The sequence below is a fragment of the Zootoca vivipara genome, chromosome 3 (assembly GCF_963506605.1).
Source record: "Zootoca vivipara chromosome 3, rZooViv1.1, whole genome shotgun sequence".
Lineage (NCBI taxonomy): Eukaryota > Metazoa > Chordata > Lepidosauria > Squamata > Lacertidae > Zootoca > Zootoca vivipara.
Window position 1 is genome coordinate 32892776 of NC_083278.1, and position 288358 is coordinate 33181133.

A 288358-nucleotide genomic window follows, 5' to 3' on the forward strand; every position below is an offset into this window, starting at 1 on the left:
TTTTTCTTTCAACTGATATGTCAAAATCAGGATATTTCCTTGGTTTCCAAAGCAAATTGCTGTGTGGCATGCATGAGATGATGCACTTCTAGAAACACAAAAGCCAGAAGTAGACACACATTTTTTTGGATCTAAATCAACATGAAGACACAGCACCCCAATTTCAACATATGCTAATATAGATGACAAAAGTTGTGAGTTATACCAGGACTTAATAGCACCACAACACATTTGTCGTGTCTTTTGTTTCAGGCTAGTGCAATTATTTCGCTGGCATTCTCGAATTTTCAGGATTTTGCTATCCAAGCAGACAGATGGACACCCAGTATTTGTATTGAAACAGCAGGGCCCCAATCCAGCACAGAGGTTTTAGAATAATAAAATCATCTTGCCTGATCTGTGGGTACAGCCCCTATCATATGCCACGATTCAACAATGAGCTCCCCATTTTTACCCACCAAGATGCACTCATGGGAATTATCAATACGGGTGATATTTCAATGTCTGAATTGGACACAAGCTGCATCAAATGTTCCTAATGGTATTTTAGATCTATGTTGGGAATTGGTCTCCGTGGAATGCTTCATCAAGATTAGCACCCAATATGTAGGGAAGTTGCCTGCAGTTTTCATAAGGTGACTGGAATATAAGAAGTCTCTTTAAATCTCTCTCCAAAACTATGCTTACTTAATCATCAGGATTATAAACAATTGGAGATCGTTAATACAGTCACTGGCCTATTCATACATGGTGCTTTCATATTGCGTTTCAAGCAGTTAAGTAGATGTGATTTATTTATTTAGAAATTACCAACACAGATGTTCTTGCCCATCAAGTATGCTCATTCTCTTCAACAATGATTTAATGGTCGCTTGTACAAAACTACTTTGAGTCAATTAAAAAGCACATAAATAGTCTCAGTGGAAGGTAAATTGCATCCTCTGCCTTCAGTAGCTTGTGTGCTCCGGGAAGATAAGATGTCAGTCTTAAAATCTCGGTGGTAGCCTTCTTTGCAAAATGCATGCAATGCATAAGGAATCTGTGTGAAGCAGCACTGCTTTCAACAGCCATTTTCCTGGGCGAATTTAAGGCTCAGGAAACTGGCCCGTGAGCCAAATGCAGCCCTCTAGGCCTCCCTAGGCCTGCTCTATGCTTTCTTTGAATGCATTTGCCTGGCTGGAATGTGTCCTTGAACTGAGATAACACCTCTTGCACAGCCAGACCTGATCGAAACGCAATGGAGAAATAGAACTGAGTGTCATCACAGCCAAGCAGAACACTGAATGCAAAAAAGAAGTGGGATCCTGGCAGCTACCAACTGCTACAAAATCAGCTGGACCTCCATACAGAGCCTATGGCTGTGCAACTTATATAGTAGGCCTGAAACTTGTGAGGGGGTTATATTTCAGGGGTCTGCATGCAAAAGCAAAATCATGCAAAGTCAGAAAGACCCTCAGAACCACAACCCTCCCTGCTCAACCATCCCTACCTGTTTGACACCAGTATGCTGAATAGGCAAGAGTATGGGAGCCTTGCAGGGCTTTCCTCATATAACCTTTCTACAGGCTAATAAGCCCTCATATAACCTTTCTACAGGCTAATAAGCAAGATGGTGGACTTAAAAACTCTTTCTATGTCAAACTCAGCACAGAAAGAGCTTTTAAACCCTTCTTGCCTCCAAGGTCTGGAAAAGTTGTGCAAGGATGTACGAGGGCTCTGGAGGCGCATAAGTTCAGGCTCACATTTTTCTCTTTGTTCTAGTTGTGGTGCATAGACCCCATGGATGCCCCTGTGTGTGAAAACACAGAAATGTTATCATTTATTTATTATTGAATTTGTATCCTGCCTTTCCTCCCCAAGGTGCCACTATGATGTCACAGAAACAGAAGCATTATATTCTCATTTTGACAAAATTATCACTACTACCTAACCTTGAGGGACTACCAACCCAGAGGTTTTAGCTTGCTTTGACATCAATCTTTCTCATTCCTATTTAGGTAGCACAGCTCTTTAAAAGACTGCTAGGGGGCATATTCAGTGAGCTTCAGATAGTGTCAGTTGTCTTGATTAGGCTTAGCCAGTCCTGCAGGAAAAGGTTTAACAGACTTGCCAAACTCTGAGAAATACTGAATGGCTTTAGGTAAATTTGCTATTTATTATATAAAGCCTGCACTCCTGAGTACCTGATTCAAATCCCTTTGAAGTAACTGAGATCTTCTCCATTGATTTAAGAAGCTCCCCAAACAGGTCCGGAGACCAGAGTTCAACAAAGGGAATCCTGCCTTCAGCTACTTCTGGGAAAAAGTGCCCAAGGCATCACTCATTATAACCATGTGAGAACCTGACTAAACTTTGAACAGTGAGAAGTTTTGCTCAGTATAGAGGACTTTAAGTAATTTGATTAATCTCAATTCCTTCAAATTGTTCTTAACATATTCATTTGATCAAAGCATGTATCTATGTATGTGTGTGTGTGTGTGTGTGTGTGCGTGTGCGTGTGTCGATCAGATTATATCACCTTCTGTTGTTTGGAAGGTTAAGAATTAATGGTATGATGTCAAGTTTGACCCAAGGGTTTATAAACTGTGGTTTTCGTATTTTCTGCCTTCAGAAAGCCATTTCCACATGTATTTGTCTGCTGAGGAATCACTTTTTAATCACAGGTGACACTGAGGCATGTTCTAGGGCACACAATCATTTCAGGCCTATTGTCTTCTGTTAGCTGAGTGTGCTGGGTGGAGCTGTCCACTGTCAGAAACATATTGGGTGTGTTAGGCATGGTAGGGTCTGGCAAGGAACCTAGCCACCATGACTAATGTTCTCATTTTGGAAACTCTGGGAAGTTTTCAAGAAATAGATGAGCTGTAGATATTAACCATGTGGCCCTACTTTATCCAATCCTCTGTTTAGATGGGTCGTCAAGAGGGTGTGAAGGTATCCTCTATTTGAGGGCTGCCCAGTCAAAGTCTTTCTGGTGATCAAAATCCTCCTTTTTGGCAATGCACTATTAACAATCCTGCTGGGTTACCCCAGAATAATGCCTGAAAACATCTGCATCAGGGTGGCCATAGTTTTCCTCTTCTGCATATTAGAAATTATTATTTACCTTCCTACATTTATACCCTTTATTTTACCATGGGACCAAAGTGCTTCATGGAAGTCAAGCACCAAACAGTCCCATAACTGGCAAGCTTCAGCCAGCAACATACCACAAATATATGGTATGCAGAAGCAAAACTTCTGCTTCTTTAATAGAACCTTTAACGAACAGGCACACCCTGTGGGTTTTTTGAGTTGGTGAAAGCCAACATGCCTAATGCAGATTAGCAGCCCTAGAATTAGAAAAAACTGTAAAGGACCAAATAATAAATCTATTTAAAGCAGGATCTGCTAAAGATCCATGAGCAAATTAGAAATCACGATATTCTAAATGCTTTTATTATTCATTTTTAAAATGTGTGCTGATAATGTTAATTACGCCAACAGGATGATTAATGGCACGTCTGCTGCAATTATTTAGCAAATTAGGTAGCAAACTTTCAAGCCCTTAATAGTAAGAGAAGGAGCTATTTAATCAATATAGCATCAGGGCCAACTTTATGCATGCACAGTGTGAAAAACACACCCGTTAATGCAATGTAATGCATCTCTTTAAAGAAAGGGGTTTTAACATAAATAAATAAACAAAAAACAACCGAAAAGGGCTAGAAAAACTCATCAGTTCTGCTGCTTATGTCATCCCTTTTTATTGTCTTTTAGAATTATCTCATTGCATTTAAGCATTTATTCAATGATAGGAGATGATCTGTATCATATGTGCCTTGTAGGTTTGGTTTTGCATTAAATTAACAAACCACAACACCAGAATATGGTTGCTCTTCGTTCTCCCGACTTCTGCTCAATATACATGAAAGGGTGATGGGAGTTTTGTGTATGGAGGGATGGTGTGTTAATACCTGGAAAGAGATGGTGTGAGATGAGGAAGTTTAAACCATAAGAGGAAGCAGAAATTAGAATGGATTTTCATTTGCATGTTTCTGCTTGACACACAGAGGAAAGTCGAATGATGCTACCAAAGTGTAATTTCTGGTTTGGAACATAAACCCTGCCAACTTGAGATGTCATCTAAATATGAAGGTGCACTCAATTTTTTTCTGAATTCTTCTTCAGTTCAGATTATAATCAGTGCTGAAGAAGATCACAAAACTAAGTTACTGTATTTTACGGTTACTGCTGCAGTAAGGCTTCCTTCCTCGCTTACTGAAAGACAATAGAGACAGAGAGAGATATTACATGCTTTAATTAAAAGCAATAAGAAATCATTGTTATATTAAATGGCATACCTGTGTGAAATAGATACATCAGCTGTGGATTTTTCCTCTTTGAATTTGGGCTACTGGGGAAAGTTCCCTGTTGCTTTCCTTCATATTTGTCTTATGAAGTATTTTTCAGGCAGAGAGGATGTGCAATATATAGACACATGCAATCCCTATCTTCTAATCATAACAAGCACCAAAATTTTGGAGAGCAAACAGAATGTTTCCTTTAAAAGAGAGGGTAAGAGCTTTAAAACAAAAACACCCCCCCTGATTATTTAAATAAAGTACTCCAAAAAGTATTTCATTTAAAATTATCCATATATTTTTGTTGTCCTTGAAATATGGGCATATTTGATCAGACATTGCTTTCATTTACATACAAAATCGATGAAAATCCATCATTTGGACATATGTTAAGTGAAAACAGTTTCTGCAGTAATAAGCTTGTATCTTCTGAATTAGTTCAAGGTCTACGCAGCAACAACTCTTTCATTAGCATAAAGAATGCTAAATAGCACAAAATAAATTTCGTTTCAAAACATCTCAGCAGGTAATAAACCTAAATCTAATTAGTGTCCTTTCTAATTTTTGTAATGTGTCGCCCTTAATAGAACTTGTATCACAAGATCATTGATTTGCTACTTATCAAAAAGTTTATAATATTATGTAAAGCTGATTTCCACAGTTGAATGATCAAAATGCCGAATAATGATCAGTAATGGTAAAGCGTGTCCTCCCTAAAAGAGGGCACGTGTTGCGGTGAGACCTGGAGACTGACCTCCTGTGTTGTTGATGGGCGAGATTGGACAGCCACAATACCCGATTGGTAGGTCCCTCATTGCTGGGTGCAATCTGGCCAATGGGGCACAGTACAAACGGATCAAGGGACCTATACATACCCATGCACATGACCCAGGGCTTCTTATTTCAGCCTGTGCATTCGGAACACCCGCCCACCTCTCCCTACTTTTAGGGCATTTTGCGCTTGACCTTGATATGTCGTCGTCTGTCGTTGGGACAGGGGCACAACAGGAATTTTCCCCACTTGGCTGATTGGCTGTTGCCATTTGGGTTTCGCCTGCCGCAGAGCAAATCGTCACAACTTGCAAGGTTGCGGATATGCACTGGTTTAGGTGATAGGGATGGGAGACCGGTCTCGCCATCCCTATGTGAAGGGTATTCCATTAAAGGAAGCCAGGGACTCAAATGGTTTGGTGAACCCCCAAGAGGGGGTTGTGCCCATGCCTGAGTCGACGGGGACATCTGGGTGGTAAACATCTGGGTGGTCTGTTCCCAGCTTTTCGCCTTTCCAGGTGTTCACCCTTGGTTGACCTATGCTGGTGCCCTGGGTCAGCGCTGCCTGCAAGGGTTCAGGGAGCTAGAGCCTATGCAAGCACTCACCTTCTGTAATCAATAAAGTTGTGGCCTAAATTCTGCCAAAAACCAAACTAAAATTTGAGTCAAATGTGTCTTTATTTAGGTGGGAGGTCTCTGGGTCTGAACACGTAAACACCAGAGTGTTCAGTTCTAGTTCTTTATTAAGCAAGGTGTAGACTTACTGCAAATCAGCCTGCCATGTCCCCCAGCCTTTACAGACGCGGGACAAACACAGCAGTTGGAAATGGATTGTCCTCACCCGATACACCGATACATTCTTTATATGCAAAGCAGCATACATTACTTTGGCCGGGACTTCCCATCACTCCACCTGACCAGATGAGGGCATAGGTGGCAGATACCCAAATTTTACAGATAGTTCCCCTTTCTGGGCTCATAACCCAGCTCATAGCCTAGCACCCCCAAATCTCCACTCCACTCCACTCCAAACCACAAAGCAAGTCAATTAGCCTATATCAAGAGAATATAAACATATATGAGCTGATTGTTACAAAAACTACCAATTAATTGTAGGGTTATCTTTACTACCAAGATGGCATTTGCAGAGCTTCCGGAACAGCCTTTGGTTCAGTGGAATGTGTCCTATCCACCAGAGGGCAGTCCTCTCTTTGAAGGCCTTATCAAACTGAGGACTACGTCTGTTGTTGTTTAGTCGTTTAGTTGTGTCCGACTCTTCGTGACCCCATGGACCATAGCACGCCAGGCACTCCTGTCTTCCACTGCCTCCCGCAGTTTGGTCAAACTCATGTTCGTAGCTTCGAGAACACTGTCCAACCACCTTGTCCTCTGTCGTCCCCTTCTCCTAGTGCCCTCCATCTTTCCCAACATCAGGGTCTTTTCCAAGGATTCTTCTCTTCTCATGAGGTGGCCAAAGTATTGGAGCCTCAGCTTCACGATCTGTCCTTCCAGGGAGCACTCAGGGCTGATTTCCTTCAGAATGGATAGGTTTGATCTTCTTGCAGTCCATGGGACTCTCAAGAGTCTCCTCCAGCACCATAATTCAAAAGCATCAATTCTTCGGCGATCAGCCTTCTTTATGGTCCAGCTCTCACTTCCATACATCACTACTGGGAAAACCATAGCTTTAACTATACGGACCTTTGTCGGCAAGGTGATGTCTCTGCTTTTTAAGATGCTGCCTAGGTTTGTCATTGCTTTTCTCCCAAGAAGCAGGTGTCTTTTAATTTCGTGACTGCTGTCACCATCCGCAGTGATCAAGGAGCCCAAGAAGGTGAAATCTCTCACTGCCTCCATTTCTTCCCCTTCTATTTGCCAGGAGGTGATGGGACCAGTGGCCATGATCTTGGTTTTTTTGATGTTGAGCTTCAGACCATATTTTGCGCTCTCCTCTTTCACCCTCATTAAAAGGTTCTTTAATTCCTCCTCGCTTTCTGCCATCAAGGTTGTGTCATCTGCATATCTACGTCTAAGTTTGGTTTATAGCCATAAAACAAGAGCACGAGATCCTTGAAGTTGCCCACCAGAATTTAGCAAAATCGGGTCAGCAGACTGCACAGCCAAAGGGTCACCTGGAGTCTTCTCCAGCATGGTGAGATAGCCTGCATTTCTATTTAAATTATAGGGTGGCAAGCTACAATGTCCTACTCAGAACACCCCCCCCCCAAAAAAATCCTGTACACACATGCTGAAATGCAAATATCTGTTGGTGAAAAACTAAAGCAAACACAGCCTTTGGTACAGTGGCTGATTCAGAGTGCAGGATCTTCACAAAAATCGGAATAAAAGTAAAAATTAATTGCTTCCCCTAGCAGCACACCTATAATCTGGAGATCTCAAGTACTCTCCAGAATTAATTCATTAAGTTTCACAATGCCCCTGTGAAGGAGATAAGTGCATTATTATACAAGTTTCATAGATGAGTAAATGAAAGTCTGCAATTAGGAGGATTCATGGTAGCACAATAACAATATCAGCCCAGCGTGACATAAGAGTAAAACACCAAGATGCAGTGATTGGGTCTATTAATAAGAGAAACAAACAAAACAACATTCTGCTAAGAAAAAAATAACTACGTTTTCCTAATGCAGATGATTTTAATCAGTCAGAGAGAGCAATAATGGCAAATCTAATACGTGCAGTGCAAAAGTTTGGATGGTTCTCAGCGTGCCAGTGAGTTCTCCTTGTGAAAACATAGGCTATCACCTGGAAGAAAGTGCCAGATGTCAATTTATTTGCCCTTTCCCAGCAAATGAATGAAATCCTTACCATTTCCTTAAAACCAACTAAAAGGTTCTTGGCTGTCTGTAGGAGTGAAGCCCATGGAGAAGTGAGGGCCAGCCACACTTTCCCTTAAGTTTGTGCCTCTTTGCCCCATTTTCAATTTTTTCCAGGGTTGGGTTACCCACTTGTGATTTTTGCCTCAGATTTTACTTCAGGCCACTGAAACCCTGTGTGGCATACACTCTTCCTATAATCAATAGTTCGCTTTTTGTGTTGTCTCCACCTTCATCTCCGCCCACGCATGGCAGAAAGTCAGAGAATCAGATACCCAGAGAATCACAGGTAATCAGAAAATTGTATAAATCAGAAACTGAGAGAATCATCCAACGTATACAAAAGGAGCCGGGACTCTTCCAATACATATTATGTATTACTTGTTATTAAAGACAGAAAATAAAGCTGTGATTGGAATCATCACAACCACTGAAAACAAACAAGTGAGAACACACACAAGTTTTGTATGTGTATTGTTTGATCACATGTCTTATATGAACGCCAAACAGGGGAAAGTAAAATAAATAAATTTAAGAACGCTGTGAAAACCAGAAGTGCACTGCTTGAAGCTGGAGACACAACTGGATAAATCCTGCAGGGATAGGCGGGGAAAGAAAGAAAGGAGATGGGGGCAGACCGACACCCCCCCCCAACACTGTTCCCAGGAAAGCATGTGAAATCCTGTTCAGGAGTCATTTTAGGACCAGTTCAGAAGAGTTACAAAACTTTCTTCAGGTATTCCATGCATGGATGATTCAGGAGTAAACAGTGGCTTTTCCTGGGGAAAGCGGCAGGAGAAAAAAATAGCACCCCTCAGACATGTGATGATAAAGACTAGAAATCATTCGACAAAGAAAGTGTGGATGGGCTCTGAGTCTGGGAGCTTCATTTCAGCAGTGAAAGACTGCTCTCAAATGAGAACTGCAGTGATTGGGAAAGCAAAAACATTGTTTACTATTCAAAATCCGGGGAACTGTGGGCTAGAGAAATGGAAAAAGCCACATTTAGTGATTGCCCACACTGTATTTTGAGTTTAGCCCGAGTTAACATTAGCAGAACTCAGCCTTCTATGCAATTATTGCCGTTAATCACAACGAAGTATATTCATTTTAATTGCTGTGTAACCAATCTATAAATTCACTCTCACAGGGTATTCTGCTCCTGTCAAGGTGGGACCACTGATAGTACGAGGACAAAAATCTCTGGAGGAGCTCCTACTTGAAAAGGGACAATTGATATAATGAGGAAAGACCCGTTCCCCCGCTCCTCCTCCTCTCCCTGCAACATTGTAAAATCAATTTGCTGACAGCTCATTAAAAGCTTTCTAATCATTTCAAATAAGTTCCGTAATACAAAATGGTTGTCATTTTACATCTGTAACTTTCACAACTTTTATACGCTGAAATGACAGCTCTCAGATGGTATGCCCTGAAGAGAAATAGTTTAAGTACTATTCTTTAAAACTGCTCTCTTCCCTTTCCACAATATTGTTTCCTAAGACGGATCTAAAAGCTCTTCTTATGTACTTTCAGTTGTACATTTGGAAAGGACTATTTCTAAAAGTGCTCCCATCTTGTGTGCCTCCATCTTAGCAATGTGGCGTACAACAAGATGTATACAATAAAACATAAAACACCATTACAGAACACTGCACCCTGTAGGATCAATGCCTCCACTCAACAGCCGCTGGCAGAGGCAGTGATCCTGCAGGTCGCAGGGTGCTCGCTCACAAGTTAAATGTGGCTGTCTGTGCTAAACTTAATTGCCCACTTACCTATAGCTCCGTTGGTTAGAGGATGGTGCTGATAACGCCAAGGTTGCAGGTTTGATCCCTGTATGGGGCAGCTGCATATTCCTGAATTGCAGGGGGTTGTACTAGATGGTGTTCAGGGTCCTTGCCAACTCTACAATTCTATGATTCCATGTTGAATTTTATAGCATCGTGGTCACTGTTCCCAATTGGATCATCAACATTTACATCTCACCTCAGGTCCTGGGTGTCACTTTAGAATAAGTCCAACCCTCTGGTTGGTTCCATGGCCAACTAGTCTAGGGCCCAACTTTAGGCCAGTGGTTTTCAACCACTGTGTTATGGCACCCTGGGGTGCCTTGAATGATGGCCAGGGGTGCCGTGGGCAACACTGGCCTCGGTCCCTCTTCCTTCCCTCCCTCCTCTGATGCCCTCTTGCATCTTTGCCTCCCAAAGACTTGCACAGCTGTTTGTTGCAGCAACCCTGGCTACAAGCTCCCCAGGAGAATGGTGCCTGGTTCCCAGGAGCTGGGGCCGCCTCGGAGCAAGCAAGCAGGCAGGCAGGCAGGCAGGCAGGCAGGCAGGCAAGGGAGCGCAGCCAGCCAGCCAGTCCTTGCTGTTGGGAATGGACAGACAAGTCCCAGCCCCATGTGGGATAGTGTGAAGAGGCATCTCTCTTTGGAGAGGGGGGGGCAGCTCAGAGATCAGGGGCAGCAGCAGCAGCTGCCCAGAGGACTCCCAATGAAGAAGAAGAAGAAGAAGAGAAGAGTTTGGATTTGATATCCCGCTTTATCACTACCCAAAGGAGTCTCAAAGCGGCTAACAATCTCCTTTCCCCTCCTCCCCCACAACAGACATCCTGTGAGGTGGGTGGGGCTGAGAGACTTCAGAGAAGTGTGACTAGCCCAAGGTCACCCAGCAGCTGCATGTGGAGGAGCAGAGACGCGAACCCGGTTCCCCAGATTACAAGTCTACCGCTCTTAACCACTACACCACACTGGCTCTCAGTGGAGAGGGAGGAAGCTGAGGGAACACTCCACAATGGAGGGTGTTGAAATAGGGCTGAGGGGCTGCCATCTCTGTAGGCAGGGGGTGCTGCAGAAAGAATGTAGCTGTGGACTCAAAGACGTTTGAGAAGATCTGATTTAGGCTATCTAGAAATTTTGCCTTTTTGTTCTGACTCAAAATCACATTTCCCCAGTCTGCGAGAGGGTAATTGAAGTAAACTTTTCCTACTGCATTTCCTCTTTTGGATGCCTCTTTGATTTCATTCTCCATTTCAAGAGAACCTGGCACGAAGGAGCATTCATTCATGTGAATCCTCACCTGCATGCAAAACTGGTACTTTCACAGACACAGGTTCCCACCTCAGGGAAAACTAGACCTTGAGCATCATACACATTTGTGAAAATTGATGTCTGAAACTTCACAACTGGAATAGGATGCCTTGTTAGATAATAGTTTGTCCTATACCAGGCCTCACAGCTTGTGATTCACCAAGCCCAAGGGAGATCAGAATGTGGACAGGCTTGCACTAAGGTTGCCAAGGTCTGTATGCCTACTCCAAATCATTAGTAGATTGAACTGGAATTAGAATGCTGAAGGTTTTGAAGAACCCTTGGTCTGAGCCATCACAGCTGTTCCTGAGTTTGGCCTGTTTCTTAGTCCTCAATGTAGATCAAATTTGTTTCTAAATATAATACACTTTACTAAGCACATCCTCCAGTGATGTCCACCTGCTTGTACAACAGAAATCCATTTGTGCAACAGGACGCCTGGCGTTTCTTCTCCTCCCTCCAGGCTCTCACAATGTCCCAAAAACTGCTCCAAAGAAACATGCTACATTGGTTCTTGCCTTAAGACATTTTGCTTTATTTATCTTTAAACAGCAAATACTTTCAATAAGATAAATAAAATGTTTTCTTCCTCAAAATGCTGCACATTAAAGACAAGGTTCCAGAGCTGAATTTCCTGTCTTTTTCACCATGCAGTGTTATAGAAATCAGCCCTTAATATTTTTGCAACATATAAGGAGAATCGTTATACTGCTTCACATGCCACCGTTGAAAACAAAATACTTTCATGGCTGATTTACGGTACTCTGACAATTCCTTTTTTTCATTGCCATACCTAGAGCACACTATGCTAATTTAGCTACTCATATGTGCAAAGGCCTGCCCTGTAAAGTTGATCTATATTCTCCCTAAAAAAAAGAACAAATGGTGTGTCTGTTGCCTACTGATAAATTTAAGCATCCCCTAGTTTTCTTGCCATAATCCAGTGCATGTTTGCTATTTGGTCTCTGGTTCCTCTGCCCCTTCGAAATCCAGCTTGCACTTCTGGAAGTTCTCGGTCCACATACTGCCTAAGCCTGCCTTGTAGAATTTTAAGCATAACCTTGCTAGCGTGTGAAATGAGTGCAATTGTGTGGTAGTTGGAGCATTCTTTGGCACTGCCCTTCTTTGGAATTGGAATGTAGACTGATCTTCTCCAATCCTCTGGCCATTGCTGAGTTTTCCAAACTTGCTGGCATATTGGGTGTAGCACCTTAACAGCATCATCTTTTAAAATTTTAAATAGTTCAGCTGGAATATCATCACTTCCACTGGCCTTTGTTATTAGCAGTGCTTTCTAAGGCCCATTTGACTTCACTCTCCAAGATGTCTGCCTCAAGGTCAGCAACCACACTACCTGGGGTGTACGAGACTTCCATATCTTTCTGGTATAATTCCTCTGTGTATTCTTGCCACCTCTTCTTGATGTCTTCTGCTTCTGTTAGGTCCTTACCACTTTTGTCCTTTATTATGGTAATCTTTGTACGAAATGTTCCTTTCATATCTCCAATTTTCTTGAACAGATCTCTGGTTTCCCCCATTCTATTGTTTTTCCTCTATTTCTTTGCATTGCTCGTTTAAGAAGGCCCTCTTGTCTCTCCTTGCTATTTTTTGGAAATCTGTATTCAGTTTCCTGTATCTTTCCCTATCTCCCTTGCATTTTGCTTGCCTCCTCTCCCCTGCTATTTGTAAGGCCTCATTGGACAGCCATTTTGCTTTCTTGCATTTCCTTTTCCTTGGGATGGTTTTCGTTGCTGCCTCCTGTATAATGTTACGAGCCTCCATCCATAGTTCTTCAGGCACTCTGTCCACCAAATCTAAATCCTTAAACCTGTTCCTCACTTCCACTGTGTATTCATAAGGGATTTGATTTAGATTGTATCTTACTGGCCCAGTGGTTTTTCCTACTTTCTTCAGTTTAAGCTGGAATTTTGCTATAAGAAGCTGATGATCTGAGTTACAGTCAGCTCCAGGTCTTGTTTTTGCTGATTGTATAGAGCTTCTCCATCTTTGGCTGCAGAGAATATAATCAATCTTATTTCGATGCTGCCCATTTGGTGATATCCATGTGTAGAGTCATCTCTTGTGTTGTTGGAAAAGAGTGTTTGTGATGACCAGCTTGTTCTCTTGACAGAACTCTATTAGCCGTTGCCCTGCAAACATGCGCTGGATTATGGAGAAAGCTAGAGAGTTCCAGAAAAACGTCTACTTCTGCTTCATTGACTATGCAAAAGACTTTGACTGTGTCGACCACAGCAAACTATGGCAAGTTCTTAAAGAAATGGGAGTGCCTGATCACCTCATCTGTCTCCTGAGAAATCTCTATGTGGGACAAGAAGCTACAATTAGAACTGGATATGGAACAACTGATTGGTTCAAAATTGGGAAAGGAGTACAACAAGGTTGTATATTGTCTCCCTGTTTATTTAACTTATATGCAGAATTCATCATGCAAAAGGCTGGACTAGATGAATCCCAAACCGGAATTAAGATTACCGGAAGAAATATCAACAACCTCAGGTATGCAGATGACACAACCTTGATGGCAGAAAGTGAGGAGGAATTAAAGAACCTTTAAATGAGGGTGAAAGAGGAGAGCGCAAAATATGGTCTGAAGCTCAACATCAAAAAAACCAAGATCATGGCCACTGGTCCCATCACCTCCTGGCAAATAGAAGGGGAAGAAATGGAGGCAGTGAGAGAGTTTACTTTCTTGGGCTCCTTGATCACTGCAGATGGTGACAGCAGTCACGAAATTAAAAGACGCCTGCTTCTTGGGAGAAAAGCAATGACAAACCTAGACAGCATCTTAAAAAGCAGAGACATCACCTTGCCGACAAAGGTCCATATAGTTAAAGCTATGGTTTTCCCAGTAGTGATGTATGGAAGTGAGAGCTGGACCATAAAGAAGGCTGATCGCCAAAGAATTGATGCTTTGGAATTATGGCTCTTGAGAGTCCCATGGACTGCAAGAAGATCAAACCTATCCATTCTGAAGGAAATCAGCCCTGAGAGCTCACTGGAAGGATAGATCGTGAAGCTGAGGCTCCAATACTTTGGCCACCTCATGAGAAGAGAAGACTCCCTCGAAAAGACCCTGACGTTGGGAAAGATGGAGGGCACTAGGAGAAGGGGACGACAGAGGACGAGATGGTTGGACAGTGTTCTCGAAGCTACGAACATGAGTTTGACCAAACTGCGGGAGAAAGTGCAAGACAGGAGTGCCTGGCGTGCTATGGTCCATGTGGTCACGAAGAGTCGGACATGACTAAATGACTAAACAACAACAACAACAGTTTTCTTGCCAGGGTTCTCTATTCAGCTGCCTGGGCTCCAATGCCCTGACAGGGCTCCAGTGCCTGCTCTGAGCCACCTTCGTGGGTGTTTTTTACCTGACATGGCACTTAGATCAGCACCAAGTGGCCACCGTTTTATTTTCCCACAAAGACTCTGACCTAGGGTCAGCTCTGGGGCATTGTGGGAAGTTAAAAGGTTGGCTAGACACAGCCACTCAACATTGCCTGAGGCCTCCCCGCCCCTGGCAAAAACTCACTTTCCAGAGTTGTACATCTACAGCAACAGTTTCCAGCATGAGATCCCTGCGAGATTGCACAGGGTCAGGGCCGGCTCTAGGGGTAGGCTGGGTGGCGCGGGGCCGGCAGGGGGGGCATCGCGCAGCAAAGCCACGTGGAAGCCGTGCTGCGCACTGCACCCACCCAGGGCGGGGGCGCCGGAGCAATCTCCACACCACGGCACCAGGGCGCCCGGCATGCTTGATACGGCCCTGCACAGGGTCCTTGCAATAACTCACTAGAAGGCAAAATAAAAATAAAAATTGCACCTTCCAGTAGCACCTTAGAGACCAACTAAGTTTGTCATTGACAAACTAGAAGGCAGAAGCTGCGGGAAGCCACATTGGTATCCCTTGGATTCTGCCGCCCAAGGTGTCCGCCTTAGTCCACCTCATGGGTGGGCCAGCCCTTTTCTGACATGAGTACTCCCAAGGGATTGCAGACCTCAACAAAAACAAAATTTCACAAACCCCAGCTATACACACTAATACGAGAAATTCAAACTAAATTGCCAATAAATTTTCATGAGGACTAACAAAAATGGAAACTGATGTGAAAATGTGGAGATGCAAACTTAAGAGTGGAAAAATTGGAAACTGGGGAAAACCAAAAGTGACAGACTTCCTCATTCTTAGTTGCTTCACTTCTCCCCTGCTTATTCCTGTGTATAAAAATTAGTTCATTTATTATCTGTGTCCCAACGAAAATTTGATCATTAGCAAGTGTGTAAGTGCATGTAACTCCTGCCAACCTAGCAGTTCGAAAGCACGTCAAAGTGCAAATAGATAAATAGGTACCGCTCCGGCGGGAAGGTAAACGGTGTTTCTGTGTGCTGCTCTGGTTCGCCAGAAGTGGCTTAGTCATGCTGACCACATGACCGGGAAGCTGTATGCCGGCTCCCTCGGCCAATAATGCAAGATGAGCAACACAACCCCAGAGTCGGTCACAACTGGACCTAATGGTCAGGGGTCCCTTTACATTTAAGTGCATGATTGTTCAACATGCAAAGCATAATGTTGACATTTCCAGCTATGTCGGCACCAAGCGGGCACTTTTGCCACAATATTTTGATGTTTCATCAAACATTGAGTTGGTGGAAGGAAAGATGTCTAAGTGTTACAAAAACATGCTGGTAATCCTAATAAGGATTTAAACTGCAACTTTACATTCTCCTACCTGGGAGTAAATCCCACTGAACTCTGTAGGGCTGAGTAGATATGTATGTATAGGATACCGTTGTTCAGGAATTGATGACAGTGACTGCACTGTTATTATGGTTTGATCAAAGTTATTATAATGCATTGCTTGTATACTTATATGTTGAAATTCAGTCTTTGCTAACAAGTCTACACTCAATGCATGGTGCTAAATTCATAAAAACATAATTCCTAGAAGAGTTGCTACTTTATATTAAGAACCTAGCTTATTTGAATCGTTCTCTGGACACTTGTGGATGAGTTACACTTCTCTGAGCACAAGGTATCAATAAAGCCACATGAAATTCACAATACATACTTACAAGAAAAGGAGAGAGAATGAAGGAGAGATGGATTGAACACTAATCCCATTGCACTTATACTGCATTTGCCCACAGGAGCGGATATTTTAGTGCTTTCTGATGCACTGATAAACGGCATGTGCTCTCAAGTCCAGCAGTTGAGCAAAATACGTCTGTGTTGGTTCTTCATGCATACACAGCCATATAGATGCAATCTCTTTAAACACTGCACAGAAATTACTGTCTTCTATAGAAAGGTGTTTTAACTCTGTACATAAACAGACCTTGAAATTATAAATCACGCAGTGTGAATACCTGCAGGCTTAAAGGTTGGAATAAAAAATTACCAAGCACAGAGGCCAGCTTTGAGCAACATCAGCCAGCAAATCATCCACCCAGGCTACAGTGGAAGGGACATTATTTCAAGCTACACTGAGTATTACAAGCTGCAAAACAAACCATCCTGAAAAAGATAATTAGATGCATAATTTCCTATACTGACTGCATGCAAAGTCCAATCAACCTAAACGTGTCATTCTACTGACACATTTTTGCTATCCTTAATGTCAACTTGCTACAGCTTGCTTCCACCCTCTGTGCTGATATTTAGGGTGAGGAAGAGTGCCAGAGTGCCTTCAGGTACACTTTGCACAAACCAGGATATTAGAACGATGTCTCTAAAGTTAATCCGCACAGCATCTGTACAGAAAATATCATGGTTTGTTGGCAAAATCAACGTGCAGCTTTTAACACCGTAAAAAAGGTTCTATGCTTTGCATCAGAAAAATGTGGTTATTTATAAATTTAGATCTCTTCATATATATTTATAAGTACCGCAATATATGAAGAGATCTAGAAATCTAACAAAATTCATTTAGTATAACAAACCATATTTTATGATATGTTTGCAAATTCAGTACTGGGGGACATTTCAATACATTTTAAGAATGACCCAGAATGTTACTTTTCATTCTCTCAATTCTAGTCATTAGTATTTTTTATCAATGCTTGAATACTTTTTTGGTCTCTGTGACATCTTCATCTCCCCATCTTTATCCTGGTTATAATTCTAGTCCAGGCATCCCCAAACTGCGGCCCTCCAGATGTTTTGGCCTACAACTCCCATTATCCCTAGCTAAGAGGACCAGTGGTCAGGGATGATGGGAATTGTAGTCCAAAAAAACTGGAGGCCCGAAGTTTGGGGATGCCTGGACTAGATCCTTAGATCCAGGGATAAATTGTGCTGCATACAATTTCACTTGAGCTCTGGCCTTGTTGGAAAAAGTTGGAACCTTTTGTTTCATCTTTGCTTTTTCAATATATAATAAATATATGGTCAGGTGTGATTGAGCAAAAGCTAAGCACTCCTAAAACCATTTAATTTCAGAGGGATATAGTTAATATGTGGACCATCTCACTGCAATTAATAGAACTCAAAAGTACTTCAATCTTTTTTTTATGCATTCAGGCAGTTTATTCCTTTTTCATGACCTTTCCTATTAACTCCTGCATTGTATTTTTGAGCTTTCATGCAATGTAAAAGCCATTTTTTGAAATATAGGGAAATATAGTGCAAGAGGAGGAGGATTGTTGCTGTTACTGTTATTATTACTATTATTTATTAAATTTCACAGGATAAATCACAACATAAAAACACAAAATAAACAATCAAAATAAAAATAAAACAACCCAATAACCCTCCCCCCAACACATTTTAAAAGGGCATCGGATGTCGACCAGCCAAAGGCCTGGTTAAAAAGGAACATTTTTGGCTGGTGCCTAAAGGTGTACAATGAAGGTGAACCTCTCTGGGGAGAGCATTCCAGAAATGGGGAACCACTGCAGAAAAGGCCCATTCTCATGTTGCCACCCTCCAAACCTCTTGTGGAGGAGGCACACAAAGAAAGTTTATCACTGATTTGATTTCTGTTTTATTTGCAACATTTTTTTTTCCTGGAAGCATTTCTGGAAGTGGTTCAAATATAATGTGGAGATTAACAGTTAGGTAAATGGGGAAACAGAATAAACTGCTGGGTGAATGCAGCCTGAATCTGTTGCCCACTTAGGCTCAATGGATGAGAAACTAACCCTATTGGCTTGCAACTCATGAAACCTAACTTCTTTGCATGGTTTTGCTTGTGGGGACAGCAGGGTCATTGTACCTTAGCAGCTGTGTGGCAGGCAGAAGTCCAACCATTCACCCATTCTCTTGAACATTCCTCACATACCAGTTGACTTATTGCATCTATTACTGTGAGGAGACCCAGAGGTTACAGGGTTAATAGCTCTGGAATGACATCCTGTCACTTGGGGGTTGTTCACATACCGGGTTTATGCTTTGTTATGTGAATGTCTTTTACTTTCATTTTTGCTGCGAAGGCGCACTGTTGCTGACCTCTGCTAATACGGGGGAGAGGCGCACCTGGAAGCGTGCTGGACTCCATCGCAAGTTCCCCCGGTACCGTGGATGACACAACACCACAGGGTATGGTGTGTTTACTGAACATAAAACCACAAGTACATCTGCTGCTTTTGCTTCGCTTCAGCAGACCTCAATGGTTTCTGTGCAGCCACACAAATTGGCCCTTTCAGGCAACAGGTTTTTCATAAACCTGGATCTCTGGGGACTCAAACTTTTGCTCACAAAGTGCTCCCTGCAGGGTATACATATTCTTCTTCTATTATTCAGGACAGTTCTCCTTATGGAGAAGTTTCACTGGGTGATCATGTTCTCTACTTTCAGCGACCAAATTTTGAAAGGGCGACATGCATATATATTCTCCTTACACTTGAGATGACCAGAGGTCAAACCAAAGGATGAAACCACGGAGCACCCTTTTGAGTCCTTGTCATGACATTGGGATTCATCGCAAAAACAGAACAAGAAGGTGTATCAGGGAAAGGTACTGGGAACCTAGACAGGTACCTGGCAGGAATTTGGGAATAATTCTATTTTTTTTTAAAAAAGCTTGTCACCCACAGACTTAGAATCATAGAATTGTAGCATTTGAAGGGACACTGAGGGTCATCTAGTCCAACCCTCTGCAATGCAGGAATCTCAACTAAAGCATCCGTGGCAGATGGCCACTCAACCTTGGCTTAAAAATCTGCAAGGAAGGCCCACCACCTTCTAAGGGAATTTCTGATAACTCCTACCATCAGAAAGTTCTTTCTGCTGTTTAGTCAGGATTTCATTTCTTGTAATGTAAAGCCATTTATAAAGCCATTGAACAACAGGCAGAACCCCACTTGCCACTTTTTCTAGAATGATGAGGAACCATTAGTGGGAACTCTTTTGGTTTGGTCAGTCAACCAGCTACAAATCCACCCAACAGTTACCTCCACCAGCCCACATTTTGCCAGCTTCTTCACAAAAATATAATGGGGCACTTTTGTCAAAAGCCTTACTGAAATTAAACTACACTACATCCACAGCATCTCCCTGATCCACCAAGCTTGTAGCTCTATCAAAAGGGGAAAAATGAGATTTGTCTAGTATGACTTGTTTTTGAGAAACCCATGCTGGGTCTTAGTCACCTTCTAAGCACTCACAGATCCATTGTTTAATTATCTGTCTAAGGACCTGGTATCAACATCAAACTGACCAAGCAGTAGACTTGCACAACCTGCTCTAATCCTTCTCTTTTCTTGCTCCAACTGAGTCTTTATGAAATATACAATACCACATAATAATTGAAAGATTATTTTTAATCATGGCTCCTACCCCCACCCAGAATTGAACGCAATTCAGCAATTCCTTTCACATCACTCTGCAAACCTAACCCTCTTCTCAGGCTGGCAACACCTGTTGTTTTTAACCACTCTTCATCTTTGTTCTTCACGTACTGCTTTTGTGTATGTCACATTGCAGCCAGGAAGCCTTTATTACACTGGAGGCAGACTCCTCCTCCTTAATCTAAGGCATTTGTGTCATTCCTGTGCTGCATATTGTGTTAAAAGAACAGCCATTTATCTGTTTCTTTGTCTTCAGTTTCTATTACCTACACTGTGTCTTAATTAAAACCCATCAAGCAGCCATGACTTCTTATCACGGCACATACAGATGCAGAATATTTTTGTCCTCCCATTATTTATGGATATCCTTGCTGTTATGTTTGACTAAAAATATTAACTCTCCCGACAATCCAGCAAGATACTTCTCTCTCTCTCTCTCTCTCTCTCTCTCTCTCTCTCTCTCTCTCTCTCTCTCTCTCTCCTCTCTTTGTAATTTGAAATTAAAGAAGATTGCCAAGATGCTGATGAAAACTGTCCAGAGGTTTGTCCTAGTTCCTGCTTAGTTATCAAGCAGAATACAAATTTCTGCTTATTTCACTGTGCAGTTGCTTGATTTTTAAATAGCACACAATTCCCATTAATTACATAGTTCTCCTGATTATCAGAGTCCACTTTCTGTGTTGCGTTGGCTCGTACCAGTGTAAGACAAAATTACTAGAAGCCAATTTATTCCTTTGACCTTTTGATTGCTGAAACACCAATAAATTGTAAGTAAATTGTGGGTAAAGAGGGGGGGCAACTGCAGAAACTCGCCAGGATTCAGAATCCTAAGAATTTTCTTTAGATCAAAAGAGAAGCTTGAGATATATGAGTTTTTCTCTCTCCCTCTTTTAACCCTAGAATTTGGAGTGAACACAAATCAATTTATAGTAGGTTGAAGACCAAGGAAGAAAAAGCACTTCACGCACTGCATAAATTCAAAGATTAAAAAACAATTGCCGGTTCACGTCCAGAGTTAAGACTTATATGGGCTCAAGCTCCACAAAATTGGGAAACTGACAGATAAGGCTCATGCCTTAACAGACTTCCCTCATGATTGGCAGAGGTATTGTGCAAAAGCATAACTTGTGATTGCTTACAACTTACCCTCCATGCACCCATACTTTTCATTGGTCATTCAGAACTAAGCCTACATGGGGAGGGTGGAGTGCCTGCAAAGAGCTTCCATCCACACCCAAGTCATAGCTGCTACAAGCTGCCCCAGGCAGGAAGCTAGTAGCAGCAGCCATGTAGAGACAATTGGAGGCTCCCTTGCAACCAGTTTCCTCCACTCAGGACAAGCACTAGCTCACCCTCCTCCCTGAGCTCTGTGGCAGCAGCACTGGTGGGAGAATCTTCAAGAGGGGCCACACACTACTGCTTCTTTCAAGGCAGTGGGAATTACTCCATAGACATTAACTACTCCCTGGGCCCATCCAGTCAATCCCCTCCTCCTAGATTTTTCCAGCCATGGTGGGCAGGGACCAAGAGGGCATGTAGTCAGTCTCAAGTATCCTTTCCACAGCTTCAGGAGGCTACAACCACACAAACTGCCACGCACTGCAACTTGATGGTGCCCCAGGGACCTTCAGTAGGCCTGTACCAATTGTTTTGCACAAATCCAAGGAATTTTGGCATCAAAGTACTTCACAGATATCTCACAGCAGGCTACAGTGTGGTTGGTTTTTAATGATACAACATTGGTGTGGACCGGCTGATTTACCACTCTGTATAGCTCTGGAAGAGGGGCCCAGGTGGCGCTGTGGTTAAACCACTGAGCCTAGGGCTTGCTGATCAGAAGATTGGTGGTTCGAATCCCTGTGACGGGGTGAGCTCCCATTGCTTGGTCCCAGCTCCTGCCAACCTAGCAGTTTGAAAGCACGTCAAAGTGCAAGTAGATAAATAGGAACCGCTACAGCGGGAAGGTAAACGGCGTTTCCATGTGCTGCTCTGGTTTGCCAGAAGCGGCTTTGTCATGCTGGCCACATGACCTGGAAGCTATACGCTGGCTCCCTCGGCCAATAATGTGAGATGAGCGTGCAACCCCAGAGTCGGTCACGACTGGACCTAATGGTCAGGGGTCCCTTTACCTTTACCTATAGCTCTGGAAGGTGATTTATTGAGTGAGGACACAATAGAGGTGGAGAGGTGTGATCTCTTTGCTGCCGCGACTTCCATACGATCAACACTGTTGTATACTCATACCTCTGTTTGGAGAGATTTGGAATGGTCCTCACACTACCTGCACTCCAGCCACTATCTGGCCTACTTCATTGTCCGGAGCTCCTCAGAAAACCAAGCAGCCTCCCAGGCACTCTGACTAGGGAGGGTGCTTATGCGTGAATGTGTTGATGGTCCTCAGCACCTCGTCACTTCTCAGTGAAACTAGGGCCTTGACAGGAGCACCAGCCACGCTACCTTGTAGATTCCCCAGAGCATTCAGAAATCCCTCAAGTACCAGCAGCGTAAGAAGCTATGTAGGGTTTGCATAAGAAGTTATGCGGGGAGCTGGGTTAATAGTGAAAGATATGCAGCTCTGAACTGGGACCTTATGCAGAATCTAAAGAGATATTTTTCCCGTTTCACTTTTGCAGAGTGTATAATGTCTCAAAGGGTCTATTAAACTACCTTCTGTTTGTATGTCTGTGTTCTTAAGCAGCACAATGGCCTTTCCTCTAGATTATGAGGTCCCATATTATTAAACCAATTTGCATTTAGCAGTTTGGATTAGGGGATTTTGTAATCAGCCCAATTATTCTTCCGAGTGTGACTAAATTCCGTAAGGTGGCAATTGTTTCTTTTTTTGTGGGTTCATTAACAAAGATTGGTCTATGAGAAAAATGAAATGAAAAAAGCAACATAATAAGATTAGAAGGGCTGATCCTTCCCAAAAGAAAAGAAAAGCTGACCACTGTGCATTAGCATACACTAATTTGTTTAAACAAATGCAGATTTGAAACAGCTCATTTGCAATCCAGGAGTTTTAGCTTTGGAAACACAGAAGGGGGAATACAAGAAAAAGGTGAAAAGTCACACTAAAGGCCAGTAGATAGGAGGACTGACAATGGTCAACTGCTTTTCTGTTGGCAGGCATTTGTAGCTCTAACAGCTTTGATTTTCCAAAACAGGTTTCATAAGTGAGTCTGTTTAAAATAGTTTGCTGCTTGACAGAGTCAGACTGCATTACATTGCATTTGTCACATAGCATTGGTTGGCTGTGAAAATGACCATCACAGATAAGCAATCACAGATAGAGGTTTTGTGTTTTCTTTTTTTATGTATGCAAGTAAGCAGTTCTCAGGCTGAAAAATGTTCCTCACCATTGGGGTACAGTATATATGCAGCCCCTTGTAGCTTTTCACTAGTCCCAGTACAAAGGAGGAAATAGGAGTTATAGGCTTAACAATGTACCTTTCGGCACCTGTCCAGGGGTACCACAAATCTCTACTTCTTATGCCACAGGTTGGACACTCATGAACTTCAACAATCAAAATGTTGCTCCCTTTAATAACATCCATAAATCTGCAACCTCAGATGAGCATCTTCAACCTTCCCCATGATCTGGTACTGATTGGACAGTAGGAGAACAGATTCTAGGGCAGCTTGCACCCCACTATGTATCTTTAAAATAAATAAATAAATAATGCATTTTAATTGGCTGCTCAAAAAGAGAGAGGCTATACTGTATTTGACAGGCTTTACACCCCTTCCCCTGTTTCTTTCATATTTCTAATATCTAATATATTGTATCATATTCTAATCTCCTGCATATTTGACATAGTCTCCCAGGAGAGGGGGAATCAATGAATACTTCAAATAAAACAATGGATTTCAAATAGACTATCTTTATTCATAGGGAGAGGAGAACCACCCTTTGATTTTTCAACCGCTGGGCTGAACACACTCTTTAGAATTTTCTTAAAAAGGTATGAATGCTTTAAGTTAAAGGCTGATTTTCAATGGCTGGTTTCTAAAAATATCTCCACTACCTTTTTATCTTTAGTAAACAAAGTGATTTCTCTCAGAGGGAAGGAAAACTGAACAGCTGGAATGAGACTTTCATTATCCCTATTATGAGATGAAATCTCACATGGTGGGGGGAGGCAGTTCCCACCAGCATCCTGTAAATACAGAACAGTAGAGTGATGAAAACAGAGGAAAGATATATATGTGGGACCACCTAGTGATACACAAGCAGGCAATTTTTCAGATGGTCATAATATTCTGAAAACATTAGTGAATCCATAGCATGCATTTCCTCCCTTTCTTTCATAGAAAGACTCACTAATTATGTCAATGCTCAAAGCTGCAGCACTACACATCCTCATCTGAGAGTAAGCCCCAATGACACACAACTGGGTCTCCTTCCAAATAAACATGAATTGTATCAGGAAGGGATTGACAGATCAGACTGTTTCTATTCGGTGTCAGTTCAAACTTAGATTCATGTCATCCTGCGTTTTGTAGATTAAGACACACACACAAAAAGAAAATTTCCATCTAACCTGTGCACATTTTATATGCGTGCTTCTCCTAAAATATTAAGTTTTGTAAGCTTTTCCATGCATTTCCTCTCAAATGCAAATATCCCCCATAAAATAAGCATTTTTTTTTTAAAAAAAAACAAACTGAAACTGCAGTGGACAATGTAGAGAAGAATTGAATCTAAAATTAAATGGATGAAGCAGAAATCATTTGAGTCAGCAAATAAATGCGGAAAGTTACTGGCATGGCAATTGAAGAAGAGGCAGAAATTGAATACTATTGTAAGTTTAGTACAAGATGGAAAACATCTGGAACACCCGATAGAGATACAAAAATCTTTTCAGAAGTATTTTAAACAATTGTACAAACAAGAAAACCAAAATAAAGAGGAAGTGGAGCAGTTTTTGGACAAATTTGGGCTGCATAAAATCCCAGAAGAGAACAAATCCCTACTTTCCCAACCGATATCAACGCAAGAAGTGGAATATGCTATACAACAAATGCAGTCGGGCAAGACACCAGGACCGGATGGTTTGACAGATGCATATTATAAGACAATGAAAGACTGGTTAGTACAACCTTTGAAAGATTTATGCAATGAAATTTTGAATGGAGGAGAGGCCCCTGAATCTTGGAAAGAGGCTTATATCACTCTGATACCAAAACCGGATACGGATAGAACACAAGTTAAGAATTATCGCCCAATATCATTACTTAACGTGGATTATAAAATATTTGCAAACATTTTAGCCTCCAGACTGAAAAAGGTTTTGAAAGATTTTATCCACCACGATCAAGCTGGCTTCCTTCCGGGGAGACATATGAAGGATAATATTAGGAATGTAGTGGATATTTTGGAGATGTTGGAGCAGAAAATAAACAAAAAAGCCATTTTAATGTTTATAGATGCAGAGAAGGCCTTTGATAATATTTCTTGGCTGTTTTTAAAAAGGAACTTAGAAAAAATGGGGATGGGCAAAAACTTTCTGAATGGAGTAAATGCAATCTATTCCGAGCAAAAAGCTAAGATAATTGTAAATAATATGGTGTCAGAAGAAATTAGAATTGAAAAAGGTACAAGACAAGGGTGTCCTTTCTCTCCTTTGCTTTTTATATCGGTCCTGGAAGTCCTACTCGACAGGATTAGAAAAGATGACGAAATAAAAGGTGTAACGGTAGGGAAGAGACAATATAAACTTAAGGCCTTTGCTGATGATTTGGTGTTAACTCTACAAGATCCAGAGTCCAGTATACAGAGGGCTCTGGAAGTTATTCAAGAGTTTGGAAGGGTAGCAGGTTTCAAACTGAACAAATCAAAAACTAAAGTATTAGATAAAAATTTGAATAAGGAAGAGAGAGAGAAATTGCAAGAAACAACTGGTTTATCTTTTGTTAAGAAAGTAAAATACCTTGGTGTGCATATGACTTCAAAAAATTTAAATCTGTTTAAGGACAACTATGTGAAATTATGGAATGAAGTCAAGAAGGATTTAGAAATGTGGACCAACCTGAAATTGTCTTTGTTGGGCCGTATAGCAACGATTAAGATGAATGTATTGCCAAAGATGTTGTTTTTATTTCAATCATTGCCAATAATTGAGAAGTTGAGTTGTTTTAAGGAGTGGCAAAAGGTGCTATCGAAATTTATATGGCAAGGGAAGAAGCCAAGAATTAAATATAAGATATTGACTGATGATAAACAAAGAGGAGGCTTCTCTCTACCTGATCTTAAAATTTATTATGAAGCAGCTGCCTTTTGCTGGTTGAAAGAGTGGTTTACATTGGAAAATGCTAATATTTTGGATTTAGAAGGTTATGACAATGTTTATGGTTGGCATGCATATGTGTGGTATGATAAGGTTAAGGCCCATGGAAGCTTTAAGAGGCATATTGTTAGAAATTCATTGTTCAAGGTTTGGTTCAGATATAAAGATTTACTAGAAAGAAAAACACCTACTTGGCTCTCGCCTCTGGAGGCCAAGGTTCGTAAAAGGTTAAATATGGAGACCGGTTGGTTGAAATATAGAGACTTATTGATCCAAGATGGAGACCAATTTAAATTAAAAACATATGAGGAGTTAAAAGGTAAATTGGATGATTGGCTCCAATATCATCAGATAAATGAAGTGTTTAAAATGGATAGAGTAATTGGTTTCCAAATTGAGAGGTCAAAGGTGGAAACAGAATTGTTAGAACCTAAGACGAAAATACTTTCGAGAATGTATAAATTGCTGCTAGAATGGCATACAAAAGATGAACAAACTAAAAATGCTATGATTTTGTGGGCAAAGGATGTGGGACATAATATTATGATAGAGGATTGGGAGAAGTTGTGGAAGGAAAATATTAAATTTACTGCGTGTAGTTCACTAAAGGAGAATATAATGAAAATGATGTATAGATGGTATCTTACACCAGAAAAGCTAGCAAAGATTTACCACAACAATGAAAATAAATGTTGGAAATGTAAGAAAGAAATAGGTACATTTTACCACATGTGGTGGACATGTCCACTGGTGAATGACTTCTGGAACAAGATTTATAATGAGCTTAAGAAAGTGCTAAAAGGCACATTTGTGAAGAAACCAGAGGCATTCCTAGTGGGCATCGTAGGGAAGGAGATTCCTAAGAGAAAGATATCTCTTTTCATGTATGCCACCGCAGCAGCGAGACTTTTGATTGCTAAATACTGGAAGCAGCAAGTGTTACCAACGATTGATGAATGGCAGATGAAGATGATGGAATTCATGGAACTGGCAGAGATGACCGGACGAATCCGCAACCAGGGAGAACAAGCAATTGAAGAAGAGTGGAAAGATTTTAAATTGTATTTAAAAAATTATGCTAAAGTAATATTTTAAGAATAGAAATTAAGTGATAAATAAATCTGTGGATTAGGTGAAGAGGTTATTTTAGAATAGAAAATAAGTAATTTAGTATTAAAAGTGAATATTTAGAGGTAGAATTTGCTAAAATTAGAAGTGTGTTTGAGAAACACAGGGACGGGAACCCGAGGAGGTCCCAATATGCACTGTGATAAAGATAAGTTATATAGTTTTTTTTTACTTTTTTTAATTTGTGATTTTTTTTCTGTTTTTCTTGATCTTTGTATTTTTGCTTTTTTTGTATTCATATTCTCCCCCTCCCTTTCTAATTTTCTGTAAACCTTTTTTTTATTGTGAAAATTAATAAATATCTATTAAAAAAAAAAAGAGAAGTCTGTGGTCTGACTCAAAGCTGTGTTCTAATCCAGTGATAAGTCTGGGTCCAGCAAATTAGATCAGATGACTTTAAAATGAAGACTAAACACATATCTTTTCCATCCCTACTGTTGGCTTGCATGGTTTTGAAAGGTCCTCTTAATACCTACACAGAAAACCCCTAGTGATAAAGGTGTTCTCGCTGTGGCAAGGCTGTATTAACGCATAGGTGAGAGATATAGTAAATAATGTTTACCTACTGTATTTGCCAAGTGAGCAGAAATAATATATTGGCCTAGTTTGCATGTAGCCAAGCTATGATTTTGTGTGAACAAGCAATTGTACCCTAGTGCCCATTTACAAAATTGTGGCTGCTTCACTCCTGCCCAGGTCTTGCTGTTACTGCTTAACATTTTATACAAGCTCAGGCTGAACAGTAAATCAAGAGCAAACCTTAGTTGTAGATCATGGTTTGTTTGGAGCAAGACGAACCATGAGCCTGGATTTGCACATAACTTTAAGCCATATCATAGCTTAGCTCCTGGTACTGTGTTGGCAGCAGGTCCAGGGAAGTAGATAAGTGGTTGCTTGCTTGTTGATGCTAAACTGCAGTTTGGCTTACCAGCATGTGTAAACTGGGCCATTATAAAAGTGCTCATATGAACTGGTCTATACAATCTAGCAAACTAGAATTAGTTCCCCCCATTTCAGGGACACATCTACATTAGTGAAGAAACAACGATTTGAATACACTATAAACATGCAATACCAGATGGCGCCAGAGAGTAGGAAATATTTAAACACAATTTTCCATTGGGCTTTTCTTCTTTTGTTTTAACAATCAAATTTATTAATTATTTATAGCGGTTTCCCCCCCTGTGCGTAGACCCACCCCAAGTTGATTAATGGTTCTGGCCTCAGAAGCTCCTGTTATAGATAGGTAAAAGGTAAAGGGACCCCTGACCATTAGGTCCAGTCGTGACCGACTCTGGGGTTGCGCGCTCATCTCGCATTATTGGCCGAGGGAGCCAGCGTATAGCTTCCAGGTCATGTGGCCAGCATGACAAAGCCGTTTCTGGTGAACCAGAGCAGCACATGGAAACGCCGTTTACCTTCCCGCTGTAGTTGTTCCTATTTATCTACTTGCATTTTGACGTGCTTTCGAACTGCTAGGTTGGCAGGAGCTGGGATGGCAGGAGCTGGGACCAAGCAACGGTAGCTCACCCAGTCACAGGGATTCGAACCGCCGACCTTCTGATCAGCAAGCCCTAGGCTCAGTGGTTTAACCACAGCGCCACCTGGGATGGGGATAAATCATAATGCAAATCTACCCAAATCACACATTTCTGAACCAAAACCAACTGTACTTCAGAATTCATACTTCAAAATTTATAATGCAATTCTCCAATGAAGTAATGAAATAATGTGTACAAAAATGCACATATTAGGAGAAAGTGTGCATAAAATGCCTACCTCAGTGAAAATAGCATCTAAAATGCATTATATTAGGGGGAAAGTGCTTGCAAAAATGTGTACATTAGGCAAAATATCATGCAGAAATGTATATAAGGATAAATTTGCACTAAAATGCTAATATATTTCCATTTTTTAAAAAAATAGCAAACAGGTGCAGAACAGAACTTAAGATTGAAAAAAATGAAAATAAATTGAGAGAAACCAAAATCGATCAATTCATCCCTAGTTATAAACAATTTCCTATACACTATTGAGGAGAAATGGCATTCTGCCTCCTAGCTCAATCAAGACCAGTAACATATGGGAGTCTTTGAATAATTTGTGCCATCTATGGAAATTGCCTGAGCCTCCTTAGGTAGGGTTCCCCCTCATACTTTTACGATCCATTGCAAAAAGTTGTCACCGCAGAATCTCCATTATTAAAGACCTTCTTCCAGCTTTGGATATGGAAAAACAAACCCATATGTCTGCCATAGCTATTCACCTCACTTGGCAGGCCTGTGTGTCCAGTCCTCAACTGACAGACTTAATTTGGCAGAAGACAATTTATCCAGGTAAAGTTTTCTTTCTGAAAACATTAAAGCAAGCTGTATTGCCAGTCTCTGTCCACTTCTACAGGAGACACTTCTCATAGGGGATTCAGAAAGTACTTAGACTACAGGGCTGGTGATGAATAATAGATGGGACTGCTGTTAGAGAAGAAACAGATTTAAAGCAATAATTCTAAGGCATAGTCAATTCCTGTTGGAAAATTCCAAGCTAATAATGCTACAGGGGGGAAAAGCCAGCTATTAAAAAATGTGAAACATTCAGGCCATAACCAATGAATTATGTACTAATTATCAGAACATTTTGGTGAAATTTGCATTCTTCCAGTTTCCATTGTGACTTGACCCCCCTCCACCCACTAAAAAATAATCCTACTTATGTTATTAATTCCAGAAACATTTTATTAACTCATGTCATATCACGTTATATGCATGACAGAGAGTTATTCAATGTGACTTAATACATTTGAAAAGATGTAGCGTGTCAGATGTCAGAAGAGATAGCAATATTCTCCACTGAAACCAAATAGCAATTAGTAATATCTATAATGGAAATTACATATCCACTCAAGACTTGATTCAGCCAACCTTATCCCCCCCTCCCAACCCCAAATTCCAAAATAATTATTTTAACATCTACATAACTATCTCATGCCACTGGGGCAATACTCATCTTTGCGGCAGAATGCAGACTTTTTCTTTTCTTTTTTGCATGCTACTGACTTGTTATATATTCAGACTAAAGAAATATCGTTAGGAAGTGCAGAGAGAACAAGGAGGTTAACAGAGAAAAGCAAAACACTGCAATAAAATCATAACAAGGATTATCTTCCACTCTTATCACAGTGACGCAGTCTTCTCGATTTATAAAAATGTAGAAGTAGCCCCAGAATAATGTGGATGATATACTCCTGATTTATAGGGTTCTGATTTATATGTTCCTTCAGTTTATCCATTCAATTAATGTTTATAGCACCTTTTCATAAACAAAATTCTTCTCAAAGCAGTCAACAGACTACCGTGTGTGGATTAGGTGTCACTCTAGCCAGCCCTCCTCACTCAGCTGACCCCCCCTCCCCCCAAAAAAGAGCATACTGGCAAGTTCCTAGCCAGCAGGAGCCAACACCACTCTACCCCAGTCTTAAAGCAATCACAGGACAGCATAACGGTCAGATATCCTGCCCGCCCCACTATGGTTGGTGTGAGCATCAGGATTTGGGAGTTAGGGTTGAATTTAAAATACATCCCATTAATTTAGAACACCATCTTTATGGCAACATACTTTTCTTATTCGACGTGATTAAAACTTGCAAACTAGTCACTTGCAAAAGTTGAGACTCCCAAGTATGCACCACTTGTTGTTTTGCAGAATACTTCCTCTAATTTCAAATTACTTGCTTTGCTTATTAAAGCACAATAATAGATCAACTGACAGTTCACTTGCATGAAAGATCTATATGGGCAGCTAATGCCCATTTCACAAGCGCAGTTGAACACTGATGGTACGGCATATTTAGATAGCACACAATATCACTTTAGCCAGCGCATTTGATTCAGAGATTTGAGATGAGAGATTAAAACCAAAGGAGGCGAGGAGATCTGTAAAAAGCAGAATGACTGTGATGGAGGCAGGAGATGGCAGAGAAAGAATTTCTCAGGGCAAGTAGAGATGGAAGCAAGAAAACAGCAGGAGGATATTGTGATAAGAGGCCACATTTGCTTCTGTAGGTCTAGCTGAGGGGATAGAGTTCAAGGGCTGATGAAACGAGAAGCAAGTCCATGGGAACAATAGACACAGGAGAGAGAAATATCAATAGCTCTTTTCAAAAAGAGGTAAAGAAAACCAAGTGCGCTGAAAAGTCACAAGGTGCTGTGCTGCTCTCTAGCTAGCAGAATACGCCTTTTGACTTGCATTCATTCCATTTGAATAATGACTATTCCTGTTGCATTTCCTGCGGTAGGTGTCCCCCCCCCCCCCGATCTATTTTCTAAACACCTTCAACACAACACAAGGGGCATACACAGCTTCGAATACTCCTGTTTAGGTGGAAATATTCTCAAGGTTGATGAAAGTGCTGTATGGTTGCAGGGAGGAGGGGAAGTGACCAGATAGTTGGAAGAAGGAAGGGAAATGGTTTAACACCTCTCTCTCTCTCTCTCCTCCATTGCAACAGTGCAATCCTATGAACACTTATATGGGAGTAAATTTCACTGAAGACAACAGGGATTATAATGTAAATTGACTCATTGCCCTACAACTTGTGCAAAAGGGATTTCCTCCCCCTCATCCCTCAAATTTGATTGTGGGAGGGGGTGCACTGGGGAACCGCCAGAGCATCATGCAGGGGGAGGGAAAGGGGGATTGTACCATCTGGCAAGCAGGAGCGTTTGCGCAAACGGAACAAGTGGTGGAGCGTGATGCTGAATTCCGCCCATAATATAAACACACACAATATGCCTCTGCATAATTAATCCACTCCTCTCCTTCTAAGGGCGAAATTACTTCTTACAAGCAGATGTGTGTAACAAACTTCCAGCACTGCATAGCAACTCTACAAGGGGTTGACTTGGGAGTGGGAGAAACGGGGTAGCAGGCATTCAATGCTTTTCCTGCCCCCTGGTTCTCAGCATCCAATTGCTCCCTCCCCTCCAGCTACTTCCTCCCTCCTTCCGGGGTTCCAACTGCAGGTTCAAAAAGGAAAAGCAACACAGAAGAGTGAATTGGAACACAACTCTCCCTCTCCCTCCAATCTTTTATGAAGACTCACCTACGTTGCAATGCCATTATACTCTGAAATTCCTTCCACATAATTGACTATTCAGGAAAGCACTGTAGGGAGATGTAACTTGACACAGGACTGGAATCATAAATGGAAAGAACTCTGTTGCACTCAGTTCCCACGTGAAGGCTTCTTGTGAGAAGGAGATGCTAGACTAGATGGGCCTTTGGCCTACCCAGCATGACTTTTCTGATGTACATTTTTTGTTATTGACCCCATGCCAAGTATCACATCTAAGTCCACCCTAAATAAGTGCCTTTAGAAAAATAAGGATTTGTTGCTGGTAGTTTTAAGGCCCTCGGCATCTTTGGCTATGGCTATTTCTGCTGAATGATAGAAATGGTCCCCATCACACCACTGAGCACACTGCATAAACAACACTTCATAAGAGACAATAGTATAAATATTCTTAAAGGCCACCATTGCATCTCTCCTGAGAACCAGCATCCCTTATATAATGCTGAGCATGTAAGCTCTAAAAGACCTTCCTTTTATTAAGTTTAAAAAACTGCCCCCTCATGCAAGATTGCTTGTGGCTCCAAATACCAATAAAATCTATTTAAATGACATGTCTCATTACCGCATGCAAAATCCCAGCCCTTAAAATTTTACCTTCTAGCCAACAGAATGTTTAGTGTTCTGGGACTTTGTATTTTAACATACAGCCATGTTTTACTGACATTTTCATAGTCCCTGAAGTTCTGCAGGTCATTATTTTTGCTTCCAATTTCTGCATAAGGAGAGAAATTTATCATATAAGCACAGAATATTATGCTTTCAAGCCTGCTGAATTTTCCTGGTGCTGGTTTTGGGGTAGATTCATTTCTTGGATGATGGGTAGGGGAAAGGGAGGAGGGTTTCCTGTAAAGTCTCGATTGTGGAAACTGCATTGGCTATAACCTAAACCAAACACTCCTTTTTAAAAATAATAATAATCTGATTAAATTTGAGAAATATGATTATGAAGCCCATTTGAAATACAGACTTCAATTTAATCAAGGGTGAATGCAAACATGACACAGCCAGGAGGCTCCCAACATATTACTCATCTCCTCAGTGAGCTTGCTTTCACAAGGGAACAAAGAAACATCCGATCAAACTGAAATTTGGCTCAAGCCATCAGTCACACCTCCCCTTGCTGTTGCTTCTTCCCAGCGCCGTCTTAAGCACGCCTGTCGCCATGGTGCGCCGGATCTCTCCGGCGCCCTTCCGCCCCGTTTCCCAACGCGGTGGGCAGGTGGGCGCGGCGCTGCTGCGCAGACAAAGCGCGATCTCTCCGGCATCCTCCCGCCCCGTTTCCCAGCGCGGTGGGCAGGTGAGCGCCGCGCGCAGCTGCGCAGCGGACCGGCGGACCGGCTGGCCGGCCAGCGGGTGGGCGCAGCTCGTGGCGCCCTCCTGGCGGGCTGGCGCCATGGTGCCCTGCGCCACCGGGGGTCTATGATGAGCCAGCCCTGCTTCTTCCCCTCCTCCACCTTCACTACTCCTGGAGATAGAGTTAATGTCCCTACCGTTGGCTCCCTGTAACAAAAATGGTACAGCTTTGTCTTGTGTCAGGCACCCATTTGTGAAGCATGTTGGTTAAGTTTGTGCAGTTGGAGGAAGAAGAGGCAGCAGTTGTGCTAATCAGTGGATGGGGATGGAGAACAACTGATCCATTAAAGCCTTGTTTAGTTCATGGTTGGTCGTTGGCTTCATTGAGAAGCAAAGAGGAAGCAGCTAGGAGTACTGTTTGCCCTGATTTCAGGTCTGCCTTTGGTGTTAATGTGCAGGGAAGGGTTATACGTAGCAGCATGTTAGGCATGCACAAGGTCTTAAGTTCAGTTCCTGGCATCTGTGGTGGAATCATGACCGAAAGCCTTGGGAGCGGATCTCAATTACTCTAGAATAAGACTCAGTGGTTTAACTGTCGTGAGCTATGCATGTATTAGTGGGAGTGAGTGCTGTATATTGTGAATCAGCCTGCCCCTTGGTAAGGATGAAGAGGGAAGGGATGATGCTCATATTTTGGTGGTTACAGGTAGGAGATGGTGTGGTAAGCAGTCCGGGGTAAGGTTAAAGAAGGGTAGGGTGTGGATGGCTGCAGACAGTGGGTGGGATTCAGTTCAGTGGAAGCCCTGCACAAAACCTTCTGCTTGTGCAATGGGGCTTCCCACCCCTGCACCCCAAAATTGGCTTGAGTTGGGCAAAACCCACAAACAACATGCAGGGGTGGGGGAGAGAAGGATCGTTCCACCTGGCTAACTGAAATGCTTTCATAGTTGGAACATTAATCATAGCATGATCCTTAATTTCACCCCATAGTTCTCTCCAAACTTCACCAACATTTTTACTTGTGTGGGTTCAAAGTGCCCTGCCTCATTACTTCTGAAATCCATGCTGCACATGCAGGTATAAAGTTAGTTTTCTTCCTCATATTTTTTGTGCAGTTCTTGAATTGTGAAAACAGAAATCTATATATTTGTTGGAAAATTGTGTGAGGAACATAAACACAGGGAAATACACAAGTGCTGAAAACCAAACCAAAGAAAGCATGTGTGTGTTTAATGCTTGAATTGATTAGGTTCTAAAAATCAGATTTTTCAAGAAGAGCTGTTCTATCATCGAAAAACTTAATCCCATTAGACCACATTTTGTTGAATGTTCACGCACATTTAGATAAATTGCAAACTGTGTTATTAGGGTAAAATATTAATAGCATTTGAATTCACTGAAGTATAATATACAGATTATTAACTAGGTTTTGTAATCTGTACTCTCACATATAATTGAAAACATTATTATTTTGAACACCAGAGGGCTCCCTTATTCTTCCAGTTAATGAGGGCCTTCTTCATCTCTTGCAACTGTGGGGCTATAATCAACATGAGCTTTCTCCCTCAAGAGTAAGAAATGCTTAAGTAGACATATATTGAAACTTGCAAGGAAAAGCTCCTGTTATTTGGTAGTAGATCTAAACAATCTAATATGTGTTAGACATATTTCCCAATTTTTTTCTACAACCAGACCAATATGAAGTACTACTCCCCCCCCCCCTGGGCAAGCCTTGTATCATTTTGAAGACCATTTTAAAAATCAAGCCAGCATAAGAATCACTCCCCAAGTTCAGTTCACAACAAAGGACAATGTGATTCCAGCATTTCAAAATTATTCCACATCCACAGAAACTGAAGCAAGGGACTTGTTCCTCTCCTTTTTCTCCTACATATCACAAAATAAAACAAAAAAATCTTATTGATTTTCCATGGGAACGCTGAATATTGTCAGTCTCATCTGTGCATGCCATGATTGGTTGTACAGTAAAACCCTATGTGTCTACTTAGAATGAAAACCCCTGCATTCAAAGGTACTTACTCTGAGATGAGTATAGGATTTCAAGTGGGAGCTTTCTGTTTTCCATCAGGAAGTTCCATTGGGATAGCTAACCAAATATGCAACTGACTCACACATTATTTGCAATCAAATATTCCCCAGAATACATATTTATATTTAAAATTCACCCCTCCCTCCCCACACCCCACGAATAATATCCACAGTTGCCCAAATCCCCCCTTTTTTTGGTCTGTTAATTTCAAATGCATATAAAGCTGGTTTTAAACAGTTCAAGTCAGCTGGAACTCCCAGATGGCTTTATGTTCATGCCAAACTAAGACAAAATGACAGAGAGGGGAAAATGCAATGTGATGCTACGAGAAACCACTAAGTAACCCAAATGAATCCGTGTTTGGAGACGAAAGGCATTCAAGCCCTGTCATTCTCCCACAATAGCAAAGGGGCAAAAGGGGTCTTGACAAATTGTTGATCTATCATCACCCTGTCAGAAACCTTAAAAAGTATTTGCCTGAACCTTGAGAAAGCAATTCATTCTGGTGCTTGGTTTTTAGGCAGGCAAGCAGGAAAACAATTTGTTTATCACCAATATATTACCCAGTAGAATGAGCAGAGAAGGGGCGAAGGAATGGGAGTCCTGAAGATTCAAAGCAAATAAACTCTGTTGGAGTTCTAATCTGTGAAAAATACAGATACTCTTTTTTTGAGAAGAGGAGCCAAGTGAATCCATTTTTTTTAAAAAAAATAGAACACTATAATATAGACTGGAAAACTTTTTATTTTATTTTCCAGACATATGAAATGCACAGTGAATACTAGGACTGTGAAGCCGTCTCCAAAATAAATTTGCTAAGTAACCTCTGTCACAACCAGGAATAGTCCTGCTATTCTAGTTCCAGATCCTTCTGAAGAATAGACAGGTAATCTTGTTCAAATGTCCAAAACTGTATAGCTGCCTTTGTGTTAGCTTCTGTTACTGAACTTTTAAAGCAAGTCTATAAAAAAAAAAACCCAATTGTAGCTATTTTCTCAGGGATTATAGCTCCATTTTCTCTCTGTCCTTCCCATGAGATTTTATTTCTTGATGTACAAAAAAACAGCAGCAGCCTTGAAGAAGCAAAGAACACACACACACACACACACACACACACACACACACACACACACACACACATCACAGGGGCTCTTACTCTACATTCTCCCAATATCTATATTCACATATCTGCAATGAGAATGAATGAAAAGAAATGGAGATACAGTATGTATTCATTCCACCTGCAGGATGCAGAAGAATTTAAAAGGTCAGTGGGAAAGAACAGCCACAAATACCACGTCAAGTTGGCTTTAAAAGATAAACCCGCATTATATGTAACTGCTGAAGGCTAATCATATCAAGCTATATATCTGATATGAGGTCAGACAGCAGGGGGTAGGTGGGTGGAACGAATGGGCAGGACGGCATTAGCAACGGCAAGCAAGCTCCCTTACAAATAATATTTTCCTGATCCATCACTTGTGTGTGCTGTGGCGGGGGTGGGAGGGAAATACAAGATACTTTCTTCTACCAATGGGAGCAGCATAGAAAGGGCAACCATGCCAGTTACATCTTCAGCTAATGGCTTACAGTGATAGACAAAGCAAGAAAGCGAACAGAAAGGAAGGAAGGGCTGGCCATGTAAAGGGAAAGAAAGTTATAAGCACCCCAGAACTCAGCAGCAGAGCTCGAGATCAGACTGCAGATAAGTAGCAAAATGCACTGGAGAGTGACAAACCTGTGGCATCTATGAGCCAAGGTTTCCTGCGAGTAATCTTCCATGGAGTAGTGCATTCAGTCTGAAGTGTCAAGAACAGCACAAACGCTCTGACAGGCACCCTCAGAAACAAAGGGATTGGAAAGGAAATGTCAGGAGAAAGGGGAAGGATACCCCCAATATTCATAATCTTGTATAAGAATGGCTGGGATGTATGAAGTCTGTATGCCTGCCATCTCCTCCTGATCCGCTCTGAGAGATAGAGAGGGGGGGGCACCATAGGAAAGCTGAAAGAGAGAGGAAGCAAATAAGATTTTATATAGGGAATAAACACCCCCTCCTCTCTAGAAACTGTAGCAGGGAAAGGCACTTCCCTTTGTGAACACACAAATTCAGCCTGTAAACTTCTCCTGCCTTACATCTATCTGCAGAACACAGCAGACCTTGGGGGTTCGAATCCCTGCAACGGGGTGAGCTCCCGTTGCTCAGTCCCAGCTCCTGCCAACCTAGCAGTTTGAAAGCACGTCAAAGTGCAAGTAGATAAATAGGTACCGCTCCAAGCGGGAAGGTAAACGGCGTTTCCGTGCGCTGCTCTGGTTCACCAGAAGCGGCTTTGTCATGCTGGTCACATGACCTGGAAGCTGTATGCCAGCTCCCTCGGCCAATAATGCGAGATGAGCGCTGCAACCCCAGAGTCAGTCACAACTGGACCTAATGGTCAGGGGTCCCTTTACCTTTACCTTTTATGTTGTAAATACATTCTGTTCATTTTAATTTGGTCACGTGTTGCCCTGTTTTTGGTTTCACTTTAGTGTTTGCAACACAGGGGTTTGGTTTGTTTCTTACAGAATCCCATTTCCACCTGCTTTTTCCTGCTCTTACTCTAAGGAAGATGAGAAAATTAATATTAATAGGGCTCCTTATCTTCTATGAAGTGTATCACACATTCAATGAAAGATAGATGGCCGAGAGAAACGATTTGAGATGTAATAGCATGTGCAGAAAATCAGAGGGGTGTGAAAAGTAAATGAAGCTTTCAAACAGAAGACTTCAAGTGTGTGTGTGTGTGTGTGTGTGTGTGTGTGTGAAATTGCAACACATCCCAAAAGAAATGCAGATTGAAACACAACGCAAGGCAGATTAATGTTCCCGCCATCGTCTGATATAAACACCCGGAGGGCCATGGGTACCCCATCTCCGCCATGTATCTAACCCTCCTTTTAATGCTGTCTTAATAATAAGCCAGACAAGCAGAAGGATGCATTACAGTATCTAATGGGTCAAACACTCTCCCCATTCCAGATACCTAAAGAAAGGACCCTGTCTAGACATTGTCCTCTCCCTGTAGTGATGCCCTCCCAGCTGCTTGTCAGTGCATACTATACATCTCTTGCCACTGAGTTCAATCAGTTACTACCAAGTAAATATATATATATATATGTTTGCAGGCTAAGTCTCATAGAAAACCCAGCTGTGGGCCACAAACATGAGGACTAGGGTTTTGGGGTTTCCCCCCAAGGAACACCTGAAATTCACAAGATAACAGGAGGCTTTGGAACACCAATTCTGCACTTAAAAGGAGAAGTAAAAAACAACAACACATTTCTCTCTTCTTTACACAAGCCATCAAACCTCTCAACCACACAAAAATGCACCTTGAAGCCATTTTAATTTATCTCATGCATGCTTGACAAGGCAGAGATACCACTAATTATGCAGAGACTCAAATTGTGCTTTGTAATTTGATATTTAAACTATTTCATGTCAATGCAATTTGTACTAAACTGAATCACTCAAGATGCAGTTCCCTAAACATAAACATGAAAAGACATTTTGCTTGGTGTCTAAATGATAATGTTTTCTCCAATGTTTCTTCTCTATGTGTGCATTCATCCAGGGGGTTTATTTTGGGAAGACTGAAAAAGTTGACTGAACCAAACAATAATGTGACTGCTGTTGCTTTGCTGATCATACTTCATCACATCTTGAATGTGAAATTGGGGTGGGTGGGGAGCAAGAGATGTTTTAAAAATTTCAATGAAAGACAACTTACTCAGCGTGCTGCCTTAAGACTGTATACACTGTTACTGATACTATGGCAAGGTATTAGGATCGATTTATAGTATTGGTGTTATACAAGTGCTACAAGAGGAATATCGAGGCATCTTCACTTTAGGCAAAATAGTGGCATAGCGTGGGTTGCCAGTGTCCAGGGCTGCACGGAAAGGTTGGTGGGAGAGAGAAAAATGGATGAAGTAAGCATGCACATTCAACTGCCTAATATCATCTGCACCCCTCTGGAGATTGCAGCCATAGAGAATGGAAAAGAAGAGCCATTCTGTTGTCTGGAGAGGTCACTTCTTGATTTGTATGGAGAAACCGTTTTCAATGGAGCCCAGTGACAGAAGTGCATAGCTGTATTCAGGCACCACCCAGTGTTGAAATTTTGTGCCCTCTAACAATTTTGTGCCTGGGGCAACCGCCCCCTGCCCCCCCCCCCACTATGCCGCTGCAGCAAGGCACTTTTGCTCCAGAGAGTCTCAATTCGAATTGTACAAAGCAAAGTAAGAAGGAAAGATATGTTATCAATATGACCAATTTAAGGGTGCGATCCTTTGGTTCCTTGGAAGGCATCCCAGGGATCCAAGAATAGATCAGATCAACCCCAAGGATGTTGCAGAAGGAGACTGGATGTCTGAGGTTGATGTGGAATTTGGTAATATGAAAATGGTCTGTCCTGGCTTATTTGCACACAAAAAAACCATCATTCCTGCTGACCAGAGCATATCCCACAGCAGCATAAGAAGATATAATGAAAATGTAGCAATCTTTACCAGATGGACAGTTGCATATGAAGCCACTCATAGCATCTTCACAAGTTCCTCCATTCTTGCAGGGCTTGTCTGTACATCTTTCCACACCCATGGAGCATGTTTCTCCTGAATATATAGGTACAGAAAGGAATATTCATCATATTGAACGGAGGTGTTGGTTTGTTTTTAACTTAAAGAACAATGTTTGCAATACAAAACCACTACTTGGGTGGTTAAAAAAGCAAGCCTTGAGGCATCACACTGAAATTATGAACAATATGAAGAACATAATATTGGTTATTTTGAAGGGATCAATATGTTGTTTACATAGTGCATTAAAAACTCAGATTCTTTTTCAAAATTGCTATGTGGCTTTGCATTCTTGCTCATAAGAATTGATAGCAACTACATGCTGTTCTTTTCCATTGAAAAGTAGCAAAAATGACTGAAACCACTGTTTTAAAAAGCATTCAATTATTCGTGAGATCAACTGGCAAAAAGTAATGAAGTTTCAAAATAAAAAACATCAGCCAGAGAACAAGTAGATTTCAACTTTTTCAGTAAAACACTGGACACAGCACTTCTATGTTTGGAACCAAACAGTGTGTTTTTTATTTTACTTTAAAGGGGTGCATATAATTCCCTTCTTACAAGAGAAAAAGTACCATGGAAAATTACATCCTACTCATGCTTGGCATTATCACATAATCACAACATTAGGGCAAGCAGGTAGCAGATAGCAAAAAATATAAATTCAATCTAAAGTGTAGCTGTCCACATGCATAGCTCAGAATAGATTTTCCTTTGACTTCAGCCAAGATTGGATCAAGAGCTACATTCTATTTATATTTATAATATGTGCCTGTTCGTTTTTTCCTTTTTAAAGGACTTTTCACATTATATCTGCACATTATCTGCTGATACTAACTTGGATCCTAACTTTCCTTCTGTGAACAGAAAAGACCAAAGAATAAGTTCATGGAACTTATGCATCCCCTTACCCAATGGATCAGTGAAACATGAGAACCAGGTTTGGGAAACCTTTGAAGTGGTGTGGAATATGTTTCTACATGGGCTTCAAATGAAATGTGGAGTTGGAAAAACAACCCCCTGGATGTGGTCAGAGGAGCGATTTAGCATTCAAACCATTTTCTTTAGTTGCATATGTGCAGGGAACGTTTTCCTTCAGGGTAACTGAAATTTACCAACAAATTCTAGTTTGGGAAAAGAGAATCACGCTGGTCTGGACTAGTGTCAAAGAGCCCACTTGATTTCTTAAGGACCGGTTAGGTTCTATAATTTGAAGACAGCAATGTAAATTCAATTTACCATGTCTCCCCAAAAGAAAGAAAAGACAAATGTAGGTTATATTCCTCAAGTACAGTGGAGCAAGGTCTTGACTAAGGACAAATTTAGCTTAAGAGCACTCACTACGTTATTACCATTGGAATGAAGAAGTTGTATCTGGGTCACACTAAAGATCCAGCCTGCTGCATTTCCCTATCCCCACCACAAAACAACAGCAGACCCTCTACGTGCCCCTATTTTCCAGGGACAGTCCCAGATTGACAGAAGCCATCCCGGTTTCTGATTTGATCCCAGAATGTCCCGCTTTCCCCCAGGACATCCCTGTTTTCATTGGAGAAATGTTGGAGGGTATAAAGTGATGCGACCTCCGAGCCAAGGAGATAAGTAAATATACAGTTTTTAGTACACATCTGTATAGGGAAAAATTAATGTTTAATTTTTATTATGTTTTTATATATGTTGGAAACCCAGAGTGGGCAATCCAGTCAGATGGGTAGGGGAAGAAGAAGAAGAAGAAGAAGAAGAAGAAGAAGAAGAAGAAGAAGAAGAAGAAGAAGAAGAAGAAGAAGAAGAAGAACCTATTTTCATTGGAGAAATGATAGAGGATATGTATTAATAATAGTTTGACTTGACCCCCCAAAAATGCGCTCCTCCATCGTCTCCAGATGGATGCCAACTAATAATAATACAGTGGTACCTCGAGTTACAAACGTCTCAGGTTACAAACTCTGCTAACCTGGAAGAGTTACCTCGAGTTAAGAACTTTGCCCCAGGATGATAACGTAAATCGTGTGCCGGCTGTGCAGCGGCAGCAAGAGGCCCCATTAGCGAAAGCATGCCTCTAGTTAAGAACAGTTTCAGGTTAAGAATGGACTTCCGGAACGAATTAAGTTTGTAACTAGAGGTACCATTGTACAGAGCTAGCTAGATTTTCAGATTACGGCCTTTCACCCTCAGAACTCCCTTTTTTATTCATCATTTTATTCATTTAAGGAATTTATACCTGAGTTTTCACGATATGTCAAAAGTGGCTTGATGGACAGGGAATAAAGCATAAAATATTTAAAACATCAAAAGATAGAAAACACTAGAACAACATTAATGGTGTAAGGACCTCTGAAACAAAACTATTTTAGTCTTATGTCTAGAACTTAGAAGGCCAGGCAGGTACCATCACTGCTAACAGGCCCGATGAGTGTTCAATATGTTCAAATAGCACAGGTTAATCAATCTAACAACGGTGGACAACACTCCATTTCTTCTACCTTTTCTGAGCCACCAGAAAAGCAGGAATGAGCTTGCCTTGTCTAAAAGAAAGGGCAGATTTGCTTTCCAAAAACTCCATACAGACTAGTAATGTTGAACTAAGAAAGGAGCAGGGAGAGAGAGAGAGAGAGAGAGAGAGAGAGAGAGAGAGAGAAATTCTATCATTTGATTCAAGGTATTTTGGGGTTGGTTTTTTCCTCCCGTGGTCATAAAAAGACAGATATAATTGAACTTCAGAAGGCTGGGATATTGGAAAATATCCCAGAATCACAAGCCACACAGGGGGCTGTACCAAAACCAAATTACTTTTGCCACTGAAGCACTAATTAAAATCTTTCAATAAGAGCGTTACTCCTCTGAAACACAATACTTTGTACATTATCTGACATGATAATAACAAAAGCAGCACTGGTAACTCAATGCAATTTATTTGTATCTTTCAATTTGTTTCATGGGAACTTTGTGCTTCAGTGCAGTGCTTGCTGGGTAGTAAAGATACCCCCAAAACACACACATGCACTTATATAGCAGCTCTATAAAATCCCATCACGTTGCAGCCAAGTGTAGCAAATCATGTATTGTTTTAAGTTTCAACTGTGTAATGAAAATGTATTATGTTGGTACTGTTTGCTTGCCATATATTTGAGGTATTATTTTCCCTCTTTGGTTTTGCTCAGCCACTTAACAACTCCTTCTAAATTTTAGGCCAAACTGCCTAAGCTCTGCTAGTTGTGAAACATGACATTTTGCTTAAGCCCTGTGGATTAATGTTGGGTTGTTGTTTCTCTCCTTTACTGGACAAGCTCTGCTAAGTCTTCAGTCCAGGTGAGATCCTGTACTCAGGTAGATAACTGCTTTCAGGAACTACCCTACATCAGTGGCAACCACATAGTGGAAAATTAGTTAAAATCTGCATACAGTATTTTGCTCACCTAAGAAAACCATTTCTAGAACTACTGTTTTTAAGCAGTATGAATCAATACCAAGAGGATGGCTGTCTTCCTCACTTGCAACAAAAATGATGAAGAATCTTGTGAGGCCCTGAATTTCAGAAGAAGTTAAATACTTATAAATTCCATTTATTTCATGAGGATAGCAGATATACTTAAATGTGCTCCACTTAAGGTGGGTGTGTCCTAACACAAGTTTGGATAGGCATGAATTTACCTAATAAAATGGAATGCAGCTAGACTCTATTCATTCCCTGAAGAAAACAAAGCAAGACCATGTTCACAGTGGCAGAAATGTGTGGTCTGGTAATAGGTTTTAGGATATTTATTTTGGATAATAGAAAGAAAGGAGGGAATGGTAACTTGTCTGAGATATGGTACCAATTTATTAGCCTGATTCACCTCTTCTTATGCTGGCATTTAAAACAGTGTCTGCAGGTTCAGTTCTGTTGTCATTGTGGATATTTCCCAATGCCCGAAAATCCAGTCCTCATCTTAATTCTTAAAGTAGACCCAAAATTAAAAATTGTGGTGGTAGGAAAAAAATATACAAGACGTTAGAGTGAACATTACATTTTCATAGGTACTGAAAAGCTCACACGGAGGCAAATTAAGAAAAATGCCTAATTAAAAATAATGACAATCTGAGCTTAAGTGAAGAAGAAATGGACTATGAAATGTGCCAAATAAAAGGTGAACACTGAAACTTGCCTTTGAAGCGTGCGGCACACTGACATGAGAAGTGGCCAATTAAATCCAAGCAGGTGGCCCCATTTTTGCAGGGTGAACTTGAGCATTCATTAGCCTTCACTTCACAGAATGGCCCTTCATAGCCAAGCATGCAGTGGCAGGTGTAATTATTCAAATTGGCCAGACAAAAGCCATAGTCTGAGCAGCGGTTCTGAATGCAGGGGTCTAAGCCGAGTTCACAAAATGTCCCAGAATAACCTGGAGGGCACACACATCTGGAAAGACACAGAAAAAGAGTCACCAATCCACCTAATTCCACATAGGAACCATAAATGTTTGATCCAGACTGTTCCCCAAGGCAATGCTACCAGTCACAATTTTCGGCTAGCATGGAATCCAGAAAGTAGAGCATGTTTGCTCAGACATGTGCCGAGTGTGTCTTCCGGGTCTCCGCAACATAGAGGCTAACATTCCAGATCCATCTCTAATAAGCATCTGCTCTCCAGCTAGACAAGACTAAATTTAAAACACACAGAGACAGTGAGAACATAGGACCAGCACCATTCTAGAAGTTAGGAGGGGAAACGGCTTTGGATGGGGGTTGACTTTTTATGTCAGCATCTTCCCTCTGTGGAATTGTCGGCTCTTGTAGCTGCAAGCGCTTGACTTCTTCGTAGTGGTATTTTTGAATTACATAAACTTGCTTATCAATGGAGGAGAAGAATCCCTGGAGGAAACGTGACATAGAAAAGCAGGATTCTCAGGAGCCTGCTGTGTCTCTGGAGCTACGCAATCGGTCCCATGTGCTCACCTCGGATACTGATTCTCAGCCAGAGGTTGCAGACCTCAGAACACACCAAGGTGGCAGTGGAAGGTGCAGTGTACAGAGCAATTACTGTCGCTCCCCAGAGAAGGAACTGCTGCCAAGTGGGCAGTTTCCCTTTCACCAGAACAAAATATTGAAGAGAAGGCAATTTTCATTGGGATCATGGGTTGCGTGTGTGTGGTGGGAAAAGATTAAATGTTCCCACCCCAACTCCAGATGCCACCACCGTAATAATTGGGGGAGGAGAGCCAAGGAACAAATACAAAGGCGATCCTATTTGAAAGTGGAAGGTTTGAAGTGAGAAAAAGACAAAATAGAAGAAAATGCCCAGAGTAAGAATAGAGAAGTATCTTCAACACAAGCACCACAAACCTACGAGCAGCCTGAGATCCCCATTCCCTTCCAACCCGGTCTAGGGCTTAGAAAATGGCTAGAGAAATCTATTCAGCCACCACAGACGGTCAGTTAGGTCATGTATCCACAGCAGTGACCAGAGGAGGAATGACTGCTGGGAGGAATGCAGAAAGAATGCAGAAAGAAGAAACACCATGGTGACCTGCATCAACTCAACTCAACTGGACACCTTCATCTGACCTAGCTGCAACAAAACATGTCTCTCCTGTATTGGTCTCCACACTCACATCAAACCAATGGTTTGACTTCACCCCTTCCATTGTCTCCCAAGACAGACGGATGCCAACCAATCTACTCAGTCCAAAGAGCAGCATTATTGGTCATGGCCAACAGCTGTGTCACTGAATGCAGAAAAATCCAGTGTTTTCTAAGTTTTTTTGGGGGGGGGATCTGAAAAGGGCTAACATGTTTTGTTTATAGCTTCATGCAGATAACCCATAAAAAGTGAGCGAACAAATGGTGGTTATGCTACAATACATGGCCCTTTTGAAAGTAGCCAAACAGCACATTTTGGAGTTATACTAAACCATGGACCTCTTGCAGCAAGAGAAGCAGACAAAAAAATAGGCATTTTTTTCTTGTTGAAAATCCCACCCCTCAGTCCCTCCTCATGTCAAGCTCATTCCTGAAGGAGAGCACAAACAAACAAGTTTTTTTCCTGATACCCTTAATGTATTCTACTGTTTTTGATCGCCTAAGTATTTGATTTTTTTAATTAATTGCCAGCAGTTCTTAATTATGCCCTTACAATTCCTATGAGAGTTTATTTAAAGACCACAATGTTTTTTGACATTTGGTTTGCGCTCCCCGGTTGCAAAAGTAAAGAAAAAAACATCAATCCTGTTATAAGTATCATATTTCTAAATTCGGGAGTGCTTGCAGAAATCTGGAGGAAAGTCAAGCTGGTATCAGAAATGGATGTCTTTGCTCTCCCCAGAGTTATCATAATAATTGGAAACCTTTCAGCTTACTACAGAAGGTCTACTGCCCTCCTTTCATTTAGCTCAGTTAGTCCCTCCATTTTACAATATTGGTTTGAAAGAAAGAGCCTTGTTCATCCCCCTTGATTGTTGAACATTTGCTTAGCCAATCTGTTAAATGTAGATGACTGCTTTGTCAAATATGCACTAGCTACTAATTATTTCCTGTATGTAAAACATGATTAGGAGAAAGCATTATAAACAGTAGGTTCTCTGTACCACATGTGACTGAAAATCGCTGATATATGTGTTCCCTCTTGTAATTAACATTTACTGTGTATAATCTCCAATCTAATAGTACTGAAATAGTCTTTGTTCAATAAGTACTTGATCCACACATACAGTAATGCAAACAGTGGAATTTTTAATCCCACTGATGGAAAAGGATGTTTATTTTCTTTTAAGTGACATGCATCTGCAGCTAATGAATTCATGCTACAATACTATCCTGAGAATGAAATCTATTCTCTGTGTATTTCACCTGTCAACGACGGAGCGAAATTCTCCAGAGCCAAACCTACCTCAACTGAATATATTCCGTTTTATGGACTAATCAAATATTTATTTTTCTAACTATACGAAAGGCAACAGAGCACATCCTTTGCCTGTTATAGTTACATCAATCCTCAGAAAGCACCTAAAGCCATTTTTTGCTTCTTACAATTCAACTTACAGCTTTACCCATCCCACAGAATCCGCTTGCTCTTTCCCACAACAAGTCCCCAAATCAGCAAAACAAAATAGAATTTCATTTTGTACACTAACATTTACCAACCATTTCCCCAGATGAATCCTATGCATTTTGACTCTGATGTAAGACCAATTTGGTTTAATGTGGCTTACTCCTAGATAAGTGGGTAAAGGATTGCTGCCTTGATTCCATGTGTGAAAGTATAATATTTTGGAGCAGCCACCGAGGCCGCCTATCTTTGTCTACTTGATGACTTGATTAGTGGATGGTATCTTTAAGAAGGTAAGCTGAGTGAGTACCGAGACCACCATCCAGCAAAAGGAGGGAGAAGAAGCTATTATATAATCACCCAAACTCATTTAAAGCTTTATAGGAACACTAGTGGACCTTGGGACCTCAAATTTCAGCAGTGTCCTGTGTGACGCCAAAGTTCAGTGTCCACTGCCTTTCAAAATCATAGCTGCAGCACCCACAAGGCTTGGTGCCCGATGAAACCAAACCAGGCATGCTCCCCCAAATCCACCTCTGATAGGAAGCTGCTCCATCAGCGGTTTTCATTCAAGGTTCTGTGAGCATCTCCCACACCGTTCTGTTAATTCTTAAGCACATTCCTTATTGCCAGTTCAACTACTTAGTGCCATTTTTTTTCCTCGTTTCCTTTAAAAATAACTTTGTATGTTGTAGTGGTAGTGAAGACTGAGACAGATAGTAGGAAAAATAGAGGGGGTTGGAATAGTGTGGGATATTACAGGTGTCCCTGAACTGAAGAAAAGGTTGAAAACCAATGTCCTAGAATACTGATTTGGATATGGCTGCGGGAGCAGCCTCAAAGTGAACTGGGCCATTCAATTGTTCAATTCAAATGCACAGATACAGAGAGAGATAGAAAAATGCAAGTGCTTGTGTGTTAAAAAAGGCTTGAAGGGCCCAGTTCCCTCCACTGCTTGTTACCCTGTTCTTGTCTCCAAGGGGGGAAAACATCATGGGGGGAGCAGGATGAAGTAGCAGGAAATTGATGCAGCTCCTCAGGCAGCCTTTTGCCCCTCCATTGACTATGGAAAGTGAAAATTCTGGCAGCAGAGTGGCAACTGCACTTCAACCGCCATAACAGGAAAAACCTGCTGCCAATATTTCTGCTTTGACAGCATCTTCACTTTCCAATACGTTGGGGGACAAAATTTGAGAAATCAAACAGTGCTCACCCTGAAGAGAAACAAGCCATAGCAGAAATTGGAGCAATAGTGCAGTGTACTTTCATTCCCCTCTCGGGAAGTGGGTTTCTTAATTCTCCACAGGTTGAAACTTCCAGTTTTCAAGGACAGCCTTGAGTATAGCATTCAAGCCTCTGGCTCACGTAACCTGGGGCCAGCTTTCATGCAACATCTTTGGTGAATTTTCCAACCCATTCCCAAATGGAACTCCTCTTTACCCAAGACCTGGAAAATGAGACATGACCTTGAGGAGAGACCACCCATGTTTGAAAGCCTAAGCTGCCTGCTCCAAAACCTCTTTTCCCTTTCAAAGGAGACTCTCAAGCAAGTCTTTCCTACATTCAGCTAAAACTTTTGGGATAAACAAGATCCTTACTCAAACTGCCCAGGGCTCACTTCACAACAGGACCATAATGCTCATCTTCTAAGTCTTCAACTCATTCTCATCTTAACCAAGGATTAGTTTGTATCTGTTGGGACTATATACGATTTTCAAAAATTGTTCCGCGTTCAATATTTTCAAAGTTCTTTTTGTTATTATCTATAGTTTTCTTCAGGTAACTGAGGCATCTAACAGTGACTTATATTCAGGGTTATGTTCCCTTTCCAGCTAGCCAGCCTCTTTGTCTCTACTGTCTTGTGATACAGAATGCATTTATAATAATGATAAATACGCAAGAATAAATAACACAATACTGCTTGCAATCTGACTTTGTTTGCCTAAGCAGTGTCCCATCTCCTGGAATGGCCTCTCCAGTGTGTTGACCCACCTGATTTAGCTTGCTACACACATGTAAACACCACTGGAGGGGATCCTTGGGGAGCCAAACATATTAATCAGGCTCTACTGAGCAGGGGCATCATTTCCATTTAGCAAACTGGAATAGAAACCCCTGGTAATAATCTTGGCTCTGGATCTCTGTGCTGTGTGCATGTTAAATGTGCTATTTCCTGAGTCCTGAATAGTATTCCTCTATTAAATACTGCTTTGAAGGATCCTGAGCAATTTTTAACTCTATGTAGAAGATGTATATCTATCAAGTGATTAGACGCCTGCTCTTCTAGGGGAAATAATCATGTTGGTCTCTAATGAACATGACCTTGCATTAATGTCCTAAATCTTTCTAGCAGCAGTATACTAAATGCACTATTAAAAGCTTTGAGACACAGGTTAATTTGCTATTCAACTTTGCTGCAAGGTTAAACTTAAAACAGCTCTTCTCACAGATTTTAGAAACACCAGTAGGAGTTTAAAAATAAATAAATTGTGGCTTTTTTAAATAAAAAAAAAGCTTTCTCTAGAAGCACTAGTTATAGTATATCTGCACTTTTACCTAACAATAGCCAGAGAAGCAGTGTGTTTTAATGAACAGAGTTTGGTGCTTAGGCTGAAGAGATGTGGGCTTAAAGTCCCACTCAGGCAAATAATTAACCAGATGACTTTGGGCCAGCCATTATCTCTTGGAGGGATCTGCCTCAAAGGGTTCTTTAGAATAATGTCTTCCTGGAGGAGGGGAGGGATTTATCATTTTGTTAAATATATATCCCTGTACTATATCCAGAGAGATAGCATTCTGTTATCAGGCCTATGATTCCGGCACTCCACATAGCAATAAGCTTTTTGGGAATATTTTATAGAGGAGATGAACTTGCCTTTTTCAAAAAGAATCTCCTTTGCAAATATCGATGATGAGTATTCTTTGAATATGCTAAAATTCTTGGAATATTCCATATTCAGCATTGGCATTTGACATCTGGAGACTTCGCAGTAGCAACCAATATCTGACAGCTGACATGTAGTAATAGCTATCATTAGCTGACACCTAGCCAGCAACATTTGACAGCTCACTTGCAGTAGTCATCATTATCCAACATGTTCCTGTCAACATTTGATGGTACCATATAGCTGACATTCAACAGCTATCCATTTCTAACAGTATCAGGTGTACAGCAGTGAATATTTGACAATCATTGACAGCTGCCAAGTGGCAGGTGTCCTCAGTTGACAGTATCAGATGTGCAGCAAACAGTATCTGACTATCTGACAGCTGACATGCAGTTGCATCTGGAATTTGACAGCAGACTTGCAACAGAGTTTAGTAAATGTTATATTGAGTTTGCTCACTCATTTAAGTAAATCATTATACTATTGTATCACTTTGATAGTGACAAAAAGGGGAAAATAATGTGACAAAAAATAGACCTTAGGTATATCTCTTGTAACCTCAAAGTGTTAACCCAAATCCCACTCCTATATTTTTTTCCAATGGACATGTTGCAATTATCTTAAATAGGACTGCAGATTAACAAGAACTGTACAACCAGACCCAATGACTTAGAACCAAAGTTCTGGTGTGTGGAAGCCTATCCATAGGCTGCTCCTGCAGATTGACATTTATGTGGGAGGGTAGTCTTTTATGAAGTCTCCTTTTCCACCAGCCCCCAAAATTGGGGTCCAAGTGCTTGTACATTTGAAAGGCAAGACAGCAAATTCCGAACACAATTTATGGCATGTTAATTCGGCTGGCTTCTTCACCCAATCCTAGTCCTCCCCTCATTTTGAGAAAACAGCATGTTGCCCTCAATATACAACCATAAGAGTCAAGCAGCATCATATCATTTAAAACCAGCTAAGCCATAAAAGCAATTAAAACTACCATTTAGATACCCAGGAGATCAGCAAAAAATCAATAGGACCACAGCACTTATTTTGAAAAAGCAACCTGAAATAAATACATCTTTAGTGCCCACCTCAAGGCCTGTAAAGAAATGAAAGGTGGGGGGGGGGGTACAGAAACTGAGGGCACTTGAAACATATATATATATTGCTTTTTCAATACCTTGGGTACATTCAGAGAGGGAGATTATTGTGTTAGTTTTCCTGGTTGCAATGCTAGTGCTTCTGTCCCGGTGTGGTGTGGTGAGACACAACAGTGGACATCATAGGCCATGTCACGACCCTTTACGTATCCATTCCCTCATGATTCACCAATGAAAACAGTGGGAAATAACCATATGCCAGAATATCACCCCATATTTAATCATATGGGTGGCAGTGGCATCATCTTGTTGGAAAATCACAGCACAAACCTCCCATGATATTCTGGATTAACAGGGTCACAAACAGGTGGGTTTCCCCCCCCCCCATCAATTAACACATAAATGTGTGCTCCACTTCCAGTAGATCCCACTTCATTTCCAGAAGTGGCTCTTACATTGGGTGCAAGAATACATGAAATACCGAAATTATCAGGTAAAGAAACATCAGGAAAATGATATAACGTGCTGTCTGAATGCAGCTCCCTTTCCCCCCTTTCTTTTGAACAATGACATATATCTAATAGGGGCAGGAAACCTGAATCAGCAGCAAAAGCAGGGGTGGTATGGGGGAGAATCTGTGCATCAACAGTGAAGCAAAGCTCCCACGAGTTGTGACAAGGTGAGTCAGGAACCATAAAGAGTGCTACAAGGCGCTTCATAACAAAAACAACATAATATCTGCACAAAGCACATATTATTATATTGTGCCATACCGTGGTACCTTGGGTTACGAACTTAATCCGTTCCAGAGGTCCGTTCTTAACCTGAAACGGTTCTTAACCTGAGGTGTGCTTTTGCTAATGGGGCCTCCTCCTGCCGCTGCACTGCTGACACACGATTTCCATTCTTATCCTGGGCAAAGTTCTTAACCTGGAGCAACCACTTCCTGGCTAGCAGTGTTTGTAACCCGAAGCGTCTGTAACCTGATGCGTCTGTAACCTGAGGTACCACTGTAATAATAATTTCTCACTCCCTCATCACAGAGCAGTGTGAGAGAATGGCGGCACTTTTCAGAAATGAAATTTACAATATACAAGGGAAGCATGTGGAAAAAGGGAACAAGGGGACTCCTTTGGGACTGGTGCAGCTTGCTTTCATTTTGAGGGGAAGATTGCCATATCAGTGGTTTGGAGGAGGGATTAATACAAACAAATTAGCAAAATAATAGTTGAGGGAAAGCATTTTGCTTAATTTTTTTTTTTTTTGCAAAAATCCCTGAGCAGTTTATGGAAATTATAAAATCAAAATAAATGAAATACAAATGAAGATCAGACTACAATAAATGCCGTTAACATCCAGCATTTACATATGGGCCAACTCCTGCCCCCCCAAAAAAAATATTTGAGGGGACTGCACTCCCCCAAAGTTGATGAGCATTGCCATTCAAATAGTGTGTGTGTGTGTGTGTGCGTGCGTGCACCATGCTATGTGATCAATTATGTCGGGTGGGGCTTACCTGCCCCCAACCCCAATATTTTTTTCAAGTTGGCACCTCTGATCATTTAAGTCAGCAACAGAATAGGATAACTCAGTTCAAATTTAAAGGTGCATAGCGTGAAAGTCCTATTTGTCTGCATTTGGGAAGGTTCGTTACTCAGGGATACTGCTCTCAAGTCTGCAATTTTCAGACCAATTATCCACAAAACACTATGGGAGATTCAGCAATTTCTCTCCCTCCACTTTTTTTTACATACTCCAAATTGTGATGACAACTCTTGCAAGAAAAATCACTACAGATATTCTGAAACGTGGCAGGGTTCATACCCTCAGAAGGGGTGGCCCCAGCTGCAAATGTTATTCACTTCTGTCAAAGGGGAAGTAACTGCCATTTTAAAAATATTTCACTGGTGAAGATGAGGTAACCAAGCAGATCCCAAAACTCCTTGCAGAAAAACTAGTGCGGCTATTGATATGAAATTCGTCAGGCCTTGTGCCCTCAGAGGATTCTATCCAATTTCCCCTCAAAATGGCAATAATAGCAACAAAAGATTAGAGAAGTTATCTTTTTTCTAAAACACCGAGGTGTACAGCCCTCAAAGCTCCCACAAGCCTCAGAGGAGAATCCTCCTGATCCAAATGAATAATGAATAAAAACCTAACCACTATACAAAGCCACCATGAATGATGTCACTTCTAGGGCAACCAGATACTACCTAGCACATTATGCTCGTCTATAGCTCTCCTTTGGCATGAAAAACGGGACAGAAAATAAGAGAAAGAATAAGGAAAAAATACTTTAAAGTCCTGAGATTTTTGTCATGCAAGGTGTTTTCAGTGGAGGAATATGAAAGTGGCAGAGAGAGCTGTGGGGGAGAATTACAACACAATCATTACTGCATTGCACCTTTCCTGGCATGCATCGGTAATTGGGTCAAAATCACAGCTTGGATTACATTGCTAACACATTTGGCAGTCGTTTGTGTGAACATTTGTGTTAGCTGATGTTTATGTGTCAGAAGGCAAGCTGCTTTATTTTAAATATGGATCACCAGAAGGATATATAAAACACACCTTATGGCGATGCCCACGGTCTGGTTTACGCACTGCCTGTGCAAGAGCAGAAGCACATCAAATAGCTCATCCTAAAGTGTAGCCATTGTTCCTCGAATGACTAAAAATACGTCCTATTTTTCACACTTAATGGGTTTCATAGATATTGTCTGATTTTCATCACTGAGCTCCTCTTTGTTGGGGGAAAAGAAATAATGATTTCACCTGGCAAACAAATCTAGGGGCGAGTCCAACAGGTGGCTCCTTGTGTTTGTATCTTATGCCAATCACCTCCTTCCATCTCTGCTTGGATAGCGGTTTGCATTCCTAAACCTGTTCTGTACTAGGTGGGCCAGATGAATCTCTTGACATTCGTAGCATGGTCTTTATGTTTTCTTCCACGTGAACTTTATTTACTCGTTTACTTAAACATTATGAAAATGTCGCTTTTGAAAGTTGCATGACAAACCTCCCCCCACCCCCGCGTCCCAATTTCACATACTTGCATCCAGCGATGATAGATTGCATTTACCCAGCTGGTCTATAATGCTGTTTCCCCAAAGTCTTCTATCATGAAAGTAATACTGGGCTGTCACAGGCATTGATTTGAATATTCAGGGTGGATAAATGTGACTTTTTTACTTCTATCTGTGACTTTTGCAAACAAATAAACAAACACCACTCCAACACAACTATAGATATTGTTTGCTATTTTTTTAATCTCAAAGACCACCAAGAGTCTTTGTTGAGAAACTGTGTACTCCAAACCTGACAACAGAAAAAACAGCCATTGTTTGAAACACTGAGAAAGCACTGGCCAGGTCAACATCTTCATCTATAACATAGAGTGATAGTGTGGTCTCGGGGAACTTTGCCAGTTTTGATTCTTCCTGTTTTGTTACCATGGGAGGTTAATGGGGATCAGAACACGAACATATCCTGCTTGACCTTGCTTTGGCATTTAAGGGCTTCTGTGCACTGACGCCTTACTGCACACATTTATCTCATCTTAATGGGATGGCAATGGAAATCTCACCTGTGGACCCAGCACAAAAACAGAGCTTGGCATCGGTGCACAAAGGAAATCTGGGTCAGATTTAAGAAGGGTGAAATTATAGTGTTTCAGCTGAAAATGCAATGCAACAAAAAATGTTCACATCAGGAAGGCTCAGTACCTGAAAACAGCAGAGGCCTTGAACGTATAACATAAGGGGGTAATATCTGCTTCTTTTACTAGCAGTAGTAATCCAAGAAATTGCATTGCATGCCTGTGAATTGCTAAATCTGTAGGAAAATGTGTTGATTTCCCCCTCCCACAGCAGAATTCTATTCCTATTACTACTGCTGCTGCAAGAATGTGCAAAGAAACAGTAGAAGTACCATATAGAACCCTGCTGCACTGCTCTAATGCACTCTCATACTCCGACAGATGCACAGGCAGCAAAGCGCTAGCAAGCTTTGCACAAACCTGGAATGTCAGGAACCTGGACCAAGCATTAAGATAATACTCAGAGCCCTTTTCAGAGTCCTTTCACTGTAAGAAGTGAAGAGGGTGGCAACAGGAGACAGAGCCTTCTTGGCTATGGCACCCTGGCTTTGACATTTTCTCCCCAGCAAGTCTTACTTGGCAGTGAGTCTGACCTTTTTCAGTACCAAGTCCATTTCATTTGTCCAAGCCTTTTTGATCCATCAGTTTTAATTATGGTTTAATACCAAGATGCAGTGGGCTCTATTGTTGGATATAATGTAATTTTTAAATGTTCTGGGTTGAAGAGAGGGACATCAAAAGCAATAACTAAATAATAAATCAGTGGATATATGAATAAAATGCATGGCACAGCAGTGATACTACAACCATTAACTCTGTAGCAGCACCAAGTCACATCTGTGCCCAGAAATGGGAAGATTGGGACATTTGGGAGTTTTGGGAGCTCCTCTGATCACATATAGCTAAGCCAGTGGTTTTAGCAGAACTAATAAGTTGTGCAGTACAGTGGAACCTCAGTTTATGAACACCTCGGTTTACGAACGCCACGGGCCCATCTGGAACGGATTAATTCACTTTCCATTACTTTCAATGGGAAAGTTCACTTCAGTTTATGAACGCTTCAGTTTATGAACAGACTTCCGGAACCAATTACACCCATGCTTCGGGTTAAGTACGCTTCAGGTTGAGTACTCTGTGGACCCATCTGGAACGGATTAATCCACTTTCCATTACTTTCAATGGGAAAGTTCGCTTCAGTTTATAAACGCTTCAGTTTAAGTACTCCATGGACCGTCTGGAACAGATTAATCCACTTTCCATTACTTTCAATGGGAAAGTTCGCTTCAGTTTATGAACGCTTCAGTTTCTGAACAGACTTCCAGAACCAATTGTGTTCATAAACCGAGGTACCACTGTATAAAAATCCTGGTAAGCTCTATGTCTGGCTCATTGCAATGTGAGTGGGGAATTCCAGAAACATGCAACACTGACTATGGATAGCACCTAACACTTTGGACAGAGTAATTAATTTTAGTAACCAGGCATTCAGTTAATCAAATGACAAATGAAATAGGGTGTACTTATCAAGGTCAAAAATATAACCAGGAAGGTGCAAAATCTGAAAGATTATCCATAGCAGTAAAAAATGTATTGTTTGGAGTTTTTGTTCGTATCCCTCTTCCCATTAAAACAGCATAATATGTAACTTTAAGAACTGTGTTAACATAATTGAATGTTCTTTTTTCCCCCGGTTGCTGATGAAATTAAATTATACATACTGAATAAGAAGTTCGATCGAAAAGGCCAAGGCAGTTGAGAAATGAGTAGGACATTCACGCTTTGTTAGAAACAGAATCCATCTTCCTCAGTGAGAAAAACTTTCCTGTATTACTTTCTGAGAACATACCTCAAAACCCAATTGCGTGTCGCAACTTAGGGAGCTGCTTCTTACCAAGTTGGAACAATGCTTGATCTCCCTATTGTTTACACAGATGGGCAGCAGCTCTTTAGGGTTTCAGAGAGTGTTGAGACTTCCTGCCTATAAAACATGTGCTCTGCTGCTGAGCTGAGGTCTCTTTCCAACTCCAGAATGAGTATTTTCAGTGTTTAAGCCTATCGTTTTAATTTAGCTGTAATAACTGTAAAGCACAAGTGTTACTATAACACTAGCACAGGCGGTAACAGGACTAATAGTTCAAATCCCATTGCAAAATAATGATAACGAGCGTGTGATTCTCAACATATACCCACTCAAATTATACAAAGCGTAAAAAAGAATTTTAACAAACCTATAAGAATTTGGTTGTGTTCTTTTTTTTTTCTTTTTTAAGTATGGTGACATTTTCAAAATTGCTCTACCATTGCAAGCTATAGAATAATAGACTTGGGACCAAAGAACAAGGGTGGGAGGAGAAAATGCATTAGTGATGTGCCATGAACTCTTGCAGAAGACTTTAGCAGGAATACCCACTGGGGTGCCTTTCAGATGTTGTTGTATTCCAGCTCCCGTCATCCAACATGGGTAGCATGGGTGATGGTCAGAAATGAAGGGAGTTGTCATCCAACAATGTCTGGGGTCTACAACAATGAAGGGAGTTGTCATCCAACAATATCTGGTGTCTACAACAATGAAGGGAGTTGTTGTCCAACAACATCTGGTGTCACGTAGGTAGCCGTGTTGGTCTGACGTAGTTGAAACAAAATAAAAAAATTCCTTCCAGCAGCACCTTAGAGACCAACTAAGTTTGTCATTGGTATGAGATTTCATGTGCATACCAATGACAAACTTAGTTGGTCTCTAAGGTGCTGCTGGAAGGATTTTTTTTTTATTTTGTTTCAACATCTGGTGTCTACAACATGATTCCTATCCCTGCAGTGCAACGTGGTTGTCAGGAGCCCAGGCTGCCATCTTGATAACACAGCACACAACTTGTAATTAGCTTGAAGATTTATTGCAATACAAACAAGTAGCCTCAGAAGTCTAACTGAACGTCCATGACTTATGAACCAGTTGACTCTTCTGAAGAATGCTTCCTGGTTCTGCAGAATATCCTGAACCTATGACCCTTGCGTTTCTGGGTTTGCTTCCTATCTAATACCATTCCCATACGACGACTCATTGGGCTCAGATGATTAATTGCCTCCTCTTCCGGTGAGGAAATGCTATTTTGCCTGCTTTCTACGTCTGCCTGTGCTTCTTGCGCAAGCTGACTTCTCACCCTCCCACTTTTTGCTGACTCCTTATCATCATTCCATTCTGTGTTGGGGGGGGAGGACTTGGTGGGGGGGGACCACTGTCATGAACACATCTGCCCCAAGTTGACTGACTCAGGCTGTGCTTCTCAACTTGGGGCAGATGTGTTCATGACAGTGGTGATGTATCAAGGATTATGTTGCAGTATAAAGAACAGTGAATGAGGAAAACATGGTTTGTACCAAATAGGCCACAAAAAAGTATTGAGGACGAGCTTGTGTACAAACAGAGGAGCTCCCCTGGATTTGGCCTCTTCACCCACAATGTCCTTCTCACATTCTTTCCTGTTTTAACTAATGGCCAACCCCACTTTTGCCAACTCATCTGTACTTCGTGGATTGACCCAAAGAGAAAAAAGAAAGCACTGTGATTTTTTGCAATTCCTAAAGCTCACTGGGGAACAAATCCAACTGAAGTCAGTGGAACTGATGCTCAGAAAATGGTTACGCTCTTGGATTGCTCATTGTGACTTATACAAGCAAATATGCCTGATTCTGTCTAGGGCAACTTTTTCTGTCAAGGACAAAAATAGGACAAAGAGGGAAATTAGACTTGGCAACAAAGGGAGAAATTAAACAAAGCCCTAGACTTCAGTCTTGTACCACTTTAGGGGGGAATAAATCTCACCGAACTCAACAGGCCTTATACTCTTGAGTAGACGGGTACAGGCAATTATTTCACACATTTAAAAGGAAATGTATTCCCCTTTGGGAGATTCCCTCCCACCCATTTTCAACCAGTTATATCAGTGTTTCTCAACCTTTTTTGGGCCACGGCACACTTGTTCTATGAAAAAAAATCCCGCGGCACACCAACTCTGTGCCGCCCTATATTTAGTTTAATTTGGAGGGGAGACGAAGAACTGCTGCGCGGTAGCCAGGCGGACCCACCAGGCGCTCTCACCTGGGTTGGGGGGTGGTGAGGGGCCCTCTCCTCCCTATCATTCCCTTTTTCCCTCACCTGGGGGGGCCTCCCTCCTTTTCCTCTTCTCCTGGGGTGGCTGGGGTGGCGACGGCTGCGGCGACGAGGCAGGGCCGTCGCGTGGTGGGAGGTCCCGGGCTTCAGAGCTCTTCCCGGCCGCAGGCGGGCTCGCTGGGGGGCTTTAGCGGCTCCCCGCTTGATCCGCTGGGCGATTCCGACGCCCACGCGGCTGCCGCGGACCCCAGGGGTCCATCGATCCTCCAGCCGGGCGCTTTCGGTGTCGCTCCGATGGGGTCACAGGGGGGCCTCCAGCGGCTCCCCAGTCGATCCACCGGGCTCACTTGGCGGCCGCGTACCGGCGACGGCGGTTCCGGCGGTCCGGAGGCTAGGCTGGCGGCACGGGCACGCTGGTCGCTCTCAGGAGCTTCAGGCTGCCGTGCCGCGCGCCATCTTGCCTTGCCGGAAGTCCGTCAGCAATGCAAAGCGCCCTTTTCCTCGCCACATGTCGCGGCACACAAGCCGGTGTCTCGCGGAACACCGGTTGAGAAACGCTGAGTTATATTAAGGCTTCCTAGGCACATATACAGATCCCCTCTCTGCAGAACAGATACTCGTCAACATGAAAAATCTACAAATAACTTCATGGTTTAGGTTGTCTTCAAAAGAACAGTGCTCTTGGATCAGCCAAAATTGACAGATGGAGGATGCAGGGCTTTATCTGTGATGTGGGCATTCATTTCCAAATAAACTAAGTGAGCAGCAATCTTCATATTCTAAAGACTGAACCAGAAGTAATTAGTTTCTAATCATCTCATTGTCAAAGGCTTTGAGGCACACTCCACCAAGAATTTGTCCTATACAAGCCCCAGTGGAACACACAGGAGCCTTGGTAGATTTTTGTGGTTTTACCAGCTAATTATATCCGAAGTCATCTAGTCTCTCAAAACAATTTAGAATACCTGGAGGACCGACAGCTCACTGGCATGCTACTTTATATTTTGTGTGTTGTGCTAGCAAGTGATCACAACATCACAAGCTATTTAGACTGGCACGTAGAATTTGTCTCCTGCATGTAGCTGATTTTTCATGTTAACCACTGGGTGGGGAATGCTGGCTGCTTGCACAAAGTATTTCTATCAGGTGTTTTTATTTATTTAGATACCGGTAATTAACAGCATGGCTTTCAATTAGAGATTCTCAAAATGAGGAACAGCAATTAAAACTTTGAATGATACAAGGGTTAAAATATAATTGAAATGCAATGCCAATAAAACCACTCAAGCAGATGCAACAAATGAAATGTTCAGGAGTGAACAGAATTATGTGGAAGCACATAAGTCACAGGACACCTCTGCAAAACAATGTTTGGTGCCATTTACAAAGCCTGAGTTCCTGAATCTAGCAAACTTCAAGTGGCAATGGATTCCTCAGTCTAGGGGCCACCACAGAATAGCTCTTTTCTCTATAGCAGCTGTTAGCTTAATAAATAGTGGGATCTGCCCAAACATTATTGTAAAGGTAAAAGTGTCGCTAGCCTTCTGGCTGCCCGGGGCGGCAAACCAGAAGGCACCCCGCCAGGGGGGCATCCGTTGCGCACATGCGTCGCGCGTCACGAAGCACGCGTCATGACGCATGGCACACACGTCGCGCTACGGAGCGGGTTGCTGGGGGGGGGCGGTGCTCCAGCACCCGGATCCTGGAGCACCACCGCCAGCAACCCGCTCCATAGCGCGGCGTGTGCTTCTTCCTACTCAGGTGGAGCAGCGAAGGGCGTCTCCGCTGCTGCCCCTTGCCGCTCCGCCTCCGCCTGAGTAGGAAGAAGACAAAGCACGCTATGGATTGGCTTGCCACACGCTTTGTCTTCTTCCTACTCAGGCGAAGGCGGAGCGGTGAGGAGTGTCGGCGGCCGCCACCGCTCTCTAAACCCGCCTCTTGCCTCCGCCCCACCAGGAAGAAGCAAGCGGCGAGGCCAGAAACATTGGGGTCTCCGCGATGGCAGTTGCACCGCCATCACAGTAGCGAGGGGGCGCCGCGCTGCCCCCCGCAGAGCAGAGCCCGGGGCGCCGCGCCCCCTATTGCGACACCCCTGCTGACAGTTAAGTCCAGTCATGAATGACTCTGGGTTTGCGGCGCTCATCTCGCTTTACTGGCTGAGGGAGCCAACCTTTGTCCACAGACAGCTTCCGGGTCATGTGGCCAGCATGACTAAGCCGCTTCTGGCGAAACCAGAGCAGTGCACGGAAACGCCGTTTACCTTCCTGCCAGAGCAGTACCTACTTATCTACTTGCACTTTGATGTGCTTTCGAACTGCTAGGTTGGCAGGAGAATATTATTGTAGTTCAATCTTAATGAGCAAAAAGGCCCATGGCTTCTGTTAGAGTTCTGCTAAGATCTCAAGAATTAAAATGATGGCTGCTAGTTTTGCAAAAGCCTTTATACAAATTTATGGTGTGACAACACTTAGAATGCTGTAAACAGTTCTGATCACCACATCTTTTAGTTAAGGTAGAGGGGAAAGGTTGTGTAAGATGAGACATGGTGTGAAAAGAGCCGAAAACAATACAATTTCCTCTTACACTCTCCATACTAGAAATCTGGTTTATCTAATGAAGCTGAATGGTGGGAGATTCAGGACATGCAACAGGAAATACTTCTCCACACAGCACATATTTATTATTTTATTGTTGTTATTATGTGTATTTTAATAGATTTTTTAAAAAAATATTGTTTTAATTAGATTTGTACTTAATTAGTGTACCTCATAATGCTTTGAGCTTTTTCTATTTTATCTGTATTTTGCATTTTTATCTGTAAGCTGCCCTGAGTCCTGGGCTGGGGGGGAAAGCAGAATATTAATATTAATATTAATATTAATATTAATCAAAAACTATGGAATGTTGATGGCCACCAATTTTGATGGCCTTAAAAGAGGATGTGTCAGAGGCAAGTATGACTCTGAACATCAATTGGTGAGAAACATAAGATGGAAAGAGCTATTGAACTCAGGTCCTGCATGGGATTCCCATGGGGTAATTAATCGCCATTGTACACAAACAGGTTTTCTTAAAAAAAAAAGTGGCTGACATGCAGTATATTTGAAACAAATTAGCACTATTCTTGCTTCCACTGAAAGGCAGCCGGGGGAAAAAAAAAAGGTCGGTGGTTTTGAAGCAGTAGAACGAGTTCAGATTCTTTCCCCAATTGGTTTAGTTGCAATCTGTCAATATTTCATTTTGTGAGAATTCCTCTACTCGACCAGAGCAGCATCACAGCTTGATATCATGTGCATACATGGTGTTGCTCTTGCACAATGAAGGCTATATACTACATCCAGGATTAGAAGCGGAATGTCTCTGAATACCAATTGCTGACACTTGGCAGGAGAGGGCTGTTGCCTTCATGTCCTGCTTCTAGACTTCCGATAGGCATCTGGTTGGCCATTGGGGGAAATCAGATGCTGGACTAGACAGGTCTCTGGTCTGTTCCAGTAGGACTCTTCTTGAATTTAGTTTGAACCGATTCATTGAACACCCTGTGTTTGACCTGGGTACATGCTGTGTCAGTAGGAAGGTTAAGTATTGGTACATATATTACAGCATCTTTTACTTTATAAATGGAGCTTGGATCAGTGGAGCGCTTTTCTTAGCTATAGGCTATCCCAGGTATCCCCAAACTTCGGCCCTCCAGATGTTTTGGACTACAATTTCCATCATCCATGACCACTGGTCCTGTTAGCTAGGGATCATGGGAGTTGTAGGCCAAAACATCTGAAGGGCCGCAGTTTGGGGATGCCTGGGCTATCCAGTATAAAACACAGATTTAAAAATCCATGAAATGAGGATCATCAGATGTATAATAGAGCAGTATTCTTATATATCTTGCCTCCGTCATAATTTCTTTCAGTTTAATGCCAGGGTAAGCATTACCTTATCCATACCCGGGCTGCTTTCTAATGGTAGGTTTCCCCTCACAGACAGATGCACTCAATTTGTGACACAGGGTTGTCACATTTTGAGTTTTTCACTCTTGCTTTGCCATTGGCATCTTGTGTACGTTGGGCAAAATTGTATTCAAATATATGTATAATGAGAGAAAATCACAGTAAAATGCTGATGAATTTTTATGACAACCTTTTTGAAAACGCAACACAACAAAAACAAAACCATGGTGCAATGATTAGGGTGTTGGACCAGGACCTGGGAGATCAAGGCTCAAACACCACTCAGCCATGCATCTGAAATGGTTGAAAGGTGGAGTATAAATACAGTAATAAAATAAAGAACCAATGTAGAAACACGCAGAACTGAATTAAAGATTGGAAAAATGAGAAACAGATATGCTCAGATTTGCCCATCCCTCTCGCTGAGTTAGTGTGTGTGTGTCAATGACTTTGCCCACTGACCATACTCACATATGGTCATGCGAAGTGACATTCCAGTCCCTGAGTACCCGCTGCCTCATGTAGCCCTCAGGAGCAAAAGGGTTACTTATCCCTGCTCTAGACTACCCAACTGTCCTGAATTGAACACAGAGAGTCGTAGCGTACAAAAAAAAAAGAGTATCATTTAAGCAACTTTGACTAAACGTCCTCTAAAGTTAGTATGATATTATCCCTACAGATATTTTCCATATATATACTTTATATGGAAAGCTCTTGCTATTTTACCCCTTCTTGTTCCTAAAGTGAATTTCATTTACTTTGTAGTAGAAGACAGTATATTTGTTAGAGATTGTACCTCAGTTTTCTTACTTTCTACTTGCAGCAATGCATTATTATTATTATTATTATTATTATTATTATTATTATGACTTAGGTGATCAATCTGTTTACTTAAGCAGCCATGTTTATTGCAAATGACTGCCCATAACATTCTAGAATGTGAAAACGATAAATGCAACAGCAATGGCATTTTAACTGCAGTTGAAAGCAGCAGGAGAGAAGCAGTGTTTCAATCATCTCTTGTAATGTCCCCGAGGTTTATGGAGAAAGCTGCCATAAGAGAGGCATGTTAGTACCTGTATTCATTGATTCCATCTTCACAAGTGCCTCCATTCTGGCACCAGCTCACTTCACAGTCATTAATATTTTCCAGGCATGTCGGTCCCGTCCATCCAGGAACACAGACGCATAGATAGCCCTGGTTGTCTTGATCGTGGAAGCACTGTCCTCCATTTGCACACAACTAGAAGTGAGAATTACACACTCAGATATGAGGAAAGATTTCCACCTCTGCAATATCCTGGGGTTAAACAGATTTATAAAACAAGTCATAGCGGAGGAGAGAAAGTTCTGTGGGATTTGAGAATTCATTGGTAATACCATTCATCACAGGAACATCATTAATACTAGTGATACCATTTATTTGTTTCTTTATTACATTTATATACCACCTTTTCCTCAAGCAGTTCAGGTTTTCCTCCACCCCATTTTATCTTCACAATGACACTTTGAGGTTGGTTAGGATGAGAGGTGTTGACAGGCACAAGGGCACATCATTAAACTCATGGCTGGGTGGGGATTAGAACCCTGGTTGCCCGAATGCTAGCCTGAGGTTATGTACACATTGATGGCTTAATACTCAGCCAATACTGAGTTCTCCCCTCACCCCACAGTCTTTCAACTCACATTTGCACATGGCTGTACACATTAGTACACTTCAGTGTGTTTCCACGTTGCCTTCTGTCTATCCACACCAATGGGTGGACAAGGGGTGTGGATGTCTTCCAATAGCCAACTTGGCTGTGAGTCCAGAAAGACCAGCTTCCCTGCCTTGCAAGCCTTTTCTCATCTGGCCTGAGAGGGCAGGGCCCTGACTAACTCCAGCTATAAAAGCTGAGGCTGCTGAGGAGCACAGAGACCATCTTGACTGTATGCTAGTGTGCCTCAGCTTCCATAGCTGCCTCCTGCCATGAACCATCATTGGCAGGATTGGCAGCAACAGCAAAATATATGTTCTATGCTTACGATAATATTTTATTCTCTTGCTAATTGTGCTGTTTTAAATGTGCATTTTGTAGTTGACTTCCTTTGCAATGTTTTATTTTTTAATATTTAAGACAATATTTTAGTTTCCAGTTAATTATGTTGCCTTGAACGTATTCAGTAATGTTTTATTATGGATTGTTTCATTTGATGTTTTAATGTAGGTTGCAAGCCGCTTTGAGATTTTTCTTAAAATATAAAGCAGTATAAAAATGAAATGGATAATAATCATAATCATAGCAATGGCTTACATTTTCAAATCATAACAAAGCTGGCTTGGGGGGGGGACGACGACACAATAACCCTCAGCATTTCACAAGAAGAAGAGCTCTGCATCATACGCAAAATAAAAAATAGTGGTGGGAGCACAATAGAACCAGAGCAAATGATACAGCCTTTCATTCTAACTTCTGCATTACACTGACACTCTAATAATAATCTCCAAGAAAGGCATACACGTGGCAGTAAATTGTGATAGGGTATATTCTCCACTGTGTCCCTAAAGATTAGACAGCTAAATGTGAATATGACTGATGCAAATTTGAGACACACTTTCAAGTTTCCTGCGCTAATATATTTCAATGCAAGGAGCGAAAGAACTGGCCAAAGATGCTTGGCAGGCAATGGATTGATGGTGTGGCCAAATAAAGTCATTCTCATGGAAAGATAAAATCAATATGGAAAATTATTGCTGAACGTAATGGTCCAACAGGGTTCACTGCTAACAGTGTACTACTTTGTTGCTACGGATTCCAAATACACTTGGGCTTTTAGGACATGAGAATTGCCTTGCCGATTGAGGCCAAAGGCTCACCTAGCTTTGCACTCTTGTTTCCATCAGTGGCCATCCAGATGCCCTTATAAAGCGCAAGCTATTCTACTCCTTGCTCTTACATCTGGCAATCATAGGTGTGTTGCCTGCAGAAGTATAAATATAGCTGTTAAGAGGTATTTCCTGGAAGAGTTTGTTTTACAGCTGCCATGTAAGCTACTGATCATTACTACATACTGTGCAAACTAATTCTATAAGCAGATGGTCCTGAACCTACTGTACATACATAGGTTCCCAAGGATGATCAGATCCCCTCGGTTCTGCTTCCCCCTATTGTTCTGACACTGCAGTTGATTTCCATCACTCCCTCTGATACCAAACTGATGTGATGAGTGCTAATAGGACTGGAGCAAAGATGGGGCTACTGAGAAGAAAATGGGCATATGAGATTGCTTGTGGGTGAACCCTGATGTCTGGGAGGTAAATTTTAAGATGACAAAAATATAAGCAGCAGTCCAGTGAGGACTAGGAATATTAGTAGCCATGCAATGTAGTGATCAGTTGGAATAGAAATCTGGGTAAGGGAAATGGAAGGGAGTATCCTGGAGCACATGACTGGCTGGAATCCACAACAATAGCACTCCTGTTAGGTGGAAAGATGAGGATGCATGCAGAATAATAGAATCTTAGAGCTGGAAGGGACCCAGAGGTCATCTAGCACAAACCCCTGCAGTGCAGGAATTGATCCATTTTAATTTTGATAGAAATTACAGGTGGAGATATGCATGTGCCCTTACACTGTAACAATAATTTAACCCCCACCCCCCCTTTAAAAGAAAACACCATTATTTATTAGTAGTAATGCCATGCTAAATTCTGGCAGTGCAGCTCCAGAAGAACTGGAATTCTGAATTTGAACCTTTTGACTTCTCCTAGAATAAATGTATTTGGAAACCATAAACACAAAATCCGGAGAGGAATATGGTACTGATGGATTCTGCTAACATCTCTAGTACATTCTAAGTGTTAGAATGTTTGAGAAGCGTGAGAATAATTTCTATCAGTGCTCTCTCCACTGTGCAGCTAAGCCTCTATAAATCCCACCTTACCCCCCTCATTCTTAGGAGGTATGAAGGAGAAATGGCAAAGATGGGCACCTTTGTAACAGTCAAGTAGGCAGTCGTGAGTTTGAAATGCTCTGCAAATCATCTTATATAGTAGCTGATCCCCTGAGCGCATGACTCAGAGTCACATCTCACATTAAAGTAACTTAGTATTTCCAAAGTGTGTACTTTGCCATTTTCTAGGATCTGTTTTGTAGAAGAGTAGAGGGGATTGTAACATGAGGAAAGGCCCTAAGAAAGCAAATAGCTGGGAGAAGAGGCAAAGAGCAATTAGCTTTGGGTTGTAGGGCAGTGGAAATATGAAGGACAACAGCAACAATAAAATAGGGTTTTGAATGGTGTGTGTGTGTGTGTGTGTGTGTGTGTGTGTGTGCGTGCGCGTGTGTTTGTACATAGCCAGTTGGATATTTCCTCTGAATCTTCCTGACAATAATGGCATCAGCTATGTGTGATCTGCTAGATATGAAACTCATCCACTACAAATAAAAACCAATTTGCAGGGCTAGTGCAAATATTGTTCTCTAGTTTTTCAGAGACCACAAAAATCCCAGCAATGCATGATATTTCTATATGTAAAAACAATGTGTGTTTCCCCTAATCAATGAGATGTGCACTGAAGAAAAGAGTGAATCAGGGAGAGATAATCAGCCATCCAGCTTTCCACTTCCTCAATTTGATTGAGACTAAACCTATTTAAAATGCTACTGAGATGTGTAATAACAACAACTCTTGGCAGAAATTTGCAATCTTAATTTGTCTTTGATTAAGTTTTAAATTGACCTTAAAATTGGATCTTTTTGCTATGTCATTAGTGCTAAATTCTGAAATTATGCTTGGGGCCATTTCTCATAAAAAAGCCACTAGTCAGCTTGAGCGAAGCTGGCAAAAATTAATCCCTTATTTGCAACTATAGCAGTATTCTTCCTCTGCCAATTTTTAAAATTATTGTTTCCAATCTAAAAGCAGGTAAAACAGGCTGTTTAAAATGATAAAAAAATTAGAAGGGTTAAAATGAAACCTCCTTGCAGAGGGGAAGATGGCCAAAGTCTTTCCATATCTCTAGCTAATTTTAATTACCAGTCAATTTCCTGATAGGTCTCTAAAGGGCAGTTCAGCCAGCAGTAGCAATGGAGACCTTGATTTAGATCCAAAGTATTATGAAGTTGCAGAAGAGCTTTTCAGATTCTGCCTTCTGGAGGCAGCCTTGAACACACACACACACACACACACACACACACACACACACACACACACAACACAACACATACATCCTCTGGAGCATAAACTCATGGGGCAAGAGGGACTGCCACATAGAATTACATAATCTACAAATAATAATAATAATAGAATTATGGAAACTAGTATGACTAAAGCAACATGATCTTTATATATAAAATTGAACACAAATACATCTGTAACTGAAGGGTTTCGTGATGAGCTCTTTAGCCTGCACAGTCCTGAAAAGTGGGTACTTGTAAAAATCTGTTATACAGAGCCAAGGGAAGGGATAAAAATAGAGAAGATCTCATGGACCTTTCCACAGATAACTATAATATGTCAGTGCACACTGAGGGCAACAAAGCATCTAACAGGCTCCCCCTGTTGCCCCCACACCAGAAAATCACCCAGATATGGGGGGAAACATAGGCCCCAAGGTTGCCCAAGTTACATACTTTGGCACCTGAGGCAGAAAATCTCACAAGCACTGCTTTCTGGGAATAATAAGACTTCAATAAGACTTTAAGTGGTTATAGCTGTATTTGTATGTTTAACAGTGTTGGAGAACTTTTGGGTAATAAGCAATGAACAAGTCAAATAATAGAACAATCCCTTTTCAAGGCATGCAAATCAGTTGCCTGAAGCAATTGCCTCAGTCTGCTTGATGGTGGGGCTGGCCCTGGGAAGAGCCATTCTGTGCTACGTATGTGTGCCCTAAATATTCTCATGGGTGTGGATTTCCCTAACTTTTGGGCTGTATCATATAACCTGCCTCAGCATGAAGCAGCACAAAAGTAAGCGTGCATGTGAAAAGACATGGCATTTTCCTACAATATTCATTATGCAAATTTTGTCCAGAACAATATGTTATAGGAGACAGTTGTGACTCACTAGCATTTCTTTAACATAACAGTGGCAGTGGGTGAGATTGAGGGGAACTGGACTCTGGCATCAATGAAAGGGAGCTTAATCTCCCCACCTGCACTATGGTCCTGACAAAATAGACAACTCATTGGAAGCTATTATTTGTCCTGGTTTGGGGGACTGTTTGTAGCACTTGAGGAGGAGGAGGAGGGAAAGTGTCAAACAAATCAGATGATCCTGAGCTTGACTGAAACTACCCATACTGCTTTTTATCTATACAAACATATGATGACACACTGAATTCCTGCATTGCTTGGCCCTTCCTCACTACATTTTTTTTATTATACTTACTGTATTTTATGCAATTTTATTAGTAAATTGCCTCATGAGACAAGCCCCTGGAGGTACCTTTTTGCTGTTCTCAAAGTCTTTTGCCCTTTGAACCATATCTGCATCTCATTATTGCTAAAACTCCTAAGTTTTGTCAGTATATTAATCATTCGGATTGCTCAACACTATTCTGCAGCAAAATGTCTCTTTGGCTGTTTTCCCGCTGTACTAATGCCTTAAAACTATAACTTAACCTTGGAGTCTGTGCCCATAAGATCAACTATAGTTGAACACAAGAATTCAATGGGGCATCACCCAGTGGGTGACTTTCCCCCTGGATTGTACCTGCAGAATATGGCAGAGGGAGCTTCTTCAACCCCACTGAAGGAGTTTAAGCATGTTGTTGTTTGAAGGGGAAAGCCCCCTCTGCACTTTGTGAAAGCCTACACTTACCTCTCTGCCTCTCCTGCCTCATCCTTTCTCATTCTCTTGACTAGCATTTAATCATTGAATGCTATTGGCACATCATAAAATAACTTACTTGTTTTCATATTTTAAACGTTTACTTCATTCATGAGTAATAAGTTTAAAGTTGTACCATAATGCAATAAATACCAGAACATTAGGAAGGGCATCAGCAGACTCCCAGCTTTTCAGTGTGGTTAGGGGCATAAAGTCCCTTCCGCCGTAGGAGGAGGGGAGATTGTGGGTACCACAAGCCCTCACACTTGCTGGGGGGATGGCTGCCATCCTCCCAGCCCATTGGCCGGCTCCCGGACGCGGCGCTCCCTTAGCGCGTCCAATCCGGACGCTCCAGGGGGGCATGGCTTGCTGATTTAAGCAAGTGTGCAGCCAGGATTCAGCCTCTCTTAACTGACCCACAGCCGCTTCATTTTTCCCGCCCACCCTCCCTTTAGGCAGGGCTCCCCCTTTTGACATTGCTATGGTCCTTGGTTGGTCACCGTTGAGGGGCCTGGTAGGAATTTTCCCACTTGGCGAATTGGCTCTGGCCTGGTGGTTTTCGCCTACCTTGTAGCAACTCGTCACAACTTTGGTTTTTGGCGGTAGGCATTGGATTATTTCTGAAAGGTTACAGGTGGGGGGGAGGTTGCTGCCATCACCTCCCCCAAAATGCCTAAGGGTACTCCCTTAAGGAGTCTGGGGGTGTGGCCATGTCCGAAGCCATGGTAGGTGAGGGCCTAAGGCACGCCCCCTAGCGGTGGCCCCAGGGTGAGTTCCTAGTTGATCTGCATTGCAGGGCTCACCCAACGGTGGTTAACCCTTCACAGACTGCCAGCAGAGTGGGCTGGAGTCGGATATAGACGGTTAGATCCAATGCCTAAGCCAATACCTCTCTACATCCGTAATCAATAAAGTTGTGGCCTTTTCACACTCATTAACCTTATGCAATGTGTCCTGTGTCTTATTTACTCTGGGAGGGATTGGGGTATCATCACACAAGGAGATCAACTGCAGGACCAATCCGAAATCCTGCCCCAGTTCAAATGTCTAAGAAAGCCCAATGTGGCGGTGGACCTACAGAAATAATCAGAAATCTGCAAGAGGTTTATTGTGCTTACAAGAACTTTCAGCAGCATAATGCATTCAAAACTGTGCCAGACACTATTCTGAGTTATTTTTAGCAATTATTCATTTAATTAAGCAACTGTTATTAATTTATTGAACCTTGTGCCATAGAAAATCAAAAGGCCAATATATCTCAAAAGTACTATTAACCTCTATTTTCATTTACTTCAGAAAACAAAGTAATTTACCTGATTAAATGCCCAGAAACCTACATATGAGTACAAGTAGCAGAAATATTATAATCTGTATAGTGATTGTATGAATAAATTAAACATGTCTGAGAGCTTTTAACAAATATTACACCAAAATGCTTTAGTCGCTCCCATCAGAATCTTCAGTACATCAGCACTTTACAGCCTAAATGGCCATAATGATTATTGCACCATTTCAGAGTTGCCATGTGTAACAGATATTTATGCAATAAAAAAGAAGAATGAAATAAAAATTTCCCACACAGAAGACAATTTGCATTTTAAAATTTGAAATGGGGTGTGTGTGGGGGGGTTCATTTTGTATTCAGTTTCAAATGTGGTTCCAACTGGATTTTAATATAAAATAAACTTTGTTGGGTGGGTGTCCAGTTGTTGCCCCTGCATTCACAGAAAATTTTTAAGCCAGTGAAGGCATCTTTTAATGGCCAGAGGAGAACAGATATATTAGTTTCGGCAGACAAATTGTCGGCAGCATCCTTTTTCGCATCCAAATTGCCAAGGTGCCACAAAGCAATTCAGGATGTAACAGCCAGGGGTCCTAGCAGCTTGGAGTGGCTTGGAGGGTAGCAGCAAGGCTTGTTACAAAGTGGTGGGCTCTCGTGAAGGAAGACAGACAACTGATAGAATCAACCAACCGTTTGATGAGAGCCCCGAGCTCTCTCGTGACCACATATTTATTAGATATAGTAAATGCATATGCAATAGCCATAAACCAATCATTACAATACACCTATATAGCAATAGCCAATAATATCAGCAGAACACTCTTATGCCCATATATGCTCAGACCCTATTGTTCTCCATAGTATGCATGTTTCCCATGGGAAGTTTGAGCTCCTGGGGAATGAATAATTAAAGATGGATGAAGACGTTCCCAGGACTGGCATGACCTGAGGAATGGATAACTTGTGGTGTATGTGAGATGTTCCTCATGGCTGGCTTGGCTTCCTAGGACCATCTATTTTGTGGTATGGGCGGCCTCTTACACATCCCAATTCACATTAGAAAGCCAGAACCTCTCTGGGCAGATGTAGCTTGGGATTCACGATTCAGCTAAATCTCCTGCATGCTCCTATTGCCTAGTGTCTAGTTTGAGGGCAAGAACATTATAGCCAAGCAAGGGTTTTCAATCTGGGATTTAGGGAAAGGCAGATTTCCTCCACAGTGCACAAAGGTCTAAAGTTTCCGGCAATATATGTAAGAGCATATTTAGGAATAGAGTCCGGCTGACAGAACAATACATACATACATACATACATACATACATACAGTAAATAAATAAATAAATAAATAAATAAATAAATAAATAAATAAATAACAACCATTATGCTGTGCTGCGAAGGGTTTAGATTGTGCAAAACGGTCCTTCTGCCCAACTTCGCCCACTAAGCTAGCCTTATAGCTACTGTCAACAGAGTGACTCAAATGTCACTCAATTGGTGCAGCTCCTCAGCAGTTTCTACCTGCTTAATGTGTGGGCAGGAGTGCCTTCACTGAGATCCCCACCAGCAGTAGGCAGCTTAAGGCCTTCAAATGGGGCATTGTGGAATCAGGGAGAGGACCCCAAGCCAGTTTCACTGCAATCACTCAATGACATTGTGCCTGACCACTGGGGCAACTCCAGGCTGGCACAGCGATCATTCTGCCCCCTTCTACCTTGCATCTGGGTCACCTTGAGTAGCAGGGCTGTGGATGTGATACTAGCCCCACCGCTCAGTGAAGCCATGCTGTTATGGTTGGAAGGTTCTGATTATGCCCTCATTTTATTTCTCAAAAAGTTATTAGAGCCACTTCAGGCATTTATCTAATCTTACCTCTGTGTTTTCCTGGCATGCTGTTCCACACATATAAGCAAGTTCATAAGGTTGGTCCAAACACTGAGCTCCACGGTTGCAGCTTACATTGTGAAATAAACAGGCATCAATATCCACTTCGCACTGGTGACCCTCAAATCCTATGCCACAGAGATTTTTCGAAAAACAAAACAGCGTTAATCCGAATTCTATTAAAATGTTAAAACACTGCAGACTAAACCTGGCAGGATCAACTGTCTCAGCCATTTAGCAATGTGCACCTCTTGTGGACATCATATATATCAAGATGAGTCTTTCAAATGAACATTTAGCAATATTTGAAGATGGAATTGTTCAGTGCGCAGGCAGAACCTATGAACTTTTACTTGTTAGTAAATTCCACTAATTTCAATGGGACTTTCCCCAAGAGCCTAACCATGCTGCCTGCAATGGGTCCCCCCCCCCTGCTTAGCTCAATTAAAATTCATGAAAGAAAATATCCTGATGGTGGGAACTGGTCCCTGAAGCAATCTTAGCTAGTCCCTGATAGTTCTCCACACTTTTAATCAAGGTGCAATAGAAGACTTGCCCATGGTTAGGATATAATATAGAATTTGCTTATTCCTGCAGAGTTTGGTTCGTGTGGCAAAATGTTCTGTTTGGAAAACAGATTGCCGTGAACTAACAATCAAGAAAAATCTGGTTCACTTTGCATTCTAATACAAATCTACCTACTTCACACTTCTAGAAGCATTACCTTAATACAGCTAGCCTACGAAAATTTGCAATGCAGTTTCCAACCCAAAAAATGTATACCAAAAAAATGGAATCTATGTTAGGTATAATTGTTTTAATTCACTCTGAAATTGTCTGTGTGTATTGATGAAAGGGTTCAACACTGGAAAATTCTAATGCAGTCTTCTAAGTGACTCTGAGCTTTAACTGAGTTGGTAATGAACAATTGTTCTTTTCTGTTAGCTCTGATGTGATGTTTTAATATTCTATCACATCAGAGGTATTGAATTGCAAATTCGCCATCTTGGAAGGGTGGTAGCTGGAGATCTTTGTTTTCAGACTCTGTGGAAGCAGGGCTTTTATGCAGCCGGAACTCACCGGAACTCAGTTCTGGCACCTCTCAGGTTGGCATCATTGACATTATAAGAGAACAAGGGAGGCATTCATGGTGAGTTCTGGCACCTCTTTTTCTAGAAAAATAGCACTGTAGGAGTAAGGATGGAAATGAAGCTCTGTAGGGGCACACAGCCTCAGGCTAGAATGGAAGCTGGGATGGGGAAGAGACAGAGTTTTGATCTCAATCCTGTTTAAAGTTATTCTTATAAATCGTGTCCTCCCTAAAAGAGGGCACGTGTTGCGGTGAGACCTGGAGACTGACTGCCTGTGTTGTGGGTGGGTAAGATTGGAAAGCCACAACACCCGATTGGTAAGTCCCTCAATGTTGGGTTCAATCTGGTCAATGGGGTGCAGTCCAAACAGATCGAGGGACCTATATATACCCATGCACGTGACCCAGAGCTTCCTCTTTTGACTTGTGCATTTGGAACACCCACCCACCTCTCCTTACTTTTAGGGCATTTTTATGATTGACCTTGCTATGCCGTTGTGTGTCATCTGTCATTGGGACAGGGGCACGGCAGGAATTTTCCCCACTTGGCTGATTGGCTGTTGCCATTTGGGTTTCGCCGGCCATGTAGCAAATTGTCACAACTTGTAAGGTTGTGGATAGGCAGTGGTTCTGGTGATAGGGATGAGAGAATGGTCTTGCCATCCCTATGTGAAGGGTATCGTCGAGGGGGTTGTGCCCGTGCCTGAGTCCAGGGGAGCATTTAAGTGGTGAACATAGTCTGTTCCCAGCTTTTCACCTATCCAGGTGTTCACCCTCTGCTGCCCTATGCTGGTGCCCTGGGTCAGCGCTGCCTGCAAGGGTGCAAGGAGCTAGTCGAACCAGAGCCCATGCAACCACTCACTTTCTGTAATCAATGAAGTTGTCGCCTAAATTCTGCCAAAAACCAAACTAAAATTTGAGTCAAATGTGTCTTTATTTAAGGGGGGGGGGGTCTCTGGGTCTGGACATGCAAGATGCTGAGCCTGTGCTGAACAGCACAAGGTATTGAATGCAATTATTTGGATGTATATTTGATGTTTTTGTTCAGTTTTGAAGAAAGTTCTGTAAGTAAAGTTTTTAATTAATCTTATGGGCCTTATGGGTTTTATTTTCATGCATGGGTTTTATTTATATGCACCCAGTCACTTCAAACTGCACAATATTAATTTCTGCAACAAAATATTAGGCAGAAATATGCAGAAAAAAACATATTTCACTGAAGGTAACATACAATGCAATGTATTGGGGAAATTGCTTGCAAAATGTGCACATAAAGCAAAATTGTAACCAAGTGTATATTAGAAGAAATGTACAAACTGAAGAAGGGGGGAAAGAGAAACTGAAATTGACAGATGTATCCACCCTAATCCACAAGGGTATAGAATGCAGCATTACCTGATATCTAGGAGAACTTACCCACTGGGCAGTTACATTTAAAATGGCCTACGTAGTCATTGCATGAACCTCCATTTTTGCATGGATTGCAGTCACATTCATTGATATCTGTCTCACAAAATGCCCCTTCAAAAAAAATAAGAGAGATAATTCTATTCATTGTTAGATATTAGGCTTATTATCATAATGCTTTGTGTTGAGTAGGCTATTGCTCAGCATTTTAACTCAGAATGGATGCCATATGTAAAGTATAAGTCACAGGTAATAAAATACATATTAGAACACACACACACACAAAATCTGGTTAGAAGCTCCTAAAGGCCCAAGAGTGATCACTGTCTTATGGAGGATCTCTCAACATGCTAGGATGCTTGCAAATAAGCATTTGAAAGTAAATACCTTTGGTAGCTCACGTGACTGCAATAGTATTGTTATAGATCTATGGGAGGCTAAATGCCCGGACTTAGTAATGTTGGGATTTAATTAGAACATGTATGTTAAGATGGGATGTCAGACTTGCTTGTTTTAAGATTTGTGTCAGACTCATGTGTATTAAGTCAGAAAGTCAGACCAAGCATGTATTGAAGCCATGTGCTAGATTTGATCCAAATGTAAGAGCCAATTAACTCAGGTAATTTCCTTTTGAGGTGCTAGCCTGGAGATGAGCCAAAGCATGAAAAGGCAAATCTCATTTGCAAATGTTCGAGTTTCCTCCCTCCCTCAGTTGAGTATTTAATTGTAAGTACATTGCCACTATTTTAGGGGAAGTTAGAATTTAGAATGGCAGTTAGGCGTTAAGGATCAGAGTTACTAAGCAGTAGGCTGGAGAGAGATTTAAAAAGAGCAGGATGTCTGCTTTGAATCCAATGCTGCGGCTATGGGAGAGGCCAGAACCTATTGGAATGCAATGCTGGAGAGCCCTCCATTGGATTCAGGTGTATAGGTGTGTAAATATACCATCACAGTCTCTGCAGTGCCTCTTTGTTCGAAAAGGAAGCAGAGACTCTGGTAACCCCGTAATCTCACACCACTTGGAGATTGGAATGGCATGCAACAGTATATTCAAAGGAGATTCCATTTTAATGCCAGTGATGGGCTAGATAATGCCCTGGTTTCGGTGACAGTGTTTTACATGTGTATTTCAACACAGTATATAGTTCTTCAGAACGAAATGTTGGCAACCTCCAAAGTGACTGTGAGTACCATTTTGATAGCTATTAACCTTTCTAGTCAATGAAAATGGTCTCTTGAGATCAGCTCAGAGAGTAATCTATAACCGAGTCTACCTAAGGAAGAGAAGAATATTATTGGCAAGCAAGGCGTGCCTAATCCACAAGTCTATTGTTGCCCAGGAGGAATCATGTCAAGTATAAACAGCAGTTGTAATCTAAAGTAAATTACTTTCTAAAATGTACATACATTTAACTAAGTTAACCTCAGAAAATGAAAAATCATATTGAACATGGTCAGAAAGAAACATTCCTAAGCAACCCACATAGAATATATAGCTGAGGTATGACAATGGTATAGTATTAGGGTGAGGTTTAGTAAAGGTGGGGAAATATACAGTCTAAATTATGATTTGCAAAAAAAAAAAATCATTATGCATGAGCTAATGTTTGATGAAGTTATTTTACTACAGTATGCATTTTAGTTATGGGAAGTTATATTTTTACAATTGTTTTATACTCACTATTTTGCTGTTTTGTTTTGTTTGTGAACCGCCATAGTAAATGAAAGGCATTATATATAAAATAACAAAAATAATTGTACTTTAGGTGATTCTTCTAATAAAACTTTTCTGCCTATGATTAAGTCAAGTTAATGCTGAACTCTTACACCTTTTATTTAGCCTTTAATACAGATTGGAAACACATAATTTATAGCATTAAGATCTGATTAAATGTTAAATGGATGTCAAGAGAGATCTTGACAGTAATCCGCTTGGCTTTTGATGTCTAATTATCACTTTGTTCTTGAGTGAGGGGTGGATAATCGAGGACGGCAACAATAAAAACACTCAAATAGGGTGTTTATGTATGCAATTAAAGAAGACATCTTTCTGGGAGTGATTTCGCTCTAACAGGTAGATAGAGAATAAGGGAGACAGATTGTGAAGAAAATAAATAGGTTGAAATGGCTTTACTTTCTTATTCACTGAATTAAGTGTCCGTGGCTATACACAGATAATCTTTTTTCTAGTTTGTTTTGTTTTTAGCACTGTATACCTTGTGTCAAAGTGCAAGTAGATAAATAGGTAACACTACAGCGGGAAGGTAAATGATGTTTCCGTGTGCTGCTCTGGTTCGCCAGAAGTGGCTTTGTCATGCTGGCCACATGACCTGGAAGCTGTACGCCAGCTCCCTCAGCCAACAATGTGAGATGAGCACTGCAACCCCAGAGTCGGTCACAACTGGACCTAATGGTCAGGGGTCCCTTTACCTTTACCTTACCTTGTGTCAATAAACTGTATCCCAAGACAGTGGGTGCTTGGTAAAACAGATTAAGTTAGCATACTTGGCCTAGTGTGTTTTCGGGTATTAAAAACACCTAATCCCAGGGACGTAGGTGGCACTGTGGTCTAAACCACAGAGCCTAGGGCTTGCTGATCAGAAGGTCAGTGGTTTGAATCCCTGCAACGGGGTGAGCTCCCGTTGTTCGGTCCCAGTTCCTGCCCATCTAGCAGTTCGAAAGCATGTCAAAGTGGAAGTAGATAAATAGGTACCGTTCTGGCGGGAAGGTAAACAGCGTCTCCGTGCACTTCTCTGGTTCGCCAGAAGCAGCTTAGTCATGCTGGCCACATGACTCGGAAGCTGTCTGTGGACAAACGCCGGCTCCCTCAGCCTATAGAGTGAGATGAGTGCCGCAACCCCAGAGTCGTCCACGACTGGACCTAACGGCCAGGGGTACCTTTAAATTTACCTTTAATCCCAGGTAAATTCAGGTAGCAGGAAAGCAGCAAAGGAGGGTAGCATTTTGGATACAGGTTGGACCACCGTTTGCAGATTACCCAAGTTTTCTAAGGAAGTTAACTAGGAGCTCATATACATGAACGTGCTAGGCAAGTTAGTGAAGGCATTTGGTCCCCAATAAGCCATGACTACCTTATGTCTCCTTCATAGTGCTATTACAGCCTCACTGAGCACAGCAAGAGTTATGACCAGTTGTTTAGAGGGTAGGAATGAGAGATGGTAAAGGTAAAGGTAATGGACCCCTGGACAGTTAAGTCCAGTCAAAGGCGACTATGGAGTTGTGGAGCTCATCTCGCTTTCAGGCTGAGGGAGCTGGCGTTTGTCCACAGACAGCTTTCTGGGTTATGTGGCCAGAATGACTAAACCGCTTCTTGCGCAATGGGACACCATGACGGAAACCAGAGCGTATGGAAATGCCACAGTGGTACCTTTATCTACTTGCACTGGCATGCTTTCAAACTGCTAGGTTGGCAGGAGCTGGGACAAGACAACGGGAACTCACCTCATTGTGGGGATTCGAACTGCCAACCTTCCTATTGGCAAGCCCAAGAGGCTCAGTGGTTTAGAAAATAAGAAGAAGAGTTTGGATTTGATATCCCGCTTTATCACTACTCGAAGGAGTCTCAAAGCGGCTAACAATCTACTTTCCCTTCCTCCCCCACAACAGACTCCCTGTGAGGTGGGTGGGGCTGAGAGACTTCAGAGAAGTGTGACTAGCCAAGGTCACCCAGCAGCTGCATGTGGAGGAGCGGAGACGCGAACCCGGTTCCCCAGATTACGTGTCTACCGCTCTTAACCACTACACCACACTGGCTCAGACCACAGCGCCACCCATGTCCCTGAATGAGAGATAGTATGGAAAAGAGGAAGGAGGACACAGTAGCTGTAACAATACCGTTTCCCTGCTGACTCTTCCACCCCACCCAGACTTCTTGCCCTGCACTGGGAGCTCAGACACCAGTACAAGGAGGCGGAGTGACCTTCATTTCCCTCCCTCTCATTCCCTGTTGTTCCCCCAAACTGTTTGCAAGGATTGTCTGTGTGTCCCTCACTAAGGCTGCCCTTCACACAGAAGTTTATTCTGTTCCCCCAACATATTCTGTATTATATTTGAGCTTTCACATGACGTAAAAGCCACTTCTGGAACTGTAGTGGAATATAGTGCAGGTTCGGTGGTCATTTCTGCATTATTTGCAAACAGGTTCTCTCTCTCTCCCCCCCCCCTTTTCTGGAAGGCAAGTAACATGGAAATGAATACTAAACTGGTGCTTTAATCCACTATATTTCTGGAATTGGTTTTTACACTATGGTGAAAGCCCAAATATAATGCAGAAAGTTAACAGTTAGGGAATGGAATAAACTGCAGTGTGAATGCAGCCTTAAGTGTCACCTTCTCCCTCAGCACTGCAGCTGCTCCGCCATCGTCGTTGCTCTGAGGTGTTTTGTTTGAAAGCCTCCTGCTCTGAATGGAGGACGCAGAGCCCTGCACTCTTACACAAAGGCCTGTCCTTAACACGAAGGCACGGGGATGTGAGTTGCCATAACACCTTGTTCCTCCTTCTCTCTTTAACAGCTATGGCTGCCTCAGAGTCCTGTCAGCTCCCTCAGTTTGGAAGGGCCACCAAGGGCCAAAGATCCTTGCCTCCCCTGCCCATAATCAAGTCCAGCTGAGCGTCAGCCTCTCCCAGATCATGACTCAGCAAAAAGCGAAAGCAACACAATGGCCAGAAACAATTACAGTGTAGAAAACTATGGAATAATGCAAAACATCAAAGCTATCAAACTGAAGTCTCTGACAGTCCTTGAATAAGTCACGGTGCCAGACTTTCGAGTCTGCTGAGTCATATTTTGCAACACCGGTTTGTTTGTTTGTTTGTTTACTCATTGTTCTCCCAGAACATGGCCTTGAGAACAGCAAAGGAAGCTGGAAAGAGAGGAGAAAAGTTTAAGGTGGAAATGTTAGTTTAAATGGGATCCTCCTTAATGAGGGTCCTGGTTGCGCAATGCGCATGGGCCCCTGAGACACCCCCCCACACTGGGTTGTAGATGGGGGGTGTGCCCCAGGCCTTGTCTGTGGGCCCCACAATCACGCCAGGCCGTTTGAACCAATCCAATGCAGGTGGCGTGTTTGGGGGGGGGCTATAAAAGCAGCAGCACCACGAGGCTGAGGCACTTGCTTCGCGCTGCCAAACACCCGCCCTCCCGTCCCTATTTGTAGGTGTTGCTGGTTTGGTCTTGCTTCAGATATTGGTTGGTCGCCTGTTTTGGAACAGGGGCCGGGTAGGAATTTTTCCATTTGGGAATTTGGCACTGGCCACTTCATCGATCTTGCTCCCTCGTTTGGTGTTTACCCTTCCAGACTTCCTGCCAGAGAGGCAGGAGTCAGTTATAGTCGGTTGCCAATGCCTAAGCCAATACCATTCACTTTGCTGTAATCAATAAAGTTGTGGCCTAAATTTTGCCCAAAAACTTAAAAACCTAAATTATGTGTCAGTGTGAAGTTATTTACTTACTCGGAGCGCAACCATTTTATAAGTTATGTGATCTTGTTGCTCAATTCAATCTTTTTAAGTGTTTTTTTTAAAAAAATGTATTGTGGTACTTTATGTATTGTGATTTTGCTGTTATTTATTGATCATCATTTAGTAATGATTTATTGCAACTGCTGAGAGTGATTTTCTGCTTAATTGTTGTTTGTTGTTGTTGCGAGAATTAATATTATGGTGTACTATTCAATTCGAATGAATTGTCGAATTATTTCTTTAGGTGTTTATTTTAAATCATATTTTTATTATGATTTATTCGTATTGGATTGGATTGTGATAAGATGTGTGATCTTGTATATTTTGTTGTTTTTCAGCTGGTGAACCATCTTGTGTATAGTAATACAGGACGAAGGTATACAAATGAGAAATAAAGTGAAATGAAATCTATCAGCTTAATGCCATAACTTTTAGTAAAATAGTATGAACAGTACCAGTGGAATAATCAAAGCTTGATTTTTTCTGGAATGTTTTCGTGAGTGTAAATTCCACTGCTTTCTAGACGACAGATTTTGGGTTATTGTTATTGTTTTCAATTTGCTTTCCTTTTCTGCCCCTCCCCTCTTCCTTCCTTCCCTCTGTATAAAATGCAAAAAAGGGCACAAATCACTAGATTATTATCTATGCTTTCCAAATTTGGGTGGTTTTCACTTCCCTGATACCCAATTTGCTTTGACATTTACTTCACACTACAAAGAAACTCAGAAACAAAAGCAGTGTAAATTGTAGCTTGAACACTCTCAACCTGATTTATAGAACATCCACAACAACATGGGTTATTAAAGTTTAATATCTAATTGCTTTTAATGGCAGAGTGTTTATAAATTATAAACAATACAGCTGCACCAAAATTTAGGCAACACTTAAATGGGATCTGACACTGAACAAATTTGAAATGCAATGGAGGCTTACTTTTTCAAAACTAAATCAAGACCACACTTTTTAAAAAGCTAGTAGCAGAAAACAAATATCGTTAAATGGCTGATATGCTTCCAACACATAGTTAGCATTTTGTTTCAAAATATACTTATCAGTATATTTTACTTATCAGTATATTCAGCTTACTTAGAATCTGCATACAATAAATATTCCTACACGGACAATCCTAATAGAAAATTATGAAAGTTCAATGGGCACACTTTCCAACCCTAAGGATTTTAGCCTAGAGATACTAATAAACATATTTGAAATTTCAGACTATGGGACAAACAGTGGGACAACTTACGTCTATACCAAACAATGGCTTGCAAAGTCAAACCATGGTTGCAACCAAAACAACAGATTATGATATGCAATCAACTGCCAAACTAGGATCATGAAATGTTCATGCACTCTGTTTCACCCTACTCCAGATCACGTACCCTTGTTTTCACCCCTCCCCTTTGATATCTCTGTCCTTTTTGCTTATTCTTTCTGCACTATATGGCCCAGCTCATTCAGCTATTTATTGCCTGATGCTGGAAGATAGAGCAAGAAAGTGCCTCTTTGGAGCCAAACTTGAGCTTGAAATCAAATCTTCTCCACTGTTCCACCTGCCTTCTCATGGTCTTTGAATGTGAATTGACTTCAGGAATGTTTCAACATAATTTATTGTCCACAAATCACTGCTCCTAGATTTGCAGTGATTTGTTGTGAGTGGGAAGGAGGGTGGGAGAGAAGCCATGAATCTGGTCAGAACACAACCCTCTATCTTCCATATCTCAGAGGAGATAACATCACCACTTCTGCTATAACAGCACATAAGAATCATCCTTGCTCAAAAAACTGGTCTCCTGGTTAAGCCCAACAGCAATTTCTGTAGGTATTGATTTAAGCATAAATATGTTGAGAGATTAACTTGGAGAAAAAGTTACCACCATTATTGTGCAGCTTGGGGAGCAAGAAGAATGGCATGAAGTGGAATTTGCTGCTGCACATAACTTGGCCAACTCTGGGTGACAAGTTGTTGAGCCTGGCAGCATTTAAGGACCAACTAGCAAAATAAAATAGTTTTGCTTTGTTTTTCACATTGATGGGGGAAAAAATATTCAGGCTGGCTTTGATGGGGTTTTCCTATTTTATGGTATAGGAAATGAAGAGAAACGGGTTTCACGGCTGGGCAGAGATGTGAACCCTATTCCGACTGGACTAAGTCCAGCATTTGATCCATACATTGTACTGCCTTCCACCACATATTTGATAGTAAGAATTGTGTATGATTGTGCATTGGGAAGCCTTCCCAAATGCATGCTGCATCAACAATATTGTGCTCTTTTCTATCTAAGACACTTCTCTGCTTTTCTTCCTTCAGGGTGCTCTAGCAAATTGGCATCTTGGTGTTTTGTGGATTATATACAGGGCTGTCTTAAACGCCCCTGACCGCTGTGGTGCACCGGATCTCTCCGACGCCCTCCCGCCCCGTTTCCCAGCGCGGTGGGCGGGTGGGCGCAGCGGCGGGCGGGCAGGCACAGCGCAATCTCTCTGGCGCCCTCCCGCCCCGTTTCCCAGCGCGGTGGGCGGGTGGGCGCCGCGCGCAGTGCGGCTCCCACAGGCGCAGCTACGCGGCGGACCGGCGGATCGGCGCAGCTCGCACCGCCTTTCTGGGGGGCCGGCGCCATGGTGCCCTGCGCCACCGGGGGTCTACCTAGAGCCGGGCCTGATTATATATCAGTACTGTATTCACATGCTTAAAAAGTAAATATCAGTGACACGTATAGTTTTCTAGAACACATATTTTATTTGAAACTATGTCTTTTCCTCATCCGCCTTGTGAGTTACTTTATACATACTATTTTATGTATCCAGAAATGGCCTCCACAGTCACCTACGGACACATCATTAAGATTGTGTTCATGGAAGACAGTATTAGCCATGAGTGATCACCAAAGAAGAAGACGACTATTTTATGACACTGAGGAGAGGGAACAGTCCCTGTCAGCTCTTTCTCACGTACTACATAGTTGACCAATTGCCCTTGAAGAGATTTCTTTTAATTAATTACTATCTTTCGTTGCATGCAAAGTGATCATATTGGCAGAAATTGATTGGGTGTATTAGACACTTGATTCAAAGGTGGAAAATTCCGTTAATTTAAATAATCTTGTTGATGTTAAAATGTACTGCACCCTGTAAGAATTCATCAGTTTGAATTCAGAGTTCAAGTTCAATGGTGTTTTTGCTCAGAATAAGGAACCACAACCTTGCAATGTCAGAGAAACTCAATGAAATCAAGCCCAGGTGGTTATTGTTTTTTTTTAAAAAAAATACACACAAAACAAATGAATGCTCTTCAGGTCTTTGGATCTTTTCCTAGAGTAAATGCTGCAACAAATTACCACAACATACTTCAGATTAAATGAGTACTCCAATGTGGTGACAGGATTATTTATCTATAAATGCTCCTCCCCTCCCCATGGATAGCAGAAAGAAAGAAAGAGAAAGACAGAAAGACAGAAAGAAAGAAAGAAAGAAAGAAATTCCTATTATCTGCTATATAAAATTCTAAAATACTTTGTAGTCCGAGTTCTTTGTGTGTTTACATACATCATCTATATAAACAGGAATGCAGTTTCATCCAAAATTCATATACAGGGATCAGCAAACCGTGCTGGAAGTTGCAAGTTATTTATGGTTGATGACAAATAATTTCTGTCTTGTAGAAACTAGTAGCAGTTCAACTGGAGCAGGGTGAGATTGTTTAAAGTAAAGGCAATGGCATGAAAGGAGACTAGTATGAAGATGAGGAAAAAGAGAGGTGTCACTTCACACATTACACAAAGGCATAGCTGAGATGCTCATAGGTAAGGCACAACAAAGAACTGCAGCCAGTCTGTATGGTCCAGGATCACTGTTACATATGTGCCAACTTACACATGTTCATGTGATGTCACACACAGTACACAGTAACTGGTAACCATTAATCACTTTATAATACCAGCTACAATACATTATGGAGCAATCAGATGATTATACAGTACATGCCTATTGTGAACCATCACCAAGGCTGCTTAACAGCCAAAGAGCTAACAAAGAACATGGTGACAGCCCCCAGATAGTTTTCCTGCCCTTAAAGCAATAACATTTGTGTCCATGTACAGACACAGACCGTTTTTCTGTCCTAGCTAGTAGTGGTACTTATATCTTTACACTAGGTAATTAATGAAGCCATCCCACTCACAAAGTCCTCTGTTCTACTTGCAGCTCTGCCCTAAAGGCTTTAGTTCACAGAGGTGTTTTGAAGTCACAGAACCCTTTGAGAACGGGAGTCTTGCTGTGTGCATGGGGGGTCTAGTTCAGACTCAGTCTGCATGTTGCCTGCATATAAAGCAAAGGCTATGACACATAATAATAATAATCCCATAGTCAATGTGTCAAACAGAGCGACATTGAATAACAATAGTGATACAGAAAAAAATGCATTTGTCCTGGTTGGAACAATGCAAAAGTTGGAATTACAGTAGTTCAAAACAAAATAAGGCTGATTCACAACTCGGTATCAGACAAAATTCACAATATACTTTCTTTGCTCTTCAGTTACAAATTAATAATGTGGTGTGATCCTTGTGGCCATATTAAATACAAGTCGTGTATCTTGTATTCAGTAATAAAGTCTGTGAGAAATGTTATAAACTGATAAAAAGAAATGTGATAATAATGCTAATCACACCACATAGTGTGTTCCCCCGAGTGTTTAATCAGCTTTGCATGCATTACCATAGTAATACAAACAACAACTCTGTAATGTAGGCCAGAATTAGTTCCCAATTATACATGGGAGACATATATGCTCAGGGACATGCAGAGCAGGGTCAGTGAGGGATCTGCCCTCAGGAAAGTCCCCAAGGCCAGATAGAGAGGACTGTAGAGTTGCATTTGGACTTGGGGTGGGAGATTCCCAACCTACAGAATAGAAGATTCATCTAGCACAGGCATCCCCAAACTTCAGCCCTCCAGATGTTTTGGACTACAATTCCCATCATCCCTGACCACTGGTCCTGTTAGCTAGGGATCATGGGAGTTGTAGGCCAAAACATCGGGGGGGGGCGCAGTTTGGGGATGCCTGCTCTAGCAGTTAGTCTCAAATGCTGCCTAAGGCAATACAGGACCAGGACAATGTGGAGCACCTCTGCCAGTCCCAAGCATTCAATCTGGATTTGGGCCAGAGAGAACAAGGAAAGCAATACAAAGGCTCAAGTGCTTTTTTTTTTAAAAAAAATGTACTTTATCTTTTACATAGAGGATAAGTTGTAAGCAAGCACAATTTGCGACATTGCTCAACAAAACTGCAGATCTATTAATCCTCATCACGGGACACATTTGTTAAGGCATTAACAGATGTTAAGGCATTAGCCTTAGCTTCTAGTTTGCTGGCTTTGTGGAGCTTGAGCCAATATGAGAGAGCTTTAACCTGGCTTTTTTAAATCACTGAATTCATGTTTTAGTTACAGGTAGGTAGCCGTGTTGGTCTGAGTCGAAGCAAAATAAAAAAATTCCTTCAGAAGCACCTTAAAGACCAACTAAGTTTATATTTTGGTATGAGCTTTCATGTGCATGCACACTTCTTCAGATACACATTAGTTGGTCTTTAAGGTGCTACTGAAGGAATTTTTTTTGAATTCATGTTGTTACTCCTATTGGTTGTTTCTTTCTTGAACAGGTTTTTTATAAATGTTTGCAGTGATGGCAGCAGCAGAACTAATTTTCCCTGCCTCTTCACAGCTGTCATAGTATTGGTTGCCTCCTAGCAGCCACCCCTTTTTAAAGTATGCCATATTCTTTATCCACCACATCTCAGAATGATGCAAGATCCAGCAGCCAGCTGCCAAGAATACCCCTGAGGCTGCATGATCAGGCCTCAGGTGCCGAAAAGCATTCTGCACTATGCACAATTAAACCATGCACTGGTTTGTAAGACTAGAGTATCAAGGAACAGCTTTACAAATAACTCAGTCTGCAGAACATGAGACTCGTAATCGCAGGGTCGTGGGTTCATATACACACACAGCCCAGAACGCAGAAGTCAGAATGCCTCAAGCCACTGAGTCCTTGGATATCATTGAAAAATCTAGATTGCACAGTAGAATTCACTGTTTGCTTCTTAAGGGGGAAAGTGCTCACTTTTGAAATTAATGCCAGTCATTAATTGCCTTTTAATTTAAGTTTTCATATTTCAGATACTGGTAGGATGTCACACAAATCGTGTCACACATATCATATGTGGTGGACTTGTGGGAAGATTAAGATATTCTGGTCACTAATATATAATGAGTTGAAGAAAATGTTGGGCATCACTTTTCTTAAAAGACCTGAGGCTTTTTTGCTAAGCATTGTGGGGAAAGATGTGCCGAATTCAGCAAAAGAAATCTTCCTTTATGCAACAGGCTAGGTTATTGGTGGCTAAGGGCTGGAAAGAACAGGAGACCCCTTCAATAATTGACCCCCAGGGTAAAATGCAGGAATTAGCAGAAATGGCATATTTAACAAACTCCTTAAGAGGCAAGTCAAAAGAGAAATTTATGGAAAACTGGGGAAGATATAAGCTATATGTGCAAATATACAGTAAAGGTTTGTTGTCTATGCAAGCATTTGAGTGACCTTGGATAACAGACCAACTATGATAGAACCTTTGTTTTAACCGAGATGTGCCAAGAGAAAATAATGTATTAGACGTTGGATACAGAAAATTTTATTATTTATACATTTGTGTTATAGATTATATATCAGGAACTGACAGGAAGTCCAATGGGGGGAGTAGGGGGAGTAGGGAGGGAAGAAGAGGGGGGGAGAAAAGGGATGGTTTTTTTGTGTTGTTATTTGCTTTAAGATGTGGAATACTATGTAAGTTTTGTTTTGTTTTGTTTTGAAATAAATTCTTTTTTTTAAAAAAGGATGTCACACAAATCGTACACCTTAATTTTTCCCAAAACAAAACTTGTGTAGTATTCATCATATCTTTGAACACTATATTTGTTAGGAGCATTTCCAATACACTCCCAATTTGGTGTTAATAACTGAACGTGATTTATGTGTTATTTAACCATGCTTCCAATGCATCAATAAAGGTGCTAAATAGCATTGGGACTAGCATTGATTCTTAAAGCACCCAACTGGATATCTGCCCCCAAACCATTCATCAATCCTGTTGAAATCTGAATCAACTTGTATTCCTTATGCTCATAGCCAAATAGGCTGAGGGTAATTTTTCAAGGAAGGCTTTGAGGAGCAAATAATGCAGTCTCTTCTTCCACTTACTCTGACCACTAGTTTCAGCATCAGACAAGTTAAACATTAGTCTCTCAGGAAATCATCCTATTTCAAATGCTGACCCTGCCTCAAAGAAGGGCAAACTATCCCAAGAAGCGTGAGATGGAGACTGGTGCAGGTACAGCTTTGCAGTGAAGTCCTGTGTATTCAGAAATAGGCCTAAGGCTGCAATCATGTAACCTCTTGCCTGAGAGGGAACTCATGTACAGTGGTACCTCGGGTTAAGAACTTAATTCATTCTGGAGGTCCTTTCCTAACCTGAAACTGTTCTTAACCTGAGGTACCACTTTAGCTAATGGGGCCTCCCGCTGCCGCCACACAGCCACCGTGCGATTTCTGTTCTCATCCTGAGGTAAAGTTCTTAACCCGAGGTACTATTTCTGGGTTAGCAGAGTCTGTAACCTGAAGTATCTGTAACCTGAAGTGATTGTAATCTGAGGTACCACTGTACAGGATTGCACTACAAGTCCCAATGGCATCAATGGCATTCACATACATGCAGAGTTTTATTAAGCTGCATCTTTCTTTTGCTCTGTCTATGACTGAGGCAACTTCTAATGCATGACCCAGTTTATAAAGCATATTTGACATTTGTGTCCTATGAACTCCAAGACCATTCTTTTTAAATTTAAAAGCAATCTGGTTAATATATATACAGTAATGCAGTTGGTCAAGTATTCCTCACAAAAATTCTAAAACAGCCTATTTTGTTTTATGCAATAATCTTTACAAGCACAGGTAACAGATCATGTTTCTACAGGCAGGACCATTCCTTCTGAAAGAAGCAGCATGGCTAAAAATAAAATAAAAGTGCATTTTCTTTTCATCAAAGGTGCTCATTGTGAGAGACAAAGAGATTTGCAGTGGGGCGAAGTAAATAAGCAAAGAGAAAATAGCACTTGGTTTCTCTTGAGGTTTGTTTTCCCACACACACAAATTGCAAATGACATCTAAGGGACAAAATTAGGTACAATTATCTTTGCCCAAGAGCAAGCAGATGGAATAGATCACCTTTTAAAGGCCCCTATAATTATAGGATTTTTGATCCTGCACTTAACCAACCAAATTGGAATTGCTATCATTAATGTACAAGACACATATGGAATGGGTGACCTTGAAGAGGTCACACATAATGTGGAATGTTATTATCTGTCATGAATGAGACCTGACACACACACTACCACCCAACTATATGCCATTAGGTTTTTATACTAATGGGTTATAAGCTTTCAGCCACAAATCAACACATGCTAAAACTCATGCAAACCAGTTGGTGTGTGTGTGTGTGTGTGTGTGTGTGTGTGTGTGTGTGTATGTTTGTGTGTGTGCACATAGCTATTTTCTGGAGCATTAAAGCAGCATTCTATACATATTTAAAATGGGGATGTTTTCTGCACCTCAGACCTATTTCTGATTTTCAAAAGTGCTAGTTTTGCGAAGGACTGAACCTTTTCTTGTTATATGAATCTACAGCACTAGATTCAAAGTTTTACTACTGAAGTAAAAAGCCTGGGGCGGATCTGGACCAGGGTATTTGAGCAGTTGCCTCTCCCTCTACATCCCACCTTGGTCACATAGATCTGTTAAAGGTAGTTTTACACACCCCTGTGATAAACCATGCTTTGACACAAGCGCTTGCATTTTAGTGTTACTGCAACAGTGTTCCGGATTTTTCTTTCCTTAAAAGGAAGGTTGCTCCGATGTTGTTACAGGTGATGTTTGTTGAAAAACTTTACTTGTCTCCAAAGGTTTCCCACTTCTATCTTATTTATGCAGATATTCATTCCTGTTGGAGTTTCTTTTTCATGTCTTAAAACTGTTTTTGTGATCTGGATTATGTTTTATATTCTGTTTGTGTACTCCATATTTTTTTTAATTGAATATTGTAAGCTGCTTTCGGGACAAAGTTCTCTGTTGTTGTTGCTGCTGTTGTTGCTGTTGTTATCCATCTGGCTGGGTTGCCCCAGCCACTCTGGGCAGTTTCCAACAAATATAAAAGCATAACCAAACATCACACATTGAGAACTTCCCTATACAGGGAGCCTCCAAAGCTGTTTTTGCTGTCAAAGTTCTGGAGTGGAGATTTGGAAGGAGCAAAGATCCCAGAGACGGGGCAGGAAGAGGTAGGATGGGTCTTTTAGAGGAATGCCAAAGGTTCAGAACAACAGAGGACTCCAGCAGCTGGATCAGGCTGGTCGCTCCTCTGGGTCAGCATCCTGCTTGCATAGCAGCGAAGCAGGTGCCCCAAAGGAAAGGAGTCCCAGAACAGCACCAGACTGTGGTAACCCTCTCCCCAGCACTATTCTTCAAAAAGCGGGGCACATTTTTTTAAAAAACCACACCAGATGAATGAGAATTTTTTTCTTACCTGTGAAGCCATGTGGGCATACACACTTAATTTGTGGCTGCAACTTTGACTGGCTTACATCAACGCAAGTAGCCCCAGCATAGCAATTTTCTGGGTAAATTAAGCAAGCATTTTCCACAAATTGACAAAATTCTCCTGTCCATCCAGGAGCACAAAGGCACTAGAAGGAAGAAGAGAAGCTTGACTAATATTGTATCTGGCATTATCATGCAAAGTAGAGGCACAGATGAATTGATTTATGGTGTCTATAGTCAATTAATAAACTTTACATGAGTCCTAACATATTACACAGAAAATTTGCTGATTGGTTTTACATAATGCCCAAATCAGTTCGTTAGCAAATAGAATGGAGAAAAAAAGAGTGCGTTGCAAAATGACTGAGGCTGCAATGCTAACGCGGCTTACCTTGGAATAAGCCCCATTTGATTCAATAGGACTCACTTTTAGGTAAATATGATTAGGGTGGCACTGTAAGGGAAGCATTTCAATGGAAAACCTAAATGAAAAAAAAAATGCATTGTTGTGCCACGATATATAAACCTGCATGCTACGAATTCTGTGGCCCATTCACCTGCTCAAAAAACAACACCACATAAAAAAACACCCAGAAAACATGGAACACAACAAGAAGTGCAAAAGAAATTGCTATAATCTTCTTCACTGGACTTTTGCACAGTTCAAAGATCCACTTTCAGTGAAACCATGGATTTCAACTTCATATATTCTCAGTGTTTTTTAGATAGGAAAGTTTCCTCATATTGATGCTCTAAGGTCTCATTCCCTCTTCCTCAAAATTTGGAAAACAAGCAGGACTTTGCCAAACATCAGATCACCTGAACGTTTTGGATTGCTGCCAGTGTAATTTCACAATAGCCATACTCCTATATTTGGACACCTCTTCATAAGTCCCATGGAGTGTTCTACAGCTACCTGCTACACATCACTGCCTCATATTGTTTCACATTGTGTAGCTGTGTGTCCCACAGCTGGGAAAGGCGGGTAGAAAGAGGATGGACAGGGTTAACAGCCCCCAGTTTTTATTGCTGATAGTTCCCAGAGAATTGGGTATTGAATGAGTGGAGACCCCAATATTAATGGCAGCCCATTCAGTTGGATGAGGGAGGCCATTCTGGAGAGAAACTCTAGTTCAGAAGAACCAGTAGTACTGATGGCCCCTTCTGCCTGCTTCCACCAGTCAAAAATGTAGATAGGCTGGCCCTTGAGCCCATACACCTGAGGTGTCTTAGCACTCTGACTGTGTTTACCCTCTGACTGGGATGTCTGCCAGATGCACAAGAGCCAGAGCCAGTTGTGTTATGACAAAACACAGCAACATAAGAACAAATTCTAGTGAACAACACGACAACACATTGCTTGTTATGAGGAAGGAAAATACGCTGACTCCCAGCTACCAGCTGAAATTCTTTCCCTTGCCTATTAACTGATTCTTGGTCCACAGCAAAGTGTGTGTGTGAGAGAGAAGGGTGGGTAAGAAAAAATAAGCTGTGGATCACACTTCCAGTTTCCCCAACTATTTTGTTTGGTGCTATGCTCTGTAAGTTTTGCTTAAAATCTCCTTTCTCGTGGCTTCTCAACCACCTGTCCTGTGTCCTTATCTTTCTCCTCTGAGATGAAAGGGACTTGCAATGTTTGGCTTGCTATTGATTTCTCTCCATGATTATCAGCATGATGGTTCTGGGAACTTTGTATATCAATTATTTATCTTATCCTCTTTATGTCAGCTCCTATATTGATGATCATCTTTCTTAATTATCTGGAAGCAGGATTTAACAACCTATAAATGGCATCCTGTTAATATCTACTCAAGGTATAGTAAGCACCACTGAGGATGAGAAGTAATAACAGAAGGTTTCAAAGAGAAGCTAAGAGTATTGATCCTGGTGATCATTTCAGATAAAGCAATGGGGTGGGGTGGGTGGGGTGGAATCTGACTAATATTTTAATCAAGCCCAGCTATTCTTCCTATTAATTTAACCTTCCCATGTCACCTGAGATTAAATAGATTTGGAAACAATGTCCACATAGAAAGAGATGCAATTCACTTCCCATATTTATAATTGGGCTCAGCACAGGTTTCATTTTGCCCATAAGGCAATTTCCCCTAAACCACGCCTGTCTGCACTACACCTGACATCCCATGCAGCTTTAAGGCTCCTGATTGGGCTTTGTCAAGGGAGGCTTGCTGTCATCGGCAATCAGCTGATTGGTGATGACAGCGAGTCTGCTGGGATCTGATATCCTATTGAGCTCATCAAAGGGAACTTCACAATACAGCAGAAATGGAATGTGAAGACTGCACCTATCTGCTGATAGGGGCTAAGTTCAAGTTTGGTGGGTTCTGCTGAACTATGAAGTTCCCTAGGGATGGCTCCTTGAAAGCCCTCCTCAGCACTTTGAAGTTCTAGTGATCAGCTGACTGGCAGCACTCCAAAGCACCATGCATGGGTCTTTGCTAGCCCTATGCAACCTGTCCTATTTAGCCCACTAGCAGTAGGGGAGACAAGGGTCTTGGCAGCTGGCCAGATTCAGTTCTCCACTCCTACAATGGCTGATGATCAGGTAAGTTGCAGACAATTGTAGAATGTTATCCTTTTAAACGATTCTTGCAGAGACTGTTAGCCACATTCTGTCACAGAAAAGGGACTAATTAACATCAGGTAACGAAACTGGCAGTGACTTTGAGCTTTCACTGTCACCCCAGTCCATCCTATCAGCAAATTCAAATAAATGCAGCAGGCAAAATTAATGGCAGTGTCAAACTGGCCTCACAGATACATACTGCTGGTGCCGTCAGTACACATAGCAACAGGAGGAACCATGAAACTGCTTTGAAAATAAATAAATTCAATTGTGTATTTGAAACCAGCAACATGAAAACGGCAACTGGGAGTAGCAGATTTGCCCAGCATCACCACTAAAATATTTTTGAGCTTCTTGCTTAGCTGGTAGATGTGTTTGTAAATATTCATAACAATTTTCTCACTCTAGCCAACTGCTTTAAGATGTATTGTGCCAAAAATATCAATTATTTGTTCATTTGGGGTTTATTTTAATACTTAGAAAACAAATTTTGACTGAAGCAGCACAGATGGCATTCAAATATTCTAGCACCTTATTTGCTGCCATTTAAAGAGAAAACTTTTGTTAAAGCCAGATGATGTTTCCTTTAATGTGATTATTTTTATTATTGCAGAAGTGAAGGGAACAATGATCTGGGAACAAGCTAAAGTCTTAAGTTTGCAAGCAATTTCCCTAAAGGTTCATTTATGTATTACCCTGAGCCTTCAAAGAGTCCACCATTTTAATGCAAACCTGCTTAATCTGTACCCCCTAAAACAATACATAAGCTGAAATGCAGCTGTCCTTTAAAATCTTCAATTCTCTGAATTTTGCAATGCAGTTCTCCAACCAAATATTGCATCCCAAATATGTGTACACCAGGAAAATCGCACACTAAAATACTGATGAACTTGTGAAGACTTCTTAAAAAGCAGAATTTAAGATTAAAAATGAACTTGACATGGGAAACGTGAAACAGTGAGAGAAAAAGCAGTCCTCAACCGCTCCCTGTAGTAAGATGGGGCTCCTAGGTTCAAGGCCAGAGACCAGGAAAAGCTCTGCGCTCTGTCTCCAAATGTATGAGGGGAGTGAGAACACTCAGAGGCCTTGTGGTGGAAAGTCCCATACAGCCATTATCAGTAAAAACGAAACAAAGCATGTATCAGTGGACAGCAATCTAGTCAGAGCCTGTGATTATACTCCATTTATCAGGTAAAGAAAAGGACAGACAGACTTCCCTTGGGAGGCAATAGGAAAGCCTTTTCTCTTGTAACGTGTAATTTCCCATGGTGTGGTAGCAACAGCTGTATTTCTCACAAAATATACTTAAGAGATAAGAAAGTAAAACAAGATTAAGCATCCTTTTGGATTTCAGCAGTGATTATCCTCAACAGGCCAAGGCACTTCCAGTTTTACAGCTGTTGAGAAGCATACTGAAGTTCATCGATAGCATGCTCTCTGGCAATAATTGGTAAATCAATATCAACTGGTAGAAGTTAACACAGTAGGATTTCATGAAACTGAAAGATCTTTTAGCTTTATCTTCTGTTTATCAAGTAGTTCATCTGCCCAATCAAGACTGTGTTTCCCCCAGGGTTTCTCAAAACAAGGATTAGTTAAAACAAATGGACACCTAATTTTCCAAGCAGTAGCCAATTTAAGGTTTTAACCCTTCGGTCCTTAAGCAAAACCACAAGCAAACTTTCTTTCAACTTGGTCTTCTTCTGGCAGTGCCAGAAGAAGTCCATCAGTTTACACTTGTATCAATTGAATTCCTTTTATTTTGTTTATTTATAAACCACCCATTCACATAAAATATTACATTGGTGTACAGGAACAATGCAAAATGACTGGCTCATCTTTAGAAAATTTGAACAACAGAATATGCCTATCAGCATAAAAAGGTCTTTAAGGGATGTCTGAAAGTTACTAGTAAGCATGCCTGCCAAATCTCTACTGGAAGAACATCCCATAGTGTGGGACTAGTAACACCAAATGCCTGACTTCTAGCTGAAATTAGTTGGGCTTCTGAAACACAGGGGGCAACTAACAGCACTCACCTAGATCTTTCTGATCAAACTGCATTATAAGGGTTCAGGTAATCTTTAAAATATCCTGGACCCAAATTGTTCAGGTCTTTGTACATTAATATTTAAACCTGACCAAGTAGCATATAGGCAGCCATTGCAGATGTTGTAACAGAGGTATTGCATGCTGTAGCATTTTCATGCTTGATCACTCAATTTGAAGAGATCATTTTCAAGTTCTTCACAATCCCCCCCCACTTGAATAATTTGATGCAATCAGCAAAATTGGTTAATTCACTGTCCACCCCTATCTCCATCTTAAGGTTCACAAACATGTGAAAAACATAGGTTCCAAGACCAATTCTTGTGGGGCCCACTTTCTATGTCCCTTTACTGGAAGAACTGTGTATTTATTGCAGTTGCCTGTTCCTTAACATGAATGGACCTTTCTTCTTATCCTGTAACTGCTAAGCTTACTCTTTATCCATCTTTGGTGATGGATTTCATCAAAATATTTTTGAAAGCCTAAATACACAATGTCTGCTTCATCCCATCTATCCATATGCCTATCAACATTCTCAAAGAACTATAAAAGGAGAGTTAGACAGGACCTCCCTTTGAGGAAGCCATGCTGGTTGGCAGTGGTGAGTAAAGCAGTGAAGGCAGTAACAACCTCTTGACAATAGTACGGCAAAAGCCACCACAGCCATGGAGCTCTCCTAACCTTGCTCCAACCCCCAACCCATGAAGACAGCCCCACAGAGGGTGCCACTACTTCTCCACCCCACCCCCATAAGCCACCACTGCTCAATCTTCTTCAGCAACACTCGGTTTTCTTCTATACTTGGTAGATCTGTCCTGAATAATGCTTTCCAAAGGGTTCTCCATTAAAAAATGTTAAGGTGACCAACCTATCATTTCCTATCTGTGGAGCTCTTCTTAAAAAGTGGTGTTATATTTTCCACTTTTCAGTCCATAGAAAAGTAGGCTTTCTAAGTTCCATTCCATGGCTACAGAGTAGGCTCAGCCCTTGTTGGGTCCCTCCTCCTTAATGTTTCTTCCTAGTAATTATTATTTTGGTACTTCTGCAAACCTTGGGGTTTCCCCCGAGCCTGCCGAAACCTCCCTCATGTATGGGTAGTGCCATTTTGGTTTCATAAATGGCAGCACTCACAACATTAACATCAGAACTGTAAAAAAATAATAATGAGAGCAAATGTTTTTTGAGGTATACTAAAACGTATGTCTGTGAGCACGACCCTTCCATTCACTGAAATTATTTCACTTGCATGAATGCATTTTATAACACACAGTGTTACAGTGGCTATATGTAAATATGCAGCCAGGCACCCTCCGGATGAAAGACAGAAATGAAATTAAAAACAAAGGGGGGAGGAACCTAAAGGAAATAAGAAAAGGGTAGCTGGGCAGCGTTTATAAATGGCATAGAAAGACATCCTTAAAGTCGGTGGATTAAGGCAAGTGCAGCTGCCTACAGCCCCAGATAAAGATGCCACATCAAGGACTGTCACAGAGAAAAAAGAACCAGGGATAGTTTAATCCTGGGTTGTTTGTGCCTCCTTCTGCTCTGTGTTTCAGCACAATATTCATCCTCAACAAAAACACCGATAATTCGTGCCAAGTCCTTTAATCCTCTTCTTCATGCTTCTCCTACTTTGTCTGACCGGCATTATTTGTCAGTCCCCAAAGGCCTGTCATGTTGGCTTCCAAGCATATATTGTATCCCGCTAGTCTATTCTCTCAGGCAAAGAAACTCTCAGCCTTCTCTGTGCCAGCATGTTGAGCTGCATATCTTCAGAAAGTTTCCAAGCCAACACCTTTCACGTCCTAATTGAGGAGCATGCTTTTGGAGGATGTTTTTATTTTTAAAGTAATAACGCCCATCGTGCAACCTTATTGCTCGGGGTCATCACATTTTTAAAAAAAGAGTTTTGCCTTCAGTTCTGGGACATGTTTTGCTTTCTTTTTGTTAAAAGCTTTCGTTGTGATTTTCATCCTCTCCTTTCTTGGTGCGTACTTAGCTTGCATGCCGATAACAGCATGCTTCTTGTACCATGTTGGATGACAGGCATTCACCTAGAAGATGATTTAAGCCACTTATACCTTCCATATCTTATACCCTAATTAATTTTATTGCCTGATGCAAATGGGCTTGGGAAATAAACAACTGAGGAAAGGGGGGGTAATAAAATATATGCCTCTGTTTTGCTGCTATTGTTACAACATCCCTACAGGATAAAATATAATCAGAAAGGAAAAGGAAATGGAAATGAAAAAGGGTTGGGGGGAGATGTACAAAACCACCAGATTCAGCATTTTCCACTAAGTGAGAGGAAACAAGCTAAAAATATTAATTTTAAGATCAAAGTGTATATATTTGGCTGAATTACACAGAAATGTGTATATTATGAGAACTTCACCTTAAAATGCTGGGTTGTTTTTTTTAAGGAAGACTTTAACAAAAATTCACAGATTGATGTGGAAATCTGGAGACATGGATGGAAGATTGGAAAAACAAGCAAGTTAGTGAAATCCAAACTGACAAATTTGCCCATCCCAACCTGTGACATGCCATGATTTATCCCAAGAACAGAAGAACATAGGACACTGCCGCCTTATGCCACGTCCGTTTTTTCTACATCTAGTCTAGTGGTGACTGGTAGTGGCTTTCTAGGGTCTCAGAAAGTGATTTTTCCCATCACATGCTCCCTGTTCCTTTTAACTTGAGATGTGTGCAAAACAACTGCTCTGCCACTCAGTTGTGCTCCCTCCACCCTGGATCCCTGAGAGAGCCAAGTCTGAATATGGGAGTGTTCCATTAAAAGTGCTTTGAGATGTGCATCATTTTGCATCTCACTTTTAGTGATTTTTTTTTCCAGATGCCACATTTCATTGGGACCTACTGGCCTAAAAAGCTCACCAGACAGAGAGAGAAAATAAAACACTTGGAAGAAAATAGTGGGCATGACAGCGCTGTATGTTTCTCAATCAATCACATTGTTGGTTCTGAATCATCAGTGTTCTTGCCGTGCAAAAGCAGATACCATGGGATAGCCTTGTTGGGAGATTCATTCCCCGTCTGCAGTCATAGGTTTATTGTATATCGTATGACTGTATGTGTTTTGTTCCCATAGAGTGGATGTGATGTAGACAGGATGTTTGTCTTACTGTGTTCCTAAGTGGGAATGTTGTTTCCTTTGTTCTTTCTCTTTACTGGCTGTGATGCTAGAGAGAGGGAGTCATAATGTAGAGCTCCCAGTCCGTTTATATGTAAATAAAGCAGTTTAGCCTTATTTACTGGCTTGTGTGTGTTGTTCTCCATGTTTGTGGAAGCAATCACATATTTGGCCTGTGGGACCAGTTTAGCCACTGGCCCCCGGGATGGCTTAATGCTGACAAGCCTGCCCTGCTCAGCTTCCAGATTCAGAAGACACAATGAAACATCAGTTCCAAGTTGATGGATGGGCACAGTCTGTTCTTGAAATCAGGGATTGGGGGGGGGAGTGCTTTTTCTGGGGGTACTCAAAGGTACATCATACTGGCACCTTTTAAAAAAATGTTAAAAGTATGACACTTACTGTAACAACTTAAGGTGAGTACCGGCGCCATTTTTTCTTTAAAAAAAGAGGAAGAACTGGATTGGGGGCAACCATTGAAAATGGGATTCAGACCCCCCACCAGGTCCTATCCAAATAGTTTATCTCCAGCCAAAACCATTGGATAGGACCCAGACACCACCATCACCCAGAATACAGGTCTGATCCAAAACCAATCCGTTTTAGTCCATCTCTATCCTGTGTTTTTGCTACTCTTTAATTTCTAAAAGTTGAGCACACAACAGGAAAGAAAAGTTTCGAAAACGCTTATTGTCAAGCTGTCATGCAATCTGCTTAATTTCTTACAATTTGTTTGATTAAGTGATTGACAAAGTTGCTGACTTTTCTTTGGTAATAATGCTACAATCCATTCAAAAGTCTTTAGTGGAATGAATATTATGATACAAATGTGATTTCTATCCAAGTAGGCATTTGGCATTGGTCCACAAATTAGCCATATCTTCTAGCAAGGCTAAAAACTGTTGTCCAGTTATTTGATACAGTTTAAAATAGAATCCCAGAAAAGAAGCAATAAAAAAATCCATATTACTAGAGTTAATACTTCTTGCATCATTGACTCAAGTATATAGAAAGTACATAAATGTGTTGCTCTTGCTTGACTCCCAGGGGACGAAATACATATTTCTAAGGCTCTGGTTGGCTGAGGTTTTTATATTTTTGAATTCATTTACCATATTTAATTACTTACACTGAATCCTCCAATTATATTGAGACACAATCCTTCATTCAGACAGATGATGCTGAGCAGACTGCAGTAGTCAATTACTTCCTCACAGTTCCTTCCAGTATATCCTGGCATGCAGCTGTAAATACACCAGAATATTTCAGAAGGCTAGAATTTCGAATTGCTAATTCCATTTAATTAGCTTCTAGAGATCCACCAAACAATGTCCTTCCAGCAAGAATGTGTTTCCTATTTTTTTGTGCAAAATGTAATGAAAATGACAACACATTCATGCCACCTACCGGCTGTCACTTAGCCAGATTAGCTTCATTTTGGTAAATAATGATGGGTTTTTGTCTTTTTATCTATGGAAGTCCTTCTGGAAACTCAAGAATAAAATCAACCTTGAGCTAAACAGATATTTAACAGCAAACTCTGCATAGCAGCTTTAAGAAGCTATTATAACAGATGGCTCTGCTACTGAGAAATAATGTCAAATGAGGTTTAGAACAGTTAGCTAATGATCATTAAACAATGGATATGCTAACAGTGGTCAGTAATGACTCACAATAACATGAGGAAACAATAGTGCAAGCTTCAGCAATGGATAAAGGCATACCCATTGTTTTATTTGCTTAATTATAGCTATATATTTTCTATTAAGAAGAAAATAATATTTTGCTCTCTAGTTGCTCATGAGGCCCAATTTATGAAAATGATTCAGCTCTTTTTATATGTGGTGTGGCCAATACCCACTGTTAGGAAGGTAATGCCTCCCTCTCTCACTTGTCCTGCTGGTTTCAGACATTATTGTGAGAGATTTGCAGTCAAACTGAACAATGCTAGTTAGTATGTGAAGGAGTTAAGGTCCACAGAGTTCTAAATTGCTACAGTAGGGTCAGTGAGAGACAGGAAGTAAATCTTTCTCTTCCTGTTTTCTCTCTCTTTCATGCCACGTGAGCAGACAAACATACCTGGGCTCTGCTCCGAGTCCAGACTCCACATTTAGAGATTAACTTTGTATTTTGTACTCAGTAAGCTTTTACCTGTGTTAACTTTGCTGTAGCATTGGCTAAAGTATGAATGAGACCTCGGATTATGTAAGTAAAGCATTTAAACTTTTTAAGTTTGTAGTCTATTCATTGTGAAGGGGGTAGAGACGGGAGAGCAACAGAGTGCATTGTAAGCATCTAAAATTAGATATTTAAAGTCAAACAACCTATAGTATATCAGATATAGGTTATATCACATATAAAACACATATCAATCGCTTTTTCTTTACCATTCTAGCTGAGTCCCATAACTATATCGCCCGCTAAAACACTGGCATTCAGGAGGGAGGATGCTATATTAAATTCAAGCCCGAACATGATATAAAGATCAAAAATATGAAATTTGGATACATCACAGCTGACGTGGGGTAAATTAAATTGAATCTGTTTGGTTCTATGTTTAGAATAGGAAACGACTGTTTTCAAACGAAAAGCAAGAGTAGGCTGATAGCAACTCAATAGGGTGATGGATATAGGTAGCAAAATTTCTTCAGAATGAGCACTGGTAAGTGATCAGCTATTGCTAAAACCATGACAGCTGGAACAAAATGAATGAGGCTATAATTTGTAGGGTTTTGAAGAAGAAAAGAAGCATGATGCAAAACACTGCAATGCCAAGCGAATGTGAGCAATATTTTATGATTTAGGGCTCCTTGAGTGCGCTGTATAGAGAGATGGAAAATGGTGCCCTTGATATGGAACAGCAGTAAGGCAGATAACACTGTTCTTTGAGCTTTGTATACATTTTCTCCCTGAATTTGCTTAGGGCTTGCACACATACAGAGCAGCAAGGGTGTGTCTCACAAATTTCCTAAACCAGGCTTCCTCAACCTCGGCCCTGCAGATGTTTTTGGCCTACAACTCCCATGATCCCTAGCTAGCAAGAACAGTGGTCAGGGATGATGTGAATTGTAGTCTCAAAACATCTGGAGGGCCAAGGTTGAGGAAGCCTGTCCTAAACATATCCTTCTGTAAGCTGCTGAGTGTGCATGAACCTGGTAAAACCACCGAGCAGCCAAATCATCAATATTATGCTCCAGGGGCAGGAGGAGTGAGCAGAAGGCTGGATTCAATCCCCCCCACCCAAATTCTCAACAAGCTTCTTTTCTGCTACTGATGGCTATCTGACTGGGCACTATTAGTTTTATTTATTAAATTTTTATACTGCCTTTCATCCGAAGATCATAGGACAGTTAACAATATGCTTTCCTCAACAGCCCAATTCTGAACATGGGTACACTTGGACGGCTGCAATTACCTGTAGAGTCAAAGGATTCAATGGTCAGCTATAAAGTTGAAGGATTAAATGGTTCAGCACATCCTTGTGGTCTGCTTCATATTTGATTTTTATTATTTTTAATTTTTGAACGCAGCTATAAACTAGAGCTGAGATCTGCAACGAGTTGCTGCTTTGTTCGGATTGGAAGGAGGGATACCACTGTGAAATGGGGACCAGTAAAATAGTTCTCCTCATTTTAGGGTGTAATTATGAGAGGAACTTAGAACTCCAACAACTGTGGCAAAAGTCAAATAGGGAGATTTTCACAAATATCCCTACTTGCAGTCAAACTGTAATAAATACTTTTTAAAAAACTGTGTATAAGAGAGAGCAAATATTTATTTATTGGGGGGGTGGCAACCATCAACGTTATTGAGTTGTTATAATTCTTCAGTGAATTGTTTTAAATCCAAAACTATTTGAAGTTCAATCACAAAGAAATGTGCTGCGAAGAGGAATTATGATTCTGGCAATGAATATTTAAGCAATAATAAATGTCATTGAGGCAACTTCCTGGCTGTTAAAAAACAAGCTGTAAGAATGCCTGAAGCAGAACCAATGGCATGTCAACAAGCTTTTTCAGCAATAGTCAGGCCCGGCATGCTCTGGGCGGGAGAAAATAATAATTATAACCTGCTGTGAATTAATGTCCAAATCCATGGATGAAACAATTACCCAAAATATCTGAATCTGGCAATGATCAATGGAGGGAAAATAGAATTCCATTGAATTGCAGCTTTAGACGCCTTTTTTCAGATCAGGCATCAAGTGTCCTTGCTTTCTGTTCTTACAATGTATTTACAAACATTAACATTAATGCATTATAATATTAACACATTCATTATTTTTTTAAAAAAAACAACAACAACCATACTTTTCAGAGTGCTTTTCTGCCTGAAACCCTGGAGGGTTACTGTCCTTCATGGTTGATAATAGATGGACCAAAGACCTGATTTAGTATATTTCCATTACCTATATACCTAAACGTGACTTTGGATACACAAAAAAATATTCAGTGCTAATGTGTAATTTTGCCTTGAGTTAGCACTTCAGTGAGAACACTTGGAAACTCTAAGGACTTTGAGATTGAGGTTTCTTTTATCCTCTTTGCTATTTCTCCATGTGCATTATGAACATTTCACACTGGGATTCTGTTCATACTATGTTCATACACAACCACATGCATCAAACACCTGGGCTTCATAAGTTCACCCCATATTGCCATCCTTTTCAGAACCACAGATTCTTAATATTTTGCTTTCATGAATACTCTAAAAAATGTTTGTTTACTGCAGTTGAAAAATGCACCACAGAACCCACTTTAAGGCAGCCAAATAAAAGTCAAGCAAGTGTGAAGAGTACAAATTGTACTTCTTAATGGTGTGAGGAAATAGTCTATAAATCTGTACAGAAATGGAATTAGTTAACCATATACCTGGTTTCCTTCAGATATGTATGTATATATATGCACAGGACTATTTTTAACATGGTGCTTGATAAATTAGACGATAAATTATTATTATAGGTCTATGAATTAAGAATATGTACCTACATCTTTCCAGTGCTCATTTTCTAGAAGAAGAGGGAACTCACCATGAACATTTCCCTTGTCCTTCTATAATGACAATGACACCCATCTGAGAGGTGCTGGAACTCAGTTCCGGTGAGTTCCCACTAAAAAAAAGCCCCACATCCTTCTCTTTTCCAAGTTGTTTTCACACACACATGGATGAAATGCTTCTTCCAGGCTTTAGCTTTTAGTCTTTCATCTCCCCCCCCCCACCTAAAATAAAGGCCATATATCACTGATTAGTAGGCAGGCCTTGTTAAAAATGAAAGAGTTGCCTCATCCCTGCCTCCAATACCCAATTTCATAATATTCCTTGAACATTCAAAGAAGTTTTCAAACTCACCTGCAATGATAGCTTTCCACTTCAGCTATGCAAGAACCATTATTCAGGCAGGGGGATGGCTCACAGAATGTCACCAACTTTTCACAGAACTTGCCTATAAACATTGGCAAGCAACTACATGCCACATCCTGCAAAAGAGAGAGACTTCTTAAAATCTATTTGCTAAAATTCAGAAATTGCCACTGTCAGCACACACACTCCATTGACCTTTAGAGATCCTGACAATGTGTTACCAGTGGATGAAAAATTTCATATAGGCATTTAATTTACTTCTGTGCCAATTTGCTTGGCATGTACCAATGGAAGTTTCAGGGGGCATGCTTTGGATTGTAAATTCAAATGTATGTTGGGCTCTAAGAATTCAAATTTTATCATGCCACATCCCTGTGAAGAGTTGGCTACTATTTCCTTATAAATGTTCCATTATTATTATTATTATTATTATTATTATTATTATTATTATTATTATTTTGGGGGGTGAACTGATAAACTTAAGAAAAGTACTCTCTACGTTAGGCCACCTACTCATTTTATTTTCCCTTCTGACACTAAGCATTTTAGGGAGCAAATGATGTGAATTTAACCTTGGCTTAGGAGTGACCCAGAGGAATGTCACAGTCACACACTGGAGGAGTGAGGGGGTGGAGCAGGATAGTGGTGAGCTTGGAGTGGTATGTGCTCATTGGCAGAGACAATTAGGCATTCTTGCTGGCATGCCTTCTCAGCCCATCCCTATGGTGTCCCAGTACTCAGTGCTGGGAGGCTAGGGCGATGGTGCCATCCCTCCCATGGGCGTAGGCAGGGGGGCAGGAGGGGGCAATTGCCCCCCCTAGAAGCAGGGCCACTGGCCAGCCTGCCCCACTGCCCGCCCGGTGCCATCTCCCTTCTCCCTGGCTGGCTGTGGGGCGGGCGGCGGGAAAGCACCAGAGCCGCGCAAAGCGTTTGGCTGGCTTTCCCTCCCTCCGCCCCACAGCCAGCAAGGGAGAAGGGAGACGTCCCTTCTAGCCGGCTGGCTGTGGGGCGGGCGGAGGGAAAGCCAGGCAACCGCTTTGCGCGGCTCTGGGGCTTTCCCTCCACCTGCCCCAGCGATTGCAGAGGGGGAGGAGGGGATCGGAGCAGCCCGATTTCGGGCTGATCCTGGCTCCCCCTCGTCCCTTCCGATCGTGGAGGGGGAGGAGGGAGTCGGAGCAGCCCGATTTCGGGCTGATCCTGGCTCCCCCTCGTCCCTTCCTATCGCGGAGGGGGAGGGGGGAGTCGGAGCAGCCCGATTTCGGGCTGATCCTGGCTCCCCCTCGTCCCTTCCTATCGCGGAGGGGGAGGGGGGAGTCGGAGCAGCCCGATTTCGGGCTGATCCTGGCTCCCCCTCGTCCCTTCCTATCGCGGTGGGGGAGGAGGGCGTCGGAGCAGCCCGATTTCGGGCTGCTCCGATGTGGCCCCGCCCCCGCCCTTGGCCCCGCCCCTTGCTCCCCGCCCCTTGCCCCCCCTGATTTTCATCCTGGCTACGCCCCTGATCCCTCCTACAGATTACCTCTGTTTTGGCAAAACCATAGTTAACTTGAGGAAAAAGCGCTTGACTCTTTTGTGCATGCCTAAATGGAAAAGTGAATTAACAGCGAAAGTTGTTTGCTGGTTTGTCTCCTTATCTGCGGTCGTTGGATCTAGTACAAGGCAAACAAAGAATAAAATATGTGGGTGTCTAGGAGTTGCATGCATCAGCTAATGGGCCTCGTAAAGCATGGTAACTGGGCCTGACTTGGTCTGCCTCTAACAAATATATGGCATAGCTAAATTTAAGTACAGTATAGGAGAATAGTTTGGTTGGCCTGTTTTAATGTTTTGCCCTTTAAGATCCTATACATCTGAAGGCGCCCTGTATTGGGGAGCTTTTAGTGTTTGACGTTTCATATCCTGTTGGAAGCCGTCCAGAGAGGCTGGGGCAACCCAGTCACACAGGTGGGGTATAATTTTTTAAAAAATATTATTAATTATTATTATTAGACAGCCGTTTTACCAAACTGGATCTGCCATGTGGGCCAAATTTGTCAGGTGAGTGAGGCCACCCCCCCATCACATGACATTATGACACCCCACAAATGACAGGTAAATGTGGCCACCCACCTGTCAAAATTTCTTTCCCGCCTATCATAAAAGGGAAGCATGAGGAGGCTTATAAAGGCCTTTGAAAGTCTCCTGTCTTCTCTTCCAAGTTCCTATCTCACACCAGTCTTTAATTTCCTCTCATAATCTCCAAGAGTGAATGCAGAACATGCCCGTTGTGGTGAGCAGCCATTGATAGTCTTAACCTCCATTAATAGAGGAGGAACTCCCAGCTGCGATCCACAACCAGACAGGGCCAGACTTCTTCAAGCAGGGGAGCCTCCTTAATTCATCTACTAACAGAACAGCCATTTCCCCTTTAATTTAAGAACTTGCAAGTGAAGGTAGCTTGTAGGATTTGCTCTACCTTTATACAATTTTAAGGATGTAATTTTAATCTCCTTTTGTAAATCCAATAAACTGGCCTACGGGAAAAAGTGATTTGTATCTTTTAAGCAGCTGCCTTCAGCAATTGTGTTTTTTTCCCCCTCTGAGGATTGCAAAATACTTCAGGGATTGCACTCAGAATAACCTTCTTGTTTTACTGTTTGCTTTGATTATTTCTGAATTGTTGTAGCAGTAAGTAACTGATCTGCAATGTAAGCATTTTTTTTAAAAAAACACTCCATTTTCAAGCTATGCACTGCGGTTTCATCTAAGGAACCATATGCTCCCTTTAAGGTCTGGTTGTACCAATATTTTATTTCTTTGCTATGCCTGTAATGTTTTAATAATGATCATTTAAAAAAAAACATTTTTATTGTTTTGTATATGTTGCAATAGTAATTTTATATCCTTAATTGTATCGTTGTTGTTGTTGTTGTTGTTGTTGTTGTTGTTGTTGTTGTTGTTGTTAATTGAATTTATAATAATAATCTTTATTGCGGTCCAACGACCCATAACATGGCTTCAGAATAAAATAACAGATTCATACAGCCAACCCCCCAGGGAAGGGAGACCGAAGTGTTATTTGTTTAATCATGGGTATGTTGATCTTTGATTTGTATGACTACTGAAAGAAACTTTGCCACGGCCACTGTGGTATCATTGGACTTGTCACCCAGAAGGTATTTGGTATAGTAGGCCAATTTGCCAATAGTGGTTTATTTGTTTTCCAATATATTTATTGAAAGGTTTTTTAGAATTATTTTTCATTTTTGCATTTTTCTTATTTCTCTTTTTCCTTCTGTATTCTAAATAGTGGTTTAATCAATAGTTCCCCAGCTTGACCATATTGTCCGCAATGCAATAAAATATGCCTCATGCAGTCGACGTTCTGAGAGCATACACAGATCCTATTTTGATACCTCTCAGCCTGCCATTTAACACTTCTGATGGGAATAGTTAATTGAATTTATATACTGCCCTATACCCCAAGGTCTCAGGGCAGTTCACAGAATATCGTTAGATCATTTTGGAATATATGTTGCCTTGATCATTTCAATGGAAACTTTTGGTGGATAACTACCATCAAGTAAGCATTAAGAAATGAGGGTAGTAATGTAATGCACCCTTATCTGTGGGAGCACAGTAGGACTTTCTTCTGAGTAAATATGTATAGAATTGTACTGCAAAGGCTGCAATATACACTGTAAGTTTCACTGAATTTAGTGGGACCAACTTCCCAGTAAAGATGGTTTATTCCTTAGAAGTGTAGATTTGGAAGGGACACCAAGGGTAATATAGTCCAACACTGCAGGAATCTCAACTAAAGCATACATGACCATGACCATCTAACCTCCTCTTAAAAACTTCCAAGGAAGGAGACTCCACCATCTCCCAAAGGAGACCATTCCACTGTCAGCTTTTATCATCAGAAAGTTCTTCCTGAACTCAAAACCACCTTTCTTGTAACTGAATCCATTAGTTGTGTAGCAATGCCCTCCGATCAATGTAATAATGACACGTGACACAGAATTTAAAGGTTAATTGGGTGGTTCAGGCCACAACTTTATTAAATATGCATGTTGAGCGGAATTGGCTTAGGCGTTGGAACCTACCAGACTAAATCCGACTCCAACCCGTGTGTTGAAGTCCGTGAGAAGTTAACCACCAGTAAGGAACCCGGCGATGCCGATCAACCGGAACTCCTTCTGTGGCCACCGTACGGGGCGTGCCTTACGGCCCTGGCGACTCCAGGCTCAGGACCAAGCCTCGCCCCCGGAATCCTTTAACGGAATTACTTCTCCAAATTTGGGCAGGTGATGACGCAATCTGCCCCTCCTCCATCTTATTGTTATGCAAATTTCCAACGCCTAACCGCCTAACCTAAGTTGTGACGACATGCTACGAGGTAGGCGAAAAACCCATCATGGCTAGCCCAGTATGGGAAAAGTCCTACCCGGTCCACTGACTAACCAGGCAACCGACCAGGTCCGCAGCAGCGCCCCCTATTCTCTTTTTAAGGGGCGGGTGGGCGGGTGCTTCTGTTCGCTCCGGCGAACTGGGAGAAAGAGAACGGGCCCCGGCCGCGCGAAGGGGTTTAAACGCTGCGGCCCCGCCCCCTCATCCCTATTGGACAAGGGGGGCAGATGACGCAGGCGGGAGCTACCATTGCGTAGGGGCTGACTCTGCAGCCCCCACGCAATGGGCTCGTCGGGCTGCCCACAACCCCACCTCCGGCAAAGGCACGGAAGTGGCTTTCCAAGCTTCTGGAACAGAAGAAAACAAGCTTGCTTCATCATCCATGTGACAGTCCTTGAGATACATATTTGAAGATTGCCATCGTATCTCATTTCACTATCCTCTTTGTTTGGGTGTTTTGGAAGGGGTCAAGCTTAATTTTTGCTATTATTGGTGTTAATGTGTTGTATTTTTATTGTTAGACATTATTATGGCTTGTGTAGGGACTATTTGATTTTTTTGCATATTTATTGGGATGCTTTTATTTATGGCTTATGACTGCTTTTGGAATTAAGTATTTTTTGTGTTATAAGCTGTCTTTCTCATGGTTTAACTATGGATAGGTGGCATACAAATAAGCAATGAGGAGGAGGACTGGGGGTGGGTGGGAAGGGGGCCACACAAAAGGTGAACTTTCTACATACCAGTTTTGTTAGGTCTGTAATGATATTGCTGACTGCAGTCCCTATCCCTCTGGATCCTGAATAAAGTTGTGACCCAATTAAATTTCCTTTTAAATCTCATGTCTTTCTTCTGGTGCTTTGAGGCAATGATTAGCTGGGTTTATCTTTTAAGGTATTTACTCCTTTGTTATTTAAACCTTTTAAATTACATGAAAGATGAAGGAGAGAATACTTTTCAAGATATCCCTCTGCTATCAGATCTTTTCTCTGTCCTCCTCAATTTACACTTTAGTTTAAGCAACAACAAAAGCAACAACGGGAAGTAATCAATAACTAATAAAGAGGGATGTAAAAAAAAGCATTGTGTTTTGAGAAGACTCTCTTCCCCCCCCCCTTTAAGCGGTGACTGAGGAAAAAATAGCCAAATAATGCATTGTTACAGATGTTGCAGTCCACCCTCAATTTCTGCTGAGCAGTAGCAAGATTCCAGGGGCCCCAGGTGCTCTGTCAGGGTCGTATTTCCTTTGGGAATCAAGATGTGGCAGAGACTGTTGTGTCTTTAAAAACGATGTCTTATTAACACACATTTGAAAACTGGGTGTGGATTGAGGAAATGCAGAGTTTACAGCATTCACATTGCAAGAGGGGCTTGTCCTTCACAACAGCTCAACATTGCATCCTTTCTAAACACTATTTCTGTGGCCCTGCTCCAGCTTGTCTCCAGCCAGTTATCCCTGCCTCCTGCCTCTCCTTCCCAGAAACCCCCTTGCCAAGCAACCCCTCCCCTTTTCTCTGCTCATCCGCTTCTCCCTGCTATTCCAGGCTTAGTTTTAAAAGGTGACAATTTTCCTGTAACCTACGTCATCGCTCAGCATAACCTTGGCAACATCCACTGGCACAGACCCAAGGATTTTACTGTGATGGAGCTTTTGTCATGCTTAGCTGCTTCAACCCCAGGTGAGACCCTGGTCTGGAAAGGGAGCTTAGCCTGCGTTTTTCCACTGGCCTAGCAACTTCCCTTCAGCACTTTCCAAAATCAGCTAAATTCTTCCCTTTATTAATTTCTAACTTTCACTAACTCTAGCAATTACAAGTGCTCTTGCAACCCCCCCCCCCAAAAAAAAAACCTCGGCTACCTGTAACCTTCTTTTATTGGAGAACTCATATCAAATCAAGAAAATAATAATAAGAGAACACCTGTATTGTTATCATCAAAACTGTAAACAACATAAATGTCACATGAAGAGAGCATTGCGTGGCGGGGTCTGTGGCATGACAGGGTCTCACTGGGGAGGAAGAGACCCTCACAAAAACAGGTTTATGCAGATGGCCCAACCCCAAATGCTGATGGAAGCTCTATGACAGGGGTCAGCAAACTTTTTCAGCAGGTAGCCGGTCCACTGTCCCTCAGACCTTGTGGGGGGCCGGACTATATTTTGAAAAAAAATGTGAACGAATTCCTATGCTCCACAAATAACCCAGAGATGCATTTTAAATAAAAGGACACATTCCACATGTAAAAACACCAGGCAGGCCCCACAAATAACCCAGAGATGCATTTTAAATAAAAGGACACATTCTACCCATGTAAAAACATGCTGATTCCTGGACCATCCGTGGGCCAGATTTAGAAGGCAGTTGGACCGCATCCGGCCCCCGGGCCTTAGTTTGGAGACCCCTGCTCTATGGACTTCCCTCAAGACTGGTTTAATGGAGTGCCCTGTTAACAACACTGCAGGAAGGGAGGTGAGTCACCACTTCACCCCCAGGTCAGAAAATGGACTAAAGGATTCTGCCCAAGGCCTAAAACACCTGTATTGTTATCCTCAAAACTACAAACAACATAAATGTCACAGGCAGAGAGAATTGTGGAAATAGCATAAGAACGTACAATTGCAAAAATGCCTTGATGCTCATAAAATATCCTGACCTACCCAGTTTGCATTCTATCATCTACCACCATCCTGAAGAAGAAGAAGAAGAAGAAGAAGAAGCCACAAAGAGGCTGTATACCCAAACTAGAATGTTAACAACAGGCTTACAAAGAAAGCTGCACAGCAGATTTTGCTTGGATTACAGCACTGGAACAAAAAGCCGAGTACCTGGAAGCTGTCCCAGGCACCTCCCGGTATGGCAGGCCAGGAGAGGCAATTCACTACAACATAGCAGCTACACTTACATTTCGCAAATCTGTGCATGTGGCTCCATTTTGACACGGATCTGAGAAGCATTCGTTGATATCAGTTTCACAGTCGTAGCCTGTGAATCCAGCAGGACAGTTGCAAACGTAGCCAGAAGGACGGTTGTGACATACAGCTTTGTTCTGACATGGCTGGGAGCTACATGGTTCCAAACGCTCTTCACAAAATGGGCCTTAAAAGAAATGAATGCAGAAAACAAAAATAGGAATCTGTCTGTTAGGAAGAACACACACACAAATCCATGGTTACATTTTAGCCTGCCTTCCACATGAATTTTTTTGTAGTGAGGCAAGGTCAAATACTGAAAGGGGGTGTCTAGTTTCCTACCAAAAATAGTGCATGTACATTTTTTTACCTCAAATCTCACCTCCCACAAATGCTAGATAGATAGATAGATAGATAGATAGATAGATAGATAGATAGATAGATGATAGATAGATAGATAGATAGATAGATAGATAGATAGATAGATAGATAGACGGATGATAGATAGATAGATAGATAGATAGATAGATAGATAGATAGATAGATAGGAATCTGGGGGTTATGGTTCACGGAGAAGGAGGGCAACTGCCCTGACACTTTCCCTTTTAGACATCCATGAACCAGCGTGTGAAAGCACAGGGTGCTTCTAGACAGGTGTTTATGTGGGATTGGTGTTTCTTTCGCATGGAAGTCATTCACAGCCATACTGTACTTTTTTCTCAATTGAATCTGAATTTACTCTTCGTAAACAAGGCAAAACAAAACAAAACAAACCCTTTTGCCAAAACGACCCATTTGTGATTTCTCACTGCTGAGTTTTCAAACCAAGCTTCTGTCCCAAAGCACTCAGAGACTGAATATTAGGATATTAAGATACTGGGAGAGGGACAATTTTAGTACATTTTTTTCTTCAATTTAATGCAAATAGGAGACCCTTCCCGACCTCCAACACTTCTGCTTCTCTTGAAATGGTTTGGATGCTTCATCTGAGCAGGAACCTCCAAATCCACTTTGACACTTTTCCTTAAGAATGTAGGAGATAGAAGGAATCCCACTGTTGTCAACAGCCCCTTTCATGGGTAGGAAGGACCTACAGCACCATGACTTTGGACCCACCTTGATGGTGTGTGTGAACTCCTCCTAGCCCCACCACTTATGCATAATTATGGATGTGTGGTGCAGAAAAGTCTTCATGCATAGATTTCCCTGGATCTTGGAAACCTGTAAAACTAGGGCTTCGGGATCCAGGGGAAGCCCATAGAGCTAAAGTTGGGAACCACTCATCATTGAGAGTGAGCTATAAGTCACCCCTTTCTACATGCTTTACTGCTTCATGCACAATAACAAAGGAGAGAGGTGACCGAGAGGTGACCGGGACTTAGTCCCATCCCTCAGGTCATTATGCAGAGGACTGTGGGATATTTTATTTCCATTTACATCTTTAGACCATTTTGTTGAGGTGTGTGTTTAATGAAATGTCCCCCTGATTTTGACATACTGGCTGCTGCTTAGTATCTCACTGCTGCTGTTTCTATTTTATTGCTGCTTTACAACATGGCAGACTGCTAACTGTATTGGGTATAGTTACAGGTAGGTAGCCATGTTGGTCTGACGTAGTCGAAACAATATTTTAAAAAATCCTTCTAGTAGAACCTTAGAGACCAACTAAGTTTGTCATTGGTATGAGCTTTCGTGTGCATGCAGAATCTGAAGGTATCTTTTTTTATTTTGTACAGTATTGGGTATAGAAGACATAGGGAATGAATCTTATAATAAATAAATTAAAATATGTTGTCTCTTTCCTCCCATTCCCATTCTGCTCAGTTTCTTCTTGTTATACCGTAAATATTAGGCTTCAAGTCCACTGTCCATACACTCTTTGATGTTAATGATTGGCCCATTCATACTGGAGACTGTATGTAACACACACATTCTTAGGCTCATTATCAGAAACCAAGGTAAGGTCACATCTTTCACATTTTCTTAAGTATATCAGCGTAGCAAAGGCAAACAGAACTATTTTTTTGTGACTGAACTGGAAAGCACAGCAAACACTGAGCTACCACACACTTCTGCATTAGTACCGATACATCTTTCCATAAAAATGAGGAAATATGGAGATCATATCTGAACCACTGTGTCTTTAATACCACTTGAGTAAATTTATTTCGTCAGCCTCTAATGAAATTTTAAGATTTCTGAGGCAGTTGTGCATAAAGGAATGTGCTTCAGGACACTGCATATGCTACATCCATATGAATTTCTTTAATCTACATGATTAAAAGGACAAAGGGACTGTGCTGAAGGGTGAGCATCACAAGGCATGATCAAGTAGGACACTGATTTACTCTTAATTTTACTGCATTAGCTGGTTGCTAGGAGCTGGGCTCGGGAAGGAATGATACACAGCAAGCAACAAACAAGGCAAAGTCAGAGGATAAGGGCATTCTATTCATTTTCGTATTCAGATCTGAACCTGAAGTCGCTGCTGAAAAGATAAATCATAAGTCGCTTCATCAGCAGTGAATAGCAGTACATTGTTATTTCTTAGCTTTTTTTAAATGAAACATAATTCCAAGGTTCCTGCATACCGTAAATGATGTAGCCTCAGTGAGTTATGTAAAATGTGCTTTTCAAATCACACTAATCCCTTTCTGCATTGCTCAGTCAACAAATCAACAAAGTTACTCTAATCTCCATGTGCATACCACCATGTTTCTATTTTCATGTCTGCTTCCCCAATTATATAGGATAAATATTTCGTGTTCAAGATTTCCAGACTTCATATCCAGCATTCTTTAGAACTTCATTCGGCACCAATTACTAGGGAAGATATAGCAAAAATCCAATTTACCTTTTAGTCCCACTGTTGACCATCACCTTGATGAGATTTTAGAGCAGAGATGAAGAACATGGAACCCTCCAGATATTGGTGGACATGTTTCCCACATACTTGACCCATCTGGCTGGGATTGTTGGGGGCTGTGGCCTCTTAACATTTGGGTGGCCACAGTTTCCTCATCCTTACAGTAAGGCATCCTGTGGAAGTTTTCTCTGTGCTTAGCCTTCACATGCATTGTCATAAGAATTGCAAGACTTTTCCTCTTGTCACAGTACAAATCTTTATCTTTTTAGGTCAGCAGTAGCATTGAGAAAATGCTTTTAGTCTTACAGCAGAATAATGGGTTATCAAGTGATGACAGTCCCCATAGGGAGCCACTTACAGGGGACCTTATGTGCTTTATTAAGGATCCATGCGCAGGACACTTGATGTCTATTGTACAGGGCTGACGTAAATGAGAACATTTACATTAAACATTAAATGGGGACCTGTGGCAGCCCCTCCCCCCATAAAAAAACTTCTTGAGTTTTTTGGTTTTTTTGCTAATACACATTTGGGAAAAAAACCTGTTGAATTGCATTGCATTGATATATTGAAACAGGAGCAGTTCCTGCTTCCACTTACGTAAACAGGACTATGCAGTTGATTTTAAAATTCTTTAAATACAGGCTGTTTCTACTATGACATTTTCCCTCCACAGATATACAGAAAATCGCATGTGGCAGCACATGCCAACCCCCATATCCATCTTCCTATCTACATGTATTGGAAAGCCCAGTGTTGGTAAACATGTTGAAATACACCAGTTCATGATTTCCACACATAACAATATACACAGGGGATAACTCCATGTATGCAGGCCTACTGCTGAAAGTTCTTTGTCAATAGCAGCTTGTATTAGGCCCCCAAATGGGGTGTTATCTACTTGATGCAAGGCCCATCCATCCACGAGGCCCCAAGATTGGGCTCTTTCTATGCTATCCTGAAACTGTCATAACTAACCTCCCACTTTCCCTGATGAGGACCAATGAGTGGGAAATTAAACACACACAAAAATGAACACCCATCCACAGACACATGCATATCTCACAGGCTGGTGGTTGGTCCGCCAGTTTTTATTCCACCCCATTCAGGGGATCAGGCTTCCTCAACCTCGGCCCTCCAGATGTTTTTGGCCTACAACTCCTATGATCCCTAGCTAGCAAGACCAGTGGTCAGGGATGATGGGAATTGTAGTCTCAAAACATCTGGAGGGCCGAGGTTGAGGAAGCCTGACTTAGATTATAATAGTTGGCAAAAAAAAAAACAGTTATCCATGGAAGCTTCAGCGAAGTGGGGGTGTTTGCTAGGTGGTAGGATACCTGTGTCACTTGCATTAGGTCCCACATTTAATCCCTGTAGTCTCCAGTTAAAAACCCCACTATCTCAACTGTCTCAGGGCTAGGATGGCAGTTGCTGTCAGGGCAGGAAAAAGAAGACACCCTCAACCGGGAGCAGTCAAAGAGGATGGGGAGGCAATCACACTGGCTCCCTGTCCAGTCCCATCCATGGAGCAGAGAGGTCCCCAAGCAATGGGTGACAGTGTTGACCAGCCACGAAGTGGGGCTGGACAGCTGGTGAAGAAGGAGTCTGCAGAGCTGAACTCTGTCCCATTGCAAGAATGTGGCAGCACCTCTGCTATTGGGAACAGACCCATGCCCCTTGGAGAAGTCTGAACCTCCAGATGGACCAGTCTCACGGGGAGAGTCTTGTGAGTGAGCAAGTTGGGCCTCACCAAGGAGGAGGGGTGTACCTGTTTGAATCTTTGCGGCTTTTATCTGGTGTTGGACTCTTAAAATTGTTATTGAACTCTCTAGCCACACTTTTGGCATTGGGCATCCTTAGCTTAACCCATACAATTGCTAGACTTGAGTTAAGCTTTCTTCCTACTCACACACAGGGGCCTCAGTATTGGGCTTTGGGGCAGGAGCTAGGACACGTAGCAGAGACCGATTTAGGGGAGCACAACCAATTCAGTTGCACTGGGCGCAGAGCCTCAGGAATGTAACTATGATTTACAATGGAGTATGAGAGTGGAGGGGCGCTGAATTTTGGCATCAATCAGGGAGCCACTGCAGGTAGCAGGTGACGTGAAGAACCTCTGCTTAAGACTGCAGAGAGATGGTGCCTATCAGAGTAGCTAATATGGGATGCAAGAGACAAATTGACCTTGCATAAGTCAGCTTTCTATGCTTGCATCCCTCAAATGGTCAACAGACACTGTAAACAGATTGTAAAAAGCAGAGGAAAAAGCACCCAGCTAGCCAATGAAGCAAATCCCAACACACACGGGGGGGGGGGGGACCCAGCATACCTGCTCCTCATGAACAAAAAGCCAGAAGCCCCTATCAGCATTGCCATACTATTTTTCTTCTATTAACATAAAATGGCATCCTAGTTTCAGTAATCAAAAAATCCTTCTGGGGGTGTGATATTGTGCATTTCCTGTTCCTTTATTTGTCTTGTTTTCTCGCCTAACAGCAGGAAAGCTTTAGAAATTTGTTCTCATGCAGAAATAAAACAAAGACAGCTGTAGGTCTATTACATATGGCTGTGACCTGAGCATAATATTACAGCTTTAGAACCCATTTTGAGCTTAAAGTGAAGAAATGTTGCTTTTTCTTGGAAATTAGGATAATTTGATCTCTCTCTAGAGCATAGGCCAAATGCCTCTTAACCTTTTCCTGTAATAAGCTGATATACTTTGCAGTATAGTCTCCTAATCACTAATTTAGGCTGATACAAAAACAGGTAGAATAGATTTTCTTAACTAGGGCACCAGTAAAATGGCGCTGATTTCTCTGGGGAAGTGTGAAAGGAAACTGCAGTCTAAAGGAAATCCTATAAATGTAAGAAACATTGCTGAAACAGCCAAAAGTATGGAGAGAGTATTTTCTGAAACTTTCCCTTTCAAACATGAACTTTATCTCATGGACAATAGATGTCATACCATCAGCAGCAGCACTGGAGGGGGGGGGGTAGACCACACTGAGAAATTTAGACACTTGTTAGAGACTGGAGAGACCATTCAACCCTCTCCTTAATTAGGAAATGTGCTCTAAGCATGCTCAGGAAGACCATTTCCTACCAGGGAGCATGAGATTTGTAGTTTACCCTGCCTGCTAAATTGAACTGTGTGCAGTCTCACACTTTTTCAGGGTTAACATTCTCACATACTCTGTAGTTATTAAAGAGAGAGTGTTTTCTTTACAGCAGTCACCTTGTCTGATCATGATCTCCCATTTGTACCATTTTCCCTTCCACGCTGTAGAAATGTCTCCACTCCATTATTTCCAACTTCTGCACCCTTTTGATTTCTTTATGGGGCAAGCTATGTTGTGACATCCATCAAAGCAAAGTCATTATTGTGGAAGCACTTTAGTTATTGGAACCCACTAATACTAGTGAAGTCTGAGAATTTCCCATGCATGTATATATTAGAAACTATTATAGAAGGGTGATGGGTGGTGAATACTTTCAGCCATAAAGGAGAAGACAAAAATGAAGCCTTTAAGATGGAAAGCTCTGCTAAGGAAACATAAAACATGCAAATAAAACAGTATTCCTTCCAAATAAACAGCTCTCTACTGAGATCCAGTAAGCATTCAACTGCACATCTAGGGGGAATGGGCCTATGATGCAAGATACAATTTGACCTGAAAACAGAGCTCTTAATTAAATGGGAGATGTTAATCTTCCCAATGCAATCTGTGGACTAATATCAGATGCACTTCTCTGTAAAAGCCTAAATCATATAGCTGAGATCTCCGGTGAACAGCTTAGCAATGTTTGTGCTAAAGATGGGGGCAAGTGTCTTATCTTCTAGCACAGGAGGGTCATGACCTGCCAGTGGCTCACACCCTGTTCTAGAGAGAGCCATACCAGTGGTTTGACTTTTTTACTCCAACCGGTTGACTTTACCCGTGAAGGCACACTCTTTCATTGCCTCCCAAGACAGATGGATACCAACAACAACATACCAGTGGTATTGCCAACATTTTATTTCACCCCTCACGCCCCATCTCACTGAAAATTGTCAGGGGATAAGCAAGGGTGCAGGGGGGAGGTCATGGACAATGGGACAAAAAACTCCTGTGGCGTACTTCAGCATTTGCAGTTGGTGTTGAGAGTCCTGGATAGGCAGCATGCAATGGCAAACAGTGGAGAGGGGTAGTGTGTGAGAGAGAAAACACAAAACACAAAAACACAAACACAAACACAAATGAGTTCTGTGTTTGTAGTAGGTTTTCTAGATTTCTGCTCCAACACACACCAGAGTTGACAGTTGAGAAAACGCCTTGCCCCCACAGTTCCATGCAAAAGTGTTTATTATCTCAAAAACACAAGACAAGTCCGGCACACTATCTACATAAACTTAAGAGATGCTGGTGCATCCTGAACTAGTCTACTAACTACACTTCTCTGGTCTTAGAGATAGAGATCCAAAAATACAGAGAGATTCAACCCAATCCTATCTACAGTTCTGCATACAGTACAGCTCAGTAACAGTAACAGTAATACAAGTAAGTTCTGGCCCTCTAACCACCACTGACTGCAGCCTTGGCTTTATACCCACCAATACACATACATATATACCTTAGAGAAAAGGAAGGGTGGGTGAGTAACGCCAGCAGCCTCTAACCTTGAGCTGTCTCTAACAATCAACTACAGCCGCCATCTTACCCATGGGAGATGAGACACAACTTGAGACACAGACCAAGAGGTTAGTGCAATTTCACCCACACTCCCAAAGTACACCAACAAAGCAAACAAGATTAAACGATGCAAGGTAGAGAAATAATGCAAACTGGCTTATTTTATTTTGTTTCCCCCTCCGCCCAATGACACAGAATCCAGCTTTCATTGGCACAAGATTTGCATTACCTGCTTGCAGACTATATTTATGTTGGCGTGTAATGTGCCCTGCTATGTGGTGGATATTCTATGGAACAGCCATACCATGGAGAGTCCCAATACTGCTATGCATCATTTCTTTGAATGTTGAAGCACTGTATATGCTAGTGGGTAGCCTTTCACATGTTGTTGGACTACAACTCCCTTCATCCTCAATCACTGGTCACACTGACTGGGGTTGATGGGAGATGGAGTTCCAAAACTTCTGGAGGTCCTTCCATCACCTGCTCTACACAAAGGCTCTAAAATGTAGGCTAGCCTTGTTAGGCTTCCTATCCTAACAGTCCATGAAATCTAAGACTGGGAAAAAGAGTGTTTGCATAGGAGCGTATTTGCTCCTAGCAGTCAACATGCTGCATACTGATAGCATTTCAGAAATCTGGCTCACGACACACAATTCAATAAATGTTCATATGTACACATTTACTTTAACTCTCGCTATATACTCTGCTTTCAAGTAGAATAACTGATATTCTCATATTAACATATATCCTGGCCACTGAAGCAGAACTTTCAATTGCCTTGTATACATGATACATATTTCTGGAGAGTAACTGAATATTTGTTAGCAAGGAAAATAGAAGCAAACTAATATGAGAATATAATATTACCCAGGATTTATCTGCAAAGAAATTCATTTTGTTGCAGGCTTTGAAAACTAATTGATAAAATAAAAAAATTCCTTCAGTAGCACCTTAAAGACCAACTAAGTTTTTATTTTGGTATGAGCTTTCGTGTGCATGCACACTTCTTCAGATACAGTGAAATGGAAGTTTCCAGGCACTTATGTAGAGAAGGGGTGGGGAGGGGTGGGGATGGGGAGGGGGGATCACTCAGAAGGGTGGTGGAAATGGGTGATTGACTGACTGATAGCTGTTGATGACTGCAAACGACTGCAAATGGTTTTGCATGAAAAAGCAAGGGTTGAGATGGCTGAAGATCGCTTATCATGTATAATGAGATAAGAACCCGATATCTCTGTTCAAACCAGGTCCCTCCATGGTTTTGAGCTTGGTGATAAGTTGCAATTCAGCAACTTCTCTTTCCAGTCTATTTCTGAAATTCTTTTGTAGTAAGACAGCTACTTTGAGATCTTGTATAGAATGTCCTGGGAGATTGAAGTGTTCTCCTACTGGTTTTTCTGTCTTCTGGTTCCTGATGTCAGATTTATGTCCATTTATCCTTTGGCGTAGGGTTTGGCCTGTTTGTCCAATATAGAGAGCTGAAGGGCACTGTTGGCATTTGATGGCATACACAATGTTAGAGGATGAGCAATTAAATAGTCCTGAGATGGTGTGTTGGATGTTGTTGGGGCCAGTAATGGTGTTGTCTGGGTGTATGTGGCAGCAAAGTTGGCATCTGGGTTTATTGCAGGCTCTGGTACCAGAGTCCATGTTAAGTCTGGTGGTTGTATTATTGTGGGTGAGGAGTTGTTTAAGATTGGGTGGCTGTCTGTAGGCAATGAAAGGTCTTCCTCCCAGAGCTTGAGAAAGGGAGCGGTCATTGTCCAGGAGAGGCTGTAGATCTCTGATGATGCGTTGTACTGTTTTAGCTTGGGAGCTGTATGTGATGACTAGTGGTGTTCTGTTATTTTCTTTTTTGGGTCTGTCTTGCAGCAGGTTCTCTCTAGGTATCTGTCTGGCTCTGTTGATCTGTTGTTTAACTTCATCAGGTGGATATTTTAGTTCTAAAAAGGTTTGCTGTAGATCTCTTAGGTGAGATTCTCTGTCTGTAGAGTTGGAACAGATGCGGTTGTAACGTAAGGCCTGGCTGTATACGATGGATTGTTTGGTATGTTTGGGATGGTAGCTAGAAGCATGTAGATATGTTTGTCGGTCAGTTGGTTTTCTGTATAAGGTGGTGTCTATACGTCCATCCTGTATTTTTATAGTAGTGTCCAAAAAATGTATTTCTTGCATAGATTGGTTCATTGTTAGGTTGATGGTGGGGTGAAAGTCATTGAATGTCTGGTGGAAGGTTTCCAGGGTCTGTTGTCCATGTGTCCAGATAATAAAAATATCGTCAATGTATCGCAGGTACAGGAGAGGTTTGAGTGGGTAGGAGTTAAGGAAACGTTGTTCTAAATCTGCCATGAAGATGTTGGCATACTGTGGGGCCATGCGGGTGCCCATGGCTGTGCCGCTGATCTGGAGGAACAGGTCATCACCAAATTTGAAGTGGTTGTGGGTAAGGACAAAGTGGCAGAGTTTGGTAGCAAAGTCCGCTGTGGTTTTATCTGAAATGGTGTTCCTTATGGCTTGTAAACCATCATTGTGTGGGATGTTGGTATATAGAGATTCCACATCCATAGTGGCTAGTATAGTATTGTTAGGAAGATTGTTCAAATATTGTATTTTCCTCAGAAAATCTGTGGTGTCACGTACGTAGCTGGGAGCACTGATAGCATATGGTTTCAGAACAGAGTCCATATAGCCGGAAACACCCACTGTAATGGTGCCAATACCTGAGATGATGGGGCGTCCTGGGTTTCCTGGTTTGTGTATTTTGGGTAGAAGATAGAAAGTTCCTGGCCGAGGTTCCGCTGGTGTGTTTGTGAGGATCTGTTCTTGGATGTGTAGGGGTAGCTCCTTAATAATCTTGTTCAGTTCTTTTTTGTATGCTTGTGTGGGGTCTGAGTCCAATTTCATGTAAAAGGCAGTATTGGAAAGTTGTCTGTGGGCCTCTTGGATGTAATCAGTTTTGTTCATGATGACGACAGCTCCACCCTTGTCTGCCTCTTTAATTATAATGCCTGGGTTGTTCCTGAGATTTTCTATGGCTCTCCTTTCAGCATGGTTTAGATTTTGTTGTAAGCGATGGTGTTTTCTGGTCACATCCGTTTGGATTCTGTGGCGGAAGCATTCGATGTACAGATCTAGTGTGGTATTGCGTCCATCAGGAGGGGTCCATGTGGAGTCCCTTTTTGTGTAACTTCTTTTCGGTGGTAGTTGGTGGTCAATGTTCTGTTCATTGATGCGTTTGGAGGGTGATGGTTGTTCCATCACCCTCCAAACGCATCAATGAACAGAACATTGACCACCAACTACCACCGAAAAGAAGTTACACAAAAAGGGACTCCACATGGACCCCTCCTGATGGACGCAATACCACACTAGATCTGTACATCGAATGCTTCCGCCACAGAATCCAAACGGATGTGACCAGAAAACACCATCGCTTACAACAAAATCTAAACCATGCTGAAAGGAGAGCCATAGAAAATCTCAGGAACAACCCAGACATTATAATTAAAGAGGCAGACAAGGGTGGAGCTGTCGTCATCATGAACAAAACTGATTACATCCAAGAGGCCCACAGACAACTTTCCAATACTGCCTTTTACATGAAATTGGACTCAGACCCCACACAAGCATACAAAAAAGAACTGAACAAGATTATTAAGGAGCTACCCCTACACATCCAAGAACAGATCCTCACAAACACACCAGCGGAACCTCGGCCAGGAACTTTCTATCTTCTACCCAAAATACACAAACCAGGAAACCCAGGACGCCCCATCATCTCAGGTATTGGCACCATTACAGTGGGTGTTTCCGGCTATATGGACTCTGTTCTGAAACCATATGCTATCAGTGCTCCCAGCTACGTACGTGACACCACAGATTTTCTGAGGAAAATACAATATTTGAACAATCTTCCTAACAATACTATACTAGCCACTATGGATGTGGAATCTCTATATACCAACATCCCACACAATGATGGTTTACAAGCCATAAGGAACACCATTTCAGATAAAACCACAGCGGACTTTGCTACCAAACTCTGCCACTTTGTCCTTACCCACAACCACTTCAAATTTGGTGATGACCTGTTCCTCCAGATCAGCGGCACAGCCATGGGCACCCGCATGGCCCCACAGTATGCCAACATCTTCATGGCAGATTTAGAACAACGTTTCCTTAACTCCTACCCACTCAAACCTCTCCTGTACCTGCGATACATTGACGATATTTTTATTATCTGGACACATGGACAACAGACCCTGGAAACCTTCCACCAGACATTCAATGACTTTCACCCCACCATCAACCTAACAATGAACCAATCTATGCAAGAAATACATTTTTTGGACACTACTATAAAAATACAGGATGGACGTATAGACACCACCTTATACAGAAAACCAACTGACCGACAAACATATCTACATGCTTCTAGCTACCATCCCAAACATACCAAACAATCCATCGTATACAGCCAGGCCTTACGTTACAACCGCATCTGTTCCAACTCTACAGACAGAGAATCTCACCTAAGAGATCTACAGCAAACCTTTTTAGAACTAAAATATCCACCTGATGAAGTTAAACAACAGATCAACAGAGCCAGACAGATACCTAGAGAGAACCTGCTGCAAGACAGACCCAAAAAAGAAAATAACAGAACACCACTAGTCATCACATACAGCTCCCAAGCTAAAACAGTACAACGCATCATCAGAGATCTACAGCCTCTCCTGGACAATGACCGCTCCCTTTCTCAAGCTCTGGGAGGAAGACCTTTCATTGCCTACAGACAGCCACCCAATCTTAAACAACTCCTCACCCACAATAATACAACCACCAGACTTAACATGGACTCTGGTACCAGAGCCTGCAATAAACCCAGATGCCAACTTTGCTGCCACATACACCCAGACAACACCATTACTGGCCCCAACAACATCCAACACACCATCTCAGGACTATTTAATTGCTCATCCTCTAACATTGTGTATGCCATCAAATGCCAACAGTGCCCTTCAGCTCTCTATATTGGACAAACAGGCCAAACCCTACGCCAAAGGATAAATGGACATAAATCTGACATCAGGAACCAGAAGACAGAAAAACCAGTAGGAGAACACTTCAATCTCCCAGGACATTCTATACAAGATCTCAAAGTAGCTGTCTTACTACAAAAGAATTTCAGAAATAGACTGGAAAGAGAAGTTGCTGAATTGCAACTTATCACCAAGCTCAAAACCATGGAGGGACCTGGTTTGAACAGAGATATCGGGTTCTTATCTCATTATACATGATAAGCGATCTTCAGCCATCTCAACCCTTGCTTTTTCATGCAAAACCATTTGCAGTCGTTTGCAGTCATCAACAGCTATCAGTCAGTCAATCACCCATTTCCACCACCCTTCTGAGTGATCCCCCCTCCCCATCCCCACCCCTCCCCACCCCTTCTCTACATAAGTGCCTGGAAACTTCCATTTCACTGTATCTGAAGAAGTGTGCATGCACACGAAAGCTCATACCAAAATAAAAACTTAGTTGGTCTTTAAGGTGCTACTGAAGGAATTTTTTTATTTTACTTCGATCCAGACCAACACGGCTACCTACCTGTAATTGATAAAAATAACCCTTTTCAGTTGGTTGCTTTTATAGCTGAGGAGATAGACTACATTTCTGTAATGACTTATTACTGTTAAGGAAAAAAACTAATCAAATGATGTCCTGATCCTTAGAAGAAAACATAATTCAAATATGATGATATATTTCTATACCTTCAAAATCTCACAGCAGCATATGCCAGCTAATACATTTCTAAAGGTTATGGTGACTTAAGATAACCTTCCATTTCCTTTATTTCTTTATTATACTTTTGGGTTTTTTATATTTTAAAACTTCTCTAATACACTAGCCTTCTCTCAACCACATGATGCCTAATCATATGTATGTTTATGCAGAAGTAAGGTCAATAGGACTAACTCTGAAATAAGTGGGTCTTATTTGATTATAAAGCGGGGTTTAAACATACATGAAAATATTGTTCAACATAATAAACCAAACATTATAAATTTGCTTACAGTGAAATACTATACTTTTTGCAATTATAAATATACATTCTAATTGTTGGGGACATGGATTTTACAACACCTCTAAACTTTCTGGGGAAAACATAATGACACCATTATGATCTAAGGCTTACAAAGGGATATTTACAGTCAGGAGGATAGGATGTTGGATAATATCCAATTCTCATGTACTACTTGTGAAATGGACTCCTGCCTGCTCAAACGGGTCCTAGTATTCCTTTCCTCTTCCTACAACTCCCTATTTCTCCCAAAATTTTCTTCTGCAGGTTGGGGAGCCCTCCAGAGATGACTGGGGGATGCGAGAGTTGTAGAGGATGCAAGGAAGGATGACGTCCCATCACAAACATTAGATTAACTAGGAAATAAGCCAAACTACTTCCCCGCCCCAGTCTGAGAATCCCAGAAGCCTAGGTCTTGAAGTTGCATTGACATAAAAATATTCTTATGGGTTTTTTGTTTTTGTTTTTGTTTATGATGGGCCATTTATAGGAACAATTTGATGTATCTTCTTTTGGGGAGATTTCCACTGACAAAATAGCCCTGGTTGTGGTGGGACAAGAGGAGCAAACCTGGCAAATTCTGATGGTGGTGTGGGGAGAGGAGCTTCCCCATGACTAGACAAGCCTTTAGTCTTCACATTTGCAAGGTGAGTAAGATAATCATAAACCTATTACAATGAAGTTCATTTGCTGGTTCTGTGACAGATTAAAACACCCTTTCTATGCAAAAAGGTTTGTTTTTGTATGTAGAAGAATTATGTCAAGTGAGCGCCCACCTGAAGTCTGAAACAGTACAGTGGGACCTCGACTTATGAATTTAATCCATTCCGAATGCACACTCGCAGGTCAAAAACTTTGTAAGTCGAGTTTCCCATAGGACACGCGGTTTCCCATAGGAATGCACTGGAAATGGAAAAATTCGCAAGTCAAGGAAACTACATCTAAAAACTCGTAAGTCGAGGAAACTGCATCTAGCCGCAAATGGGTTTTCCGCTCAGATGTCGGAAAAATTGTAAGCGCGGCGCCACTTTTTCCACTCGTAACTCGAAAACGTCGGATGTCGAATAGCTCGCAAGTGAGGTCCCACTGTATATTGCTCAGATGCAAGTTCATCATTGCAGTGAAAGTTAAGCCCAAAACTTTGCTAGACAGTAAACGTCTGACAGGGCTGTGCTTGCTGAGGACAAAACTTACAACATTTTGTTTTATTCAAATTGGTGCAGTTAACACATAGGAAGTAATTGGGTGTCAGTAAATAACATGTAGCTATGACGCCATTGAGACCAGAAACAATTTTATTATGTGGTGCCCTGGATGTTGTTGGACTCCAACTCCCATCAGCCCCAGCAAATGTAGCCAATGTTCAAGGATGATATAAATTGGAGTCCAGCAACAAAGGACACAGAACTCACCCCTCCTGTGATTGGTGCAGCTGACTTAATATGAGGAAACTTGTATCCACATAATAAGTACACTGTATAGTTTGAAATGATCATGTATAGGTTTAGATTTGCCATATGAATACAAATCAGTCTCTCCATCTATTCCTCATAATAAGACCATCAAGAGAGGCCGTATTTCTTGGGGTGGGTGGGGGTGGCTGGCTGGCTAGGTGGGTAGATGGGGACTAGTAATGTAACATTTTCTAGAAATCTATATATAGATAGATAGATGATAGATAGATAGATAGATAGATAGATAGATAGATAGATAGATAGATAGATACATCCCAATTCACAGACTGCATGGACACATGAACAGAATATTTTTCATATTTCTTCTCCCCAGTCAGAATTGTATTTTATTTATTTTTTAAAAGTGTTCTGCCTTTCTAAACTCTTAACTATTCTGAACTTCCCTTTAAAGTAACTAAGTGCCATTAAATGCTTATAAAGTCTATATAGCTACATTAATTAATAAATATCAATGACACTGTAAAACTGACTTCTCCAAAGCAATTGATATTACAGCTCTCTATTTGATTAAAATCTTCCAAAGCTTAATAATAAGCAATCAAATGCAGATTTAATTTATTAGAGAAAGCAGGTTCTTCTGACCTATTGAATGCTCAGTGTCACTAGTCAAATACTGCATATTCCTGCGTATAAGACTACTTTTTAACCCAGGAAAATGTTCTCAAAAGTCAGGGGTCATCTTATATGCCGGGTCGTATTTCTTATACGGCGAGTATATCCCAAACTCTATATTTTAACTGGAAAAGTTGGGGGTCGTCTTATATGCCCAGTCGTCTTATACGCCGGAATATATTCCAGTTGTGCTTAGCAGTTTTGCAACTATGCCCTTTAATTACCTACAAATGAAATGAGCCTCAGAATCACCACAAAAGCACATTTCACAAACATATTGGAACTTCATTTAATGCATGCATTTGGGGAATTGGCTGAAATGGGAGCCTCCTTTTGCAAAACAGCTTATCCCTCATGAAAGTCCCACCCCTATTTGAATGACCATTTTCAGGAAGGATGGGGGCAGCCCTATGCTTAGTGGAACCCACCCATCTGGGGAGGCTAGGGATTGACTGTGCTTCACATACTTGATACACGGACAATGCAGGTTGCCTGCCATAAACTGTTGACAGGAACAACTGAAGGATGGTAATCTGTACCATAGTACTGTATGATCCATCCCTTCTCTTTCCAAGAGGGGAATTGCATCATGCTCTGCATAGTTCTTGAGCTCCAGTTGCCCATTTGAGATTCACTTGAGTCCACTTCAAGAGGACCTTGCATATAAACTCCCTCTCCTCAGGCATTCACGTTCAATGTGTTATAAGAATTTTAAGGTCTTAGATATATAATAAATGCTCATAAATGTACCAAGCAAACACGTACATAGATATATGGACCACATGTCTGAGGCAACACAGGAGGGCAGTCCTGAAACTATTTTAACTCCCAAACTGACCAAATGTTTCTCTGCAAGGAGAGAAGAAATGGAAAAAAAACCTTCCTATTGTCTCAGGAATTAAGTAATTACCATCTCAAAAGAATGACCAGGCTAATAGAAAAGTCAATCAGATAAGGCATTATCAGATAACCTGGCAGAAAGGAAAAACAACAATATTCAAATTTCTGTTGTAGACCACCTTTTCTGTGATGTAGGTATGATGTTTGTGGGGGCTGGTTTTGGGTTACACCCCTTCTGTGATGTATGTATGGAGGGGTGGTCTGGAGCTCCAGGGCAGGGAACTGCAAAATGGATATATAAGGCCTTGCACGCCATTGTTTGAGGTCCTCCTCCTCTCTCCTGTGTGTGGGGGAGCACCCATCAATAAAGATCAGGCTTACTAGCTGCTTTGCTTCTCAATATTCTCTGGTTGGTATTTGTTATTTTCTCCTACCGATAGAGAACTTACAAAAGGACTCTATATGGGCTCTTGGGTACCCCATAAGGGAAAAGCAGCAGTTTTTATATTATTATTATTATTACTTATATCAAATGTGTGGATTTGAGGGCAAATGTGCAACACCGGTGTGGGTTCAGTAGTGCAGCCCTGCTTTTCTGATAGCCCTTAATATTGACCTTGTGATGAATGCTCTAGTCTAGAGCTATTCAAATCACCCTTAATTCTATAAAACACCATGCTAATCTGAGGCTCTGCTAGAGTGTGGCTGCATCCACATGGCAGTTCATTCCTGATGTTTCCCTAGCTGTTGTTTTGTGCATTATATTTGAATCTTCACACAACTTCAAAGGCACTTCTGGAAAATTAATGGAATGTAACATAGCTCCCGTGGTAGAGCATGAGACCCAAATGCAGTATCCCGCTTTGAAAAGAAAGATTGCATTTCAACAGTTCTGTTTTCTCCAGGTTTTTTGAGTCTCATGACTGATGAGCTTGTAGGATAAAATCTAGAGGAAATTTGCCTTGGAAGTCCGAATGAAAATGATGCAGTTTTCTTTCATCACTTTAAATTATTTTATTTAATAAACCCTACCTCAATTTAGCAGTAGAGCTTCTTTGCACAATATTACACATTTCTGTGAATGTCAATCTTTTGGCAGAGGTATTCTAACAACTTTTTCCTGGTTATTCTATATGGCGGGGAGAATGCACATCCAGATTCACATTAAAAGTATCTCTATTTCATCTTCTGACATTTTCTAGTATTAAATAAATTCAAGGCATGTGTATAGGTGCATTATTAATTTAACTTCCTCTGAGCCTTCAGGATATACAATGACATAGACATGTGGATGTGTATCCTCTATTCCAACTGACTTTCACAAACATATTCGTGTGCACCAGGAGTATCATGAGCTTCTGATCCCCAAAAAGTCATGTATGTCATGTTTAGCTATTTACCAGTTATATAACCAAAGCAATTGCACAACTGATTTACTAGGGAGCAGTAGAACTCATTGAGCTTCTTTATCTGACACAGATAGAATGACTATTGCCTTCCATGAATAGGGGCCCTATGAAAACAGAGGGATCTGATTATTTTATACAACTGTGCAACCATATCTGTTTGTGTTCAGGCAAGATTACCCTTCTGACAAGAACAGACCTGAGAAAAGTGAATCAATCAGTGACCAAAGAGAGAGCGAGAGAACTGCAGCTAGCTTGTGAAATCCCTGTCTGACAGCAAACGTTTTATTTCCTGCTGACAAGGTAGAAGCTTTCGGTCTTGCATAGATGCTAGTAATGCTGATACACTAATTGCCACAGGCACCCTGAACAGTTCCTGCAGCACACTGGTCAAGGTCAGAATCATAGATTCATGTCCAGCAAACAGCTTGATGAATATTGTCTGGGCACAGTGTGAACCGGTGAACTTTTACTAACACGCTCCTCTCCTGGGGGTAAGCAGATTGTGTCGCCCTGCCTCACTTTACATGATCAAGAAGACAATATGCCACCTCAGACTTCCCTGCCACCTCACAGTTTTCAGGAGCAAGGATCAGGAATGTCCCTGGTTTTGTTTCTTTCTTTACTAGAGCAAAATAATATCTACAGTTTCACCCTTTTGAAATGGGGCAATCAGGGGTAGTGCATTCCACTTTGCAGCTTGAGGCGAAATGGGAAGTGCCGCCCTGCCCTGCCCTGCTGCTGCTGCTGCCGCCATCACCACCACTAATGCCACGATACCTGCCACTGCCACCAGCACCGCTTGGCCTGCCTCCACTGCCTGCACTCCCCAGCCTGCTGCCTTCACTACTTGTGGAGAAGTGGCACTGCCATTAGCACCAGTGGGTGAGATCTCAGGGAGATCTTGGCTGAAGTTGTTGAGATCCCACTCCAAATCGGTGCTCATGCCAGCTCTGCTTCTCTGCCACTGGCAGAGGCAGCGGAGCAGGCATGGCACCCATGGGGGTGTTCACCTTAGGGGCTTCCACTGCCTGAGACAGCAGCCTCACCACACCTAATGGTTGTGGGGCCATAGTAGATAGCTTGATGACTACATTGGCCCAGCTGTGAAAAAGGCAAAATCCACGTGAAGGAACATTAGGAAAGGAATTGAACCACATTTGGAATAATGTGTGCAGTTTGGGTCACCTCACTTCAAAATGAATACTATAGAGTTTGAGAAGGTTCTGATTGGCCACTGTGAGAACAGGATGCTGGACTAGATGGGTCACTGGCCTCATCCAGCAGGCTCTTCTAGGCTGTGATCTGAAATAGTCATGCTGAACCCAGCCAGGCTTACTTTCCAAGTAAATATGCATAGGATTGCACTGCTTGTGTACAATAGTTGCAGTGTTTTCTATTACATGGTGTATTTCTTGTACACGATGAGAAATCTAAATTGGTTACTGCCAGAAGAAAGCTAAAGTACCATCCCTTGCTGTCAGATAGTATACAGGAAAAGAAGTTAGTTTATCTAACTGTTCTGTCTGGTAAAACTGGCCACCCTCCCAGATTCCATTGTCATTTTCAAAATTACATTTGTTCAAACAAGATATTTTTCGCTTGCTTAAGATAAACACTGCAGATTCCAGTAAGTTGCATCGAGGTATCAATACAAGAAAATGCACCTAAATTGAGCTAGTTTACTAAGATTGTTACAGAAGCACTGCAGGAATAATAAGTAGCTATATTTCAACATAACTATTTTTAGCAGAGCCCAGAGCCTTGAGTAATATGACATCTCAAATTCCTTATCTTCTAAATTCTGCTAGCTAATATGTTTTATTTAAAAATGCAGCCTTGTCACAGAGATTTGTCTAGCTTTGCTTCCCAGCTGTTGTCTTTTTACTGAATAGCTGAGCACTAGAAGTGACTCTATAATGCTACTTGACCTTCATTGACACAGTAGATCCTTTTCATTTTTCAAAAAGCAATGTCTCCATCTCTGACCATGATTGAATAGAATCACAGCGTCTGTCATTGGGAGCCCTGACCTTTTAATCTGTTATAAATACAAAGATGGATGCTTGTCCATTATTTCTTCTAAGTCCAAATAAAGATCAAAATTCAAAAAGCAAGCCCTGAATCACATATAGTTCATACTAGTATTGACAAGGCAGGTGGCATTTTTTGTTGAGCAATCAGAAAGCCTATGAGCAGAAAATCCAGATTCTGATTGCTTGATTTGCAGCTGCTATGAGGAATGTAAACTTTTGTTATATTTTTTATTTTATTTTAAGTTTACTGGGGAACAGGTGTCCGGGAGAAGGGAGCAAATATGTCAGGGTAGAAGAAAAGGAATGAGATGTCATGGAAAATTGGAGCCTGTGTGGTGTAGTATAGGACTAGCAATGGGGGCTAGGAACAAAGGAACCAAATTTAAGTCCATGCTGAGCCATGGAGCTCACTAGGTGACCTTGGGGCAATCATTCTCTCTCAATATAACTACCCTCACAGGGCTGTTGTGAGCATTAAAAGCGAGGATCCTTTACATTGCACTAATCTCTTTGGAGAAAGGACAGGATAAAAATAAAATAATAACTGTCTCAATGTGATCTCAACATTATGTCATCCCTGTCTAGACATACTCTAGTTTCTGACTTCCAGCAAGAATTATTTCAGGTTCTTTGCCATTGTGAGCACTTGAAATGTGTGCAGTACAGTATTCTGGATTGGATGCTATATTTCATGCTTCAACCCATGATCAATGCCAAACATGAAACTTTTTTCATGTTATTCTATGGATACTATAGAGCTTGGAAGACAACAAGTTTGTGTATATTCTCTGTATAAGGCTTGGTGACTACAAAGTTCATACCAAATCATAAATGTAAAGGTAAAGGGGCCCCTGACCATCAGGTCCAGTCGTGTCTGACTCTGGGGTTGCGGCACTCATCTCGCTCTATAGGCTGAGGGAGCCGGCGTTTGTCCGCAGATAGCTTCTGGCTCATGTGGCCAGCATGACAAAGCTGCTTCTGGCAAACCAGAGCAGCGCACGGAAACGCTGTTTACCTTCCCGCCGGAGCGGTCCCTATTTATCTACTTGCACTTTGATGTGCTTTCGAACTGCTAGGTGGGCAGGAGCTGGGACCGAGCAATGGGAGCTCACCCCGATGCAGGGATTCGAACCTCCGACCTTCTGATCAGCAAGCCCTAGACTCTGTGATTTAACCCACAGCGCCACCTGGGTCCCTATAGGAACTCTAAAATGCTTATTTGAGCTCAGAGTGTTAGATCACTTTTCTATTTTTCTCCCCACCATTTACAAGAAGCCTGTTGATCTATTACAGATTACTTCACCATAAAGTACTTCCCTCACATCATCCAAAAGGAAAAGTAAGAAATGTGGGTCATAAAATCGTGAAGATAGAAGACCAGGGGGAAGAGGGTAGGCAGCACAAGGAAAATGGAAGTGTGCAGTTGGTGTAAATAGAGGAATGCAAAAGCAATAACACACACAGTAAGAAAAGCAAATAAAATGGTGGAAAATAAAACAATGCATAAGTACTGTTAAACGAAATTGCATGCATAGCATTGAAACCCAAACTAATATCCTCTTTCTCCATTCTCAAAACACAATCATGCAATTTTTCTTGACGATGGACAGTTCAAAAGCGCTACTTCTTAAACAAAATAGTTCTGAGGACCCAAAATTGAAGTTATTTGAAACACCCCCTTGCTCCAAAAATGGTAAACATCCACCTTGCCCCCTTCCACACTGTAATGTCTAGTGCAGGCACCCCCAAACAGCGGCCCTCCAGATGTTTTGGCCTACAGCTCCCGTGATCCCTAGCTAACAGGACCAGTGGTCGGGGAAGATGGGAATTGTAGTCCAAAACATCTGGAGGGCCGAAGTTTGGGGATGACTGGTTTAGTGTAACATCCAAATTGGGATACTGCAATGCTAGACAGGGGGCTAGCATGAAAGATAGTTTGGAAACTTCAAATGGTTCAAAATGCAGTGGACAGAGTTTTAATGTGCTTTCTAGCTGCTAAGTAGTAGTTGTTCTGGACTTGAAAATTATGCTGTCCACCTGACACTGATGACTGGGTAGCAGAAACAGAATAGGCAGAGAATGACAGAAGGACAAAGGAATAATATAGATTGCTTTTTTTTAAGTGCTGCAACTACAAAAACAATGCCTCAAACCACCAGTTGCTATGACATGTTGCCACATAATCAGAACTGGCTCACCAGGTAGGATAGAGCAGCTATGCTAGCTTCTCTGCAGGTGGTTCACCGCTGCCTAGTGGAGTGAAGAGTGGGGAGACAGTTGTGAGGCTGGTGCAGTGCAAACACACCAAACCAAACCATCTGGCACTACTGCACATACATTTTAATTGCATCAGCCTCTCTGCCACTGCACCCCTCCCTACCAGTAAGCAAGAGCAACATTGAAGCTAGCATAATTCAATCATTTCCTTAGCTGACAAACAAAAGCTCTCTCCCATCCTTTCCTCCTCATGTCTTGTTTTCCTTTTAGTTTTCTTGTTGCCTTTTTGAAATCAGGTTTTCAACAATTTCACGGAAGTCTAAAAATGTGAAAATGTGTATGTATCAGAATTATCTTTTCTTTTGTTAAGCACAACCTAAAAGGACACTTGTGTCTTTTTCCTCTCCTTTGAAACACTCATTAACCTTTACAAACAGGTTATCCAATTGTCAGGATTTTTTTTTTAAAGTGCACTATTGAGTACCTTTTTTGTTTTAGTGTGACTGAATTCTATGAAGTGGCGGGTGTTGAGGAAGTAGTTTTTATTTCAAGTGGTACTACCCTATATTTCCATGACTTTGATTCATTGCTTTTTGGATGGAGTTAAAGTCAAGATCTTGCTGAAAGGTGTACTAGCTGTTAACTTCAGAGTGATTAATGGCAAGACAAGATATCAGGTATCAGAGTTGAGAACCCATTAACTCAGGAGAAAACTGAAAAAGCCAGAGGGAAGTAACAAAGGGAGACCGTAACGCAATGTACCCCTTGATTGCATCTGCTTGATATGATCTTGAACTCTTGTTTAGTTGTCAAATGAATGTCACGTTACTTGTTGCATGTTTTATTGCCTGATATGTTAGATCTTTTCAACACACTGGAATATATGCATTTTGGCCTTAAACTAGAGAAATAAGAGATACCTACAACAAACTAATGTGGAATCACTGTCTGTAGAGAATACAGATGTACGGATCAGCTTATTTTCTGTTCTGTCTCAGTTTCACACATGTTTTGTCATAATGTCTGTCTGTCCCATTTTCTGCAGATATTTAAAACATACACACACTCGTTTAAATTATACACACTTTCCCAAGCATAAAACATGTCACACATTTGGAATTTCAGAGAAGCGTGCAATCTGCCCATGTTCTGATCAGTGTGTAAACCCAGAAACTGTAAATTTGGTCAGTTCATTTTAAAATATGTCTTGAACCAAAGTCTCCTCCATTTAGCAAGGAACCTTTTACTACACGTTTACAAAAGTAAATAAAAAAATGTACTCCACAATTCAGTTAAAGAATCTGGACTAAGCAACTGATTCACAAGGGGACAATGAACTGGGTTCATACATGCAAAGGCAATCCCTCTCAGCCAGCACTTTTTGCAACAAGTACAATAATTGGAACCACAGTGGAAATGTTATCAAAGGAGTGACACTTTGTCCTCAAGCTCCTTCCTCTCTCAGCTGTTACCTGGCAATAGGGGTTAAATTTGGTTTGCATTTTACACACTTGGTAAACCAAAGCACAACTTTTCTTCAAAATTCACCCTTTCCCTAAATTTCTGTATTTTGTAACAGAATGTGTGTGTGTGTGTGTGTGTGTGTGTGTGTGTGTGTGTAAGAGGAAAGTGCATAAAAATGCAAATATCAGGGAAGATACCATAAATTATATTAGGTAAAATTGCTTTGCAAAGATACGTATATAAGGAAAAATTTGCATGAAAATATTGTTGAATTTTCAGAACTTTTTTAAAAGAATGCTGGCTGATGCACAAAAGTGACAAACTCAGCTTAAAATGGGGGGGGGGGGGAATGAGAACTGGATATCAAGACAGATTTGTCCATTCCTACCTAAGAGCAGCCATCCCACCAGGCCACAAAAGAGGAATAGACGAGAAGCACGATCCTTCCATTGGCTCAACTGAAAGTTCTGTGGTCTGTGGATCTTTTCCTCTTTGAACTCTTTCTACTCCAGCTGCTCATAATAAGAACATCACAGCTTGGAACAGGTGCCTGGGATTGTCTCCTTCCCTTCTTTTTATGTCATGCCTTAAGTGGAGGGCCTATCTTATAACTGATTATTTTACATACACTGGGAAACTTGTCAGCTGATGGGTAAAAGTGATTTAAATGCATGCATTTCTCCAGAGGACCAAAGTTTACCATTTGGCCTGCTCCAGTCCCCAAAGGAATCTGGCAGCACTGGCTGCTTTGAAGTGGAACCTGGTCTGCTGTGGTATGGCTGAGGGAACAGAAATGTCCCTGGTTGAGCTAGGGTTGCCAGACTCAAAAGAGAGCAGGGCAATTAAAGGCACAAAAGTCCTGTCCACTATTGAGTCTGGCAACCCTAGGTTGAGCCAGGTACCCATCCCCTACCCCAGTGTTTCCCAACCAGTGTGCCTCCAGATGTTTTGGGACTACAGCTCCCATAATTCCTGACCACTGGTCTTGCTAGCTAGGAATGATGGGAGTTGTAGTCCCAAAACATCTGGAGGCACACTGATTGGGAAACACTGTCCTACCCCAACACCAGGCACAGTCCCCTGACTGTGACCTTGCTTGCCAAGGCAATCATGCTGTACTCAGGAAGTCAGGAAGTGTTGCCCCAGCAACAGGGGAGGGGGGATACAAACCACAATCATTTGAGCCATTTTTAAGCCCCATCTTCAAGTGCTGAGAGTTCTACAAGTCAAGTGCAAAGCAGTTTTACAAGAAAGAAAGAAAGAAAGAAAGAAAGAAAGAAAGAAAGACAAGAGGTTAACTCAGCATAGGAGCCAACTACTAGAGCCCGAGGTCCCATCAGCCCCCCAAAGTTGATGGGCATTGCAATTCAAATAGTGTTTGTGTGCCACGTCTTGTGATCAATTTTGTGTGGCAGGGTTTATCTGCCCACCCCCCATATTTTATACAAGTTAGCACCCCTGATACACAGTGTTCAGGACCCTTAATATTAGAACACAAAGAGAAATCAAGCACATGTTAACAAATGAAAAATGTCACCTACCTTAGTGTGAATGCATAATAAGACCTAATAAACAGGCAACCGTCGACTTTTTACATATGTTTATTTCACCTGCCTTTGCTGTCATTTGTAGCACAGGGACTTGTTACCTGTCAGAAATCTGTACAGGAGTTTAGCACATCTAACTTCTCTTGCTCACTCACTCGCTCTCTCTTTTTAACAAATTGCTCTATGAATTTTACTGTGCTTCCTTCACACTTCCCATTGCTGTTAAACTAAATTCATTTTCTTGTGTTTTTGTTTCATGTCACGTCTACCGACAGCTTTGCAAAAGCAGTGGTAGAGATTCAACAGCAGTCAGCAGTGCCAACCTTTGTGATTTAATTGCCAATTCCACCACTTTTAGGGTTTCCAGAAATCTGACATTCTGTGATATGATAAAATAACAAGAATGAGAGCTTAAGTTTTTTTAACGGTACCTTTTTAGCTTTTGTGGATTGTCAGAAAACATAGTTATAGTGTGTCTTAAAGAACTATGTGACCCATAACGCTCATAAAGAAGGCTGGATTTATTTTTAGAAGTGAGCAACTAATATAAATTTCCACTTCGGAAAAAGAAGTCCACCTTGGTTGCTAAAAGCTGAAGAGTTTAAATCTGAATGTTTGCTTCAAATAATACATATAACACACATTACCACTACACAAATTCCCCCTCCTTTAGAACAAAGTGCTTCCTCTTTAGATCATCTTCACTTAGGACATTTAGTTCTCATAAGCATTCTGTGACTAGTATGACTAGCATATATATCTACTGATCTACGTATTTTCAGCTGCAAACCCCTCCACTTTGCATGGGGAATTCTGAATCAGATACAGGCAGGCTTTAGGCCAGGCTTCCTCGCTTCCTCAACCTGGGCCCTCCAGATGTTTTGAGACTACAATTCCCAGCATCCCTGACCACTAGTCCTGCTAGCTAGTGATCATGGGAGTTGTCGGCCAAAAACATCTGGAGGGCCCAGGTTGAGGAAGCCTGCTTTAGGCTTTCCAGATCAAGTGCACTCCTGGTTAGCTTTCTTCATTTCAGCAATTGAGAAAAATTAATTTTGCTATTGCTGTTGTTTCTTGCAGAAACCCTTGCAAATCATTGAAAGGCAAACCAGTTGATCCTGCTCTATTTTCTGCATCTAAGTGCATAAGACTGATGTCCTTAAGAAAATGTCAGTGAGGTGCTATCCCTGATCTTTACCAGTGCAAATTAGGAAATTGGGGACCCAATTAATTCTCTCCTAGGCAGTGTGCAGTCAGTTCAAAAGAGCAAGTTTTTGATGAAGGCCCTATCTGCATTTAAAGCTGTATTAAACCACTTTAAACAGTTTCCCCCATTGAATTATGGGAACTGTAGTTTATTAAGGGTGCTGACATTTGTTAGGTGACACTGTGGGCCTGTTACCAAGAGTCCTCCGGGGCCGGCCATTCTTTCTGTACATGTACTTAGGTAGAATAAAGATCTATTCATGGATCCTTCCTGTCTTTGCAATTCATTGGCTCTCTGTTACAAAGATAGTTCAGGGTTTGAAACCAGACCCAACAACACAGAGCTCCCCTGGGAAGAAGTATTAACAGTTAAACCACTCTGAGAATTGTAGCTCTGTTGAGGGGTCTCTTAAGAACACTCAGCTCACTTAACAAGCTGCAGCTCCCAGGATACTTTGGTGGAAGTCGTACACTTTTGAAAATGTAAAATGCAGTGGGTCCTAAGCTGCACACCTGAAGCGAAGGAGGAAAGTGAAGAGGAAGCGCTTTCTTGATTCTGTGGCTGGTTTCTATCCTTCAAGATTTGTTAAACAAATACTCTGAGTGGCACATGTGTGTGTTTTAGCCATGAAAGGAGCCTTTACTTTGGTAAGACCTGTCATCCTTACTGTATATTTTGCTCCATACGTTAACAGAGCCTGAGGTCAGCAACTGTCTGATTGTGATAAGATTTTTTTAAAAAAGTAATTCATTAAACTTGCATGTGCTACAGTGAATGGTGGGGCCAATAAACTAGAGCGGCAGGTGCATCTTCAACCCTGATGTTTCTATTTGGAGTTTAATTGCAAGCTATTAGAATTCTGCCAATATATTTAGACGAAACGAAAAGGTTATTAAAATCCCACTAAAACAGCTGAGAACTATTGAAATTCAGGCTTATTCACCCTCCCAAGGTTGTCCTGTGTGCTTGGTTTCAGAATCTGATTATCTTCCCCGTTCCATGTACATACAAGTTCTTTTCAGCACCTTGAGAATTTGTCTGCGTGCTGTCATAATCTCTTTCCAACCTGGCTTTATCACTGTCACTCCTTAAGTTTCATAAGCATCTCTTCCTCCTTCCCTCTTCATTTTTTTTTCTGCCTTGCTTTGAGCCTTTGATACTTATTAATGCTTGTTCACTGTGTATTAGCAAGCTTAACAATGAATGCATTTTTTAAGCATAGCTGTGATGTGCAAAGTGACAAATTTCACAACTATTTCCACCACTGCCGCTAAACTTTATCACGAAATTAAACACATTAGGTTCCTTCTCACAGTTCCAAAGGTGACAACATTTCCCATAGAAGAAAGTCTTTCCATTGTAATCATTCAGCTGCTGCACTTTGCAGCACTTATTGATTTGATTGGGAAAATTCCAGTGGTCCCATGATAATAATGGTGTCCAGAAACATCCCCACAGTGCATGCAAGAGTTGCTTTGTTCTACTGTCTATACAGAGATGTCTGCTCTTCTGTGTTTTGTTTAGATGCATAGAATCATAGAATTGGAAGTGACCCTGGGGATCACCTAGTCCTAGTCCAACCTCTGCACCTGTCCCATATGGGGATTGAACCTGCAACCTTGGTGTTATTAGCACCATGCTCTAAGCAACTGAACTATACAGTTCTGTTTCAAAATGGGATTTACAAACCACCATCTCATTAAATATATAATTACAAAATTACAAAATTGCTTCATTAGCTTCATCTTCTTAATTGTTTAGGATGCCTTGGCTGAAATTTCTGGAATCATATTCGAGATGATTGTTCCTTTGTGTACTTTCCCCCTTATTTATCTTCCTACTCACAGCATTTTCCTTCTTACAGAACCCCTTATTCCTACCCTGATTATCTGACATGTCTCTTATTTGCTGCCCTGTTTCTACGTTTTCAGCCCTATTGCTGCCCACTTAAATTTTCTATCTTCATGCTTAATAGGTTGAATCCAATGTTAGTTCTACTCAGAACAGATTCATTGAAATCAATGGGTCCACTTCAAATCTAACTTAGTTGGATACTGTACAAGCCTACATGTTTCCTTTTTCTGACTTGCGCTGTTATTTTGTATATTTTAAAACCAACTTTTCCTCTTTTTGGTCTTGCCCTTTCTTACCAAGCTTCACTGCTTTCTCTCTTGGTGCCTCCAGTTCCAGAGAGTAATCTGCCGGGATAACATGCAGCTGTATATAATGAAGTAATCCTGTTCGCAAAAGAACTTTTGCATGTGCAAAAGTATAGGGGGGGGCAGGGAGAGGACATTTTATTGTACAACTGGAAGTCCTTGGCTGAGCAGGGCTACTTTGTTGAATACAACCACTCCACTCCCTTACTCTGCTGCTCATCTCTATGGCTTTTTCATATTCCTCCTGTAGGGGACTCTCCTTCTAAATATTCAGCTTGCCTCCTGTTTGTCTCACTTTAAGAAACGATTAAAGATATCATTTCATTCAATCATTGCCCTCTTCTTTTTCTGATTGGCTTTCAGAATCCTTTCCTACTCCAAGGTTAATTCTTCACCTCTCTCTTTTTTTGGGGGGGGGCATGTGCTCTGTCTCCCAGCTAGCACGAAGTTTCCTCCTTTCCCACCAACTCCTTTTTAGTTTTAGTCCCATCTTTTTTAAAAGGTGGTCCTGAAGGCAGTGACATGTGCTTTTCTAGTTTTGTACGCTGCCTAGTACATATTAGGTGCTTTTATAAATGATAAATTCTAATTGCGATGAACCCTGCTTTGTTCAAAATTCCTTTAATGCTCTACTTCCAAATTTGAAACTGGGAGTTTAGCTGAGTGAAATTAATAGCTCTTTCTTCCTCTCCCTCTCTTTCATAAGCAAAGCTGCTTTCAGAGAGTGCTCTGACATTTGTTTCATTATTAGTGCACAGGAAAGAAAAGGCATTTTCGGAAGTAGGTGAATCACTTCTCGCTTGTCAACATGCTATTAAAGATCTTTGCACAGAGCAACCACTGGCTTTAAAGGCCACTGGTAATAGTAAAGTATATGGAATGTCCGTAAGTGCAGCCATGGCGAAGATTGATAAGCCATTTCTGCAATCTAAATGTAAGGCTCCTTTCCAACTTTGTTTCACTACTAATATTCTGAATTATTGCTCTGATCAAGTGGAGACTCCTGTCAGTAGAAGCGGGAAATGTCATTTTTTTGCCACCACAGCCATTCCCACAGCCCACAGCACCACCTCCAGAGAGTCTCCAATCCTTCAGAACATATTTTCTGAAAGGCATTGGAGACTTCAGGGGTAATCAGGTAAAAATTGCCTCCTCCCCTTCCCCTTGCGGGATCCTCTGCTAGATTAGAGCCTATATTTCTGCCAACATCCTTGAGGGTTTATTGTCACACTAGTTGAGGATGAGACATGTCTATCAAGTGCATTCTGCTGACTGTTGCAACAAGCGCTCTGTCAAAATGTGCCCTCCAATTTCTTATAAGTTTTCTTCTCCTGTGAAGGGAAGCTTCTGTTTTTCATCCTCATTCATAGGATAGGGCACTTTAGAATTTCCTAAAATGCTTGCCCTATCACTGCAAGGTCACTGACTGTGCTGAGATGTCAATGTGCATCTGTTTCTGCTTTGCAGTACAAATGCGTCCAGGAGAGACTTCATTAAAAGACGAATGTAAGAGTGCAGGTGTTCAGTTACAAGGCTGACTGAGAGCGAGCGCATATGCAAATAGCTACACTGGTTACTGTGTCATAGTTATTAGTCTTCTCATAACCATAACCTGGGCATAGTTTTAGCTGGCCTTTTCATATGCACCCTCAGTACCTGACAGCAGCCTTCTATGCTCCCAATATCAACACATTAATGTGTTCTCGGTTGCTGCGGCTATTGCCCATCTGTTGCAATATTAAGAAAAAAGATGGGAACAGACATTCCTTCTTTTGTACAAGTTGCAACAAAATTAGCTTTAAAAGATGGGAACAGCTGGAAGTCATTCATTTTCTTTGTGTGTGTGTGTGTGCTCATTTGTAAAAACAGGTGGTTACAAAGTATGCTAAAATATCCCATATGTTTTGCTTACTGTAACTTTTCTCTTTCTCTCTTTTATTGAAAGTGTATTTCTGTGGCATCCATGATGCTCGAGTGCCCTTGTAGTGTTTACCACCCTCCAGCTGCTAGATGGCAAGGAAATCTGGACATGATCCTTGAAGGCCAAACTGGACATTTATTGAAATAAATAAGCATTGTGCTGAAGAAAGAGGGGTTTTTATATATATTAGTAACCTATGTGTTTTGGTCAGGATAGGCCTTACTTAGGTGATTTTCTGTGGGTCCATATGAATTTTGCCTATGGTGCTTTCATATTTTTTTCCTTGCCAAAACATGTTAGGCATTAAAAGAATATGCAATGCTCTTTCTTCAGTATCTTGAGACTGGTTCTCCTTTTTGCCATTTCCAGTGGATGCTTCCCATTTGTGTGTGCAAGGGATTATGATTGTGAGACACTAGTCTGTGAGGTGCAGATAATTTTGCACATGAAATCACAAAGATTGACCTCCTCAAGCAATTATAGCTTCCAGGAACTGGCTCGAGGCAACCAAAGTAGTAAGTTCTGATTCTAGGTTTGTTTGCTTTTAAAATATATCAAACGGAAAACAAACGGAGATGACCTGTTTACAGGAGCACCTCTCAAAGATCATTTGCCTTGTCTTTCCTGTAGAGCAAAATGTGGGTTTATAGTTCACCCAAGTGCTCTTTAAAAACAGGTCCCTGCTTTTATGCTTATAATTTTATGTTGCCTGTTATTCATTATGAGAGTGTCTTTATTTTCTGTGTCAGTTTTACTGTAGCTTGCTTACAATATTTGTATTCTTTACAGAATCCCTATAATTCTTCACATTTGTTTTGTCAACTTTCCGTAAGTCACCTCTGCATTCCATTTTCTTGTCACCCTGTATTTCTCTCCACCCCCTCTTTCATATTTATTATACGCCAGTTCTCAAAAGAACACAATAACTATATGCCTTTCTACAAATGGGCCGATAGTGTAAACAAATTTTCAGAGGAAGCTTTATATAGGCAGGCTTCTATCTGCCTTTTTGTTTTGATGAGCCTGTCATATTCCTGTCCCTGTCCATATTCAATCCATCATTTTCTGTAAAGGAGACCTTGCTTACACAAATGCAGAGTGAGTGCTGCTGCTAAGTAGCAATAAATTCAGACTGCAGTCTATGCCACCTGCCATTTATCTGGTTTATCTTCATGCACTGCATGCCCTGGCCTTACACTACCGTAAGAATTTTGTGATAAAGTTCTACAGGATGAAAAAGAGGCCAGTGTAAATGCGGCCTTGCCTCTTCTTTCCCTAATTATGGAAAGATTGTACTCATGCCACTCCATGGCTCTCTTGCCTAGACTTGACATGGTGGAGGTTAATGCATTAATTGAGCGTTTAGGAAATCTTGGCTTCCCTTGAACATCTGAATCAGCTCAGAAAGGCTATATCCAGCTGGATCCTGCCCTGTCCACTCCATGTCACTTGCTTGCTTGGACATTTCCACATCACGCAACACAGGAGCAAATAGGGCTGTCAACCAATGGATTATTTAGTTTATTAATTCCCTGCTTTTAACAAAACTAATGAAATGCGTATGAACTGTGCAAAAACTGCAGATTGGGCACTTTTGAGATTGACCTACTGATTAATCACCCAGTACAGCTCAATCCTATGCATATCTACTCTGAAGTTGCATTGAGTACGATGGTGCTTCCTCCCGGGTAAGTTTTTATAGGAGCAAATTAATGTTGTGGTCCTTGTAAATAACCACTGTGTCCAGCAATGGCTTCCTATCTCTGGCCCTTGCAAATTAGCAAGGCAACACCTGCACCAGAGTCTCCCTTTGAAACAGGGGAAAATTCATGACCAGGTGGGCCCTTTGTTCACACTCATACCTGCAGTAGTATGAAACGTTTTAGCCAGCATACCAACTCAATGAATAATCTCAAGCATCCTCTGCCCCTGCAAATATGCATTCACTTTTGAGTACATGGTGAGAATCCTGTAGATTAAGTTGCTCGAAAGGGGCCCAACATCCAATGGAAATGCCAAACCTGATGGGACAAGCTTGTTTACCAATGCTGGCTTGACATGTGCTGGAGCCCTATAGACTATCAAGCTTCATTCATTGAGGTCATGTTGACCACTACTGGCAAATCCAAAGCCTTCCCCCGAGCTTCATGGCTGAAGAAGTGCTGTAGCTGCTGCTCTGTTATGAGATCCAGGTAATGCCCGTACAAATGCATGCACCAGGAAGGCTTTGGATGACAAAAGTACATTTCCTACAGGTGCCATTGGAAAGGGCTGCAGTTCAGTGGTAGAGAATCTGCTTTGCATGCAGAAGGTCCCATGTTCAATTCCTGGCGTCACCCGGTAGGGCTGAGAGAGCCCCCTCTTCCCGAGGCTCTGGAGAGCAGCTGCCAGTTAGTATGTCTACTGAGCTGGCCAATGGTCTGGCTTGGGAGAAGGCAGTATCATGTGTTCCTCCTGTTCATGAGTGAAACTACAAAACATTGCAGAAACTACAGCAAGTCAGGAAAGCAGAAGTGTGAGCCAATTGCACTTTCCTTGATAATGCACAAAATGGAGCTTGCCAATCAAACCCATATGCTTAGTCAGCTTCTCTGTAACATCTGAACTGGTTGCTAGAGATAAATTCTGTCCTCAATACCAGCAGCCACATGAACAGGACTGCTATTATTGTTTTTTTTGGGGGGGGGGGTTACTGTCACCACCCTCAAAACCAAGCTATAAATATGCAGCTCATCCTGCAAGCACAACATCTGTTTCAAACAAAACAACCCTTTCAGCATTTTTAACGTGCCTTGGTGAGAAAAGGAAAGGGATAGAGATAATAGAAAGATGGTAAAGTAGAGCAAAAGGAGAAAAAGATTCCAGAAGCATGAGTCTTTTTGATTATTCAAAGCACAAAATGATGAATGTGTCTGACCTTATTAAGTTTATTAAATCCTTTCCCACCTCTTTGTAAAAGAAAATAGTTTTTACACTTGACTACATCTGATTCACATCCATTCACAAGCTAAGGCACCAGACTGGAAAGACATCAGCTAATACTCCATTACTTTGTTTTTCTGTTTTTCTAAACAGATTCAGGAAAAGGGGCTGTGGTTTACAATTTTACCTCAGCCAGCATAATTGGAAATATTTTGACTAGAGTGAAGACTGGTTCAGGCTCAGAGTTGTTTTTATTAAGTGTACAGACTTGTACCATCACACACAATTATGAATTTCTTAGGCACAAGAGATCCAGCCAAAGTGAGACTGTATAAAGGCTGCAGTCTTTTGCCTATTTAATTGTACGTCCAGAATACCCCATCATAAGGCACATAGCAAAGTTCCCTGAAGCCTGATGCCACCACTCTAACAATTTCATTAGAAATACACTCTTTGAGCTCTTTTTCAGCAAAGCAATACAACAATCTTCCACTTCAAATCAGACTTCCCACTGGAAAGTGAGCCCCTTATAAGCAAGGATGTCTCTCTGCCAGTGCTGCCAAGTCATGCTTGAGCGTAGAATGAACTGCAACCTGAGCCTTCAGGAAGGCATTTATTTACTCATGTGAAACAAGCCATGAAATGGGACAAAAGTAGTCACTTGAGTGGTATTAACTCACTGTCCACCCCCAAAAGTTTAGCAGCAGTTGTGCTAACACAGGGTTTCTACAGACAGTAGTGACAGCACCATCTTAGGCTGCCTTCACAAGGTAGTTTATTCTACTTTTCCCTAACTGTTAAGTTCCATAATCTAAGCATTCACGTAATATAGAAGCCATTTCTCGAACTATAGTGCAAGTTTAGTGCTTACTTCTGTGTTATTTGCTTCCAGAATACAGTAAACCTGTGAAAACAATATGGAAATGAGTGCTAAACTTGCAGTCTATTCCACTGGAAATGGCTATTACATTGTGTGGAAGTTCAAATATAATGTGGAAATTAACAGTTCGGGGGATGTCATGAAAATGGAGTAAATTGTCATGTGAATGCAGCCTTACTTTGCACCCTTCCCTCGGCTCCCTTGCCTTTGGATTGCCCCTTATCTTCTCTACACCCTGTGTCTTCAGTTCAATCCTCAGTCCGTCCTGTGTGAAGTTGTAACATTAGCCAAATAGACAACTGCCCCATCCCTCACAGAAGTTAGACTACAAACTGATTTCTTCCCTGGGCAACTAGGCATTCTGAGCCACCACACTGGATCAGCCAATCAGTGTTTTCCAGTACCATAAACACAATACTATGTTGATTTGCAATTGACTGGCCTTGTGTTCAGAAAACCAAAGGGAAGAGTGGCTCGATGCAATACGTAATTAACTTACGAGATTCACTGCCACAGGTGTGTGTGTGTTTATTTATGAAATGTATTTATATACCACCATCTCATAAAATATAAGGACAGAGTACAGCAATATAAAAAAACACAAACAGCCATTAAAAGCAGTACTGAACCATAATTAAAATGATGGACAACTCAAGAAAAATGTAAGCAATTCTATATTCTATATGGCTATGGTCATTCTCTCTCTTTACATAAATCAGCATTTCTGAAGAAGGATGTTGAAACAAAGAATGTGCAGAAAGCCACTATAAAAAAGAGAAATGCAGAATGAAGAGAGAATAAGCATTATTTGCCACTTTCGCAGTTCTGCAAAAAGCGGAGCTGTTACCGGTAGATTGGTGATCTCACCTCATAATGAGGAAGGTAACGTCAGTCGTGTGCAAATCATCTGTGAACTAAGATGAGTTTCGGTAATTTGCTGCCAGCATGGCATGTTGCTTTGGGGATTGAGGAGGCAGAAAGGGAATAATTCCTTATCACAATAATCTATAAATTGACTCAGCACAGTCACTGTGATCAATCAGAAACATGCTTTTCATTTACACTTCACAGGCATTAGTGCCGGCCCTATAAAAATGTTAATGTAAACTTTTGCCATTTTAATCACTTTTCTATCACGATGCTATAATCAATTCCTAAAAAATCAGCCAGAGTGCTCTTGCAATAAGGTTCTGCAATCGTGATCTCTTCCCTCCCCCCTTTCCTCCCAACACACAAAACTGGCATTCAAAACAACCTCGAATTGAGGAAAAACACTGATTGTGAGGAAGAAAGCTTTTATTTGCACACAAATGTCTTGGCAATCAAAGAGGTAGGAGGTACGGAAAAATAAATCACTGTACGGCAAAATTAGTTTGATGTGAAATTTCAGCTTGTTGCAATTCTGGTAATATATATTCTGGTAATATATATTCTGCTACTATTACATCAAGCTGTAATTTACTTCCTTTTTCATTTCCTTCATCTTGCCACTACAGTGTAAGTATAAATGGGAATGCAAGCACAAAATTATGTTTATGTTCCTTTTTCTGAGACTACCAGCTTTTTAAAAAGGTCCCTGTAGTAATCTACAACATTTAGAACTGGGGTAATTATTTATATTTACAACTTGCTCTATACTTGAAGGATCAAAGCGGATAAGATCATTTCCAAGGAAAAAAAATATAAATATGGAAATATGCAGCTAAATTACCTGATATTCGCAACTGTCAATATACAGACATCATAATGGTCAGGTATCCAATTCCCTTATTTTAAAAGAAATTGTGAAGTGAATGTAACGACTGGGGCAACCTTATCCTATGTAGATCCAGGTAATCGTCTAATCTGTACATGTCTTGTAGTAGTAAAATGCCCTATTCCTTTTTCTGCCAACACTTCCCCGTCCCCACCCCCATTGCATATCATAGTCAGATCTACCATGTATGAATTCTAGCATAAGAAAATGGGCAATAATTGTATGTAGGGGTTATTTGAAAAGTCTGAAACTAGGACGTGATCACATCAAGCAAATTATCCCAATGTGGTGACTCTGAAGTTATTATGAGCCAAGAGCAAACTCTTTTTAAAGATCAGGCTTGGCTTATAATAGGTTTGGTCATCTGTGATCCAAACCTCACATTGCCCCTTTCCTTACCTCTAAGTAAAATTCTGTAGGCCTGGATCCAAAGGCTGGAAAATGTTCCCCACCTCTGCCACTAGAACCCATGAGGCAGACTGCTTGCAGAATCCCAAGGGTTGGCAGCTCTGTAGGCGCTCCACCTCTGCCACCACTGGAGAATAATCAGTGGTGGTGGCAGCAACTTCTGGAGAGTTCTCACAAGATTTCACCGCTGTCACCACTTCTGATCCCAGCACCACGGAGCTGATCCCAGCAAGCAGAGCTTTGGCAGGGAGGAGGAGCAAGGGTGGCACCTTTCCGTTTCACCTCAGGTGCTGAAATGGGATGGACCGCTCATTACTAGACCACGGAGGGATAAGAACTGCTATAGATCTATTAAAGGTTTGCATATAGATCTGTTAAAGGAACTGCTATTAAAGGTTTGCATGAACTCTTGTACAAGGATTTGCGATACAGTGCTGGTAATTATTTTCATTCCACTCACAGTTCTTTGGATCTAGCCAGCAAGGTCTACCGTCTACTCTGGCGATTCAATAACTGTATACAGCAGAGCAGAAATATTTCTCAATGTCAGAATACATGACTACTGTACTTTGCAGCTGATCAGTTTAAAGCATTCTTTGTCACAAGGTGACATTTAGCCATCGATTCGTTTGCACATAAGCATTGGGTTGCATTGATTTAAATTTTAATGCTGGAGCTCCAGCCACCATCTTTCTCGGTGGTAAAGGGGTGTCCTCACACACAGCTGTGCATGGCAATATGGTAGGCAGCGTGGCCATGCATACATCGTCAGCCAAGCATACGTAGACTGCTCCTGCCTGCTCCTTCTTTCCGTCATTGCACTTGCCCACCCTCCCTTTTCCCATACTGTGACTAAGGTGCTGCTTTGAGGGCAAATAGGAACAGTTGGCCAGCTGGCTATCTAGTCATTCAGGCTGGGCTTTTCACCTACTTCTTACCATATTAGGTGACACAGCAGTTGTTAAATAGCTTAATTGGTTTAATTGGTCACTTGGGCATGAAGGTGTGGAAATGGAAACAGTAGGTCAGCTTGGTGACCTCTTAGGCACCTTTGGGGGGTGATGGGCATGTCCTGGGGCCTGAAGGCCACGGTTTCAGGGCCTGAAAGCAGGATACGATCTGCCTTTGGGTCCAATATACCTCATCCACCTAGGGTTCTGGGAGCCTGGGTGGTGGTGATGTGGGACAGCCTCCCTCCTCACCTTCAGAGTGATCATGGGGCTTGGGGGCAGGTAGAGTGGCCTGGAAATCAGCCCTGAGTGCTCACTGGAGGGACAGATCGTGAAGCTGAGGCTCCAATACTTTGGCCACCTCATGAGAAGAGAAGACTCCCTGGAAAAGACCCTGATGTTGGGAAAGATTGAGGGCACTAGGAGAAGGGGACGGTTGGTTGGACAGTGTTCTTGAAGCTACGAACATGAGTTTGACCAAACTGCGGGAAGCAGTGCAAGACAGGAGTGCCTGGCGTACTATGGTCCATGGGGTCACGAAGAGTCGGACACAATTAAATGACTAAACAACAACAACAACAGAGTGGTCTTTATTTGTCCAGTCATGGGCTGGCCACCATACAGCTGTTAACACTTGCCTTATATTTATTAGTTCCCACACCAACACTTCTCGTTAGTATGTTTTAATGTCTTAATACAGTGGTACCTTGGGTTACAAACACCTCGGGTTATAAAGACTTCGGGTTACAGACTTCACTAACCCGGAAGTAGTACCTCGGGTTAAGAACTTTACCTCAGGATGAGAACAGAAATCGCCTGCTGGCGGCGCAGCAGTAGCGGGAGGCCCCATTAGCTAAAGTGGTACCTTAGGTTAAGAATGGTTTCAGGTTAAGAACGGACCTCTGGAATGAATTAAGTACGTAGCCAGAGGTACCACTGTATAAAAAGTAGCTTTGTTAAATTTTAAATGCAAGATGTCACAAATGGGGGCAATTCTCTGACTCTCAAACCACTAGAGATACGCTTTAATCAGCTGGGTAAAGTATTGGATTGGCAGTCTGTAAATCGGTTATTGAATCCTACTGAAGCCTGAGGCAAATCACAAACAGTAGATCAATTTTCCTTAGTTTGAAGGAGCCCAGATGAGCAATTCAGCCGTATATCCTTGCTGCACCTCATCAGAAATTAACATGAAGCTTGAGCAGAACACTTAATGTGTTGACAAAATGTACAGTTTATGCCACAAAAAGTTTTGTTTAAGGTCAAAAAGAAAGGGGGGGGGAAACCACATAAAGTTGTTTTGAGTCTAGCAGTGTGCTGAAATCCCCTTACCAATTTGAGGAAATTATTTTTTTCTTGCTTCCCCGCCACAACCTCTTTTCCAAGGGGTGGGGGATGTAAAAAAATATTCATCTGTTTCCACCCCCCCTCTTTTTATTAACTTAATAAATACTTGGGTTGTATTTAAAATGAACCATCTTTATGCTGATCTCCTGTGCTAAGCAGCTAGGGATGGGTTACCTTACCATTATGGTAAGGTCATTCCCTGTTCCCTTTTCTGTATCAGGGTAGGCCTAAGTCCATCCATTGCATCTCCATTCCTTTAAAATCCACGCAGAAATACAAATGTATTTAAAATGAACCATCTTTATGCTGATCTCCTGTGCTAAGCAGCTAGGGATGGGTTACCTTACCATTATGGTAAGGTCATTCCCTGTTCCCTTTTCTGTATCAGGGTAGGTCTAAGTCCATCCATTGCATCTCCATTCCTTTAAAATCCACGCAGAAATACAAATGTATTTAAAATGAACCATCTTTATGCTGATCTCCTGTGCTAAGCAGCTAGGGATGGGTTACCTTACCATTATGGTAAGGTCATTCCCTGTTCCCTTTTCTGTATCAGGGTAGGTCTAAGTCCATCCATGGCATCTCCATTCCTTTAAAATCCACGCAGAAATACAAATGTAGAACAACAAACAAACAAAAACTCCAAGGCTCCAATGCCCAGTTCCCACTTCCTCCCATTTATAATGCTCCAGAATAAGTCATCCAGCTGCTCAAAGACTGAAGAAGAAGATTGGGTGAGGTTTCTGCACACTTTGAATAGAATAAAGCAAGGCCCCCTAGGAATGGTTGCCCCGTAACAGATACAGCATTGGCATCCTCAGACCATTTTGCAATCATCAGGACTGCGTATTTCAAAGCAGCCTTAAACAGACTGATGATCTGATCCGAGTCATGCTCCACCTATACTGGGTCAGGAAACATGAAGAGCAACAAAATGGCTAACCTGTAATGGCTAATGGCTAAACATGTAACTTGTAACTTCTTGTGTAAACCTGTTACTTACCTGCAGCATATTTATTGCAGTGGCATCTGTAAGTATTTGAAGAAACCCTGTGGCAACTGCCACTGTAGCAACTATGTGGCTGGCACTCACCAATGATTTCTGAACAGTTCTTTCCTTGTGAAAACAAAGAGGGAAAATAGAAAGATGAATAGAAGAATCGCCTTCCCAAAAAAGATGCTTTGTCTAGAGTATAATTAGTAATCCTTCAACTAAACAGTATCCAAAGCAGCATGGTTTCTGAGCCCTCTATGGTTGTTTCCACACCATTCTTCCCAGATGTAAATTACTGTATTTTTCGCTCCATAAAGCACACTTTTTCCCTCCCAAAAAGGAAGGGGGAAAGTCTGTGCGTCCCTCCCTCCCTCCCTCCCTCCCTCCCTCCCTCCCTCTTCCAACTTGAATAAAATATTGGGGGAGGCAGGTAAGCCCCACCTCACATACCGTATCAGCCTTTCTCAACCTGTGGGTCCCCAAGTGTTGTTGAACGACAACTCCCATCACCCCTAGCTAGCAAGGCCAGAGCTCAGGGATGATGGGAGTTGTAGTCCAACAACATCTGGGGAGCCACAGGTTGAGAACCACTGCAATTGATCTCAAGACAAAGTGCATGCACACTATATGAATGACAATGCCCATCAACATGGGGGGACGACGACTTCCTCAAAAATTTAATGGGGGGGGGCAAAGCACCTAGGCCTCTAGGAGTTGGCTGCTATGCCTAGGACGATTCAAGTAAGCAAAATATTTTTTCCTCCTCTAAAAACTAGGTGCGTCCTATGGTCAGGTGCGCCTTATGACGTGAAAAATGCAGTAAGTCTATCCTGATCATCACTGCTTAATGACATGTTTATGCCATCTCCCAAATCAAATCTTGAGATGGTGTAGAATGATATTACAATACATATCAAAGTATTAAAATACAGAAAGAATGGAAACACCAAGGCACAGTTAACATCATAAAGTCCTGAGATCAAGCACCAGCAAAGGCCCGGGAGAACAAATTGCCTAAACATCATTAATGTGGGTGCTTGCCTAAACTCATGGGGAAGATGATTCCATTGTGTGGGTGCCTCAGCATAAAAGTCCTTTCCTCCAGTGGCCGCTAACCATACTTCCATTAGCTGTGACATTACCAGGAGGGCCTCAACAGTTGATCGCAATGGTTGTGCGGGTTGTGTAAGGAGAAAGGTGTTTATTCAGGTATCCTGATCTCAAGTTGTTGGCACACCATACCAATTATGCACCTCTAAAAGGACCAGGCTTCATCATTGTACATAGCCTGCCCCAACCATCTTGCATTAGAGGTAGGTGCTATCAGAACATTGTGGGACTGGCCATGGAAAAGAAGTTGCAGCCATGCCACTGCTCCAGAAAAGATACAAATAATCAAATCCAAATAAACCTGAAGAAAGGTTTTGTAGTGAAACACCACATATAAAATCAAACTTTCTGTTACCATATGCTTGGAAGTGATCAATAGGAAATGGTTTCCACTACCGTTATGCCATGTTCGTGAACAACTCATAGGTACTTCCAAAGACTACTTTTGGAAACAGAAAGCGGGTAGATTCTGGAAGTCAGTTCTTAGATTTTTATAGAAAACAGTTCAAGCCTAAACATGTCTACTCAGACTCAAGCGTCACTAAATTCAATAGGAAAATCCCAAGTCAGCATGCTTGTTAGGAGTAGCTAACATGGTGCCTTTCATATGTTGTTGGACTCTAACTCTTATCAGCCCCAGACAGCATGACCAAGGGTCCAACAATATTCAGGGGGCCATAAGTTCCTCATCCCTGTTTACAAGATGCTTATAAGGTAAATGCTCTAAATTTAGCAGGAAACAACCTTCAAATATTTAAATATAAGGCACCTTCTAATATTTATTTTTCAGCATGATTTAACAGCTGACTGGAAATGCAGACAGTTTTAGGATGAATTCTGCTTAAACATGCTGCTTACTGGAAATTACCAATCATAAATTGCTTGTGCTTTTACAGCATATGGGACTAAATACCGCATAATTATGCTTGTCATTTGAATTGTTGCTATACTGTTATTCACACTGGAGCAATTATTGCTTTTTTTGGGGGGGGGGGTGAAAATAAAACTACATTGTTCTCTTGCTCACACCTGTGAGCTACAACCCAAAATCAAATGTTTTAATCTCACTGCCGTCTTTTCTTCACATGAAGGTTGTTCAGTTTTGCCTATAATGCTACCACAGTCTGTTAAATAGCTCTCATTGTGCCTGACTCAGCTGGTTCCTAAAATTTCCAGTACTGCTCTTACTGAAGTGATTGAGAATCCTTTTTTGGGCTTTTAAATGAAGCTGGGTCAAGCTCAATTTTTAGACTGAGTTCATTTGGAACAGGCACTGAAAGAATCCATACTGTGCCTGCCTTCATGTTTTCAATTCATTCTAAAAGAAATCCTGTGTCACTTTTCTGAGGAGATTGCATTTGGTTCTAATTATACTACAGTTATTTATAAAGGATGCCTTATTATCCTCAAGATAGCAACTAAAATTCTTACCACCTTTGAGAGTTTGATAGTGACAGGAGAAATGATCTCAGGTTCTTTTTGTTGGTGCTGCTGTTAATAATCTTCATGCAAATTTCAGGACACTTTCACATGTTACCATGAAGATATCTTACTCATTTTTACAATTTAGAATGGTCCAGAAGTAAAGACCAAACCATGGTCGGAGCCTTGTGCTCATGAATGGGCTCATAAATGGTCAAAGCATGGTCTGGCATTGTACATGAATAAGTCCGTTGTGTCTACATTCCTCTTATTTTGTTTATTTTTGCTAAAAGTAGCCACTCACCCCCCTGGTGAATCACATTTCTATTGTTCATTAATCCATTGCTATACTGTAGTATATTTTAATATGCAACATTCTTTTTGTTTATTTCCAAAATAACTATGCTTCTCACCTAGTTTGATTTTATGTGCATTATAAATGATAGATAGATAGATAGGTAGGTAGGTAGGTAGGTAGGTAGGTAGGTAGGTAGGTAGGTAGGTAGATGAAGCATTGATTGCAAAGTGGATTGGAAACATACCATGAAGGAAGGGGTTCTTAACCCTTTGTGCCCACTCGAGTCCTGGTCAGAATCCCCCCACCCTCATGGTTCTTGTTCACAATGAAAGGAAGTCTCTCTTTGTTATCTATGGGAGCTTTTTTCCATTCTAAATAGCCAGGGAGGGGACCATGACAAGAACAAAAAGTTGGAGCCCTCTTCCCCTGCACCAGGGCCCCAATTTATGTGAGCTATTTAAAAAGAAAGGAAAAATGATTTCATGCAAGACCAAGTCACATGACAAATATCATGTCTAGTTAAGTCCTGAAACACATTAGTTCTTACCTGCAAACAATGGGGGGCATATACATTCGTAGGACTCTGTGTCAAGTTCTCCTTTCTCTCCCTTTCTAATGCAGGAGGCATTGTTGTAGCAGGGCTTACTGGAGCACACATCAAATTCTTGGCAGAATTGTCCCGAATACAGCTGGTTACAGTGGCAATTGTAAGCTTCCTCCCAGATGTGACTTAGACACCTGCCCCGTCCAGAGCAAAAGGGTGCACTTCGAGACTGCTGGCAAAGATGTGGTTTCACTGTCACATTCAGCCTCAGCCCTAAATTACATAAAAGTGGTCCTCGGTTTGGGACTTCAGTGAAATAATGTGTTCCGACTCCAAGCCATTGCGGGTCGATCTGATGCATCCCACTTAACCTGCAACCAAAAACCATCTGCAGCTGAGGGATATCAGTTTGTTGAGGACACCTGATGAATTCCTCCAAGGAAACATTTGCCAAGTTCATGCCATGCGACTGAAAAGAGGGCTCAGAGGAAACAAATAGTGCATCTCCCAACTGAAGCTGTAGAGGACAAAGCTGAGGATGACTCAAAGCTGAATGTTCTACAACATTCACATCAATATGCCAGCAATCTGTGTAGAAATTGGAACAGATGTTTTGGGTCAGGGACCACTTCACTATATGTACTGTTGGCTGCAGTTTCCATTCTGAAGTTGAAGACCTTTTGCAGACAGTCTGCCCATCAACAATGCAACCTTGAAAGACATAAACCATCACAACAATGATTGACTTTAGTTTCATTGTTCGTTAGGAGAAAAGATGGGCAGACTTCATTACAACTGTGCTTCTTGAAGACAGGATTGATCCTTTCAAATGCTGCACGGTTAGAGGCCTTTCATATATGTTCCACTATCATCTGTGAAATGATAAAAGATATGCATTCATGAACAATGTGATATTTTTGGATAAAATATTGGCACAGAGGCCACAGTGCTAAGATCAAACACCATCAACAACAAAGCAGAGAAGAGTATGCCCAGTTGTTCAGACTCCCTTCCACCTGCACAGCTATTATAAGCATCAGCAAGAAAACTTGGACAGCAACAGAAACATCCAGTGGCAACCAAGCTAAAGCAGTCTCAAAAGCTCACCTGAAATGCCATGCTTCCATTTCCCTGTAGAAGACAGGAAGAACTGCAATGAGAGTGCCTTCAACTGTGCTCTCGACTTGCCTCTATTGAAGATGACACATGGAACAAGGCATCCCCCAGTAATTACAGTTTGAATGGATGCAGTCCACTCTGGCCCCAAATAGTTTAGGGCATTGAAAGGTTAACACCTCAATTTTCAATTGGAGAGACAGCATAACATTTGTGTCTTTCAATTTTCAGCGGCACCCTGTGCGAGGCCAAATTTTGGCACCCCCACCTCTCACCTTCCGTTCTACTCAATTCACTACATAATAGCAATGCCCTGCAGCACCTTCCTAGGTTCAGTGCCCAGTGCGGCAGAACCGGTCACTTTGCCCTAAACCCACCTCTGCATGTGATCATTAATGCAGGCTCCTACAAGCAACCTAGTTAATGAATTCTGTACCAACTGATGGTTCAAGTGGCAACTTCAAAGGCAATCCCACACAGAGCATGTAAACGTGATCTAAGGCTGGGTGTAACCAAGATGGCTCCCAGTACGTTTCCGAGCACAATTCAAAGTGTTGGTGTTGACCTTTAAAGCCCTAAACGGCCTCGGTCCGATATACCTGAAGGAGCGTCTCCACCCCCATCGTTCTGCCTGGACACTGAGGTCCAGCTCCGAGGGCCTTCTGGCGGTTCCGTCGCTACGAGAAGCCAAGTTACAGGGAACCAGGCAGAGGGCCTTCTCGGTAGTGGCACCCACCCTGTGGAATGCCCTCCCATTAGAGGTCAAAGAGAACAACAATTACCAGACCTTTAGAAGGCATCTCAAGGCAGCCCTGTTTAGGGAAGCTTTTAATGTCTGATGGATTTCTGTATTTTAGTGTTTTGTTGGAAGCCGCCCAGAGTGGCTGGGGGAACCCGGCCAGATGGGCGGGGTATAAATAATAAATTATTATTATTATTATTATTATTATTATTATTATTATTATGTGTGCAAGTTGTGGTAAGACCTGCCTTCTAAATGAAAAAAATAGTAAGGCAGTTTTCTAGTCTCAGAATGTCAAGATCTTCTCTGTATCTAGATAGGAAGAAATGATGGTAAGATATCAAATGTGTTTCAGTGAAACCAGACACCAAATCTGCTGGCCCCAGAGATAAACATACCCACCTAGTATGTTTTCAAAACTAGCCGAAACCAACCAACCAACCACAATGCATCTTCCTTTTGATGGATGGGCTAACCAATTTACTTCTTGTCTAGATTATGTTCATGTGTCTATGCATTTTTTTATTTTAAAGCTGCACAAAATGCTAAATATGAATTTAAGTACATTTTGAAAACATTTCCGTTCTCTTAATATACTTATTTCTAATTGCATATACTGTTAACATAGGCATTTCTAGATGTATCTTTTTTCAAAAGATACTTTTTTTGGTGGCCAGTCAAGAACTGGATCAGAACATTTGGAAGAGGCAAGTACTGGTGGTGCTTAATAAAATTGCAATCCACACATAAATCTGCGAGGTGTGAATCAGTCAGTTCATATCACAATCTGCAAACACTTACGGTAATTCCTCAAGCATCTCCTGTGTTTCCAAGCTTCCTTCTGCTTTACTGCCTTTGTAAAGGCTATTGAGAACAGCATGTTTGGAAACACACTGTTAGCCGACACAGATGGATACTGATTATGACAAAGGACAACTGTATTCAAGAAAGCATCATGGCCTGGATCTCTTCAAACAGGGAGTTTCTTGGTAGGAAATCATATTTATGATCAGAGGAAAGAACAGATGAATAATTGCTGTTTACTGTCCCCCGAGACTTAGTCACTTGTGACAACCTATTCAGCGAAGAATTCTCGAGTCTATATTTAATTGTAAACACACTTGGAAGAACCATATATGCACGCTGTTCAAATTATGTGGGCATTAAAAAATACACAGGGATCTGCAACGTAAATGGGAAACCCAGGAAAAAGAGGCTATTTACATTAATTGCTTATCACACACTATCCTGAGATGCCTACATGGGACCCAGAAACGTCCATGTGCAGTTCTTATAACCAACTGCTGGGTCTGCTGCACTTCTGGCACTGTGGTGACTGCTTCTGAGCAATTTCTATGATAATATATTTCCCTCTGTGGTCCAAATGTTATCACTTGTTTTGCTGATTTCATTATTCCATTCAGAAATAAGTTATATTATTAAACAATACTTAGCAATGCACATTAGATTTGCCTTCTGCTGCTTCTGTTGCCTTTGCTTTCAAGATGGAACATCTAAGAATTCCAAGACAGCGCTTGCCGTACTCAATGCAAATACACTGTGATTTTGGAATAAGATATCGCTCCTTTCATATGCCTAAGAAAAAGGATCTGCCTCTTCTTTTCCCCACCTATCACCTACATTACATGAGTACAAAGAACAGCTTTTCACTGTAAGTTTGAATTTGGGGCACTAGACATCAGGCAGCCACATTTTTTTTGTATTTCAAGACAGGAACTGTAACAGAATAATATAGTAACTTCCTTTCAGTGAATATTTCACTTATTTTGTCTGGGGAAAAGGCTGGGTTGATCATGAGCCAAAGAACTCTTTGAAAACACTGATTCCCGCTATGTAGAAGCTGGATGTGATGCAAATTTAAGCATGGTGACTTGCAAACATGAACATAATATGCAAATCATGGGTCACATCGCTTTGAAATCTGGATGTGGCAACTGTATGTAGTTTTACCTGAAAGATATACCCACCACAGAGAATCCAGCCAAATTCCCATGTTCCTATCAGGCAGCTGACCTAAAATCTGCTATAGCTTATATCAGTCTGGTAGGTCGGTAGCAAGTCAACATGACAAGCTAGAAGTTCTTATTTAATGACAAGCTAGAAGTTCTTATTTAAGCCTCTGGTGCTAAATAGAATTCATTTAATGTGACTCTTAGTCAGGGCCGTCTTAAGCCTATCCAGCACCATGGTTCAAATATCCCTACGGCGCTTTGTCCCCTCCCCCCCCCCGGTTTCCCAGAGTTGCTGCCCTGGTTGTGTGAATAGGATAGAGCTAATAACAGTAGAAGCAATAATAAAATCCAAACTTTGATTGCACTTTAAAAAAGACACTGGGGTTTTCCTTGAAGGTAGGGGAAGCACTCGCTGTTTTGGGGGAACTGCCAACGCCTCTCCCCACCCCCTTTCTTCACAGAGCAGCTCAGGGGGAGGCGGCACTTTCTCATGCATGCAACTCCCGCCCCTTCAGAGGGGGCTCAGGTGAGCGCGACCTGCGACTTTCTCCCCGAGGAGGCTTGTGGCCGAGGGTGAAAAGGAAAGGCTGGAGGAGGTAGGCTGCGGCTGGAGGGCAGCACCTCTGGCGGGGAAGAGGCGGAGGCTCTGGGCGCGGTGCTGCTTCGGTGCGGTGGACGAGGGCAGCGAGCCGATGCCAGGAGGTGCAGTGTCCAGCCTCCACCTCTTCCCAGGTGCCCTCCAGAACTTGGCGCAAACTTGGAGCCCTGGTTCCCCGCGCCACTTGCCTCTATGGGCAAGACGCCCCTGCTCTTAGTCTTGTATTATTTGGGAAAACTTGTTTTAATGATGGGCTACTCTTGTTTTTATATAAAAAATTTTTGGGTTTGTTTCTTATAATACTTTGTTATATCTCCCCCTCCCTCACCTGCAGGTTTGGGTAGCAAGCACATTGCATTTATAGGATGCTTAATCACAAAAATCCAAAAGGTATGCATTATATATCCCACTTAAGGGTGTTACAGTGGTACCTCGGTTTATGAACACAAATGGTTCCGGAAGTCTGTTCATAAACTGAAGCGTTCATAAACTGAAGCAAACTTTCCCATTGAAAGTAATGGAAAGTGGATTAATCTGTTCCAGACAGTCCGCGGAATACTTAAACTGAAGCGTTCATAAACTGAAGCGAACTTTCCCATTGAAAGTAATGGAAAGTGAATTAATCCGTTCCAGATGGGTCCGCGGAGTACTCAACCTGAAGCGTACTTAACCCGAAGCATGGGTGTAATTGGTTCCGGAAGTCTGTTCATAAACTGAAGCAAACTTTCCCATTGAAAGTAATGGAAAGTGAATTAATCCGTTCCAGATGGGTCCGCGGAGTACTCAACCTGAAGCGTACTTAACCCGAAGCATGGGTGTAATTAGTTCCGGAAGTCTGTTCATAAACTGAAGCAAACTTTCCCATTGAAAGTAATGGAAAGTGAATTAATCCGTTCCAGATGGGTCCGCAGCATTCGTAAACCGAAAGTTCGTAAACCGAGGTGTTCATAAACCGAGGTTCCACTGTATACCTCAGGCTTAGAAATGCTTACATATTTCTGCCTGAACGTGAATAAATGCACAAAACTGCTTTAAATGAGGTTATCTATAGAAGCTACAAGAGTCCATTCAATACTCTACTGGTTCATGGAGGGCGGGGGGCTGTATTACATAGTTGTACAAGAACCAGATTTTTTTGCTTGGCACTGACTGCAGATTCATATATGATAGACATGTAAAGAGCCAACCAAATATTCACCTTGTATCTGTGACATGTTTGTGTTTTGTAAAAAAATAAAAATAAAATAAACCAATCCTATCTTCTTCTGAGTTGTTCTCTGGTCACTCTGCTTCTCTCTGCATTTCAGATTCCAAGCTTCTCCATATAAAGTTCTGTGTTTCATTTACTATACTGAAGCAAATAAAGAATCTAAAACTATCTATAACTTTGCCTCCTTTTTGGCCAAACTGGGTTGAATTTACAGCCCAAGAAGTCCCTCCAGAGGGAACTAACCTCATCAGATTGCTGACAAATAGGTCCAAGGGCCTTTTATTTTCATGGGGAAAGTCAAAGCGATTCATTTCCCCCCATAATGAGGGAAAGGAGTGGGGGGTTGCCTTCTGTTCGTTAAATAACGAAGAAGGCCTTTAGTTAGATACTGGCTACCCCCACCTACTGATTTGCAGGGAACAGTAGGACTCCCTCCTCCCCTCTCTTTAAATAGATGTATGTTGTGATTTTCAACTAAAATTCTCAAAGTGACAAATGGCATTTATGCAACACAACAAACGCACCAATAACCACATTCTCACAAAACAAAACATCCAACCCTAGTGGAGCAAGAGCCAGAATTTGATGTATGCTACTTGATCATGATACAGTGGAACCTCGGTATATGAACACCTCGGTTTATGAATTTTCGGTTTACGAACGCCACGGACCCATCTGGAACGGATTAATTCACTTTCCATTACTTTCAATGGGAAAGTTCGCTTCAGTTTATGAACGCTTCAGTTTATGAACAGACTTCCGGAACCAATTACACCCATGCTTCGGGTTAAGTACGCTTCAGGTTGAGTACTCCGTGGACCTGTCTGGAACGGATTAATCCACTTTCCATTACTTTCAATGGGAAAGTTTGCTTCAGTTTATGAATGCTTCAGTTTATGAACAGACTTCCAGAACCAATTGTGTTCATAAACCGAGGTACCACTGTATACTATTGAGGCCTTTCCATACCAGGGGAGATAATTTGCTTTCGAAACCAGTCAGACCAGAACATGGATCATTAAATGCAACATATATTTAATTAATTATTCAAACAATTGGAATATATATATACACCGTATTTCAGAGTTTCAATACTTTATCCAAATGCGGCCAAATGTGTCCCCAGCTGATTTCCTAACTTCTTTTATTCTATACTGATATATATATCTCATCCTATATTCCTTCATTTGTCCTTTTTCTGACACTTTCCACCAGTCGCTGCCTCTGCCCAGAAATCAGTTTTCCCCATTGTCATTTCAGTTTCCCCCACTGTCAATCATTCTTCCTTGAGATCTTCTGTGACAACCCCTTTCAATTCTTTAGACTTGTTGGATGGAGATGGAGGAATTGTTTCTGGAATGAATTAAGGACTTGGCTTCACTTCCTTACCTCCCTTACTTTATGTCACTAGCAAAGGGAGCAGAAGATGCTACTGGATCATGGTTTCTATGGCCCCATTACTTAAGATATTTAAAATCTTTTGGTGTATGAATTTATAATGTCAATGCCCCCATGAAATGACCAGGATCAGTATGAATATACATCAATTTCAGTGGTGAATTATATTCTTTAAGGGAAATAGTATGAATGTCTACTCAGAGGTAAGTCCCATCTGTCTCTTGTTCATTGCTATGACAACCCTAAGGCAGGCCTTGAATCAAATTGAAATATTTCCTAAATTTGAAGATATCACTTCACATAATCTAATTTTGCATTGCACCTCTGTGTAGGAACACTAGGTGTATATACTAAAATATTTTTGTACAGGTTTTTTATTCATGGACTGGTTTTGTTTAACACATTTCATCAGCTGCCTTGCATCATATACAGCAATATGCAGAATCCTCTATGGAGTTTAAATATGAGCTTAAGACAGTCACAATTACTTCTTTTTGAATGAATGATCTTTTATATTCTTCCATCTCACAGTACCAATACAGCTATTTTTCCATCTGTGAAATCCAATATTAAGCACAACATTTTTGCTTGTTAGGATATTTGATCTTGATTTAAAACACCAGAGCCTTAATAATTATCTGTGCCTAACTGAACTGAGCTAGCACTATTTCAAAATCATTCACCTAAAATCATTACCCTTCTCTGCTGCTTGTCCCGCCTCGCCATAGGTTGGAATTAATTTATGCAAAGTCACTGCAACTCTCCAGTTCAATAAGGTATTTCTTTGTAGTACACCTGAAAAAGGGATGTGGGTGGCGCTGTGGTCTAAACCACTGAGCCTCTGGAGCTTGTCGAGAATAAGGTTGGCAGTTCGAATCCATGCGACGGAGTGAGCTCTTGTTGCTCTGTCGCAGCTTCTGCCAACCTGACAGTTTGAAAGCATGCCAGTGTAAGTAGATAAATAGGTACTGCTGTGGTGGGAAGGTAAACGGCGTTTCCTTGCGCTCTGGCTTCCGTCACGGTGTTCCGTTGTGCCAGAAGTGGTTTAGTCATGCTGGCCACATGAGCCGGAAAAGCTGCCTGCAGACAAACACCAGCTCCCTCAGCTTGAAAGCAGAGATGAACACTGCACCCTGTAGTTGAATTCGACTGGACTTAACCATCCAAGGGTTCTTTACCTTTACCTTTACCTGACAAAATGTAAAAATCCAAACATTTCCCCTACAATGCCTAAGTGGGATGAGGACTTATTACCTAATGGATGCTGTTATTTTACCCTGTTTGTAAATTATGTGGTAGGCATCTCCTACATGATGTTCTCACAAAAACATAAGTTCAAGCAGAACATCAATGGGGTTTTCGGGTTCACAGATACCAATGGACCATATTGAAAAGCATGGAATGGCACAGTGAAATCAGAAGAATTCATTGAAGATGTCTTGTGGAAGGGCTCTTCTTCTCACACAAGACATTTCTAGACCAAAGCCTCAATTTATGCTATCTAGAAGCTCATACAACCATAAAAAGAGCCAAAGACCAAAGACCCATCTAGTCCAGCTTTCTGTTCTCACAGTGACCAGATACTTATGGGAAGACCACAAACAGAACATGAGCTCGGTGGCACGTGCCCCACTTGTGTTGCTCAGTAACTGGCATCCATAGGTATACCAGAAGACAATTCCATTCCTGGCCTTATCCTCCATGAATTTGTCTAACCCCTTAAAGCTGCCCAAGTTAGTGGCCATTTCTATGGACCATAGTGGCAAATTCTACAGTGTAAGTATGTGCTGTGTGAATAAATTTGCCTGCCCTGAATCTTCCAGTGTTCAAGTTGATTGGATGGCTCTGTAAGCAACATTCTTGGATGCAGCCCTTGAGAAGAAGCAGAAGAAGAAGAAGAAGAAGAAGAAGAAGAAGAAGAAGAAGAAGAAGAAGAAGAAGAAGAAGAAGAAGAAGAGTTTGGATTTGATATCCCGCTTTATCACTACCCGAAGGAGTCTCAAAGAGGCTAACAATCTCCTTTCCCCTCCTCCCCCACAACAGACACCCTGTGAGGTGGGTGGGCTGAGAGACTTCAGAGAAGTGTGACTAGCCCAAGGTCACCCAGCAGCTGCATGTGGAGGAGTGGAGACGCGAACCCGGTTCCCCAGATTACCAGTCTACCGCTCTTAACCACTACACCACACTGGCAAATTTAGCACTCCTCACCTGGCAAGATAGATTAGACCTGTTTATCTATAAGACGATACAACCCCGCTACTTTTGAAGAGAAGCAAAATTGAATATATACACCCAGTAAATCTTTTCCACGGCGTCCCGACACATCTAACTTACCAGAGGACAGTTTTAATGCTGAACTTTGCCCAGCATGGTGTCTGAGTACCGGCAGCACAACCATTAAATGGAAGCAATGTTCTTACAGAGCCCGAGGCTCATTTTTAAAATTCTAAATAATAAAACCTAGTGTAAAATGATAAAAGAGTCCAGTTGCAGCACATGGGCACCATAGGGAGCCTGCTGCCCTGTCTATAAAGGAAGGTAGAATATCAGGTGGTTGAAGATAATCAACATGAAGACTCTTGTCTACTCTATATTTTATGAAACAAAATAAAAAGAATCCTTCCAGTAGCACCTTAGAAACCAACTAAGTTTGTCACTGGTATGAGCTTTTGTGTGCATGCACACTTCTTCAGATACACTGAAACAGAAGTCACCAGACCCTTATATATAGTGAGAGGGTGGGGAGGGGTATTACTCAGAAGGGTGATGGGAATGGGTGATTGGCTGATAGGTGTGGTAAACCTGTTGACGACTGTTAATGACTGCAATTGGTCTTACAGGAAAAAGCAAGGAGTGCACACGAAAGCTCATACCAATGACAAACTTAGCTGGTCTCTAAGGTGCTACTGGAAGAATTTTTTTTATTTTTTTGACTACGGCAGACCAACACGACTACCTACCTGTAACTATATTATATGCTACCACTTCAAGAATATTTGAGGATGCAATGCAATGTATAAAAACAAAAATTCATTGGAAAAATATTTTTCTTCCTTTTTTTAAAAAAAGTTTATACTGTACTGGTGGAACCTAGACAAATCATGAGATACTATAATCCTGCAAAACTATCATTTCCCCCTCTCTTTTAATGGTCAATATGCATAAAACAGTTAAAGCAGGATCATGCCACTTTAAACAGTCATGGCTTCCATCAAAGAAAACTTGAAGTGCTCTTTGTTGAGGGGGCTAATGGTTGTGAGCAGCAATGCCCAGATTTCCCTGGTAAGAGAGGTTGATTCTGAGAACTGTAGTTCAGTGTGGCAAATAGGAAGTCTCCTAATGACTCTCAGCACCCTTAACCATAGCTGCCAAGTTATCCCTTTTTTTAAGGGATTTTCCCTTATGCTGAATAGGCTTCCTCACGAGAAAAGGGAAAACTTGGCAGCTATGCCCTTAACAAACTACAGTTCCCATGATTCTTTGGGAGAAGCCAAAGATGATCAAGGGTCTGGAAAGCAAACCTTATGCTTGAAGGAGCTGGGTATGCTGAGCCAGGAAATGAGGAGGCTGAGAGGAGATATGATAGCCATCTTCAAATATCTAAGGGGCTGTTACATGGAAGGTGCAGCAAGCTTGTTTTCACCTGCTCTGGAGGGTAGGACTTGAACCAATCAATGGCTTCAAGAAAGGAGAATCCAACTAAACATCGGGGGGGGGGGCTTTCTGACAGTAAGAGTTGTTTGACAGTGGAATGGTCTCTCTCGGGAGGTTGTGGACATTCCTTGGAGGTTTTTAAGCAGAGGTTGGATGGCCATCTGTCATGGATGCTTTAGCTAAGTTTTCTGCATTGCAGGGGGTTGGACTAGATGACCCTTGGGGTCCCTTCCAATTCTACAATTATATGATTCTAGGTCATGACTGTTTAAAGTGCTGTGATGCTGCTTTAAATGTATAGTGTAGAGGGGGCCAATAACATCCTCTCTTAGAATATTTTTTCTGCTTTTTTTAATGCACTTTAAATTTCTACTGACATCACCTGTACAATTAGGGTTGTGCTTTACTCTCCCATTTAATTCAGTGGAAAGCCAATGTGTGAGGGAGTGTTGTAGCTAAATGGCAGAGCACATGATCTGCACATGGTCCTCAAAGCCATATAGAGGATCGTAGGGCTGGGAAGAAAAACCCCTGTCTGAAAGTTGCCAATCATTATAAACTACATTGTGCCAGATGGACCAATGGTCTAACTCTGTACAAGGCAGATTCCTAGGTTTCTAACTTTGACTGGATTGTACTCATCTTCACTAGTATGTGTGTGTGTGTTTATTTACTTGCATGTTTTGAATATCTGCCTCAAATCTGTTTATTTTTCATTTCAGTTAAATACGAGAGACGGATGAAATTGACACCACTCCTGTGTGAACTTAAATAATAATGCTCCCAGGAAACTATGTCCTTTTTAAAAGAGACAGAGTGTTTTCCTTTTTTCGTTTATGAACTAATGAGCAAAAGCTTTGCATTTCAAAATCCTCAGAGGGAAACTAACCAGATTATGTCGTCTCATGGCTAGATTAATTCCAATCTGATCATAAAAGTGCAGGGGAAAGCTCTAAAGAAGTAATTGGATGAATAATAACTTTCAATGCCTTAAACTCTGTTTTGTTTTATTGAGAGGGAAGGCATAGTGCAATGATGATGTGTACTGCTGTAGCGGCAGCACCTGGATAGTTCCTTTGTGTCTCCAAGTTCTGTTCCTTGGGAAAACTTGAAGCATCTGCTTCAGACAGGAAGCTTCATGTCAGGGCTGCCTCGTGGGCAATCCATGACAGGGCATTTCCCTTTCACTCCTGAATACAAGATACTGTTCTGACAAAGTTGCCACTCACAGAGCAACCCTCAACTTACTTGACATTTTCTGTGCATAAAAATTAGAATAAGTGAACAAGAGAGCAGTGTGTTCTTCTGTGCGTTCTTCTTAAAACCAGAGGGAAGAAAGTGGTTATGGTCATGTGAAAATCCATACTACTATGTGGACTTCATTTTATTCCCCAAAAGCGAAGCTCCCCATTAAGCACATATATGTGGTCTTCATTGGATATATCCTCTTTCATATTAAGACACAGCAATAAAAGTTGGCCTGCCTTTCAGGTTTGAAAAGCCACCCTAATCCAACTGCAACTCCCCGCCGACCCACCCCCTCCAGGGGGGGGGGGGTATAGGAAAAGCTAAAATGCCCTTTCTGTGATCACTCAAAGTAATCAGTGTGCAGTAATATATTGCAGGGCATTTGCCTCAGCAGGAATCACACAGAGAGTGCAGCCATTGTTCTGAGGGTGCTTTAGTACCACAGGAAAGTGTTTTCCATTGAGAAAGAGGCCCACAGAGTCCTTCTTATCAGTAGGTCTCAACACCATAGGTGCCAACTCCCAGATTGAAAAATCCAGGATCGAAAGTCACGCTGCGACCATTTTGGAACTGGGCAGAGCGGCACCGGAAGTCACTTCTCTTCTACGCATGCTCTGCCCATTTCCAAAATGGCCACAGCACCAGAAATCGCTTCTGCACATGTCCAGAGACTCCAGACATGTGCAAAAGGAGCCTTCCCGGGCCGGTAAGAATCCAGGGGATTTACGGTTTTTTTTTTTAATCCGGGCTGCCAGCGGGAAACGGCTGGAAAAACGGGGGTTTCCCAGGGAATACGGGAGACTTGGCAGCTATGCTCAATGCTCTTCCAAGAAATGGGCCACTTCCACACCCTCTGCCTTCCCAATGGCACAAGGTGGGCTTTGATGGGGAGGTGTTTGGGACGCGTGGAGGGATGGAAGGAAATGTTTTCTGGATATTCCAATGCCATGCATGCAAAGCCCTTGCTAGCATGTTCACATTCCCCAACCGGAACACTTATCCAAAGGATTAGTCTTTTTGGGGGGGGGATGGACTTGACAGAAGCAATACTTCACAATGCATATGAAAAGTAAACCTAGACACTGGAAGGGCATTTAAGCAATGGATTGAAGTTACAGGAAAGACAATTCTGACGAAACATTAGGAAGGAATGTGAAGTAAAAGCTGAACAGTAAAAGCTGTTCAGCAGTGGAACAGACCCACTCAGAAGATGATGGGCTCTTCTATGTTTCCGAGCACAATTCAAAGTGTTGGTGCTGACCTTTAAAGCCCTAAACAGCCTTGGTCCAGTATACCTGAAGGAGCATCTCCACCCCCATCATTCTGCCCAGACACTGAGATCCAGCGCCGAGGGTCTTCTGGCGGTTCCCTCGCTACGAGAAGCCAAGTTACAGGGAACCAGGCAGAGGGCCTTCTCGGTAGTGGCACCCACCCTGTGGAATACCCTCCCACCAGAGGTCAAAGTGAACAACAATTACCAGACCTTTAGAAGGCATCTTAAGGCAGTCCTGTTTAGGGAAGCTTTTAATGTTTGATGGATCTCTGTATTTTAATATTTTGTTGGAAGCCGCCCAGAGTGGCTGGGGGAACCTGGCCAGATGGGTGGGGTATAAATAATAAATTATTATTATATTATTATTCTTCATTTGAGGTTTGTATGCAGAGGTCAGATTGCCATCTGCCAGGCATGCTTTAGTTGTGATTCCTGCATTGCTGGGGGTTGGACGAGATGACACTTTAGGGTACCTTCCATCTCTATTATACTGCAATCAGTATTCTGATGGCCAAGCCCCTCAAATATTTCCACCGACCTCCCCCAACCTGGTGCCATTCAGGTGTTTTGGAATACCACTCCCATCACCCTGACCATTGTGGGCCTGGTGGGGATTTGTCCAAAGCAGCTGGAAGGTACCAGGTAGAGAAAGAATGCCTTACCTCACAACATAGCCACATTTTGACTTGTTTTACAGTAACAAAGAAATTTAATTGGCAGGTGCTGATTGGGTTGTTTAAAACCTAGCCTTATTTTAATAACAAACCAGAGTAATAATAAGGGTTAGTGGGTCACAAGGCAGCTTAACATCATGCTTTACACTTTCATAATGCAAGAGCAAGCTTTTTCATGCCTCAGTCTTGGTGGATAAAATATTATCTCCAAGGACTTAGAACAAAGTCTGTGGCAGTTAAAGGAAATACAAAGGCTACATCCTTATTATAATGTTTAAAAAGGCATTGTCACTGTAGTACTAATGACCAGCAGCAGAAGTTTATGGAAATTAATAGAAGCCATGTTTTCCCATTGTGCTAGGGTGATGTAGAGGCCAGAGACTGCACTTTTCAAGATTCTGAGAGACACTCAACATCACCCAATAGCAAACGTTCTGTCAGCACAAGCACTTCAGCTTGCCTGACTGAATGTTCTCCCCTCTCCTCTCCTATTTTTTGGGGTTTTTTTCTTCCATGCACAACCCAAGACAATTGTGGGAATGCAGGGGGTGCAGAGGGGAGAAGCCCCTTTGCATTGGCAGAAGTCCTTGTTCAGGCTTCTGTTAGTGGAACTAATTAGCTGAATCCGGCCCACTGACTTCAGTTCTCCATCAGAAAGCCCGGCATTAGCCTTTTTGAGAAACTTTAGGGTAAGACTTTCAGAAGCAAAGTGTCAGTAGCAGCCAAGGCTAGAACTGGGGGCCTCTTGATCTGTCCTCCATCACGCCTACTGGTGATCAACCCAAAGCTGCAGAAGACAGAGAGTTCTATTAGCTTCCCAGGTTCCAGTTTAGCTCCACCCATCATGTCACCACTGCTTTACTTTGGGCCTGAGTCAGGCCTGGGTCTTTGCTTGGACAACAGACAATGTTGACCAAAGCTGTTTGACTGTCTAGGTGCCTTCCAAGAACCTGAACTTCCTTATTTATTCCCCAGTGCCTTCTCTGCTATCATCACAGTTCTGTCTTGGCTTTTTAAAATAAAAAGTAGAGTCAACACAGTGTAGTGGTTAAAGCAGTGTTTCTCAAACCTGGGTCTCCAGCTGTTGTTGGACTACAACTCCCATCATTTCTAATTAGCAGGACCAGTGGTCAGGGATGATAGGAGCTGTAGTTCAAAAAAGCTGGAGACCCAAGTTTGAGAAACACTGGGTTAGTGTGTTGGATTAGGACTGGGGAGACCCAGCTTCCAATCACCAATCAGCTGTGAAACTCAGCAGGTGACCCAATCACCAATCTCTCAGCCTCTCCAGTCTCATAGGGGTTGTGAGTATACAATGGAAGGAAAGAACCACATACACCATATTGAGCTCCTAGGTGGAGTATAATTGTAATAAATTCAAGGTTTAACATTGATTGTTTCTTCTGAGTTCCTCTCCTATTCTGTATAAAAAGAGTACTTTGTGTGGCATACTAAAAGTTAACATAGATGGCAGGATAATAAAACTAAATCCCACATGTCTGTCCCTACTGCAAAGTAAGAATGGGAAGGACACAATATAATCATAACTGCCAAGTTTTCCCTTTTCTCGTGAGGAAGCCTATTCAGCATAAGGGAATTTCCCTTAAAAAAAGGGAGAACTTGGCAGCTATGAATATAATGTAGGGAGTTGAAAGCCAAGCCTGTACAACTATGGGGCATGTGGTATGAAGTTACCTCATGGAAGAAGATGGAGCCTGTTTTTCCATCCAAGGAAAGGAAGGTAAGGAGACAAATGGTGAAGCCATCACAATTACAATTTGCCAGGAACAGCCTTCAGGTTTATGGGCAGTTAAAGCAATGCCTCCCAAATTGCCGACTGAACAATTTGCCACCCTACTCTAGCATACCTGATAGAACCATTTCATTCATGTAAGGAAGTGCAGTGTGCCGTGGATTTCCAAATCCTCCTCACTAACAAAGTACAGCAAAAATAAGATTTTTAAATGAATAATTAAGAAATTTTTTTTTCTAGGATTAATTAGCTTCCTGGATTAAATGACAAGACGAACACTATAAGAAAAAAAAATATGTAAATGTGATCCATAATCTTCAGAGAGTTTTCAAGGTTTTCCATTGGTAACAATAAAGCCTAAATCGTGATGTGGATACAACAATGCACTACATGAAGTGCATTCAGAAGGCTTGAATCTTGGAGAGACTTGATGTTAATTGGCTCAGTAAGACTGCCAAAGCAATTAAAGCAGCAGTGGGTGGCTTTAAGATGATGCACATCAATGATGCCCCATCAAACATAATAAAATCCTACCACTTTTAGCCTGAGTGGATTCTTGAGTGAACCCACCCACACAGAAAAGCTATTTCAATGTTCTGCATTCAGATATACTAAATCGTGCTTTGCAATGTGTTAAATAATAAGTGTGTGTGTGTGTGTGTACACTTCTGACATTTCATACAATACACAGGAACATATACATTCATTTGGAGACTTCTTAAAGGAGTCTTAAATGTTATTTGCTACTGTCATTAAAAGAGTGAAGCCAAAATTGCATGCTTCATTATAAAACTCTCATTTATATGAAATATATCACTTGGCATTTAATGTTTAGAAGAAGAAAAAGAACACTTTACTTGGAATAGGAGCTTCAGTTCAAAAAGCATCCAGTTTTCTCAATTTTAGGCAGTATTTGCTACAGACACTTAAAAGTACCTAATAGGAAAACCGTTTTCTGCTATTTCATTTACTAGGAATTAACATTTTTAAGGGATGTGACTAAGCTCCCCCTGCCCCCCCCCAGTCCTCAGAATTTCTCAAATATTTTGCCTCAGCCAGAGCTCCAAATTTGGCTTCAAATTTTCATTTTAGGTCATTTTTTTGCCCTATAAGCAGTGATAAATTTGTAGTCACCAGACAAATGAAAAATGAGATAGGAATGAGGAAGTCTTTTATCAACAACGGTTGCCTATCAGAGCTAAATGGAACACTGAGCTTCATGCTTCTAAATTCCTCGTTGTGAGTACAAACAAGTTGGGGGGGGGGGAGTAGACAGATCTTGGCATGGTCTAATAAGGTTAATGTTTATTATGGTTTTACCCTAGGAGCTTAGACCCCTTGACTGGGAAGATCAGGGGCAACTATTCAAAAACTTTCAATACTGAGTAGCTTCCTCTTATATTTTTGAGGGTGAAAATTACTCTGTATGAATGTGACATAAAATGGCCCTGAAAAGCCTTTATAATTGATGGAGGGGGCAAATCGTAAGCATTGCTTCCCGCTTTCATACATCAACAAAAAATGCAGCTTTATTGGTGGTCTTGCCTTGCGCTGGAAAAGGGATGAAGGCGTTGTAAACAAGGGCATTTTGATCTCTCCAGACCCTGAATCATTTGTACAGATAAATATGCTGTTCCATTTGGTCAATTTTTATTTATTTTTTATTAAAAGATTAAAATGGATATGATAGAAGTAGTAGCTTTCTGGCAAGCTAATTCAGTTCTGTCAGTCTGCTTTTTTTGGATTTATGCTTTCTAGAATAAAAAACATGATGGTTTTATTATTGTGGTTCTGCCGTGTGTGTGTTTGTGTGTGTGTGTGTGTTAAAAGGTATTTGCAGCTTATCTAAATATATATCCTGCTCCCTATGTGTCACAGCCCTGCCCATCATCATCTTGAGGGGAGAGAGGGAGGAGGAGGCTGGGCAGGAACAGCTGGGAGGAGAAGGACAGGAAATGGCAGAAGGAGAAGGGGATGGGGGTGGCAGGAAGCAGCCATGGAGTGAAAGGGCTCACTGATGCTGAGCCGGAGCCCCAACACTGTTCCACCAGCTCGGGAACAGAAGGGGAGGCTACACAGGTCCCATCAGCAAGGGAGAGGCGGGAGTTGAAACGTAGAATGCAGAGGCGGAGATTAGCATAGCTGCCAAGTTTTCCCTTTTCTCGCGAGGAAGCCTATTCAGCATAAGGGAAAATCCCTTAAAAAAAGGGATAACTTGGCAGCTATGGAGATTAGAGCTGCCTAAGCTTTTCTGTTGGAGAGAAAGCCGCCAAAAGTTACTTCCTGGATCTGAGTCCAACAGTACAGATGGCTGAATGATGTCTACTGCTTTTGTACATATGAGACTGAAATATGTATAGCGCAGAGTAATCAGCACCATTTCTTGTGGACAGCACCCCTCCTCTTACAGCATGTTTTCAGCGTTCCTTTCTATGTAGGGGTAGCTGTGATTGTTCAGATTCATTCTGTAGGAAATTGAAAACTTCCTTTAAGGAAGAAAAAATAGTGTAGCAATATAGTTTTTAAAAGTTTATTTTAAAAAGGCAAGAAAATAGAGAAAATTAATACCTCAGTGTAACTCAAGGCAAGAGTGATGAGAGACATTGCTACACCTTTCTTCTAGTGTACTGTACTTACACTCCTATTCTCAGAATTCATGCATATATTCGACTGAACCTGAGTGACCTTACTTGTGGCAGGATTATATTCTGCATTTCTCTTCTTTCTAAAGTTCTTGAGCCTATTGTGAATCATGATTTCGTTAGACAGGTCAGTTCTAAAACCTTTTTTCTTATCTACTGGAAATTGAATTACCCTACCTCAATATTTGGCTTTTAAAAATCTGACAGGTATGTTACAGGGTGGAAACCTTTGTTGGCTAATCTGATTACTCTTTCATCTTCTTGAGAGGCGATTATAACTGGAGTAAAATCAACATCTCTTAGAAGTTTTAGGTCCGATTCTAGTGTGTGAAATTGAATTGGAGCACTAACATTGATTCTTACAAATGTCCTTACAGATCATTTCAATAAGGAAGTTTGTGTGCTTCATGCTTTTTAAAGCAAGACTCGCTTTACTGGGAAGATCAAGAGTAGATTCAAAGTTGCAGCAAAATGCATAATTAAGATGTTTACGCCATCTTCTGATTAATTCTTTGTTCATGCAGAGCTCTTATCATGCTACAACATGATAAGAATCAGTGTGTTTTTACATGAGTAGAATGTGGCCTTTTATTTAAAATGCATCTCTGGGTTATTTGTGGGGCATAGGGATTCGTTCATTTTTTTCTTTCAAAATATAGTCCGGTCCCCCACACGGTCTGAGGGACAGTGGACCAGCCCCCTGCTGAAAAAGTTTGCTGACTCCTGCACTCTGTAGGCTTTCTGGATGCTCATGTTTCAGTTAAAGCCCAGGAGAAGGCATCATGAGGTAACTTCTCCCATGGGACTTTTTTAGATCAGGAAGCATGGGCAGTCAGTGGGGCTGTGGAGTGCTGGAGATAAGCACATGCATCATCTCGGCAATTTCACAATAATAAGGTAAGCTCAAGACCCAACAGCCACCAAAATCTGAAATTCTCAAGTGCCCCAAGAATGAGGCAGATAAATGCCAAATTCTTTTAAAGAGAATGAAAGCTTGAGAACCTAGATGACAGATTTTGGCACAGCACTAGCTGAAACAGACCAGTGTGTGGGGCTGTCTAACTCAATTAAGCAATTCTCTGTGTAGTGAGGTGCCCACAAAGGTTGGGATCTCAGCAAGAACTTTGCTGCCAGCATAATCTAGGCGGTGAAGTTTGTAGGATCCGAACTGTGAGCAGAGAGAAGTGTAACGTTAAATGGTACTTTAATGGTCAGATCTTTATTTAGCCATTGATATAATTGTAAGAGAATTTTCTAGCCTTTGACAGAACTTAAGTAGTCACGCCTGATAACTTCATGACTTAGGCATTTCAGATTCATTAATCATATAATTTAACATTTTGTAAACAAGCCATGATAGAAAGCATCCGTTGATCATCCTGACCTACTATGTTATGTTTTAAGTATCAATGGCCTGTTTTTTAAAAAAACATATACTTAATACAGAATTAAAAGGTAAAGGTACCCCTGACCATTAGGTCCAGTCGTGACCGACTCTGGGGTTGTGCGCTCATCTCGCATTATTGGCCGAGGGAGCCGGCGTACAGCTTCCAGGTCATGTGGCCAGCATGACAAAGCCGCTTCTGGCGAACCAGAGCAGCACATGGAAACGCCGTTTCCCTTCCTGCTGTAGCGGTTCCTATTTATCTACTTGCATTTTGACGTGCTTTCGAACTGCTAGGTTGGCAGGAGCTGGGACTGAGCAACAGGAGCTCACTCCGTCACAGGGATTCGAACTGCCGACCTTCTGATCAGCAAGCTCTAGGCCAGGCATCCCCAAACTTCGGCCCTCCAGATGCTTTGGACTACAATTCCCATCATTCTTGACCACTGGTCCTCTTAGCTAGGGATCATGGGAGTTGTAGGCCAAAACATCTGGAGGGCCACAGTTTGGGGATGCCTGCTCTAGGCTCAGTGGTTTAACCACAGCGCCACCTGGGTCAGTTTATTAATTATGGGCTTGATAGAGCCAAAGTTATGCACTTATAAGCCCCATTGATTTCAGAGGGAAACCCTAACCCTAACCCTACAGTAAGCTGCCATGTTTTACTTAAAGATGTAGTCCAAAGAAAATAAAATCAAAGCTGCAGGCATCAAATGCTTCTCATAGTTTGATACTGATTAGATGTGACACCAGAGTCTGAGAACTGAGAAGCATCATGTTGGAACAAGAATGCTATAATACATCTCACTTTAGCTGAACTTCTAAGATCTCAAGGGGATCTCTATTTACAGCTCTACTGGTAAAGGAAACAGTAACATGCCTGGGGAAATAGACTTAATTCCCACAAAGCCCAAATGTGTTCTCTCCAAAGGTTACTTGGAATGAAAAATAAATATAGTTTTTCTTCAAATTATGGGTATAGTCCAAAAGACAGAGTTTATTTTTCAGTGACCTGTTCAAATTCTCTTGGACTGTTTATAATTTCTGTATTACAGTTCTACTCTCTAAATGGCTATCAGACCTTGACCACATTCACATAGCAGTTCACAATGCATCCCTGATGTTTCCCCAATTATTAATTTGCACATTATATTTGTGCTTTCACACAATGTAAAAGCCACTTCCAGAAACAGCAGAATATAGTGCAAGTTTAGCACTCATTTGCAAACAGTTCCCCCCCCCCCGGAAGCAAGCGACACAGTAATCAGTGCTCATTTGTGCTATTCTCCATTCTATTTCTCAATTTTCAAAGTGTTAAAAAGGTAAAGGGACCCCTGACCGTTAGGTCCAGTCGTCGTGGCTGGGGTTGCGGCGCTCATCTCGCTTTACTGGCCGAGGGAGCCAGCGTACAGCTTCCAGGTCATGTGGCCAGCATGACTAAGCTGCTTCTGGCAAACCAGAGCAGCACACAGAAACGCCGTTTACCTTCCCGCCAGAGCAATACCTATTTATCTACCTGCACTTTGATGTGCTTTCGAAGTGCTAGGTTTGCAGGAGCAGTGACTGAGCCACGGGAGCTCACCCCATCGTGGGGATTCGAACCGCTGACCTTCTGATCGGCAAGCCCTAGGCTCTGTGGTTTAAACCACAGTGCCACCTGCACCCCCTTGATGCCACACCGCATCAAGGTGTTAGTACTAACATATAAGGCCCTGTACACCTCATGACTTGAGACACTGTGTTATCCCTTATACACCCAGCAGGCCACTGCAATCTATGGGAAAGCTTTTCCTGCAAGTTCTAAATATATAAGAGGTCTTTTAGTGTGGCTATCCCTGTTCTCTGGAAAAGGAGTCCAGTTGAGATACAGCATGTGCCCACTCTCCGTACTTTCCAGAAACAATTGAATATATTTTTGTTCTAAAGGGCCTCCTAACTGGATAGACGGATCTCTGCCAGACCTGTCTATTTTGTATTGTTTGGTTTAAAATAAAAATCTGGGAGGGAGGGCTAGACCTTTTTTTTTTGCTGCTGCTTTTATTGTTCACTGCTTTGAGGTTCCTGTGTAGAAAGTGCTTCATAAAATAACAATGATGATGATAATAACATCTAAAGGGTTCCCTACTCCTCAAATTGCAATCTGAGGGTCATGTCTGGATGACCTGGATTAGGCTGATCCAAATCACCAGATTGGATGGGGTAGCACTGGTGTGCATATCCCTAGTACAATCTGTTGTGGTGGTCCCAGTCACTTAATTGCTATTACACTACTGGTGACACCAGTGTTCTCAAGGCTTTGGGAAGCTATTCCTTCCCCAGCTGCAGCAAGAGCAGAGAAAACAAGGTAGAGTCCTTTTTAATGAGTTAATTCAATCATAATAGCTAGAGTCAAAAGAACATAGCCAGCCTTAACAATGGTGTTGCTCCAAACTGCGCTCCCCTCCCCCCTTCTTCTAACACTGCCCAACTCTTCTGTCTCTGAGTTGTGATTTCCCTCAAACTCTGCAAAGCCCTGCTGTAATTAAATGCTACCTCCCTCTTCTCCTGCAGCGACAGGAGAAGGGAGGGGTGATCTCCACCATTCCTCTTTCTCCATCTCGCCCTCTTGAGTCCAATCCCTGACAAGTGCTGAGGGAACTATGGCCGTTCAAATGATTGGCTACAACGCTCACCACCCATCGGTCATGCTGGCTGGAGGTGATGGAAGTTGAAATCCAACAGAGCTGCAGGATTTCCTTTATTTTGTTAGACAGTGATGGGGCAGACTGGTATTATCCACAGCACATAATTTTGGGAGTATGGCAACTGTGTTTGCTTCACGACAGAGCTGCACCTCATACTACAAAAGGCATTACTTTTTCATGCATGGGTATGCTGCACCATACTTGCACTCAACCCCCCCCCCCCCTTTATTGGGAAAGGTTTAATAAGTGATTTCGCAACTTCTTTAAAATGTAGTGAGGAATTAAATCAATACGGGATGGTGGCAAAGTCCAGACCAAATCACAGACAATACAATTGGACTGGGAAAGTCTTTGCTCTCCATGACTCCAATTCTAATCCCAAACTAAATAAAATACTGTCAGGTTTGATCGCTATGCCATTCAGGTCAGAAAGAGTTAATTTAAACTCCAGCAAGAAGCAGCTCAAAAGGGTATCTGAATAAGAAGCACTGGCAATAGTGTGCAAGCCTCTCCCCACCCTGCCCGCATTACAATGTAGACAAAATCCCATTGTGGTTTCTTCTTTCAGATAGCCTGAAGTGAAAAAAAGATTAACTTGAATCTTCACTGGGTATTTTCTTCCCCACTTGACCAGTCAATATATTCAGTGCTAATCCAAGATTGATAAGCCCTCCCTAGCCTATAGGCTATAGTAAAAATAAAATAAAAAATGAGGCAAATTAGGCTAAAAGTCCTAGGGATAAAACTAATGAAGGTAATGATAGGTAGGGTAATGCATTAGCTTAGCAAAACCTGGAGGCACTCAGTGTCAAGTTTCATTCTCTTAGCACAAATAGCCTTCTGGAGGTGGACATGCTGAGGGATCTGAGATGATGGACTATACAAAACAAAATTATGAGGCACAAATAGATCCACTGAGGACTGATTACATAAAATATCTGAACTCAAACATTGTATTTCATTTCAAATATGAAAAGAGGAGGAACCACAGCTCACTGGCCATATACATGCTTTGTATCCAGAAGCTCCCTGGTCTAAACCTTGGCAACTCCAGTTAAAGGGGCCAGGCAGCAGATGATAGGGAAAGCCAAAGACGCAGTGTATGCTGAGGTTTTCAATGAATATCCCCTTCTTATACCGTAAACTGTACTTCATGTGCAAGTCAGACAGAACTCTAGAAGTTCTTGGCATTTGATCACACTGCACATACACGTAGGTCAAAGATGAAGGGCTGGAGATGGCTTATTCAGTGTCATTAATTTCAATTAATGTACTCTGAGGAAAAGTTAGTCACCCCATCTCTTTCCTGATAAAAGCCACCCATCATGGTGAACAAGGCTGATTTTGTCTCATAATCAAGCCTGGAGCCATGTGAGTTTCTCGAGTGTGTGCAAAACTGTCCCCTTAAGGGCACCACTCCTCACACAAGGAAAGTTGCACTATCCACACACTAGATCTATCCAATCAGTCTTATTCGGCTTCTTCAAAATATCCTTTTAAGCCAAGATTCAAGAGAACATGTGGTGGGTTGCCCAGTTCCAAGTATCTTGTCCACATCCTTGTCCACAGAGCTAATTCTGATGCCACAAAACTGGACACCTAATTAGGATTTGCTACAACTGTGGCATCCAGGTCAGCACACGTATGAGTGGTTTCATCCTTAACACATCTAGTAAAATGGTCATAGCAGGTGCCTGAGGGGTTCCAGCATCCCAGATGCTGGGGTCAATGTCATCAGCCCCCCCCCAACCACGTGAAACAATTCAGTTGGACAGCTGCTTGAGTATGTGATGCGAGCACAAAAACTTTGTTTGCTGCCTTCACCACTTCACGGTGGGCCCAACCAGGGGCTCTAGCACATGCCAGGGTGTCTTTGCAGTTAGATTTATGTCACCTGAGTTCCAACCACCTGACTTGCCTCATGGAACTACTCTTCCAGGGAGCCACCTGAGCTTTGCAGCATTAGAAAGGGCACTCAAGAGAGACTGTGTCAATGCGTTTTTATGGCAAGATCAAGTTTACAGTTGGGGGTGGGGAGTGAAATAAGAACTTGAAAGGGAGGCCCAGAGAGCAAATTATGTCGGTTAAAAAAAGTTGTCACACACTATGCACACCTTATTGAAAATTATTAGGCCTGTTTGTCACACAAGTTACTGTGAACTATTGCTCATACATTAAGATATTAATATTTCAACAAGTGTGCATTAAACTGTCGCCTAATGGCCTGGGTGTTGGAAGAAAATGTATTACTAGAGGATCAAGTCAGTTTCTGTGTGAATTATTGCTTCACATTTGCCATCATATTTTCAAAGGATGAGTGCTAAATCATATTTAACATGGAGAACATGAGGATCTTTCTTAGCAATAGGGCAAAGACATTGGATGGGTCTTTTTCCGTGATTTTACCTTGCGGTGTATAAAAAGCAAATGCATCCATTTTAGTCTACAGGAAAAGAAACTCCACAATCCACAGCTGGGCAAGACCTTTATTTGGAACAACCAAAATGTCGCCAAAGTGTGGCAGGCTTATGAAAACTTGCAAGACTTTTGTGACATTTTCGTTAACCCCAATGACGGAGGGGTGGGGAACCACAACATGGCTCCCAATTTGGCCTGTGAGGCTGCTTTTCCCAAGCCACATACTCCTACCACACACCTGACAACATTTTTTTAAAGTCAAAAACTGATGAAGAAATGTGGAGAACTAGAAAAGTTGGAAAAACTAGAAACCAGAAGAATCAACAATTGAGAATCTCCCAACTCTAGTTTTCTGTGAGTTCCTACTCTTTTCAATAAGCAAAAGCAAACCCTCTTTCTACACACCACCCAGTTCTAAGAATATGTATTCAGAAGCAAGTCTCATCAAAATCACTACACATTTCAAAGCAGGTTGCAGCCACAGTCTCATTGGGAAAAATATGGAAATCTTAACCCAGTTCACATAACTTAGCAAGGCGAAGTTGCCATAGGGTGACAACTATGAAGAACTTTTAGGGTTGCATTTTCTTAACTCTGGTATGGTTTATGGATCCAGTGTGGATTTCATCTTTTTTTTAAAAAAGTTGTAGTCTCGCAGGTTACTGAGCCATCACATTTTAGAAGTAAGAAGAAATACAGCATTTTTTTGTTTGAGGGAGCCACTGCAAATTTTCACCAACTGAACACTCAGAACAGGATAGTAAGTAAAAACAGAAAATTTTAAAAATGCAACTAACAAGAAAGACGTAGCATGCCAAGCTCCTGCTGAGTTAGATAACAATAAGCAGCAATTAGGTAATTGATTTTTTTAAAGAAAAAAGCAGCTCATTAATGGAATATTGGATATAATTGAAACAAATGCTCCTTTCTCTTGTTGTGACAGTCTTTCCTCTGCTTCTAACTGAAGTGAAGAATAGGGAAGCTGGAGGAGTTCGATCTTCGTGAGTTTCTATACAAAATTACCTGATCCACAATTCTCATCCTCATGCCAAGAATTGGAACCTGGCTATGCACTGAATTTTGCATCTCTCTAAATACTGTGACGATAGTCTGCTGCTTAAACGTATCAAAACTGACATATTTTGGCAGGTGTCTTTAAAATTCACCATTTAATGTGAAACCGAATGGAATTATGGATGGAACATGCAGAAGTGGCATAAGCTGAAAGGAGACAGATTTGCCATTCTTTACAACAAAAATGGGAAAGGGAAAGGAGTACAACAAGGCTGTATATTGTCTCCCTGCTTATTTAACTTATATGCAGAATTCATCATGTGAAAGGCTGGACTGGATGAATCCCAAGCCAGAATTAAGATTGCCGGAAGAAATACCAACAACCTCAGGTATGCAGATGACACAACCTTGATGGCAGAAAGTGAGGAGGAATTAAAGAACCTTTTAATGAGGGTGAAAGAGGAGAGCACAAAATATGGTCTGAAGCTCAACATCAAAAAAAACCAAGATCATGGCCACTGGTCCCATCACCTCCTGGCAAATAGAAGGGGAAGAAATGGAGGCAGTGAGAGATTTGACTTTCTTGGGTTCCATGTTCACTGCAGATGGTGACAGCAGTCACGAAATTAAAAGACACCTGCTTCTTGGGAGAAAAGCAATGACAAACCTAGACAGCATCTTAAAAAGCAGAGACATCATCTTGCCAACAAAGGTCCGTATAGTTAAAGCTATGGTTTTCCCAGTAGTGGTGTATGGAAGTGAGAGCTGGACCATAAATAAGGCTGATCGCCAAAGGATTGATGCTTTTGAATTATGGTGCTGGAGGAGACTCTTGAGAGTCCCATGGACTGCAAGATCAAACCTATCCATTCTTAAGGAAATCAGCCCTGAGTGCTCACTGGAAGGACAGATCATGAAGCTGAGGCTCCAATACTTTGGCCACCTCATGAGAAGAGAAGACTCCCTGGAAAAGACCCTGATGTTGGGAAAGATTGAGGGCACAAGGAGAAGGGGATGACAGAGGATGAGATGGTTGGACAGTGTTCTGGAAGCTGCCAACATGAGTTTGACCAAACTGCGGGAGGCAGTGGAAGACAGGAGTGCCTGGCATGCTCTGGTCCATGGGGTCATGAAGAGTTGGACACGACTAAATGACTAAACAACAACAACAACAACAACAACAACAACAACAACAACAACAAAATGCAGGTTGAACGAAACTGCTATCAGCCTCAGTGACAACCAATGAAGTGTGGAGCTCCAGAACCTCCAGGTCACCCAAAGAGTGAGGGTGCCCCCTGCCATTTGGATGGCTTGTGGAAGGGCCCTCTAGCTAGATCTTGGTTTTTTTGATGTTGAGCTTCAGACCATATTTTGTGCTCTCCTCTTTCACCCTCATTAAAGGGCACTTCCTGAAAACTGGGGGGATACAGTGCATGCTTAGTTTTCATTTCCATGTAATTTGCTTCTAGAAAAATCTGTTTGCAGCCCCGGTAGCTGAGTAAATAATCTAAAGTGACTAAATTTGTGGTGGCATACTGACATGTACTGCTTTTCTGCTGTTTTCATGGGGGAACACATGTACAGAAAGGATGGGGATCTAGTGATGTTGTCCATTGTTATTCACTGTTGCAAGACGCCCAGTGGTGTGAATGAAAATTAGCATGACATGCCAGTATGTGGGTCTAAAAGCCACAGTTCCATAACACAACAGGTCCTGCAGTGTGAAAGGAACATTGGAAAACAATACAGAATATAGCACTATAATCAGGAAAACTAACACAATATTCTTCACACCAGAATGCATGCTAAGTCACATGGAAAACCTGTAGGATCAAGGAGTTATAATACTTCCTACTTCCTATGGTTCATAATTTTTTTTATAAACTGGAAATAATGTCTGACAGATTCAACATCTTCAAATCAAACCCAACGCAATTCATCTTATTATTATTCTATTTTTACTATGCATTTCTCTAACATCTCTACATGAACATATTGTACCCTCTTTCCTTGTCCAAATTAAAGCAGAAACCCTACTGAAGAGCAAATGGCACAAAATAGGAAGCACGCTACAAGAAATCACACAACATTGGGTTATTATTTTGTAGACAGGCTATTGAAAGCAGTACTTCATTGTTAAGTAGCATGACTGCTTGTATGAAGTGGGGAAGAAAGCAATTAAATTGGCTAGTTGCAAAATATATACCCATAGAGCCTCAAAGTCTCCTACAAGCTCTGGGGAAAAGTTTTCCATTTCGTTACCAGAATTACTTCTCAAATAAAGCTCTGCAACTATTGATCAGCAAATGGCAACCTTTGAGAACGCCGAAAGGATGGGACAAAGAATAATGGTGTGATTGAAATAGCCATTGTGTCAGGTGGTGTCAGCTGTAAATAACATACTATAGTCCCGATCTGGGGACATTCTGTTGTCAAAGTGCTCTAACGATTAAAAATTTCTCCCAAGAACCCGTTGCACTACAATCTAAGTGTAATGCAGCCACAGCTGACAATGTTTGGGGTCAGTGAAATTGTATGGCTGAAAGAACAGAGCATGTAATACTGAAGATTAGCCGTTTTCTTGGGCTTCAGACAATTACTTCCCCATTGTCAGCTGCTCCCGGTGGTTTCATATAGATATTAAACAGCACTGGGGAAAAGCTCCCCACAGCACCACTGCTTGGGGAGAGGAGACAATCACCCAAAGCTATTCTTTGAAAGCAACCCTGGAGATTGGACTGGAAAGACTGTAAAAAAAATGTCCCACTAAGTTGGCTTAGAAGGATACCATGGCCAATGGTATCAAAACTGGCTGAGAGATAAAGTAAGAATAACAGCATCACATGTCCCCCTGTCCTTCTCCCAATAAAGGCCATCCATCAGGATGACCAAGGTCGGTTCAATCCCATAACTTGAGCTAAGATTAAAATGAGTCAAGGTAATCTGTTTCATCCAAGAATACTTGCAAGTTTTGCACCACAATCCTCTTGGCCGTATTTCCCCCAAAGTGTGTGTTTGTGACCAGGCAGTAGTTGTCATACACCAATAGGTCCAGGGTGGGCTTTTTCTAGGAATGGTCCAATTCCTATTTCTAGTAACAGGAATCACTATTTTCAACAATGTGCTTGTGAATTTGTTAAGACAAAGCCCATGAGCCATGAGCATATGCTTTGCATCATGTTTCAATCTCCAGCATCTTCAGGTAAGGCTGTGTCACTGTCAGTAGCCACTTGTCAGTAAAGATGAACGGAATAGTCTTAATCCAGTTCCTGTCCCTTGCTCACTAGGAGATCAGTAAGTCAATTCTGCCAAATGCCCATGTGGATTGTAAGACCAATTTGCAGGCAAATGCTGCACCCCTGGTGTCATGGCAGCTACCAAGGGCATAGGACTGGGCGGGGTGGGGGTTGGGAGAGAGATATGCTGCCAGCATAGGCGCATAGGAGCAGCCATCTTTTTCTCTGTACAATTATCCAGTAAGTAGTCCTGCCAGAACATATTGCTGTTTATAAGGGCTTTTTGCAAAAAACTGTTTCCGACAAGCACTGCACTTTTTTTAGCTGCTCCAGGCCACTACATGTGGGGTGTTTAGTTTAGTTTTTGAAGAACATAAAAACGAGCTAGAGAGCCCTTAGACCACCTCATAAAAGCAAAATATCAGCAGAAATGAACCATGTTTAGAAAGGCGAATCCACATGTCTGCATTCTGATCGAAGTATGATCTGTTGAAGGCAGACATGGGAGGTTTATGCCAAATTGTGGCATGAAGCAAAATCTCTGCTTTGGGGGGGGGGGGTACGGAAGCAGAATTGGATCAAGATTAGAGGGCTAGACAGAGGATAGTTTAAGCTTTTCCAACTCCGTTTTCCAAATGTTTGTGTTCTTTGTGTTACTGGAGAAAAGCACACTTGGCAATCAGTTTGGTGGTTATTGCAAAGCTGTGCTGTGGTGTGGGAAGCACCAGGTCACCTCCTGCAAAAGCACTAGAACTAAAAATATACAGTCATTGGCGCCTAGCTAGGGACAAGATCTTTACGATCTACTTCCAAAATCCACTGTACTTCAGAGAACTGATGAGAAGTTAAATTGCTGGGTTCCCACCCCCACCCCCCCATAAAACCCACCTGGGAGATTTATTTCATACCTCTTTTTCAGCATAAAAAAGCCACTTTGAAAAGGATGGGGAATGGAGGAAAAACGACACACTGTTATACACATCTTTGGCTAATGCTTTAGGGAATGCTACTGTTCATGCAGAAATTAGCAAGGGGGCAAGTATCATTGCCTCTTGCCTCTGGAGACTCAAGTTCAAATTCTCATTAGTTCACAAATGAAATCATATTTGTTGAGCTCATTTTAGCTGCTGTATGTCCTTATCATTAAAATACAATATGCTGCTACATAATTGGTTTGGAGAATGAGACACAGAGAATGAAAGTGACAGCCTGGATTTGACTGGGTATCTACCTAAAATAAAATGCAATAGTGTTGTATTTTTGTACCGGCTCTGGATTTAAAGCATGTGGCAGCTATCGCGGATGCAAGCAACACAATCTTCATATATATCCACCTCTAGCACCCCCAGAGCTGTGCAGTTTCAGGGGCGTAGCCAGGATCAAAACTAGGGGGGGGCAAGCCATGGTCGTTCAGGGGCGGGGCCAAGGCATGGAAGGGGAGGGGCCATGAAGTGGGCGGGGCTAAAGGGCCAGCGGGCCTGATGACATCGTGGCGGCGGCAGTAGCGGCCACCTTGTGCTTCTGGGGCTGGTAGCGTTGGCGGCTACCCTGCTTGGCTGGAGAGGACAGGAGGGTCGGGCAGGCAAGAGGGGGTGGCAGGGCGGGCGAGGGCGAGGCAAGACACGGCCGCAGCCATGACGGCTCCGAGGTGTTGCTGCATATCAGCATAATATTTCAACCATGGTTCAATCCCCACCTTAGGAAAAAAATCCTGCATTGCAGGGGGTTGGACTAGATGACCCTTGTGGTCCCTTCCGACTACAATTCTATGATTCTATTGATATATTACCATAGCATATGCATCATTCTGCTTTCTTGAATTGTCCTACTCCTAGGCATAGCATCCAACTCCTAGAGGCCTAGGTGCCCCCCCCCCAATTACTGGCAAATACCGTATTTGAAAGAGTCATCCCCCCATGTTGATGGGCTTTCTATGTGGGGCTTATCTGCCCCCCCCGTATTTTATTAAGGATGGAAGAGGGAGGGAAGGAAGGAAGAAATAGAGAGAGAGATAACTCATATTTGTGGGTGTCTCTGGATGACGCTGTGATGCTGGAACTCTGCAGCAAGAGGACGGGAGGGTCGGGCAGGTGAGAGGGGGTGGCAGGGCGGGCGAGGGCGAGGCAAGGCATGGCCGCAGCCACGACGGCTCCGAGGCATTGCTGCATATCAGCATAATATTTCAACCATGGTTCAAGCCCCACCTTAGGAAAAAATCCTGCATTGCAGCGGGTTGGACTAGATGACCCTCGTGGTCCCTTCCGACTACAATTCTACGATTCTATTGATATATTACCATACCATAGGCATCGTTCTGCTTTCTTGAATTGTCCTACTCCTAGGCATAGCAGCCAACTCCTAGAGGCCTAGGTGCCTCTCCCCCCCCCCAATTACTGGTAAATACCGTATTTGAAAGAGTCATCCCCCCATGTTGATGGGCTTTCTATGTGGGGCTTATCTGCCCCCCCCGTATTTTATTAAGGATGGAAGAGGGAGGAAAGGAAGGAAGAAATAGAGAGAGGGATAACTCATATTTGTGGGTGCCTCTGGGTGACGCTGTGATGCTGGAACTCTGCATGTACAGGAGCCTTGTAAGCAGCTTTCTCTCTGCTTGATTTACAGCAGGCACGTCCAACAGGTAGATTGTGATCTACCAGTAGATCACTGGATGTCTGTGGTAGATCACTGGTAGGTCACTGGCACCCCTAAAAATAGCTCACCCAAAATTTTCCTCCTCCCTCAAAAAAGTTGAACTATGACCTGAAGCCCTAAACAAAAATGGGCCTCCCTCCCTCCTAAAAGAAGCTCAACAAGTTTGACCTAAACCCCAAAAAACAGGGCTTCCCTTCCTTTAAAAAAAACTCAACAGCTTTGACCTGAACCCCCCAAAAGGGGGTAGATCACCCCCAGTTTTAAACTCTGAGTAGATCAGAGTCTCTTGGGAGGTGGCCACCCCTGATTTACAGTATACAGATGCAGGAGGAGGGGCAGACTGGAACACCAATGTTTTTTTATAAACATCACTGTGTCTGTCAAAGCTACAGCCTCCCCCCTTTCTTATTCACTTCTTTTTAGCCTTGCAGAGCCACCTTAGTCAAATTGAATCCTCTGAGTCTGCACCCTCATTAAATCGCCAATAGAACTCTTAATGCTCCTGAATGCTCATTAACAACTCCCACTTAAGAACAATAGGGTGAAATGGTCAGCTATCGAATCTTGCCTGGGGATATATGCTCCATTGTCTTAACTGCTTAACTACTGGTAGCCACTTTGCTTTATTTATTTGATGTGTTTTTGTTACTGCTGTGCCCCCCCCCCAGCAAGCGGAGACTTAGCTGCTCTTGCTAAAGCAAAGCCCTTTCCACTTCAGTTTTTGGAGGGGAAAAGTGCTGGTTATGGTCTGTAAAATACATTAATTTTTTTGCTTCTAGGGGGGGGCAGCTGCCCCCTCCTGCCCCCCTGCCTACGCCCATGTGCAGTTTGCTAAGGTCCTGCAAACTTCGGGATGCGGAACTAATCTATTGCTTACCAGTTATATTCTCTCTTTCATGATTTATCTGTTAAAATATTCCCAGAAGCTGAATTTTCATTTGAGCTGGCCTGAACCTACACATATAGACCATCGCTTTGTGATCCATTATCAACATTAGGGCGGGTGGTGGGGTCAGGTCAGCAATAACTCACAAGGTGTCGGTGGATTTAACTCTTTGTTCAAAGAAACAGAAAACAGCTCAGGTCAAGTGAAGATGGCAACTCTTCCCAAATGCCCCAACAAGGCAGTGGTGAGGGCTGAAGTTTCCACAGTTCCCCAAGTCTCCTCCCCTAGATCCTTCTCAAGTATCCTGAGGCTGCTTTGTTTTCTCTCTCTTTGATCTGCGCTCTTCATTCCTTTTCATGTCCTGGAGACCACTCTCTGGAGGGGAGCTGGTCACAGCAGGAAAGAGAGACACCCTGACTTCTCCGGCAGCCTGCCTGATCTCTGCCTTTTGCCCCCCCCCTTTCTCCAGCCTCTGCCTCTGGACTGCTGTCTGCCACATGAATACAGTTAGGGTGGACACAGTGGATGTGGGGCTGCTTCCCTCCTCTTATGCAGTGACAATGGCTTGAAGGCGAGAATAGGCCTATCACTGGCTGCTAGTAGTGTTGTGGAAGCAGAACAAAGGGAGCCCAGCTCCAGACTTGCTTAAGAACAGGAAAGATTACGTCACCTCCTGAACTTCCAAGGTAACTGAAGAACCTTCCTTCCTCTGACAAGTGAATAAGGTGATAAAGAGGCTTTCAAGTTTGTGGCACAGGAAGTCAGAGAATTCATTCAACAGCCTGAACCCATGAAAAGACTCCTATGTGCGTACAGCTTATACATGTGTAGAGTTTCGCAAGGGAACAGGAACCCTGAACAATTAATATACTTTATTGCATGGGAACCCTTATGGACAAATAGCTAAGTGAGCGTATGACCCTTTTCATATACATGCAAACAAACAAACACAAAAAAGATTTATTGCCAGCAAACACAGCCCTATGCATGTTTAATAAACATATCTAATGTTTTAAGGATTTTCTAAAAGTAAATATTTGTAGTCAAGTATTACCGGTATACAGTCATACATCATGTTACTGACGCTTCAGGTTACGTGTTTTCGGGTTGCGGACCGCAGGAAACCCGGAAGTACCAGAACGGGTTACTTCCGGATTTTGCTGCTTGCGCATGCACAGAAGTGCTAAATCGTGCTTTGTGCATGTGCAGAAGCGCCAAATCGCACCAGAGCCTGTGCAGACATGGCGTTTCAGGGTGCAAACGCTGTGGGTTGCGGACGTGCCTCCGTCACGGATTACGCCTGCAACCCGAGGTTCCACTGTACCACTTTCCCTATCTTTTGGCCCTGACTTGACTCCATTTGATTTAACTTAAATTAAAGACAAATATTCTCACAATAATCTTTTTGAAACAAAATAAAAAAATCCTTCCAATAGCACCTTAGAGACCAACTAAGTTTGTTATGGCATGAGCTTTCGTGTGCATGCACACTTCTTCACATGAAAGCTCATACCAATAACAAACTTAGTTGGTCTCCTAAGGTGGGCCTGGGACACAGGTGGCCTTGTGGGTTAAACCACTGAGCCTAGGGCTTGCTGATCTGAATGTCGGCGGTTCAAATCCCTGCGACAGGGTGAGCTCCCATTGCTCGGTCCCAGCTCCTGTCAACCTAGCAGTTCAAAAGCATGTCAAAGTGCAAGTAGATAAAGAGGTACCGCTACAGCGGGAAGGTAAACGGTGTTTCCGTGCGCTGCTCTGGTTCACCAGAAGCGGCTTTGTCATGCTGGCCACATGACCTGGAAGCTGTATGCCGGCTTCCTCGGCCAATAATGCGAGATGAGCACTGCAACCTCAGAGTCGGTCACGACTGGACCTAATGGTCAGGGGTCCCTTTACCTTTAAGGTGCTACTGGAAGGATTTTTTTTATTTTGTTTTGACTTCGGCAGACCAACACGGCTACCTACATGTAAATCATCTTTTTGATAAGACTTCAATGAAAATGATATACTGTCACCTTAAGCTTGTTACTTCATTACCTAATGAATAAGAAACTGCTTAGAAAACATTTTAAAATATTATATATATTACGCATATATATAGTACATACACCTCCATATGTGGCTATTTTTCTATAATATGTTTAAATAGCAACAGAATTAAGCTGATTGTTAGAAAAACAGACAACACAACAGGAGGGAAATCATGAATGGATGAACAGAAATCATTTATATTCTATCATCTTCCACCTTATCCAGACCTACAGCTCTTTTAGACCAATTACTTTTAATGTATTCGCCACTGACAAAATGCAATTATTTCTAAAAGTGTATCCAGAACAAAACAAACAACCTCACTTATTTGCATGCATGAGAGGATAAAAGAGTTTAGGAATGAAGGAACTGCTCCATTGATTCTCCTGAATGTGTGTAACAATTCTGCAGAAGAACAAGTGAAGTAATGTAAGATAGGAGACTGAATAACACAAGAGAAGGCATTCTAAAATGTTTATGTAGAGTGCATAATCATCAATTAAATTGAGAATGTAAATAAGTACCAAAATGTTAATTAAAACGGGAGAGAAAATAAACACACATTTTTTGCAAAATTTTTTTTGTTTCTTTATCAAGATAGATGTGCACATTTAAAGTTGTTGGTACCTGTATTTGTTTGGAGCTTGGATGGTGGTATTATGATTGTGTAATCTGTGAGATGGATTTTGTGATGGACATGATTGTATTACACAATTAACAAGCTGATCCTATTGTATTTCCTCAGAAGAGTTTAAAGAAGAGAAGAGTTTGGATTTGATATCCCGCTTTATCACAACCTGACGGAATCTCAAAGCGGTTAACGTTCTCCTTTCCCTTCTTCCCCCACAACAAACACTCTGTGAGGTGAGTGGGGCTGAGAGACTTCAGAGAAGTGTGACTAGTCCAAGGTCACCCAGCAGCTGCATGTGGAGGAGCGGAGACGCAAACCCAGTTCCCCAGATTACGAGTCTACCGCTCTTAGCCACTACACCACACTGGCTCTAGTTGTAGTTATTTCAACAGAATTTGCTTCCAAGTAGAATTGAATTATATGTGATAGGATGTTTCAAGAGAGATTATTAAAATAGAGAGTAGACTTCACATGAACAATAATTTTATTTATTAGATTTATATACCATCCTTCACCACAAGGATATATAGTTGAATAGTTTGTGCTTTGATGTAAGGGTGTAGATTTAGATTCTAAGCATACATGACTAGAAGGTATTAGTTGGTAAGTGTACTTGAGATTGGATTTAAATCTTGGCCTAGTTCACATATATTAGGGGTGTGGACAGCATCCAAAAATAGCATTTTTAAAAATCTGGTCTGTTTCTGAGTCTCTCTGTGAACTCTCTACTTCCTACTTTGCCCTTCTAACTTGGCTCCTGCATCACTTTGCATAAAAGGAAGCTCTGTGATTCCACATTCACTATATGGGGAATCTAAAAACAGATATAACATTTCCTATTCTACCCAAAGATGATGAAATTGGCAGTCACACGAGCCCCTGCAGAGTGAATTAAGCCTGCCAAATTGCAGACAAATGTGTTCAGGGGATTTGTGGGGGAAATAAAACTTGGCTCACCAGGGCTTCCAATATGCCCATCCAGTCCACACCTGATGTCATGTGTGAGCCAGGTAAAGACGCAGTTTCAAAGGACCTGAAAGTGAGCTCCCTATTCAGTGCCGTAGTCGGAGGGGGCAGAGAGCTAGCCGGGTGTTCTGCTCTGGGTGATGCCTCTGCAGGGGCACCATTGAGGCTCCCAGCTTGTGTGTATGTACACAAATGTATGTGGGGGGGGGGGGGAGAGAGTGACAAACTGGGTCTTTGACCCAAGTAAAATAAAGGCTAGTTTCTTCATTGCCCGATGGTTTATTTGGTTGGAGCATGGAGCACCCTTACCACCCAGCTTCCATTTTAGCACCACACCCATTTCAACAACAACAACAACAACAACAACAACAACAACAACAGGAATAGCCATCTCTCTTCAGTGCTCTACAGGCAACATTTTGGATAGCCCTACTTCCTGCATAGCTTATGGATCTAGGGATATATTATTATTCATTAAATTTGTATACCACACAGCAGTTCACAACATAAGATACAAAATGAGAACACAAACACATAATAAAATTAAAACAAACAGCCCCCCCCCCCAAAAAAAAACACATTTCGAAGGCCAAAGATTTATTTAATCAGTCAAAGGCCTGGTTATAGAGGAAAGTTCCTCCTGGCACTTAAAGATATGTAATGAAGGTGCCAGGCGAGCCTCCCTAGGGAGAGCATCCCACAAAAGGGGAGCCACTATTGAAAAGGCCTGTACTTGTGCTGCTGCCCTCATTGTGTGTAGGGGGCATATGGAGATATACAATATCATATAGCTATTCATAAAAACAGGGCAGAGTCCCCCCAATAATGATTCAACTTCGAAGGCGGCAGAGAGATGCCTGAATTACGCCGATTTTCAAAATTTGGCCTCCTCCCTGAGCTGCTGTGCACCTCTTCGATATACATATTGATTTTTCAACACTTCCTTTAATCAACCTTTGGATTCTGGGACTTGGACAAATATCACAAGTACAACTGAGCTAAGAATAAGCATTTTTCTGAGCTATTTTGGAGAGATTTCATGCTTAACTATCCTGTTGGGGAGCATTTCAAAGTACAGTCATACATTGGGTTACAGACACTTCAGGTTGTGCGTTTTTGGGTTGTGCACCGCGCTGAACCTGGAAGTACCAGAATGGGTTACTTCCGGGTTTTAGCACTCACGCATGCGCAGAAGAACTGAATCATGCTTTGCGCATGCGCAGAAGCGTCAAATCATGACCCGTGTGTGCGCAGACGCAGCACTGCGGGTTGCGAACGATGTGGGTTGTGAATGTGCCTCCCGCACGGATCACGTTCACAACCTGAATGTCCACTGTACTTTCCTTTGGCTGGATTGTGACCCCTTTTGCTCAGGGCCAGCGCTACGGCCAGGCTGGGTGGTGCAGGGCGCCAGGGAACCTGCCCGCCCGCCACGGAGCTGCGCCCGCCTGCCCACTGCGCTGTGCCCGCCCGCGCAGCTCCATCCGCCCGGCCGTTGCGCTAGGAAACGGGGCAAGGCGGGGGCGCCGGAGGGATCCATCGCACCACGGCGCCAGGGTGCCAAATATACTTAAGACGTTCCTGCTTGTGTTTCATTGTTTTCTTTGAAGTATTCTCTATTTATGTTCATCATATGATTTCTCACATCAACGTTGTCCCTACTATAAAGGAGAATAACAAAGCATTCCATTAGGCAATTGTGCTACTTTTAAATAAAATATATTGTAATGCAAATTGACAGTATCTCTCCGTTTTGGAGATCAGTTCAAGCTGTGCTTGAGCTCCTAAGTTAGTTGGATGCCTGTCTCATCCAGAGAAAATGTTACGCCTTAAGAAGCTGTGATAGTTAATTAAGCAGCTCCAGCTCATAGATGGATCCCAAGAAAGATGAACCACATCTCTCTGGTTCTTGTTATAGCTTTGGCAGTTCAAACGCGACTCTCTTGGCTGGTGACTTGTGGGAGCTAATCAGAACCTAGCACCACACATTACAGCATTTCCCCGCAAAGTCATCTATAGTGAGAATGAGGGTAGGGTGTTAATTGTTTCGTGGTTGTTTGGTAAACACATATGGCATCATAGCATAATTAAGACAAGGGCTTAAATTCCTTCCTGACAATGTGGACGTCCTTCTTAAGGATCTTGTGCTGTCTATCATGAAAGGGGAGGAAATGGAACAGAAAATATATGGGAGAATTTAGTTGTTCTTTGGAGAACCTGAAGTAACATTGAAGGCAGGAGAAGAGAACAAGGATGAGCACACAAACAGGAAGACTAACGTGGAATACAGACTTTCTGCCTACGTAGCTTATAGTGTGTGGTGTGACAGGAACACACCAAGGTACAAACTATGGTCAAGCCTATCAGGATGACTGTTCATTAGCATATAACTGCCCAACAAAAATCTCAGAATAAGTGATCAACAAAGACCAAATATAGTTGAACCAATGTGCAAACAAATTGCAATGAATGATTAACAAACAGCTCAAGCACCCAGATCCTCTGATTAGCCACACGTCCACCTTGCCAAATTCCCTCGCCTCTCTTTTTCAGAGTGCCCTGAACCCCTGGCCTACCTGGCCGCAAGCCAGTATGCCAAGTCCAATGTTCAAAGACCAGCGGTCAATCCACACAAGTTCAAAATCCAAAGGTCAGGAAACACAGTCCAGGGTCAATCCAAGTAGCCAAGTCTGAAGTCCAGCAGTCAGGGTGCAGTCCAGGGTCAAACCCAAAGCATAGGCTTGTAGAGGTGCAGGCGCAGCCAAGACAAGGCCCATCAACGCGGGCAGTCGAGCAGACCCAGCACCTCAGCTCTGCTGCCCTTTTGTACTTTGCATGCTGGGATTGATGAAGCATGTGGCCCCCACCTCTCCGAAGCCTACTCCAGCTGAGGATTCACACACTTTCTCTTAGAACTAGTGAGCCCACCTGGCCAGCTAAGGGAGGAGCCTTCTGACTCTGGTGATGGCTCCTGCTGTTTTGGTTCCTGTGCATTAACCCCCATCCCTTAGTCATCCTCCATCACCCTGTGAGTACTTCCTTCCACACCCCCTGCTTGCCCCGATGTGTCCCTGTCTGAGCTACACCCCTCGCCAAGATCCTCTTCTTCCTCCATGTTGTCCTGCCAGTTCATGACACATAGAATCACAGAGTTGTAAAGTTGGACAGAACCCCATGGGTCATCTAGCCCAACCCCCTACAATGCAGGAATCTCAACAAGTGGTCTCCCATTCCAGTTTGAATTCATATTGGACCCTGCTTAGCTTTTGCCAATGTTCTAGCAGTTTTATTGCTGCACCACTCATGAGGCTTGCTCCTAAACAGGGGTGGAGCAAGCACCCCTCCATCTGAGAGATGGAGGAACAGTGCTATTAAACCAGTTGAGGGCTGAAAAAATAAAGGTCTAGTCAATCAAATCTGCTTTAGAAGTGGGATTCACCATGCCCCTGTTCTGCTCTGCTACCTACAAACATGAGTCATGGCGATATATTATGAAGCACTTTAGTAAACAGCAGGCTGGAAATCCAGCTAATATCCCTATGTATTAGCCTGCCCCTGCAAAATCATTTCTTGAAACCTCAGTTAATAGCTTTGTGGACATATTGCAAGTCAGAGATATCTGAGTCATAATGCTGAAGGATTCGTGTCACTTACCCACTCCTCAGGAGGAGGCAATGTGACCTGAAGGTTGTGAAAACAAAGACACACATTCACTCCTGAGTACTGTAATATCCTAAAAGCAAAGGCTCTCTGCAGAATACAAGCTGTTGAAGTTAACTTTATCAAATCACTTGGCTCATATTATAGAAAGGAATCTGTTCTTGATTTTCTGGGACAATCTGTTCCAGTGGTTAATCACTATCACATTTCTGCCTCCTTCCTAAATTGAAATAAACCCTGAATTAAGCCCCAAAGATAAGGATCCATTTAGGCAGGCATGCTCAACCCTTCAATATGGGCATTGTTCCGCTGGTGTGGATGGTTAGAATAGAATAGAATAGAATCATAGAGTTGGAAGAGACCACAAGGGCCATCCAGTCCAACCCCCTGCCATGCAGGAAACACCATATAGAATCATAGAATCATAGAGTTGGAAGAAACCTAACTTAATTTCTACTGAAGGCAGAGGGAAATAATTGGCATGTGGATGTTCAAACACTTGTGCATAGAGAAAAGGATGCTCATCAAAATACAAATCTGAACATGATTTTTTTTTGGTCTGCAATTTGTATTTAGCTATGAATTAGTGTTACTCTCAATGCACATTCTCACATGTGTTCCAAATAATCCATGGTAGAATGTACTTTCCCATCCACAACATGTACAAGTCACTTAATATATTTGCTGGCCAACTGCTATAATTTGCATCTGTTTTTGCAACTACTATTGCAGGATAGTTTATCACAGGCTTCTTCAGCCTCGGCCTTCCAGATGTTTTGAGGCTACCATTCCCAGTATCCCTGACCACTGGTCCTGCTAGCTAGGGATCATGGGAGTTGTAGGCCAAAAACATCTGGAGGGCTGAGGTTGAGGAAGCCTGGTTAATCATCACACAGCCAATCCCCCCTCCCCCACCAAATGAAGGCTTTGTAGTGCCGCATCACAATCCTGGATTTGCATCAAGTCAAATGCAGGGTAGGGGAGCAAAAGAGAAGTGGGTGTGACATGGGAGTGAACAAGGAGTGGTACTAAAGTGTGGGTGTTTGAAACAATGGGAGAGGTATGAATAGATTGGAAAGGGAGGCACACTGCATGATTTTCAAGAAAAGTTTTAACAAGGTGAAATAGTGGAGATGGGTGCAACATAGAAAGCAACAAGGAAAAGGCAACAGAAGTAAGAAACCTTACAAACAGGTCCTGGGTTTTTTGCGCTGGGCACCTTTGAGGTTGATTTTGCATGCGTAGAATTTAAAGGTGTTCACTTTTCAGATAAAATTATTCATTCTGATTACAAGCTAGACTTTTCAGCCATGAAGGAGCTCTTCCTCGCGCTCTCCATCCTGGCAACTTTCTTATGCTTGGAGACATAAATTTAGCTCTTCCAGTGCACTGAGGCCGGAGACTGCTAGTAACACCATTTCCTCTGATTACAAGCTAGAAATGTCAGTGGCAACAATGCTTCTTTTCCATGCACTTCCCCCACCCTGGTGTTTGTTCTCCCTCTTCCCGACCCCAACACCCTACCCTGCAGTTATGGCATGATGGCAAGTTTAGAGACATTAATCCCAGCAGATAATTTGTCTGCAATCTTTTTTAAAAAAATGTCAATCACCAGGGTACCACAAAGTGCATCAAGGGCCCCCACTTCAATTAATGCCACCTCATAGAGGTCCTGTTTTGCTTCTGACAAGCCCCAAATACCTGTGAGGTATTCAGTTTCACCTTAGCATTCAGCTGAACCTAATGCACACCCCTAGAACACGCCAGAGTGGCCAATTTAAAACTTATATATCCTATTGAACAGTTGGAAGCCATTGCAATGTTTTACTTTTATATGAATACATCATTCCACACATAGGCTTTTATGAAACACCTCTGTTTTTACCTATTCTTTATCATCTATATTTAGTAAAGGTCTTGTTTGGTGTTTGTTCAAATATTCTCAGCCCTGCCTGCGACAACCCCCACCCACCCAGCAAATGCCTTAAGTTTGACTTATTAATTTTCTACACCTCTCACTGCTGCAATTACCTAAAATAGTCTGGGGACAGACTTGCCAAACTTGTGTCGCAGGGATGCATAAAGAGAAATGTTTTAGATAGAGAGCAGAATAATGCATTAGATTTATTCTTGTTGTTAAATGAATATCTATGCGAAGAGGAAGGTTTTATTCTGCTGAAAATTGGGTTGTCACTGTTAGATACTTATTGAGAACTTCTTTTAAAAAAGATGATGAAAGATTTAAGGCGCAAAATGTATAAAAGAGAATTGGCTTTCCTGGCTTGTAAGACTCTGTTGACATTTTGTGCACGGTTTACTGTTACCTTCCTGCAAACTTTTATTGTCTCTCCTCTTATTGGATTTCCTTACTTATAGACCTCTCATTTCCACAGGGAAATATTTATCAAATTAACAAAGCAATAAAGGGCTTTGACAGGGAAACAACAGCCATTATGGTTCCACATCCTAGAATTTGCCATTTTTCTATCCTAACACTTCTCTTCTTGGTGATTTGGGATATTATCGTTTCACAGTGTTGCTTTTGTACTGCAACAATTATTGTCCTTTAAAAAACAAATCTAGCTCCTCTACGACTAATTCTGCTTGAAACAAATGTGGAGCTGGTGTTAAGATTTCTACCCAAGCTAAGATTTTAGTGAGTTTGGAAGGTCTGTTCAGTGTAAAACGGATCTGCAATCTTAAAATGGGTTCCAAGAGAAAAATGACACCCCAAAGGCTAAAATAGACAGTGTAAAACAGAAGGAAATGACCGAGGATCCAATCTAGAGCCAAGTGAAATAGTTTTTCATTCCATGTCACTAAACCTTTCTCTTTTTCATCCCAGCAGACTTGGCACCGTGTGCTTTCAGTACAGTACAGAAAAATCTAGCATTGCCCCTATGAGTTAAAAGGTTTGTGTATCCCTTGAAGCACTCAGCTGCAGCAGTGAATGACAAGACAAGGTCAAAAGGTGGAAAATCTGTATTGTTGCTAGGCTTGGCTGAGAGCTGATCTGTCATTAGGCCAAGAAGACCATGAAAAATTCATCCAAGGTTTCAGGAGGAACAGCATCAACAGCTCAGCTGAGAGGATAAACTCCTATATTTTCTCCATATACATTGGTGCCACTAGGTGTTTTTGCTTTTCCTCTGACACCCTCAGATGTTAACATCTGGGGATAACATTGGCATAAGCTGAACACACAGAGAGAGAAGGGGGTAAAATTGCCAAGTGATATGACTGCATATATCAAACACACTCACAAATCATCTAGGGCTGTCCGAGGCATGACAAGGTGTCTCAAGCTGCTGTGCAGAAATGTGCAATCTCACTTTTGCACTGAACTTAGAGAAGGTAAATGAGAGCATTATCATTTTTCTCACCCCCTCCCCAATTTTCTCATTTCCCCCCAATTTTAATTTCCACATAAATTTGTGATAAAACAAAGTCCTTACTAAAAGTAGCATTTTAGCAAATTTGTCCTAATATACACATTTTTTCCAAAGCAGTTTCCCATTATATAATGCAATCTGTATATTATTTTCAAAAATGTATGCATCTTGTGCAGAGTTTAGCTTTGTACCCTATATGCATTTTTGTACCCATTACTTGTCCAAAGAACTGTATTGCAAAATTCAGGGAAGTGCCAATTTCATAGGATGGCTTGGTTTTATTTCCTGAATTGTTTATCTAAGTGTAAAATAGGTAAATTCGACTTTAAATATGGACAGAATTGAATATTTCCCTTATGCCTACTTGCAAGTGAGGCAACTTAGGAAAAAGAAGAAACTGCAAGCCTTAGAGCAGGTGTGGGGAACCTTTGTCCCTCCAGATGTTGCTGAACTACAACTCTCGCCATCCTATGCTACTGGCCATACTTGCTGGGACTGATGGGACAGGTAGTTCAGCAACATAGAATCATAGAATCATAGAGTTGGAAGAGACCACAAGGGCCATCCAGTCCAACCCCTGCCGAGCAGGAAACACCATCACAGCATTCTTGACATATGCCTGTCAAGCCTCTGCTTAAAGACCTCCAAAGAAGGAGACTCCACCACACTCCTTGGCAGCAAAATCCACTGCCGAACAGCTCTTACTGTCAGGAAGTTCTTCCTAATGTTTAGGTGGAATCTTCTCTCTTGTAGTTTGAATCCATTGCTCCGTGTCCGCTTCTCTGGAGCAGTAGAAAACAACCTTTTCCCCTCCTCTATATGACATCCTTTTATATATTTGAACATGGCTATCATATCACCCCTTAACCTTCTCTTCTCCAGGCTAAACATACCCAGCTCCCTAAGCCGTTCCTCATAAGGGGGGGACAAAGTTCCCCATCCCTACCATAGACAAAATGAAGGAGCATGCAGTGAAGTTTATAGCATAATAGCAAACCAAAGCTCTTCATTAGTTTTGCAGCACAGAAGGACAAAAATAAACAAACAAACAAACTGTCATCTGATTCTTATATGATATTTGGGCAGACCAATGGAGTTACTCTTTGGCAGGGAATCTTGAAGTGTGATAGGTTGACAGAATTCAAAAAGAATATAATCCTTCCTCTTCCTGTGACAGCTCCGTTAAGGCACTTTTCTCATGTCAAAATGACACAGGCGCTAGATTTCTACTTTATTCTTTTGCTACCTTCCCACTTTTGACAGAGCACTACATGGCCTACACAGATGGCATCACAACTTCCAAGCATTGATTGGGAAGTGCCTAGCTGTCAAGGCATCATGGCATGAAAAAGGTTATAATGTGCCATCTGGGGAATGTTAAGCATTTGCAGTGATTTTTTTCTTAAGGTACTGGATTGGCTATCTTGCTGCTTCCCTGTGGATCCCGTATGTACCATTCTGATATGGCTGTTATAGTGGAAATTTCATGGGGCGGACCAATAGCTGCCTATGTCATTTTGCTATGCTAGCACTACACTTGGAAAAATCCATATCATTTGCCCATTCCTATGATTTCTGCAGTAGTGGGACTGAGCAACAGTGTGGAGTAAGGACTGAACTGTTCCACTAATGTAAAAATGGGTAACGTGAGAACAGATCCTAAATGAAATCAATGACATTGAAGTGGCTCACTATTTGCTAAGCTCTTGTTAGTTTCAAAGGAATTGTGCCTGTCTTTGGATTTTGTATGTGGACAGCAGGCCTTCTGGTGGTTGGTGGGATGAGCATGCATACAAACATTGGTAGATTTTAGTGTAGATTATCTAGCTATCTGGTAATACCAAAGCTTAAGCTTAATTTGTTAAGGAAGGCATTGCAGGCATAATAAATGGTGAATAATACTATACCACCAGGGCATCACATACCAATCACCTGCCTGGCCTATCTTAAATTTCAATTAGACAGAAGAAAAGTTATGATGCTAATAATTCTAATAGCACAGTTCTTTTGTCAACAATATGCATTGTTCTCTTCCTTCTGTCCTCATTTTTAAGAAGCATAAAAACAATGAACAAATCAATGAAAACAAATACTTCCGGGCAGGGGGAAATCATGCCAATGTTTCATTTAAATTTATTTATTTAGCATGCATTTGGATCTCACAGACTTCAGGGGAATAGGTGCAGCAAAGTATTGAGATGTGTTGATGAATGTTATAGTACTTATCTAAAACATTTAGGAAGCAATCCTAACCTGAGCCAGAAGCCACCCGACAGGCCTCAGGAAGCAGTCATACATGCTGAGATTTATACCACTGGAAGTCCTATGCCCTGTGCATGGAAACCCAATTCTTTGCAGAATTGGGACTAGTTGTTACCAATAGACAACAAGAGGAGTTGGAACGTTTTGCACTTGCAGATAATTTGACCTGCAACCTCAACTCCAGTATTTATGCAAATTCTCCAACACCCTATTTAAACAAAGAGGGCAATTTCTCCTGCTTGCTCACTCACTCTCACCCAGATATTTTCAGCAATAAAGAGATGAGATTACCAGTTCAGATACTGTGTTTACAGCTACTATGATAAGCCTGAAGGAGTGCATTCAAAAACATCAAGTTCATAGCTATAATGGCTAGAGGAAGCTAGAACAAAGGTGGTCTTAAAAGGACATTTTCTTCAACTGCATCTGGGTAACCAAAGGCATTTCCGTTATCTCCCTGGATGTTTTTAGAACACTGGTCCAGGCAGCTGAAGGTCTTTGCTCCAGGCCTTGTGTCTAGCTCTAGCTTAATTAGGTCTGAGCTCCAGGAGAAAGGACAGTCATGCTGGAGACAATTAAATGGCTGTAAGCAAAGGAAGAAAAGGAAGTCTGGCGTACTTTAGATCTGCTCTTTCACTATGTCACAGAGCAGCAGATTACATTTAATTTTCTGTCAAGCTTAGTTATGTCTTCATTTTAAGAGCAGAGACATCTCTGTTGACCAGCTTCAGAGATAACCTTCCTTACAATAAATAATCACATATTTATTGTAAGCTTTTGTTGTAAATAGGTATCCTTGTTAGATGATGTTGCTTTCTAATTACATGATGTTGCTTTCTAATGAGGCTATTATTTATTAGGCAGTTTAACCCATTCTTTGATAATTAAAATACTTTAACTATCTTTGTACATCATTTCATGGTGGTGGTGTAACATCCAGGAAGGCAATGTCTGGGGAAAGGACGGGAAGGCAACTACTTATTTATGGCTTTGCAGGGGAAGAAATGAGAACTCAACTTTCAGCCACCTCACTCAAAACCTAAAGTATGGGAGTGAATCTCAGGTGAAAGGGCATCCTAAAGTGAACATTTTGTTGGGGTGACTTCTCTGTTTTTATAGCATGTTTGGTTAAGATATGCTTCGCAACTATGATCTAGTCTTTTCTTACCTCTTGAGTGGTTAAATAAGCAATATTAATAATCTCTTAGCACTTTTTAAAAAGTGCAGTTCTATTCTATTAGTGATTTAACAAGTCTGGGCAAACTAAATGGTGCTGATTAGCAATTCTTTCAGCTTAGAAGAGTCATTAAATCTGCACGAGCACAAATCCTTTAATACAGTATTTTAGGTTCAGGAGTAGAGATTTTATACAAGATTAAAAATTAACCTTATTGCCACAAGCTTTGGTCACCAAACCACTAAGGAACCAGTTGTCTCGGTATCAATTTGTGTTTTCTCTGTTAAAACTCTATATTGATTTCCTAAATCACAGAGCTTTCCTATCCTCCCCGGGAATGGTTAAAGGATTTTTGAAGTGAAAGAGTAGCCTGTTTTAATTACAAAAGCAAGGCGTGTTAAACCTCTTGCTACAAATAATGTCTTCCAAATTACACTCTGCCTTGGGGAGCATTATTTATCAAATCAATTATTACATGGATAGACTGATGAGTGAAAGTTGTTATACAGGAAACATATTTGGGAGATTCATCCATACAGGTAATATAGGCCTAAAAAACAAGAATAGTAAAAGCTGATGTATTTTTTTTTTAAAAAAAAAACAACAACTGAAAAGCAATAAGGTGCATATTGTTTTCATGAACTAGATGTGATATGCTGCGTGAACCAGTAACTAAGATGATAGCATATGTATACATCACAATGTCACTTAGATATTGCCTCATCTTAGGCACAGCCCTGAGCCTGTGATAAATATTTTAGCTCTCCTCAGCATTTGGTACAGTTGTGGCATGTGCATTGTGGCATACTGAAAGTTAACCAAAGCTGAATTGGGATCACACAATCACCCTTCAATAAACATCTCATCACTTACACATATGGTTGGAAATAATGATGGGTGATCCCCTTTCATTTTAATTCAGAAGCAGCTTTTAAATTAGAAGTTTTCTTAATAATAATAATAATAATAATAATAATACTTTTATTATTTATACTCTGCCCACCTGTCTGGGTTTCCCCAGCTACTCTGGGTGGCTTACAGCATATATAAAAACATAATAAAACACCAAACATTAAAAACTTTCCAATACAGGGCTGGTTTCAGGTGTCTCCTAAAAGTTGTGTAGTTCTTTATCTCCTTGACATCTGAAGGGAGGGAGTTCCACAGGGAGGACACCCAATAGGGTGGACACCACTGCTGAGAAGGCCTCTGCTTGGTTCCTTGTAACTTCACTTCTCACAGTGAGGGAACCGCCAGAAGACCCTCTGAGGAAGACCTCAGTGTTCAGGCTGAACGATGCTCCTTCAGGTATACTGGGCTGAGGCTATTAGAGTCAGCACTAAAACTTTGAATTGTACCCAGAAATGTACTGGGAGCCAGTGAAGATACTTTAGGATCGGTGTTGTATGGTCCCAGCAGCCACTCCCAGTCACCAGTCTAGCTGCCACATTCTGTATTAGTTGTACTTTCCAAGTCACCTTCAAAGGTAGCCCCACGTAGAGTGCATTGCGGTAGTCCAAGTGGGAGATAACCTGAGCATGCATCACTCTGGCAAGAGAGTCTACAGGCAATTAGGGTCTCAAACGTGTACCACATGGAGCTGGTAGACATCTGCCCTGGACATAGTCGAAACAAAATAAAAAATCCTTCCAGTAGCACCTTAGAGACCAACTGAGTTTGGTCATTGGTATGAGCTTTCGTGTGCATGCACACTTCTTCAGATACCCTGGACACAGAATACATAAATTGTCTTTAAAAAGGTTATCTGTTTTCCAGGATTATTCACATCACATCTCAGCTTCTAATATTGCTACATGCCCTCCAAAAGTGTTGCACATTTTATTGCTGAGGACTCTACAAGGATGTAGGGAAGTTGAGGAGCAGGGTGGTCATAATCAGGGTGGGGACAGCAAAGTCCAGAGGAACCAATGAATTGAGAAAAGGGAGGAGAAGGCATGAGAGGACCTGCATTTGAGAGGTTAGAGTTAAGATATATAAAATGCAATGGAATTAAAAATGCAAGGTTCTTAATTAACCAGACAAGGAATGTGAGCTTAGCGAGCAAATTAATGTAAACCTAATAGCAGAAGGGGATGGGGACGGTGGCAGTGGGAGTTGAATTAAAAGCATGCAAAATAGCTCATATTTTCAGTTTGTTTTAAGACTGTGTGTATTTGGTGGCTCATTATTACTTCTAGAGGGGATGTAGTCACTGACTTGGGATGCCGCTGGAAGAAAGGTCATGATTATAGTTGCCAAGCCCTCAGTACTTGAACAGGATAGGCATATTGTGGAGATGTTTTACATATTAACCAAGAAGATGTAACAACACTATCCTTAAGTCAGTATGTTAGTTCAACAGTATATGCATCACAATCTAGCTAAAGCAGTTAAGCAGTTTTGATTTCCACAGGATTCTGTAGATGAGTTAAACAAGCACATGCTTAACTCACATTGAAAACAATGGAGCTTAAAAGTGCTTAGCTTTGACTGGATCATTCCTGCAGTGTTTAGTGGGCACCGAACACGCCACAAATATCTACTGTGCAAACGATTTGCCAAGTTAAATCAGCATTACTTCACTAAAAAGCCAAGTTAAAATGGACACTGAAATTCCATTACATGCTACATTTAACAGAAAAGCTATAGTCTCCCTCAGCGTTATCCCAGAAGAGCCAATTTCTTAAAACCTTAACCTTTACAAGAAACAACGGGAAGGTGTGGTCTAGTGAATATATTGTTTGAACTGGAAAAATACCTGGGTTCAAGCCTTATGTCTTCTGGGAAAATGATAATAGAAATCAAATGTGGTATATACGGATGGGGTAGCAATTAAGAGGCAAACTCACCTAGGCCACACTTTCCAATAAATTAATAACAAACTGGTGCATTTGCACCACACTGTCCCCCACACCACCTTGCCCCTGCTCTCCCTCCCAGTAAACAGCAGTGACTCAATTGTGGGGCGTTCAGGTAAGCACATCCTCCCAACCAATGCCACCCACTACTGATCATACAGGTTTAGTTAAAGAACCAGCATGGCTTCCTCAAAGGAAAGCCCCATCTAACTAACCTTTTAAGGTTCTTTCAGAATGTCAATAAGCATGGTAAGACAGGGTTGATCCAATAGGCACTGAGTAAGCTTTGTAGTCATGGGATAAGGGGACTGGTTTCTTATGGAACAGTAACTGCTTAAAGAAAAGCAAGCAGAGAGCAGTGAACAGTTCTCACAATGGGGAGAGACGACAAAGAAGCAGGTTCTTCTAAGGCTTGCTGTTGGAACTTCTGTATTTTAACTTGTTCACAAATGGCCCAGATTTCGGGGTGAGCAGTGAGGTGGTCAAGCTTGTTTTTGACACCAGATTGTTCGGTGTGGTGAAAATGAAGAGCGTTTGCGAGAAACTCCAAGAGGATCTCTCCAAATTGGGTGAATGGGCATTAAAATGGAGCTGTGTAGGCATACACACACACACACACACACACACACACACACACACACACACACACGATATAATCCATAACCCTAATACAAATGCTAAAAAGAGAAGAAAAATAGACTTAAGAAAATACAGATTTTTTGTTTGCAGTTCAAAGCAGTTCAAAGTAATTGATCTAGCGAATTTGAAAAACTCATTAAAACTACATCTAAGGCAGTAAAATCGCTCTTAGCAAACTAAGATTAGTCTGATTTATAGTACCTATGGAGCAATATATGTTCAAACATGCTTGTTCAATTAATTGTACTGTAGTATAATACACCATTTAGCAGTAGGCTTTTGAATTGACAAAATGAACAAACCATAGGGCAAGCCACACTCATAAATTATGTGTCTTTCAATGCAACAGCTGTAAGATGATTAACCCTTATTCATCACTGTGGTACAAACAATCCATTGTTCAAATTAGTGCATCAGCTACTATCTGTGTGCCTTACAAGAAGAAAATACAAAAGGGCCCTGCATATGTTTTGATTCTGAATGATTCCAAAGTAATCGTCACTTTCCATTCCAGAACTGAGAAATGGAAAAAAAATAGAGGTTCTTCGTTTTATTTTCCAAAATGTCAGTTAACATTTATTTAACATCTTTACACTCTGCACTCCTCCCAAAATGTTCAAGGTTGCTAACCGTTTTTAAAACCAATAAATGAGCAATATCTGCAATAATACCAAAGGACAGAAGAGCTGATGAAACCCAAACACATTTAGTTGTGTTTGATGCCATTTCAACATGTGACCTTATATTCTTTGTAACTTGCACCGTAAAATGGGCACCCATTGACTCTAATCAAGGTAAATTCACTGTTTAAAGGCTTTATATTCTTGGATCACACTGCCTTTATCACCACAAATACACGCCATCTACTACTTAGTGGACTGCAGATCTCACTGCCAGAGATCATGCAGAGTTTATCACAATCACTCTCATTTAGGTACCTATCTGCTTAAAATTTGAAAAGCATCTACAGATCTATATTTAGTGAGTTTATATCCCACTTTTCTTCCCAAAGGCACCCAGGGCTGCAAACAACAAGTGCTAAAACAATTTTTTAAAGTCTTTAAAAAGTCTTTAAAACAATTCCAATACAAATTATGGTTGGTAAAGATCTCACCAGCAGAAATATTAACCATATTTATCTTTACTGGCCAATCATTCGTATTTCTTCTGAATTCCATATCTGAACCATATTCTGTTTCTTCCCTGAGTTTAAGAATGAGCTATAGGTGTATGTGAGCAAATGTTCTGACACTGATGGAAAGACTGCTTAGCTAAAGATGAAGTCAAAAAGGGCAGAGACTGAATCAAGCAAAGATGAGAATAAAGCTATCCCATCTTTTTCATACGATTACAAGAGATGGACAAACAATAGTAAGCCTAACTGCTTACATATCAAGAGTCTTACAAGGTCCAGGAGAGCACACGATGCAAGGATAAGAATTCTGGTACAAGAGTGTAAAGTCTTCTGGGACAATAGTGAACGGATTCACCCTCTGATGTGGTGCAAGGTTCTAATTGGAGGCTGCTTGCCCATCCCTCCCACCAAGCGTTTTTAGGTTGGGGGAGTGGTGACTCAGTGAGGTCTCCCTCTTATTCAATATATTTCTAGTCCACTCTTTGTCACAAATGATTTCAGGACAGGATAAAACCGCACCATAAAAAACTCAGATTAAAACAATGCTGCACAACAAATTCCATTCCACGTAACAGATGAGAGCAACTAAAACAGTATGATTAATGGAACAATCTTGAGCAGTGTATAGGCTGTAAAATGCTAGGGTGGGGTTACCCAGATTTTCAAATTAAGTGGGAGGAGACTGATTACTTGCAAGTTGTACCAACTCATCCAAGTGGACAGCTAATTACCTGGCTGGGGAAATGGGCATTGGGTAGAAACAGTGCATTAATTTATTTTATAACAAATCTTGTATTAACAGAGTTGCTAGCAATTTACAATCAAGAACTCATTTCTTCTGCCTCTTTATCCTGGCGCCTGCTTGTAACAGGTATTTCTTATCTATTGCTTTGGTTTTCTTATTCTAATAATAATAATAAACTGTTGGTTGAAATCCTGTGTTTGCTTTTGTGTTATTCATCACAGATCCCCCCTTTAAGTCTTGCTTTGCTGCTTCAAACATGGCCATGTTAGCAAGCATTCATATCTTTGTTATGTAAAACAATTAAGGCATTTCAAAAAGACAAGAAGAATGATCATTAAACCAATTGTCTGAGAAATATTTCTGTCTTGTTCCTTATTCCCTCTGCCTTCTCACCACCGTTTTGCAGCTCTAGCTATTATGTAGATCAAAATGTGAGACAACTAGGGAAATCACACACCCACACACCATAGCTGCCAAGTCTCCCGCTGAAAAATGCGGGATCAGCAGCAGCACAGCACCGGAAGTCACTTCTACGCATGTCTGGACATGCGTAGAAGCAACTTCTGCTGCCCAATTTCAGGTGTCCAGACATGGGCGGAGCGGCACCGGAAGTCGCTTCTACGCATGTCTGGGCACTGGAAATCGGGCGGCACCGGCACCCAAAATGGAGCTTCCCTGGCAGGTAGGAAATCTGGGAGATTTATGGGATTTTTTCCAATCGGGGCTGCCAGTGGGAAACGGTTTAAAATACGGGGGTTTCCCGTGAAAAATGGGAGACTTGGCAGCTATGCCACACACCCACACACCCCTGTTCCTAACTCTAAACAATAACATGTCCAAGAAACAGAAGCCTGGATCTATTATGATTGTATTATTATCTATAAGGATTGTAAGAGACTTTTTTCCCCTCAATGGTTGCCATCACTAAGGGCAGGAAGCAGGCAGGATGGGCTGGCATGGGGTGAGCACAGAGCTGCCATCCCAGCAATGAAACTGTGGCTGCTTACTGGGATGGGGGCAGGGCAGGCAAGCTCAACATTAAGTCAGGGCACCAGCACAGCCAGCTGGATGCTTCCACACAATGAAATCCAATCAGTGCAGCCATATAGCTCTGGTTTAGCCAGTGGCGAAGCTGCATGCTCTGGTACCGGGGGCGGAGAACAGGCGGGGGCATGGTGCACGTTGCGGGGGCGTGGTGTCTGGCACGGTGTGTGGGTGTGTGGTGCGTGTCCGGGGGGCAGCCATGATGGTGCCGGGGGCAGTGTGCTCCCCCTGCCCCTCTGTTCTTCCACCAGTGGGCTTAGCTCTTGACCTGCCTCCACCCCATCCTGGTAAGTGGCAGCTATTCCCTGCCCAGCACTTTGCCAGCTGCTCCTTGGAACAGGTTTGGTCCCCACTCCAAAGTTGTACCCAAATGCACATGTTAACTTGCTATCATATGTAACAGAAACCCAGGCTTCCAATGTAACACCTATCTTGCTTGGTCTGCAGCCACTGCCTATACATTCCCAATTTAAAGTGTCAATGCAAAAAGCCTTGAATGACTTGGGATCTAGATATCTGATCTAGCACATCTATCCATACCAGGCTTTGAGGATGGCAGAGCTGCAGTTCCATCTGCCATATATACCAGTAAGTGGAGACAAGGAGGAGAAGTTGTGGGAGCAGAAGATGCAGGAAGATAGAAGTGGGATGGAAGAGGTGTTCATGCTATGTACGTGTGTAGATGTGTCAGAGTAAACATACATGTGTGTAAAATAAAAAAATTCCTTCAGTAGCACCTTAAAGACCAACTAAGTTTTTATTTTGGTATGAGCTTTCGTGTGCATGCACACTTCTTCAGATACTGAAGAAGTGTGCATGCACATGAAAGCTCATACCAAAATAAAAACTTAGTTGGTCTTTAAGGTGCTACTGAAGGATTTTTTTTTATTTTACTTCGACCCAGACCAACACGGCTACCTACCTGTAACCAGATACATGTGTGTAGATAGGCATGTCGGGAAAATGTATGTATAGATATGGATGGGAGAGAAAATGTACAGTATTTGGATGGCAGAACATGCAACTCTTAATCTCAGGGTTGTGTGCATATGATGGAACATGTGCAAAAAGTGAGGATTCATTTGCATGTGAAGCAATGCAAGTATGAATGGATGAGAGAAATAACAGGAAGGAGAATGCACAGCTGTGTGAATGTGCAAACAGGGAAAGAGAGGGAAACCATCTCTCTCCCTCTCCCCTACTCCACACCTATCCCCTCTTTCAGTGAGAAGCATTTGCAAGAATTCATGTGTACTGTACTTACTAACAGCAAGATACCTACATAAGAAAAGGGGTGGCGAAACCATGGCACAGATCCAGCCTGCCAACCTGCAGGTCATTGTTTAGCTCACTGTAGCACAAAGATCTCAGATAAGGCACTCTGCTTGCTCTTTAAGAGTGAAACAAAGTGTTTCTTCACACCAGTGCTGGATCTCTAAAGAGCAGCCAGATAGATCTTTATTTCCAATCTTCATGTTAAGCACTGCAGTGCCAAGAACAGAAATAAAATGCTCTGTGTGCTCTTTAAGAGTAAAAAGCAGCACTTTCGCCTATCCTACTCCAACACTGAAGTGGCGGTCAGGACAAATGTTACCTTTTACTTTGCACAGTAAACTCAGAGATAGATAGACGAAGGGGACTTCTTTTCTATTTTCACTTTTTAAATTAACAAGAACAGCAAACATTGTATTTCTAAAATGGAAGTTGTAGAATTTCCAAAGTAGTAATATACAGAATAACAGATTTGGTATTGGGCAAATATAACATGCAAAATCATAAAAGAATATTAAATGAATTAAACTATAAATAAAGGTAAAGGTAAAGGGACCCCTGACCGTGAGGTCCAGTTGTGGATGACTCTGGGTTTGCAACGCTCATCTCACGTTATTGGCCGAGGGAGCTGGCGTACAGCTTCCGGGTCATGTGGCCAGCATGACTAAGCCGCTTCTGGCGAACCAGAGCAGTGCACGGAAACGCCGTTTACCTTCCGGCTGTAGCAGTACCTATTTATCTACTTGCACTTTCACGTGCTTTCGAACTGCTAGGTTGGCAGGAGCTGGGACCGAGCAATGGGAGTTAACCCCGTCACGGGGATTCGAACCGCTGACTTTCTGATCAGCAAGCCCTAGGCTCAGTGATTTAGACCACAGCGCCACCCACGTCCCTATAAATAACATATACTAAATCACAATACACATAAAAACGAAACAAAACCAAAATCTTCAAATAAATAATGATTTGAGATGGATTGAAGTAATAAAAACAATTAAAACTTAATTAAGGATATTCATGTAACTATAGCCTTCTATAATGTGAGTTTCCACCTTCAATCAGAAGTAACTCAACCATCACCACTGAGATGAACTCAGCCACTCCCTTCTTGAAATAAGGAAACCCTTTAAATAATAAATAAAAACCCCTCAGTGACCATTGTGGTTTCCCCCCTATCTTTTTATTATTTAACATTCTGGAATTCCCTCAATAATATTCAAATTTAAATTGCTCAGATAAATCACAATCAGAGTTATTTTTGTTAAGTTTATAGGAAGCATGGTGTTATTTTTATGTTTCTGTTGGAAGCTGCCCAGAGTGGCTGGGGAAACCCAGCCAGATGGGTGGGGTATAAATAATAAATTATTATTATTATTATATTATGAGCTTTTGCGAAAGCCATACAATTGTATTTGCAAGAAAATATAATAGCTGGATATCAAAATAATTATTGTCTCTCTAAAAGTTTGATAGCTTAAAACAAATCCATGTACATAAGAAATTCAGTGGACATGTAGTTTTACAAATATTAGAAATATGGATCAAACTTTGGAAGGAGCCACTGCCTGAACTTTTGTAAGTGCTATTAGAACAGAATACATCTTAGCATTAAGTTTTACAATGCCACCTATTAAAAATGGTATATTTTACAATAAATGGAGTATGAAACATTTTCTGGGACATTAATATATTTAGCCATCATGCAAGTCGCAAACAGCACCCTTCAGGTCAAATTGGATACTTAAGCATTTAGCAAAAATTACTGAGTACATTGTCTGCAAGATAATTGTAAAGCTATAAAATGATTCAGTTCAGTGATTCTAATACGATTTAATTATAATGGATCTGGTGTCACTCACCTTGTGAATATTTAACATTGAGCTACCAGTTTTAAAGGCATCTTTGCAAAGGAACAGGGGTTATCTTAAGCCGTATATGTGCACTCCCAAAGTATGGGTACATTTATTCATAAGTCTTCAATGCCCAAGAATTATTTCTCTGTGCATGGTAAAAAGCTTGTAACTTTGCTCTCTGCTGGTCCCATCAAAAGCCTTGTTTGTATTGGGGAAAATGGAAGCCTGATTGATGTCATGTAGTTCCCTTTATTTATGCTTTGTATGTTCATGACTGCCTCATTTATACTGACAATCAAATGTGGCACCATGGCGTATGGCCTGGGTTCAATGTTCCCTGACCTCCAGCGCAAGGGCTGTTACGCCAGCGTAAGAGTGAGAATAATAGTGGTACCCAGTATGAAATCCAGCACAACAGTGGCCCCATAGGAAGCTTGTTGTGCAACCAACTGTGCAGCAGGTTGCACAATGAGAAGTATTGGGCCTTCAACAATCTGCGGCACAACCAGTCTTGAGAAACACGCTGGCTTCCTGCACCTTCTCTTGTGCAAGCCTTTCTACTAGTGCAACTATTACACCTCTAAGGGACTTTAACTCCGTGCTACTTTGGATTCTTCCCTAGTGTTCATGTCAGTCTGAGTCTGTCTACCTAACTATTTATTTGTGCTTTTATCTTGTGTCATCTTGTGTTTTTATCTTGTGAATTGCTCTGAGATCTTTTGATGATGGATAGTATATAAATATAATAAATAAATGAGAAAATAAAAATAAAATAACTGTCTATCTACAAATGGTAAATGCCCTTGTATCAGTCCTTCTACTCCAGGGGTGCCCAAACTTTTTCCAAAGAGGGCCAGATTTGATTTGAAGTTGTTGACCCTTGGGGGGGGGGAGATATGCCTGTTCTACTCATTATGGCACAACACATTTACTGACATGCGTTCTGGGGCGTGTAATTCATATCAGCAGCACTCACATGACTAATTTGCTACTACTTGCTGGTAGCTGGTGTATCTCTAAAAAACCACAAGCTCCTTTTAGCACCCTCGTCTTCAAACAATAGGAATTGAATTTTGTGGGAGGCTTCACTGTACAGGTAACAAATTATCAATTTGATCAACGTAGCAAGCTCCCTAGTCCAGATAAATTTAGTGGTCTCTTTTTGAAAACAATATCTAAGAACCTACACAAGATATAATGGTGCTATTTGGTTAGTGTTTTGTCCCCAGTGGCTGCTATAATCTATGCTGAAATAGGGAAAAGGATCCAGAAAAAAACTAATGATGAATAAATTGAAGATTTATTATATTGTCTTCTTCCCTAGGCTGTGAATGGCCAACTGTGCTATTTGTGGTTTAGTCGCATGAGCAGAAATGAATAATAATTTGAGTTTTCAATGTGATCAAGTGATAAAACATTGGAAAATTGCTTCCACAATATAGAGGAGAATTGTGTAGCCTCAGCAATAAAAGAGTTCTTTTCATTTTTAGTAAGATGTGCTGAACTATGTACATTAGAAGAATAAATGGCCATTTATCTTCCATTTGCAAAACTCTGCCATGTGATAGAAAAAATTGGAGTATTTAAAAAGTGAAATGTTAGTTATTTTAACCTTTCCACGAGACTTCAAATACTTGTACTAGAAATGTGACATAAAGATAACTGGAAATATTCCACTAGAGAGAGTGAAATGTACACAGTACACTGTAAACATTATTGGAGCAATCCTTTGTGCATGACAGCAACAGAGAGTTAAACATGTGTAAACTAAATAGTTATAAGTTAGTTAAGAAAAGGAGAACATACTGAATCAGCCCTATAGCCCATCTAGTCCAACATCTGGTTCTCACACTGGCCAATCAAGATGCCTGTGGGAAACCCACAAGCAGGAGCTAAATACAAGAACCCTCCCACTGCCATGTGGTTTCCATCAACCGGAAGCATATGATGGTTTCTGACCATGGAGACACAGCATAGGCATTATGACTAGTAGACACTGCTAGCATTATGATCCATGAATTTTTAATTTGCTCCCTAAATGCTTTTGTGAGTTCCTTGCTTCTCAATCTCTACAGAGGTTCCAGGTCATTGTCTGAGGCCATGCAATAAGCTACCTTGCTGAAGTTAAGCTGGTTGTGGTATTCTTAGCATTTGGATGGGAGACTGTTTGGCAACCCCATGCGAACTTTCAATCCATCATGGAAGAAAGGGGAATATAAAATATAAATGTTCCAAATAGAAGAAGAAGAAGAAGAAGAAGAAGAAGAAGAAGAAGAAGAAGAAGAAGAAGAAGAAGAAGAAGAAGAGGAGTCTGGATTTGATATCCCGCTTTATCACTACCTAAGGAGTCTCAAAGCGGCTAACATTCTCCTTTCCCTTCCTCCCCCACAACAAACACTCTGTGAGGTGAGTGAGGCTGAGAGACTTCAGAGAAGTGTGACTAGCCCAAGGTCACCCAGCAGCTGCATGTGGAGGAGCAGGGACGTGAACCCGGTTCACCAGATTATGAGTCCACTGCTCTTAACCACTACACCACACTGGCTACACTACATGCTGGCAACAGTCTACTTTCAGCTCATTTCCAAGGCTGAAATGACAAACTACATTCTATAAGAAATACAATGGCTACTTATGGTCATGTTTCTATGATTAAAAAAGGCATCATAGTACAATTATGTAAACATGTTGTGCACTCTTTCTACAGTAAGAGGCTTCTTTTTTGCCATTTACAATTAATGGGGAATTGAGTTTTTCTTTAGAAAGATCTAAGATGCTTAAGATTTAATATTTCAGGGCACAGTCCAAATTCCCACCCCTCCAATGGTAAGACTCTGCAGAAAAGCCAAGGCAGCATCCATACGGTTCTCAGGTGGTCAGACTGGCTTAACTTTAGCAAGATGGTGGCTTCATGTGTCCTCACACCATACACTAGGACCATGACATTTGGGTGCACCACTGGGAACACTACCTTGTTGATGTGGTTCATGCTAGTGGGCCTGTGCTCCCCAGACTCACTGCCCCCCCGGTCCTGCCCCATCCAGGTCAACAGCAGTAATACTGGTGTCAGGAAGGTGGCTCAACATCTCTGTTCCATAGCACATGTCACTACTGATACAATGTTTATATCAGGGGACCCCAAACTAAGGCTTGGGGGCTGGATGCGGCCCAATCACCTTCTAAATCCAGACCGTGGACGGTCTGGGAATCAGCATGTTTTTACATGAGTAGAATGTGTCCTTTTATTTAAAATGCATCTCTGGGTTATTTGTGGGGCATAGGAATTCGTTCATATTTCCCCCCCCAAAAAATATAGTCTGGCCCCCCACAAGGTTTGAGGGACAGTGTATCGGCCCCCTGTTGAAAAAGTTTGCTGACCTCTGGTTTATATAGATTACATTTAATTATGGCCCTCCAGATGTTTGGGACTACAATTCCCATCATCCCCGACCACCGATTCTGTTAGCTAGGGTTGATGGGAGTTGTAGTTTCAAAACATCTGGAAGGCTGAGGTTGGCCACCACTGTCCTAATGGGTCAGCCTCCACTGGTTACAGGAAAAACCACACACGTGGTTTCAATAAACTTTCCAATTGCCAAGGAAAATGTGCTTGTTATAGATCAACCTGCAGAATACGGAGAATTCTCTATTGAGAGAATAGATTGGTTTTATTCTTCGGTTTGCTTGCTATTAATTAATATCCCCTAAGTCCTAAGTGTTTGTGCCACAAAGCTATTAACCGAATATGTCTAAGGAGGTAAAAACTAAAACAAAGAATTTGGCTAATGTCAACAGTACTGAGGTAGGCAACTGGAGATTTATTTTAAAAATTTTTTAAAAGCTCTCTCATTTCTCTAAATGAAAGGCTATTAGAGCTGTTAACAATTATTTTTAATATTTGAAAGCTTTCCAATTAGCAGGCTATATAAACACATGACATACACTGAATACACACTTTGTCCTGAAAAACAACATTTATCCTTTTGAAAATTTCGTTCTACCACTTGAGGCCAGAGCTGGCTATTATAAATTGGTACAGTGCTGAGAATGGTGTATTTTCCCCAAGCATAAGTGTGCAGAATCACAGTACTTGTAGCTTTTGAATTATCTGCAAAAGAATAAGCAATGAAAAGAACCAGAAATACCTGCAGACTGAGATTAGCAACGGAATCCTATCCATCACCCTGAGAAGAAAGTTCCATTGAGCTTATTGCAGTTGACTCCCAAGTAAGTATACACGTGGTTCAGCTACTAAGCTGCAATCTTATTCACAATTACATGAGCCCTAGTAAACAGAGAGCGAACAGCAGAGCAATCCTAAAAGGGGCAGGAGAAGTGAGGAGCAGAGCAGCAGATCCTACAAGCTCCTGCTGGTCAAGGTGGAAGGAGAGTCTTTTCTCTTCTCTTCTCTTCCAGTTCCAGGCTTTCTCAAAAAGTGGATTGGCCTTAGGGATGAGCTGAGTGAGTAATGCCATAAATTTTTATCTATCTATCTATCTATCTATCTATCTATCTATCTATCTATCATCTCCTTACAATGACATCCCACCTTTCTTCCATCATGGAATCCAAGTTCACCCACATGTGGTTCCCAGGTGGACACCCATCCAGACACTGACCAACTGCTTACTGCGGAGCTGCTTAGTACCTTGTGGTAGTACCTAGTGGTACCTTGGGGCTTCAGACCCAACCATAGGTTCAATCATAGGTCTGTTCCACCCTGTTGTGTGTCATTCTGCACCATTGTGTGCTGTTCCATCCCACTGCTTTTTTTCATACTTCTTAAAGTAAAATTTCCATAAAATACACATTTCCCTCCAATATTTTTTGGGGCATTCATCCATAAAAAATGGGTTTTGTACATGTCTTGTATACTAAGTATGTTGTTTTGTGTGCACTCCCTGCACACTGAAAATGCACTGCAAAATTTGGATAAATGCATAATCTCTCTGGGAGTTGTGTTCCAATCCCCAACAAGTTTGCATCAGATTGGATCAATCTCCTGCAAATTCCTCCCCCATTCCTAATTGGCCTAAGCTCCAATGGATCCATAACTAGTCCTTCTTTGGACTTGTAATGCTTCATTTCTTCTGTTGCATTTTCCATAGCATGTCTTGACTCCTGTGTCCCATTTTTGCAGCTGCAGCAAGGATCTCTGCAGAGGCAGAACTCAACCGACCAACTAGTAAAGGCCAGCAGAGACTATTGGACAAAGACTGCACTAAATTTTGACTGTCTCCAGCACCACGGATTGGGGTTTAGAATGGCAGCTTTATTTCTGAGTTAAAATGAAGAGAAATGTTGGTGCACCTGTACAAGAACTATTCAAACTGCCATATGGCTCCTGATTTTTGTACACGGAGTCTTTTTCAGAAGAATGATGTCATTTAATTTTGCTATTCATCTCATTATGGACAAGGAACTATTCTGGTTTAGTCATTCAAGGTTATCTTCAATGTTGCTATTAATTGGGCAGTATTAACAAAATTGCCACTACATTTTTTCTAAGGTCACCTCCTCTGCTATCAGCATCATTTACTGCATATTTTTTTCCAGTGCACATTCATTTTGGCACGATCCCAAACCATGCCAATTAAAGTGTTTGATCATTTGTGGTATGGGGATTTTTTCCTCCCTTTAAAGTTCTTCATTTCTAATGAAGAGTTACATGTGAAGGGCAATTTCAGGCTTGACTGAGGTGTGGGATTATGGGGACAAGGTCTTCCCTTCTAACTTCTGGATCTTTAATCCTGGAGTTCTGCATTTCACACCTCTGCATTCATTGCAAACTTTTATTCAGATTGTGACCAGAGTTATACATTTAGATCCGTTGCATAGTATCTAATGTTCTGCTAAGTTAAATTCATTCATTCATTCATTATAATTTTTTAAAAAGCCCTTACGAAATTTCATCAGCATTTCCATGAAAATTCTCCTAATGAATACATTATCTGCAGGTTTAACTAATGTACACATTCTTGAGAGCACTTTCCCCTAATAACATTTCTTTAGTATGTTAATTTCACAAATCTCTACATTTTATGCAAAATTTCCCCAATATACACATATTATATTACTTCCATATAAACATATTACATTATATTCAGAGAACTTCAGAGGATTGCTGTGTTGCAGTTCGCATAATGATTTGGCAAGTGTGAGTTTGATAGATTTGGCTTCGAACGTGAACTGAATTGAATTTCTGCCCCCATGCCCCAGCCCTACTCCCACTCAGCAGGCATGGAATCAGGCTGTAACTACAATTCTCCTTCCAGGTTCTTGAGTAAACATAAACAAAGCTCCTGAGTGCCCATGAGCCTTATTCAGACATTCACTAATTCTATCTGTACAGGGAACCAGTCCTGATCTCTCCAGCCAGGCATACATTGATGGTTCTGATTGTAGGGAGGGCTATAAGTACATTCAATCAAACACACCACTTTAGACCTTCCCTTCCCATGTAACATTGAAAGGTCAGGGGCAAAGGTGGTGCTCACTGCCTTGCAGTCTCTCCATGGGTATAATAAGCGAATGAACAGGAATGTAGAAAAATATAATTGGAAGTGACCTTGGACACTAGAATTCTTCTAGGACCACACTATAAGTTAGTTTACCAATGTATCAACATTCAATGATGGGCTGATCATGGCTTGTTTAGATATTGTCAGCTGGTGCTTGTTCAGTTGTTAAAACGTTAGCTAGGCTGTCAGGAAAGATGCAAATATTAGCTGTATGTTGAACATCTTAGTTCAGTTTCTAGGAGCCACCGTTCGGCTCATTTAATTCCAACCCTATAAACAAACAGAGCTACTTTTATCATTGAGTAAATCTGCTGCCGTCAGATCTCTGTATGGCAATTCTCCTCCAAAGAAAGCACGATAGGAAAGGAAACTGCATTAGGAGTATAAAAAGCTGCCTTACGCCAAGTCAAACCTTTTCCGTCTAGTGCTCCAGAGTTTCATGCCGAGGACCCTCTTAGCCCTATCTAGATTCTGGAAACCTTCTACATGCAACTCTGCAACTGAACTATGGTCCTTCCCAAACCATTATAGAAGCCAAACTATTTGTCGAGTCTTGCTTGATAACCAGAAGTTCTTTTCTGTACCTTTATAAAATGGGGATGCCAGGGATTTAACATTCCACATGCAGGGCCTAACCTCCACCTCTCAACTATTGCGTTCCCCTCCAATTAGGTCACCTTCATATTGATTGCTTAGAAGAGCCTACTTCTTCTGTTTCACAAGCCCATTGCTCCACGTGCAGCTGTTTCCAATCTCAATACCTATTCTACATAAGATTGTTCAAGTGTTTAGGCATACGGATTATTGAACATGCTTCAGTTCAAAACCACTCCAGTTCAAAGCAGTTTAGACCACCCCCCCACACACAAAAAGTATTGTTTTTAATTGACAGAGATATAAAAGTTTCAACAGGGAAATTTAAATAAAACCTAAAAAACAAAAACAAAACATGTATTCCCTACTTTGCATTGATCTTAGTTTGCTAAGCTTTAAGATGTGGAAAACTACAAGGCTTTAAAACCAGCATGCTTCCATCACCTTGATAAGAACATCCCAGATAGTTTTCCTCCCTCAAGGTGGTTGATTTCTGACTGCCCTCATCCTGAGGGGGGGGGGGAAGGACACTGTGAGGTAAAAATTTTCTTTGGGCCTTTCTGTCAGTCAGGTCTGGGTTATATGCCCACTTTCAAATTTTGGACCAGCCAGTGCTGAAGGTAGCTTTGAAGCTGGCCCTTCCTGTTGTGTTGTTAATTACTAAATGCAAATAGGACTGGAAAGTATAAACTCTCCATCAGGATACAAGGTGTCCACACTTCAGTGGGCACTTATCTGCCTGGAAGGAAGCATATTGTTACTGAGGGGACACTGGGAATGAAGCAACACTAGAGCTATTGCCTTAAAAAAAGAGAGATAGTTTATAGTTTTTGTTAAAATATTATTGGATAGACATTAGGGCTGGCACATATATGGTGGAATCTTGAGAAAGTGCTGTGAGAACCATAAAATGGCTGCTGTGGGACATGGCATAATAACACAATGAGTGTCTCACAACACAAAATGGCTGCCACATCTAAAAGCTGTATTTTGTGTATTCTTTAAGGAATTGAAGTCATGGGGGCATGGGGAGTATGTGTGTGAATTTAACAGTGCTTAGCTTATTTTCTTAGTTGCTATTTGTTAATGTTGTTAATACTGTTTTATAGATTATAAATGCTTTATTGATTTGTTAGCAATGACTTTTGCTGCAATTGTGATGTTTAGCTTGTTTGCAGTTGCCATTTTGTTGATAGCTCTTTATAGATTGTGATTGTTTTATTGATGATTTGTTAATGATTTTATATTATTTATGCTGTATTTGTGATGTTCTCTTATGTTGCGTTATGTTACTGTTATTTATTGTTTGGAAGCCACTTTGAGATTCCTCTGAATGAAAAGCATCATAGAAATTCATTAAATCAAACAAGCAGGAAAAAAACGCAATACCTGAAAATTGTGTGGGCATCTCTCTGTTTCTTTCTCCCCATTATTGTGAAAAAAAGACACTTGTATCAGCCAGTAATGCTCTTTACATCTCTCTTGTTAGAACAAATGAGAGGGTGGATGTCCAATCCAGACATCTAATGTAATGTGGGCATATTTAAAGGGTTCAATGTCAAAGAGGATAAGCCAGTGCAAACTGGAACTGCGAAGGAACAGCAATCAATATACAGCATTGTAGATATTTGAGGGGGTATTTATCTAAGCATTCATTCCCCTGGCAGGGACAGGACTGGGTAATGTGCTGTTGCTCTCAAGAAAGGGCACCCGAGACTGACAGAGAAGCAGCCAGGCATGCCATCCATGCCCCCCCCCAAAAAAAATTCAATGAGGGGGGTGGGCCCCCTCAATATTCCACAGCCAGGTGAACCCTGGGCCCCACCACAGCTGTCATGGGCCCCACTGGGCCCTCCTGTAGCAGCAGTGGGCTGTGTCAGGCCCTCCTGCGGCTTTGACTAGGTCCTGTTGGGCCTTTCGGAGGGCACACTGGGCCTGCTCTCACCATGTGACGTCACATGCCACACACATGCCACCCCCACATGTTGGGTGGAACCCGGCGTGCCTGGAAGAAGCAATGGAATGGGCTGCATATCTGGAAGCAGAGCCATGTTCTGATACACTTCCATTGCAGATGACATGTTTGGAACTTGAGTCCAGAGGAATCCACACCCACCCCGTAATCGCTTTGATCAGCTTTGGTACCTAGTAAGTGTGGATGTAATATAGTTTTGGAAATAAGAATGGCAGCTCCAGCATCCCTATGCACAGAGAGGAGTTGCCATTTTAAAGATGTATGGTCAGTGACAATACATCTAGGGCACTGTGGGAAATTAAAATGAAGGATCCCAGTCCTAGCAATCCTGCATTCACTGAATCAGAGCATAGCTTTAACTGGCCCCAAAGGAGGTGTCATTCTGAGAATGCAGAAGTGTCCCCAGGAATCTGATTCTAGACCTATCCATAGAACTCAGCTGTTATTCAAAATGTTCACCCTAAGCACTGTTGCAACATCTAAAGTCCTGCATTCACATAGTTGGGGGCCGATTGCTTATGTTTTCTCCACAGAACCACCTTTCCCACTTGATCTGAACCAGAACCAACTCAGGCAGTAGCCTAATTTAATTAATTAGTCAAAGCCATTCCTACTTGTTTGAGCAAACACAGTTAAGTTTTATTTGTAGTCCCTTAGCCCATAGGCTAATTTTAAATGTGCATACTGTTGCTGAACTCCTGGTACTTTCTGGAAGACCACGGTATCTGAATAAAGCTGGTTATTGACATGCTCCTTTTCATAGCAGGAAGCCAATGAACTATAAAGTCAGTCAGTGGATTATACTTATTTAGGCATTTAGAAAAATCATTGGCAACTAAAAAGCAATTGCATATCTATATCTGACTTGTCCAGGGCTGCTGAAGAGATATTAACTTGATTAATTATAGATATGTGAAGCATATATATTTGTCAGAAGAGTAACACGAATCCATATTTACATGCATATTATTTTAACTCGGGCTTCTTGCACTCCCTGGAAAGCCAAATGGAAGACATTGCATCGTGGCATTCTCCCCTGAGATTTCCATTCGTCTGGAATCATCTGGGATTAAACAATGGTTTGGATCCTCAGTTCCAATGAGCAGAACTCACACACAGGATGCTTCTGTTTGAATAGTGGCAGAAAAATTCCACTGATTTTGCCTTCCACTCAAAGCCTCCTGTGCCTCCAAAATCTGCTTGGGAGACCCTTTGGAACCACATGGTCAAACAAATATGTTAAAAGTTGAAGCTAAGTAGTAGTCAAACCTCAGCCACCTTTCTTTTCCTTCTGAAGTTTCTTGTTCTATTTCAGTTGTATTTCCCCGAAGGGTGAACCAAACAGGTTCAATATATCCTAATTTCTGCCGCAATATAGTTGTTCTGCCTCTACAATATGGTGCCATTTTCCATCCTCACTCTTATCTGATCATTTCTGTGCAGGAGATCAATTCTGCCGCATTTATAAAAAAGTTGAGCTACTTTTCTAGCCAGGTAAGGAAACGTGAATGAAAGCAAAAATACAGTGGTACCTCTACTTACGAATAACTCTACTTACGAATGTTTCTACTTACGAATGGAGCTCCGTCCGCCATCTTGGATGCGGTTTAGATAGGATTTTTTATACTTACGAATTTTTAGATAGGATTTTTTCTACTTACGAATTTTTTCTCCCAATGCATTCCTATGGGATCCGACTTACAATTTTTTTCTACTTACAAATGTGCGTTTGGAACGCATTAAATTCGTAAGTAGAGGTACCACTGTATTTAAAAGTTGATTAAAAATATACAAAATTGTTATTATATTCCACATTAACTCACAGTTGTGATATGTTTTCACAAAAGCAGAATTTCATAACAATAGCATTTTCTGATTCATATATTAGCACGTAAAAAAAGTCAGAAGAATACACAACACAAAAAACCCAAACTAAATTTAATAAAAATATATTCTTACGCACTCTATTTCCCCCCCTTGCTTTCACTAAGAGGGCAATCCTATGCATGTGTTCTCAAAAGTAAGTCCCGTTGAATTCAATGACTGATTTACTTCCAGGTAAGTGTGCAACAGATTGCAACCTTAAGTGGTGATCCTAAGCATTTTCATGGGCCTAGCGGGAATGCTTGTGGTTCCTCATCAACTGGAGGGATATATGGAGTTGGGCCTAGTCATGGAGTTCAGTATCTCTTGTGAGGGGAGGGGCTGATTCAAGAGCACAACACAAAAGCCCCGCCTACCAGATGCCAGACATTCTACTAATCCAATTAGGCCCCAGTGTTTTTCTTACAGTATCTGCTTCTGGGCACCACACTTTAAGAAAGAAGTGGGCAAATGTGGAATAAATTCACAGGAGACGAACAGAGACGGTCACTGGTATGGAACACAAGGCCCAAGAGGAAAAGTTTGAAAGGGTTGGGTACGTAACATGAAGGATAGAGTGGGGAAGGGGACATTATGTACTCATCATTTACCTGAAAAGGTGTCATATAGAAGAGGGCAAAAACTGTTTTTTCTTGCCCCAACAGCAAGGTGATGGGTTTCTCCCAAACACCACCACCATCCTGAGGTTACCTCCACTGACTCCAGCTCCCATCAGCCCCAGACAGTATAGTCAGTGATGATGGGAGTTGTAGTTCACCAACATCTGGAGAGTTTAGAGGCTTCTGGCTTCCATCAAAAATGACTTGCAAACAGTTGTCAATGCAACAGTTTGAAAATCCAAACCTTGTCTTGCTCAAGAGTTATATCTAAAAGAATATTTGTAACTGGCAAAAAATTCACACACACACTTGCGAACGATGCATAATGTGTTAAAAGTTGACTGCAGAAAAATCATTATCTTTTAACTCATCAGTCTTTTTACCGGTTGGTTATTTTTGGCTTCTTCTCCAATATAGTGATGAATTGTCAGGATTAAAATATTCACAAGATGACTAAAATGCTGATAAAGTAACGGTCGTTTACTACCCAGTTCTACTGCATAAACTACTCTAGCCAATTAAATTCTGAGTCTCGTTCTCATGACAATGACTATAATGAGAAAAGGAAATTGTACAACATGAATTTTTCTTGTGATGAAGATTACAGCAAGGGCTTTGACAGGGAACAAAATTAAACCTACTCTCCTAATAATCTTGATATTGTCATCCACTGTCCTCTTCAACTGCCATAAGGGAAGTGACTGCTTGGACATTTCTTATCAATCACAGAGGATCTACGCTTCAGCTTGGTGAATTATCATACATAGAGATTGTACTATAAGTGATAAAGGCTGATACTTATGTAAATTAATTCATGAGTAAGAAGGGGAGGGGAACAGAAATCAAGCTGTTTAATTTAGCCAACCATCAAGTAGGAGTGGAGATGAGAAGCATATATTGGTGACAATGACACTTTTGGTGCAAATCCTCATTTCTTTATCAAGAGGGGGAAACGTCAGTAGACTGTATGCTTTTGGGGCTGTTTTTCACACTACCCTCCCTCCATTTTAGTACAGGTTCACCAGTTGCTTCAGGGCTGAGTTGGAATTTTTTGCTTACCTGCACATTGGGCAAGCAGGGTTCCCCGCTTGCCAAATGTTCAGGCATTGGTGTTTTGGGATTGGTGTTGTTAAATAGGTTTATTTGGCTAATTTGGTTGCATGGTTAAGTTGGGAATGTTGTTGGCAGGGAGGTGCAGGAAAGGTTAAGGTTAGATAAAAAAAAAGTAGCTGAGCACCTTTAGGCACCTTGAAAGGTGAAGGGAATTTCTGGAAGCCACTGTTCTGGGTTCTGAGGTCCTTAAGCCTACATTTGGCGTGTTCTTGAGACTCACCTGCCCCAGCTGCCTGGCACTGTGTGGCCCTGGAGGGATGGTGCAGGAAGGTTTCTCTACTGACCATAGTGTGGGGCCTAAACTTTGGGGATATGCCTCGTCATTCAGGGGTTGGCTTGCTGAACGGTTGAAGTTAAGTCAGGTTTCCACTCTTTAATTTGTAAACTGCTTTGAGGGTTTTTTTCTACAATCCAGTGGTATATATACATTTTGTGAAATAAGTAATTTCCATTGCAGATATATTTTAGATAAAATATGGCCCCAGTTCAACGCATTACTTGTGTCTCACCTCTTTAACCCTGGGTCCAGTCACAAATCAGGTCCTCCCTGAAAGAGAGGGCACGTGTTGTGGTGGGACCCAGCAATCAGGCCTAGGTGTTGGGGCGGGGACAATTGGAGCAGCCACAACACCCTATTGGTGGTCCCTCTAACGGGGAGCAATTGGACTAAGGGCATGCCAGTCAAGAGTTACAGGGACCACTATTTAACTGCTGCACATGACCCTGAGATCCTCTTTTCAGGTCACCGTGCACCGGAACACCCACCCACCCTCCCTAATTTTAGGGCTTGACCTTGCTATGCCGCCGTGTGTTGCCTGTCGTTGGGACAGGGGCACAGCAGGACTTAACTCTTCTGCCTTTAGAAGGAAAAGTAGATTTCTCCTTCAGACCAGTCTTTCAGACCAATCCTTCAAATCTTCATTTAATTCAGGCCAAGGTCACAACACCCCTTTCTTTTTCTACCCTCCATGTCATAAATCAGCCTGTGGTTTTCCATGCACTGATCCAGCCCTCATAGATACAAAATGTGACAATCTGAATAAAAATAAATTATTTCTAGGGCCCAGCCGTGAAATGTATGGGCATACTGTCAAGAAAAATAGTGATTCATGCATGTGGTTTTACGGAGATAAGGACATATACATTTCAATGATGAGATGCCCAGAGTGTCCCTTTCTTTACATGAAGTACAGTACAAATAACCAGCGTACAGGAAGAGTGGGAAAGATGAAGCTTGGTGATATATTTTAAATATAGAATCAGAAATATTAATTGCTGGGCTTATGTAACATAAAAAGCCAAGATGTAGCATGGAAGTTAAAAATGGTACTGTTGGAAGATCAAGGACAGATAAAAGAGAACAATTTATCATACAGCATATAGTTAATTTATGGAACTCACTCCCACAGGAGGCAGTGATAGCCCCAACATGGATGGGTTAAAAAGAGGATTAGTCAAATTCATGAAGGATATGACTGTCAACAGCTATTAGCTATGATGGCTATGTTCTAATTTCATTGCCAGAGGCAGTATACCTCTGAATACCAGTTGCTGGGAATTGCAGGTAGGCAGAGTTCTGTTGCACTCACAGATTCTGCTTGCAAGCTTCCCATGGGGAGTCTAGTTGGTCACTGTGAGAAAAGGATGCTGAACTTGATGGGCCATTGGCCTGATCCAGCAGGCTATTCTTGCTATGTTGTCATGTAGATAAAAGAAATAATTAACCGTATGTGCACTTCGTTCCCATAAAGGTTTACTTGTCCTGATAATTGGTATAATGCACAGCTATTTCATACATTATCTTTTCCCTAAATGTACTCAGGAAAAGAGAAAGTATGTTTGTTCCCAGTAAATTGTTGTATTCAAGAGTGTTGACAGTCCAAAGCTCAATAAGTATATCAGATTTGAAGCTGTTAGGATTCTTTAATTTATTCATTTTAGGGTAAGATAATATACCTATATATAACCTTATTAGATCTGGTAGGCATAGGAACTCATGTAAGATACATATAAGGTCAGTTTATGTTCGGGACCACTTTGGTTTAGGACACTTGACCTGAGTGGAAATGACACATTACTCATAAATATGATCATATTTTGTTTAAGATTTTAAGTGTCAATTTCCTGTGACAGGGGAGCTAGCAGCACATTCCGTTGTTAAAACAATTACAGGGATAATTGATGTGGTTAACAACAGGTTCAAAGCATACTTGAAAAAATGTTCTGTGGTAAAGAAAATATGTCAGAGAGGTTGTAGGTTTTGTGCTTGTGCAGGGTACAGTAATTGGAAACAGGATATAGTGCTGGAGATTTTAATATTTTTTGTAATTCTCTAGAATTAAAATTAATATTCATAGGACGAGAGATGAGAAGGTATAAAGGTAGGACTCAGTCTTTTGTTTTGTATACCATCCCTTGGACAATCAAGGGAAATCCTGTGTTCCTGCAATTTGTACAGGGTGTAGTCCAATGGACTCTGTTTTCTTACTTTGCAAGCTTTTGCTGTGAAAGGGTGTGATGGGTTGTTGTTGTTTAAATCCTTTTTGCTATTTTTTTTAAAAAAACACCCCATTTTGGACATTTGCCTGTGTTTCTGGTTGTGACATTTCCTGAAAACCCAATGCCCAATTGGGAGAGATTGTATATTATATGTGTAAAAGTCAAGCTTTATGCTTTACTTGTGAAAGTATATTGATCCATATTTATTTATATTCACAGTTACATGCATTGCTGAATACATGTTCTGGTGTTGGTTACTTTAGGAGACCCGGAGTGTATAAGCATGTAATATCCATATAACGGTATGTGTATAACAATTTGTATAATAACATGAATAAGAATTGTTCATATTTTTAGCAGAACTGGAAGGAGAGAAACCTTCTTCTTAATGAGATTAAGAAGTGAAATGGGAATTTGGGGGGGAGGGGGTCCCTGTGCAGATAATCTTGACATTTCCAGAAGATTCTATCCTTAACGGCAGTGTATTCTGATGAAGTAATAAGAAATGAATTGAATCATGTCTGATAGCGATAGACAGTCAAACCTAAAGTTCTCTTAACAACAAAGAAGATAATGCATTCTCTTCTAAACAGTACACTGCCTAACTTTCTAGAAAAAAAACTGTTCCCATGCAGGTACCAAAACAACGATAAGATTTTTCAATAGTACATAGCTGCTCCCATTGTGTCATTTTGGCCAGCTGTTCAGAAGAACTCAGCACAATGGATTAGCACAAGCTGTGCTTCTGAAGTTCCCTCAAAAGGGATATTTTCAAAGGCACATATGGTAGTAGAGTACATCATAGCAATCTGTGTCTTTGACAATTCTCCCCACTCTCTTAATTGACTTTTCTTCAAGAGTTCCACTCACCATTTCTCTAAATAGCACGATAGACTGGGAAGATCTCTACAGTGGCAATGTCACACTCTTCATACCCCTGACCTCATTTTGAAATATGGAAAAGGAGCTAGCTAGGGGAAAGATGACAAAAATAAATATTGCGTGCTGACTTTCCAATCAGGCAAATAAATGTTGCTGTATTCACCCGACAATAGGAGGCCCCAAACAAGGAAATTAAGCTAGCATAAGAAAAAGCAATGCCTTGCCTATTATTTTTTAATCTCAAATTGTAGATTGAATAAACTGATGCTCTTCAAGAGCCCACCATGGTATCCAATTTTGATGACCAACTTTGATGATGCAATTATGAGTGAGGGATGAAATTGGCTGAGGACATCAAGCTGAGAGGCATTATCAGTACTGGTAAGGGCATTGAAACAACATCAGGGGAAAACTGATAGTTCAATGGAGAGGGTTACATTTGCTCAGTTAGAGATCAAGGACTAATTAGGTAAGAAAAGGGAAAAGATACTTGGCCTTCCTGATCAAGTACTCATTGACTATGTTCCACCCATGTGATTTAGGATGGGGGGGGGAGCAAATGTGATTCTTTAATGGCTGTGCCATTTGCAGTATCATAATGATAGCATCTACTGTGCAGTATCTTCACAGCAATAAATACATTCAAGTCTGGCGTGTCAATGACCTACTTCAGATGCAAAATCTGAACCACACAACACCTGTCCTAAAAGACTTACATTTGCTCCCAGTACATTTCTGAGCACAATTCAAAGTGTTGGTGTTGCCCTTTAAAGCCCTTAACAGCTTTGGGCCTGTATTCCTGAAGGAGCTTCTTCAAGAGATGATGTGGAGTTTCAATGTGTGTGGGGAGCTCCATCAAAAAGCACTCACCCAAAAAAGGATGGGGGAGAGAAGTCATGCTTAATAGCAATTGCCAAGCTGAAAGCAGGGGTGGGGACCTGACCATTGACCATTATGGCTTGGGCTAATGGGATCTGGACTTAACATCCACAACATACCAGGTTATTCTGACAACATACTTGAAGTCTGCCATTGAGGAGCATAACCACCAGAAAAGCGAGTCCTTGCCTTTTCCAGCAAATTTACATTTAACAAATAATTATTATGATTTATAATTGCTGCAATAATTGGACTAATACAGAAAGTCAACGTTCAAGGTGTATTTATAGCTATTAACAGCTTCTTCATCATGTACTAGGAAATTTTTATTAACCTTAAATATCTTTCACACTTTAATGTGAAATTCATGTTAAACACATCTTCAGATCAAGGTGACTTTAACAAGCCATATCCAAGTGATGCATTAATATACACACGGACATCAATGCCTTGAGTGATAGACTTTGAAGCTAATCTGGTATTCTGTTTGCACAGGCAGTTTCTCAATAGGTCTGACATTGATCATCTGTCCATTTGATTTGTTAAGCTTATAATAGTGATTTTATACAAAATGACTGAAGGCTCACAATGTAATATACAATGTCATTACGTGTTTTACTTTTTTGGGGGGTCATAAGTGCCACCCCCTCCCCAAACCTATTGAAAAATCCAAACACAGAGAGACTTAGGTTGTTGCTCTTGTTTTGCATTCTCTGGAGCCAAAGCCAAACTGGACCCCACCACCACCTGAGGCCTAACACAGCTAATTTGAAAGGAAAAAGAAGATTGAACCATGAGCGGTAAATCTGTGACAGGCAGCAACCCCTATATATCATGGCAGAAATGAAATCATCATGTCTTTGCCTCTCGCAGTCACAATGAGTGCATGATGGCATATATACCATGTAATAAATTTCTTCCGACTGGCAATTGTTATGTAAGAAAACAGTGTTTCCAGAATCTACAAATCAAGATTCATGGATGGAAAGAAGTGGCAGACTTCGCTCAGGGATGGCATTGGATATTTTACAAATAACCTTAGACTGATTGATATATATGCTAAGTATGCACAAAGATTAACTGTCAGCTGGCATCTTGAGCATCATAACCACCTTACAGACTCAGTTCTGCCCAGGTCTTGATTTGGGTACAGTAATATGGCACCCTGGATGAGGACAAAATTTGGTGCCCTCACCCCCTTGCCTTTCATTCTGCATATGCTCTAAAGTGCACTGCATCATAGTTTTGTGCTCCTTTGGCTCAGCAACACTAAATCTGGCACTGTCCTGTCTCTCTTCCTTTGGTACCGGACAGGTCTACATGTATCTGCAAAGGGGTTTGCTTTCAGCTTCTGCTGCATCAACATCCATCCAAACAGTCCAGGTGCCAATATAAATGAGTCCTGTAATTCACTGCTAATGAGAATGCATCCACGTATAGATTGTGTTTTGTCCCTAGTAAAGAAAGTGGAGCAGATAGTGCTTTTAATTTAAAATGGTGAATTATCTTATTGAATATCAACACTGTTGAGTTTAAAGTAAACACAATGATAAACAGTGATGGGATAAATTTCAACTCAAAGAGATGGAAATACAAACTTATCTAGCTTGACTTGTTTTAATGTCACTGGGTGTGAGCTCAGACCCTTTCAGGTCTGGAATAGTGCTTCATTTTATCTGCATTGGGTTTGCTGTTCACCATTACCACCACTCCCTATTACTTAGCCCTTCTGACATTTCTTCTCCACCTTCATGAATTCTCTTCCAAAATCACATGAAATGCTGCATGAAAGTCTCTTTCCCTCCCTCTTTCTCTCCTCCTTCCATCTTTCAATGCCTCCCTTGACCCAGGAGTTCAGGGCCCTATCAGAAACATTGTACAGTACTTGGAAGCTCTTTGTGCTTGGGACACTGCTGCTGCAATTTTCTTCCAGGTACCCAGCCAGAAGGAGACAGGGATGTGGAAATGGAAAGAGAAAGAGACCTCACTGCTGTATATACTGCCTGGTTTATGAGGATGGAGTTTAGGGAGACCACTCACCTATTTTCTTTTCTTTTTTTCTTTTTTGGTGAGCATAAAAAGAATAGACTTGGAATTTTTGAATTACACATAAGAAAAAAATGCTAGGGCTTGCTGATCAGAAGGTCGACAGTTCAAATCCCTGCAATGGGGTGAGCTCCCGTTGCTCGGTCCCAGCTCCTGCCCACTTAGCAGTTCGAAAGAACATCAAAGTGCAAGTAGATAAACAGGGACCGCTCCGGCAGGAAGGTAAACGGCGTTTCCGTGCGCTGCTCTGGTTCGCCAGAAGCAGCTTTGTCATGCTGGCCACATGACCCGGAAGCTGTCTGCGGACAAACGCCAGCTCCCTCGGCCTATAGAGCGAGATGAGTGCCGCAACCCCAGAGTCGGACACAACTAGACCTGATGGTCAGGGGCCCTTTTACCTTTAAAGGTGTATAAAGGTAAGCAAGTGGCATTATTTTGGAGATGTAATGCAGTGTGCACACGTATTAGATTCAGGCACATGAATTGAAATCCCTGCTGCGTAAAGCAAGTTCAATCTTTTATTCACCGTCAACAGAGTACACAGAGATGTTCCCAGGGTAAAATAGGTAGGAGAGAAATGTATGTTGTCCTGAGTTTCTTGAAAGAAGAAAACCTCTAGGGTGGGATAAAAATCTAATACATGAACAAGCAAAGCAGTGGCTCTTTTCAACAGTGTCACAACAATTTTTTGCCTTCTTTTAAACTATGGGAAACTATAAGACACAATTTATAACTTTGCCATGTTACCATTTCACCAGAAGTCGATAACAGACGATGACTCGTAGAAGTCCCCACAGCAACAGTTATGATAATTCACACTGATTACTTTAGAATGGGGTCTTAACCTATAATTAAATGGACATACTGACTGTATCGAGATCCTTGAGAACTTCATCCTAATTAACAATAGCAACAAACAAATCACTCAAAAATATAATTAGAAATTATGAGTAATTACTGGCTGCAGTGTTTGAAGTTAATTGAATGCAAGGAAGATATGCAGCATATATAATATCTAGTGAGAAATGGCTGTGTACAACTGAAATCTCTAAAGCTATCGTCACGGGGGAACATACAAAAGAAAAAAAGTTATGGAGACCGCAACCTGATTAATGTGTTTCGCTAAAGTTTCAAGCATCACCAACTCTCCTTTTGAAAATAAGTTTCCCACTAAAATAAATGGGAAATGTATGTGGTGAATAACAATGGTGTCCATGATACTTCTTAAGAAAGCAGTATGAAATAAAAGAATAGTAGGGTGTGTGGCTACATTTTCTACCATGCCTGGAAGTCAGAAAATAAATTACAATAATTCTATCTATTCATTTCAGTTTAAGCACATTTTTTTCATTTATGGAAAACAGGTAAACAGAGTCTCTGAAATTATGTCCCTTCACTTTTTTCTATTTTAAGAAAGCAAATGAATTTTAAATTCTGTTTTAGCTGGTATTTATTTATAAGATTTTTAGAAAAGAACTTGCTTTCCTAAATCTATATGATTTCAGTATAAAGCCCAGCACACAATATTGCCATTAACTAAAATAAATAATAAAAACTTCTGTGGAAAATTTGCTTTGTATTTTGCTGTTCCTTTTACAAAGGTCAGCTGCTTTTATTAATACAAACAGGACAGTGATGATTATTACTCTGAATTTTAAGTTAAAACATGGTTTGTGAGACGGTGTTTAGCATTATTTGTTGGCTATAGCGGCAATAGCTCATGTTAACCAGTCCTGATAGCATTACTGTCATATCTAAGATATAGATAAAAGCAAACCTGTAGCAGCCCAAATTCTATCACCTGTTACTCTTTGCCAGTAAATAAACACAAGAACAGGTGCAGGCTAGCATAAGGCCAAGACTTTATCCATCTAATCTAGGGATGAATACGACAGGCCACCATCTGGTCCTTGTGTTCCCCATAAGTAAAATACAGCCATATAATTTAATCATTTTCAAACTTCAGTTGCAACTTACCATTTTATTTCCTAGGCAGAGCATGTTGTCGTGTCTTCCCAGGGATGGTGACAAATTAACTGTTCTCATTCTGAATTTCAGATGCAGCCAGTTTACGCAGGGAGAGAGAGCGCCTCACTGGTCACTAAGGAAACCTGACACCAAGGGTTTAGTGACACTACCAGATGGCCGTGCCCTGACTGAGGAAGCTGGCAAGCACATAAGAGGATGGAGAAAGCTTGCAGGTGAGGAAGGTAAACAAATAGTGTTTTCCAATGAGTGTACCCAAGCCCTTTTGGGAAAGAGACTAGGTGCAGGTTCCATACTGTACCCCATTCTTATTGGGAATATAGTCATATTTAACATATATTTATATCAGCATAACCTAGGTGATAGAAATGTGATTGTTCTGTGAGCCAATAAGCTAATCCTTCTTGAGCTATCCGTGTTATATAACACTTACCAGTGTTCTGTGCTGTAATTTTATTCACAGTATGCTCTCCTAAACTTCCATTCCATTATTTAATAACACCAGTAACGCAGGTAACTGGACGATAAACAGAATTATGGAAATAAAATCTGTGAAGAAAACAAGCCCCAGTTTGAAACATTCTAGTTCCAACCCACTTTGAACAAATCAGCCATTTTTTAGGATTTTCATGGCATTTTTAACATTGGCATATGAAAGCACCCTCATTTTAGTTCTATATTTGTGTCAGTTATCTCACTTGTTTCTTAATGTGGCTTGGGTTTCGGTGTGGTGGGGAGGGGAGGGCTGAATTGCCAAGCAGCTCTTAGGCATGTCTTGTGCTGAAAACTACAAGTCCTAGGAGGTAACATGATGAACAATGGCACCAGATATTACATGTAGGAACCAACATTGTTAGTCAGGGAACGGAAAAATCCTCTGAGGCAAATAAGCTGCTCCTGCTGGGATACTGCCTGAGTCTGCTTTCAGTGGCCAAACTGATCCTGAATGGAGCTGAGGAAATTCCACTTCATACCATGTGGCAAAAATCCACTTTGTAGAATCCTTTTCTTCCAGAAGTGGTGTGTGCGTGAGTGTAAGAATCTGTCAGGCAATGACATTCGAGCTTTCCATTGAATTCATTTGTCAGTGAAATATTTCTGAAAGTACAGTGCAATAACTTATGCATTCGTGCTATGAATGATGTGTTGTTGTTTTTAACCTTTCAGTCACTTTCACATTCATTGTAGTACAGTTAATAATAAAAAAGGTGTTGCCATACCTCACTGTGTTGCACATGTTGAATAACATCCTGCTCAACAGGACTGCCAGGGAAATTAATGAGATTACTGCTAAGCACGAGTAACAGATAAGATCTCAGTCCATTTCCTAATGAAGAATTGTCTGGCAACTCACCATTTCTTTATATAAATGGTTTGTCACTTCTGACCTTTATCAGGATTCTCTGCATCAGAAGAGCATAATTTTTCATTAATATACCGCCCCTCACTCCACAGCATAAACATTGACATTCACAAAAGGATGAAATAAATGTGTTGGATTCAGGCTATGGTAAAACTTGCATGTCCCATTGATATTTACTTGAGACCCATCAGTTTTAATGGGAACTGTGGAACTGAGAGAGCAATCCAAACTAAAGATCCACCGGGACATGTGAGTTTGGATCGCTCTGCTGAATCTCAGTGCTGCCAGGCTACACAAGCGTTAAGCCCCAAATCCCTACTTAGTCGGGCATACACTGACATAACTCCCTCATCCCGGCTCAGCCAGAACCCAGTGGCTGAGCCAAGACCATTGGATCTTATGCTGTTGGAAGCCTCCCTAATAGAGCATTCCAACAGAGCGATGAGGATAGGACTGGGCATGGGGGACATGTTGAATCCTGACTCAATTCAGCTCAGTCATGGCACCAAGGAGGAGCTTGCATAGACAAAAAAAAAAGTGGTGTAAACCAGACTCTGTTTTAACATACTTATGCTTATAACAACCTTGTGAAGCAGTTCTAGTTGAGATATGATTTGTTACAGTGTATTTATCATGCATTGGTGGAAGTGTTGGAATATGGTATTAACTGATTAATCTACTGGTTAAATGTGAGTAAATATTTTGGAAAGATCATTCACTTTATAGCAGCAGCCTGCATTTCTGCTTTCCCTGTTTCTGTGTAACATGCAGTGTTATTTTAGGATAGCATAAATACTTAGACACTCAAGTAGCAAAGCAGTTAGTTTCATTGATAAGGATGGAAGTTACTGGTTACTACTAGCCAAATCTTGTAGAGGCAGGGAGTACCACTTACCTTCTTAAAAAATTCAGAGAGCGAGCACATTGTGTTCTAGTTTTAGCATGGAGTATACACTAAAGAGCCTAGAGAGCTCAGTTGGGTAGACCATGGTCCTGATAACGCCAAGGTTACAGGTTTGATTCCCATGGGACAGCTGTGTATTCCTGCATTGCAGGGGGTTAGACTATATTATCCTCAGGGTTGCTTCCGACTCTACAATTCCAAGTCCAACATTCTGTTTTCATAGTGGTCAGCCAGATCCCTTTGGTAAGCCCACAAGCAAGACATGAATGTACTTGGAGTAACAGAGACAGGTTTTATTTTTGAGACTTGCTCAATGCCTTTGGTTAAAAAATAAATTTCATAATACCATAGATTTGTAGAGTTGGGAGAGACCATGAGGGTCATCTAGTCTTAACACCCTGCAATTCAGGAATCTTTTTGGCCAACGTGTGGCTCGAACCCACGACCCTGAGATTAAGACTCTCATGCTCCACCAACAGTGCTATCTGGGAAGGCCTTATTGAATTATTTTTCATAACACTGCGGTCCATATGTTTGTCTAGTGTAGATCCTAGATCTGACACTATATCCACCCTTTTCTTTATTCTGCCAGTTTTCTTTAAAACTTCAAAGACAGTAAAGTATAGTAATAAATCGTGTCCTCCCTCAAAGAGGGCACGTGTTGCGGTGAGACCTGGCAACCAAACCCTGTGTTGTGGGTGGGTATGATTGGATAGCCACAACACCCTATTGGTAGGTCCCTCGATGCAGGGTTCAATCAGGCCAATGGGATGCTGTCTAAATGGATCGAGGGACCTTTATATACCCATGCACTTGACCTAGAGCTTCCTCTTTGGTCTGTGCATCGGAACACCCACCCACCTCTCCCTACTTTTAGGGTCTTGCACTTGACCTTGCTATGCCGTCGTGTGTCGTGTGTTGTCTGTTGTTGGACAGGGGCATGGCAGGAATTTCCCCCACTTGGCTGATTGGCTGTTGCCATTTGGGTTTCGCCTGCTGCATAGCAAATCGTCACAACTTGTAAGGGTGCGGATAGGCTCTGGTTCAGGGGATGGGGATGGGGGAGTACTCTTGCCATCCCTATGTGAAGGGTATTCCGTTAAAGGTTTGGTCAACCCTGTGAGGGGGTTGTGCCCGTGCCTTAGTCCAGGGGGACACCTGAGTGGTGGACGTAGCATGTCCCCAGCTTTCCGCCAATCCAGGTGTTCACCCTAGGCAGACCTATGCTGGTGTCCTGGGTCAGTGCTACCTGCAAGGGTGCAGGGAGTTAGTTGAACCAGAGCCTATGCAACCACTCACTTGCTGTAATCAATAAAGTTGTGGCCTAAATTCTGCCAAAAACCAAACCAAAATTTGAGTCTTGCTTGAATTTATTTAAGGGGAAGGTTTAAAGTCAAGTGTCACAAACTCAAGACACATTATATCTATAAAAACCAGAAGATCGGTTTCATGCACCATTACAAATGGCTACAGATTTTATTTTCAGACTTTGGAGAGAGAGAGAGAGAAGTTTATGTTACTTTAAGAATTTTTTTCTTCTTCAGAAAATGTTATGAGAACAGAGTAGGCTCTCTACTATCAAACTCCGGGGTCTTGTTATAAAGTTATATTCAATTGCCCTGATGGAATATTAATAACAAAGTAATATAGAACTTTCAGATGTGCTTTGTCATTTAACTTGCAGTATAATCTGAATTTGTTTTGGTTTTGTTAAATACTAGCACTTCATTTGCTTGTACTCCCATTGTGACTTTGCCAACACTTTCCCCTATAGCTTCTGGCTTGGCTCTATTAAGTCATCTAGAACTACTTGTTTTTTCCATCTTACCATGTTCATTTCGGCATGGCGCACCCAGCTTCTTTGGTGCCATTATGTAGAATGGATGATGCACTCTGAATGGGAGTAGTGGAGGCTGTGTTGCTAGACAGTTATGCAACAATACATATAGCAGCTTAGAGTTCCATTTCACCCTCATGAAAAGAAGTGTTGCAGACAAGGGCAATATCAATTATGTGCTGATTTTGGGTGATAGGTTTTTGTGTGCATGTGTGTGTGCTCTTAGTTCTGCAGAGAGCGTGTTTTTTGTGTATTTATGTTTTAATGAATTATATTATTTGTTTTAAGAAGATGCTAGTTTCATACTTAGTCACATATTTTATTTAGAACTTGCATGCCTAGCTCAGATTGCAGCAGGCCTGTTCTACTCTGATATGCTTCTAAATAAGTGTGCTTTAGAGAATGTATTTCATTTTGTCCATAGTTTCCTTCTAAAATATATGCATTTCATTTTGTAACAAATGTGTTTTGTTATGCAGTGATATAATTTCTGTGCATGTATCTGTTTCACAACATGACTTATGTTCCTAATGGCATCTCAACTTCTTCCTTCTTTAAAATTAAATCAAGTGTGATCTGTTTATCTGTGCCTGCTTTCTCTCATATATAACAATGATGACAGGGAAATGCATCTTTATCATGTCTTTCTGAAAAACTGAAACATTATCTTTATAACCAAAGTTCATGCTGGTAAAATGGAAAGATTGAATATAATGACCTCCCCCATCCCATCCCCCAAAGTGAACTGATAGGCACAATTCTTGATCTCAGCATTCCCATGTCTTTGATAAGCACACCTCTGATGTTCTTTAGCACCTACAACAGACTGTGTGCAACACTAACCCATTTGTAGCACAAAAATTATAGTTTCTCTCAAAAGAGAATTGATCAAGCTCATCCTGCAAGAGGGTGCTTTAAATCTAGATGAAAATAGTGAAAACAACGTATTAGAGAAAACCGTGAAAACTGCTTTGCAAAAAATATATATGTGTCTATTAGGCAAAAATTAGGGGAAAGTCACACTAAACTACTGATGAATTTTTATGAGGACTTAAATTATTGCCTTTCTGGAATGTGTGAAGCGATCTCTATTGAATATATTAAGCTTATCTATCAATGCAGATCAAGTTGTGGAAAACCCATACAAAGCAATATGGGTCCTTCTATAATACACCAAAAGCAGTGTACAGTATCCACTGGTTTCCCAGTGGCCAACCTGTTTTCTTTCGAAATCCAGCAGCAGAGCATGAAAACATTATGCTGCTTCTGTTCCTGATCTATGTGTCTAGTACCTGCAATGGATTCCTTCTATTCCTTCCTAACAGCCAGATTGGGTGACCGAACTGTGCCCCCAGTCACCAAACACCTTTAGCACACTGTCCTCGCAGACTTCTGGGGATTCCAAAGAAATAGCCACAAAGGGGAGGCAGGGATAGCCACCAATTGTCCCTCTCTCTTCCACAAGACTAGCAAACCCAATTCTTGCCTTTTTATAGTATGGAACAATCACCTACTGTGGGCATGTGAGGGCTAAGAATGCCCTTTGAGTCTGACAGGAATGCACATGAAACCCTACCAGATAGTTTTACAGAATTTGTTTAGAAAAAAATAAAATAAAAACACAAGGCAAGAGCATAAAGGTAAAAAGCAGAACAGTTCCTCGAAATATAAGAAACAGTTCAATCCAAGTCTAGCTAGCCTATTTCAGCTCCTTGAATAGAAACCTCTGGGTACCTCAGATACAGAATATCCAACAATGACAGTCTGAGGAGATGAAGATCACAGGGCTGTCTAACAACCAGCTTTAAATAGTTGCCAGTCCAGGTGAATTCTGGATGAACCCACCAGAATTAAGCAGCTGAGCCCAATGTGGTCCCTTAACCAAAAGAATGTCCAGGGGTGTGAGACTGAAATCGCTTGGGGGGGGGGTGCCTAATAGAAAGACGACACAACAACTTTATCCCAACCCTTGGACAATGACTCCTCCAGTTACAAATAATAGCACTCAAGGGCGCAGGTTGGGGACATCAGACCTGCACCAATCATCTTCTTCTTTGGTGATGACTCGTAGCTGAGTAAGATTGTCTTCCATAAACACGGTTTTAACAATGGGTCCGTAAGTGACTGTGGAGGCCAATTCTGGATCCACACGTCCTTCCACAGTGGGGACATTGGTTTCCAGGCGGGAGTTGATCATGGTGTGGATTTGTCAAGCGTGCCTTCCTCTTGGCACGTTTCTCCCTTGCGTCCCGAGATCAAGTTTCTTCAAAGCCCATGACACCTTTGGTAAAGGCTGTTCTCCAACTGGAGCGCTCGCAGTTGTCAGTGTCTATACTACATTTTTTAAGATTTGCCTTGAGACAGTCTTTAAACCTCTTTTGTTGACCACCAGCATTATGCTTTCCATTTTTAAGTTCGGAATATAGTAGTTGCTTTGGAAGACGATCAATAGGCATCCGCAAAACATGAGCAGTCCAACGAAGCTGATGTTGAAGAATCATTGCTTCAACACTGATGATCTTTGCTTCTTCCAGTACACTGATATTAGTTCGCCTGTCTTCCCAACTGATGTGTAAAATATATCCACATTGTGCAAGGGGATGATCATGCATGTGGGAAATATTGAGCACAGTCATGCTTCTGTAATCATGTTGAAGAATTCTCATAAAGCAGAACACTGGCACACTGCAACCAAACCATTTGGTGGGGTGTGTTATTTATTTCTGGTTATGAATTACTTCCTATAAAATATTCCAAAGTGATTTCAAAATAAAAACATCAGCAATCAAAACAACCAAAACAAGTTCATATATTCAAGCAATCAAAACGTATATAGAATCAAAACAATTTCATATATACAGAAAGAGAGAGACACATACTGTACGCACACACACCGTATCATATCAAATACAGACTGGGATGTACTCTAACAAATCCTACCTCTTCAGAACCCACTGCTCTTATCTGCCTTTCAGTGGAAGCAAATGCAATGCTAATTTGCAATAAATTATTTTGAATATGTTACATATCAGCCACTATTAAGAAAACCAGTTTGTGTGCAGTTGTGATTCATTAGTTAATGTTTGCACAGTACTTTGGCAGTGAAAAACACTGTCTAAATGTTAAATATGAATGTCGTATAGAACAGTCCACACAGAAATAAGGAGTACTTAGCAATGTGACCTGTGGTCACATCTTCCTGACTGAGATTAATAGGACACAGTGTAATAATGTTAAATCCTTGCACAGAGGAATTTAATAATGGATGATTCACAAAATTATTTCCTGCTCACATTTTCAAACACTTAATAAAAAAATGCATTCATTAAAAATAATAATCACAAAGGATCACAGATTAATCCTTGTCTTGCTTTTTAAAAGTATGTAAGATTTATCGCAAAATGCAGTCCGATAGCTACCAAGATAATGGGCCAGTTCATACGCTCTGAAATGTTCCATGAAGAGCAGAACTACATGGGGGAAGTAATAGATGAGCTGGTGGGAAGCCACTTTGACAGATGCAATCATTGCAGCAAAGTTTTCATCTGCCTGCGCAGTGAGGAATGATCTCCGGTTGGTCATACTGGCTCACATGTTATTTCTTCCATGTGGCTCCATGGACAGGGCTGCTCTGCCTGACGGATTTTAGTGATGGCCCTATAATGTTCATAATGAAGTGTGCTTCCACTTCCTATAAGGGTCATTGTGTTCACATCCTGAACCAACTGCCTCTATTAAGCCAAGAGAGACAAACATGAGAACAGGAAGAAGAGACAAAAGTGACCTATTACGGTTGTAGTTTATATCCTATTTATTTCTGAAGCATCCCTGCTGACTTTAATAGGATCCTTTTGGAGTTAGTGTGTCATGGCTCAGATTCCTATATAAATCCTAATATACACGGCACTAGCAAATAAATTTCTAGTATGCCGATGTTGACTGTACCATGAAACTACCTGAAGCAGCTTACACTATGAAAGTTGAGTTTGCCAAATTGATTTTTACCTTTCTTTTTAACCTTCACTCCATGGTTAGAAAAAAAGAGGCATTTTTACTAAACCGGCAAAACAAGAGTTATTGAATGTTTCAGTGAATGTCTATGGAGATTTCAAACAAGAACACCACAGGGCGGGTTTCAAAATATGACCCAAAAAACCCTCACAAACTGGCAAGATGGCTTAATTTTCTGGATAATTTAGATCTAATTGACAGCTTAACCAGCTCTGTGGACCAAACAGATGTGCAAATTATCCATGTATCCTTGTCTACAGGGGGCTCAGAGGAAAATTATATACAGAAAAAAGCTGTCAAACACACACATTTGAAATTTGGATCACCGGAAAAGGCTGCCATACTCTTACCAGGAATCCTTTTGGTACATTGCAGGGCTGGTGCAAAGACGGACTAACCTAGTATAATAGTGCATAGTTCCAATCTGTACATTAGTCACGGGGGCTGTGAATTAGGGTCGGTTCTTTTAAATATACAGACTGAACTAAGCTCTCCTCCATCCCAATTGGAAACACTGAATCAACGTTGTGTACATGTTAGTTGATCAATGTGAAACTGGAATTCAGTGAGACTGCTCAAGATAACAGTGGAAAGGGACTTTCCAGAAAATGTGAATATATATTGTGAGAAGATTGCGAGTAGCATCAGAAAACATCAGGATGGGACACTTACAACTGGTCCATCAAAAGTATTGTGACTTTCATACAGGAGAGAAGAACTTCAGGAGTAATCGTTGAATTCTTGGATCCTAATAATAATAATAATTTAATGCCTTACCTTATAGACCTTGGATGGGCATGTTTCTCAACTTCTTCAGAGTGCTATATATTAATGTTGATTTGGGTAACTGAGTTTTTGTGTGTGTGTTTTTTTTTTAAAAAAATCGTAATATGAGGTTTTAGGGATTAGCAGTTTTCCTAGAAAAGCTATGGTTAGATGTTGACCAGAAAATCTAATCTTAAAAAAGCCAGTCCCCACCCCTCCAAAAATTGTAAACATGAATCATTTGGAAAGATTAGAACTCCTGGCTGGTGTGGTATAATGGGAAGATCACAGAACTATAGCAAAGATGGTGAACCTGTTGGATTAAAACCTCCACCATCCCTGATCATTGACCCTGCTAGCTGTGGTGGATTAACTTTCATCAGACGCAGCTAGCAGGGCCAAAAATCAGGGATCATGGAAGTTGTAGTTCACCAAAACCTGAAGGGCACCATGTAATGCGGTAAAACAATTATACATGTTAGCTGGACAGAATGGGTTAATAATTTTCCTTGGTACTGTACCTGAAAATACTATGATTCCTTAATATCTTAGTTTCCAACTGACTTGGAAAGATATTCAGAACACATTTCAAATTCAGAGAGGACAGTTTTGAAACGCTTACGATATGATCAAATCAAAGCAAATTTTCGCAGTAATGCTTAAAGGTGAAAATGAGGGCTTTGATACAGTTCTTTTTCTAACAAGGCTATTTCCCTGTCAAATTAGATCTTGATCACCAGTATCTTTGACATTAAAGAGATTTATAGGCTACTAGTGATCTTCCTGAGCAATTTCCTCTCCCCCCCCTGCTAACCCCCTCCCCCAAGCCTTCTGAAAAATACAAAAATGTTGAAGCATTCAACAGAAATAAAAGTAACAACACTAAGGGAAGCTTATAAGTGGCAGGCAAAATAATTCATCTGGCTAGGATATTTTGTTCCAGGAACAGTTACTTCTACTTCAGGATGATTAATGGATTATGTTAGAAAGAATGGAATAAGTAGACGTGTAGCCACCTTTACTAAGCATACTTAATGGAAGTGAACAAGAGATCATCACATCAAGTCTATATGCTCACATCTTCTAATTGCTACCCATACACCACACAGAGACTGCTAGTGCAGGGATGGATTTAAGTAGTTGTAATATTCCTGCAAGTCCTGGCCTGAAGTGGTATCAGTCCAATCAGCAGTTCCCCAGAGCAGTAGGAAAAACTCACCATTTTCAATACCCATTGTCCTTGTCCTTCCACTTCCTCCCACCCACCCACCCACCTTGCTGTCAGCTGCAGAAAAATGTTTATGTTAGTGTTAAATTAATAACTCTAGTAGCATAAAACCAAAAGAGATTTGTAATTGGCACATCGTCTGAGCACAAAATCAAAGTGTTTGCCCTGTAATAATTTTATATTAAGTTTGCACTTGAGGACTGCTTAAGAGGAAAGATGAATTGGTTGGTTTTGCATTCATTTGTGCCTATTGACAACACTGGAGGAGGGTACTGATGTTTCTAAAGCTAGGTTGTCACAAATGGGTTTAAGTGAACATAGGGATTATTACGAAGGTAATAGGAAACGACTGCCACTCCAGTGGAAGAATAATAAACTTAAGAGTAAAGGATCCCTGGCCAGTTAGGTCTGGTCAAGGGTGACTATGGGGTGCAGCACTCATCTCGCTTTCAGGCCAAGGGAACTGGCGTTTGCCCACAGACAGCTTTCCGGGTCATGTGGCCAGCATGACTAAACTGCTTCTGGTGCAATGGAACACCGTGACGGAAACCAGAGCACATGGAAACATCGTTTACCTTCCTGCCACAGTGGTACCTATTTATCTACTAGAGCTGGTATTCTTTCAAACTGCTAGGTTGGCAGAAGCTGAGACAGGGCATAAGTGGTGGAATTGTAAAATAATTAAAATTATTGGGAAATGATTTATAATGAAATGGGAAAAAAATGTTTAAGTTAACTTTTGTTAAGAGACCAGCAGCTTTCTTATTAGGCATTTCAGGTGAAGACCTGCCAAAAGATAAGACAACTATTTATGTACTAGTGTCATTCAGCCCGTTCAGTAAACGGGCGCTAGCCGGGCGGGAACGGAGGGGAAGCCCTGGGACCGCGCAGGCGTCACCTCTGTCGAGCACCTGAGGCCCACCGGGCCCTCCTCCGCTTCCTCCCGCTGTCCTGAGTGGTGACGGCCTCCTCCACCTCCCTTCTCCTCCTCACCTGAGGAGAAGGAAGAGGCCTCTGCTGCCGCCTCCCGTAGCGCGCCTCAGGTAAGCACGCCGCCCCTCGCTCTCCCGCCTCTCCGCCCCTGCGTCACTCCGCTGCAGCTCCCACTCTCGCCCCACCCGCCAGCGAGCACCTGAGGCCCACCGGCCCCTCCTCCGCCTCCTCCCGCTGTCCTGAGTGGCGACGGCCTCCTCCACCTCCCTGCTGCGGCGGAGTGACGCGGGATGGGAGAGCGAGGGGCGGCGCGCTTACCTGAGGCGCACTGCAGGAGGTGGCAGCAGAGGCCTCTTCCTTCTCCTCAGGAGAAGGGAGGTGGAGGAGGCCGTCGCCACTCGGGACAGCGGGAGGAGGAGGAGGAGGGGCCGGTCTCTGTGCTCCAAGTCTCTGTGTCCAATCCCTGTGTCCATGGGACACATGCGCAGTAGCGCAGACACAGGGACTGGACGCAGAGACACAGGGACTTTATTATATAGGATGCTACAACTGCAGCTAGGATTCTGCGAGCCCAAAGATGGAAAAGTGATGAAATACCTACAAAAAGAACAATGACAAGAAAAACTGATGGAGTATGCTGAAATGGCGAAGTTAACTGGAAGACTCAAAGATAAGGACAATAGAGACTTTTTAAAAAAACTGGGAACCTTTTATATCTACAGAAACAATGTAAAGATATGAACTCACTTGCAGGGTTTGACTAACCACTTACAATTAGCAAAATAAATAGTGAAAATAGAAAAATGAGGATAAAATAAGCAGGCGAAATGAATGTGTAAGAAACCAGGAAGGGAAGTTGGGGGAAGTCATGGGGAGGGAGTAACTGAGAATTCATTTTGTGTTTATATTGTTAATTGTGATTTTGTTTAAAAAGATGTAAAATTTAATAAAAATCATTTACACACAAAAAGAAAGAAAGAAGGAAGCTGAGACAGGGCAATGGGAGCTCACAGTGTCACGCGGATTCGAACTGCCGACCTTTCAATTGGCAAGCCCAAGAGGCTCAATGGTTTAGACTACAGCACCACACACATCCCTAAGTAAGAGTAAGGTACTATAGAAGCCGCATTGGCTCCATTACTATTTGTATGCTTAGACTAGGGATGATGAACCTGTGGCCCTCCGGATATTGTTGGACTTTCATCAGATTCAGCCATCATGGCCAGTGGTCAGGAATGATGCAAATTGTGGTCTAACAACATCTGGAGGGCCACAGGTTTCCGATCTCCAGCTTAGATCGTTTCTGTAGTATCATTTTATTTTATTTGTCCCCTGCATATTAACAGGTGAATTATTCACCCCAAGTATAGTTTTGTAAAGTATGTTTTATTTCCCCAATAAAAATGTGTATTTGAAAATCGTAACAGATAAATCTCTTATAATAATGGGAAACAAAGTCAGCTGGCAGATCAAAGCAGTTCTTAAAAATAATAATTATTGGATTGTTTATTTTAGCAGCAGGGCAAATTTATCATTTGGAGTGCTCCCCCCAGTATACATACTCGAGATAAATGGTCCAAAATGAAATTAAATTGAGCTTCCAAACATTTTTTAAAATTACCTCTCTGCTTCAATGGGAAAAAAGTTTGCATTTACTGAACTCCTTATGAATAGTGTTCTGCTGATATACATTTTTTTTAAAATGATAATCTCGCCCTTCCCCTAAATTGAGACCGGTTTACAAGTCTCTTACCTGCATTGGTCTCTCTCACACACACACATACTCTCATGTTTCTTATTTCAGTGGCTGTACAGTGGAACCTTGGTTTATGAACACCTCGGTTTACGAATTTTCGGTTTACGAACGCCACGGACCCACCTGGAACGGATTAATTCACTTTCCATTACTTTCAATGGGAAAGTTCACTTCAGTTTATGAACGCTTCAGTTTAAGTACTCCGCGGACCGTCTGGAACAGATTAATCCACTTTCCATTACTTTCAATGGGAAAGTTCACTTCAGTTTATGAACACTTCAGTTTATGAACAGACTTCCGGAACCAATTGTGTTCATAAACCGAGGTACCACTGTATCTGAGTTACAGGTTACAGGGAGAACATGGCTCCCTTGTTGCAACAGCTCAACTGGCTGTTTCCAGGCTCAATTCAAAAAGCTGCTTGTCACCTATAAAGCCCTATATGGTCCAGGCTACCTGACCATATGAACCTGGTCAGACTATCTCTGGTGAAGGTGCTTCTCTCTGTCCTGCTACCCTCATAGCTATGTTTGGTGGGAATTCAGGAGAGGGGCTTCTGGGTGGCAGCTCCCAGTCTTGGGAAAACCCTTCTTAAGAGAATCTAGATTGGCTCTCTCCTTTCTGCCAGCAGGGGATGATTGTTTTATTCTGGCAAGCTTTTGGGGAACTGGCTGCTTTTTTTTAAAAAAAAGGGCTCTTAATAGTGTATGGTACTGCCCCAACCACCGCATCTGCATTTTTATATATTCCTTTATAGATAAAAAGGAAATAACCTAACATTTTACAGTGGTGCCTCGACTTATGAATTTAATCCGTTCTGAAGGCACCTTCGTAGGTCGAAAAATTCATAAGTCGAAAAATGCCATTGGAAACGTAATTTCCCATAGGAATGCATTGCAAACGGAAAAATCCGTAAGTCGAAGCAACCCTATCTAAAAAGTCGAAAAATCCCTATCTAAAACCACCACAGTTTTCTTTCGGATGTCGAGACATTCGTAAGCGCGCGGCCATTACCCCCATTCATAAGTCGAAAAATTCAGTTGTCGAGTCGTTCGTAAGTCGAGGTATCACTGCATATGTTTTTTACCTGTGTGTTTTATTTGTATTTGGTTTAATTTGTGTGAAAAGCCTTGAGTCCTGGTTCTCAACGAAAGGCAGGATATTAAAATTATTAATAATAATAATAATAATAATAATAATAATATAGGAAGAAGAAGCCAGTTTCCCCTCCCTCTCCTTTGCTCATACAGTGGTACCTCGGTTTATGAACACAATTGGTTCCGGAAGTCTGTTCATAAACTGAAGCGTTCATAAACTGAAGCGAACTTTCCCATTGAAAGTAATGGAAAGTGGATTAATCTGTTCCAGACGGTCCGTGGAGTACTTAAACTGAAGCGTTCATAAACTGAAGCGAACTTTCCCATTGGAAGTAATGGAAAGTGGATTAATCTGTTCCAGACGGGTCCGCGGAGTACTCAACCTGAAGCGTACTTAACCCGAAGCATGGGTGTAATTGGTTCCGGAAGTCTGTTCATAAACTGAAGCGTTCATAAACTGAAGCGAACTTTCCCATTAAAAGTAATGGAAAGTGAATTAATCCGTTCCGGATGGGTCCGCGGCGTTCATAAACCGAAAATTCATAAACCGAGGTGTTCATAAACCGAGGTTCCACTGTATATTGTATCTCATTCTCTCTCTCTCTCTCTCTCTCTCTCTCTCTCTCTCTCTCTCTCTCTCTCACACACACACACACACACACACACACACAAAGAGCCCTGATGGGGTCACACTGAATGTCAGTCTTGTGCAGCAGCTAGCTTCTCTCAGAGACCAACCATATGATTCTCAAAAGCCCCATAAAGGGACTCAAATGCAACAGCTGGAATGGTTGTCACTGAAAGAGGCAGTTCTGGGAGTGGAGGAACCTAGTGACAGCCCAGTAAAACAAAGAGGGGCAGTGGCGTGTTTGTGCAAGCCAATTTTGCGCCTCTAATCTTCTGCACCTGAACCCAAGACAATCTACAGTAGAATAGGCAAGACTTTCCTCTAAATATACTAAACAGGGCAGAGCCCTTCAGCTGGGCACCTGGCAGTTCATCTTATTTTCTTTGGGGTTGGGGCAATAGAAGAATGCTGAGCAAACTCACAGCGAATCTTTGAGTGTTTTAACAGTCGTAGGGACATTATGCTGTATATTCTCCAACCCGTTTGTGGAAGACTTTTGCAAACAGAACATAAACAAAAATATGCCCTTGATGTGTTATCTGAACAGCACACAAAATGTTAAGAAAACAAATGTACATTTGGTTGACTTGTATGTTTGCCATTTTCAAAATAATCACATGTACTGTACTATGAAAACAGGGAGCTTCTTTTTTTGGAGGGGGGGGGGTAGGGATGCTACACTAAGCAGTACTTGCCATTTCCCCCTGTTAAAGCCAGCAAATGTAGGTTGTTAATGCCAGCATAACTCCACAAAGGGCTTTATTTCATCATAATTGCTAGTTATTTTGCTACATGCAGAAGGATGAAAATGCCCTTTACAATTCTGGTTGGAGGCTTTGAAGTCACAATTATGTCTACAAATTGTAATCATGTGAAGAAGCCTACATTCGGATAGGAAAGACATGAGGAAAAATGAAGATTGATGGTTACAGGATTCTCTAAAAATAAAACATATTGCTAAGCATTAGGGATGGGCAGAGCAGCTTATCTCATTCCATTTAGGGCTCCCTGGCATCATTCATAGGTCTGTTCTATGCCATTCCATCCAGCTGCATGCCATTGTACACAATTGGCATGTATTTTATGTATTTTAAAATGCTGATGTTCAGAGTTTGTAACATCACAGAGAAATCCTAAACCTCACAACTAGATTTGCTTCTAGATGTGTCATCAGCAGGAGTAGGACTTGAAGCATCCAGGAGGCATTCAAGACATTGAAGGGCAGCCCTGGATCTGCCAGATCTAAGGTTGCCTCATTCCAGTCTCCTGGATTCCAGAGCCCATGAATTGGGCCATCAACCGACTCCATGCTGGAGCTGAAGGAGGTACTTTCTCTCCTATTAGTGCCACTCAGAGGGGAAATAGTAGGGAAAAAAAGAAAACAATGACCGGGGAGGGAAAATAAAAGGTTGTCTCCCAACTGCTATCCTGATTCTGTTGCAGACTTCTACACATACACACTATGTAACACTATCACAATAACAACACACATCCCTTTCATCATGGGTCGGCAAACTAAGGCCTGTGGGCTGGATCAGGCCCAATTGCCTTCTAGATCCGGCCCGGGGATCACCCCGGGGATTGCCAGTGCGTGCATTTTCCCCCTCTCCCTCCTTCTCCCTCACACGGCGGCGCTTTTCTCCTCAGCGCTGTGAAGGGGGCATGTGACGCCGGCTGCTGGCTGCTGTTGCATTTTCCTCCCTCTTCCTCAGTCCACCCTTCCTTCCTACTCTGCAGCCCCTTTCTGTGCCACTTCCTCGCATGCTTTCTTCATCGCCACCTGTCTGCCTGCCTCTTTCATTCCTCCCATGGCATTCAGGCGGGTTGTTGTGGTGGCTGCAGCCGCTGCTTGCGGGTTGGCGAACAGCTCTGTTTTCTGCGGTGCCTCTTGGGAATCAGCAGCAGGTGGTGGGTAAAAGCTCTGGCGATGCCCCGGTTCCCCTACCTCTGTCCACAGCTCCTCCACTGGGGCTGCTGCTTCTGTTTTCGCCTGCCAACACAGCCTCCTACACCGCCATGGTGCCTGCCTAGCTGGAGAAGCCCAACAGCAGCTATTAGGACGACAACTGGGACAGGTAAATTGAAGCATCTTCTAGCCTCTTTGTGGGCTGGCGAAAATTGTTCATCCCCCCCCCCTCCCAATATATAATCCACAAGGTCTGAGGAACAGTGGACCGGCTCCCTGCTGAAAAAGTTTGCTGACCCCTGGCTTTCATTAACAGATTGTGCATTAGGTTGAAATGAAGTTGAAAACACTTTAATGTATACTTGTTGGTTTTTGGCTTGGTTAAGGTATAAGTAGGTGAGAGAATCCCAGCAGAGCTTAAGAATCATAAAATAGGCAGCAAAGTCGAGTGTGGAAATATAGGCTATTAGACCTGCAAAATATCCCCTTCTAAGCAGCTTCCAAAGTTCCCCTTTTTGGAAAGTTCCCCTTCCATGCTAAACTTACCACACACTGACCCAGATTGAACCTCGCCCACAGTACCCTTCCATCTGACACATACCCTCACCATTCCTCCTCAGTCCCTCCTCTTTGGTCAGCCGTATTTGCAAGCTGCACCCATGTTTACGGTATAAACATAAATGAAAGCAGACGTAGTGCATTATAGACTCAGCACCTTATTAACTGTGCAGTATGCTTCCTTGACATCACAGCATTGCTGTTCAGCGGCAAAGCTATCCTCCCCTGCCCCAAATATAGGAAACATCTCAGGATTTGCATGGTTACTTGAAAATAAGCCGCAGTTAGCACAATGGGACTATGTCCATTCATGCTTAGGCTGAATTCTATACATGTTTATCAGTGTCAATACAGGACCAACAAAGGATTGGGTGCTGGTTTCAGGTAATGGTCATCAAGCATTCCTTGTGGAACATGTTGTTTACTTCCATCAGGTGACACTGTTAAAGGACGAATAAATAAATTTTGCTAAGGTTTCCATTAATATTTAATAGTAACATGTCAAAGAGCATTCTTGGCAGATCAGAATGGCAGCTAACTGACAAAAGCAGAGTCAATTGCAGCCGGGGCAGTTTTAGCACTGGCTTAATTGAATTAGGAGCCCCACTGACTTTGTCTTGCTTTGCGAACAGCATTGAAAGCACAACTCAAAGACCCACAGCCCTTGCATCATGAAGGACAAATGACACAGGAGAGATATGTGAGAACTGCCCTAAATTAAATCAGTGTGAAGTCAGGAAAACAGCATTTATTTCAGTAGCGTGCTCTGGTTTGATACCAGTATAACTGAAAGTGAAATTATATAGCACACTTCTAATTTAATAAATTGAGAGCCTAAGTATTGAAGTCGACAGTATATAAGAGTCATACTTTCCACTCATTGCCTTTGGAATTTTTGCTAATGTTTTCTGGCATGATTATATAGCTGGTTCCTCAAATTATATAGCAAATATTAAGGAGAAAGTTTTGACAGTCTATTTCCCCCCTCCCCTTTCTTCATTTCATAATCGTTCCGTCACCATCATGCTGATGGGCGGTTTTTATCTCTTTAAGGTTTTACTCGAAGGCATTTTTTTTTTGTTGAATGTGAGGCACATTTGCTCCAGGCTTGAGCTGAACAAAGCATTTAATTAGAGCAGACAGAAAATAGGTTTTCTGAGCTCACAGAACATATCTGCAATTTCTAATTGTGAGAGATCTTAGCATATGAACTTTTAAGAAAGCATGTACAGTGGAACCTCGGTTTATGAACACCTCGGTTTATGAATTTTCGGTTTATGAACGCCGCGGACCCATCTGGAACGGATTAATTCACTTTCCATTACTTTTAATGGGAAAGTTCGCTTCAGTTTATGAACGCTTCAGTTTATGAACAGACTTCCGGAACCAATTACACCCATGTTTCGGTTTATGAACGCTTCAGTTTAAGTACTTCGCGGACCCGTCTGCGAAGTTTATGAACAGACTTCCGGAACCAATTGTGTTCATAAACCGAGGTACCACTGTATTCAATATATAGCCATGATTTTGAATATATGCATTGCTTCCATTTCTACAATTCTGTAATGATCTCCGCTCTCAGGCTCACGATCTATTTTTTTTTTTAAAAAAAGAACACATGAGGAAAAAGGCATGGGAGGGCCTTGTGATGCTGTCAAATTGTCTCACTCTCATGTGCAGACCCAACCAGCTTTGACAAGCTAGATGTTGGCTCTAATGAAAAGCCACACTGATAGATAGATGTTGCTAAAAATATGTTTCACTTTCTTGGTGTGACTTCCTCAGTAAAATTGCCCCTAAAATGAGAAATCATGGCTTCATTTCTGGCCTCTTGTAGAGTTACATTTCATAGTCCAAAGAAAGAAAATCCCTTGGCTGGACTTATGGTTGAGCAGGCTCCAAAGACCTGAGCTCTTAAGCATCTGGCAGTGCAGAGATCTCCGTCAGGAAGAAAATCCAAAACCACAGTGTTGTAATCTCTAGGTGTGTGTTCCACCACAGATCCCTTGGCATGTAGAGCTCAGCAGGACCACATCTTCCTCTTCTTCCTACCCACATCCAGAATATGTCTGACTGGCAGAGAAGTGTTTGAACAGCACATTGGTTGGGCACTTGTGTGTCTTCCTCCTCTGTATGAACTACTCACTCTGTCTGCTGCACTGATCTTTTTGCTAAAGCAGCCCTTTGAGTGTTTTCTCTCTATCACCCCAAAGAAGATGTACAAGCCTCCTACGGCAAAGTGTTGAACGATGCCCCTGTCCAGCAGTGGCAAGTCTTCAACATTTATCTGTCCTGAAGGATTTATAGTTCTCAGTGGAGAAACGAAATGCGAGATAAGAGACGCGATACAAAATAGACCTTGAGAAGCAACTGAAAATGAAGAGGAGCAATGTGTGCAGCCTTGGGTGTGGAGCCACTGGTGAAATATATATTTTCTAGTTATGTTTTCTTCTTCATAACTCAAAGCAGACATTGCAGTGGCTATTACTGGGCGAAACTTATCACATTCATTACGAAGTCCAGCCCTTTCCTCACCTCCACATTCTGCCATGTTGTGTATATATGCAGAAAGCTGCTGGAAGAAGAATAAAAAAGGCAGCACATTATCTGAGTATTCCAGGCCTAACGCCCGAGATAAAATCACGGCTGACCTTTAACCATAGACTCTGGGGTTTAAATTATTCTATTTTCTCTGCAGTCTAGCATGCCGGACTTATCTCCTGGTGGTTCATAATTCTGATCTCTCTAGGTGGCCTGGAGAAAGTCATTATCTTTCCTCTTCATTCTTCCATCCGGTCTGAAGTCACGATCCAAGATGCCAAACTGTCTACAATCCAAGAGGCCGAGCAAAGCAGATTTGCTCTTCTCCAGACCCCGTTGCTGCTGCTGCTGGGTGCGCAGATAGAACTCGTTCAGAGTAATTCATTTCTGATATATATTTTTTCCCCATAGGACTTTTCTGCTAATAACCAACCTCCTTACCTCAACCTAAGATTAGCCCTAGGATGGTTTATCTCTGAACTGCTACGGATCTGTCTCTCTGATTGCTGAGAGGGCTTCTCATCCTCAAAACAAGTGAGGTGGGTTTTAAGATGTGTGGCTACAATAGAAATTCACACGCACAGGGAAAGTCCCACGGCACCAAAGCAGCGTTTTGAAAAAGAAGAAGATCCTAATTCATGCGATGAGAAGATGAGAGATCAGCCCAATTTTCAGAATGCTCTTCTGGTATATGCCCTATCAGAAATGAACAAGCAACACTCTAAATGGATTGCTTTGAGGTTTGGAAACAAAAAGATCAAGAATTGTATAACCTGATGAGCAAAGCTTTGCCTTTTCTTTTTGTTTTTAAATGCACCTGCAAAGGTTAGCTTCCTTTATCCAAAGAAGCTTAGATCTGCTTGGCGGGCAAACATGATGAATATAAAATATGAACGTGGAACAGAATACCGAGTGATGTGTGCTGCTTTATTTGTCAATGTGTCAATGGATATACATAATCCAAGGGATCAATGGATTTTCAAAGGTGCTGTTTAAATACCAAATGGGAGCTGCTCTGCAGAGGGTCCCAACATTTATAAAATAGATAAATGAACTAAGTATATTGGGTGTGGAACATCTGTGTAGGTCTTTCTCATGTACTTTCTGCCATTAGGAGTAATTTTAATTGATTATATGTATTGTGTTGTGTTGTTTTTAAAAAAAACTCTTTATCTATACTGCTTAGAAATTTTGGTGATCAAGTCTATAAATAGCTTAAATAAAGCAAAGAAATACTAAGAACCCTCCCTCCTGGTGGAAGGTAATTCTACAGGTGGGACCCCTATTCTTGAGACCCCATATCTTTTGCTTGGCACATTACTGTATTTTACAGAATGTACCATATCTACTGCTTAGCTGTAACTAAAAACTGCTTTCCAAAGAATATAAAATATACATTAAAATGGTCAAAAACAAAGTTGAAAACAAGCTTTTAGTTAATAAATATATAAGAATAAAAACGGTTAAAACATATATTTTATAAACTAGCATTACAGATTAAAATATATGTGTATCAGCTTTGCATATCTGGGTAGACTTACTGTGGCGTTTGCCCATTCTTTGGGAATAGGACTGTGTAGGCAGAGATAAAAGGGTTAACAAGCCAGGGCCATCTTAACCATATCTGGCGCCCTGGTGCAAAGATCCCTCCAGTGCCCCCCGTGAGTGAGGTGGGCAGGAGGGGCGCGCGGGGAGCTGAAAGGTGCGGAGGAGGTGGCCTCAGGCTCCTGCTCCCCGTGCGAAGCTCCGGAGGCGCGCGGGGAGCACGAGCCTGGGGCCGCCGCGCTGCGCCTCTCAGCTGTTCAGGCGGCCCCAGGCTAGCGCTCCCCGCGCACCTCTGGAGAGCGGCCTGAAGCCGCTCAACAGCTGAGACAGAGGCGCGGCAGAGGCGGCCCCAGGCTTGCGTTCCCCGCGTGCCTCCGGAGAGCTGCCTGAAGCTGCTCAACAGCAGAGGCGCACGGAGGCAGACACCAGCGTTCAGTGCCCCTTCCGCGCCCCTGATGGCCAGGTGCCCTGGCGCCTTGTGCCACCCAGCCCGGGCCTAGGGATGGCCCTGTAACAAGCTGACCAATAGGAGGCAGGGCTTATTTGCTTTAAGCCTCAGCCCAAGGCAAAGTTGCCAAGTCTCCCATTTTTCACGGGAAACCCCCGTATTTTAAACCGTTTCTCACTGGCAGCCCGGATTGGGAAAAATCCCTTAAATCCCCCAGATTTCCTACCTGCCAGGGAGGCTCCATTTTGGGTCCTGGCGCAGCCTGATTTCCGGTTCGCAGACATCGGTAGCGCGGCATCGGAAGTTGCTTCTATGCATGTCTGGACATGCATAGAAGTGAGTTCCAGTGCTGCGCCACTGCTGATCCTGCATTTTTCAGCGGAAGACTTGGCAGCTATGGCCCGGGGGGGGGGGGAGTTAGCAGTTGGCAGTTAGCAATTGGTGTTTGGGAGCTGTGAGGGTTGGTGTGTGGATCTTTGTGGTGGGGAGCTAGAGGAGTTAGAGAGAGTTGAAGACAGGCATAAGACTAAGAAGATAAAGTGTAACAGTGTATCAAATATCTAAAACTTGTTGTTTGAAATAAACTCTTAATATTCTTTGTTAACTTTAATCCTGACTGGGACTCAATGTTTTACCAGGGGATCCTGGTTGGTGGCAGTGGAATAGTGGTGTACAGGTTAATAGTCCTTGAAACGACCGGATCAACACACTTACCTATACCGAAAGGTTTTTAGCATGCTTCAAAGATAATAAAAGGAAGGTGCTGGCTTAATGTCAATGGGCAGGGAGTTCTGCAGGAGCTGCCAAATGTGGAACAGAAATTATGTGTTATTTGCAAGTGTGCCAGTTCCACATATCAAAATAGTTGAGTTGGGCTATATTCAGTAAGGTGTTTTTTTTTAAGCTGTTAAGGCTCTTATATCCTTGTCCATGGAGTTTTCTTGGCAGGGATACTGGAGTGGCTTGCCAGTTCCTTCTCCAGGTGGATCACGTTTAGTCAAAACTCTCCACTATGACCTGTCCATCTTGGGTGGCCCTGCATGGCATAGCTCATAGCTTCTCTGAGTTATTCAAGCCCCTTCGCCACGACAAGGCATTGATCCATGAAGGGGATCAAGCAAAAGGCTGGACTAGATGAATCCCAAGCCGAAATTAAGATTGCCGGAAGAGATATCAATAACCTCAGATATGCAGATGACACAACCTTGATGGCAGAAAGTGAGGAGGAATTAAAGAACCTTTTAATGAGGGTGAAAGAGGAGAGCGCAAAATGTGGTCTGAAGCTCAACATCAAAAAAACCAAGATCATGGCCACTGGTCCCATCACCTCCTGGCAAATAGAAGGGGAAGAAATGGAGGCAGTGAGAGATTTTACTTTCTTGGGCTCCTTGATCACTGCAGATGGTGACAGCAGTCACAAAATTAAAAGACGCCTGCGTCTTGGGAGAAAAGCAATGACAAACCTAGACAGCATCTTAAAAAGCAGAGACATCACCTTGCCTACAAAGGTCCGTATAGTTAAAGCTATGGTTTTCCCAGTAGTGATGTATGGAAGTGAGAGCTGGACCATAAAGAAGGCTGATCGCCGAAGAATTGATGCTTTTGAATTATGGTGCTGGAGGAGACTCTTGAGAGTCCCATGGACTGCAAGAAGATCAAACCTATCCATTCTTAAGGAAATCAGCCCTGAGTGCTCACTGGAAGGACAGATCGTGAAGCTGAGGCTCCAATACTTTGGCCACCTCATGAGAAGAGAAGAATCCTTGGAAAAGACCCTGATGTTGGGAAAGATTGAGGGCACTAGGAGAAGGGGACGACAGAGGACGAGATGGTTGGACAGTGTTCTCGAAGCTACAAACATGAGTTTGACCAAACTGCGGGAGGCAGTGCAAGACAGGAGTGCCTGGCGTGCTATGGTCCATGGGGTCACGAAGAGTCGGACACGACTAAACAACTAAACGACAACAACAAAGGCTCTTATATGCTAATAGTAGTATGTCGAACTTAGCCTGGTAAGAAATTCTCAGCCAGTAAAGATTTCTGAGCAGATGTGTTCTATGCTGAAAAAGTCTCACCTTTTATTTCAGAAAGTACGTTCCATAAATTAGATTGATTAATAAAATGATCAGGGGTGAATATACTGCCATCGATTTCAATATCAGTCTTTCTCCCTTTCCGTATATCCACATTTTAGATTACATTTAGATGCAGGGTGTATCTAAATGTAATCTACAATCTGGGAGGAGAACTAGATTCTGATAACTAGGCCAACCTTGACTAAGCTAAGTATAACTTTGGCTTTGTGGTTTGGTTGTGTTAAATGTTTCATAGTGTTTATTAAAATATTCACTTTTTCCTCTCCTCAGATCTGAAGAAAAGGATTCAATTATTTTTCTCACAGATGCCTTCTAAAACAACCCCCTGCTGATTCAACCAAGGTTTATTCAACCATGTGCTCACACCTCCACATTTATATTAAAATTTCACATTTAGGACCTCTATTTTTAAACTTGCTTTTGTCACACACTTTAGACAAAAGGCCTCCTATTAAGAGAAAGCCCCAAAAGACTTGCTAATAATTTTATTAAAATGTACGCTAACATTTCTGTAGCTTCTTAGAAGCACAGTGTTACAATGACAATAGGACATTGTAAATTTTCACTTCAGTGGCATCCCACCCCCCTTTTAATCTGCCTTTAAAATATATTTAACAGAACCTGAAGTCTACACAGTGTGGATAATGAAATACCATTGCAGCTTATGAATGGGGGGAGGAAAGCTTTCTTATTTTATTTTGTACAACTTCTGCTCACTCCTTGAGGAATAAAAAGCAAGATATGTTAATGACACTTCATTCAAAAACCTTCGCATCACAAAAGGGAGAAATCTAGCTAGAATACGTGTTGCAATAAAGCTAGATAGTATATAATAAAGGGGACTTTTTATTTTTCTCAAGTATATAGAAGTTCGTGGAAAGTGAAAGGGTTGATTAAATAGAAAAGTATCTTAAAAATCTACCTGTCTTTAAGTGCTTACCTTACATGCCATGATTTGGAAAGGATATTGCAAGTTGAATTATTTAATAACCATCTATTCCAAGTGCATATTATGTCACAATCTTCCCACTTCCATTCTCTGGGTTGTGTGGGTGGGGAGGATGCAGACATGAGTGATCAGGATTCCATGTAATTCTAGACTTTTGTAAAATTGGCTGGAGGGGGTGATGGGAAGGCAGATGAGATTTGGTTGCATGGGCTCGGGCATATCTCCAGAAGCCAAGTTTTGACATTTGGGACATAGCATGTCAAACATATATGTAAGGGAGCACCTGGGGAGATGGGCCATTTGCACCTTTTAACAACTCAGGATGGTGGAAGTGAAATGTGAGAGCTGGGTGAGATATTCAATCTTCCATCAGGGAAGAATTTCAGTCTTTGTGAATAGAGGATGCTTGAAGCATGGCAATAACTTTGCTATGTAATGGAGAAGATAGGCCATTCTACCAAATGTGCTTGATTCTTAAAGTAACGGGCTATTGATTCTCCAGCTTTTATCCACAGTGATTCTGACTCCCACCATGTGCACATGATACACTGGGCTACCCTGGGCTTCATTGAGAAAGCAATAAACGTGCTGGGTCAGCTAACCACATAGGCACAACCACATGACCAGAAGGCACCAGACTGACTCCTGCTGGCGTTTGCACCATGTTGTGCTCCTTGCCACCTCACCCCCTCTCCCGTCTGGTAAGCAGCAACAAGCCTGGAAGCTAAAATTCAGGCTCTTCCTCACCTGGTGAACAGTTTCTGCAAAATACTATACTAGTAGTGTGAGTTGGACTTCGGTTTATTTGTGGAATATTGTCTCTTTATGGCAAGGACTCTGAGTGACTAACTTCATCCCACAACAAGACAGACAATGGAAGTCAGCTGCCACCCAGCTAGAATTTTTAAAATCCAGCTAGAAATTTATGGTTGTCAGAATGAGAGCACAGAAAAGCAGAAACATTCTAGCTGGCTGATTTTAGCAATTAGTGGCTGCTTGACTGCAGTCATTATGTACATTTAGATACAACTTGCAGGTACTCAAGAGCATCTGGGTTTCTTCTGTTTACTTTGCGTGCTGCGGTGTCTGGCACTGTAGTTTTGTGCCTTTATGGAAATCATGAGGCACAATGAAAATGTGCTTCCTCTCTTTCTGTTGCTTTGCTTTCCAACATAGAAGAGTTTGGATTTGATATCCCGCTTTATCACTGAAGGAGTCTCAAAGCGGCTAACAATCTCCTTTCCACTCCTCCCCCACAACAAACACTCTGTGAGGTGGGTGGGGCTGAGAGACTTCAGAGGAGTGGGACTAGCCCAAGGTCACCCAGCAGCTACATGTGGAGGAGCGGAGACGCGAACCCGGTTCCCCAGATTACAAGTCTACCGCTCTTAACCACTACACCACACTGGCTCTCTGTACTGAATGGTAGGATTGAAAGGGCAGAATTGGTGACATCACTGAAACCTAAGGAAAATCCTTGCATGTAGATAATTAGCATATCAGAGGGAAATGTTAAGTTCATTTATAGTGCCAGGTTCAGAGGGGAACACATCCCCCCCCTTCCCTGTAGCCCAGGATGGTGCATTGCAGGAAAATGTTGACTACCTGATTCTAAACTGAACTGGCAAATAACAATTCAAGTCCCCCTACAGCTGGACTGATGTTCTACCGCATAGCAACAACAACAACACCACAATCACCTGCATTCCGAAGCTGAAGAGAATTAAACCTGATCTGCAAATTCCTGCTCAGGAATTTCCAGAAATCAAATACTCAAAGATCATCAGTTGATTACAAATAATTATTACAATAATTATTGTATTAACAATGGAGTTGGAATATCTGTTAAATAAGAGGGTTCCAAATCTCAGCCCCCCCCCCCAAAAAAATCCAAAATGACTGGTGTGTCGTAGAATCATTAGATAAAGTAGCAAATATATGGGTATTTTGAGGGATCATGAGCACAAGTTCCACAAAAACCTGCCTTTCTTAATGGAATACCATCCCAACAATCAATAATTCTTCAGAGAGAAAAAAACACCATATTGCTTTATTTGGTCTGAAAGCTCTTTGACAGAATCCCCAAAATGAAATAGTCCACTTCTGAAGGAGCCCCTGGCAATGAAATATTGTTTAGAGAGGTCACCTTCATAATATGAAAAATCATCACAACTGAAAATCCAATCTGCCAGTGAAGAACCCTTCAGAATTCCCTTGATATATTAAATCTTTGAATATGCAGGATTGACTCCCGCTTCCACTACAATGTCCCCAACTTGCTTCTTGAAGGAATTCTCCCAAAGTAATGAGTCAGAAGAAATGAAACCTCTAGGGCAGGAAAAGCTTCTTCAACTGAGAATCTTCTCGTTGTGCCATGAATTTTTCAGAGGGGAGCAGGGGCCAGTCAAGGAATTTCACCCCATTTTTATTTATTCTTCTCGATATAACAGCACACCTGCACCAATGATTCGGAATAACTCTAAATAATGCAAGCAGCGACATGGGAAGAGTCTAAGCAAAGCAGGCTTCCTGAATAACAAGCTGCTGTGAAAACAGAGACTTATTCATGCTTCTGATAATAATCTCCTTTCAGAAGCAAGGCAATTATTCCCTCCACAAGGACTTGTAGCTTACCAATCATCAACCCCTGAAAGTATGAAGTAGCAGCCACCCCAGCAGCCTAAGGAACTTCCACAGCTGACAAAAAGCAGACATTTGCAAATAGGATTTGTCAAGGTCTCCTTAAAAGGACAAACTGAAATAAACACCCACCAAGACTAAATGCTACACAATTTCAAAAAGAATTTACTATGGCTGGAGCAGGGGTTTTTTGGGGGGGGGAGGAGGAGGGGAGACTTCAAAAAAGTAAGTTCTATATATACTGCCTTTCTTTTATATGCAGAAGGGATATGCAGCTTTCACCTTTAGTCCATCATCTGAAATATGTTTGTTGGTCTAATAGGCCATATATTTTCAGAATAAATACATTTTTAACATTTGCAATTAAATTCACATACAGATCACTTCTTGTGCAAAAAGGTTCTAATTTTTGCTTAAGCTGCTTTGGCCAAGAATGTGTGGCCCTATTCTGCAAACGACATGTATTTGAAATTCAATACGTATTAGATTTAATACTGATGACACATTTTAGACCAGAGTAGCAAAAGGTTCCTGCAAACACCAGCGTTGGTAAGTTGAATTTTTAAATTAGGTATCTTAATTTGCATGAAATTTTGTTTGCATTGCATGTTGCAAATTGATTGAAAAAGACTCAAAATGTAAGATGGCAACATTAGCAGTGGTATCTGTATTAGCAAGCATCTCGTTATCAATCTTTCATATATGCTGCAGTAACTAACCTACAGCACATAGATTAAAATGGAAATTACACAATATGCAATACTTGCTAATGGCAATGAACAAACAGGATAATTGATGTGGGGATTTAGGGACCACATATGCATCTCCCTTTTTTCCTGAGGAAATAGCTGTATTTTGTAATGTTTTAGAATTTGTATATTCAGGCTTGCCATATGGCAAGCTCCTGCAGTCCTGACTTTTCTACTGAATGAAAACCCTGGGGACACATCCCTGTTGCTTAGGTTCTTATGTGTCAAAATAACGTTAATTTTAGCTGAAGGTGAATGTCTGCCATTGAAAGCCATTTTGCTTAATAATTAAATAACAGTTTCTTTTTAGTTCTGTGCTGAAACGGTGTCCTCCAATTTCTGGAAAGTTTTCTTCCTCAACAGAATAGGCTTCTTTTTCCTCTGCTTTATCTCTAATATGCTTTAGATTTTATTTTATTTTTGTAAATTTCGTTGTGTGAGATTGAGCTTATCATTGCAAGGTGGCTGAGAGTGGTGTGTGTGTGTGTGTGTGTGTGTGTGTGTGTGTGTGTGTGTGTGTGTGTTTCCCCTTTCCATTACAATGCACTCATCGATTTTGTTTGGAGCAGAAGCCCTTCCTTACATTTTTTTTTAAAAAAAAATACATTTTAAGAAAAAAATATTTAAAAAATAACCATGAACGTCTGCCAGGTGTATTATAGACATCTTCCCTGACTGTCTGCACTTATAGAAAAGCATCAATGAGGAGGCCATGGGCTTTTTAGGAAGTACAGACACCTAGGAGGGATGCATAATGCAAACAGCTAGAGAGGATGATTGCAAAATGACTGGAAGGACACCTGCAAATCTCAAAAGTAACATAAGCACAACAAAAAACCTTGCAACCCACCCATGAGAATTTCATTGACTCTTTCTCTCCCCTAATTCTCAGAGGCAATTCCTCTTCCAATTAACACAGAATGGCTAAAAAAATGCAGAATAAATTTCTGGCATAGTACTGCCATAACTTCCTCTTAACTAAGGTTGAATTCCATCCCCAGGTAGAACAGCCTTCAGTCAGACTACAAGGAGACGAGGACAACAACAGTTTTAAGTGGGATGATCAGATGGGAGATAAAGAAAAGTATTTTAAACTGGGCACTACCTTTGCAGCAAGTCAGTATGTCAGATCCAAAGTTCAAAGTCCCAGGGCCAATCCACACAAGCAAAGTCCAAAATCCAAAGGTCAGGAAATGCAGTCCAGGGTCAATCCAGGTAGCTAAGTTTGAAGTCCAGCAGTCAGGAGACAGTCAAGCCTGAAGCTTACTCCCATAGAGGTGCAGGAACAGTCAAGTCAAGGCCCATCAGCATGAGCAGCTAAGCAGACACCGCACTTCAGCTTTGCTGCGCCTCTCTACCTTGCATGCTGATGGCAGCACCTGGGCTTGATAAGGCATGTGACCCTCACCTGTTTCAAGCCTAATCCAGCTGAGGAATCACACACCTTCTTGCAGAGCTAACAAGCTCCACCTGGCCAGCTAGGGAGCTGGGCTGTGGGACCTTGCCTGCCTCAATCTCCTCCCACTGTCCCTATACCTCAAAGCCCACCATATTCAGGGAGATCTTGATCTGGTTCCTGTGCATTGGTCCCTATCCCCTCGTCATCCTCTGAGAGTACTACTTCCTCCCCCATCCCTGATTTCCCTGGTGTGTGCCAGTCCTGGCTACACCCTTTATCAGGATCCCCTTCCTCCTCACTTTGTGAAATTTCAGTCCTATTAGTAGTGGCCAGTGGGTGGGGCTGCATTGTTCCGCCATCTTCCCCGATGCTGCCCATCATTGCCGCTCACAGAGAGGAGAGGGGCAAGGGAGCGGGAGCTTACCACTGTGTGGGCACAGCAGCAGAGCCAATCCAATGCTGTGCCTGCACCTTGCCAACCTTCCAGCTGCCTTTCCCCTTTCCCTCTCCCTCTTGGTAACCGGCAGTCATGCACAGTGTTTGAAAGACAGGTGAGCATTGCAGCCCCACCTGTGTAGTCCTGCTGGCCACAGTTGAGGACTATACCCAAACTATATGGGGACTGATTCACTTTCACTGTTGCTCACAAAAGGAGGACATTCTGGAGGCAATTATTTACCTGTGAGAGAAACTGGCAAATTAGAGCAGTGCCATGAAATTAGGGACGTTGGAATGTATGGTAAAAGGTAAAGGGGCCCCTGACCATTAGGTCCAGTCGTGACCGACTCTGGGGTTGCGTGCTCATCTGGCATTATTGGCCGAGGGAGCCGGCGTACAGCTTCCAGGTCATGTGGCCAGCATGACAAAGCTGCTTCTGGCAAACCAGAGCAGCACATGGAAACGCCGTTTACCTTCCTGCTGTAGCGGTTCCTATTTATCTACTTGCATTTTGACGTGCTTTCGAACTGCTAGGTTGGCAGGAGCTGGGACCAAGCAACAGGAGCTCACCCCGTCACAGGGATTCAAACCGCCGACCTTCTGATCAGCAAGCCCTAGGCTCAGTGGTTTAGCCCACAGCGCCACCTGGGACATTCTGGAGGCAATTATTTACCTGTGAGAGAAACTGGCAAATTAGAGCAGTGCCATGAAATTAGGGACGTTGGAATGTATGGTAGCATCACCTTACTCCCTGTAATTCCTATGAAGCTAACTGGTGGCTTTTCGTGGAAATGCCAGCCCATGGAATGTTATTTGCCAGCCCTTATATTTCTAGCCTCAAAGCTTATGCTAGTGTTAAGAATATAAACAGATAGTCATTTACAATGAATTTCACTGTTGTTTCAATATTTGCATTTCCACCCCTAAACCTGTTTTTTTGTAAAAGTCGTCTAACGGGTGTTTGAATTTTCTGACTTACTCATAGCAGCAGTTCCTAAGCACACACAGTATTTGACATCAGCTTTGTTTGGTGGTATCATCTATTGAAAGACGTGAATAGCCTCCAAGGCTTTTTGGGATGTCAACTGAATTTGCAAGGACAGAATAATATTGAGCTGTCATGATGGCTGAGGAGGCCAGGATGAAGTCCCTGCTGCTGTACCCCTTAAATTAGCTAGGAGCCATTTTTTTTTTAAAAAAAATACACACAGGGAACACTTGAACAGTCTTCTGTGCATCAATATTCCTGCGAGCCAGAAAGCCTGAAGTCTTTACTGCTGCCACCAGTGAATTCATTTTCCACCCATTTATGCTGTCATGCAAGCACTTTCCATTTCACTTTCCCGGAATACAAACAAAAGCAAATGCTACAGACTAAAACAGTATAGATTTTTGCACTTTGCTTTTAATGGTGAAGATTATTGATATTCTGATTACACTGCATTTATTAACCATAATTCATTTAAACTACACAATAACAGATTTGGCCAAGTTAATTACATTCATGATATACAGCGTGAAACTGTATGGCTATTTCACACTTTCCTCTGAAAAAGTATTCTCAGAGTTATCATGTTGTACAATTGGCTTATAAAGAGAAGTGCACCAATAAATATTTTTTTCAAGAACACAGAGAGGCTGTGGGTTTAGTTTCTCGGCAGGATATATATAAATATTTATATATAATTATATTTAAAGCACACCACTGAAAATCAAATTGAATACATGTTGCTTGTGTATATATATATATATATATATATATATATATATATATATATATATACACAAGCAACATGTATTCAATTTGATTTTCAGTGGTGTGCTTTAAATTAAAGTGGAACTTCATGTAGATTAGAATAATTTCCCCTACCAGATGTTCATGTCTCTCTTCTTCTTCAACTATATTTTTAAACATAAGTACCAATTCCATTCATGGGGACAGAGGAAGAGATGTATGAAGCCAGCCAATGGTTGCAAAACATAACTGGTAAAACAAGCTACAGCACTTTGGGTGCCTAATTGCACACACACTAGTCCTGCTGTTTAGCACCAGCACTGTGTTAGGCACAATACATCACAAAGAAGTTTTATGATCTATCAGTAGAGAAGCAGGCACTCTCTAGAGGAAGACAGCATCTCAATTCACATGTTTAGAGGGGGTCCTGCAGATCCAACTCCCCCTCTGCTTGCATGGCTCATGTAACATGGAAGCTCCAGTAAGAGATTTGGAGGTATAAAATTTGCAGAACTCTTCCCCTCAAAAAATTGGGAGAAACGTCATGCCAATTTGGCTTTCAAGTAAACAGGATTTATGCATGGAACAGCTGTGCTACACCTTGTAATATGGTAAACTGCCCCGTGATCCTCGGATGAAGGGCAGTACAGAAAAATAAAAATAAAAATATTAATAAATAATAGCTAAGTTGTGAACTATCTTTCTTGTGGTACTTGGATCAATGTTCATGTTACCTGTAAGGCTTGTCTTTGTGAAGATGGCTCAGAAGCTTCACCCACCACATAATACTGCACTTCACCCACTGATTGGAATCGACTTCATTGACAGTTCTCTGCCCCTTCCTGTTTAGCTGCATTGGCTTCCTATTATATTCCAGACATAGTTCAAGGTGCTTGTGTTCTTGGCACCTATGCAATTTAGGGAGCACTGTGCTGGTCTGTCATATTTGCAGTGAAGGCATTTCTCCCAGTCCTGTGAGAAATTGGAGACTACAGAGTAATGTGCCTTCTTCATAGCGATGGAGCAACACGCCACTCTACTTTTACCCCCCTCCATCCTTAGAAACCTACAGGGGGAAGGCGTGCTTTGGCTAAAACTGGGAAGACTCATCTCAGAAAGGATATTGTAGAGATGGAAAATTTCCAGAAAGGGCAATTGAAATGACTGAGGAGATGCAGCAACTTCTCTGTGACTTACATTTGGAGCTTTTAGAGAAAGGCGAGGAAGATGAGGCATGGCAGAAGTATATGGTGCAGACTAAGTGGGACAAGGTGGTGAGGGCTGTAGCCTGGGAAGAAATCTGTGGCTTGTTGATGAAGCATAACCAGGGGAGAGTCCTGAGGGCTAGATACAGAAACATTCAGTCCTCAGGACTTCGATTCCCTACTTGTGTGTTAAGTGATAGCCAGGTTAGTTTGGGTCTTATAGTTATAGCTTTTGCGCAGGTTCTCTTTTATTTGCTTGTGTTCTTTTGGTGGTGAGAGAGAGATTGGGGTTGGCCTAGGGTGTGGTTGTTCATTTGTGATTAGCTGTGGTGGTCTTTATTTATATGTGTGAGTGGGGTGGGTGGATCAGGTTAGCCATATTGATTTGTATGCTGTCGGTAAAATTTTGTCATTGTCATGTTGGGCTGTTTATATTTATGGCTTTGTTAGCTTTCTAGACATTTTTTTTTTCTTGTGTGAGAGATGCTTAATTATTTGAACTGCACTAACTCAATAAAAAAAATGTGTTAATCATTTTTTCTTAGTGAAATTAATTGTTGAATTCCCTGCATGAAGGCATATGGCTACATTTTGCTCTATGAGCCCACCACGCAAACATCATTGAAGCCATTGTGAGTTTTATTGTGTGCAGAAAGGCAGACTTTGCCCCTTTGTGACTTTAAAGAAAGTACTGGATGTAGGTGGTGTTCAGCATGCATTGAAATGTCAGCAAGGAAGGGAACAAAAGAACACAGTGACAGCTAGTCTGACTAGAAGGTTATACTTCAGACATTGTCATATGCCCTGTCACTAGCTGCTATTTTTGTAAAATCTTCTATAAGCAAAGTAGCCTTTGAGCTAAATGCATCTACAGAGAGTAAAATTCAATTATTTCCTGCACTTAAAAAGTCTTCCCTTGGACACAATGATCAATTTATCAAACGGTGGGAGGTGGGAGAAGTAATCTGACCTCAACTTAGTTGTGGGCAGTGTGACTATCAAGAATTGAGTGAGAGAGCTATCTGCTCTTTTTCCAGCTGCGTGCTAAAGGGTTCCATTTATACGATGGCATCGTGCCATGTTAACTATAGTATAAACATGCACACCTTTTCAAAAATTACACATTTTCATTAAGGCAAGGATGGGGAAACCTGTGGCCCTCCAATATTGATGGATTCCAACTCCTGCCCTACCCAGTTCTCATGGCCAATGGTCAGGGCTGATGGCAGCTGTAATCCAGCCTTTTCTGAGGGCCACAAACCGCAAACCCTCTATCTTATCCTGGGGTGAGTACCTTCCAGACAGCACGGCCAATAGTTGGGATGATGGGAGTCGTAGTTTAGCCCAGGCCCCCCATCTTTGTCTTGCCCTATGAAATATACCTAGTCTCTGCTTTTCAAGCTTTCTTATATTACTTTTTTATTTTTACACCACTTAAAAAAACAACTTCGAGAACTTAGTATTCTAGGATGACCAATAAATATTGCAAAAACAACAACAACCTCACAACAACCTGTAGATGGGACCTGCATTTCTTCCAAATCTCAGAGGCATGCTCCAGGGAGTGGCAGCTAGCTGCAGCTCACTGACATTTATGTATTTATTTAGTATATTTGTACACCACCCTTCAGTATTACTGCTTCTAACATGGCTCACAAGTCAATGAAAACAGATATAAAACAATGAAATGGCATATGATCAGTTTAAAATGGCTGAATTGTACCTTAGGAGCTCCACGTTCCGGCTTTCATTGTTCACACACTTACAAACACTGGCAGAGTACTTTGGTATTGTGGTTGCCTCATAATATGTAAAGCATATCTCTAAGGAGATGAGTAACAAAGACTACACGTTAAGATTATGGGGACATTTCTGATTGCAGATCATACTTATGCATTTAAGCAGAGTTGTAGAGAGAAGAGATTCAAAGACAGGCTGTGTGAGAGAAGCAGGCTGTGATAAGGGATTTAAAAGATAAGAAAGAAGTGACAGACATTCATTTTTCTGAGACAAAATTCGAGGCACAAGGGGCAATAATGAAGGAGGGAAAAAAGATGAGTTGCAAGACCAGTAATTGTACGTAGGTACATTAGAAGAATCATAACAGGAACAAGATAATGTCACAGATTGCCTTTAAAGTAACAACAAGGATGTAGAAGGAGGCAGGGGAATTAGTGTAGGTAACTGAGGAGAAGCTAGACATGGAATATCAGAGGCAAAAGTTAGTAATTTAATTTGGCAGTTGAGTTTCAGACAGAGGTGAGGGTAGTGAGGTGTGATAAGGAATGGCCAGAGGCAAGATGATTGCAGTCAATGAGATGACAGGTGACTGCCACAGCATGAGGCAGAGAAACTAAAGGAACCAGCTACCATTTACATGATCAGTGATTTGCTTATCTCAGTATCTGTTCTCCCTGGCTAACAAGACATTAGATGGAATATCTCTATCCACCTTTAACTGTTTGCTAAATATGAGATAATCACAATGGATGCTGTATTGTTACTTAGAGAGAAAAAACCTGCTTCCCTTTGCAGTGTTTAGCTCTTTGAACAGACAGCTCAAAGGATTTGTTGGATATTTGACAGTCATTGCAACATGGATTCCAGGAAGGGTGTTTAGCCATGCACCCCTGAGGTGCCCTTCGACATGCGGTTACAGCAGTGATGTCCAAACTTTTTTCAAAGAAGGCCAGATTTGACGAACAGCATTCCAAATTAATGAATAGCATAATAGCCCTATTCAAGTAAAGCATCATGTGATGAAGGAATATGGTCAGGAGTGCATTAGCTGGAACCACCACGCCTTGGCCAATCACCATCTGTGTGTGTGTGATCTGCATGGAGACAGTGGCTCAAAAAAAAGGTCTGCCAAGTGGTCCTATGTAGAGGAGACACATGTACTGTAGGTTGTTCTCAGTTCTCAGCCCTGCTGGGCGCCGGAAATGGCCTGGACTCACTCCCAAAGCACTTAATGTGAAGCAATCAAGGATGAGTCGGAGGAGCCTTAAATCTAACAGCAACAGATGGAAGGGATCCAGTGAAATGAATGAGGAACAGACAATAGAAGTGGGGAACAGGGCATAGAAATTACGAACTAGTTTACTAAAGTACTATGATGAAAATGGAGAAATGTTATAATGTTAGTATTTATAAAAATATATCTAATTATCCAGTGTCTTAAGATCTTAATCCAATTAGATCTTAAAGGGTATATATTTTATTCAGAACTATTGATGAATAAAAATACCTAGTGATGATGATGATATATATATATATATATATATATATATATATATATATATATATATATATATATATATATATATATTTCTACCCTGCCTTTTTCCCTGATGGGACTCAAGAATATCTCACTAACCCTTAAGGCCATCAGCTGGCAATCCATTCAATGTATGGTCAAATCTTCTTTACAACAGAACTTATTAGGATTTTGCATAATACAGAGAAAACAAGTCCTCGGAAGAAAATAATTGACTTTCCCACCCTCCAGTGTTTGCATAGTAATTTTTTAAATACAATCTGATTTTGAAGAACCCATGGTAAGCTCTTTATAAGCAGGTTCTTCCTGCAGCCCATAATTGGGCTCAGTGCAGAATAATATTCCTTACTGTCAGAGCACTTGTAAGAAAATGCAGGTGTAGCAGGAACACCAGGAATCAAGAGCACTGAAAACTTTCTGCAAGTAATTTAACATTCACAGTACTCCCTGCAAAACATTCCTGTTTACCCAGGCCTTTGGCCATTTAATAATCTATGTCCTGTTAAAGCGCAGTGGGTGGGTGGGTGGGCTGGCTCTTATTATGATTATTTTAATATTATGCTGTCTATCATTACGCTTTTTATTATGTTGTTTTATTATTGTGCCCTGTAAAATGTGTTCCTAATGTTGTGCACTGCCCTGGGATCTTTTGATAAATGGTGGTTTATAAATTGAAATAATAATAATAATAATAATAATAATAATAATAATAATAATAGTGACAGAAGTTCTTTCTACTCCTGTTTCCATTTGTCTGCTATCCTTGATTTGTTTAGTTCAGATCAGTGTTTCCCAACCAGTGTGCCTCCAGATGTTTTGGGACTACAACTCCCATCATCCCTAGCTAGCAAGACCAGTGGTCAGGAATGATGGGAGTTGTAGTCCCAAAACATCTGGAGGCACACTGGTTGGGAAACACTGGTTCAGATGAAACACCAAGCCATGGTTTAGTGTTACATGAATGAACTCCTTACACATGCCCTCTCCTTCTCTCCACAGCCCTATATAGAATGGGTTGCAATAATCCACTAGTGTGTGGAGTACAGTGGCCAAATCATCTCTATCCAAAGGTGGCAGTTGCTGGCAAAACAGTCATAGCTAGAAATAGGCACTCCTAGCCACTGAAACCACCTGAGCCTTCAGCTACAGTGCTGGATCCAGAAGTCAGCAGTGGAATAAAGGGGGTACAGGGGGTGTGGTCCGCCCTGGGTGTCTTCACTGAGGGTGTGTGTAACAAAATGAGTTTTTTAAAAAATTGGGCTCATGAAACTTTTTAGGAGTGGCATGGTGGCTTAGGCACCTGCAGGACAAGCACCTGCCTACTGCCTCTCCCTCAGCCACCCTACAGCTGAGGGGGAGGCAGCGGAAAGGCTCCAAGTGTTGAAGAGGCTTGCCCCACCCCCATGGGTGGATCGCCCTGCCCCCATGGACAGGTCACCCCGCCCCCGGCTGCAGGACATGTCCCCTGCTGCTAGGAGTACCTTCAACAGGTGACCTGTCCCTTTCATGAGATTATGGCCCTCCCAATAACATCTCTCAGTACTGAGAACTCAGAACGCATAATAACCTTTGTCTTCTTGGGATTCAGCTTCAGCTTATTGGCCCACATACATCTTATCGTCACACCCAGGCACTGGCCTGGCACCACAGTGATCTGAAAATGCCCTATGAGAGAAATGCCCCATAAGACAAAACATCTCATGTCTTCCCCTGAACTTGAACTGAAACCAAAGTTGAAATCTATAATTTACAAATGCAATGGAGAATGGTTTAAAAAACCGAACAAACCAGGAGGGTGTTTTTTGTTTTTTGTTTGCACAAGTGTCGGAGTCCCTGTAAAACTGTGTGGAGCTGTCTCATTTTGTCCAAGGATGTAAGGCATATTCTGTCAGTGTTTTAGCCCCTCAATTAATGCATTTGTAGCTGGATTCCCATTCCACCTAGTCCCAGTTGCTGGTTGTTAGTTCATTATCTTCAAGACAGGTATAAACAGTTGAAAAATGGGTGATAAACAAAACCATTAGGCCAATTTTGCCATTTACTTTGAGGCTTCTGTGACAGATGCTGCAAAGCAAACTTCATTAAACAGCTGTTTGCTTCATTTCAACCTGTTATGCGTACAGCAGTGATTCATCTTAGTGTGAGCATGATGAGGGTGAACAATTTGGGAGGGTTGAGTGGGTGGGTGGGGGAACAAAGCGCCAATCTAAAAAGGAACAGCCAGCAACATTGGTTTAATTGTGTAGGGAATGTGGTGAACATATCTTCCATGCCATTTAAGTCTGAGGTGGAGGAACACTCTTTTCCCTACACGCATCCTTTGCATTTGTCAGTTCATTTCTTTAATATGCTTTCTTCCTTTAGCATACAAAATTGGTTGCACACCCAGGCATGCACACTCACTAACCATCCTGGTTAACTTGCCTTTGTCTCAGCTGGGAAAGGGGAGTAGGCTGGTGCCACGTTAATGTTTGATAATAGGGGGGAAAGCATATGCACTCCTCTGAGTCTGAATTTTAGACCAATTGGCACAAACATCCCATGAACCTCAGGGGAGACTTTGGCAGGGGAAATCACACCATTCAATACTGTTCTGCAAGTAATCCTTCCTTGGCTTGAAAGTCTTACTTCATTCATAATTAAAATGGAGATATATTAGAAACATGTTTGCACCTGCGTGGTCAACATTCATCAGACCAGGCACCCAAAGCTAGTAGCATATGCTGAGAAGTTGATTACTTTAGTCTATCGCTATTGAATGAATCTATCCTTGATTGCAGGAATTGATCTGAACCTTCAAATGGGAATGCATTTACAAAGCAAGACCTGGGCTCCTGGCCAATCAATTTGTCTAGGAATGTCATTACGGTGTAAGTTTGGCTGAAGTGTGGGAAGGAGTGGTTGATCAATGCCACCTCTCACACCTGCTTGAGTCCTGTACTAGGAGTTTCAGTACATTCCTGCCCCTTCACCCCAGGAACGCAGTGGGGACAAGTGCCAGGAGCAGAGGCGGAGAATGAGGGCTCCAAAGTTCCTTTTTTTTAAAAAAAAATATTTTTTATTAATTTTCCAATTAAAACCAATTATATCACATTCAATATTTCAAATTATACACATATATATATCAATCAAACCGAATGTTATGCCAAATCATCTAAAGAATTTTTTATTTGGGTTCCCATGCTTCAAGAAATTGGGAATTCCTCGCAACTGTCCACTGCCATCTTTTTTCTAAAGTTCAAATCGTCCTCCAAGTTCATAATAATCCAGATCTTCCCCTTACAGTCACATAGATGTTTTCCACTTTCATCCGATTGTTTCCCAGCTGCTGAGATAAATATCAAACAAAGTTTCACAGATGTTCTTTCTCCTGTGTGAGTTAATCAGTCCAGCCTCCCCATAAATCTTCTTAATGGAGCTCCCTGTTGCGTCGAAGCAGCACGAAGCAGCGCCATCTTAAAAAGCTCAAATCACTTTCGTTTTCTCTCATAGCCATGAAGATTTACGATCATTATAGAATTTACAGCTTTTCCAGGCAGGAAACCCAAACATCAAAACCATAAACTCTTGGTAAATTAATGGATCTCCTTGCCCTATAGCTGAACTTAGCTTCAGGTCGCTGCTCCAATTTAAAGTGTGTCACAGCTCATAAATCCTCCGAACGCGTCCAGAACTCCTTCCATCCGACTAGGGGGGGGGGGCTTTTCTCATCGGCAACTCCACATCTTTAAAAAATATGCTCGGTAACAACAGTTATAAAGTTCAACTCACACAGTCTTTTGCTTCTCTTTCACTCCAAACAAGCCAGGACATCGCGTCCGGGAAGGTACGAGGCAACAATATGAAGAAAAAAAAATAAAAACTCACTTCCCTTATCGCTCCGTCCCCATCAATCCTTCTTCCAGATGCTGTACAATCTTTGACTCCTCTCCCTCAGCAGCATAAATTTCTCAGCAGTAAACAGCGCTTCTTCCCCTCCTTCTGAAGTATGTCCATAGATTTAAGCCTAATTATCTTCTTTAACCATGGAAATCCCCGCCATGCAGATTAGCGTCCGGGAGTCCTGGCCCTCGTAAGTGCTCAGCCCAAGCTCCCCCCACTCCAAAAACAGTCGGAGTGGGTCTGGGGGCATCGCGGGCCAGCGGCCCCTCTCCGTAACCCCCGGAGAGGGTAGGGGGTTGCCATTTACTCCCCTAGCAACCGCCAAATTCCTTACGAAGGTCAGAGAGATGGAAAACAGGTCCGCCATTCCTGCAGGCGGAAACCGGAACCTCCAAAGTTCCTATGTTGGTGAAAATCTAGACATGCGCCACTTCTGGATTCTGACTCAGACTGAGAAGCGTGGACTTTTGTTGCTTTGAGTACATACCGTAGGAGCCGTGAGGAGAGAAATATTTGCTTCTCTTGTAAATAAAGCCTTCTCTTGTAAAATAAAGCCTTCTAAAATCCATCCAAGGCAGTTGTGCGTTGTTACTAGTGAGAAAGCATCCTGAATGTCCCTACACACACACACACATGAGAGAGAGGGGGGAAACTTGTAGTTGACTAATGAGCCTTTATGGGTAGTCTCACCCATGCTCCGTATTCTTCCTAAATCTACTTGACTGCAAGGAAGAGAGCTGACATTAGCTTGTCCCTCTTGCCTTTAAGATACCCCAGCTCTGAACTTCCCTGTGTTCAGAATATGGTGTTAAAATACAGGTGGCGGCAGCATTATACACGCATAAAATTAGCAAGGAGCACCTGCCCCATTTGCAAATGGGGCAGAAACTTTAGAACCTGTTCACAACATCATCTCAGTAATATTTGGCAAAAAAAATAATAACGGTTAATTCAGTTGCCTATAGTTATGTGCAAGTAGAGCTGTCATGTAACAAAGCAGGTAACAGGCAGTGAGGACTTGGGTGTGTGGTTAAAATGTTGTTAGCCTTTTAAAAAATATTTGGCCTTCAACAAAATGCTTGAGAGGTTTTACTCATGGAAGAACAACCACAATGGCATCAAATTTCCCTTCAGGCAGAATTTGGGTGGAGACACACTATACAGCCAGTAGGAGCCGCGAGGAGAGAAATATTTGCTCCTCTTGTGTACTTTGGAGCTGAATTGATTAAAGTATTTCAGATATTAGCTGTTCATTTCAATGAATCTCATGTAAGGGAAAAAAAGGGGGGTAGTTGAGAGGCTTTGCTGTGATCCATGGCTGGCAGACTCTGTTCGCAGAACCACAATCAAAACCAATCTCACTAAGATACCCAATTAATAAACATAATGAGCAGACCCACAAATGATTTAACAAATTAGTCTACGCAAATTGAAGAAATGAGAAATGAAATATAGGAAAGGGAATAGATTTCAGTTTTTCCATTTCAAGCTTTCCAGCTTCCTGCTCATTTATATGCCCTCTCAGGACTTCTTGATATTGTGGTATTTTTAAAAATGTTTTATTTCTTGTTTTTGTAAACTGTCCTGGAAGCTTTGCCGAAGGGCATTATATTATAGTAATATAATAGATGCTTTCTGTAAGTTTCTAGGTTCATTCTGAGCCTACAAAAATAACTTGATGATGAATATATTTGTATATATAATCTCTCTCCTTGGATTTGCATTTGAGAGTGTTGTGGGGTATTGTGGGGTATTTAATCCACATCCCTTCCTGATATTTTGATCTTCCTTCAATTGCTATGGATTCCTTGCTGTTAAATATGAGCTCCATCCAAAGTTGTTCCAGGGAGGACAGGACAGATGTTCTATTTGACACCGGAGAGTGAGATCCCATTGGAGTGGCCATCTGCATTTGTTTCAAATGAAACATACGGGATGATGGCCATTCCTTTCATTCATTATTCACCACAAAACCAATGCAATAGAAACAGATTTTTCAAATGGGCACTGTTATGGTGATGAGGGATTCACAAGACCAGCTCCTTTATTTATTTTTTTATTATTTTTATTTATTTTTTATTAATTTTACATAAAAGTTGTACATAACAAACATAACATTTTCAACATTAAAAAAGGGTTCTTTCGAACTTCAGACTTTCTTCCTTCCCTCCATGGGTTCCACTTCTAAATTTTATTCCCGTATCTTTTACTGTAATCTATCTATTATATATTCATAGTATCCAAAATTCATTTTATTTCACAAGTGTCACTGTATTCCTGCCAATGATTTCAGCTGTTTCCAGTGGTCTCTCATATATATTAGAAAGCTATTCCAGTCTTTTAAGAATACTTGGTCTTCCTGGTTTCTGATCTTTCCCATCAGTCTTGCCATTTCTGCATATTCCATCAGCTTGGTCTGCCAGTCTTCTCTGGTCAGTACTTATTCTTCTTTCCATTTCTGGGCAAAAAGCATCATTGCTGCTGTTGTTGCATACATAAACAGTCTTTTATTTTATATTGGTAGTTCCGCATCTATAATACCTAACAAAAAGAGCTTAAACATTTTTTTTCAGCTCATTATATATCATTTCCCAGAAAGCTTTTACCACCCCACATGACCACCACATATGATAAAAAGTACCCTCTTTCCTTTTACATTTTCACACAAGACCTTGGGGCTATGGAGGCTGGGAGTGGAGAAAGGACCCCCTCCGAGACATAACTAACTCAAGCACCTAAAATTGTGGGGCTGGCAGTGGGGAGTTAATGTGTTGGAAGGGCCTCCCTCATCATCTAAAGTCACTGCAGTCCAGGTAGGATGGACTCAACCGTCCAGCAGATCAACATTAGAGTGGGAGCTAGACTCCCATCTCAGCCATACCGTAGTTTCTGCACAGCAAAGAGTACTGGATATCTCCTTGTTTGGACATGTAAACAAAGTCATGGCCCTAGTTAGCCAACCATCTTGGTCTTGCGTCTTTCTTCGGAATATGGATGCACTTGCCATTAACAGATAGAATCAAACACATGAGCAACATTGACTTCTTCCACCCCAAGTTCCTGCCCAGTCAGTCTGGCTCCAGATTGCTCTCTGCCTTTGCAGAGAGGCCAGCAGTCTAATGCACCACAGATCAGAAGTATTAACACAAACATAGTCTATGTGCACCATAATAACAGGATTTCTCATTTATCCCCACATGGTTGGCAGCGGTAATTGGCATGAATGGAAATTGCTTCTGCTTTAAATGTCAGTTGAAGGGGGGACAGTTAAGAAGCAAAGAGTAATCCTTTACAGTGTTACCAGCATGCAGGCTACAAGCACATATCTGATACGGGGGTGGCGGGGGGAGTTCATTTTTAATTAGTGTCTCATGAAAGCAATTAGAATTTCCTGTCGTGAGAGAAATATATAAAGCTTTCTTTCATTGTTTACTTCCACTATGAGTGTGTGGTTTTGTTTGTTTTGGGTTTGGGGTTTTTTTTTTTAGCACCACATTATTGTTCAGAACAATTGGTGCACCATGAAATTCTTTAAGAATTAAGTCAATTTCAATTTTAAAAACATTTTAATACAATAAAATACTGCAAATACCAAAATAAATTCAAATTGCAGCCAACCGATACGAATGCATTGGCGTGGAATGCATTGATCACCAGGGCTGTGTACTGGATTTGGCCAGGCTTGCGCCCCAGGGAGGTCACTTTGATGCTGCTAACACAGCGGTTTGACTTCACCCCTGGAGCCGCACTCCATTGTCTCTTGAGACAGACAGATGGAGACAAATAATTGCAAGTAGTGATGCCCAGAATGTCCACAATGATGGGTATTCATTTATCAGACTAACCATAGCGCTTTAAGATAAGAGTCATTTCCCCTCCTAAATCTTCACTTTCTCCTCAGTATTATTCTCTATATTGAGCCTGGGGAAAGCTTTTCCAGCCCAAGGACACATTTGCTTCTGGGAGTCACATGCCACAGTGGGCAGGGCCAGAGGCAAATACACATGCAGTAATACATGTAAACTTTACCTCTGTACTCTCTATCCTCCATGTAGGTATTTCCAGAGCTCAAGGACACATTCCAAGTATACTCAAGGAGGGTGCAGAACATGAATGGGGCAAGGTGTTGTCTTTATAGGTAGGGTATCACCTTGCCAACAAATGTCCGTATAGCTAAAGCTATGGCTTTCCCAGTAGTGATGTATGGAATTGAGAGCTGGACCATAAAGAAGGCTGATCGCTGAAGAATGGATGCTTTTGAATTATGGTGCTGGAGGAGACTCTTGAGAGTCCCATGGACTGCAAGAAGATCAAACCTATCCATTCTGAAGGAAATCAGCCCTGAGTGCTCACTGGAAGGACAGGTCGTGAAGCTGAGGCTCCAATACTTTGGCCACCTCATGAGAAGAGAAGACTCCCTGGAAAAGACCCTTATGTTGGGAAAGATTGAGGGCACAAGGAGAAGGAGACGACAGAGGAAAAGATGGTTGGACTGTGTTCTCGAAGCTACCAACATGAGTCTGACCAAACTGCAGGAGGCAGTGGAAGACAGGAGTGCCTGGCGTACTCTGGTCCATGGAGTCGCAAAGAGTCGGACACGACTAAACAACTAAACAATCTCTGGAGAGAATATATGGCCTTGGGTGAATCTTAAGGGTCATATAGAGAGGCAATAGAGGCCTAAATTCAGTCTCCGGGCCTGTTCACTCTATCTGCTTCTGCACCTTCTCGGTGTTCAAGTTTTTTTGGCCAACCTCATAGTGTTTCCATCTTCATCTTCAGGCGTCATAGTGTAACATCAATGTGATTCAGCCAATCAGATTTGGCTATGTCACAACTGAAGGTAAGTGAAGTCATATTGGAATGAGCTCAACATTTCCAGGAGAAGTCAGCTTGGGGCGCTGTAGTGGACTGACGTGATGGGGGAATAATATACACATTCAAGAGAAAGCTTCCTGAACAGGGGAAACATTTCATTGTTTTTCTCAGGTGTCACAAAGCATCTCTGAAAGAATCATTTCCAACACCTATAAGGGGAAAAAAATCAAAAGCAGGATGACTTTCATAAACAATTAAAGCGTTCACATAATCATTTCCTTTAGTGCACTGTTTGCAGCATTGCCCCTACACACACTCTCTCACAGCCACACATGCATACACACCTCATTTAATTTTTTAGACATCTAATCAGGTATTTGTGTATACACCACCTGCCTGTGTCGCTGCTTGACACAATTACTTATACCCACATATTTTGTCAGGAAATGACCCATAAAGGACACCAACCCCTTGAATTATCTGGATCTAATCTAAGGCGCTAGCAAACAGGAATTTCCTCTGCAGATCCCCAATGGTTATTTCATTTGACACAGGAAAACAGACTGTTGCCCATTTCAGAGGGAATGCTTTGATAGAACAAGGAGAACACTCCTGTGCTTGAACTCAGTGATAAAGTTCACCTATCTCCTCAGTGATGAGAAGTGCACCTTCCTTCTCCCTGAGAGCATAAACTAGAGCCTGGATTGCATGTTCCTTTTAAACTGCAGAATTCTGACTTCATGTTATCACTCCCAAAGGCTTTCATCTCTCTATTTCACAGGACAGATGTTACATTTCTCCCCCTAGTATGGCTAAGTAACACCTGATTTATTCATTTGCCAGGATCATAAATTTAGTTTGTAAAACGCTTGTAGGCAAAAAAGCAAAGTTTGTGAAAAGTAGCCAGTGTGAAAATGGAGGCCTCACTTCTTTGATGTCAGGCAAGTCACCTATTTAATGCTCAGAGTTGACCCCTCCCCCCTGTTTTTATACACAGTTGTAAATAGTTTATTTCAGAGTTCTGCAATCCACAATCAGAACAAGCATCTCAGGTGCAAGAAAAGAAGCTTTCAAGAAAGTAGGAGGAGGAGGAAGAGGCAACAACATAATGGAAAATGTGGATCTCCGGATTTCCATTGATGCCAAAATTTGTGTCTGCCACATATCTTCCCGTGAAATCAAGATTTATTCCTGAAATATTGCAGGCTGACTGACACACGGAACACCTTTTTGTATGTGATTGCTTTCTTAATTCATAGTTTAACAACTGTAATGAATCACTTATACAGTGCTATAAATGGTGGTATACGATGACAAGACATTGCCAAGGAGATAACTTGTCCGTCGAATGGCTTGAAGTAAGACAGTATAAATAATGTCAAATAACATCGCACAAGACAGAGCACTTCTACAAAAGGTAGCATCATTCAGGGTGTAGCTTTTAATGTGAGTCACGATATCAAGAGGGCCAAAAGTACTCCAAGATGGCAGACTATGAAGATGTGAATTCAGCTTCTTGTGCATGGAGAAATCTCTACACACATCAGGGCTTTGCAGTGACAAAGAGAGAATGATTTGAGATGTGTTTTGTGAGATCTGTGCTTGAAAATGTGAACGTAACAGGGCCGGGGGCGGTTCTTTGTTTAGCTTCTGACTTGTGAGGGGAATGGGTAGGTAGGCTCTTGTTCCCAGCACATCTCTCATTTCTAAGTAGAGTGACTTAAATAGGTGACTCATTAGAACAGCCTTACCAGTACTTGGGCTGCCCACACAGGAGACATCGTTGCAATCCTGAGCACAATTTGGGCATGCCGGGCTACACATGCACAATGCTTTCAAAACAGTAACAGATGTGGATTGGAAGCCATTGACTTAAATTCAGGCTTTGCAAGTTGAATTCTGGTCAGTAGCTAGTAATTCTATCATCTGTTTAATCATGCCCAGATTATTTTGTAAAGAATGTATGCAAATTCAGGTTAATGCTTACCTACAGGTATGCTTGCAGGGCCTGATTTAATACAGCTTTTAAAGAAAAGTTTAAAGATCCCTTTGGGTAGAGCTGCACAGATGGACTAAAATAAAACCGCTGAACTCGTTGCCCTTAACTTGTCCTTTGATAGCTATAAAATGAGGAGTATAATGATGTCTTGTGGAATTCAGATTTGGAAAAGTCACATTTTAGATATTTTACATGCCAAGCTACCCCCCTCCCCCATGTCATATTTCTGCTGGTGTTATTTCTGACTAGGCTATTTTCTCATCATATCTCTATGTAAGAGAGGGAGCAAGAAGGAAGCATTCATATATATTTATATATTCCAAGCCTACCATTTCAAGAAGAACAGACATTTTATTTGCAGCTGATGGCACTTCTGCCTACTTGCAAAAATGAGCCATTTCCAAATTGGAAACCTAGGTAAGCTTCATTAGGAAAAGGACTGACTTGACAATCTCGAAGCAATTCAGCATACGGTACACGTGCTCTGAAGGCTGTGGGGGTTACAGAGAGGACATGAAAGATTCTTGGACTCACCTGCATATGAGAGTTTGCAGAAACTTTCTAGATAGGTTCAGGAAAGGTCACAGAGACACAAAAACAAGTGTGGTAGTGCTTGGATCCAACAATGCTCTCCTTCCAGGAGAAAAGCCACATCTGGTTATAGAACAGATTATTCTACACATAGGCACCAACTCCTAGTGGCCCAGGTTTCTTCATCTCCCCAATAAAATATTTGTGGAGGGGTGTCCCCCAAATGTTGACAACAATCAATCATAGAGGAGGCCGATCATGGAGCTGATTGTGGTGTGGCTTCATGGCTGGCGGCTCCTCCTTCTCCTCCTGACGTGGAGGGAAAGGAGGGCTGAAGCAGCCCCTGGCTGGTGGTGGCAATAGGAGGAGGAGGAGGCCAAGTGCCGGAGAGGTGGAGCCACCAGCCATTGAAGCCATGCCGCCACAGCATTCGGCTCCATCCCCCAGTGTCCCAGCGTCGTGAGCACATCAGGCGCATGTCATCAGCCTCCCTCCAATCTTCTGCTCAAATTGGTGCTTCTGGTCCTGACCCTAAATCCAAGGAAGTTCTCTTTCCAGTTTGAGCGACAAATTGCACAAGCTCTTTTTTATTAACAGGCCGCAGCCCGTATGTTATGTTTCTCCTACCAGAATGCTCCACCTTCCTCTTTTTGCAGTACACGGCAAGAGAGAGCTTTCCCAGCGAGCCTTCCAGTGCCAAAAACCTAGGGTGTACTCATCCATTATGTGAGATGGAGGTTCTCTGTGCTCCTAAAGCAGGGGTGGCCACCCATTATCAAGACCATTGGCCATGTTGGCTGAGACTGATGAGAGATGAGAGTCCAACAACATCTGCAGGATGGCAGGTTCTGCACTGCTGTGCTAAAGTGATCCATACTTTAATGATTTAATTAAAATCTGGATAACTCCTCTCCTACCGTCTTCTTTCTCTCTAATTCTTCTCTTCTCAATTTCTGCATATCTCCAAGTTACTTGAGCTGGCAATAGAAGGGCACATCAATAGCATCCTCCACATAATGATGTCTGTTCATATCCTATAACCTTAGAAGAACAAGGAGATCCCAGATTGTATCTAGAAACATACTGACCAAGCTTTATATTTGTGTATTTGCCTCTATTACTGCATTGCTGTGCAAAAGTGTTACACAGGTTACTCAGAACACCAGTAACTGTGGATTTGGGCCAGGATAAACATTTCATTCCAATAATATTTAACAAATATTTTAAAAAATACAATTTTATATGTTTTTCAATCTAGCATAGATCTGCTCATTTTTACATCATACCCTCTCCTTATATCTACTGAACATTTACCACAAGGTATTTAGGCTGCAGAGAGGATGTATTTGTGCATTGTGGCAAAAGGCATTCTGGTTTCCTTGCTAATCACGTCACGTGATGCAGTATTTCATAGACCTTTTAAAGTTCCCTTTCGACAAAGTTGTGATCTATTCTAAGCTGCTTACTTAATTAAAATTAGTAAAAAGGAAAGTAAAATTCAGTGTAAGGCTTTAGAGTTACGATGCATCATAATTAGCTGCAAAATTAATGCTGTTCTTTGCCGGTAAAAAAAAAAAAAAGGAGGGGAGGGAGAGAGCTATGGTGTCTATTAAATATAGCTGATTAATTTCAAGTTTGACTAATATATTTAAATATTCTACATAAGGATTGCATGTAATTACTTCCAAGTGAGAATTTGCTTAAAGATCATTATAATGTGATTTCTTGTGAACTTGGTAAATCGCTGTTTGTTTTGTTATCTGATTTATGTCAAATTAATTTCCTCTTCTTCCACATTAAAATATACACATTCGTAGCATTAAAAAGGTTCTGCAAATACAAATGTAGCTTTCCCTGTGTTGTTTTAATTTAGGGTGCATAGTGATAAACACAAAGTCCTGAGCTGGCAACTGTGGCATAATGTGCAGAAACTGACTTCATTGCTGGACATTTTTCCATTCTGACTGTTCTTATGGGTACAGCTGGACAGCATGGAAGGAGAAACCAACATCAAGGACCCAAGGTTGAAGTTTTAAAGGAAGTTTTATTTTTTTTTTAAAAAAAATGGAAATTCTTCAGTTAAATTAACGAAATAGAGGCAAATACACAAATATAAAGCTACCCAATTCTTGTTTGATCAGTACAGTACAATATGAGATCTCCTCGTTCTTCTAAGGTTATAGGATATGAACAGACATCATTATGTGGAGGATGCTATTGATGTGGCCTTCAATTTTCAGATCAAGTGACTTGGAAATATGCAGAAATTGAGACGAGAAGAATGAGAAAGAAAGATGATAGGAGACAAGTTATCCAGATTTTAATTAAAGAATTAAAATGCATCCCTTTCCCTGTATGAACCTACCTGGACCCTGAGATCAACATCTAAGGACTTTCTTTGGATTCCCTTGCTGAAAGATGCTTGGGTGAGTGACCTTTTCTGTGGTAGCCCCCTCCAGTTGGGAAATGTTCTCTCCTGGACAAACGTTAACATCTTTCTGCTGCAAGGTGAAGACATTGGCTTAGTGCTAGTGCCCTGGCTTTTGGTGCCCGTTTGACATTGTTTCTTCTGTATAGAAATGGTGTGGAACACCCACACCCACATACCCCCCAAAAGATGTACTGAACAAAAAATATTCACAGATAAAACAAAAATGCCATATCAGTCTTCAAAGGAAAGGCCACATGCCATCTCCTCCAGCAAATGCAACATAAAATTAAAGTTGTCACCATCTATTTCAAGGCCAGTGTGGTTTAAACAGTCTCTGTCTGTATTCTCTGCTGCTTTTCAGATCACATTACCAAGGATCAATGTAGAATTTTCCCTCTGGTCCCAGGCTGTATTCCCAAAGTATCATTCAACCAGATATTCTGATTTGTATTTCAGAGGGTAATGTTGTTTATGCTTTTGGACAGCTTTTGGGACAAATACAGTACTTTATTTGTATTATTTCCATTGATTAAACGTAATTTTGAATTTATAGTGTATTGTCTGTATTTTTTGTTTTTTTTTTTTACTTTTTTGTTTTGTAAATTGCTCCAGGACTTCCACTGAGAAGCAATTAACAAAGCTAATACAGTAAACTAAACTAACAAATGTTGTGTGGGTGAGCAAGCAGGTCACATATCAGCTTCCAGGGACGCCTCAAAGATCACAGCTAGCACAGTAAACATATTCTTGAGGCTTTTCTTCATAAAACGACATTCAGTTTCTATTCATAACTAGTCTTGAAAAATGCCTTGTTTTATTCCACACAACCCAAAAAGTACTAGCAAAATCAAAGTAGTATCGAGATGTTTTTTTCTCCAGAGAAGGGAAATGTGGAGGGTTTAGAAATGCAAGTTTATTTAAACCTGCTCAACAAAAAGCAATTAACAGTGAATGAATCAAAACTCAGAGTAACTAGGCCTCAAGTCTGTACACTGGCTGGTCTGTGATACCTTCTCTTGTTAGACACTGTCTTCTGCGGTGAAGGCTCCCTGGAGCATATATACCGATCTAACTTCTTAGACTATTCATAAATGGGTCATTAAAAACCTATCACCGGTGACAGGGAAATCAGGAAATATTTATTCCCCAAGATACCATTTAAAAGCACATGTGGTAACATGTCAGCTCTGTTCTCTTAATTGCTTCCTATTCCTAACTCAATTCGAGCTGCAGTTCCTGAAGACCTAAAGGGGTTGGAAAAATGCGGTCTTGTAAGTGCCTTGCATCCCTCTGCCCTCAGCCGGCTATTTAGATTAATGTATGTGCCTCAGAGTTGTTAGCGCAGTTGTTGACAGACCATATCCTCAATGAATTTTCATCAGTGACAGAAAGCTCCCATGTTATTTGCTTACCTTCACAAGCTAAAATGGAAAATGTGTGGATTTGTGGATATGTATGCATGCAGGATATATAGAGAGGGAGGGAAGGAGGGAGGGAAAGTCAGTCTACAGTGGGATTTTTTTCTGCTGCCACTGGAGACATTTCTGCCGCAGATTCCAAACAACGTTTTCCTGAATGAGCAGCTGCAACTAGCAATGGGCTCGAATGAGGTCTCACTTGAAGTCCAGGCTGTTTGCAGTTGAGAGTCTTCCTTCAAATTTCTACATCTTGCCTCTAAATCTCCCTCATGCTTATGTATGTCTATCTGTGCACATTAAGAACACTAGCTCCTTTCATAGCTGCCAAGTTTTCCCTTTTCTCGCGAGGAAGCCTATTCAACATTAGGGAAAATCCCTTAAAAAAAGGGATAACTTGGCAGCTATGGCTCCTTTGTTCTTTCTTCCGCTGTGGATGTGGCAAATCTTCTTTGTTTTCAGAAAACATGTCTGCTGCAGGAGAAAGACAAGACCACCATTATTTACACAGTACACAATACAATGAAAGTGTAGCAGCTTTACCACTGAAATAAGTGTTCGCTAAACGTAATCTATTCTACTCAGGAGAGGGACGAGGTTGACAGGTGAACATTTGAGCAATGTGGGATGGACTGAAGAAAAGAACTCAAACGTAACGAAATCAGTATCACATTTGCTTTCAAAGATTTACAAGATCTTCTGCTTCTCCATGATCTAGAAGCAAGTTGCTGAAAACATTAATAATAAAAAAATACTAACAATCCTCTATTTATTAATAATTATTAATAAAAATATCAATAATCACAATAACAGTCTATTCTGGACAGGGCTGCATGCCCCTTGAAAAACCAAGCTAGTGGCTTCCGGTTGACCACGCCATCTTGCTCAGACGGGGGTCCGCACAGCGGAGCGGACCTCGGCGCTTCAGAGGTGGAGGGAATCGTTCCAGCGAAGCGAAACCTCCTTAAAAGCCCCAAATCGAGCTTTTTGGGGACAGATTTTGCCTGGCGGCGCCAAAAGCGGGCTCTCTCCTCCCCGGATCGGCTTTGTTTAAGCCCCCGAGAGCGAGGAGGTGAACCGCGGCGGACAGGCTGACATTGCTGCTCTGAGAGTGCGAAGCTGCGAGTCTGGGAAGTGGAGGTGGCCAATTCTTCAAAGAACATTCAGCAAATGAATAGACTGTGAGTAATTTGGATTCTTTGGAATGTAAATTAAGGCAACAATTTGGACCTGGGAGAGAGGGGAAAAGAGGAAGCCACCCCCCCCCCCTACGGTAACATAAGAGACAGTAAACAGAAACCCGAAGCCGTAAACAGAAGATTTCAACTTAAAAGGATTCCTCAAAGGCATCAAAGAGAATCTCCCCTAAATGCAGGGTAAAAGGGGAGAGAGACTGTGGTTGTGATTGCCCTGCAGAAAGAAGTTAAGACTAAGAAAGACCTTTCTGTTCCTCGGGAGCCGGCAGCCCAGACAATCCAGTGAGTTGATCAGGATTTATAGTTAAATTCTATTTCTATCTTTATCTCTGGACTTTTTGGAAATTCTTTTTTGGTTTATATACTTTTGAAATGTGAGTTCAAACTTTATTTTTAAGAATGCAGCCAGCTTGTTAAAATGGAGTCGAGAAAATAGACTGCGATTATATTCCACCCCATGTGACAAGTTTTGACCTTGACAGGACTGAACTATGTCAACAAAAAGGTACCCGCCTGAGTTTCAGCGGACTGTTTTGACCTTAATGTGGGAAGCAAGAATAGAACTATGTCAAGAGGAGACACAACGGCAAGTGTTACAGCAACAATTCCAGATGATGATGGCAGAATATGATTTCTTAGAAGATGAAGCTTTTGAAACTGAAGAAGACGAATGTGAGAATGACAATGATGAGGACTGTGATGACTTAACACAAAATGAAGCCCATCACGAAAAAAATGATGATTTTACTCTACAAAAAGTTGGATGGAGTGCCTCCCCTTCGAGGGGGGCACGATTGGACTTACTGGAACTCCAGAATGACCACAGGGAAGAAGGAAAAATTAAGCAGAGAAGAGAAGAAGCTCAGGGGTCTGATATGGAGGCCTGGATGGCAAAAGACTGTAAACAGGGGGTGGGGTGAAGGGAAAGTGAAGTTGTGATTGTAAGGATGGGTTAATAGGACTATATCTGGACTGCTGACTATGGAACTTGCTGGATTGGTGGGGTGGAGCCAGTACTCGGGGGAGTGCAAGGTTAGTTTGGGAATAATTATAGGTTTAAAAAGTGAATTGATTCTGGAAAAAGGTGAAAATATGGAGGCCTATAGAGGGGTAAAAATTAGGCACGGGAAGAAAAAATGGGAGTTTGATTTCTCAGTGACTGGACAATAGGCGAAAATGATAATAGTTAGTTTAAAAGTGGTACAAGATATAAAGGTGTATGTTATAAAATATGAACTATGAAACTGTTGAAGATGATAAATAAGGGAGGAAAACCGGGGAAGGGGGGAGGGTGGGGAAGCCCACAAAATATGGTTTAACAATTATGAATTTAACAATTATGATGAATTTTTTTTTGTCTTTTTTCCTTTTTGTCTTTTTTTTTCTTCTCTTTTTTCTCTTTTTCTCTTTTTGTATTTTCTTTTTTTTTTTGGTATGACAATAGATGGTTGGATGGATGAACTCCTGCGTACTGCCCTGGTTCACTGGAGCTCCCTGGTGGCAGGGGGGGCTTCGGGGGCAGGGGAGGGGGAGGAGGACAGAAACCCAATCATAAAATGGACCACTTCTGACTGTTCACCTGCGTGGGATACTTCTGTGGCAGGGGAGGACCCTTGGAGGGGGGTGGGAAGAAGGTGGAAAAGGTGTATATGTATGTACCATCTTTTGTAATTTGTAAAATCAATAAAAATTATGTTTAAAAGAAAAAAGAAAAACCAAGCTAGCAATCTCAGGACATTCTTTGACTGGCATACAAAGTAAAGAAAAGCAACAATTACAGGAAGCAGGAATTTGCTATTTATATGTGCTATGAGAGCTTGGTGTGGATCTTACCCATGTGAGATCTCCACACCCATTTCAAGAAGCATGAATTTCTACACTGTGCAATTCAACTCAGCACAAGAAGTGATTCTCAATTAGGCTTGCAACATTGTAACCCGCTAAGCCTAACAGAGTCCAGTCATAATATATTGTGGCCTGCTAGGTGCTTGGCAAACCCACATTTTTTTCTTTTCTCCCAGTCACATTCTGGCTGTTAAAACAAAAAAGTTTATCAAGACACTGAAGGGTGCCACATATGACTGATGAGAGGCTTGGTAGGAAACATGTTTCATAGGCCTATAGTAAGCATTATGACCTTGGTGGAAATTGCTCACCATGAAGAGGTCATTTTTGGCCGTCACACTGTGCCATAGCCCTTGATGATTCCATTTTATGGCCTTTTCTGGTTCCACTTTGGGAGATAGGACCCTTAAGTTTAGAAAAGAAAAGAAAATTCAGATAGGGTGCAGGCTAAGAAAACCATCTAGATTATTTTATATAACTGCCTTGCACTCATCAATCATAATTTACCTCTCTATTTATTTTTGTCATATCTCCAAACTTTTTCATCAATCATTATGCTTTCTTTTAGGGCACTGAACAAAATACTAAAGATATTCAATATCTGGCACTGGAATTAATCTTGGAGTCTTAGTGGAAAACATCTTCCACAATCTATATGAAAGTTAAGGGAAGAATAACCATCTATCTTTCTGTTATTCCTTCAAGTGCTCCCTAGTATTATGGGCAATAGAGAAAGAGATATTCAGGCTCTCATGGCTGGTTCTATGAGTGAATTCTTAGTGTCAGCACAATGGACAGCTCCTCCATTAGCAAACAGGCTGCAACCTGACCCCATCTCTTGCACCAGCAGAAGGATGGACACTAATTCCATAATACCAAGGTTTTTCTCCAGCTCACAGAGTTGTGGACAGTTTATGTGGCTGATTTGATTTGATTCTTAACAGCTTACAGGTTTTACATAATAAACACTAGGGCTGTGCACCTCAGCCAGACCAATCTGGGGAGCACCCAGTCTTGCCTGGGTGTGGTGCTAATGTTTAATGAGGGTTATTGAAACACCAATTAAACATAGAGTTGTGGAAGAAAGAGATGGTGCATCTCCTTCCTCCCCTCCTAAATGAGATCAGGAGGGTTCAATCCTGGTGGGTGCTGCTTTGCAAGTGCCTTGCGAGTGCCTCACTCACCAGCTGGGAAGGTGCATATGAAGAAGCACAGCCCTGCAGCCCACAGAATTGAATCATCCACTCTCCAGCTGGTGAGCAGAGGATTCATACCTGCTGGGCATGGTTCTCTAGCATGAAACACACTAGTGAATTGGACCCCTGCAACTTTTGCACCCAATACTTCCTTCTCGGACAGCCTTGGATCCTAGAGTAATCCTAGAGTAATCTGTGGCTAGAGTAATCTGTGGCTATCTTGACCTGTCTCCCCACAACTCCAGAATTGGCCCAATTCAGGCACATCATTTACTTCATTACAGCATTTGTCTCTCTGAAATGTATGGCATTTTAGATGGGATGAGATATAATATCATTGTGTGACCCTCTTGCAGGATACCAGTCTCACAGGCCTTTTTGGGCCCTTTGGAGCTGCCATAGGAGAATTTTGTCCCCAGCAGACCAAGTTCCCCAAATTGCTGTGCTGCTGCAGGGGACTATGCTTTGCAAAGTTGCAGCTGATTTTTTGTTAGACTCTTCACGCACCTTTTCTTACCCAGCTACCATAAGCTTGAATTCTAAGCCTGCTAAAGTAAGACACATGTGACTGAGGCTTCTTAGAATGATGATGGTGTGAATGATAGCAGCATCAATAAACAGAATGAGTCTTTTCTTACAAAGAATGCTTACATAGAGTGGTGTTTGACAGGATAACAATGAACCCGTGGCAGGAGTTATAGGAAAAACATTATAAATTGATGGGGAAATACTAGAAAGTGCTGTTATGATACAATGAGTCAACTGAAATGAATAGGACCAGAAGTAAAGATGTCAGATAAGACTCTTTCTCAAACCATCAGACTTATTATTTACTGATAAAAAAGACAAAGAGCACTTTCACCTATAATCGCCTGAATGACAGAAGGGTAAACTTCTAGTGTGGGCCTATATTTGAGGAGTTCAATTTTGGGTGTGCAATCAGTCCATGTCTGGCGGGAAAGAGTGGAGAAATGGTTATATTCCAATATTATAGGAGATACAACTCATCTCTGTATACATAAAATAATCCTCTGCACGTGTTTCTAAAGCAGGGGTGGACAACACTGATTCCTCCAGATATTGTGCACTACCATCAACCCCAGACACACCAGCTACTGGAAACCACAAGAGAGGATAGTGCTATTGCACTCAGTTCCTGCTTGTGGAATTCCCATAGGCATCTGGTTGGCCATAGGCATCTGGCTGTCTGAATGCAATACTTCTTGTCAATGTAAATCCATATACAGGGTGATTCATAATGAAGTATACAGTTCATTCTGAATCACCCTGTACTTTGCCTGAAATCCTATCTATACTGACCTGGGAAGTAGTCCTCAGGGTAACTTCAGAGTAGACATGGTAAGATTGCAGTTGTTTTCAATGTCTTCTTTGATCATTCCCTTGTATTTGAGAAGCTGTTCATGTAAACTGGAACCAACTTTTTGCTGTTAAATATTATTGCTGAATATCAATATTGCTTTTTAGAAAAATCACATTTAACAAATAAAAAAGAACACGTCTGACAATGAAAGTGAACTGCAGATTTAAGGATTAGTTAACAAGGGAAAACATGGACAGCAAAATTAATACACATCTGATTGAGAATTTACGACGTTTCCTGCAGGGAAATCAGTTTTGATATT

At 41.7% G+C, this 288358-nt stretch overlaps 1 protein-coding gene across 1 annotated transcript; it reads right to left on the reverse strand.

The window, feature by feature from the left end:
- Positions 1–64078: 64078 nt before the first annotated feature.
- LOC118082767 (protein eyes shut homolog) lies at positions 64079–231493 on the reverse strand. Its single transcript, XM_035110599.2, has 10 exons — positions 231386–231493; positions 154200–155068; positions 150832–150945; positions 111051–111244; positions 103749–103876; positions 99529–99643; positions 90596–90755; positions 75492–75596; positions 72974–73113; positions 64079–64252 (listed from the first exon to the last, which is right to left on the reverse strand). The coding sequence occupies exons 2-10, from the start codon at positions 154951–154953 to the stop codon at positions 64079–64081; spliced, it is 1884 nt and encodes a 627-aa protein (XP_034966490.2). The 5' UTR covers positions 154954–155068; positions 231386–231493.
- Between the last annotated feature and the right edge of the window lie 56865 nt (positions 231494–288358).

Bases quoted from the DNA above. Each gene is read 5' to 3' on its own strand.
- LOC118082767 (XM_035110599.2), bottom strand. From the start codon at position 154,953: ATGAAACTAAAGTCAATCATTGTTGTGATGGTTTATGTCTTTCAAGGT. The intron at 111,245-150,831 runs GTAAGTAACAGG...ATTTCTTTTAAG, and splicing joins CTGCAATAAATATGCTGCAG to GCCCATTTTGTGAAGAGCGT. The intron at 73,114-75,491 runs GTAAGTTCTCCT...TCTGTGGCATAG, and splicing joins TAAATGTAACTGCCCAGTGG to GATTTGAGGGTCACCAGTGC.